Genomic DNA, 247,195 nt, shown 5'->3' on the forward strand with positions numbered 1-247,195 from the left:
CATCATGGTCTGAGAAGATGCTTGGTATGATTGCAATCTTCTTGAATTTGGGGAGACTTTGTTTGTGATCCAATATGTGGTCTATTTTTGAATCTGTCCCATGAGCACTTGAGTAGAATGTATATTCCGTGGCTGTGGGGTGAAGTGTTCTGAAGATGTCAATTAAGTCCATCTGATCTAGTGAGCCATTTAGGATTGCTGTTTCTTTGCTGATCATTTGTTTAGAGGATTTATCCAGTGATGTCAGTGGTGTATTAAAGTCCCCTACTATGATTGTATTGTTGTCGATCTCTCCTTTGATATCTTCCAGGAGTTTTTTTATGTATTTGGGTGCTCCCGCATTGGGTGCATATATGTTTACCAGGGTTATATCTTCTTGTTGTATTGATCCCTTTAGTATTATGAAGTGGCCTTCCTTATCTCTTGTTATGGCCTTCACTTTGAGGTCTATTTTGTCCGATATAAGTATTGCTACCCCAGCTTTCTTTTCCTTTCCATTTGCCTGAAAGATATTTTTTCATCCCTTCACTTTCAATCTGTGTGAGTCTCTTCTAATGAGGTGGGTCTCTTGTAGACAGCAAATGTATGGGTCATGATTTTTTATCCATTCAGCCACTTGATGTCTTTTGGTTGGAGCATTTAGTCCATTTACATTTAAAGTTATTATTGAAAGGTACTTGTTTGTAGCCATTTCTTTTTTTGTGTGGCTGTTTTCTTTCTGATTTTTTTTATTTCTTCTTTTTACACCAGTTCCTTTAGCATTTCTTGCATTGCTGGCTTGGTGGTGATAAACTCCCTTAGCCTTTTTTTGTCTGTGAAGCTTCTTATTTCCCCTTCAATTTTGAATGATAGCCTGGCTGGATAGAGTTTTCTTGGATTCAGTCCTTTGCTTTGCATCACTTTGTAAATTTCTGTCCATTCTTTTCTGGCCTGATGTGTTTCTGTTGAGAAATCATTTGATAATCTAATGGGAGATCCCTTGTATGTAACTTTCCATCTCTCTCTTGCAGCCTGTAAAATTCTCTCTTTGTCCTGAACATTTGCCATGGTAATTATGTGTGTCTTGGTGTGGGTCTTTTCAGGTTCACCTTGTTTGGGATTCTCTGGGCTTGTGTGACTTTTTTCTTCCCCACCTCAGGGAAGTTTTCTGATATTATTTCTTCCAATAGGTTTTCTAATCCTTGTTCCTCTTTCTGTTGTTCTGGCATCCCTATTATTCGTATGCTGTTTCGTTTCATGTTGTCCCAAAGCTCCCTTAGGCTCTCCTCCTGTCTTTTAATTTTTTTCTCCAATTGCAGTACAGTTTGGGTGTGTTTTGCTTCCTTGTCTTCTAATTCACTAATTCGGTCCTCTGCTTCTCCTAGTCTACTGTTGATACTTTCAATGGTGTTTTTTATTGCAGCTATATCGCTCTTCATTTCTTCTTGGGTCTTACTTAAGTTGTTGATTTTTTCATCTGTTTCTTCTTGCTTCTTGTATATGTTGTTGATTTTTTCCTCCATCCGGTTTATGCACTCTGGGACCCTTATTCTGAATTCTTTTTCTGTTATGTTGCATGCCTCTGTATCACTTAGCTGCTTTTCTGGCGAGTCCTTTTCTTTCCTTTGGTGGTTTCTTTGTCTACCCATGTTTGATCTCACTGACATATATAAATATTCAGTCATTCAGTGGCTGCTCCCTGGGTGGCAGTGGCTCCTCGGGCTGTGGTTGCTCCTTGGGCAGTTGTGGTAGCAGCTGCTCCTCCGTTGGTAGCAGGTCCTCTGATGGGTGCTGTTCACAGCTGTGGTGGTTCTTCTGGCTGGTGGAGGGAGGCTTCACACACAGCAACTGTTCCTCAGACAGAGCGTGTGGTGATCAGGAGGCCGCTGTTGCTTGGATCTTTCTGTGGGGAGAAGCAGGGCTCCTCTGAGTTCACGTAGTTGCGCTGCTTGAGAGCCATTGCTTCTAGGTTAGTAGCCGGTCTCTGGATGCTGGTAACAGCCACTCAAGATGGCGCGGTCTCCGTGGCTAAGCCGGCTCACCGGGAGAGGTTTCAGCCTCAGTCTCTTACCGTTCCCTTTTTCTAGGAGTTCTCTGTCTTTCCTGGCTGCAGACTGTCTCTCAGTTGAATCTCCTCTGCTTATTTGGGCTGTATGTTACCCGTTTCAGCTGCTCGCCCTTATCTGCTCTGGGACAAGGCACCGACACGTCTGTCTAAACCCCCACCTTTTTTTTTCTCCTCCCCTTCAATTTTTAAAAAAATATATTTTATTGATTTTTTACAGAGAGGAAGGGAGAGGGATACAGAGTTAGAAACATTGATGAGAGAGAAACATCGATCAGCTGCCTCCTGCACAATCCCCACTGGGGATGTGCCTGCAACTGAGGTACATGCCCTTGACCAGAATCGGACCCGGGACCCTTCAGTCTGCAGGCCGACACTCTATCCACTGAGCCAAACTGGTTAGGGCTCCCCTTCAATTTTGAATGACAGCCTTGCTGGGTATAGTATTCTTAGATTCAGTCCCTTGCTTTGCATCACTTTGTATATTTATTCCATTCCCTTCTGGCCTGATGTGTTTCTGTTGAGAAATCAGTTGATAGTCTAATGGGAGCTCCCTTATAGGTAACTTTCTGTCTCTCTCTGGCAGCCTTTAAGAGTCTTACTTTGTCATTGATGTTTGCCAATTTAATTATGTTGTGTCTTGGTGTCGTCTTTTTGAATTCATCTTGTTTGGGACTCTGTGTGCTTCTTGGACTTGTGTGGCTTTTTCTTCCCAACATCAGGGAAGTTTTCTGACATTTCTTCAAACAGGTTTTATGTTTTTGTTTCATTTTATCTCTTTCTGGCACCAACCCCTATTATGTGGATGGTGTTTCATTTTGTGTTGTCCCAAAGCTCCCTTAGGCTCTCCTCCTGCTTTTTAAGTTTTCTTTCCAGTTGCTGCTGTGGTTGGGTGGTTTTTTCCTACCTTGTCTTCTAACTCACTGATGAGGTCCTCAACTTTTCCTAGTCTACTGTTGAAATTTCCATTGTGTCCTTTATTGCAGCTATCACATTCTTCATTTTCTCTTACTTCTTCTTTATTTCCTATTGATTCTTACATATGTTGTTGAATTTGTTTTCCATCCTTTTCAGTGTACTTATAACCATTGCTCTGAATTCTTTCTCTTACAAATTGCTTGCCTCCATTTCATTTATTTCCTTTTCTTTTGAGTGGGAGTTGTTTCTTTTTCTCCCTATTTTTGCTGTTCTTTTGTGAATGACATGAAGAGGCTGCCTTTATTGGTCATGAAACATCACTGCTCCATACAAACCGATCAAAGGAAAAGAAGAATGCAGAGGCTCTGTGCAGAAGCAGCTCCCTGTGCTGAGAGAGAGAGAGAGAGAGAGAGAGGAGTCAGTTGTCTTGACAGAGTCAGCTCGCCCTGGCTGAGAACCCACGGAAGCCCAGTCATATCCTGTCCCAGCTGGCACTCCTTCCCTGCTCCCCTGGGGCTGGGGAGGACATGCACCTTCCGGGAGCCTGTTAAGTGAGTTCACTTCTAAGCACATTTGTATTAGAAAAACACCAAGGTGGCACAGTGAGGAAAGAAAAGGCATGGATCTGGTCTTTGATCTTTTGCAATAACTTGACAATTTGACAAGTTACCAGATTTTGAAAAATAATGATTAAATAGTATACAAAACCAGTGTACATTGCATATAACACAATAGATGGTTTTTACTTGAAAAATTACAATTGAAAGTAGTAGTGGCCTGACAGGAACTGAAACCCCATTGTCTGTCAGAAGATGTTATTTAAAGTAACCTCATATTGGGTCTTATTTTCTATGCCAACTAACAGCCACTGTTTTGTGGGTTAAAGACATTCTGACTCTCATGTTAAAACAACATAGCCCAGTGAAGCAGGAGGAAAGAAAGAACGGAACTCTTTTGGGTCTGAGTTGGCCTTGTCTGTCTCTCTTCACTTCCAATCAACACCCAGAAGACCTTTGTTTTGTCCTTTCTGCACCCAGAGCTCATGTCTGCTGGGAGAGCTGTGCACTTTCTGTACCTCTGTTTGGGATCATTCCCTCCTGGCTTCTGAGGCTTACTCCTTTTCATCATTCAGGCCTCAACTCCAGGGTACACCTCCTTGAAACGCTCTCCCATTACCACTCCAATCCTAACTACCACCATCCCAGTGCCTCTTCAGGTGAAACCCAGCCCAGCCCCGTCAGCTCACCTGGGAGCCTTGCTGAACCCAGAGCCCTGACAGTGCAGCCCAACAGTGAATGACTCAGCAAGCTGTGGGTGAGCTCATGAACATCAAAGCTTGAGGACCGCTGCCATGCCCCCTTCCTTGAAGTCTTTCTCCACAGTTCCCAGCACTCAGAAATTAGTCTTATTTATTTGTTCATTTCTTGTCTCTCTCCTTTGACAAAGAATCATAATGAGGATGGAAACTCTCTTGCCTCGATTGTTGCTGTAGACCCTGAACAGTGCCTGGCTCAATAAATATTGTTTGGATAAATGAGTGAATGATTAGATGGAGAGACAATACTAAGAGAGACTTTGGAGTTGGGCAGTCTGCGTGAATCCTAACTGCCACTTACAATCTATGTGATCAAATTATTCTTGCCCCTAAGACTCTTTCCTCCTCTGTGAAATAGGGATAGAAATAAGACCTATCTTAAGATTATTGGAAGATAAAAGAGCTAACCCATGTTAAATGCTTCCAGTACTGAATAAGTCTCTATTATTATTCTTATCGGCTAATTCCCTCATTTAGTAAGATAAATAGTGCAAAGAAGGCGCCCAGGGGCAGAGGGAGAAGGTGGACGGATGGGCAAAAGGAAATCATTTGTAGGCACTGGGGAAGCATGACCATGTTCTTGGGAGTTCCAAACAGCAAGTGATGCAAAGCAGGATATTAGCTAAATGAAGCCTAATGAACATGGAGAGAGAACCAGCTCTCAGAAACCTCTGGTAGGCTCAGGAGCAGAGCTGGAACCTGGGTCCTGAGGGAGAGGGAGCAGGAAGCTCTGACCTTGCACTGCCCAGAACCATGCCCGTGTCCCACATAAATTTCTCTTCTGGATAAGCACAAAGTTCAGGGATTTAGTTTATTTGCTGTTTAGAGCAGCAAAGAGACTTGCCCTGCTCCCCATCCCTTAGTGTTTCTTGCCAAGGCTGACCTGCAGATGCTGAACAACAGACGAATGATTGCTCTGACACAGGTTTGCCATGAAAGAGAGAGCTAAGGGACTGCCTGGCTAAAGGAACCAGACAGCCCCATTTGCCTGCCTCTTCAGACTTTTATTGTAACAGCAGTTTGAGATAAAGTTTACCTTTTAGATACAATCAGTAGGGTAAGTCATCTTGGGAGCACACAGGTGTCTGCAGCGTCCTTTAAGCTAGGACACCCAAAGATTAAGCATAAAGATTCGGTAAACACCCGAGGGTCCACAGGTGCAAAGATGTTTAAAAAGGTCAAGGAACAATTAGGGGCACTGCCTTTGACACTTCCCTAAGTCGGAATTCTGATAAACAGGGGCCACCTTCACCCCACTCCTTTTCACGGAATTTTCCTCCTTACAAACTTTCCAACCAAGTCTCCTATGCTCCCCCACAGTTTCTCACCCAAGAAGAGAGGTTTTAGCTCAGGGCTGGCTTTGTTTAAGGATGCCTTTAAAACTGCTATTCTCCATGGCAACCAGAAGAACAACTGAGTGGAGAGCTTTTCCCCATCCCCAGGTTGCTCCCTGCCTTCAAGTTTGTTTCAGGTACTGAAGAGAAGGTGCTGAGCACAAACCACACTCCCTGGTCCTTCTGAGCCCCAAGGCTGGAAGCATGTGCTTTTAGCAAATGCTGTGGGAATGTGTTCTAGTCAGCAACACTTCCAGAGCATGAACATGTGAACATCCAAAGGGAGAATTTAGAGAGTGACTGCTCATGCTATTAAGGATTTCTTTCTTTTTATCCTAAAAGGATTCAGAGCGCTATGCCTTTAAATAGTTCAGTTTCCCTGATCTAGGTATTTTACATGCATTTTACAAAAACTCAACTTATTCAGAATTACTGGAAATATGGTGCCTACAAAGGGAAGCTGCCCAGTGGGAGTCCCAGGGTTGGTGATAGGGGGCAGGTCAAAGGCATGTCTCCATGGCAACAGAAGGGGAGGCTCCCTTCTGCCCTCTCAGCTCCTCTCCAAGCCAAGCTCTCTTTGGGGTAGTGAAAGAAGGCAGAAATAGAATGTTGGGGAACCAGGTAGTATTGTAAGAGATACGAATCCTGCTCTGTGAACCGTGATTGTTTTATTCTGATTAAAGAAGGCACATTCCACCCCAGCTGGAGCTGACCTGGAGATGCAGCCCTTCCTCCCCATTTGGAGCTACCTGTCATCATGGAAAGATGAACAAAGATTTGTTACAGACACCAGAATCGCCAGCCCTTTGACATCCCAGCCCTTTTTGCACACCCGCAGGCCTTACAAATCTCCAGCCTGCTCACCTGTTGATTCTGGCGCAACCCTTTGGCTATTTCCCCATGTAACCCCAGCCTGTGCATATCACCAAGCCCTGTGAAGACGCCTAACCTTCAGCATATCTGTAAACTGCCCTTTTGCTATATAAGCAGCTGGCTTATGGTGGTGGGCAGAGAGCAGATTTTTGTGGATAACCTGCTGCTCTCCCACACTGCCGGCAGGATTGGACTAAACGTTCATATATGATTCAACTCTGCCTCTGCTTAATTGGCTAGAGTAGTGACAGGCAGCACGGACCCCTTGTTGGGGGTTTGATGATGAGCTTAGACAGGACCAGGACCTCTGAATCCCATGTGGTTTCTTTAGGGAGAGCTCTACTAACAGCATAAACTATTCCTTTATCATCTTTGAAGTTTTCCTGGATGCTAGCTGAACTCTGGATTAATAGCTGGTTTAACATTGGGGCACAGGCTGTTCCAGAGTGCAGGCAGCCGCCTGTCCCAGAGAAGAGCCACAGGGATAACCCTTGCAGTTGACCAGGCCAGAGATGGACCTTTCTGCACCAGCAGCTGAACCTGAGGCAGTGCCTTTACCTTTGCTCAGCCCCTCCTCTGGTCCCATCCCACAAGCACCCCTCCCTCAGCCCGCCCCTCCCTGCTGCGGGCTGGCCTGCAGCAGCCAGGACAGGGCTGTTATGTTAGCCAGGGCATTCTTGGCTTGCTGCTCACAGCCCGTGACCCCCCACAACAATGTTTCAGACCTGGAACATTGTGTTGACTCCTAAACATGAAAATAAAGCATTAAAGGGAAAATAAATATTTAAGAGTCTGAGAAATGTGACATGATATCAATGAGTCAGCTGCTACTCAGCTCAAACCCTTCCTGATCACATAAAAATGTAACTGTTTGAATCACAGGAAAACATTGATAAGAAACTCCAAATTGGGATTATAAAAATCATACAGCAAAAATTTGCATGCTCTTTGGGCTATGAGAATGCTGTCATGTGTTTACTATAAAACGGGACAGAACTGAACACCGAGTCCTAGACTTGGGCCTGACCCACCACTTACTACCTTTGCTGTCTTAGGCAGTCAGCACAACTCATGGAACAATGGGTGCAAGAGGAGTTTAGATAAGATCAGGGCATTTTAGGTGACTGGCAGATGCAAAGGTGCCAATGAAATGCTGTCTTATTTTTATTTGTGAAAAATCTAAGGCAAATGTGTAGAAGTGAATGGGAAGATTGACTCATGTGGCCACCCCCTCACTACCTTCTGTTTGCTTGTTAGTGATGGGAAGGCTGGTGTGGGCCAGAGGCCCCTCTCACACACCTCAGGGAAGGCATGATGGGTCTGGGGTCTTCTGTGGAATACTGGGGAGATTTGTGTTTTTTAGACATCTGTTGAAAATAGTATTTTTATATTCCTAGAAGAAGAGAAGAAGAGCAAAGTCTAAAGGGCCTGAAGGTAGAACCCAGATGGTGGAGCTCCAGTCTCCTAATCCATTTGCCGGGCTGCCAGAGATGTGCATCCCCAAGGCAAACCCAAATAGACCACACGCAAGTCCACCCACATTCTCCTCAAGAAATATCCTTTCTGTATGGCCCTCTTTGTGTTAACATAATCATGAACTTGTGAGGAAGAAGCATGATGGCATAGGTAAATGCCTGTACTCCCCACCTCCCACAACCACATCAAAATTACAATGAAAATAGAGAACAACCATTATTCAGAACCACCTGGAATCTGGCTGAATGGAAGTTCTACAACTAGAGAAATAAAGAAGAGAACACATTGAGACTGGTAGGAGGGGTGGAGGCACAGAACAGACCGGTCTGAAACCCATGTATGGTGTGTTTTTAATCAGGAGGGATAGCTCCACTGTGGAGGCCTCCCATGAGGAGCAAGGGGTCCCAGCCTCAAACAAACCCCCAGCTCAAGGTTCCAGAGCCAGGAAGAGAAGTCTCCATAACTTTAAGCTATCAAAACCAGCGAGGATTGTGGCTGAAGGACACAGAGGCTACTGGAGACCTAGGTGTTCCTCTTAAAGGGCCAACACACTATTTTACCTGGACTCCCAGCACTGGGTGGCTTTGGGGGACCCAGAAATATACAGGGAGGAACTAGATTGTCTGGCATCTGGGCAGGAACTCAGAAGTGCCTTTCTCCAAGACAGGGGAGCTTGCAGGGGTCATTGCTCCTGTGCTGGGACCTCCCTGTCGCAAGCCTGACTGGCAGCCATGCCTGTGTCTCTATCAGCATGGAGCACACTGTTTTCTCCACCCTGGTGATTCCCTGAGACCCTGCCCCATCCAATCTGCATCCCCATACAACCTGTTTGCAGTAGTTTTTCCATATGAATGGTCTGTCCTTGCTCAGGCCTCTGACTTTGCTAAAATCTCTCAAACAAGATGTAGCTGGTGTAAGAGTGCCCAAAACCTATCAATAAAAGGCCCAAGACCTGGCACTAGTACCAGCCTGCCTTGCCTTGGCACCTCCAAGCCCAATACAAATAGCTCCTGTCAGGTGGCCCAGGCAGTGGCTGATTTTGCACCTACCTGGAGGCCCTAGAGCCAATGCAGCCAGTGGACAGCTTCAGACAATAGCAGATTACAACTCTACACATACACAAGTAACACACTCAAGGGCAGAGTCAGTGAGCACCAAAGCCCCAACTGAAGCAAAACCTGCTCCATAGGGGTGTCTCCTGCACAGCAGCTCTTCCACTGTAGTTGCCGCTGGTCCTCACAGCCAATTGGCCTGGGGGTCAAGTCTTCTCAGAGATGACAATAGCAATCATGGCTCAACAACAAGACTGTGTGCACAGCCCACACAGGGGCACACCTAGAGTGCCCAGCTCAGGTGACTGGAGAGGCTGAGTCATTGGGCCCTACAGGACACCTACTACACAAGGCCACTCTACCAATTCCAGGAGACATAGCAGCTCTCCCTAATACATAGAAACAAACACAGGGGAGCAGCCAAAATGTGGAGACAAAGAAACATCTCACAAATGAAAGTAATGGAAGCAAGCTAACTACTGGGTACTAAGTTCAAAACAATGGCTATAAGATTACTCAAGGATCTTCATGAGAGCTTCAAGGGACTTAGTGAGACTTTCAAGGATCTTAGTGAGAATGTCAAAGACATAAAAAAGAACCAGCCAGAAATTGAGCATACACTGACTGAAATAAAGAATCATTTACAGGGATTCAACAGTAGAGTAGAGGATTCTGAGAATCAAATCAATGATTTGGAATATGAGGAAGCAAAACACACCCAACCAGAAGAGCAAAAAGAAAAAAGAATCCAAAAATATAAAAACAGTGTAAGGAGTGTCTGGGACAACTTTAAGCATACCAACATTTGCATATGTGGGTGCCAGAAGAGAGAGTGAGTGAGCAAGATATTGAAAACCTATTTGAAAAATAAGGACAGAAAACTTCCCTTACCTGGTGAAAAAATAAACTTACAAGTCCAGGAAGCACAGAGAGGCCCAAACAAGAGGAACCCAAAGAGGCCCACACCAAGACACAGAGAGAATCTTAAAAGCAGCAAGAGAAAAGCAGTTAGTTACCTACAAGAGAGCACCCATATGATTTCAGGTCAACTGATTTCTCAACAGAAATTTTGCAGGCCAGAAGGGTGTGGCAAGAAATATTCAAAGTGATGAATAGTAAGGACCTACAACCAAAATTAGTCTACCCAGCAAAGATCTTATTTAGAATTGGAGGTCAGATAAAGAGCTTCACAGACAAGAAAAAGCTAAAAGAGTTTCTCACCACCAAACCAGTATTATATGAAATGTTGAAGGGTATTCTTATTTATTTATTTATTTACTAGAGGCCCAGTGCAAAAAAATTTGTGCACTCGGTGGGGGGGGGGGGGTCCTTCAGCCCGGCTTGCTGGCTTAGGCTCGCTCCCCATGGGACTGGGCTAAAGCTGTCAGTCAGACATCCCTCTGGCAGTCCGGGAGCCCTCGGGGGATGTCCACTTGCCAGCGGGGAGCAGGCATAAGCTGCAGTTGGACATCCTTAGCGCTGCTAAGGAGGCGGGAGAGGCTCCCACCACCACTGCTGTACTGGCAGCCATCAGCCTGGCTTGTGGCTGAGCAGAGCTCCCCCTGTGGGAGGGCACTGACCACCAGGGGGCAGCTCCTTCATTCAGCGTCTGCCCCCTGGTGGTCAATGTGTGTCACAGTGACCAGTTATTCCCAGTCGTTCTGCTGTTAGGGTCAATTTGCATATTACCCTTTTATTATATAGGATAGAGGCCTGGTGCATGGGTGGGGGCCGACTGGTTTGCCCTGAATGGTGTCCCTGATCAGGGTGGGGGTCCTGCTGGGGTGCCTGGCCAGCCTGGGTGAGGGGCTGAGGGCTGTTTTCAGACTGGCCACAGCCCCTTCAGGGTGGGGATCCCTGCTGGGGTGCCTGGCCAGCCTGGGTGAGGGGCTTTTGGCTGTTTGCAGGCTGATCACAGCCCCCAGCCACCATATGGAGGCTGGCTGGAAGCAGGTATCTGGGATTTATTTATCTTCTATAATTGAAACCATGTTGCCTTGAGTGGAGTCCACAGCCAGCCGGGGCAGGTGGGAAGCTTGGCTTCCTCCATCACCAGGGCAACCAAGCCTCCTGCTTGCTCCAGCTCCATGGCTTTCAGCAGCCATCTTGGTTGGGTTAATTTGTGTATAGTCGCTCTGATTGGCTGGTGGGCATGGCTTTGTGAGTGTAGCGGAGGTAAGGTCAATTTGCATGCTTCTCTTTTATTAGATAAGACTAGAGTCCTGGTGCATGGATTTGTGCACTGGTGGGGTTTCTCAGCCTGGCCTGCGCCCTCTTTCAATCAGGGACCCCTCGAGGATGTCAGACTGCCATTTCAGTCACCCGCCACATCACCCTCAGCTATGCATGTCTTGTTCATCCCTCAACATGTAGCTAAAGCCCATCCCTTTCAGAAGCCTTCTCTGGAAAGGACCTCAGACTCAGGTCCTCTCTTTCTTGGACCTTTCATGACTCTTAAGATTGACACCACCAATTTTAGGGTTTACATTCTTTTTTGCATCCAGTTCAGCATTGCCTGTGACCTCATGTGTGATAGATTCTGGAGAAGACATAAAGACGAGCAGGTCAAAGTGCCTGCCCTTGAAGGCATGCAGGGATGTATTAGGAGTTATGAGATGCCCATGAAGGAGGATGGCTGACACTGACCCTGAGCTGGTGGCCCTGGAAGGCTGCATGGAGAAGGCAGACTTTAATCTGCATTCAGGGAGATAAATAGATCTCTCCCCATGGCTGCCTTCCTATCCAACAAAGGGCAAATCCAAAGCCACAGAGAGATGAAAGGGGTCAGACTTGTCGGGGAGCAGAGAACGATGCTGTGGCCCACGGTAGTTGTTAAGAGCACATCTACTGGCACCAGACTCCCAGGGTGGGAATCCTGGCCGCAGTCCTACAAGCTGTGTAAACACGATTGAGTTACTTAACCTCTCTGGGCCTGTTCCTTCCCTGGACAGTATGGATAAAGCAGTACCTATCTCCTAAGGTTGCTGTGAGGATGAATAGCGGTAAAATGCCTCAAGCGGTGCCTGGCATGTGGTCACAGGAGCAGTGACTACCTGCCCGGGGGACAAGCAGAGGCCCACGAGGTGATGCCACTGGCAAGGAGCCAATTTTGGGTGGAGCGTGTGCACAATGCTGGGGGCCAGCTTGGGCTTCTCCTGTGGGCAAATGCTCATGAGGCATGTTTTATCATAGTTAAAACTGAAGAGAACCATCGTCGACCTTCCTGTTTTCTCTATGGCGCCTAGAACAGTTCCTGATACTCGCTAGATGCATGTTGAGTGAATGAATGAATGAGCGGATGAATGCTAGGCTAAAGATTCTTGCTTCTGCGTGCACTGCATGCTGCTGAGGTGTCCACTGAAGCTTTTCTTCTGTGTCTAATACCTCACATCTTTCACACTCTCATGTCTACGAGCTCACTCTTCTCTCTCACTGTGATCTTTGCTCTCTCAGCCTTCTCTTCTCCTAGGGAATTTGACTACCTGAGTTTATGTCTGTCTGAATGTTTGCCTCAGAGTCTACCATTTCAAGTATGAATTCCTCTCGCCACCCCTCATCCATCCTGGGCCATTCCACACTTCTCTGCCTCCTCTCACTCTTAGGCTCCTCCTCACTGCAGCAGAAGTCTCTACATTTAGGGTGTACTCAGTGTAATGCTGTGTACCTTATACTGGGCTCTCAATGCTGCCTGGCAATCATTGATTCTTTTAACCCTTTAAAAATGAAATAATGCAGACATCTACAAAAAGTATACAGCTCAATGAAGTCTCACAGAGCTACCCTGCAAGCAGTCACCACCTGGCTCAAAACGAGAATGTTCTAGCACCCCTGTCATCCTCCTCATGCCCTCTACTCAGAACTATTGCTTTGTCTTTTGCTAAGGGGACCACTATCCAGAGGTTTGGTTAATTATGTCTTACCATGAACACACTTCAGTTTAGTTTTCCCCAATCTCTGAACTTCACGCAGATGGAACTATCCTATCTAATAAAAGAGAAACATGGTAATTAGCCATAACTTTGCTACCCTTCCCATTGGCTAATCAGGGCGATATGCAAATTAACTGCCAGCCAAGATGGCGGCCGGCAGCCAGGCAACTGACGTGAACAGGAGGCTTGCTTGCTCCAGGAGGAAGTCAACGTTCCCGGCCTGCTGCAGCCCAGCTCTGAGCTGCTCTCTAAGAAACATAGTTACAAATATAGAATGCGGAACACTTGCTGAGGAGATGAAGCAAGCATTCAGTCAGGCTGCTCCTGCTGCCTGCTCTCAGTGGCTGACCCCCTGGACTGGGGGACTCCGGCCGGGGTGAGAGGACTGTGCGCAGCCATCTTGTGGCTATGGGTGCTGCCACCTTTGTGACAGAGTGATGGTTAATTTGCATATTACTCTTTTATTAGATAGGATAGGTATGTTGACTTTGTATCCAGTAATCTTGCTAATTTACATACGTTAATTCTAAAATTCAATAGATAACTTTGGAGTTTTAATGTACAGTATCACTATAATCTGCTGAGGCTTAAGTAGAGAAAAAAGGTGGAGGAAGATTGAATTCACTCCCTGCTGACTCTGTGACCTTACTCCTCTCCCCCCTCAGCTCTCCTGGTTCTCAGGCCTTCAGACCTGGGCTAGAATCTGTACCATAGCTCCCCACATCACAGGTCTTGGAACTTCACTGCCAGCTTTCCTAGGTCCTCAGCTTTCCAGAGAACAGATCATGGGAATTCTCAGACTCTGTAATCATGTGAGCCAATACTTTGTAATAAATCTTATTCTATCTATCTATCTATCTATTTGATCTATTGTTCCTCTGGTGGTCCCTAACTAATACATCCATTCATCTGTTGAAGGATATTTGGGTTGTTTCCACTTTTCATATGCTGCTATGGACAGTCATGAACAAGTATCTATTCGAGTCCCTGTTTTAATTTTTGGGGATATATGTAGGAGTGGAATCACATGGTAAATTTCACTTTTTGGGGAATCACCAAACTGTTTTCCAGAGCTGCTACACCATTTTACATTCCCACCAGCAATATACAAGGGCTCCAACTCCTCATATCTTCATCAACTCATGTGATTTTCTGTTTTTGTTCATGTGTGTTTTATTAGAGTAGTAGATATAAAGTGGTAGCTCATTGTAATTTTGACTTGCACTTCCCTAATAATGACTAATGATGTTGAGCATCTTATGTGCATATTGGCCATTTGTATATATATATTTTAGAGAAATGTTTATTAAATCCATCCTTTGCTCATTTTAAAATTGGATTGTTTGTTTTCGTTTTGTTTTGAGTTGTAGGAGTTCTCTACATATTCTGGATACCAAGCCCTACATTTTTTTCTACATTTCTCAAAATTAAAGGGGTCAACTCTTGTTAAGATGGCTTCTTTTTTCTATCTCCTCTCTTCCTAATTCCCATCTCGCCTTGTTTCATCCACTAGAGACAGTTGGCCGTCAATCTCTCCTATCTAGCTGCTTAAAACCATTTCCAGGTATTTCTTACCTAAATAAAGCCTTACGCCAGATCTATCATCTTTAGCCCCATCTCCTCCTTTCCTTTCTGCCCATTGATATCCTTTCCTGAAGAGAAAACCACGGTGGTTTCAACTCCACCCCTCCCCATTCTATTGAAACTCAGTAAATGGTCACCATGAGGTCTAGATTGGCAATGACTTCCTGTCATCTTCTTCTATGTTGTTTTCTTTGGAGTGCATGAAACTGTGGCCTACTTTCCACTGTCTTCCTTGACCTAAATTGGAATTCTATTTTCTTTATTCTTTTACTTTTCTGTTCATTCTGTGTTTGCCATGGTAGCTGGCTGCTTTTCTCACAGTTTTTTGTAAGGCAAATAGAATTCAGAGTTTCTGCAGGGTCTTTGGGGTGGTGGATGGTTCTGTTTTTGGAAAGCCAGTGTCCCACAGGTGGGCCGTAGGCATTTCTGGAGCAAGAGAATGAAAAAAGGGGGAAACTTGTCCTGCTTTACAATGTAAAAGCTATTTCAGGGATAGACTGGGGAAATTTTTATAGGTTATATTTTGGAAAATGTTTATCTTCATGTGTATTTAGACTATGTTGTCTCTAAGAATTATGGTTTTGCTTGAAAAGGGTGTGTTTCCACATGTTATGTGCAGGACAATGTAGAGGGCTATGCTCACCTCCCAGGGTGAAGATGCCTGCAAAGGGACTGAGCTTGGAGTGGGAGAGCACTCTGTGGGATGCTCCCCTGAAGCCACCTGCATTGTCATCCAAATGCATTATCTCGAACTCTGGGAAATGCCCTGGTAGCTCCTAGTAGCTGACTGTGTCCTTTGACTTATGTACCAGTGTGGAGTGAGGATACGGTCCAGTGTTACAGTAGCATTGAGCATCTGCCCCCTGGTGGTCAGTGCACATCATAGCTACTGGCCGGTCTTCTGGTTGTCCAGTCGTCTGGTCGTAATGGTCACTTAGGCTTTTATATATATAGATGAACTACAACGTTCGCTAATGACTGATTACTATAATCTTGTTGCATTCCTTTCCCTTATGCGCCTTACGCACAAGTGCACCATTTCTCTCCACTAATACCTGTTGGAAGCCGATCCACCCTGGCTGCTTGAGGCAGTCCCTGCAGGGATGTTTCAAGGAACCTTGAAATAGAGATGAGAAACGCCCTAGCCTTTGGAATGGAATGGATGGGGTTAAGATCAAATAGAATAAATGCAGATGTAAGAGGACAATAGGGGGAGGAACCTGGCTAGGAGAGGAGAGGTTGTTTCTCCAGGTGAGGACCAAATAGTATAAATACAGATGTTAGATGACAATAAAAAAAAGAACCTGGCTATGATGATCACCTAAAAACTGACTCCGTGTCCTTCATTCTTCGCCGACTCCGTCCACACCTTGGGGAACCCCTGGACCCACTGGGGCTGGACCCCAGCAAATACCAGCAGCAAATATTTTAGCAGCTGATGGCCACGTCATTAGTCTTGTACTGACTTGTTTGTTGTGCACAACAGGAAATATTTCACTTTCGGAGAACAAGAAAAATAGGTTTATTTGTGTTACGCTTATTAATTTCTTAGTTATTCAATTTCTGGTAAGTTAATGTTCAAGAAAAAAATATTAATTTTTATGAAAATGTTCTATTATTTTATGTTAAGGATGACTCATTTATTTCAGCCCTTTGTATTCAGCATGTCTCTATAGAAATAAACCTACATTTCTATGAAAAATGAAGCTTTTGTGGCCCACATAAACTTCAACCTTGTTTATTTGGCCTGTGTTAGCCTTTGAGTTTGACATGCTTGCTCTAGCTGGTATGAAAAAATGCTCCACAGCCTGGCCCCTCCTACTTTTCTGTTTGATGTCTCCCTGTGCCCCTAAATGGGCCTCGCCTTCAACACAACTGGTCATGCTTTGTGATTCCTTCCCTGTCCCTTTCTGATTTTCCGATTATTTGCCTTCTTTCATCTCAGACACATCTTTCACAGCCTCTACTTCAGGTGCCACCCAAGAACCGAATGCCAAAGTTTCTATCTCAACCTTAAACCTCTGTTCCACTGATGGCATATGGTTGTGTGTTCTAGAAACATATGTATGTGTCTTACTTCCGCAACTAAATTGAAATTCTAGTAGGAGTAAAAATGGGTTTTATGTATTTCGTGTCCTCCACAAATCCTAACAGAGTTACAGGTACATACTAATCAGCAAATGTTGGAAGGAACAGTGGAAGGAAAGACTACAAGAAGAAAGTGCTAATAGGAGAACAATCATGCAAGTTGGGAGAAGGTATTCCCCTATTTTCAACAAGAATTCTGAATGAAAGGTAATTTTTCAGACTGATCTAGGTGATGAGTGTAAATTTACTTTGGGTTCTTATAGTCTTTTGAGTTTGAGCGAATGAGGCTTGAACAGGCAGGTTCAAGGGAAAGAGCCAAATGGCTTCACCCGGACAGAGGAAGAGCGAGTGTGAACACAGAGTGGACCCAGTTTTTCAGTCACAGACACGTCTTCAAATATTATTAAACTTGTTATTTCTAAACCACGTACAAGCCTCATTTAATCTACTGAGAACTACTGGGAAATGTGATTTTCATATGATTAGTTCCTTCCAGAATAGTGTGAATAGGGTTTTCTAAAAATAAAAGTAGAAGAAAATTTCATCAACAAAACAGGAGCAAGTTCTTAGCTCTTTGATTGTACAGAATTGACATCGTTACTCTGTTCTGCTCAAATGGCTCTGCTGTGTGTAGCCAACACACACGTAGAGAAGGAACAAAATGGCAAGTTTAATCTATTAAAATAATTGTTTTGTTTACTTTGGTTGAGAACAAGCAATTTTTAGTCCCAGAGAGTGATTTTTTACTTAGCTCTAACCCATGGGGTGTGTTGCTATCAAGTGTGTATTTGGCTAGTTGTATTGCAATTTTGCCAAATTGCTTGGAGTCTGAAGAAAAAACCCCTTTATGAAGCAGACTTTTTTATTTAATGACTTGATACTAAGTGGATTTGGCTGCATTCGTTTTGCTTTTCATTTTGATGTAAAGGGAGTAAGTACTGAAATCTTCAGGTTCAAAGATTGGCTGGAGCATAGGCCATGTCTCTCTCTCTCTCTCTCTCTCTCTCTCTCTTTCTCTCTCTGTCTACTATTGCATCCTATCTGTTATCCTATCTGTTTTGAAGAACAAATATTAGGCTATTGAAGGAAATGAGATGTTTGTCAGGTGATCTGAACTTTCTGAGACTTAAAGAAGTGTGGGTTCTGGAAGCTTCCTAATGGATTTCCTGATGGGGACAGGCCCAGATTGTAGACTTGGATGGCTAAAGTCTCTTACCTCCTGAGATCTGTAGCCTCTTCTGTCTTGCTCAGAATGGACACGGTAAGAAAAGAAAAGGGATGTGGCTTTCTAAGGTAAAATAATCAACTCAGTGAAGCAAAACATGAGCATCTGTGGTGGCCACACCTTGCAGACTGCCATTCACAGGGGGTGCAATTGACAAGGACCCCTGCTCCACTCCATCATGGATTTGCACACGCCTGGCCTCTTGTGGGCTGCTCTCAGGCAGTGACTGAGCCGGGCAGAGTATTAGGGCAGGCGCTCCTGGCAGTCATGGATGCCTCTGCCTTTCTGAACCTTCTTCCTCGCACTGCTTGGCAGTCCAGGAGAAGGTCCCCCACTCTCCTCCACTAGCACCATGCTAAGAGCGTCCTCCCAGCCCATCTCTACTTCTTTCCTATTTTCTCTCACAGGAACATTTCCCCCTAATGTATGTTTGCACATTGAACCCCATCTGTGTCTCCAGTGACTGGGGTTAACACCGCACCTACTGTTTGCAGTGTTCGTCTGACCCGTTTGGTAACCCTCTGTCACAAATGGAGAAGCATCCCCTCTACTGCCTGTCCCGTGCTCTCGGAGAGCTGGCTGTGGGGGGCATGGGTTGACTGAGCGGGTGCACTTTTTCTGACACTCAGCATGAACCCATGAATATGTTGGCATCATTCACTGATTCAATCAATTGTCCCTTCAGCCAGGAAATGGCATATACTTTTCAAAAATCTTGATGAGGTAAGAGCATTTTGAATCAATGGTTTATTTGCGTAGTGAATGCAATTTAATGTTTTCAAGAATACCAGTAATGGGGCTGGGCAAGCAGGGATTCAGAACAAGAGGCAAACATTTTGCCCTTTACTATAAAGAATAATTTAACTAGGAAGACAAGATTTATGATCACAAAATTATACTCAAAAATATAAGTATATAATTCTGTATATAATATATAATTTATGGGACTGAAAGAACGTATAGAAAGGATATGGAGACCAAAATGTTATACCCCAAATTCCTATCTGGAAAAATATATTCTATCCTGATTTGTTTGCAAAGACTCCTGCTCACTCAGATATTTCTATTTCTCTGGGCGAGTGGAGCCCTTTTCTGGAAGATCTCAAGATGAACTCTCTCAGCTGGCATGCTCTGTGGGAAGGGCGTCTACCTGTATGGAATTTCTAGGGAGCTGACTGACCGTAAAAGGTCGCCATAGTCTTTTTCCACCTGCCCCTGCAGCAGGTACGCAAAACCCTACCCACATCTCAGAGGCAGACTTCAGGAAGCTGCCGTTTAATCTAAATTACAGCTGGAAAGAGATCTGGCCAAATTCCCTCATTTTGTAGGTGAAGACATGGAAATATAATGAAGGTTGGTGACTTATCCATGAGGCTTAGTGAGGAATATTTGGTTGGAAGCAGCAACCAATATCAGTTACTTCAAACAGACAGGCAAGCAAACACTGTTTACTACAAGGAGTCAGGGGTATTCTGTGGAATCCAAGGGGAACGTAAAGCCGGGCTGCAAATAGGCCACAGGGAACTCAGGAGTCCTCTCCTCACACCATTGTTTCATCTGCTTGGTGGTCTTGACCCTAGGTCTCTGCTGCTCAGAGCATCCACACCCCCATTCCCATGCTCTTCCTACAAAGAAACTGGCTGGCTCTCTTCAACCCTCAAACCAAGTTTCTGCAGGAAAGAATGATTGGTCCACTATGGGTCAGCTATCCCACTTAGTTGAATCAGCTGTTGCTGTTGGGCAGGGATGAGCAGGAGCCTCATATAACAGAAACTTGGTTAAAGTGAGGATGAGAAATGGGAAGAATAGTACACAGAGAGGAGACACATTATTGTGAGCTGTGCTGGCACCCAAAGACATCCACCGTAAAGGTTGTGTTATAGGCAGTTAGACAGACACGAGGAGAGCAAGGACGATGGGCCAGGCACAGAAGGTGGCCAAGGTGGACAGCCCCAGGTGCCTAGCAATGGGCAAAACTGGGAAAACAAGGACCTCACCCCCAGGGTAACCTCTCCTCCCCTGGCACATCGCTGGCCATGCGGTTTGGATCCCTGACCTCTCATGTTACTGGTAAGGCGCTTTAGGCCTCCTGACCTTTCCTCCCTAGAGATAACATCTAGGACTCAGTTGTATTTCAGCTCCAGGCCCAGAGAAGCAGCAAAACCAGACAAATGGCTTCCTGGCTCCCTCAGGGCCAACTGCACTGACTCATGCCCCGCCCCCTTACCCGGGCACTGACCAAGCAGTGGAGACCATGGCCCTGAAGACCACACCTGACAGCTGATGAATATTCTATTGAGACCCTCTCCTGAGAGCTCCCCTAAGATTCCTGCCTGCAGGAGAGAGATAAATACCTTCAACACAAAGGACCCAGCTGGGGAGCACGCCCTCACCAATCCCTTCCCTTTCTTCCCTCTAAGGGACCCCATGAGACTTGCAGCCGGGGCAGCAGTGGGCAGCGGCAGCATGTCCTGGGCTCACCCCCTGACCCTGTCCCCAAGGCCCCTCTTCTCTGCCTGCCCCGTGAGCCCGAGCAGCCGGCCCAGGCTCTCCTGTGCTTCTTCTGTGCTAAGCCCTTGTTCGCTGTCCTGAGTGTGTTTTGCCGCGGCCAGTAAGTTCTCACCTGCTTTGCTGCACTTTGCCTCTTGATGGAAATCTCTCCTTCAAGAAGACAAGAACCGAGGTCTCGCCTTCTCCCCAGTAACAGCTGTCTACTGAGTGCAGGGCAGAGACAGGGCAGGACTGAGTTCTCTCACTCGTGAACTCCTAGGACTCACCAGCACCTGAGGTGTAGGGCAGCGCAAAATATACATGCAGACACATACATGCATGCGCACACTCACACACAAAAATGCACACATGTATGCATTTGGCATATGTGCATACATACATGCACACACACATGCACACACACATACGTATAAGGAGTTTGTCAGGTGGTGGTGAGGCCAGGAGAATCGATAGTATAATCCCTTCAACTTATAATTGATATTACAGACTGGGTTTTCTTTGATTTCTTTTTTTAAGCTTGAAAAATAATTTACAATTCTATCACTTTCAAGATAAAAATTAGAGTAATAAATTTATATTTCATGATTCATCTAGTGGATTTCTTGACATTTCAACAGGTCTACTATATTTCCAAAAATCTCAAGAAATTTTTCTCTAGGGTACTTTGTCCATCTTTCAGTTTCCCAGTTTTAGGACAGGTAAATAAGATGAAATCATCCAGGCATTTAACACACCCTCTTTCATGCTTCCTGTGGCACCCCGGTAATGTCAGCGAGGTAAGGAGGAAGCAAGAGCAGCGGCAATAGCAGAACTGACCGTTCTCTGAGGGCCCATACGCTTGGCACTTTGGATAGGCTGTCTCACAAAATCCCCAGGAGAGCCATGCTGGCGCCCATGCTGCTGACGGCGCAGAGAGTTTGTGTCCTGTTGAAGACCACACAACCAATGAGCAAACAGCTGAACTGGCTTTTGAACTCTAGACTGAACTCTAATGCCTTTGCAGTCTCCAGACACAACCAATTTCATGGGCAAACAAAGAGCATTTTTTTTTTATAATCAGAGATTCATTCAGCCTGAGCACATGTCAAGGATTTAAGTGAATTTTTGAGGTTATCTCCCCTCTTAAGCCGCTTCCCTGACCCTAATGGCTCAAGGAACCCTCGTGAGTGGTGGGAAGAGAAGGACGTGGGTTTTGTTTCAGTCATCAGCGGTTGTGTAAGTAACTACCACAAGACTTCATGGCTCAAAATCACAACTAATAATTTCTCACTATTCTGAGGCAGGAGTGAGCAGCTCTGCTTCCCTGGGTCTCTGGGGCGGGTGGAAGGTCCGCAGCGGCCTCATGTCATGTGGGGCCGGCTGCTGGCTGGAACCTCAGTTGGTTCCTCAGTTCTCACTGTGGGCTTCTCCACATTATTACTTGGGCTTCCTCACAGCATGGAAGCAAGATTCCAAGAAGGAAGTGCAGACTGCAAATATCTCATGGCTTCCCCTTGGGAACGACCCAGCCTAACTCCCACCACATTCCATTGGTCAAAGCGGGTCACAGGGCCACCCAGATTCAGGATAAGGGGAAAGAGACGCTACCTCTTGAGAAGGGACAGTGATGTTTTATTGCAAAAGGACATGTACTTCCTAAAAAACTAGAAAAGAATAACAACTTAAACCCTAAGCCAATGGAAGGAACAAAATAATAAAGATTATTTGCAGAGATTATTAAGTACAGAGATAAATGAAATAGAGAATAGAAAAAACAATAGAAATGATCCACAAAACCAAAAGTTAGCTCTTTAAAAAGATAAACAAAAATTGACAAATTTTTAGTTACACTAAGAAAAAATAAAGAGAAGATACAACTAAAATCAGAACTGAAAATGAGGACATTATACTGACCTCATAGAAATCAAAAGAGAATATGATGAATAATTATATGACAACAAATTATAATCTAGATGAAATGGACAAATGCCTAGAAACACACAAATTACCAAAACTGACTCAAAAAGAAATAGAAAACCTCAATAGACTTATAACAAGTAGGGAGATTAAGTCAGTCATCAAAAACCTCCCAGCAAAGAGAAGCCAGACTGCCATGCTCCCTTTGAAACCTGCAGGGAGAACCCTTCCTGGCTTCTTCCTGGCTTCTGAGTTTGCCAGCAATTTCCCGCATTCCTTGGCTTGCAGCTTCATCACCTCGTCTTGCTGATTACATCTGCAATCACCTGACTTCCAAATAAGGTCACATTCTGAGGTATTGGAGTTAGGACTTCAACATATTTTTTTCTTGGGAGAAACAATTCAGCCAATTAACCCAAGTGATTAGTGTCAGAGCTGGTATAAGAATCCAGACAGACTCCTGAGGAGGGTCTCTGTAGGCACCTGTATGCGTCTGTATCCTGTAGTGCACCTATCCCTGGTGCATCGTATGTATCTCTACATTGTAGCTGAACCTTTCCTGTTAGGCAGACTGGAATTTAGAGATTTACACCTTATTGTCTCGCTCATGGTTGATCCTTAGAAGTTTTATTTTTTATCAGCTTTTTTCAGGCATAATTGATATACAATAAATTGTACATATTTAAACCATACAGTTTGGTAGGTTTTTATATATGTATAAATCCATGAAACCATCATGATACAGCAAACATATCCATTCCTACAAAAATTTTCCTTATATTTACTTTTCCTTATAGTCTCTCCCTCCCATTCCTCCTATCCCCCATCCCAAAGCAACCACCCTTCTCCTTCCTGTCACTGTAGATTAGTTTGTATTTTTAGAGTTTTATGTAAATGGAATTATATAGTATGTACTCTATTTTTCTTTGGCCTGGCTCTCATTCAGGATAATTATTTTGAGCTTCAATCATATTATTGTGTGTATCAATAGTTTGTGCTTTTTTATTGCTGAGCAGTATCCTCTTATGTGCACATCATAGTTTGTTTATCCATTTATATGTTGATGGCTATTTGGCTTACTTCCAGATTTTGGCTATTACAAATAAAGCATCTATGAACATTTGTGTAAAAAAATAATAAAAGCCCAAAACTTGATAGTGTCACTGATGAACTCTATCAAACATTTAAAAAATTACACCAATCCTACTCAAGCTCTTCGAAAAACAGGATGAAAGGAGACCTCTTCCTACACCATCTATGAGGCCAGAATTAGTCTGATGCCAAAGACAGACAAAGGCACCACAAGAACGTATTTATCAATACTCGTTATGCTATAGACTCAAAAAAAGTCCAGAACAGATGCAGTCGTACAGAGAGAAAACAGGTGAGAAGTCACCAGGCACTGAGGGCAGGGGTAAGTGGGAGAGATCACTTAACCGCTATGGGGTGTTTTGGTGGAATAGTGAATAAGCTTTAAAACTAGCTAGAGCTGGTAGTTGCAAAACCTTGTAAATATCCTGAATACCACTAAGTTGTATATTTTAAAACGCTTCTTCCCAATCTATCCAAATGGCATAAATTGTTCCCATCCAAATCTGAGACTGGCCCGTTGGCCCCTGACACACGAAGCCTGCTGTGTCTGCATAGTTATTCTCAAGAGCTGGCTCTACAGGTTTAAAACACGCTACTTGGTTGAGACGGTTCCCCAGATACTGATGTTTGGTGTGGATCCCCATGGACCTTCCAGGACCTGGACAACCCTGGAGACCCAGAGTCCCATGTTGTGAACCAGCTCTCACCCCTTCCTGCCTGCCTGTGTGTGCCCTCCCTTCCTCACTCCCTTCTCTTATGACTTGTCCTCTTTGTCTTAAGCAACTTTACAAAAAAAGCAGGAGATGTTAAGCTGTTTACATTGCCCCAAATTTGTTTCAACCAGTAAACAGTTTTGCATCATTACAAACTATGTGTGTCAATATTGTCTTGTTTTACTTTTCTTATGTACTGTTTCTTCACAAATTCTTTTTCAGGAAATTCATTGAATTTAAGTAGTTAAGGAGATATGACAGGGCAGCTTTCTCCCAAAACTATGGATATTGAAAGAGATATTTGAGAAAATATACTGGTGATCAAATACAGTTGGGAGACACTATTAAACAGTTAAATGTGCTTCTTTATCACAGGATTTCTCAGAGTATTAAACATGTTGTAAGTTTTCAAAATGAGGATTTGAAGCATTCCCCAATTTATTTGATCAAAATACTCTTTTTGTGAGGTGTTTCTAATGGACTACCTTTGAAGAAAAATAGTTTATAAAGATTTTTGTCACATACTCCCTAAAAGAATTTTGAGACTGTTCACTTCATTGCATATTTTAAGTTGACATTTAAGAATTTACATAAGCCTAGATAAGTGTTCTGATGCAAATATTAAACATCAAAAATAAAACATTAATCTTTAAAAAGTTTACAATGAAATTTCAAAGTTATAAAAATTTGATACTCACCAACATCCATTAAAAAATGAACTAAGGTAGATTGTTCTTCTTAAACCTATATTTTCAATTCACTTTCTCCATAGCTTTATATCCTCATGCTATATTCTTCTTTTTTAAATTTTTTTAAAATTTTTTTTAGAGAGAGAGGAAGGAAGAGGGAGAGAGAGAAACATCGATGTGAGAGCTCAACATCAACCTGCTGCCTCCTGCACGCCTGCTACTGGGGATTGAGTCCGCAACCCAGGCATGAGCCTTGATCAGGAATCCAACCATGACCTCCTGGTACACGAATGATGCCCAACATCTGCGCCACACTGGACAGGGTCATATCCTTATTATTGAAAGAGTCTTATTGGTTATCCTACCAGACAAAAACAAATGTATAAAGACTGAAATATTAGATTTCAATGTGATTATATTAGCCTATACATTCATTTTTCTTGATTGTTTTTATCATAATTATTATTTTAAGACATAAATGACAAAAACAACATAAATATATCAATTTTATTATGTAATGAAACCTAAAAGGCAGAATGTTATTGGAAATGAATATCTACATCAGATAACCATGATCAAACGTTTCCTATGCATTTAACAAAAGGTAAACAATACCTATTAGGAGGTATAAAACAAAAGTTATCCTATATAATAAAAGGCTAATATGGAAATTGTCTCCTTGACCAGGAGTTCGACTGGGAGTTTGACCAGGGGGCAGGGCTGGCTGGCCAACAGCCCATGGCTCCTCCCCCGGGCTGGCCCTGTCCCCGATAGGCCCTCCCCCACCTCAATTGGGGTGGGGCCGGCTAACCTCCAGTATCCTCCCCCCCACACCCCCACCCCTCTTCCCCCCTGCCACCTGGACCCCACCTGTGCACGAATTGGTGCACCGCGCCTCTAGTAATTTTACAAAATAAAATAAAGTTGGAGCTCATGTAGTTTAAGTAGCTATTTTATAGTTGTTGATAGAAATAGTTTTTGCCAAATCTGAAAGAAACGATGTAACCATTTTACCTGCGGATTTGTGAGTCACAAGAACGTTGGCGTCCAGTGATGTCAGCTGCCTTTAAACCACTGCGGCCCTGGCCATGGCTCCTCTCATTGTTTGGTGCAACTTTCTTTCTAGGTCATGTCACTTCCTAGGAATGGAAACTGGTGATAGCTGAGAAGATAGCATGCAGGTTTGAAAATAAGCTCTTCTTGACAGTTAGCATTTCTTCAGACTGTTCTCTCTTCTTCACTTTCAAGGGATTCTCATGGGAGAAAATAGTGCTTTAATAGTCATGGGGGAGTGGAAAAAGCAAAGCTGTGACATGGAGATTGTCACTACTGTCGCCATTCCCACTGCCACGTGTCTTAACCCATACAGGGCCCTTCCCCTTCACAAGATGTGCCCAGCCTGGGAAAGGCAGGCGGCGGAGTCTGTAGGAAATCGATCTTGTTGCAGGTTTAGCACCCGACACCGTTCACCTGGGCAGTGCTTCCTGGTGAGATTTAAGGTGGTGAAGGAGCAGATGCGTTTCCAGGTGGGAGCAGGCTCTGGAGAACTCAGGCCGGACCCTGCGAAGCTGCTGTAGGAGAGGACACACACCGACACTGAGGCTCAGGGACAACTCCCTGAAACCCCCAGAGTCGCCCTAAGGTCTGCTCGCCCTCAGGAACCGCAGTCCCCAGTCTGAGGGGTGTGCTGTTGGCGCACTGGAGGGTACCCCAGTGCAAGGAAAGGAGATGGCTCTGTTGCTGACGGCCTCTGGCCTCCGTCAGCCCCACGGTCAGGGCTCAGGGCCACGTTCACAGAAACTCCCGCAGGCCTCAGACTCATGGCCTGGCGGAATCTCTTACTGATCAGCCTTTCTTTCCAAGGAGCCCAGATCCTGCCTTAAGGCCCTTTCAGGTCAGGACTGAGAGTGGTACACAGGGTGGGAACCATTCAACACTCTAGCCTCCCCTTCCCCGGTGTCTTCCTCTGTCCGACATGGGGTAGGTCGACATGCCTTTCGGTTAAGGTGTCATAATTTATTTAACCACTTCCCATTCTTGAGCATCTGGGATGACTCCTTATTTTTTACAACTGTAAACAAATGATTTTATGAGGTATAACTCCCAAATTAGAGTACTGGGTGAGCAGTCATAAATAATGTGTAGCTTTTATTCTGATACTGCCACACTGCTGCCCAGCCGATGTGGCTCGGTGGTTGCGCATCCACTCATGTACCGAGAGGTCACGTTCCATTCCCAGTCAGGGCACATGCCCGGGCTGAGGTTTGATCCCCAGTGGTGGCGGAGGTGGGGGCAGGAGGCAACCCACCAACACTGATGTTTTTCTTTTCATCGCTTGCTTCTTTCTCTCTCCCTCTTCCTTCCTCTGTTAAAAAAAAAAAAAAAATCAATATGAAAAGCAAAAACCATACTGCCACACTGTTGTCCTGAAAAATCAAAATGATTTAGAGTCTGACCAAGCTGGATATTTACATTCTTGTGTTATTTGTGAGCATGTACCTCATGCTATCATAAAATTGCACATTTACGTTTCTAAAAGTGCTTCTAGGCATTGATTTATTGTATTTGCGTGTGTAAACTGCTGTGCTTTGATCCTATCTCAGAGGCAATCTAGGTATTGATCTGTCATATTTGCATTCTCTCTGTCTGTGAGGCCCGCCCCTCTCCACACAGACTGTTGGCTTACCCTGGCTACACTGGGGTCCCCTCACCAAAGGGAAGCTGCCAGGACACAGCTGCTCCCTCCTTGAGCCTCTTTGAAGTCTAAGCACAAAGCATCTCAGGGCTTACTTCGCTCTCGGTTAGTGAGCTCAGTGCTCTCATAAGCAGAGCCAACTCCTGCCCTTTGGGTTTTATCAGACCTCCTTCCGGGGACCTATTTACGCCAAGTTCCACGTCCAGAGCTGCATGTTTAACGAGGGAAGTGTGGTCTTGCACAAATCCTCAGCACCTGCGAATTCCAGTCATCTACTGCCTTAAGGCCCTGTGTTTTCATATCTTCCCATCACCCAAACGGGCACTCACCCTTTGCCACACTCAGAAGTAAGAATGCCCATCCCATAACTTCTCTAAGGCCCGAGCTAGCCACCATCCCATCAATGCATGTGCCCTGCTCCTCGTGCCTGCAGCCCAACCTTGGACAATTCCAGCCATTTCCTTATGGGCTCCATCCTGAGTAACAGGAACTGGAGAAAGAAAAAAAAAAGAACACAGGTTATCTGTGCCTGGAAATGGAGTTACTACCTGTTTGTGGTCAGTGGATAAAGCTCCATGAGGGCAGCTCTCAAGCACAGGGCCTCCCCCAAATGGGGAGTGACCCCGAGAACCATGGAAAAGGCACGTGCAATACTAGGAGACTCATTCAAGGTCAATATCTCCTGCCTTTGGGGTAGATGCTAAGGTACCCGAAGGAGGGAGGGCTCCTCCTTACCTCTGGTAAACCAGCAATCTGCTCTCCCCAGGGCACCCTCCCCACCCCAGGCATGGCTCAGGGGGTGTTCAGCGGGAGAAACCCTTTCCCGTGAGGCATGATGAGCCAGACAGCATTGAGCCCAAGCTCCCTTTGATAGGGGCAGACATAGCATGTTGGGGAACCAGCTGGAATAGTAAGAAATATTACTCATGCTCTGTTAACCGTGACTGTTTTGTTCTGATTACAGAAGGCACAGCCTAAGCTGGCTTCGGACCTGGGAGCTCACCGGAAATGCAGCCCAACCTTCCCATTTGGAGCTGCCTATCATCAGGGAAAGATTGACAACCTGTTGCAGAAACCAGAGCCGCCAGCCCTTTGAAGACCCCAGCCCTCTGCTTACCTGTTCACTGCCCATTTGGCCTTCCCTTTGCCTACTTCCCCATGTAACCTTGTCCTTTTACCAATATGAGCAGCTGGCTTATGGGGGGTGCAGGGCAGATGTTTGTGGGGGACCTGCTGCTCGCTCACGCTGCCGGCAGGATTGGAATAAACGCTCATATGATTCAGCCCTGTCTCTGCGTAATTGGCTCAAGTAGTGACAGGCAGCCCGGACCCACTGATTGTCCAGTTATACCTTCAGAGAATTTCAAACTTGCTCACAAACTAATTTGATCCACGGAGGAAAGCTAAGTGCTAATAAAAAGTTGAAATAGAAAAGACATTTGTGTAGCCCCATATAGAGGTGTTATTGGGGGGGGGGGTACTCAAAAGTTCTCTTAATTAGTCAAAATTAAGATGTTGCAAATGTGAGTTGATCTATGTTTGACTTGATATCTGATAAATACGCTGGTATAATTCTTTGCTTCAAGTTTAGAGAAATTCTCCCCTCCCTCCCTTCCTTCCTTCTTTCCTCCCTTTCTTTTTACAGGTTTTTGGGTGAAAAGGAAAATAAATTGAGCATTTCATAATCTTCGGTCTGTCTTTTGCAGCGGTCACTGAAAGGCAAGGCCAGCCCAGGTTCCACCTCAGGGTCCTTTCTGCTTCCCCGGGGGCTCAATTATCTGTGCTCCATTAGCCCACTCTGCGTGTGGGGGCTGTGGAGAAGGCCCACAAAGATGGCCGTTCTCAAACCAGTGAGAACACTGGCCCTCAGCAGGACATTTGGGAAATAGAGCCTATTGATAGGAAAATGTCAGCCCCACTTCGCAAACAAAGAGACTCCCATGGTCCTCAGGAACCCCTCTAGGGAGGAGGTGGTGGTGACAGCAAAGCATGACTGGAGCCCCTGGGGGAGAGTCAGCAGGTGACAGTCAGCCAAGGTTGGGCTTGAGGGGAGGCGGTTTCTAGTCTCTGGAACGCTGAGGGTTAGGAAGGGAGGAGAGCCCTGCCTGGAGCTCATTGGTTAGAGCACCAGCCTGAGCACTGAAGGGTGGTGGGCTTGATTCCCAGTCAGAGGCACAGACCTGGTTGCAGGTGCAATCCTGGCCCTGTCAGGGTCTGTGCAGGAGGCAGCCAATCAACCTGTCCTTCTCACATTGATGTCTCTCTCTCTCTCCCACCCTCCCTTCCACTCGCTCTAAAAAATATCAGTGGAAAATCCTTAGATGAGGATTAACGAACAAACAAACAACAATAAAAAAAAAAGAAAGAAAAAGAAAAAAGAAAGGAGGAGAATCTTCAGCCTTCTGTTTATCAAGTCCCTGGCTTTCCTCCTTTGGTCTCATTTATTGCTGCATTAGTCAGGGTTTTCCAGAGATGGAACACGTAGGATGTGTGTCCACCTCCATATCCATATCCATATCCATATCCACATCCATATCCATATCCATATCCATATCCACATCCACATCCATATCCATATCCATATCCATATCCATACCCTTATCCATATCCATATCCATATCCATATCTACATCCATATCCATATCCACATCCTTATCCATATCCATATCCATATCCATACCCTTATCCATATCCACATCCACATCCACGTCCATATCCATATCCACATCCATACCCTTATCCATATCTACATCCATATCCATATCCATATCCACATCCATACCCTTATCCATATCCACATCCTTATCCATATCCACATCCATATCCATATCTACATCCATATCCATATCCACATCCTTATCCTTATCCATATCCATATCCATATCCACATCCATATCCATATCCATATCCATATCCATATCATTACCCATATCCACATCTACATCCATATCCACATCCATATCCACATCCATATCCATATCCATATCCACATCCATATCCATATCCATATCCATATCCATATCCATACCCTTATCCATATCCATATCCATATCTACATCCATATCCATATCCACATCCTTATCCATATCCATATCCATATCCATATCCACATCCATATCCATATCTACATCCATATCCATACCCTTATCCATATCCATATCCATATCCATATCCATATCCATATCCATATCCACATCCATATCCTATCTATATCCATCATATCCATAGCCTATCTATATCCATATCTATATCCATATCCTTATCCTTATCTATATCCATAACCATACCCGTATCCTTACCTATGTCCATATCTATACTAAAAAAAGGGTAATATGCTAATCAGGGCAGGTGCCTTCCTGGACATCCTTGGAGGACAAAGCCGCAGCTGCTGCCTGAGCCTCGGGCGAGCTGCAGATGGCAGCTGCCGCTGCAAGGGCCCGAGGCTCAGGCAGCCGCAGAGGCATGATGAGGGCGTCACCTTCCCCTGATTGGCCCGGTTGCCTCCCACAGAGGGAGGCCAGAGGCAACAGTAGCGAGGGGGTGATGGGGGCAGTGCCTTCCCCTGATTGACTGGTCACCTCCCTCAGAGAGAGGCCAGACTGTGGCTTAGGCCTGCTCCCTGCAGGTAGTAGGCCTAAGCCGTCAGTAGGACATCCCCTGAGGGCTCCTGAACTGTGAGAGGGGGCAGGCCAGGTTGAGGGACCCCTCCAGTGCATGAATTTTTGTGCACAAGGCTTCTAGTATATCTATATCTAGTTATACCTATATCCATATCCATATCCATATCCATATCCTTATCTATATCCATATCCATCCATACCCATACCCATATTGAGACAGAGAGAGAGACAGAGACAGGAATTTATCATAAAGAATCAACTCACTCAATTATGGATCCTGGTGAGTTCCCAGATCTGCAGGGTGAGGAGACAATTTGGAGACCCAGGGAAACGACGGTGCAGGTGTAGTCCAAGTCCTGCGGCCTGTGAACACAGCACTCCAGTCTACAAGCTAACAGGCTCGAGACCCAGGAAGAGCCGGTACTTCCGTTCAAGTCTTAAAGCAGGAAAAAGCCCGTCTCAGGAAAAAGGCAGTCAAGTAGGAGGAGTCTCTTATTTGGGGTAGGGTGAGCCTTTTCGCCCTATTCAGGTCCTTGGCTAATTGGATGAGGCCCACACACTTTGGGGAGGGCCATCTGCTTACCTGTTCCACTGATTTAAATGTTTGTCTCACCCATAAACACCCTCACAGGCACATGCAGAATAATGTCTGACCACATAGCGTGGCCCAGTCAAATGGACACGTACAGTGGCCACCACAGTAGCCAGTGGCTCAGAAGGTACGGGCACTCGAGGACTCCTGAGGGGCAGGCAAGGAAGGTTCTTTCCACACCGCTGCATGATGGGAAAGGCACCCATTTCTCTTCCACCACCAGGGGTGTGGTTTAGGGAGAATGCAAGTGTGGTGATTGCGCCCCTTCACTAGGCGACAAAGGTGATTTGAGGGGAAGGCAAGAGGGACACTGCACCTCTGACACCTCGAGGCCCCTCCACAGGGGGCTGGACGCTGACACGCTCCTTGGCTCCCCGGGCTAGGGCCGCTCTCCCCACTGCAAGCGAGGCCTTGCTCAGGGGAGATAGGCCGCGTGGCCACTGGGTCCCTCTCTGGGAATCACTGAAGGGAGGGGCCAGGTTTCCTTTCCAACAGCCGATATTCGCTCTGTGCTGGGAAGCTGGAGGACCTTGCCTCACACTGTTTTATTGACCCTCCCAAACCGCGGCCTGCAGCGCCTGTGGCAGTGGGGCCAGGGCCGCATCGCAGCCCTCCGAGCTGGGTGGCGGTCCTGCCCCTGAGAGCCAGGACAGCAGTGCTCCCCCCCTCCCCTGAGAGCCAGGACAGCAGTGCCCCCCCTTGTCCCTGAGAGCCAGGACAGCAGTGCTCCCGAAGTCCACCCCTGAGAGCCAGGACAGCAGTGCTCCCCCCTGTCCCTGAGAGCCAGGACAGCAGTGCTCCCCCCCTCCCCTGAGAGCCAGGACAGCAGTGCCCCCCCTTGTCCCTGAGAGCCAGGACAGCAGTGCTCCTGAAGTCCACCCCTGAGAGCCAGGACAGGCAGTGCTCCCCCCGTCCCTGAAAGCCAGGACAGCAGTGCTCCCCAACCCCGCCCCTGAGAGCCAGGACAGCAGTGCTCCCCAACCCCGCCCCTGAGAGCCAGGACAGCAGTGCTCCCTCCCCGTCCCTGAGAGCCAGGACAGTAGTGCTCCCCCCATCCCTGAGAGCCAGGACAGCAGTGATCCCCCCCATCCCTGAGTGCCGGGACAGCAGTGCTCCCCCCCTGTCCCTGAGAACCGGGACAGCAGTGCTCCCCCCCTGTCCCTGAGAGCTGGGACAGCAGTGCTCCCCCCCCGTCCCTCAGAGCTGGGACAGCAGTGCTCCCCCCCTGTCACTCAGAGCCAGGACAGCAGTGCTCACCCCCATCCCTGAGAGCCAGGACAGCAGTGCTCCCCGTCCCTGAGAGCCAGGACAGCAGTGCCCCCCCCCCCCGTCCCTCAGAGCTAGGACAGCAGTGCCCCCCCCGTCCCTGAGAGCCGGGACAGCAGTGCCCCCCCTGTCCCTGAGAGCCAGACAGCAGTGCTCCCCCCCGCCCCTGAGAGCCAGGACAGCAATGTCCCCCCCTGTCCCTGAGAGCCAGGACAGCAGTGCCCCCCCCTGTCCCTCAGAGCCGGGACAGCAGTGCTCCCCCCCTTCTCTTTGTGAGACTGAGGAGGAGATGGTGCTTCTCTACAAACCAGAGGCTCATGCAGGGAACCCTGCTTCTAGTGTTTCATTGGCGACACTACAATGAAAAAGGAATTTTCACCTTCACCAATGACCGGGTGTCCCGCCAAATGTATACACGCTTTAACTGCTGAGAGCTCAATTTTGAAAATAACATGTATTTTAACAAATGCTGCCTTTATAATTATTCAAAGTGTGTGTACACATTTTTGGGACACCCTATATTTTACAAAAAGGAGACTTTTCTTTATGCTTTGTTGCTGTTGAAGAGTTTAAAAGACCAATAAAGAGGCTCTTTCTTTCTGTTTTCCACGTCTTAGCGCCCTTTTGTTACCTCATTTGGCTTCTTTCCAGACCCTTCTCACAAAAGCGAGGCCAGACCTGAGTCCTGGCCCTGTGCAGGGGGGGATGGCCTGCCTCACCAAGTAGAAGACGCGTGCTCTGAGGCAGAGTGACTGAAGGAGACGCTCTCCGAGGGCGGGCGGTTTGGGGCAGAGGGGGACACTGAGGCGTGACTAAGAAATGCCGGGGTGCAAATGGAGGGAGGAATGCTGCCTGCCTTGCAAGGAGGGGATGGCCCTCCCTGCCAAAGGAACTCCAGCAGCCTGCCCAGAACAGCTCTTCCGGTGGAAGTGTGGACACAGACATCCCCCTATACCATGGCCACAGCCGGCAGTTGGCAGAGGACTTTGGAGGGAAGCAAAATATTGTTGAAATAAACCAGTAAGGATTCACTGCTTATCGATGACCCAGGTTGTGCATAAGCAGAAGCCAAGGGTTCACATAGCCCAGGGGCCACTAGGCAGCAGGCGATGGGAGTGACAAGAGCAGGAGCACGGCCCGAAGAGGGTCTGAGCCCACCAGGGCCTGTCCCTCGTCACTGGGGGACTCAAGGTTGGCACGAAGTGCCTGAGAGGCCTGGACAGTCTGTCTCAGATCATTAAGATTTACATCAGAAAGTTGGTCTTGTTATACAGTAAGGGTCAGTCGTCTTAACTTTCTAGTTCTCATCTTAAAGAACCCCTTAGTATCATTTGGCTGAGATACCTGGGTGGGTGGACAGGTGGTCCAGAGTCTAGCGTGTAAAGACAGCATTGCATTAAGGAACCCTGGCTTGTTAGGGCTTATTCTGTCTAGAAGGCCATGATGTTCAAAGGCCCCAGGACAATCTGATGGCTGTCCCAGGAGTCGTGGACTCTCATTTTGTCTCTTGCTTCACCCATTTTCCTGGCAGCCCTGGGCCTCAGATTGGGGCAAGTTTAATATTACAGGCAAAGGTCATTTTCAACTAAGCAACTCTCATGGTTCCTGGGTAACAGCAGAGACTACCAACCCCTCAGGCGCCGCAAAACCCCCTCCTAACGCAAGTGCATGGAGGGACGTGGAGCCAGCTGGCCTAGGCAACGTCACTGGCTGCCTGCAGGCTGAGTCCAGTGGTGAACCAAGACTCTCAAGCACTCAGCACTCCAATAGTCACGCCAATACCAGGTGGGGCTCAGGCTGACATCTCCTTGTCATTCCAGAGACAGGCCAGGCCCTGGCTATACTTCGAGTACATTAACCCATTTAGATTTTTCTCTAGCATGCACGAAGAACATGGAATAATTGAAAATGGAGTAGGATGCCTGTTCCCCTGAAGACGATGAGCACCCAGACCGGGAAACAGTGCACTGCAAGCTGCGCATGCACCAGGGGAGGATGGGGGTGTGGATTGCAGTGGGAGGCGGAGGTAAGAAACTTCTTAGGTGTTTGGAAGAAGTGAAGGGTAGGACTGGGGAGAGGGGAGAATGCGTTAGTAGACCGAAGGGCCAGCACCCCGGGGAGAATGAGTTCCCGCAGAGTCATGGCAACAAGCTGGGGCCGCCGGCAGAGCCCTGCAGGGAGTCCGCAGGCTCCTGGCCAGGAGCCAGCTAGCGCTGAGTCAGAGTGACTCGAACAGGTGCTGGCAGTGCAAGTGTCAGGCGTGTGGATTTGAAGCTTTAAGTTCATTAAGGAATGATCCTAGGGGAAAACATTGGCCAGAGCGATAGATTCTCTCCCGTCACTTCTATGCTTTGGCTGGTGTGGCAGCCAGCCTTTTAGAGGCGTAGAGGGGAGCAGAGATCCACGATTTATGTTGATAGGGAGCATCTTAAGCAAATGTGTGTACGTGTTTTTTGCTTATTTTTGAGGGGGTGGGTGGTAGGTAGGCAGTGAGGTTAGTCACCGGGTGAGCGGGCTTGTGCCGGAGGCTGCGTGTGGGAAGGAGAGGGAGAGGTGGGCGAGGACGGCTAGTGTGGAGGCCGGCAAAGCCGGGCCAGGAGCTTATGAAGCAGGAAATGTGCAGAGTGCAAGCCCACTGCATTCTCCTCCCGTGCACACACCTCTTCTCAGGCAGCTGCTGCAGCCCTTGGCAGGGCAAGGAGCTCGGGTCTGAGTGATGACGGCGGGACTACCCAGCCCTGCTTTCACTGGGGTTGCTGGGAACACACACAGTCTGTGCAGCAAGGAGATACTTTCATTCACTCGCTTACCCATGAATTCAGATACACATCCGTTTATCTATTTACTTGTTTCACAAATGTTATTAGAAGCTAAGTTCCACTAATTGGGTGGATTGATACAGCCCATTTTTTAAAAAAATTATCTTTATTGTTGAAAGTATTACAGAAGCCCTTTTTCCCCACTGACCCCTCCCCTCCCCCCGCCCCCCTCCCACCCCATCCCCCGCAGCCCATTTTTCTGAGGATGGAATTGCCGTGAACCACAAACGCAGACACACTTTCTTTCTGTTTAAGCACAACAGCCAACAGGAAGAGGGGGCGATGGGGTGGAGACAGGTGAGGAAGCAGAGAAGCAGGCGGGAACTCAGGAGGGCCAGGTTAGGCGGTTTCTCCTATTCCCCCAGCCCCACCCCACTGCCCTGGCGCTCCTGCCCCAGCCCTGATGCTCCCGGGGAGCGCCCTCTGTGGGAGCTGGGCCCCAGCACTGCAGGGCTCGCCCAGCTCTCAGGGGCCCGGCTAAGCTGACTGCTTCCAGGCAAGGCCACACGTACCCTCACACCCACTGTCAGTGACAGTCAGGACCTGCCTTCACTTCTTTAGACAGATAAGAAAGTCCGGCTTTAGAGAGTTTAAAAAGAAGCCCGGAAATTAGTCAGTGATGATGTTCCCTACAACATTTGCGGTTTCTTCTGTCCCAGGGGAGCGTGCACTCACAGGCAGACACCCAGATGGGAGCGGGTGTGTGTCGGTTCCCAGGCTGCTCTGCAGGCACACAGCGGTGGCTGTGAAGCACGGGCTGCTGTCCCTCAGTTCTGAAGGCAGAGTCGGAGGTGGGGGTGCAGCGGGGCGCCCCGAAGGCGGAGGGAGGGGTGGCTCTGGCAGCACTGGCTGGCAGCAGAACCCAGTGAGCGCTGGCCAGGGTGTCTGTGTCCAGAATTCCCCTCTCCATGGACACCCGCCACATGAGTGTGACCTCCTCTTAAGGAATGAGACCTGCGGGACCCCATTTCCAAGGAGCTCCCGTCCGGGTCCTGAGGGCGAGGGCCTCAGGGGATGGCGCTGGGAGGGCACGCCTCGCGCGCCCAGCACAGAGCTGTTGAGCAGGGTGATTCCCTACTGCTCTGTGACCCATCTCTCCCCTCCCAGCAGAACCACACGCCTTCCTAGGCCCGTCGGGGGGGCGGGGGGGGGCAGAGAGGGTGGAAGCAGCGAGGGGAGGGGTCGGTCCCGACTTCTGCCTCCTGCCTCTGGGCCCACCCAGCGTCAGACGGTGTCCGTTTCCCTGAAGGGGACGCCGGGCTCCCTCTGTCAGGCCCCCGTGTCCTCCGTGAACCCCGGCTTCTCCTTCCTTAGGTGCGAACACCGATGGGGAGCTTCATGCCGGGCGAGGCGCACACCGAGCGCGGTCAGGCCTCGCACAGACGCCGCTCCTGTGCGCCGGGGCCGGGCCGGACAGCGCGGGCCGGAACCGGGCTCTTCCCGGGGCCACAAGGGGCTCAGACCGGGAGGACGGTTCTTAACGCCAAAGGGGAGACGCTCCGACGCTTCTTTCCTGCGGCTCAGGAGGGCGGTGTCAGAGGTACAGCTGGGCCTGGGGGGGGGAGGGGGAAGGGGGGAGGGGGGAGGGGGGAGGGGGGAGGGGGGGAGGGGGAGTGATGCTGCGAAGGGTGCGGCGGCACCAAGCACCGTGCATAGGCTGGTCCGGGTACTGAACTGAGGGCTGTTTCCAGGGGAGACGGTGGGCCCTGGTCTGGAAAGGCGGCTGGAGATGCTGAAACAGGTAAGGGGTGTGGCCTGGGAGTCTCCTGGCAACGTTTCCTTCCTCTTTCCGGGTCCTCTTTCCCGGACTGCGATGGGGACTGTGATGGTTGAGGGGAGCAGAGACCCGCCCGGTGCTCCGCCGGCACCTGCGCGTGCCACCTGCCGCAGGAGAGACCCGCGGCTGCGGTTCGAGGTCCGCGCCTTCCACGGGAGACTGTCCCGGTTCACGGGCACACGAGGCCTTAAAGCCGCGGAGCACCCTGCCCAGAACGGGCGGTGGCAGCGCGGGCGAGTGGGTCCCCTGCCCTGGCCCGCAGGTCACGGTCACGGTCACCGTCGCGGTCAGGGTCACGGCGGCCGGCAGCCCGGGCGGCTGGCTCGGACTGCGCAGCGCCCCGTGTGAACCCAGGGAGGCCCCCAGCGCTCGTCCCCTGCGCGGCCGCCCTCCCTCCCGCTCTGCCCTCCCCTGGCAGGCGAGGTGGTGGCCGGGCACTGCGCCCGGGACGGTGCTGGGCTGCAATCAGCAACCGACAGGGTGCCGTCAGGACCCTCTTCCTCGCTGTCAAGTTAAAATGCCGCCTTTCTAGCTAACGGAAGCCACCTCTGCCCACTCTGCCCACTGCTTCCCGCGTCCTAAAAGGAAGAGATTAGAACCGTTCAAACAAAGAAGAATAGAGAGAGGGGAAGCCCCAACCTGTCCGCCGGCGTGTTAGACGCAGGTGGGCGGCCTGACTCGGGGCCGTGCCAGGCTGCCCAGGGGGCCCCCACGCAGATGCCCGCCTGCGGGTGTGAGCAGGTGGCAGCCGCTCCGGCCGACACTGACTCTTGATGCTTGGTGGCTCACCAGCTCGGAGGTCGTTGTCCTTTGTAAACACATTGCTGGTGAAGTGGGTGATGATGGTGATGGTGAAGGGCTCCCGCGGAGCAGGGAGTCTCCCGAAGAGGAGCTCTGGCTGCCAGCTGGCCCGGCTGTGTGCCCGGCAGCACACACGGACGGACCCGGCTTGTTCCCAGGGCCGGTGCACGCTGGGCCGGGGTGATGACCCCGACTTCTCGCTCTTTCCCAGCCGGTGCCTGGGCCTCACGTCCACGTTGCTTGCTCTTCTCCAAGCAGCGGCCTCAGTGGGCTGCTCTCCCAGGGAACGTCCGGGGCCGGGAGGAGAGCCCATACACCCCGAACGCACTTTCAGTATGGACCGAAAATGTACTGCTTGGGCATTTCAAAAAGTCACGTGCATTCCTCCCTCCTCACTCTGCCAGAGTAGTAAACATGGACAGATTAAAATTTACTCCTTACTTGGGAAGAAGTTATTGCAAACATTTGATTTACTCAGGATACAAACTAACATAATTGGAGCCACAGAACTTTACAGTCGCGAATCTGAACAAACTCTTCCAGAATAAAAGGCACACCTCAGCAGCACTGACAGAGCAGTCGTTCCGATAGAACACACTGGAACCTGCTCCGGCCTCCGGCCATCGCGCACTGGCTGGAAGCAGGAGCCCGAGGAACACGTTGTTACAGCAGTGATGGCGAACCTATGACACGCGTGTCAGAGGTGACACGCGAACTCATTTTTTGGTTGATTTTTCTTTGTTAAATGGCATTTAAATATATAAAATAAATATCAAAAATATAAGTCTTTGTTTTACTATGGTTGCAAATATCAAAAAATTTCTATATGTGACCCGGCACCAGAGTTAAGTTAGGGTTTTCCAAAATGCCGACGCGCCGAGCTCAAAAGGTTCGCCGTCACTGCGTTACATGCAGCGCGCAGTGCCAGCCTCAGATCAGACAGGGCCGCTCAGCACAAATGAGCTCTGCAGTGAAGTGTTCTACAGAGAGGGAGGGCGCACCAAGCAACGGAGTTTCAAATCAGTTTACTTGGAGCATCTGATTGCTCAGCAGACGTAAGTCCCATTGATCACTTGCAACATGTAATCTTCACATGGAGATAATTGAAAGTTTGAACATTTACTGGATATTTGATAATTTTAAGGAATTGTCATTAATTTTTTGCTGTTGTTAATCCTCACTCAAGGCTATTTTCCCCGCTGATTTTTAGAGAGAGAGAGAGAAACATTGATGTGAGAGAGACACGCCGCTTGGTTGCCTTTGGCATGTGCCTCAACTGGGGCCGGGAATAGGACCTGCAACACATTGGGAATCAAACCCGTGACCCTTTGGTGCACAGGCCAACACTCTAACCACTAAGCAACACTGGCCAGGGTTGGAGTTGTTAATTTTCAAAGTTGTGATAACAGTATGTGGTTACACATTTTTAAAACAATTTCTATCTTTTAGAAATACATGTGAAAGTAGTTACAGAGGAGAGAGCCTGCATTTGCTCTAAACGATGTGGTAGGTGGAAGAGAGAGGCACGGGGGAAGAACAACAGTCATGAATTGAGCATGCTGGGAGCAGGGATTGGTACAAGGGAAATCCCTAGATTGTTCTGTCTATGCACATGGTTGTAATATTCTATGATATAATGTGAAAAAAAAATAAGATTTCATTGCTTAAAGCATAACATAGAATGCAGTGATGTCCTAAAACGTGCCCACGTTAAAGGAAAGATCAGCGGTGACACAGGCATAAGTCTTGAAAGTCCCTGTTGCCAGTCTGTGCCACCTTGCGGGACACCTCCCATCTCACCTGACTCTCTGAGGGTGCAATGCCTGAGAACCTCAGTAAAAATCTGGAGTAATGTGTGTGAGTGTGCGAGGCCTGCACCACACTCAGAGAACCAGCTGCTGTCCCCCTGATCTCGCCTCCCTTTTTACTCCTCAGAGCCTCTCACTACCTGGGCACCAGTGGAAATTAAAACTAGATTTAAGAAAATATTTTTTTAAATTATAAAGGCAGTGTTTATTAAAATACACTTCATTTCCAAAATTGAACGATCAGCTGTTTTTTAAACCTTTATTGCTGAGATTTTTACAGATGTCCCCATTCTCCCCCCCCCCCCCATTAATCCCCCCACCACATGGTTTCCACCCCAGACCTTCACCAGCCTATTGTCTGTGTCCATAGGTAATGCATATTTGCATATAAGATCTTTGCTTAATCTCTTTCCTCCCCCTCCCTCTTTCCCTCTGAGATTCATCAGTCTGTTCCATGTTTCCATGCCTCTGGTTCTATTTTATTCACCAGTTTATTTTGTTCATTAGATTCCTTGTTCATCTATTTTGATTTTTAGATTCAATTGTTGATAGATATGTATTCATTGCCATTTTATTGTTCATATTTTTGATCCCTCTTCCTCCTCCTCTCCCTCCTCCTTCTCTTCTTCCTTTTATTTTTACTTTTCTTCTTCTTCTTCTTCCTCCTCCTCCTTCACCTCCTCCTCTTCCTCTTCTTAAAGAATACCCTTCAACATTTCATGTAATACTGGTTTGGTGGTGATGAACTCCTTTAGCTTTTTCTTGTCTGTGAAGTTCTTTATTTGACCTTCAATTCTAAACCAGAGCTTTGCTGGTAATCTTGATTGTAGGTTCTTGCTATTCATCATTTTAAATATTTCTTGCCACTCCCATCTGGCCTGCATAGTTTCTGTTGAGAAATCAGCTGACAATCATCTGGGTGCTCCTCTGTAGGTAACTAACTGCTTTTCTCTTGCTGCTTTTAAGATTCTCTCTTTGTGGGGAGAAACCAAGATGGCAGCATAGGTAAACACCGGAGTTTGCTACCTTGAACAACCACTTAAAAAATACAACTAAAGGACGGAACGGACATCATCCAGAACCACAGGAAGGCTGGCTGAGTGGAAATTCCATGACTAGAAGGAAAGAGAAAAGCATACCGAGACTCAGAGGAGGTGCAGTGCGGAAGTAAAATACTAAGGTGCGGAGGTGCATGCAGAGAGGGCTGGCGGCTGAGGGGGTGATTGTCATTTTCAATTGGGAGGGAGTCTCAGGCTCTGAGCTCCAGTTCCAGGCGAGTCTCTGGGGACCCAGACTCATACGGGAGAAGCAGGACTGTCTGGCATTGGTCGGAACTCAAGGGCAGCTTTCTCTTGGAGGGGCTTGCAACGATTACCAGGACATTGAGAGGCGGAGCCTCTGAGAGCAGCCATAACTGCTAGCCCCGCCCTGTTGATCCCCTGGGACCTGCCCTGCCCAAGCCCTGCAGGGAGGCTTTTGCTGGATAGCCTCAGGCAGAGGCTAGATTAGCACCTCCCTAGAGATCCAGGAGCCAGTATACCCAGAGGTCAGAGTGGGACCATCCAGTTTGCAGCTTCGTGGAACCATAAAGGACACACTCAGGGGGCAGACTCAGTGAGCACCAAAGCCCCATTGAAGCAAGTCTTGCTCTGGAGGGGTGTCTCCAGCACAGAAGTTCTCCCACTGCAGACACAGCTGATTCTCACAGCCAATTGGCCTGGACGCCAATTCCTCCCAGTGATACCTACAACAATCAAGGCTTAACTACAACAAGACTGTGCACAAAGCCCACAAAGGGGTGCACCAAGAGTGTCCACCTCCAGTAATTGGGGAGGCTGAGCCACTGGGCCCTAGAAGACACTCAGCACAGAAAGCCACTTTATCAACACAGGGAAGCATAAAAAATGCGGAGACAAAGAAAAAGGACAGAAATGGAGGAAAGCAAACTACTGGATATAGAGTTCAAAACCACACCTTTAAGGTTTTTCAAGAATTTTCTAGAAACTGCCAATAAACTTAATGAGATCTACAAGAAATCTAATGAGACCCTCGAGGTTGTGATAAAGGACCAACTAGAAATTAAGCATGCACTGACTGAAATAAAGAATATTATACAGACTCCCAACAGCAGACTAGAGGATCGCAAGAATCAAGTCAACGATTTGAAATGCAAAGAAGCAAAAAACACCCAACCGGAAAAGCAAAATGAAAAAAGAATCCAAAAATACGAAGGTAGTGTAAGGAGTCTCTGGGACAGCTTCAAGCGTACCAACATCAGAATTATAGGGGTGCCAGAAGAAGAGAGAGAGCAAGATATTGAAAACCTATTTGAAGAAATAATGATGGAAAACTTCCCCTACCTGGTGAAACAAATAGACTTACAAGTCCAGGAAGCGCAGAGAACCCCAAACAAAAGGAATCCAAAGAGGACCACACCAAGACACATCATCATTAAAATGCCAAGAGCAAAAGACAAAGAGAGAATTTTAAAAGCAGCAAGAGAAAGAAAGTCAGTTACCTACAAGGGAGTACCCATACGACTGTCAGCTGATATTTCAACAGAAACTTTGCAGGCCAGAAGGGAGTGGCAAGAAATATTCAAAGTGATGAATGCCAAGAACCTACAACCAAGATTACTTTATCCAGCAAAGCTATCATTCAGAATTGAAGGTCAGATAAAGAGCTTCACAGATAAGAAAAAGCTAAAGGAGTTCATCACCACCAAACCAGTATTATATGAAATGCTGAAAGGTATTCTTTAAGAAGAGGAAGAAGAAGAAAAAGGTAAAGATACAAATCATGAACAACAAGTACACATCTATCAACAAGTGACTCTGAAAATCAAGTGAATAATCTGATGAACAGAATGAGCTGGTGGGATGACCAGAAAGGGAGTGGACTGACTATTCTTGGGGGGGGAGGGGGAAAGGGTGAGGGGGACACGGGAAGAGACTGGACAAAAATCGTGCACCTATGGATGAGGACAGTGGGTGGGGAGTGAGGGAGAAGGGTGGGGTGGAAACTGGGTGGAGGGGAGTTATGGCAGAGAAAAAAGAGGAACAACTATAATAATCTGAACAATAAAGATTTAATTAATCAAAAAAAATAAAAGTGAATATCCATTGCTGAGTGAAAAAGTACTGAACATTTTGATTCAATTTTCAATGACATATTTGTGCAAAAAACCATTTTCATCTGTCACAGCAATTAAAACTCAGTACCAGTCTCGGCTTGAAATAATTATGGCTCTCCATCTTGTGGTAAGGTCATTGGAGCCAAAAATCCATAAACTTATTTCAAGCAAACGTCAACAAATATCACACTCTAAAAATGTGGGATACTTAAATAAGCTTCAATTATTTCGTATAAATTAAACTTACTTTAATAAATTTGTTACAATTAAACAACCTTTGAAGATTTTGTTATGATTAAATAAGCATTTATAATGTTATATTAAACAAGTGCATTTCATATTAATAAAATGGAAATTCTCTGATAAAAAAAAAAAGATTCTCTCTTTGTCTTTAACCCTTGACATTTTAATTATGATGTGTCTTGGTGTGGGCCTCTTTGGGTTCCTCTTATTTGAGACTCTCTGTACTTCCTGGACTTGTAAATTTCTTTCTTTCACTAGGTGAATGAAGTTTTCTGTCATTATTTCTTCAAATATGTTTTCAATATTTTGTTCTCTCTCTTCTCCTTCTGGCACCCCCATAAAGTGAATGTTGCTACGTTGGAAGCTGTCCCAGGTGCTCCTTACATTATCTTCATGTTTTCGGATTCTTCTTTCTTTTTTGTTTTCTGATTGGGTATTCTTTGCTTCCTCATTGACTTGATTCTCGGAATCCTCTCCCCTACTGTTGAATCCCTGTAAATTATTCTTTATTTCAGTTAGTGTATGCTTAATTTCTGACTGGTCCTTTTTCATGTCTGAAATTCTCACTAATATTTTTAAAAGTCTCACTAAGTCCCTTGAAGCACTCATGGACATCATTGAGCATCTTTATAACCATTGATTTAAACAATGTATCTAGTTTTTTTGCTTCCATTTCATTTAGTTTTTTTTCTTCTGGAGATTTCTTCTGTTCTTTCATTTGTGACATGTTTCTTTGTATCTGCATTTTGGCAGCTTCCCTGTGTCTGTTTCTATGTGTTAGGTAGAGCTGTTATGTCTCCTGGAATTGGTGGAGTGGCCTTGTGTATTTACTAGGTGTCTTGTAGGGCCCAGTGGCTCAACCTCTCCAGTCTTAGGTGAGCACTCTAGGTGCGCCCCTGTGTAGCCTGTGTGCAGAGTCTTGTTGTAGTTGAGCCTTGATTGCTGTTGGTGTCACTGGGAGGAATAGACCCCCAGGCAAATTGGCTGTGAGGACCAGCTGTGACTATGGTGGGAGAGCTGCTGTGCAGGACACACCCCTATGGAGCAGGACTTGCTTCAGTGGGGCTTTGGTGCTCACTGGGTCTGCTCCTTGAGTGTGTTGCTCATGGATGTGTAGAGTTGTAATCTAGTATGGTCTGAAGCTGTCCACCAGGTGCACTGACTCTGGAGTCTTCCAGGAGGTGCAAAATCAGCTACTGCCTTGGGATACCCAGCAGGAGCTACAGAGCAATCTGCAGATGGCTGCTACTTGTATTGGGCTAGGAAGTGCCTAGGTGAGGCCCAGCTGTGAAGCAAGGAAAGTTGGTGCTAGGGCCAGGTCTTGCTGATGCCATCTTCAGCTTGTTCGAAAGATTTTAGGAAAGTCTGAAACCTGAGCAAGTATGGGCCATTCATATGGAAAAGCTGCTACAAATAGCTTGGGTGGGGCTGCAAATTGGATGGGGCAGGGTCTCAGGGAATCACCAGTATGAGTGAGGCTGATGGAAACACAGATATGGCTGCCAATCAGCTCTGTGATGGGGAAGTCTCAGCAAAGGAACAATGCCCTCTGTGAGCACCCCTGTCTGGGAGAAAGCTGCTCCTGAGTTTGCTCTGATACCAGGCAATACAAGTCCTACCATATGTTCTTGGATCCTCCCAAGCTGCTGCCCCAATGCTGAGCTCAGATGGAGCAGGGCCATGTAAGTTTGTGTGTTGGGCTTTTAAGAGGAACTGCCTGGGTCTCTAGCAGCCTCTGCATCACTCAGCCACAATCCCTGCTGGTTTTGCAGTCTGAAGTTATGGGGACTTCTCTTCCCAGCTCTGGAACCCCGGGCTAGGGGTCTGGTGTGGGGGTCCTCATAGGAGGCGTCTACAGTGGAGATATCCCTCCTGATTAAAAAAAACACCACACGTGGGTGTCGGACCAGCCCGTTCCATGCCTCCGCCCCATCCTACCAGTCTCCATGCGCTTTCTTCTTTACTTCTCTAGTTGTGGGACTTTCTTTCAGCCAGATTTCAGGTGGGTCTGAATGATGGTTGTAATTCTGATGTGGTTGTGGGAGGTGGCAAGTACCAGCATGTACCTATGCTGCCATCTTGGTTCTCTCAATTTAAAAAAATGTTTGTATTCAGAAAATCTCTTTCCTCTTTCCAAGTCTACCTGACAACTCCCTGAGAACCCCTTTCCTAGTCTTACACAGTGCACACTCTTCCCCTGAGGAAATGGTCTGTTTTAAAAATCAGGATAGTGAATTGCAAAATTGGCCATAGTATTTTGCAACTCCTTCCATCAGAGGTGAAGTTGCACCCTGGCTAGTGTGTCTCAGTGGTAGAGCCTTGGCCCACAACCCTTCTGGGTTGTGGGTTTGATTCCTGGTAAAGACCGCATACCTGGGTTGCAGGTTCATTCCCGGACCCAATTGCGGCACAAGTGGGAGGCACCAATGGATGTGTCTCTCTCACATCAATGTTTTTTTCTCTCTCTCTCCTTCCTCCTCCTCCACCCTTCTAAAAAATTGTTGGTTGAGCATTGTCCCACACACCAAAAGGCGGCAGGTTGGATTCCCAATTGGGGGGTGCACACAGGAGGCAGCTGGTTGATGTCTCTCTCTCTCTCTCGCCCTTCCTCTCCCTTCCTGTCTTTCTAAAATCAATAAAAACATTTGAAGAAAAAAAGGTGAAGTATATTTCCTGTCCCCTTGTGACGTTTAAGCAGTGGAGTGGCTGACGGACCCTGTGAAGAGGCTCTGAGCTCAGCCGAATGGGAGAGCACACGGAGCAGAGATGAGGGGCTCAGATGAGGCCCCAAGGTCGCTCAGCGCCCAGCTGACCACAAACACACAAGGGCCCCAGGCAAAACGAGCCAGGCCAGTGCGTACCAGACCATCCAACCTACCCACCGAACTATAAGCCACCTAGATAGCTGTGGCTGTCAGGCACTTACTTGGAGATACATTTTTAATGCAGAAACATCTAACTGCTCTAGCCAGTTCCTCTTTCTTACCGCACAATGCAATCGGGGGTTCTAAGGAGGAATGGGCACTTGCCAAGTGGAGTGATGGGCCTGGAGAAGAGTATTAACAAAACTTAGAACTGGACAGGCTCTCCCAGAATAAGAGGCACCTAAACCAAGATGTAAAAGTGAGTAGGAATTGCCGGGGAAAGGATGGGAAAGGTTTCCCCAGAGGAGAAACTGTGCCCAGAACGTAAGTGGCGTTCTGGCCAAATAAATGAATGAACAGATGAATGGATGGATGCTGAATTATTACATGACATTTTGGATTAAAGACTCTTACAGTGAAGGATATGTTCAAAAATTCAATTGACATGTCAATTTGAATTGTCTTCACCAATTTTGTCTTTCAAATGCTGAAGCTTTTCTCAGGAAGGGAAATTGAGGCCCTAATTCTGGTCTTCTTGGTTTAGTAGATATTCAAACATGCGTCTTTTATCTTCTCTGTGAGAATAACTCCGTAGGGGACTGTGGACTATTTATTTTAGTGTTCCTAGACCCACTGCTGCCTTGCCCCAAGTGGGTGAGTAAATGAACAAACCAAGTGTCACTGAGAAAGCTTTAGAGATCATTAATATTTCAAATATCCTGGACAATGTTAACCATACTTTTTATTAATACCATAGGCCCAAATTTGCGCATGCCCTGCCAGCAGTTTTGACTAGACCAGAGTATACAGATAATGCTTTATTCAAACTGCCTTTGCTTCCATTTTGTCAGCTTTAAACACTTTCCTGTCATGTTCACTTTGATTATCTCTTGAACATTTAAAAATAGGCACTTCCCTACGCCCCTCCCTGGAGGGCATTTGATCCACATTCCCATGTGCTTTCTTGTTGTAGAGGCAGCCGGAGCCTGCCTGGCGCTGAGCCGGCATGGCACTGAGGAAGGGCAGGGCTTTGCAGAGGCTGGGCATGCGAACATGTGACACAGGCCTGGACAGAGACCTGGCATTCAGCAAAGAAGCAGCCAGTGGATGAATCTACCGGGTATGCAGGAGAGAAAGCAGCTACAGAGCCTCTTATTTTATTTTAATTAAAGAAAAAACCCTCTGAAATATAAAAACTAATTTAACCTATGGGCTCCATCTGTGTATGTTATATCTGACATTTGATAGAGTGACAAGTGAAGAGAGAAAACAAATAGAAATTTAAACACGGGACATGAATGATCACTTAGTCCCACACACCTATCCTTCACAACCTTCTATAGGAGAACTTAGACCAGGAGAAGCTAAGTTGCACTAAGACCCAAGAGCAACGTGCGTCTGGGCGTGGCCGTGCCTTTATTATCTTGGTTATGGTGATGGTTTCAAAGTGCATACATGTGTCAAACTTACCAAATCACACACTTTGTGTGCAGTTTATTGCATGTCAAGGATGCCCCAATAAAGCTTTCTTTTAAGAAAGAATAAAGGCAGTCTGAAAAACAATGGCGGCCGAATCGGCAGGCCTGCGTGCACCTCCTCCCGGGGCCAGGCTGGACCTGCAGCTGCAGCTGAAGTGGGGACCTTCGCCGGGAGCTACCGACCGGGGTCCAGCCGAGGAGGCGCGTCCGGAAGGACAGAAAGCCCTGCGGACGGACGGCAGGGAGGGCGAGTCCGGGAGGAGCGGACCCGGCTCCGGGGGCGCGGGCCGGGAGGGAGCGGGGAGAGGGAGCCCCCGCTGGTGGGGGGCTGCTCCCTCAGAAGGCGCGGCCAGAGCCCGGCTCAGCTCCCAGCCCCAGCGCCAGAGCTGGCCGTGGCCCCGAGCACCGGCCCGCAGGGGTGGACCGGCTCGGAGACAAAGCGTAACCCAGGGCGCAGTTTTCACCGGAGGCTTGGCGCAGGCGGGAGGCGCGGCCAGGAGGTGCCAAGGGCGCTGGGCTGGGCGCGCCGCGGGGATGCGGTCCTGGCCCCAAACCCAAACGCCGTTTCCGGCGAGGAGCTGGCCGCCCGGCAGCCCCGGGGCAGGGGCCCGCCCGGTGACCGCCGCCCCGGGAGCCGCCCCGCATCTGCACGGGGAGCGGGGAGCGTTCCCGAGGAAACAACGCGGAGGCGCGCGCCGGCCTGAGCGGCTGCAGGAGCCTCGGCGCGGACGGGGGAGGCGCGCCGCACTCCACCCGGGGCCAGACCGTGACCTCCCCCGGGGAGAGCCCACGGGCCCTCCGGGCTCCCAGCCCGCGGGCCTCCACGCGGGCCCTCCGCCCAGCCCAGGGCAGAGAGGTAGCCGGGCCCTGGGGGAGGAGCAGCTCGGGGCAGGGAACGCGCGCCCACAGTCCGCACCCCCGGGGCCGTCCGTCACACACAGGCCTTCCAGGTTAAGGCTGACCGCTGGTTAGCGGGCAGAGGGGTCACAGGCGGCCCAGGAACCGGAGGGGCTGTGCCCACAGCCCGCCTGCTGCTGACAGCCTGCTTCCGAGGCAGGTCGGCCCTCCCGCTTGGACGCAGACACGGAGGGCGTGTGTGTGTGTGTGTGTGTGTGTGTGTGTGTGTGTGTGTGTTGGGGGGGGGGGGTCCCTCGGAGCTTCGGGCAGGCGCGAAGCCAAGGGGCATGCCGTGCCGCACCCAAGCACCTCACAGGGACCCGGACCCGCGGGCAGAGCAGAAGAGTGGGTGGGAAGCGAGCTCCCTGGGGGCACCAACCTCACTGAAATGAAGCCAATTCACTTTTCCCCCTCTCCCTTTTTCCCCCTTTTCTCTTTCTTCCTCCCTTTTTCCTTCTATTTATTTTTTTCTCGTTCCTTTCTTTCCCTTTTAAAATTTATCTTCTTTATCTATCTGCTGTATTGATTTGTTATTATTCTAGTCCAGTGATGGCGAACCTGTGACACGTGTGTCAGAGGTGACACACGAACTCATTTTGGGTGACACGCATCGACAGAGACAAAAAGTTGCATAATTCAAATATTTGTCTCAACGGGCAGAGTTGGGCATCACTCGAGTAATATTATTACTCACGTTACTCATGATCAATAATGCAATTCTAAAACGGATGCAAACATGTACATTGGGGTTGCGTAGCAAAGATACATAGTGAAAACATCCAAGATACATTGTTCCAATATTGACTTTAATATAAAAAGGTTAAGAATTGCACTATAAAGAGATTAATGCCCAATTCTGGAAACAGCCTCGTTATTGTCAACATGTGCCTCGCGTAAGCTTCCCGTGGGTTCGGGTGCATTCGGCAAACAGACACACTTGATCGCCATGCTCGTTAGGAGACAGGAGTGGGAGGGTTAGAAGAAAAAGATATACAGTGCAACAATGTCGATGAGACATTCTGTGTTTCGGATAATTGATTACAGCACCATATATTTGTTGGTTATACATACTATCTTTGAATTGTTTTGCACCAGGAGTCAGTGCAACAACACTGCAAAAAGTTAATAGGTAAGAAACCTATCAACATTTTATAAAAAACGCCGTGATTTATATTTATTTATTTTTGCAGCCTTGTGATGGAGAATCAAAAAAAATAAAAAAGCAAGATTGAATGATAAAGGAAGTGGAAGTAGCAGTCGCCGACCCTTTCAAGACATATGGACGGAGATGTACGGGATTGTCGACAGAAACAACAGGTCATTGTGCATACTGTGTAATGAAACGGTAGTAAGCAGAACGTGGAATGTAAAGAGACATTTTGAAACTAATCATTGTCTGCTCTTGAAAAAAAGTATCGATGAAAGGAAGGAATACATTTCTAGGCAGCTACACCTCTATAAAAGTCAATCAAATTCCATCATTAAATTTGTAAGATACTCTGAAAATTTAACATCAGCAAGTTACTGTATTGCTCACTCCATAGCTCAGCATGGAAAAGCCCTCAGTGACAGAGAATTTATTAAGGAAACATTTCTAAGATGTGCACCAGCTCTATTTCACGATATGAAAAATAAAGATGATATCATTAAAAGAATTTCTGAGTTACCACTCAGTAGAAATACTATCGAAGACAGAATAACAGATCTTAACAAAAACGTACAACATCAATTAAAAAAAGACTTAATGCCAAAACCGGTTTGGCTCAGTGGATAGAGCGTCGGCCTGTGGACTGAAGGGTCCCAGGTTTGATTCCGGTCAAGGGCATGTACCTGGGTTGCGGGCACATCCCCAGTAGGAGATGTGCAGGAGGCAGCTGATCGATGCTTCTCTCTCATCGATGTTTCTAACTCTCTATCTCTCTCCCTTCCTCTCTGTAAAAAATCAATAAAATATATTTAAAAAAAAAAGACTTAAATGGTTGTAAATATTTTTTGATTTCTCTTGATGAAACTACTGATGTCACATCAAATGCTCAGTTGGCCATTATTGCTAGATATTCTGATGGTCTCACAATGAGAGAAGAGTTGATAAAGTTAGAATCAGTGCCAATAAGTACATCAGGAAATGAAATATATACGGTTGTTATAAAAACATTCAGTGACCTAAACATTGATATCTCTAAAATTGTGTCAGTCACGACAGATGGGGCACCAAATATGGTGGGGGAAAATATGGGATTCCTGAAATTGTTTATGGAAGCTATTAGACATCCACTTGTACCTTTTCATTGCATTATCCATCAGGAGGTGTTGTGTGCCAAATCGGGATTCTCAGAATTGAATGATTTAATGTCAGTTGTAACAAAAATTGTGAATTTTATAGCTTCTCGACCCCTTCACAAGCGAGAATTTTCTGCACTTTTACAGGAAGTTGATTCAACCTACAGTGGACTACTGATGTCCAATAATGTGAGATGGCTGAGTCGAGGTCAAGTACTTGAGCGATTTGTGGAATGCTTTGAAGAAATTACGGTATTTATTGAGAATAAGGATCTGGCAAACTTTCCTCCGATCAATGATCATAAGTGGGTCAGCAATTTGATGTTTTTTACAGATCTCTCTGTTCATATGCATGAACTGAACTTAAAATTGCAAGGTTTTGGCAAAAGTATTGAGGTATGTTTGGATACATCAAATCTTTTGAAAGTAAAGTTAAAATTTTCAAGCGAGATATTGAAACTAAAACTTATAAGTATTTTCCTCGGATAAAAAAGTATTTCGAGAAGGCCACTACAACGAGTGTAATGGAGTCCGTACTTAGGTGCCAGAATATAGTAAACTCGCTATTTGAACAGTTCAGAGAAAGATTCGACCAATTTAGAAGCCAAAACAGACCATTAAGATAATTAAGTCTCCAGGTGTAGTTGTTTACAGTACTTTGGAATTAAAGCATTTCCAATGGATGCAAATTGACGATTTAGAGATGCAACTTGCAGATTTTCAAGGTAGCATTTGGACTCATGTGTTTGTCGACTTAAGGTCGAAACTTGAAAATCTGGAACGAAATTGTTTGAATAATGAAGAAGAGTGCAACTATGAACAAGAAACTTTGAGTGCTTGGAACTTCTAGCGACATAAAAAATCTAGCGATGGTTTTGCTAACAATTTTTTCATTAACATATTTTTGTGAGACTTTGTTCTCAGCATTAAATAATATTAAAATGAACACAAGAAACCGGCTAACAGATGAAGTTAGTGGCGCTTGCTTGGCCTTGAAGTGCGCCAAGTATGAACCTGCAATCGAAGGATTAGCAGACAAACTTCAGCACCAAGAGAGTCACTAATTTCTAGTTTTCGTACCATTTGATTATCATTGTTTTTATTATTATTTTTTCCTAAATGTACATTGTTTTTCTGTTTTTATTCATTTTATACATATTTTTGGTTGATTTTTCTTTGTTAAATGGTATTTAAATATATAAAATAAATATCAAGAATATAAATCTTTTTTTTTATTATGGTTGCAAATATAAAAAACAATCATGAATATTTCTATATGTGACACGGCACCAGAGTTAACTTAGGGTTTTTCAAAATTTTGACACACCGAGCCCAAAAGGTTCGCCATCACTGTCCTAGTTTCCTGTTTCATTCATATATCTAAGTTTTCTCTTCTTTCCCACTCATTTTTTCTCATTTATTTTTTTCCCTACTCAATTTTCTCTCTCTCTCTTTTCTTTTTCTTCTGCTTTCTCATCTTTTCTTCTTCTTATTTTAGGTATACCTGGTTTCTTCTCTATGTTCCCTTTCAATTTTTTTTCTTGTATTTCTATTTCCTTTCTCCAACCTTTATTTTAAACCATTTTTCTCCCCCTATTCCTTTAATTCTTTATTCTTATTTTCTTTATTTCAGCTCTGCATCTATATATTCCCCCCTTTTCTTATTGTTTTTTGTTTGTTTTGTTTTCTCTTCCTATCTTTCTTTCTTTCTTTCCTTTTTAAAATTATTCTTACTCTCTTTCCAAATTCTCTCTTCTGTGGTGGCTGCTGTTCTTGGTGCTGTAGGAGTCGGTGTGCATCTGGTTTCGTTTCTTCTATCTTGTATTCTGTTGTGTTGTGTTTTGTTCCGTTCAGTCAGCATATCCACAGCAGCTCGCACTCTGTGGGTCGGGGATGAGCCACATAGTTGGACAGCCTGAGAGGAGCCTCCATCCATGAACATGACAATAACCTTCAAGACCCAACTACAACAGGAGAACCCAAATAACTCAATTAAGGGGCTTTTCGAGGACACCCAGCTCAGGAGATCTAAGAGACTACAGCACTGGGTCCCACAAAACACCCACTAATAAGACCATGCCACAGAATCTGGGAGGCATCAAAGTTTGATCTAATGCATGGAAACAAAAACAAAGGGACAGCAAAAATGGAAAGAAAAAGAACCAACCCCTAATGAAAGAAAATTAACTAAATGAAATGGAGATAAACAATTTGCCAGATAAAGAATTCAGAATAATGGTAATAAGGATGCTCAAATTCAGTGAGAACTACAAGCAACTTAATGAGAATTATACGAGTCTTAAGGAGAGTTACAACAACATGAAAAGAGAGCTTGAAACAATAAATTAGAATCTTTAGCTGAAATAAAGAACACCCTGGAAGGATTTAATAGTAGACTAGAAGAAGCTGAGGACCAAATCAGTGAATTAGAAGACAAGGAAGAAAAAAACACCCATTCAGAGCAGCAAACAGGAAAAAAAAATTAAAAAGCAGAAGAAACGTGTAAGGAAACTTTGTAACAAGAAATAATGGCAGAAAATTTCCCTAACATGGTGAAGGAAAAAGTCACTCAAGTTCAGGAAACACAGAGAGTCCCAATCACGATGAACTCCAAAAGGTCCACACTTGGCACATATTAATTAAAATGGAAAACATTAAAGACAAAAAAGAATCTTAAAGGCTGCAAGAAAGAGACAAAAAGTTACCTACAAGAGAGCTCCCATTAGATGGTTAGCTGACTTCTTAATAGAAACACTTCAGGCCAGAAGGGAATGGCATGAAGTATACAAAGTAATGAAAACCAAGGGACTGAACCCAAAACTACTCCATCCAGCAGAGCTTCCATTTAAAATCAAAGGAGAAATAAAGAGCTTCACAGACCAAAAAAAAAAAAAAAAAAAAAAAGTCTAAAAGAATTTATCACCACCAAATCAGCACTGCAAGAAATGCTAAAGGGACTAGTGTAAGAAGAAGAAATAGAAAGAGAAGAACACAGGCATAAAGAATAAGAATGGCAATAAATAAGTACCTATCTATACTAATAATAGAGAAATATGCAAATTGTCCAGGATGCCGTCACAGTAACAGTAACGACCAAATAGCAGGCTGCGTGGGGTGACCAGGCCGGCAGGGCGGGGGGCAGTTGGGGGCGACCAGGCCGGTGGGGGGGCAGTAAGGGGTGACCAGGCCAGTTGGGGGGGGCAGTTGGGAGCAACCAGGCTGGCAGAGGGGGGCAATAAGGGGTGACCAGGACAGTGGGCGGGGGGGGGGCAGTTAGGGGCAACCAGGCTGGCAAGGGAGGCAGTAAGGGTCAACCAGGCCAGTGGGGGGGGCAGTTGGGGGCAACCAGGCTAGCAGGGAGGGGCAGTTGAGGGTGACCAGGCTGCAGGGGGGGAGGGCAATTAGGGGCAATCAGGCAAGCAGAGGGGGGCAGTTAGGAGCCAGCGGTCCCGGATTGTGAGAGGGATGTCTGACTGCCAGTTTAGGCCTGATCCCGAGGAGTCCCGAATTGGAGGGGGTGCAGGCTAAACTGAGGGGACCCCCGCCCCCGTGCATGAATTTCGTGCACTGGGCTTCTAGTCAATAATAATGTTAAATATAAATGGCTTAAATGCTCCAATCAAAAGACATAGGATAGCTGAATGGATAAGAAACATGACCCATGTATATGCGTCTACAGGAGACACACCTCAGAATAAAGGATTCACACAGAATGAAAGTGAAGGGATGGAAAAAAGTTTTCCAGGCAAATGGAAATGAAAAGGAAAAAAAGCTGGGGTAGCAATACTCATATCTGACAAAATGGACTTCAAAATGAAGGTTATAAGAGATAATGAAGGCCACTTCATAATACTAAAGAGGCTGATACAACAAGAGGATATAACTCTGGTAAATGTATATGCACCAAATACTAGAAAGTACTAGAAGATCACTCACCCTTTGAGACAGCACGGATGGACCTAGAGAGTATTATGCTAAGGGAAGTAAGCCAATCAGAGAGAGACAAGTATCACATGATCTCACTCATATGTGGAATCTAATTAACAAAATAAACTGATGAGAAAAATTGATCTGGAGACACAGAACATGGAATAGACTGTCAAATCTCAGAGGGAAGAAGGGGTGGGGTGGGATGAGATCAATGAACTTTTATGCATAACCCATGGACACAGACATTAATGTGGTGAAGGCCTGGGGTGGGGGCGGGCTAGAAGAGTCAATGGGGAAAAAAAGGGTACATCTGTATAACTTTAAACAATAAAGGTAAATTTAAAAAAAATTTTGGTGTAAAAATGGTATTCTGGGTAATTTTAAAGTCTTTATATTTTTGATATACATAATATTTATGTATAGGTGAAATTGTATGATTTGGGGATTTATTTCTAAATAAACCTTCATGTGCTGGCCTTTAAAATGGAATAAATATGCTGGTATTTGAAAGTGAAAAGGACACTACCAAAATATAAAGCAAAAGTTATAAGAAGCTCTTGCTACTCGGTTCTAAATTTTCTGCTTAAGTTTAGGATGATGGTTTTCTCAAAGGAAACTGAAGTTTGAGTTATTCCAGTTTTGCATCACATCCTGCTTTCGGCTTCCCTAAAACAAAAGCAGAAACAAAAACCACTGCACACAGGCCCCTCTGGCTCTGCAAAATGAAGCCATTCTTTCCTTTTGGCTAGATTTTATGTTTGTGTCGCCTTTGTCAATATGTTTATCATCTTCCGCCTAAACATTTCCTGTCCAGAAACACTACATCAACGGTTATATTTAGCTTTTCACATAAAATCCCCAGGCTGCAGCCAGGAAGCAGAGCCCGGGAACGTGGAAGCTGGGGTCACAGGACCCAGGGTTTCCTGGATGACAACAGCCCCGCCAATGCTCCGGCCAGAGCTCCGACTCCCCCACGTGCCCTGCACACTGGTCCATGTCAGAGCATGTGCAGTGATGAGCAAAGAGGGGTTAATTTTGTGGGAGAGTTTTTGCCTCCCGTTGCTAGGGGAGCTGGATTTAAAAAACGTTTTTATTACATGTATTGGGGTGACATTGGTACATACAGTTATATGGGCTTCCGGTGTATAATTCAATAATACGTTACCCAGCCCACCAACCCCTCTGCCCTCCTGGAACATCAGTCTGTTCTCTGTATCCATGACTCTGTTTCTTTGTTAGCTTATCTTGTTCATTGGATTCCACAGGTAAGTGAGATCACAGGGCACTCGTCTTCCCCTGATCGGCTATTTCACTGAGCACATCCTCTAGATCCAGCTATGCTATCACAAATGGCGAGATTGCATTCTTTTTTATTTATTTTAATTTTTGTTCATCCTCCCCAATGCTATTTTTTCCATTGATGTTTAGAGAGAGTGGAAGGGAGAGAGAGAGACAGAGAGAGAAACATTGATGTGAGAGAGACACATCAGTTGATTACCTCCCACACTTACCCCTGACTGGCGCCAGGGATTGAGTCTGAAACCGAGGTATGAGCCCTTGACCAAAATAAAAGTCAAGACCCTTTAGTCTGCAGGCCAATGTTCTAACTGCTGAGCCAAACCAGTTAGGGCAAGATTTCATTCTTTTTTATGGCCAAGTAGTATTCCACTGTATGTATATGCCACTACTTTTTTATCCACTCATCTGTTGATGGCATTTGGTTTGCTTAGCATAATAATCTCCGGGTCCATCCATGCTGTCACAAAAGGTAGCAGTTCCTTCTTCTTTTTTTTTTTTTTTATAGCTGAGTAGTAATTCATTGTGTAAATGTCGCACAACTTTCTTCTTTTTTAATTGGCTACATTGGAGTAAGTTAATGAAATTATATAGGTGTCAGGTGTACAATTCTGTAATACATCATTTGTATATTGTATTGTGCATTCACCACCCCAAGCCAAGTCTCCTTCCATCATCATTTATTCCCCTGTCCCTTCTATTTTATTTTTTATATTACATTTATTTTTTGTTGTTGACTGTATTACAGATGTTTCCAATTTTTGCCCTTTTGCCCCCCTCCACCCAGCTCTTGCCCCACCTCAGGCCTTCACTGAACTATGGTCTGTACCCATAGGATATATATGTATGAATATAAGTTCTTTGGTTGATCTCTTACTGTACCCCTAACTTCCCTTCCCTCTGAGATATGTCAGAATGTTCCATGTATCCATGTCACTGGCCCTATTTTGTTCATTAGATTCCACATGTAAGTGAGATCCTGTGATATTTGTATTTCTCTGATTGGCTTATTTTGCTTTGTATAATAATCTCCAGGTCCATCTATGCCAGTGGTTCTCAACCTTGGCTGCACATTAGAATCACCTGGGAATCTTTTTAAAATCCTGATTTCTGGGCCTCATCCTCTGGAAATTCTGTTTCTTTGTTACTCATGTTGTGGCCCCACCTCATAACAAAGAAACAGAATTTCCGGAGGATGAGGCCCAGAAATCAGGATTTTAAAAAGATTCCCAGGTGACTCTAATGTGCAGCCAAGGTTGAGAACCACTGACCTATGCTGTTGCAAAGGGTAAGAGATCCTTTTTTTTACAGCTGCATAGTATTCCATGGTGTAGATGTGCCACAGCTTTTTATCCACTTATCTGCTGGGCTGTACCCAGATCTTACCTATTGTAAATAGTGCTGCTATGAACATAGGGGTGCATATATTCTTTCTGATTGGTGTTTTAGGGTTCTTAGAATATGTTTCCAGAAGTGGAATTGCTGGGTCAAATGGCAGTTCCATTTTTAATTTTTTGAGGTAACTCCATGCTGTTCTCCACAGTGGCTGCACCACCAACAGTGTACTACGGCTCCCTTTCTGCACACCCTCACCAGCACTTGTTTTTCTTGGTAGACATTCTGGCAGGTGTGAGGTGATACCTCATTATAGTTTTAATTTGCATCTTTCTGATGATTAGTGACATTGAACATTTTTTCATATTTTTTTTTTTTGCCATCTGTATGTCCTCTTTGGATTGTTTGTCTTTATTTTGTTGAGTTATATGAGTTCTTTATATATTTTGGAAATTAAGGACTTATCGGATGTATCATTGGCAAATATGTTATTCCATACAGTGGGTTCCCTTTTCATTTTGATGGTGGTTTATTTTACTGTGCAGAAGATGTTTCTTTTGATTTAGTCCCATTTGTTTATTTCTCCTTTGTTTCTCTTGCCTTAGGAGATAGATGTATTAGTGACTAGGGATGTATCTGTGATTTTACTGCCTATGTTTTCTTCTAGAATATTTACAATGTTCAGAGCAACATTATTTACAATAGCTAAGATCTGGGTACAGTCCAAGTGCCCATCAGTAGATGAGTGGATTAAAAAACTGTGGTACATTTACTCAATGGAATACTATGTAGCTGTAAAAAACAATCTCTTACCCTTTGCAGCAGCGCAGGTGGACCTGGAGATTATTATACTAATAATATTATCCATTTTGAGTTTATTCTTGTGTATGGTATAGTTAGTGGTCTAGTTTCATGTTTTTGGCCCATGCCTGTCCATTTTTCCCATTACCATTTACTGAAAAGACTGTCTTTACTGCATTGTGTACTCTCACCCCCTTTCTCAAATATTATTTTCCCATAATGGCGTGGGTTAATTTCCAGGGTCTCCATTCTGGTGTTTTGTTTTTTTGTGTTGTTTTATTTGTTTGTTTGCTTTTTAGTGCCATTACCAGGCTGTTTTTATTATAATTGCTTTATAGTACAGTTTGATATCTGGTATTGTGATTCCCTGATCAGAGAAAGCCCCTATGACAAGCATGTCAAACTCACGGCCCACAGTCCGCATGCGGCCCACAACAAATATTTTTGCAGCCCAGCCAATATAACAGATTTAAGAAATGTTTAATGAAAATTTTGTAACTTAATTTTTACAATATCCTGTTATACATAATTATTAGTAATGAACTATAACATTCACTAATGACTGATTACTATAATGGTGTTGCATTCATTTCCCTTACATGCCTTACGCGCAGGCGCACCATTTCTCTCCACTAATACTACCAGCGAATATTTTAGCAGCCGATGGCCACATCATTAGTCTTGTACAGACTGGTGTGCGCAACAGGAAATATTTCGCTTTTGGAGAACAAGAAAAATACGTTTGTTTGCATTATGCTTATTAATTCAGTGTCCGGTAAGTTAATGTTCAAGAACAAATATTAATTTTTATTAAAATGTTCTATTATTTTATGTTAACGATGACTCATTTATTTCAGCTCTTTGTATTCAGCATGTCTCTATGGAAATAATCCTAAGTTTCTATGAAAATTGAAGCTTTGGTTTTTTGTGGCCACATAAACTTCCACCGTGTTTATTTGGCCAGTGTGAGCCTTTGAGTGTGACATGCTTGCCCTGTGGGGAAAGCATGGTTTGCAAGCAAGTCCTCATAAAAGTGTGCCTCGCACTGGTCGGGGGAGAGATGAAAGAAGAGAAATTGTCCCTCAGCTCTTAGAGCTTATGAGTAGATTATGTCCTCCCATAGACCAATGTTGGTTGTCCATAAATTAAGTAACTGTGGAGAGGTGAGTAAGGGGTGGGGTAACAGGCCAGGAGTGAGACTAAAGAGGATACCACCCAATAGGTAATGGGAAGAGTAGGTATTCGTTTCCTTTCTAATAGTGAATGTGTATTAGGGGTGAGGAGTGGGTGGGACGTGAATAAAAAAAGAAAACTAGAGTCAAACTGCTTATCCTAGGGGTCACAAGCTTAATGAAGGGGCAAGACCAAGAAATAGCTGATGTCAGAGGTGTTAGTTGTTGTTTCAAATAAATGACTAAGTGATGGCCTTTTACTAGTAAGTTGTACTAGTAGCTTTGCTGAATCTATTCCTAAAAAGATCCTGAGTGGTGACATTGAAGCTTAGTGGAATTCATTTGTAACATGAGGCCAGATGAAAAAAAGGAAACCCAATTTCTAGTTCAGGCCCTCTGAGCAAAATTGGGTTAAGTGACCTGAGATGGCTTTTGCACTAAGCTGATACACACAGGAAATTACCTAGCTTTGAGCAGCTTTTAAAGTTCATGCAAATGTTCATGGTCTCATTCCAACAGAGGGTGCCAAGTCATGGAAAGAAGAACAGAAGTGCTGTGTGCTGTAACCCTCATGGTTATGTCTAGAATTATATAGGGCTACATGTGTAAATTTCAATGTTTATTGATTATTGTGGTCAGAAAATATCTGGAATAACTCTATGCAAGCAGTGACCATGTCTACTTTTGGTAACAATTATATTCCTGATACCTAGCAGAGTGTCTGGTACACAATAGACACTATATAAATATTTGTTTAAAAAAAAGGAAAAAAAGAAACAGGAAGGAAGGAAGAAAGAAAGAAAGAGAGAAAGAAAGAGAGAAAGAAAGAAAGGATGTCAAACTAGTAGTTGTAGAATACGTATTGTTGGTTGGGGAGCTAAAAACTGGACTTATCAAGGGATTTTCTTAGAAGGAAGAAGCTAAAGAATATTAGTTACCAGAGGTTAGCAAGATATAGAGCAAAAGCTAAGTAAGTTAGCCTAGGCTTGGAGAAACACGCAGATTACTGATGTTGGAAGTAGATAAAAAAACAGGTTTCTAGGCCTGGGAATGTAAGACCCTTTCCCCATCTCACCCTGCTCAGCAGGGGGCATTGAGGTTCAGCAGTTTATAGCCTAAACAACAAGCCTCATGGATGGAAAACATTCAGAAACACAAATGAACTTCAGCTTCTGGCCATGATGAAGTAGCAAGGCCTGGGTTTATCCTCGAACTTGAAACAATTAAACCACTGAAGAAAACGTATTTTTTCAAGACCTTGGAATAAGGCAGTGAAGGACCTTGATCCCTTAGAGGGGGAAACAAACAAAATTTGCTGAATTTATTTCCTGCAGAGTCCAGGCGCAGCACAGGGGAGGGAGCCAGGTGGGACCCCACAATCTCCCCATGTTGAAAGATGGAACTGATAGTCCAAGGAAGCCCAAGTTCCTCTCCAAGGCCAAGGCGGCTTCCATGGTGTCCTGAGTTTTACCCACTCACCTTGGGGAGGCTTCAGCACGTCCTGGAGGGAATGCGGCCACCGGCTGCTTTTGCATCGTTAAGAGACACTCATTCTTCTTTTCCTCCACCTCGGGGAGAAGTGGCTTCTGCCCTCCAGAGCCATGTCCTCGGGTGGAAACAGAAGCCCAGGGAGAGGTGGGTGTGGAGGCCCAGAGGCAGGTGGCCAGGTGGTGACTGCAGCCTCCACCTGGTGGGATAATGCTGACGCATTTGGGAGCTCATGGTTGTTCAGCAATAAGGAGTTAAGGTAGAAAAAACCCCCCAAACGGTGTGTTGGCTGGCCTCAGAGGTGTTTCTGACTGGATGAGATGCTGGGTCTGTTCTGTCCAAACACTGTTAAAGCAGGGGACAGACCTGGAGCCACTGAGGGCACTATGTGTAATACTTTCAACTGCTGCATAGTAACCTCTATTTTGTAAAAACTGCTGTTTGAATTTCCCACTAAGTATAAATAGTCCTTTGCTCTGTGAATTAACCCTGCTATTCTAGCTTCTGTAAACAAGCTTGCTTGATCTGGCCTTGAAAACCACCCTGCTGCCTTCCCTAGCTACTCCCATGCCAGGTATCTGTTATTTATCTGAAATGTATTGTGCTCAAATCTACTAAGTTGTGCTGTGCTCAGGGTTACAAGCTGCCTGCAAAATGTTTACATAGGGCTCTTTGTAAAGCCTGCAAAATGTCCGGAAAAACCCATATTTGGGGGACAAAAAGACCAATAGGGTATAAAGGAAAAGCTTCCTTCATATTACTTTGCTCAGTCTCAGGAGGTTACTCCTCTGAGACCACTAGTGTAATAGAAGACTCCAAATTAATTTGGCTTATTAAGGGGTCTTTTGTTAAGCTCACTGATTTACAATATAACATAACAATAAAGATATATTTAAAAAAATAAAAATAAAAGCAATTTCACAGAGTAAAAAATAAATAATGAAATGACAAGAAAGATGGACATTTTCATGTTGGATAAAGAGTAAAAATTTTTTAAAAACTCAAATGATATTCTGCACCCCGAGGCAGCCACTCTGTAGCCCTTAACCCACCACATCCCGATGGCTCCTGGGCACGTGCATCCTTTCCTTATTTTCCTCTCTATCTGTAGCAGCTCCTTTGCCAGTCAGTGAACCTCTGGTCCTGAGACTTTTTGTGCCACAATATTTTGCTTTAAATCTCTTCTTCTGCAGTGACTCCTCAGTACGGACCCACTAAACTCAGGCTTCATTTCAGGTAAGTGTGTTTTTGCCCAACCTGTGTCGTCCATTGACCTTTGACCAATGTGGCCAGCCCTCCTTTCTTCTGTGCCTTTGCTTTCAGCCATATAAGCCATGACAGTGAAGTCCAAATACAGCACTGTGATGTGGGACTGAGACCTGTTTCAGCCTGTCTGTCAATCTTCCTTCAGCTCCAGTTGCTGCTACTGCTCCAGGTAAGGCCATATCGGATGGCCCTGCGATACTGCCTAAAGGCTACTGCCTGTAGCAAGAGCTAAGGAAGATTACCACAGTACCAGCATTAAGTTTCCTCGTTACTCACCTTGCCATGACCTTGTGCTGCACTTATCATAACTTCCTGAAATGCAATTCACAATGAATGCCCCAGATTTAATAGATGCCCCTAAATAATTGGAGACTCTTGCCCATTGGATTTCCTGATGCTGGGTTTATAACCACACTCTCCCTAGCTGTCAAATAATATTTATTTGCTTGTGGTAGACAATCCCTAACATAAACAATACCACCCCCCGCCCCCCTGCTGGTGCCACCAGTAGTAGCAGCAGCAGCAAAGGACAGTGCGTGACTTGCCTAGGCTGCCCCACGTCTATCATCTGTCACTCTACCCTTTGAATGTCGTGTTCTGCCTGATGGTCTGAACCTCCTCCCAGTGCCTAACCCACTTTAATCATGTGACTCTAATCCCACCCAGTCTTTCTCATACTGCCGCTAAACCACAAAATGATGGTGCTTAGGCTGAGGTGGCCCAAACACTTTGGATTGTTTTGTCATGTGTCTGAGAATAATTGCCTTGGAGAAAACAGGAAACAACCATGCACCAACCTGTACTTCATACAGCATTTTTGTCCCCCAAAGCCATCAGAAGCCATGTCACCAACACTGGCAGGTGCTCTAGGAGAATGGCCTGGGCTGGGTCATGTTTGGCTCTTCTTGATGTCTATTCATATACTTCATTAATAAACAACAATCTGTCTTAATGTCAAGCTAAAGCCAAGACTACACACATGTAAAGGTTATGGACATATTCATTTTCCTCAGCTCAATGAGTGGTTACTGTTCATCCTTGTGTTGTTCAAGACAGAGATTTTGTGACCCCAGAAGCCTCCAGGCAGTGGCCTGCTTACTAAAAGTTCAATAAGTAGTGTTAACTTTTAGAAGTAAGACTTAGAAGAAAATGCTGTGTTTGGGCTAAAAGCTCTTCCATGGCTATATTCTGTGCTAGCTAGTGTTGGAGATATTCCGGGGTTCTTGTCCCAGCATCAAGAAGGGTTCAGGAATCTGGAGAAGGGGCTCTGCGTAGGTGACATAGGAATCCGGGGACTAATAAAGAGTCCAGAGATGAGATATAATTTTGAAAGGCATTTGGGGGTCAGAAGAGCTTAACTAAAGGAACTAAGATCTAAGGTCTTAAGTCTAAGGCATCGGTTCTCAACTTGTGGGTCGCGACCCCTTTGGCGGTCAAACGACCCTTTCACAGGGGTAGCCTAAGACCATCCTGCATATCAGATATTTACACTACCATTCATAACAGTAGCAACATTATAGTTATGAAGTAGCAACGAAAATAATTTTATGGTGGGTCACAACATGAGGAGCTGTATTTAAAGGGCCAGAAGGTTGAGAACCACTGGTAAGGCCTTAGGTTCTCTCCGTCCCCAGGACCCCATGCTTTTTATTAACACACCTTGTCCTGAGGCGAGGCAGAGATATACACTTCAAAGGGTCAGGGTTTGGCACAGAGTCCATTGTCAGAATGGGGGAATTAGCCTACGGCTGTTCAGGTGTTTGGCCAGTAGGAGGCAATAACTGTAGATTAAGATGCCCTTTAACTATCTGGCAGCCACAATCAGTTTCCTATTCAGGTTGGGGAAATGCCTTTAGCCATTCCCAACAGGTGACTAGTGTGTGACTCAGCCCTGTTGAGTCCCCAAGTCTCATCAACCTTTTGATGAAACTCTTGCAATTATGACATGCTGGAATTGGTCCCCGGCAGAGATAGATAAAGGGATGGGACAAGATGGCAAGAGAAGATTTGGGTACTCGGAAACTCTGGATGCTTCCTCCGGACACAGAAATGTTCCTGGTTATGACAAAGTAACCTTTGGGCTTGAAGTTACCATATCACTGGGGGAATGAGGAAGGGCAAAGGCAGAGGGTCAGGGAGAAATAGTTTTTTCCATGAACCTTTTACGTTTCCTTAAATTGTGCATCATGTGGAAGAGGGGCCCACACTCTGCCCGTGAGTGTTGTAAGGCATGAAGATCAACCAAGGTGGTTTGCACCGTTGAGAGATAGAGCAGAGTTCATTTAAATCCATGAGTCAGTCCATATAACGCAAAAGCCAGCTGCAAACTACAGCTACAGCCCACTACAATGGAATGAACCTAACTATCCCCTTGGTGCAGAAAATAGTGCACTTGTGAGCCCTTTCCAGTCACACAAATGCATAAGCTCATCATTATTAATTCTATGGTATTATACATAATTAATGCAGAACTCTTTCTAGAACCACATAGAAAATGTGGTTCTTTATTTTAAAAGGCTCTTCTCCACTCCATCCATCATCACATTAAGTTAAGAAACATATGAAGAAAGGAAAAGGAAAGAATGAATTGAGGTAGCAATGGCAACACCCACTAACCATAGATAACGGGACAACTTGGTGCAAATCTGTTTTTCAGGGAACTTTACCTAATAGATTCTTGTGGTCTGTTTCCTAGGGCCCCTGATATGGGAGTAAGTATGCCCATGATGTATTTATCTGCCCATTTTCAATTTGGAGAGTGAGGAGGACAAGGGCTGGGAAGGGAAAAATTCTCTCACTCCAATGCCACAGGGAGATGAAGCTCAGTTTTGGGAAACTTTTGTATGAGCCCACAATCCTATTTGTCTCTGTATTTTCAAGAGCTGGAGAAAGACAAAAGGGAAGAAAGAGAGAAACAATATACATGACTGTGTAGGCCGAGCATGTCAAACTCAAAGGCTAACACGGGCCAAATAAACAAGGCTTAAGTGTATGTGGGCCGCAAACAAACAAAAGCTTCAATTTTCATAGAAACGTAGGTTTATTTCGATAGAGACATGCCGGATACAAAGGGCTGAAGTAAATGAGTCATCATTAACATAAAATAATAGAACATTTTAATAAAAATTAATATTTTTTTCTTGAACATTATAGACACTGAATAACTGCACAAGTAAGCGTAACACAAATAAACCTATTCTTGTTCTCCGCAAGCAAAATATCTCCTGTTGGGCACATCAAACAAGTCAGTCCAAGACTAATGACGTGGCCATCAGCTGCTGAAATATTCACTGCTGGTATTAGTGGAGAGAAATGGTGCGCCTGCGCATAAAGTGCGTAAGGGAAATAAATGCAACACAATTATAGTAATCAGTCATTAGCAAACGTTGTAGTTCGCTATTAATAATTATGTATAACAGGATATTGTAAAAATTAAGTTATGAAATTTTTATTAAAATGTTTCTTACATACCGTTATATTGGCTGGGCCGTAAAAATATTCGTTGTGGGCTGCAGGGGCCCGCGGGCCGCGAGTCTGACATGCCTGGTGTAAGTGAAGCTGATGCTACCATTAGAAAGCCAGTGTTGAGATGTTTCCTCAGAAACAGAAGGGGCCGCGCGCTGCCTCTCACCCCGGTGTGCAGGGTGGTGGCGCCTTTGTGCTCTGGGTCAAGGTAACTGCCCAGTTTGGGCTCCACTCTGTGCTGTGGCTCTAACATCGCCCGGGAAATTCAAACCACTCAGCCAGCCAGAACAAGGTTCCCTGAAGGAAGCATGCCGGTCCCCCTAAAGCAGCGGTTCTCAACCTGTGGGTCGCGATCCCTTTGGAGGGTCGAATGACCCCTTCACAGGGGTCGCCTAAGACCATCGGAAAACACATATATAATGACATATTGTTTTTGTGATTAATCACTATGCTTTAATTATGTTCTATTTGTAACAATGAAAATACATCCTGCATATCAGATATTTACATTACGATTCATAACAGTAGCAACATTACAGTTATGAAGTGGCAACGAAATAATTTTGTGGTTGGGGGTCACCACAACATGAGGAGCTATATTAGAGGGTCACGGCATCAGGAGGGTGGAGAACCACTGCCCTAAAGGAATTCAGAGGCAGGTGAGCAGTAAGGACTCGGGTCCTAACAAGGAGGGCTGCAGGGAAGGGATCATGTTTGAAGTGGCCTTTGAAGGGCCACTTCTCTAAACCTCAATTTCCTCATCTTTAAAATGAGGAAACTGGGTGGCCCTCAATTTCCTTATTAGCTTGACTCACTGAGAAGGACTTTCCCAGTATGTGATGCCTCACCCGCCCACTAGCAGGAGTCCTGTCCTTAGGAGAGGGTGCCCTCCGCTAGCCCCGCCGTCCCACGCAGTGTGGGCCACCCGAGGGGCTGGACATGCTGAAAGTCTCTCCTGAGTGACCAGTAAGCACACTGAGGGAAGAACTAGTTATATCAAGCTAGTTATACTTTCCAGTCTGACCTGGGCATAAACACTGTCCCCTTTTTTCTGCCTTTAAAAGATAAATTATTTTTTATTGATTTCAGAGAGGGAGAGAGTGGGAGAGAGAGATAGAAACTTCAATGATAAAAGAGAATCATTGATTGGCTGCTTCCTGCATGCCCCCTACTGGCTATCGAGCCTGCAACCCGGGCATGTGCCCTGACCGGGAATCGAACTGTGACCTCCTGGTCCATAGGTCGATGCTCAATCACTGAGCCACACACAGGCTGGGCTTGTTTCTGTGTTTAGTGTTGAAATAGGTTACAACTCACCATCTTTCTATTGATTACTCACTTCCGGGCCTGTACATTTCAAGAGCTGTCACAAAGCCACCAAGTGTAGAAAATAAAGACGTGGGCTCCGGTGCTGGGCCACTGGCTTCAGAGCCCGGTTATCAGCGGGGACTCCTGTTGGCAATAATACCCGATTCACAGCTAATGTGAGTGAAACAATTAGCACGGTGCCAGGCACCTACGCATTCAAATGTTATTGTTAGTCATTTAATAACACCGTTCTGCCAATTGAAAAATGGTCATAAGAAATCCTACCTTCTATCTCCTACTTGGGGGATGCTGTAAAACTTGAATTCATGAGTGTTAAACACACAAGAATCTGTCTTCTATACATTGGCACACCAGCTGCAAGTCTCTTCTGAAGGTTGCTATTTAGGGAAAATGCCCCGGCAATGGTGTTTTACCTTTTCAATAACTGAACTCGCGTGTGTTAGGCTGGCAGATTGACGGGGACTGTGCAACTCTATTCTGTACGACATGAGCTAAGAACAGGCATCAGGATCTGACAGGCAGTGATCAATATCGACTTCTGGTTGTCCTGGAGGGAATAGGTTTTGATAACCCTGGCCTTGGCCACTGAAAAGGTCAACAGATCTTACCTTCCAAAAGCAACCATACAGCTAGGTGAATTGGACAAAAACAACTAGTTAAGTGTCCTGGAAAGTGACCAAAGTCATAGCGAAGTCTAAGAAACATTTATGCATGAGAACCTACTAAGAACAGTGGCATCCCTGCCTGGGTCTGCCTCCATTCCCCCCCCCCCCCCCCTGCTTCCCCAGGACAGGCCATGAGGACCAGCAGCTTTGCAGCCTGGAGCAGTGGCTGACGCCTACAGCCATTTGCATAGTCTGGCAGGGTCAGCGGTGGTGCTATCAGCCTGAGGTTGACTTGTGCCTGAGGCAAGAATTCCCCTAGCTGAGTCTATGTGCATGTGTAGCACAGGCTGGAGACAGCCCAAGCTAGCCACACACTCCTGGCAACCGTGAGGTTATACATAGACACAGGGCATGCACAAAGGCCAGGTATGAAGGAAAACATGGGGAAGACCTAAAAATGGCCTGGACTTTGAATGTGCACCCCATCCACTTGCAGACCCCTTAGTGGAAGACAAACCTTATTGGCTCCAGCTGCGCGAACAAAATCTCCATCAGGTCTAACGCTCTAATCAAAATGCAACAATTGTCATACTGGATTAAAAACCAACATCCACCTATATGCTGTCTACAGGAAATAAAAGACACAAAGATTCAAAGACACAAAGAGATTGAAAGTAAAGTAATGGGAAGAGATATTCAAACTAATATCCATAAGAGCTCAAGTGGCTTACAAATACTGAGCAAAATAGACGGGAATGCAAGAGGTTCTATTGGAGACCCAAAGGAGTTCTTCATAATGACAGGGTCAATGCACTAGGAAGTAAAATCATTACACATGTGCCCATACCCCAAACCAGAGCTTCAGCACACAGGGAGCAAAAATGGACAGAGTCGAAGATGAAATAAACATTCTACAGTAATAGTTGGATATTTCAAACTGCCCCCCCCAAGTAAATGGTAGAAAAACTAGATATAAAATCAACAAGGATGTAGACAAACTGGACAACACTATCAACTGGTTTGCTCCAACTCAACACGGAACAGACACTGACTGCAGACATGTTCTTTTCAAGGGCATACGGGTGGGGGGAAGGGGGGGTCTTAGAGGAAAGACCATATGTTAGGTCCTAAATTATGTTTGACCTAAATGCGTCAACATTATTGAATTGTACACTTACCATGAGTGAATTTAAAGGTGTCTAGATTATGCCTAAATAAAGCTGTTTAAACGTTTGAAACATAAAATACGGAGACATAAAGCCACCTGCAGTCCTGCTGGCTCCACTCTAGGATGGGTTCTGCTGTTGAGTTAAGTTCGAGCTTGGAATTGTGGGAATTTAATTGCTAGCTCTCCAAGCATACCTAATGCTATTTCAAGAAATAGACATTCAGTAAATTTTGTTGTCTATTCACTATTTGCTCTGCTTTCTCCAGTGCAAGCTGCTGCCCTTCTCAGGGGGTATTGCTAATCCATTTAAGTAGCAATTAATTCAGAGCTCAGCTCCTGCACTGCTGTGAGCAGAGGGCAAAGAAAGCCAAACAGACGTCTCCAGATGAGTTTGGTTCTAGCACAGTGGTTCCCAACCTCGGCTGCCATTAGAATCACCTGGGAATCCTTTTAAAATCCTGATTTCTGGGCCTCATCCTCCGGAAATTCTGTTTCTTTGATACTAATGTTGTGGCCCCACCCCATAACAAATAAACAGAATTTCTGGAGGATGAGGCCCAGAAATCAGGATTTTAAAAAGATTCCCAGGTGATTCTAATGTGCAGCCAAGGTTGAGAACCACTGTATCTAGCAAGTTTCCTAATTATCATTAATACGCACACCTGCCATGGGTTGGAAAAAACTCACTTTTAGTCAAGAATAGCGGTAAAATAATCAGCCAGAAAAGGGAGCAGGAGCTTTTCATTCTTATGTACTGGCAGTTGAAATGTGTAAACATAAAAAGCAGCTCATGTGTTGGGCCAGCTTGATCATGGCCAAGTGGAGAAGTTGTTTGGGTGGTAGGGACAATAAAGAAGAATATGGGTTTGGGGAGGGGTGGGAATGGATTTGCTCTGTCCCATATCAAGATTTATTTTGGAACACTGGTAAGTTGGCATTGTGATAGATGAATAGATGAATAAAACCAGAGAGCCAGAAACAGCCACATATGATTCTAAACTATTACAATGAAAAAACACAATATATTATACTACATTGAAATTAAACACACCAAAAACGAGGTTAGAAAACAACTGAAAGCAGGTTTGTTTGTTTTTACTTTTCAGGCCACATACATCTCTGTCCCTCCTCCTCTTTTTTCTTCTTCTACAAACTTAAAAATGTAAAAACCATTTTTAATTCCCTGATGTTTAATCTCATGGCAATTGTGTTCGCCTTTGTAGTACTTGTCACTGTAGCAGTAATTTATTGTGTAACTGCTGAGTGTTTCTCCACTAGACTCTGACTGATAAAGATGGAGACAATGTCTGTGTTGTCACAAGGTCCAGAGCACAGTGAGTGCCCACTAAGCATTTTTAATACATATGTGATCACAAGCTGTTCCTGAATTGGAGGAAATCTTCTAGAGCAGTTAATTTTTTTTAACTCTATAATCTTACAGGAGGAAGGAAAGAACACTTACACCCTATATCACCCTTCCTAACTTGCAAGCTTCACTTGTCGGTGCTCAAGTCTGCTTTGCATGTCGCAGCAATCAGCACTGACTAGCACGCTGCCATTTCGCTACAGCGGAGAGGGTGCCGGGAAGTATCCCTGTGGGGCCTGGGCATCCAATCAAATGCTGCCTTATCCCAAATGCTGCGTCCTCCCTTTGACCACCAGACTGTCCCTTAAGGCAGTTCATGCCTTAGGCCCAGAGTTACACACAAAATGGTGCAATGTGTCATGTGCAGTGGTTTGAATGAAAAGCTTTTTGATTGACGTTAGTGATGCAATCTGAGCAGGTGGTAGTTCAACTGCGCATGTGTGGGATAGTCCCAGATCCATTAAAGGACCACACCAAGTTAGTCCCACAGAAGCAGCAACTCTCAGGCTTTCCTCTGGCCTGGGCTATTTCTGTGCACTGCCATCTGCTGGTGGAATTGTCCCCTATCATGGACTAAATTTTGTGTCCCATCAAAATTCAATGTTGAAGCCCCAATGCAATGGCGTTTGGAGGTGGAACCTCTGGGAAGGGATTAGGTACAAATGAGGTCATGAGGGTGGGGCCCCCATGATAGAAGTAAGGGTACTTCTAAGGTATTAGTACCCTTAGAAGAAGAAAAGATCAGAGCCCCCCCTCTCTCTCTTTCCTATGAGGATATATCAAGAAGATGCCCATCTATAAGCCAGGAAAAAAGCCCATGGTGAGGAACTAAATGAGCTGGCACCTTGGTCTTCTGAGTTTCCAGAATGATGAGAAATAAATTTCTGTTGTTTAGTTACCAAGCCTATAGTATATTATTACTAGGGGCCTAGTGCACAAATTCGTGCACCTTGAAAAGAACTGCGGGCTGTGAGGCTGTGGTGAGCACAGGGGCAGATCTTGGCCCATCCTCCGTGCCCTCACCTGGCCCCTCCTGCTGCGGCCCCGGTTTCCTGTCTGCTGGCAGCCCCACTCCCGCTGCTGCCGCTCCTATGTGCTGACAGCACTGGCCCTGCTCACACCCGCTGACGTCACAGAGTGATAGGGGCCGGCACCAGTAGCAAGTGCAAGTGGGGCCTTCACTGGCAACAAGTGCAAGAAGTGGCTGCCATCCCCGATCGCCCCTCAGGAGCAGGGGGAGGTGGAGAAGCCCTGAGGGATGATTGGGGCCAGCAGCCACCACTTGCACCTGCTGACGATGCTGCGCGATTGGGGCTGGTGCCAGGCACTGGCAGCGGGTACGAGTGGCGGCTCCAGTGCTGGCAACAGGTGCGAGCGGGGTCAGCACTGGCAGCTGGTGCAAGTGCTGGGCGGGACCGTGGTGCAGGGGAGCAAAGAATTTTCAGTAACCACTAGAGGCTTGCCCCGATGACAGCAACTGCCCTGCCTTGGTCTGGCGCCCCTGCTCACCTGCTCCACCATCTGCCACAGCAGATGCCCACCATGTTCTGCGCTCTTCCACCTAATGCTGACGCCTGCCATGTTTCGCGTGCACCCCCTGGTGGTCAGTGCACATCATCGCGACCAGTTGTTCGGTTGTTCAGTTGTTCCACCGTTCAGTCTATTTGCATATTAGCCTTTTATTATATAGGATAGCAGCTCAAATGGACTCAGACCTCCTTGAACCCCCTCTTCTCATAGGTCTGTTGTACCATATTGTCTTCAATCTAAGGACTGTCCACTTCCTCCTGGGGTCTTGGTAGAGGCAGACACTTTCAATGTCTACATATACACAATGATATACCAATATATGATATACCACAGTCGACTCAGTCATTCCCCATTGTTAATCCTTCAAGTTGTTTCCAAATTTTCTTATCTGAACATTTTTATGATGGCTTTTTTCTAACTTTTAGATTCTTCCTTAGAGTAAAGTTTCCTGGTTAAGAGTAGGAGTTATTTTATGGCTCTTCTATAAAGCCATATTGTTTTACAAAAGCCACAACTTTTGCAGGACACTAGCAATGTGCAAATGAGCCTGCTCTATCACATACCCACTGATGACAGGGCTTACCATTTCTGTAGTTTAATAGATACCTAGTGGCCCTTAGATTTATTTTACTACTTTATTTCTTTCTACGCAGAGTTGTTTTTGCTGTGATTCACAAAATGCCAACACTCCGAAAATCAGTATTGTTCTTCCAACAATCAGAAATCTCTGCTTGAAGACCCATAGTTTTAGCTCTGACATAGGACTTTTTCCATTTTCAAATCCACAACTTATTCATGTTTAATGTTAGTTATACTTCAAGGGATTTATGAGTACAAATGGTGAAAGACAAAGAAAACAAATGAACAGATAAGCAAGGAAGTATTTCTTTTCCCAACATGGGCTTCCTCAAAGTCACTGTGTTCATTACAGGCCATCTAGTGGATCCCCATGGAAAAAAATGCACAGCTGTGTGGGAGGGAGGCAGTTTTCCCAGGAACAGAGATCAGGACTGGCTCAGAGTCACATTATCTCACAGGAGGAAGAGCTGTAGATTTCCTCAACTCCAATCAACTCCTGTGTACTCTCATTTCACATTTCTTGGGGGAGATGGTGGGCTGGGCTCTTCCTGATATGATTATATGGAAACCAGAACAGAATGAAAAAACATTTGTCACATCTACTAAACTGCATATATTTGGGGACTCAGTTAAAGGTATGAATTTCTAATGTGCACACACACACTCCTAAACTGGGGTGCTAACATTAGGAGGTTATCATTAACCAAATATTAATTGAGTTGCCAGTTTATAAGCAATATCATGCTCTCTCTGTAGATGGCTCCAGTTGGGACCTATAGTCTAAAGGAAGGAAAAGACTTAGCTATGGAAATGGTGGCAGAGTAAGTGGAGGCTACACAGACATGCTTCCAAGACCAAACTGGAATTACAACTAAAATACAAAGAAACCATCCTGAATAATCAACTGAAAACTAGCTGGAGAGAAGCCTGATAGCCAAGGATGGAAAGTGGAGACCTCATAGAGACTGGTAGGAAGGATGGAGGCATGAAAGAGCTGGCCAGGCTCCACAGACAGCAGCTGAAGTTCCAGAGAGATATCTCGGCTGTGGGGGGTTGCCACTGAGAACTCTGGCATCTAAAACCCAAGATGGGACCCCAACAGAGAGCACCATAACTGAGAAAGGTGCCCACATAACATCTGGCTGTGAAAAGTAACAGGGTTTCTGTCTGCCTGGGAGAGAAGGCTGAAAATGCAGGCACCCTCTTAAAGGACCAATGCACAAAATCTCCTGTGCAGCCACTCACTTTGGGCTCTGGCAGAGGGAGGGAAGAGTGGACTGGAGCTGTGGGAGCAGAAGCCATAGTTGGGGGCTTTGAGGTAAGAGCTCAGAGGGCAGACACTCCAGTTTCTTGTGCTGAGTTGTTCTCTCTTGCTCAGGCAGACCATTGCTATCTAGGTGGTTTTTGCCTGAGGGAAGAGAGTTACCTCACCCTATTGGAAAACCACTTGCCCCACCTGTGGAATTTCTGAGGCCATTAAGAGTTTGAGAAGAACAATTAGCCTCCAGGCAGAAGCAATTCCCAACCCTGTGAAAACCCTCTGGCCACAACTGTGGACAACTGTCTTAAGCTACTCAAGACTAAATCCAATCATTTTGTAGGCAGAGGTGGGTCTCTGGAGGTGTTGAGTCTTTGCCAGACTTAATAATAAAAATGCCAAAAATTAAAGACAAAGAGAAAATCTTAACGGTAGCAAGAAAAAAACAATTTGTTACCTACAAACGAACTCCCATACAGCTGTCAGCTGATTTCTCATCAGAAAATCTGCAGGCCAGAAGGGAATGGCATGAAGTACTCAAAGTAATGGACAACCATGATCTGAAACCAAGCTTACTCTATACATCAAGGCTATCATTCAAAATAGAAGGTGAAATAAAGAGTTTCCCAGACAAAAAAGACTAAAGGAATTTATCACCACCAAACCAGCACTATAAGAACTGCTAATGGGACTGCTGTAATGAAAAGAAGAAAGAGAGAGAGAAACCTAGGCATAGAGAATTAAAATGGCAATAAATGAGTACCTATCAATAACAATCTTGAACATAAATGGATTAAATGCTCCAATCAAACGACACAGGGTAGCTGAATGGATAAGGAAACATGTTGCAACTATATGCTGTTTATAAGAGACCCAGCTCAGAACAAAGGACTCACACAGGATGAGAGTGAAGGGATGGAAATTTTTTCCTATGCAAATGGAAACAAAAAAAGCTGCAGTAGCAATACTCATTACTGAAAAAATGAACTTTGAAATGAAAGCCATCACAAGAAACAACAAAGGTCACTATATAATACTAAAGGGATCGATTCAACAAGAGGATATAACCCTGGTAAACATATATGCACCCAATATAGGAGCAGCTAACTATATAGAAAAGAACACTTGAGGACTTTAAGGGAGAGATTGACAGCAATAGAATCATAGTAGGAAATTTTAACACCTGCTGACTTCACTGGATAGATCTTCCAGACAAAAACTCAACAAGGAAACTGTGACTCTAAAGGACACACTGGATCAGATGGATTTAATTGACATTTACAGAACATTTCACCCCAAAGCTGCAGAATATACATTCTTCTCCAGTGCACATGGGCCATTCACAAAGATAGATCACATGTTGAGATACAAAACAAGTCTCTACAAGTTCAAGAAGATTGAAATAATATCAAACATCTTCTCAGATCACAGTGGAATGAAATTAGAAATCAACTACAGTAAAAACACTCAAAAACATTCAACCTGCCAAAACCAGTTTGGCTCAGTGGATGGAGCGTCGGCCTGCGGACTGAAAGGTCCCAGGTTCGATTCCGGTCAAGGGCATGTACCTGGGTTGCGGGCACATCCCCAGTGGAGGATGTGCAGGAGGCAGCTGATCAATGTTTCTCTCTCATCGATGTTTCTAACTCTCTATCTCTCTCCCTTCCTCTCTGTAAAAAATCAATAAAATATATTAAAAAAAAAACAAAAAAAACCATTCAACCACATGGAGGCTAAATAGCATGTTATTAAACAATGAATGGGTTACCAGTGAGATCAAGAAAGAAATAAAAAATAAATAAATACTTCCTGGAAACAAATTAAAATGAAGACACAACAATCCAAAATTCTGGGACACAGCAAAAGCAGTCCTGAGAGGGAAGTTCATATCGTTACAGGCCTACCACAAAAAATAAGAAAACTCAATAATGAACTATTTAACCCTGTAACTTAAAGAATTAGAAAGAGAGCAACAAGAAAAGCCCAGAGTAAGTTGAAGGAAGGAAACAGTAAAGATTAGAGGAGAAATAATTGACATAGAGAGTTAAAAAAAAAATCAATGAAACCAAAAGCTGGTTCTTTGAAAAGATAAACAAGATTGGTGAACCATTCACAAGACTTATCAAGAAACAAAGAGAGAGGACCCAAATAAATAAAATCAGAAACAAAAGCAGTGAAGTAACAACTGGCATACAAAGAAATACAAAGGATTGTAAGACAACACTGAGAACAAATATATGCTAACAAGTTGGACAGTGTTTATAAAATGGACAAATTCCTAGAAAAATACAACCTTCCAAACTAAATCAGGAAGAATAAGAAAACCTGAATAGGCCAATAACAACTGAGGAAATAGAAGCAGTAATCAAAAAACTCCCAGCAAACAAAAGCCTTGGTCTGGATGGCTTCACAGGGGAGTTTTACCAAACGTTCAAAGAAGAACTAACACCTATACTCCTCAAACTATTCAAAAAAAAACAACAAGAAGAAGGAACACTTTCAACCTCTTTTTATGAGGCAAGCATTATCCTAATCCCCAAATCAGATAAAGACACTGCAAAGAAAGAGAATTACAGGCCAATAATGCTGATGAACATAGATGCTAAAATCCTCAACAAAATATTAGCAAATCGGATCCAGCAATATATTAAAAAGATTATACACTATGACCAAGTGGAATTTATTCCAGGGATGCAAGGCTGATACAATATTCACAAATCAATCAATGTGATACATCACATAAACAAATTGAAAGACAAAAATCATATGGTCATATTAGTAGATGCAGGAAAAGCATTCAACAAAATCCAACACCTATTTTTGATAAAAACTCTCAGCAAAGCAAAAATAGAGGAAACATATCTCAACATAATAAAGGCCATGTATGACAAACCTATAGCGAACATCATGCTCAATGGGCAAAAACTAAAACCATTTCCCCTAAGAAAAGGAACAAGAAAGGCTGTCAGCTTTCACTACTCTTATTCAACATAGCACTGGAAGTCCTAGCCACAGTGATCAGACAAGAAGAAATAAAAGGCATCCAAATTGGAAAGGAGAAAGTAAAACTCTCATTATTCACAGGTGACATGATATTGTACATAGAAAACCCTAAAGACTCCACCAAAAAACTACTAGATTTAATAAATGAATTTTGTAGCAGGATACAAAATTAACACCGCCCCCCCCCCCCCCCAAAAAAAAGATGGCTTTTTTTATACACCAATAATGAATCCTTAGGAAGAGAAACTAAACAAACAATCCTATTTGTCATTGTAACATAAAAATTAAGATACTTAGGAATAAACTTAACGAAGGAGATAAAAGACTTGTACTTGGAAAACTACAGGACTTTGAAAAAAGAGATAGAGAAAGATATAAACAAGTGGAAGAATATACCATGTTCATGGATTGGTAGAATCAACATCATTAAAATGTCCATACTACCCAAGTCAATCTACAGATTCAATGCAATCCCTAAAATACCGACAGCATATCCCACACATCTAGAATAATCCTCCAAAAATCCATATGGAACCAAAATAGACCCCAATATCTGCAGCAATCTTGAGAAAGAAAAACAAAATTGGAGAAATCACAGTACCAGGTATCAAGTTATACTACAAAGCCACCATAATCAAAACAGCCTGTTACTGGTACAAAAATAGGCATGTAGATCAATGGAACAGAACAGAGACCCCAGCAATTGACTCAACCCATTATGCTCAATTAATATTTGACAAAAGAGGCAAGAACATACAATGGAGTCCAGATAGGCTCTTCAATAAATGGTGTTGGGAAAATTGGATGGATACATGCAAAAAAAAAAAAAGAAAAGAAAAGAAAAGAAAAGAAACTAGACCACCAACTTACACCATACACAAAAATAAACTCAAAATGGATAAAAGACTTAAGTGTAAGTTGTGAAACCATAAAAACCCTAGAAGAAACCATAGGTAGCAAAATCTGAGATACCTCTTGTAGCAATGTGTTTACAGATACATCTCCCAGGGCAAAGGGAACTAAGGAGAAAATAAACAAATGGGACTACATCAAAATAAAAAGTGTGCACAGCAAAAGAAACCACCAACAAAATGAAAAGGGAGCCCCTGTGTGGGAGAACATATTTGGCAATGATACATCTGATAAAGGGTTAATACACAAAATATATAAGGAACTCATACAAGTTAACAAGAGGAAGACAAAAATCCAATTAAAAAATGGGGAAAGGACCTAAATAGACACTTCCCCAAAGCTGACATACAGATGGCCAAGAGACATATGACAAAATGCTCAAAGTCACTTATCTTCAGAGACATGCAAATAAAAACAACAATGAGGTATCACCTCACACCTGTCAGAATGGCTATCATCATCAAACAACAAATGACAAGTGCTTGAGAGGATGTGGAGAAAAGGGAACCCTAGTGCACTGCTGGTGGGAATGCAGACTGGGGCAGCCATTAGGAAAAACAGTATGGAGTTTCCTAAAATAATTAAATATGGAACTGCCATTTGACCCAGTGATCCCACTTCTAGGAATATATCCTAAGAAATCAGAAACACCAATCAGAAAGAATGTATGCATCCCTATGTTCATAGTAGCACAATTTTAAAAAGCTAAGATCTGGAAATAGCCCATGTGTCCTTTAGTAGATGAGTGGATAAAAAGGCTGTGGTACATTTACACATGGAGTACTATGTGGCCGTAAAAAAGAAGGACCTCTTTTGTGACAGCATGGAGGGACCTGGAGAGTGTTATGCTAAGAGAAATAAGTCAGCCAGAGAAAAACAAGTATCACCTGATCTCACTCATATGTGGAATCTAATGAACAAAATAAACTGATGAACAAAACAGATCTAGACACATAGAAGCATGGAACAGACTGTGGAATCTCAGAGAGAAGGCATGAGAGGGTGGGTGGGTGGAAAGTCGTCAAACAAAAAACGTGTATGCATATATATGCATAACCCCTGGACCCAGAAAATAGAGTAGTGAATGCATGAGGCAGCTGGTGGGAGGGGGCGGGCTAAAGATGAATGGGAGAAAAAAAGGGACATATGTGATACTTTCACCAATAAAGATAAAAAAAAGGACTTGGCTATGAGATGGGTGGTTAATTGTGGGAGGCAATAAGACTCAAGGACCAGGAGATCACTATGCAATAGAGATTCATAGAACCTTCCATGGGGGAAGTGGACATTTTTTCCTTAGAGGTTTATTTTTAGTTTAATTAAACAAAATAACACGTGCTTATAAGAATTTTAAGAAGCAAAAGGTGGCCCATCCTCTCACTCCCCATGCGCTTCCATTCTCAGCAGACCACCACTGTTTAGCATTTGCTTTTTATGATTCTAGGAGATTGATTTTAAACTGGGCCTTAAAGGATGAGAATATTTGGTCAGTGGCACAGGATGGAGAGGGAGGGTGTGGTGGCACTCTGTGGAACAGGAAGAGTTAACTGTAGTTGGGCATCCAGCCCCATTATTCTTCTAATTTTCTAAAATCTTAGGTCCCTTGTTGCTCATAATGAGAGAGAGAGAGAGAGAGAGAGAGAGAAGCTAGTTAATTCATTCCAGATACTTGGCTTTCTTCAAATTCCCCAGATTTTTTTTTTTTTGTTTATTTGACCACAAAGTGAACCCAAGAGTATGAATCATAAGCCTTCAGCTCATGTATGTTCTCTGCAAGACTTTCAAATTTCAGAACTTTTAATGCTGCGTTCAAATCCTTGGACAACTGCATAATTTTTTCCTGTTCTCGCTGGCCCTTGAAGGGAGGTTTGCACTCACCTGCTAGTGTGGGGGATGTTTGCTGTGCAGCGGCGGGGCCTTCACCCCCGTTCCGTGGCCAGCAGCCTCATTTCTGTAGACCCCCTGGACTCGTTGCTGTGCTTTTCCTCTGGACAACCTGCACTTAAGCCATGCTGTAAGTTGCTATTAATTTCTCTGCTAAAAGCAGACCATAGCCGAAACCGGTTTGGCTCAGTGGATAGAGTGTCGGCCTGCGGACTGAAAGGTCCCAGGTTCGATTCCGGTCAAGGGCATGTACTTGGGTTGCGGGCATATCCCCAGTAGAAGATGTGCAGGAGGCAGCTGATCGATGTTTCTCTCTCATTGATGTTTCTAACTCTATCTCTCTCCCTTCCTCTCTGTAAAAAATCAATAAAATATATTAAAAAAAAAAAAACAGACCATAATATCCATGAAGGCTGCCTACTCCCTGTGGTAAGCTCAATGCCTCGGGTCTCAAATACTTGCCGAATGAGTGTAAGAATAATGATCAATGGCCCATAAGAAATTCTTCATTGTAGGAGTGGCCACAGAGTAAGTGTACTAGCCGTGAGACATGTGTGATAAAATGATAACTCACCAACAGCAAAGCACTGCTTCCCACACAGGAAGTCTGGGTTATGCCTACTTGGTGAACAGCCCGATGCACTCATTCTTGGGGAGTTAGAACTTCCCGGCTCAAACTGCTCTGTGCATGACACACATCCTCCCTGACCCTCTTCCGGACACCGCTTCCCAGTGAGTGGTGACCAAGTGCCGGCATCTGTCCCAGAATAATCACTAGCATGTCTCTGGAACGCTGTCACTCCCGGCCTGCGATGACCTTCCCGCCCTGGACCCTGGACCCGCGAGGAAGCCAGCCGCCACACAGAGGGTAAAGCCACAGGCCTGGTCTCAGCTTCAGAGTCCGCCCAGGCCCCTTGCACTTGGCCTCCCGATCCAGTTTCCTGTTTCTCTTTTCCTTAACCTTTCAGCCTGTGATGTCCTCCTCAGCCTCAGATCCTCTGCGTCAGTCAGAAAACGCTGGGTGCTGCTACAGTAACAATCACTCCAAAACTCTAAAAAACGACTTAATGAAACTGCACACCAGGGCCCGAGGCGCCTGCCCCGCTGGAGTCAACCCCTCGGCGGCAGGGCTGCGTCCTCGCTGAGCCTTTCTTCCAGTCCTGCCGGCAGCATGGGAGCAGCAGGTCACCCTGGAAATTCTGCTCGGACCCCTGGCCAGCTGCTGGTTATACACACACGAGGGGGACAGCTACCTGCAGCTGCCAGGGTAACAGGGAAAGGGGGGGAGGGTCCGCAGTCGGCCTTCGGGAGCTCAGAGTCCGATAACAAGGTGGCTAATGTCCGATGTTACAAACGCTCAGCGGTGCCTGGGCCCAGGATGGTCAGCGCCCTGAGGTAAACCCCCAGAGGGGCCAGGGTCCCGGGCAGCCACCGAATGAAAGCTGCTCTGCCCTTGGTCTGTTCTCAGATACATTTCTTTTCTGAGTCAGGGACCCATCAGGCATCTTATCTTTTTACAGCCTCGTCATCCTCCAGTGCCTCAGGGTCTGTGAGAAAGCTTCTCCTCTCTAGCTAGTGAGGTGAGTCATTGCCAGACAGGCGGCTCTCTTCCTGTTAGCGCCCCTCCCCAGGGTCATTAATACAGTAAGAGTTTAGTTCCTGCTCAGGCTACAGATGCACTGTGGGTTGATGGAGGACTTCTGCTCATTACAATCATTTAGGGACCCAAGTTGATTGAGTTTCCTCTTCACACACAATTGCATGATCCCCGAGGGATGAAGAAGACAACATGGTGAATTGCACACAAGCTCCTAATGCTCTGCTCACATTTCATCGGCCAAAGCGAGTCACACGGCCATGCCTAATTCCACTGGGCGCAGAGGAGTACAGTTCTATCCGCCCCAGAAGGAAACGGAACAGGAATATCTGTGCATGGCGTTAGTGACTGTACTTTTACTGACAATGCGATTGCACTTGTCTGTCAGCCACTCCGCTTTGCTTGCTCCTTCTGCTTTAATCGGCCCAGAATTGCGGAGGGAAACTCTCTCTGGCAGAGGACACCAGACCACTCTTCCTGCCAGAGGAAGAAACTGACCATCATTCATGCGAGATCAGAGTCGTCCCAGTAAACAAAATTCCCCGAGAGTTTCCAAACACCTCCTTCTCCAGGACTTTGCAGTCAGCCAGCCAAGTACGTGCCGCAAACCTTCCTAAGCCCGCGCTCTGTGCCAAGGACTCGTGTGCTGGGGAGAAGGCCTGGAGGGCGCTGGCCCTGCTGGGGTCCACACCCGGGTCAGTCTGCTCAGGACCAAGCAGGGCTGGTGAGAGGCCAGCCCCTTTGCTCTTTCCAGCTGAGAAGCCGTGTCAGGAGACTGCGGCACTGACCACCCTGGGGCAGGACACATAGGAAAATAACAACAAAACTCGCTTTTAGCAACCAAGGCTTTTCTGTGAGCTGACAGTTAGTGACTTGGCTAATGGTCTGGGCATTTGTTTGAGTCTCAGCTGCTCCGCTACTTACAAGGGGTTGACTCTGGGCTATTCCATCATCGGTGACGTGAAGTGTGTGTGGGATTAAAGGAGGTGAGGCATAGAGAGCACTGCGCACAGTGCACAGCCCCGCATGTAGGGACAGGCAGCTCCTGCTGGCCTCGACCAACGGGATGGGAGGCACGTGGAGCACCTGCAGCGGGACCCGTGTGCCTGACGGCCGCGTGATCAGCGTCAACCCCGCCCTCATTCACAGCAGAATGTGTTTCAGCCGTCATCACATGGACTAGCCAACAGCAGCGGTCAGAAGGCAGGCAGTGAGATTTTCCTTTTACTGATCTTTCTATGTATAATCATGACAATAAAGCATAAAACATAAAACATAAAATAAATGCCCAATTAACAAAGGAAATAAAGTTCTAGTACAGCAACAACAAAATGTGGTGGATTCGTGCTTGTTGGTTACGTGAGTGTATTTTTTTAATAAAGGAGAAAGATGGGCACCTAACCTGGGTCTGGCATGGGAATGAACAATAGTGTAGTTTAACAGCAATTGAATAAAAAGCGAAATAAGTAGAAAAAACAAATTTGAGTTTTAAATGCTCACATTTTCAAATATTACTTAAATCATATATTTCATGTAGGGAAACTTTGCACCTTGCAGTTTGCGTTGTTTCATCAACCCCAGTGACTACAGAATGTCAGAACAGAAGCCACTCTACTTGTTTCTCCGTCTTTGCAGGCATCCTATCACTGCTAATTTTATATCTGCTAATTGAGTGAAGGAATCTGTCATTTCACAGAGGATTAGTCATGAACTTTCTGTGAACTTACTCAGAAGAAATACAAGGCCAGTTTGCTCTCAAAAGGAATGGGTGAGGCTGAGCCCAGCCAACTGCATGACGGGAACGCGCCGGCGAACTCTCCCCAGGGTGCAGAGCTCACGAAGGACCTGGTGGGCAGATCTCAAATGGCCGCCAAGATTCCCACCCCTGCAGTACAGCACCCTCTCCTGTTATTCAGCCAAACACGGATCTAGGCCCTACTGTGAGGGGCCTTGCAGGTGTAACTAAGGTTTCACATGAGTTGGCCTTTCAGGGAGGTTTTCCAAGTGGGCTTGCCCTAATCACATGAGCCCTTTAAATATGGGTTCAGAGGTAAGAGATATAGGAAACCAGAGATTCGAAGCACAAGAAAGATTTGATGCACTGTTACCCCAGCAGGAATGTGGGTGGCCTTGGGTGGCAAAAGCGGCCCTGGTCGACAGCTAGCAAAAAAGGGGGCATCTCAGTCCTAGCACAACAAGGAACGGAATTCTGCCAACAGCAAGGATGAGCCCAGAAATAAGTTTTCCCCAGAGGCTCCAGGTGAGGACTCGGACTGGCCAACTTGACTTTAACCCTGTGACCTGGAGCGGAGAACGCGCTGAGACACACGGTATGAAACCTGTGACCTACCCACCTATGAGCTATTGAGTAAATGCTAAGTTTTTTGTTTGTTGTTTTAGTTTTCTTGAGGGATAATTATAAGTAAAAATTGTACAGTTGACCCTAAGCAACATGGATGTTAGGGGCACCATACCCTGCACATTAGAAAATCTGAGTATAACTTTTAACTCCCCCCAAACTTAACCTATTAGCTATTAGCTTACTGTTGACCAAAAGTCTTACTACTAACATAAACAGCTGATTAACACATTTTGTATATTATATGTATTAATACTGTATTCTTAAAAATAAAGTCAGCTAGCGAAAAGAAAATGTTATTTAAAAATCATAGAAAACACATTTACAATATTCTATGTTATTGACAAAAAATAGATGTATAAGTGGGCTTGTGCCAATCAAGAATTCACTGTGTATATTTCAGGTGAACTACTTGATGTTTTGACATACCTGCATGCAGTGTGATATGGTCACCACAAGCAAGTTAATTACTGTTTGGCATTTCACATAGTTACTTTTTTGTGGTGAAAACACAAGACTTACTATCTTAGCAAATTCCAAGTATACAATACACACTGTTAACTATTGTCACCATGCTGTCCATTAGCTCTTCAGCACTTACTCATTCTGCACAACTGAAACTTTGTGCCCTTTGACCAGCACTTCCCTCCTCCCCCACCCTCCAAACCCTGGCAACCACCATGCTACCCTACGCTTCTGCTTGACTTTTTTAGATTCCACATATGAGTGAGCTCATGTATATTTGTCATTTTGTGTCTGGCTTCTCTCACTTAGCATATTATCCTCCTAGTTCATCATGTTGTCACAAATGTCAGGATTTCCTTCTTTTTATGGCTGAAAAATATAACATTTTCTCTACCCATTCATCTGTCAAAGGATCTCAGGTTGTTCCCATAGCTTAGCTATAGTGATAGTGCTGCGGTGAACAGGGAAGTACAGATTCATCTGCAAGATTCTGATTTCATTTCCTTTGGCTAAACACCCAGAAGTGAGTGTTGTTTTAAGCCACTAAGTGTGTGGTAGTCTATTATGTAGCAATAAAAAAAAAAAACAAAACTACACAAATGTATTGAGTAAGAAATGCAAATATGCTAAAGTTCACATAAATGTTATTAAAAATCTATAGCAATTGCATCAATTATTTAGAACTTGAATAAAAATCATTTTTGGGGGGAGGAGTATTCTATCACTGACTTTGCGTAGAACCGCTAAAGTGCAATGATAAAGGCTGACAGACTTTTAGGAAGTTTTATTCTCATTTTAAAGTTCTTTGCAGATGGGCATCCTCTCCACTGCCTGCAGCTGCAGCGGGTGCTCCCTGGGCTCTGCTCTGGGAAGACCCTGAATGCCCGGAGCCCAACAGGAGGAAGATCTCCTAGACCAGGTGGCTCTTGCAGTGAGCAGAAACTTGATCCCAGCCCCGTGACTCCCACTCCTTTCCTTTATGAGGGGCCCTTTATTAAATTAAAGCTGAAATCGTGCTGGGCAGGCTTGTGCCAGGCCTTCTGTAAGTTTTCTGGTAAAATTCTAAGTAAGGTAATTACCAACAAAAGAAAGCAAAGTTTTGTCGAAAATGAACACCTAATTAATTTAATACTACTAATACCAAATAGTTAAAGTATAAGTAGGGCAGCTCAAGTTGCCATCTGCCTTAGTTTGTTCAGGCTGCTGTAACAAAATACCATAGACTGATGGGCGCAAACAACAGACATTGATTTCTCTCAGCTCTGGGGGCTGGAAGTCCAAGATCACAATACTGTCAATTCTGTTCCTGGGGAGAGCTCTCTTCCTGGCTTGCAGACAGCCACCTTCTTGCTGTGTCTTCTTGTGGCAGACAGTAGGAAACTCTAGTCTCTCTTCCTCTTCTTATGAGGGCTCTAATCCCATCACAGAGGCTCCATCCTCATGACCACATCTAAACCTACAAATACCACCACAGTTAGGGTTAGGACTTCAACAAGAGGAAGACAGCTAGTTACCTATAAGGGAGCTCCCATACTACTGTCAGCTGATTTCTCAACAGAAACTTTTCAGGTTAGAAGGGAGTGGCAAGAAATATTCAAAGTGATGAAAAGCAAGGACCTATAACCAAGATTACTCTATCCAGCAAAACTATTATTAGAATCCAATGACAAATAAAGAGCTTCCCAGACAAGAAAAAGCTAAAGGAGTTCAGCACCATTTCTTGTAATACCCAAATGAGTATTACAAGAAATGTTAAAGGGTGTTCTTTAAGAAGAAGAAGAAAAAGATAAAAATATGAATAAAATGGTAATAAAAATGCAAATGGATTAAATGATCCAATCAAAAGACATATGGAGGCTAAATGAATAACAAAACAAGACCCTTGCATACGCTATCTACAAAAGACTCACTTCTGATAGGAAGAAACACACAGACTGAAAGTAAAGGGATGGAAAAGATATTTCATGAAAATAGAAACAAAGGAACCAAAAGTTGGAGTAGCAGTACTTATACCAGGCAAAATAGACTTTAAAACAAAGGCTATGTAACAAGAGACAAAGAAGGACCCGGCGATTTTACTTCTGGATCGTTATCCAAAGAAACTCAAACACTACATCCATGTTTTCACTGCAGCGTTATTTACAATAGCCACAATATGGACGCAACCTAAGTGCTCATCAACAGCTACATAGGTAAAGAAGTGGTGCATGTATACAATGGAGCGTGACTCAGCCACAAAAAAGATTGAAATATTGACATCTGCAGCAGCATGGCTGGACCTAGAGTGAAAGAAGGAAGACAGATGCCACCTGTTTCACTGATAGGCGGAATCTAAAAAACAAAACAAACAAGCAAGGAGAAGAGAGCCTGACTTCAGATACAGAGCAGGGCTGGCTGCATTCCAGGGGTCTTGTCAGCTGATCCTCGGCTCCCGCAGGTGACGCCAGCTCTCACATGGGCCAGGGCCAGGGCTACCAGCACCAGTGGTTCTCAGACTTGAGTGTGTATCACAGGCACCTGTAGGGTTTGGTAAAGCTCACTTGGCTGAGCCCGACCTCCAAATTTAAACTCAGGGTGTGGAGTGGGCCTGGGAATGTTCACGGATAACAGATTCCTTCTGGAGATACGGATGCGCTGGTCTGGGGACTGCACCCTGGACACCGTGTGCCCCCCACTGGTCCCCACAGTGCTGTGGTGCCTGTTTTTGCCACCAGATTTTGCTTGGTCCCCATCTCATCACCTGATGTGAAGCTCTAGTGCTTATTACCAGTTTCTGAAAGAAGGGCTGCTTATTTTTATTCAAAATCAAAATTTGGCAGTTGGCTGGCACAATGGCCCATCACAGTTTTATATGGTTTATGTTTAATGCTGGCAATTTAAGCCATCTATGACTTAAATTTTTTATTGTAAAAAGATAAATATACCATTTTAAATAATTTTAAAGTGTATAATTCATTGGCGTTTAACACATTCATAATATTATACAATATCCACCTCTATCTGGTTAAAAAACCTTTTTAATAATCTAAAGTAGAATTCCTTACCCATCATCAGTCACTCCCCATCCCCCGGACCCAGACCCTGGCAACCACTGATCTACTCTCTGCTCTCTCTATAGATTTATGTTTTCGGGATCTACCAAACAACAGGAAATCATATGGTATTTGCCTCTCTGTGTCTGACTTCTTTCACTCAGCATAATACCCTCTAGGTCAGCCGTGGGCAAACTACGGCCCACGGGCTGGATCCGGCCTGTTTGAAATGAATAAAACTAAAAAAGAAAAAGACCGTACCCTTTTATGTAATGATGTTTACTTTGAATTTATATTAGTTCACACAAACACTCCATCCATGCTTTTGTTCCGGCCCTCCGGTCCAGTTTAAGAACCCATTGTGGCCCTCGAGTCAAAAAGTTTGCCCACCCCTACTCTAGGTCCATCTATGTTGTTGCAAATGGTAAGATTTCATTTTTCCTTATGGCTGAGTAGTATTCCACCGGATATATTTACCACTTCTTCATTCACTTATCTATTGATGGGCATTTGGGTTGCCTCCATATCCTGGCTATCTAATCTAATAAAAGAGAAACGTGCAAATTGACCACACCTCCGCTATGCCCCAAGCCATGCCAATCAGCCAATCAGAGTGACTATATGCAAATTAACCCAACCAAGATGGCGGCCGGCAGCCACAGAACTGGAGCAAGCAGGAGGCTTGGTTGCCCTGGCAACGGAGGAAGCCAAGCTTTCCACCTGCCCTGGCCGACTGTGGCCTCCACTCAAGGCAACAAAGTTTCAATTATGGAAGATAAATAAATCTCAGATACCTGCTTCCAGCCAGCCTCCACTGGGAGCTTGGGTGGCTGGGGGCCGCGGCCAGCCTACACCATCAGCCCATCACCCAGACTGGCCAGGCACCTCAGCAGTACCCCCCACCCTGAAGAGGGTGTGGCCAGCCTGAAAACGGCCCTCAATCCCTCACCCAGGCTGTCCAGGCACTCCAGCATGGACCCCCACCCTGAAGGGGGTGTGGCCAGTCTGAAAATGACCCTCAGACCCTCACCCAGCCTGGCCAGGCACCCCAGCAGGACCCCCACCCTGATCCGGGGCACCATTCAGGACAAACCAGCCGGCCCCCAACCATGCACCAGGCCTCTATCCTATATAATAAAAGGGTAATATGCAAATTGACCCTAACAGCAGAATGACTGGGAATGACTGGTCACTATGACACACACTGACCACCAGGGTGCAGACCAGGGGTGGGCAAACTTTTTGACTCAAGGGCCACAATGGGTTCTTAAACTGGACCGGAGGGCTGGAACAAAAGCATGGATGGAGTGTTTGTGTGAACTAATATAAATTCAAAGTAAACATCATTACATAAAAGGGTACGGTCTTTTTTTTTTTTAGTTTTATTCATTTCAAACTGGCCGGATCCGGCCCGCGGGCAATAGTTTTCCCACGGCTGGTGCAGACGCTCAATGCAGGAGCTGCCCCCTGGTGACCAGTGCGCTCCCACAGGGGGAGCTCTGCTCAGCCACAAGCCAGGCTGATGGCTGCCAGTACAGCAGTGGTGGTGGGAGCCTCTCCTGCCTCCTCAGCAGCGCTAAGGATGTCCGACTGCAGCTTAGGCCTGCTCCCCGCTGGCAAGTGGACATCCCCCGAGGGCTCCCGGGCTGCCAGAGGGATGTCTGACTGCCAGCTTAGGCCCAATCCCCCGGGGAGCGGGCCTAAGCCAGCAGGTGGTCATCCCCTGAGGGGTCCCAGACTGCGAGAGGGCACAGGCCCAGCAGAGGGACCCCTCCGAGTGCACAGATTTTTGTGCACCGGGCCTCTAGTTGTAAATAATGCTATATTGAACATAGGGATGCATATATCTTTTATAATTAATTTTTGGATTTCTTCAGTTAAATACCCAGAAGTGGAATTGCTGGGAAGTATGGTAACTTTATTTTTAATTTTTTGAGGAACCTCTATACTGTTTTCCATAGTAAATGCACTAATATACAATCCTAACAATAGTGTATAAGGGTTTCCTTTTCTGCACATCCTCACCAACACTTGTGATCTATTGTAACTGGACAAACAAGGGGTCCATGCTGCCTGCCACTACTCGAGCCAATTAAGCAGAGACAGGGCTGAATCATATATGAACGTTTATTCCAATACTGCCGGCAGTGTGGGAGAGCAGCAGGTTATCCACAAAAATCTGCTCTCTGCCCCCCACCATAAGCCAGCTGCTTATATAGCAAAAGGGCAGTTTACAGATATGCTGAAGGTTAGGGGTCTTCATAGGGCTTGGTGATATGCACGGGCTGGGGTTACATGGGGAGATAGCCAAAGGGAGCGCCAGAGTCAACAGGTGAGCAGGCTGGAGGTTTGTAAGGCCTGCGGGTGTGCAAAAAGGGCTGGGATGTCAAAGGGCTGGCGATTCTGGTGTCTTTACAAATCTTTGTTCACCTTTCCATGATGATAGGCAGCTCCAAATGGGGAGGAAGGGCTGCATCTCCAGGTCAGCTCCAGCCAGGGTGGAATGTGCCTTCTTTAATCAGAATAAAACAATCACAGTTAAGAGAGCATTCGTATTTCTTACAATTCCAGCTGGTTCCCCAAATTTTATTTCTGCCCCCTTTCACTATTGACTTTTTGATAATAACTATCTGAAAGGCATGAGGTTATATCTCATTGTGATTTTAATTTGCTTTGATGGAAATCTATTCTTGTTCTTGCTCTTTCTCCCAAATACTTAGTCTGAGCCTGAAGCCAGAAAACCCCTTTGCTGCCTACTGAGAATCTTGCTCATCTCCAAGACAATGAGCACAGAAGGAGGCTGTTTGAAGGGGAGCTTGTGTATATCTCAAAAACAGTAAACTCCTCCAGGGCCTTATGGGAGCATTCTGGGACCAATGGTGCTAGGATCAAGTCCCTGCCTCTGGACTTCTGGGGCTACTTGAGCTGGGTCATGCATCTCGCATGACCAGCCGTCTCTCCAGTGCTGCCCATCACTGTGACTGTCCGCCCGACCAGGCCGGCTGGTTCTGACAGCTGAATTAAACACGCTTTCCTCAGAGGGGGTTAGCCTCCTGGCTCCACCAGCTTGTTTTCAAACTTAAGTAACATTATTTCATTATATGTAGCACAAAAGTATTTAAAATGCACCTTGTAAAATAATATGAAAGCTACCTCTGCAAATAGACTAAAAAGAATAATTATTTTTTAAAAAAAGCATATATGTTCTTATTTTGCCGCTCATGAGATGCATGAGAATGTCTTACAGAAATATTTTTCCAAAGGTCACAAATGCCTGGCATCGTACGTGGCTCTTTGGTTTGTAAATAAAAGGTGAGCACAGTGACCTCTTAGTTCACAGAGACTAATGCAAGTCTGAGCTGCAGTCTGGAATGGTTCCGGCAGTTACTAACAGCTGCAAAAATCCTGTGAGTCCTGGGCCAGAGAAGTATCAGAACAAGGATAGACATGGAAAGGATTAAGGAGCAGCAATGCTAACACAGCAGCGAGACTCCTTTGGGCCATAGCAAATGCATCATATGGGTGACTGACTCTCCGCATTTAATTTCAACTCAAGAAAGCATGGTGAGCACCTGTCATGTTGCAGGATGTCCGTGAGCCAGGGGACACAGCAGCTGTGGCAAGGCCCTTTCTGTGGAAGCACAGCGAGAGCTTTTCCACCAGGGGTTGGGGACCCTACTGGGAAGAAGGAATGCCATCTCTCCACCATTTGGATAGAAGGCAGTGAACGAAAAAGGGAGAAACCCAAGGCAACCCGAGGCTTTCTGGAGTGGCACCAGGTCAGGGCAGGCAGGCTAACCAATCCTGCGGGGGAGGTTTGGTCGGGAGGGGAGGGCCTGCGTCTGAAGAGCACCTGGAGGGATGTACACAGGCTCTGGGAAATCTGGCAACAGCAGCGTATGCATTTTATCTCCCAGGAAGGTTGGTTTTTTAAAAAGGCTACAAACACTCCATTTCACGCTCTTTTACAGGCAGGTTGCTAATCTTTTCTAGCTGAGCTTCTTAAATTATTCTTGGCTATGGCCTTGGGTGTGTATGACCTCAGAGCTCTCGCTTGCTTTCTCCTCCCACGACGGGGAACCCAGATAATTTCTGGTCACAGCTGCAGATCTGTGGTCGTAACTGATCTCCTGGAAAAGAGCCGTGAAGTTGCCGAAAGTCTCCTTTTACACTTTTTATTTCATTTCATGACATCAGATACTTCAGCTTTATTCTTGTGGCTAGATCTCAGTTCCTGGCATTTTCCAACCAGGCTGCATTATCAACAAGCTTCAGCTTCACGCATTTTAAAACAGAATTATCTTATTTTCTAGACCTGTTCATTTCTTTTTTTCCAGGGACTTCAACTTTTTGAAAATCAACTACACTTGTGAAAAAATCCAGGATGTAATTAACTGTGACTTCCATTGCCCATTGCATCGCATGCAGACCTTTCGTCTCCTTTAAAGACACTGTTGGAAGCTATTCAGTCTTTTGTTTCTCTGGTAAGGTCATTTTTTTCTCATTGTGCCGCTAGTTATTACTATGTAGTTAACTTTTTCTTACATACCTATTTGTTACTGCTTAATAATTACCCAATTTCCACAATAGCCAGAATATGAATATTAGTCCTACTGCCTAAGAAATTATTTTTTAAAATATAAGCTGCAAAAGTGTATATATTATTTTATCTTGATACGAGGATCACAAATTACATTTTCAAAGAGGCACCTTAAAATATAGGACTTGCACATGGCAAAAATTCACCAGATTAATTAATTAAAGGAAAGGCAGAGGGAAATACTTGCAAAATATTCAATTGAAATGGTTAACAACCCCTTGATCTCTGACTTCTCATCCCCAGAATGAGGAGGAAATAAGCTCGGTTGCTTAAGTCCCCGTCTGTGGCCTCTTCTTGTCAGTCTTTGTGAACCAACACACGTAGCAAAGTCGTCTCCTCATGCCTTTCCTGACTAAGCTGCTGAATTCTTCTTTAAAACAGCCTTATGTCCTGCTGAGTCTCTCCCTAATGTGCTAAATAAACCTTCTGTATTTGTATGAAAGTCATGTTTCTAAAATTTTAAACATTATACTTTGACATAAATTTTGTAAAAACCCATAAAATTATCTCCTCGTTTTCCTGTTTGACATTCACTCCATCTGAGAACTCATTTCCAAATGTTCCATCGTTAACTCTTTTGACATCTGATAACATATTGATATCAACCAGTATGTGGTGAGCCAATATTCTCATCAGCTTTGATTCAATTGTTCTTGCCCTTAGCATCCCACTGGGACGTCAGTGCCCTGTAGCCAACCTCCTTCCTTCCAGCTCATTCTGATAATTCTCCTTCCCTCTTTGTGTTACTTTAGGTTAAAGGGAACTGACAGATCTTTGCCACTGAAGGGCCCAAGCCCTGAAAGGCTTTTTATTTTTATTGCTTACACTATTACAGATGTCCCCCCCCCCACTTCCCCCCCCCCCCACACACACACTTTGCCTACCTCCTCCCCAACCTACCCCCTTCCCTCTGGCCATCACCACACTGTTGTCTGTGTCTTTGGGCTGTGTGTAAAGAGAGCAGGCCTGCAAGGGAAACAGGCTTTTCAAGGTTTAAGAAAGCCTTTGTGTAGAAGTGAGTCAGTCTGGCCCATCCCTGGGGCTGCTCTGCAGGGAGCATGGCATTGGATGTCTGTGTCAGCATCATGCAGTGATGTTCGCAGACATGAGATCTAATGGAACCCCTTTTCAATTCATCTAGGGCAGCGGTTCTCAACCTGTGGGTCGCGACCCCTTTGGCGGTCGAACGACCCTTTCACAGGGGTCGCCTAAGACCATCCTGCATATCAGATATTTACATGACGATTCATAACAGTAGCAACATTACAGTTATGAAGTAGCAACGAAAATAATGTTATGGTTGGGTCACAACAGGAGGAACTGTATTTAAAGGGCCAGGAGGTAGAGAACTGCTGCTCTCGGATCTGATCTTGGGTCTCGCTTGTCAGAATCTGACATCCCTGTTTATGTTACTGAAACAGCTCTTCCCATCACCCCTGGGAAGCGGAATGGCTTCGGTTTACTAAAGACAGAGAACAGGCTAATCTTTCTAAGAGGAGGGAGGTAGCCATTTTATTCAGGAAAACATTAAGTAATTTTTAGTTAGAGAAACATATATTAGCATATTCCAAGCACTAGGAGCCAACAAGACGCATTTAGCCCATTGCAAGGCATGATGTCATCATGTTTAGAATAATTAATTTACTAGTTATTTCATTAAATGATTAGTTAAGCTACACAGATAAAAATCACCAGTGGCACTAACTGGAGGCAGAGTGCCTCTGGCTGGAGCGGGAGCATGGGGGAAAGTCAGTGTGAAGGCCAGGGCCCTGGCCCCAGTGAAGAGGCCCTGGGATCACCCCTTCTCTCATTTACAAGGTGAAACAATCATAACTATTCCCAATGCCTGTGTCTGGAAGGTGTTGTGCTGCCTGTCCTGAGGAGTGGCCACAGCCCGCCCCAGTCCTTGCTGAGCTCACGGGAGGGGGTGACAGGAATGAACACTGCTCAATGAACGCCTGCTCTGTCAGCACGTGACTGACATCTTAGACACTTCATCTCCCGATGCGGCTGCAAAGAGAAGCTATTCTCAGCCCCATTTCAGGCCGGGGAATGAAGGTCGCAATGTTGAGACGTTTGCTCATAACCACACAGTGGCCACTGACTCACTTCTACCCAACGGCTTTCTTAGTGGCCAACCTGTGCACTAAATTCTGGACCCATTCCGAAGTTCATGCTCTGTTAAGCCACATGGTCACCAATGAGTCATCAAATCGATTCTGTGTAGCCTGGCATCAATGAGCACTTTTCTTAACTATTGCATTTTTCTTGACTATTTTATTTATCTCATAAGCACTATTGTAACAATGATATATAGCATTTTTAAAAGAAAAAAATCATAATCAACAAAACCATGTTTATTGAAAGCTGAAGGATAATGAATGTTACTTACCTATTATGTTATAGCCTATGCTTTCTTCCTGTCTGTTTTGCTCATAATTTATTTTTATTTTTTTTCATTTGCTTGGCTTAGATATTTCTTGCATAAGTATTTTGCTATCTGACCTTGGCCATGTCCCTAAAAATGATTTTTGTTGTATTGTACAAATTTGATTTGGACATTTCACAAGTGTTTTTCTGATATCTTTCTTCAGATCAGGATGGATTAACTCACTCTGAGAATTCATTCATTCAACAAATAGTAAGCTCCTAAAAACAAGTCAGGCACTAACAATAAGTCCTAGGTTCTGAGGAGACAAAAATAAGTACAGCACAGTCCCTGACCTTCATAAGCTCTGAGTCTGGTCAGGAAAGAGAAGTGAGCAGTGAGACAACTGAGAACAACTAAATAATTCGGACCAACTACCTGAGTAGACAATGTAAGCAAATGAGTAATATTTTTTTTAAAGAAAGTTAAGAGCGTCCAGGAGCTAATATGACATGTTACCAGGCCAGGATCCGGGAAAGGACAGGCATCCAGAGGAGTGAATGATGCATTTAGAGTCACTGCTGTGGGGGCATTTCTTGAGCTGGGATAAGTCACTCAGGCTGAGCTGCACTTTTGAGAGCCCCATGACTTAGGGACACAAAAGTCAGAGTCCAGTGCCTGCTGAGGGTGGGCACCCTGCTAAATTAGTTTCCTACCTCAGTAGGGACCACCAAGTCTGATCTTGAGAAGCAAGAGTAAACCAAAGTACACCAGCCCTAGCATGACTACAGCCAGACTTTGAGTCCTTTGGTGAGTCAGAAAATCTCCAGCTCTGAAGACAGATTAAGGTCATAGTCTGCTGATAGAGCCCCCTTTCCCCTTCCCCTCAAATAAAGCCTTTTATAAGAGCAGATAACATTATCCTAAACTTCAAATTTTTCTACATATCATTTCTCAAGCATAATGTCAAGTATATAGTACAAAACATTCAGGTACTATTATATACCCATTAAGATGACTAGTATCAAAATACAAAAAATTAACAGTGTTGATAAGATGTGGAGAAATTGGAACAATTGCATCCTGCTGGTGGAAACAGCATGATGTACCTACTGTGGATGACAGTATGGCGCTTCCTCAGAAAGCTAAACATGAATTACCACATGAGCTAGATATTCCACTTCTGGGTATATTTCCAAGAATTAAAGAGATATTTCTACATCCATGTTCATAGCACATTATTCACAATAGCTAAAATGTGGAAATAATCTAAGTATCCATCAGTGAATGACTGGATAAACAAAATATGGTAATAAACACAATGAAGTATTATTCTACCTCAAAAAAGAAGGAAAGTTTAACACATGCTACAACATGAATGAACCTTGAGGCCATTATGCCAAGTAAAATAAGCCAGTCATAAAAATTAAATACTGTATGATTCCACTTATATGAGGTCCCTACAGTAGCGAAATTCATAGAGACAAAAAGTAGAATGGTAGTTTCTAGGGCCTGGGAGAGTTATGTTTAATAAGTACATTTGTTTGTGAAATGAAAAGCATTTTGGAAATGAATGGTGGTAACGATTATGCAACATTATGAATGTATGTAATATAACAGTGCATCTAAAAGCGGTTAAGATGATACATTTTATGTTAATGTATTTGACTATAAGAATATTAAAACTAAACAAAAAATTACAGGCATACAAGAGACATGATATTCATGAGAAATTGCAGAAACAGCAAACCTTAGATGCAGGGACTTCAGATATGGAAATTGCCAGACACAGATTATAAAATAATCTATGCACAAAGAAATATAAGCTTGAAAAATTTGACAGGGAATTGGAAACTGTAAAAAGAGAATCAAGTGGTTTCCAGGGACTCAGGAGGAGGGAGTGAAGGAAGGAGCGTTAGGGCCATGAAATATTCTGTCTGATGCTGTAATGGGGGCTCATGACATTATACATTTGTCAAAACGTATAGAACTGTACAGCACAAAGAGCAAATCTTATTTTAAGCTATGGGAATTTAGCTAATAATAATGTATGTGTTATTATGACACACTTAATAGCATAATATATAAGAATAAAGTACAGAGAAAAATAAACAAGTTCACAAGTGCAGCGTGAGATTTATAAAGAAGGAAATAGAAAGCATGAATAACCTGCAGAAATTATGTCCTTTGAGGACCACATGATTTACTTCTCTACCAAGTTGGGTTTATTCTAAGAATAACAATCATAATTTGCTACATTAACCAGTTTAAAAGAGAAACATCATATTATTATATCAATAAATGTAGAAAAAGTATTTGATAAATTACATTAGTTCATGATAAAATTTTTTTTTAACAAGTTATGTAAAGGAAGAAACTTCTGTAATCTGATGTATTATCTATCTTAAAACAAAAGCTTCTTCTCTGAGATGGGAACAAAATAAGGGTTCTTGCCAGCACCTCTTTTATTCAATACTAGAGGCCGGGTGCATGAAATTCATGCACTCATGGGATCCTTCAGCCCAGCCTGCGCCCTCTCATAGTCCAGAAGCCCTTGGGGGATATCTGACTGACCTGGAGATGGGAGAGGCTCCCATCACTGCCACTGTGTTCACCAGCCGTGAGCCCGGCTTCTGGCTGAGCAGTACTCCCCCTGTGGGAGTACACTGACAACCAGGGGGCAGCTCCTGCAATGAGCATCTGCCCCCTGGTGGTCAGTGGCATCATAGCGACCAGTCGTTCCACTGTTTGGTCGATTTGCATATTAGCCTTTTATTATATAGGAACTAGAGGCTCGGTGCACAAAATTCGTGCACTCAGGGGAGGGGGTTCCTCAGCCTGGCCTGAACCCTTTTCCAGTCTGGGAGCCCTCAGGGGATGTCCAACTGACGGCTTAGGCCTGCTCCCGAGCGGGCCTAAGCCATCAGACATCCTTAGTGCTGCCATGGAGGCGGGAGATGCTCCCGCCACTGCCACTGCACTTGCCAGCCGTGAGCCTGGCTTCTGGCTGAATGGCACTCCCCCTGTGGGAGTGCACTGACTACCAGGGGGCAGCTCCTGCGTTGAGCGTCTGCCCCCTGTTAGTCAGTGTGCATCATAGTGACCTGTCGTTCTGCCTTTTGGTCTATTATTTGCACATTAGCCTTTTATTATATAGGATGGACTGAGGTAACAGTGATGCCAGGCAAGAAATAAATATGTAAAGGCAGTAAATGAAGAAACAAAAGCTGTCATTATCCTTAATTGATATAATTTTATGATAGAAAATACAAAATCATCTGCAGAGGAAGTCTTAGAATTAAAAACCAAGTTTAGCAGCATTACTGGGTAAGACTAAAGAAAAGCAAAGATGGGATTATCCTAGAAGTCAGCATAGTGATTGTGATTGAAAAAGGACAAAAACATTGCTATATCCATTTCTTAACTCAGAATTTTTATTAATTAGTATAAGTTACTATAGAGTCAGCAAACTATGGCCTGTGGGCTAAATCCTGTTTGCCACTGTTTTAGTAAATAAAGTTTTATTGGCATACAGCCAAGCTCATTTATTTACATATTGTCTAGGGCTCACTATAATGGCAGAGTTGAGTGGTTGTGACAGAGACCATGTGACCACTGTTACATCCGTGCCAACAGGAGCCAGGCCCAGAGACATGGTGAGAGTTTAAGGAATTTTATTGCATTTTCTCACAGTGGGCTCAGACCAGTGTGTCGGTGTCAGCCCCGAGGGAGTGGTTATGTTCTCTTATATAGGGGCTGGGTCAGGGCTGCACCAGCCAGCTGGCGGGGCTGCCTGAACCACAGGGCATCCTTGGAAGATGGCAGGATATCTGGTGGGCGCAAGCTCGGTCAGGCAGAGGGAAGTGCCTGAGCGGGTTGGGGAGCGTATCGTAAATTCTGCAGGTGCAGGCTGTGTGCTTCAAGCTATGAAAAAAACAGAACAATATATCTCAGAAAACATACTCAAACAGGAGAGGCCAAGGTTAGTACATCCTAACAACCACAAAGCCTAAGATACACTGTTTACCCCTTACAAAACCATTTGCCAACGCCTGTTTTTGTTAAAGCTATATTTTATATTTAATGTACTTATGTAGCACATTAAATTTCACAGTAAAAAAGGTTAAAAATTAATGTGGTGTGGTAAGTACAATGATGACAGCATACCCATGTGGACAGGTTTGGGGTTACAAGAGAAGGGCTGGGAGGATAAGGAAATATCTGGGGAATTGAAGCCTGAATATGTCTTAATGGGTAAGAATCAGTCTTACAAAAATAATAGACTTCTACTTTTAAGAATATGCGGTCGAGGTTACTCAGACTAATACTCCTACTAAAATCAATGAAAAATAATATGTGGTAATATGTGAAATATTTTTAAAATCCCTTTTTAACCCACTCGTTTTATCCAGACCATGCTAGGGTCTGATGAGTGCTAGCATTGAGCACTGTAGCTGGCATCTGGTCCATCCCCAGCTCCAGTCCCCGGGGCTTGGATCCCACACCTGCCCTATGCCAGGAAGGACTTCCTACCCAGTTAAAGTCTGAGAATAGGTTGGGATTGTTTTTGCCCTAAGACCTTTAATCACTTTTCTCAAGTTCATTTTCACTATATTAATAACATCAAAGATCTTACACGATAACAAGGAATTAGTTACCAAGCCAAACATCTAAATGGAAACCTAAACAGTCAAGTGAAGTTCCAATATTCCTTCTGCCCTGGGTGCATCTGTCAATCTGGTCAAAATTGAGCTTGGTTTTTTCTGGTCTCCTGAGACAATGGGAGAAAAACCAATACCTGGGGCATGACCAAGGGGGAGCTGGTCTTACAGAAGACCCTCCCTCCATAAAGCTGGGAACAAAAAAGGCTGTTCCTGCCCCAGCTGGTTTGGCTCAGTGGATAGAGTGTCGGCATGCGGACTGAAGGGCCCTGGGTTCGATTCCAGGGTTTGAATGCATGGGTTGTGGGTTTGAATGCCTGGGTTGTGGATTCTCTCACATCATTGATGTTTCTATCTCTCTCACTCTCCCTTCCTCTCTGAAATCAATAAAAAATATATTTTTAAAAAGGCTATTCCTTAAGTAACTATCCACAAAGAACCTAGGGAACATTGAATCAATATTGAGCAGAATATTGGAAATAAAAATCTCCCTACTGTCATAACCAAAGCCAGCCCTTGTGTGGATTTGCAGTCCATACCATATCCACCTGGTGGGTCAATAACACTCAAGTCTTGAGGTTAGTTTAAACTTCTCATGGACTAGCAGTGTTCCAAGACCACTGGCAAAAATATGCACAAATTCTCTCTGGAAGAAAGCACCTTCACCTGCTAATAAATCTCCAAAGATTCTTTTTTAAGGACAGTGGCCAGCACATAGCCAAGCAAACAAACATGCAAAGTAATTCGCCCCCTGAGTGAGAACAGGTAAAGTAGTAAATTTGAAAAACTGAATTGCAAAGACTTATGATAATTATCTGACAGAATGTAAAACAAATACTTGTGTATTTTTTTTAAAAGAAAAGCTCTTAAAAACTACAAAACATAGATCTGAGGGAAATAAGAAACTATAATATGTGATATAACAGATCTGAGTAATAACCAAGTAGAACTTCTAGAAATGAAATATAAGATGACTGATATTAAGAATCTCCTTCATTGAATTAAAACATAAGAAAAAACACATGGAGAAAGATTTAAAGACTTGGAAAAGAGAGAGAGAAAGTATAATATCCATTTACTCAGATTTCCAAAAGAGAGAAGCGGGAGAATGGGATAGAAGTAATGTTTAAAGAGATAATGGCTAAAAAAATTTTCTCAACCAATGGGAAACACTAATCCATAGATTTGGGAAATCAAACAAATCCCAAGCAAAATAAAGTATAAGAAATCCACACCTAAATCCATCCTAGCAAACCTGATGAACACTAAAATCAAAGGGAAATTAAAAGAGGGTAGAGAAAAAAGACATACTGCCTTCAGAGAAAGAATGGATTTGCAACTAGCTATTCAACATCAATGACAGAAGCCAGAAGACCATGGAATAATACCTTCAACATACTGAAGTCAGTAAATGTCAATCAAAAATTTTAAAGCCAGTGTAAACACCTTTCAGGAAGGAAAGTGAAATAAAGATATTTTTAGAAAGAAAACCTGAGTTTTCCAAGAGCAAATCTTCAATAATGATAATTCTAAAGGATAAACTTTAGGTAGAAGGAAAGTAATGCCAAATAGGAATACTGTGGTAAAAGAAGGAACAACACAAAATGCAAAAGAAAATGAAGAACATACGGGTAAACCAGACAAATATCGCTTGTATTACACAAAATAATAATGCTGGAGAGTGGTAAAGAGATAGAAATAAATTAAATTACAACATTTATATATAAGTAGGTAGAAAGGTAAATGGAGTTAAGTATTTTTAAGATTCTTCTATTGTCCAGGGGTAAGTTAACTGTATTAATTAATTTAGACTTTGAGATGTTAAATATTTATGTTATAATTTCTAAAGTAATTTAAAAAATAGACATAGGATGTTGCTCCCCAAATACTAGAGGATAAAAATAGAATGCTAAAAATACTAAATTAATCCAAAAGAAAGAAAAATAAGAGATAAAAAAGATTTTAAAATTTATCATTGCCCTAACCGGTTTGGTTCAGTGGATAGAGTGTCGGCCTGTGGACTCAAGGGTCCCAGGTTCAATTCTGGTCAAAGGCATGTACCTTGGTTGTGGGCACATCCCCAGTTAGGGGGTGTGCAGGAGGCAGCTGATCGATGTTTCTCTCTCATCGATGTTTCTGCCTATCCCTCTCCCTTCCTCTCTGTAAAAAATCAATAAAAAAAAAATTTATCATGAAATCAGAGGGTGTCCAACAAATAATAAAACTAGCAACAGATCATGGCAGGAGGTCTCTATTAAATCATGCAAAAGCACTCATCAGAGGAAGGTCCAAGATGAGAACAGAGACACAATTGCTCTTTCACCGTCTATCAACCATTCAGGACCCAGTGGGCCCCCAGCTCCCTCCCAAACACTTAATGATTTCCTCGAGGGATTTTACTCCATTGTATGCTCTTGCCTCTATTGTCAAATATTAATTGAGCATAAAGGCATGAATTTACTTCAAAAATAAACTATCAGAAAGAGAAATTAAGAAAACAATCCCACTTACTATTGCAACAAGAAAAAACAAGGTGCCTAAAAATAAATTTAACCAAGGAGGTAAAAGACCTGTACTTGGAACACTATATGACATTTAAGAAGGAAGTTAAGGGCCAAAACCGGTTTGGCTCAGTGGATAGAGCGTCGGCCTATGGACTGAAAGGTCCCAGGTTCGATTCCGGTCAAGGGCATGTACCTGGGTTGCGGGCACATCCCCAGTAGGAGATGTGCAGGAGGCAGCTGATCGATGTTTCTAACTCTCTATCTCTCTCCCTTCCTCTCTGTAAAAAATCAATAAAATATATTCAAAAAAAACTTAAAAAAAAAGAAGGAAGTTAAGGAAGATACAAACAAGTGGAAGCATACACCATGGTCATGAATTGGAAGAATCAACATCATTAAAATGTTCATACCACCCAAGTAATCTATAGATTCAATGCAATTCCTATTGAAATACCAATGGCATATTTCAGAGATCTAGAATAAATATTCCAAAAATTCATATGAAACTACAAAAGACCCCATAGCCTCAGCAATCTTGAGAAAGAACAAGTTGGAGGTATACTTGATATAAAACTATCCTACAAAGCTATCGAAATAAAAAGAGCTGGGTACTGACATAAGAACAGCCATATAGATTAATGGAAGGGAACAGAGAAGCCAGAAATAAACCCATGTCTTTGTATCCCTTAAGATCAAGAACAAGACAGGGATGCCCACTTTCACCTCTTATTCAATATAGTGCTGGAAGTCTTAGCCGCAGCAATCAGATGAGATGGAATAAAAGGCACCCAAATGAGGAAGGGGGAAGTAAAACTGCCATTATTCACAGATGACGTGATATTATACATAGAAAACCCTAAAGACTCCACCAAAAATCTACTAGATCTAATAAATGAATTTAGCAAAGTAGCAGGATTTAAAATTAATATTCCTGGTGTGTTTTTAAATATGCGTATTGTCAAAAGATGCTGTAATCTGCTATTGTCCATCTCATCCTCAAAACTAAATAGGTCCCTCCTCCCCTGACTAGCTTGCAGGTTGGCAAAAGTCACTCGCCCATCATCCTGCGTTGTGATTGTTCCTCTCATTCCTGGCAAAGCTGCCTCTCCAGGAAGAAGAGTTGCCTTTGTTGGATTTGAGGAACTAAGAGCTGAGTTTGGGAGCCATTGTTTAAGCTTTCCTGTGCTGGGTTTTCTGATAAATTGAGACTTTTGTTTTGTTTTGTTTTTCTTCCTTACAGAGGAAATCGAGTGCAGCAGGTTCTCTATGGTGAGCTGTATCTGATGTGGCAAAGGCAACAAAGTCAGGAAGTTCAAATGATGGGCCCTCGGATGGGTCCAAACAAAAACACCACCCAGACCTTATGAAATAGAAATGATTATGCAAGACATGGTCTTTTTAAGAAACACAAATTCCAGTTTCTATAATCTTTCCTTGGAGAAAATTTCTCATTAGTAGAGTGATTCAACAAACATCTTTTCATCACCTACCAGCATCTGTCTAGCACCATGCTGGTCAGTCCCTGCTTTAAGGAAGGGACTCATTTAATAAAGGACAGCCAAGCACACAGACTGTGAGCAATGCTAGGATGGAGTTGAGCCCAAGGAGTTAGGGAAGAGACTGGGAAACCCCAAAGTAAACCGATTGAAGAAGGGAGTCTGGAAAGGCTTCCGGGACAAGGGGACGTTACTCTGAAGTGGGCTGGACAGGAGTTAGCCAGCAGAAGGTGAAAAGAAGCCTAGAGATTCCAGGCAGTCAGAGGAACTTGGGCAAAGGCACTGCGGCATGCGAGCACACAGCTCCTCAGGGAACCACAAGTCCTGTGCTCCAGGATGTGAGTGTGACGAGGCTAGAGAAGCAGTTGTTCAAATCTGAATGATTTCTATATGGATATTTGAAACCATAGGTCTACACCTGTGAAGAAGGAAAGAAGTCCTCTGGTGTGTGGTCATGTCACTGCAGCCATTTTTGGTTAAACTGAGGATCCAGAGGATAACGGAAATGTGAATGACAGTAAAATTTAGGCAGGTCACAGATTTAGCTGCAACAAAATAAAAACTGTAGGATCTTAAACAAGCTGCTTAGTTTCTCTAAGGACTCAGTTTCTTTACCCGAAAAACAGTAAAAATATCTGCTCCATAGATGGAGAGGCACAAAAGTGTTTTGTGAGTTTTAGGAGCAAATGTGATATAATGGTAAAACCAACTATGTTAAGGAACACTGTATTTAGCATTAGTATTATTAGTGTCAGAACCTTCCTCATCATTATCACAAGGTTAATAACTTGTCCCAGCCTCCTGCAAAAGGGATGGGAAGAAGAGAAGAATAGAGAAGATAAAGGGGGGGGAAGAGGAGGACTTCCGGATCCGGACACCCTGGGGGCTGCTGACAGGAAATCCTGCCTGAAGGAGGAGGAAGGTGCAAACAGGCCTTTGGCTGGGCTGCAGAAGGTGAGGAAGGGGAAGTGCTAATTGTGTGGTAGACAGGTAAATAAAAAGGGGAGTCTGGTCCTAGCTGCTTTGCTCTGTGGTTAGAGCGTCAGCCTGAGGACTGAAGGGTCTTGGGTTTGATTCCAGTCAAGAGCACATATATTGGTTATAGGCTCCATCCCCAGCCCTGGTCGGCCTGTGCGGGAGGCAACCAACCAATGTCTTTCTCACATCGATGTTTCTCTCTCTCCATCTCTCCCCATCCCTTCCACTCTCTCTAAAAAATCAATGGGAAAAAATATCCTCAGGTGAGGATAAACAAAAACAAGAGAAAAAGAAGGATGAGGAGGATGAAGAGTAAGAGGAGGAGGAGGAGGAGGAGGAGGAGGAGGAGGAGGAGGAGGAGGAGGAGGAGGAAGAGGAGGAGGAAGAGGAGAAGGAGAAGGAGAAGGAGAAGGAGAAGGAGAAGAAGAAAGAAAGAAAGAAAGAAAGAAAGAAAGAAAGAAAGAAAGAAAGAAAGAAAGAAAGAAAATAAGAGTCTGTGGCCATGGATGGGTGGCTCAGTTGGTTGGAGCCTCATCCTGTACACCAAACATTGATGTTTCTCTCTCTCTCTCTAAAATAAAAAATATATAACCTTGGGTGAGGATAAAAGAAAAATTAAGTCTGTGAATTAACGTTCTATGACCCTTAGCGTATTTCCTTAGTAGTTATGATCACACTCATTTTGTTCTTTAAGAAAACTGCCAGAGCAAAGAAATCCTAAATTGATCAGTCTAGTCGATTTTTATAGTGCTTTTCAATACACAGCAAAACCATGGCGTCCTATCAGAACGCTACATGTATCAACACGACCGCATGCATCTTTTCTGTTTTTTATTTTATTTTTAAATATGTTATTATTGATTTCAGAAAGGAAGGGGAGTGAGATAGAAACATCAATAATGAGAGAGAAATATTGATCGGCTGCCTCCTGTATGGCCCTCCAGGGGATCAAGTGCAACCCGGGCATGTGCCCTGACCAGGAATTGAACCACGACCTCCTGGCTCCCAGATCCACACCCAACCACTGAGCCATGCTAGCTGGGCTGCGTGCGTTTTTAACTTCACATGCTACCTCTCCTCACAGAGAGCCAAGCACTGACAGAAATCCCGCCCCACCTGAGAAGCCCTAGCTGTGTGCAGCTGTGCGGAGGGGCGAGCGGGAGCTTCACCCCATCTCCAGGGAACAGAAATGCCTCCGGAGCCTCCTGTCCATGCGCAGTCAGGAATGCTCTTCCCTGGAGAGATGAGTGAGATGTGCTCATGAGGCCACCCCTTTCTCTTCTCCAGGATGTGGCCATTGGTGGTTGGGGCCATAAGGAAGGAGGGAAGAGAGAAGTGGACAAAGGAAGCACCAGACAAGGACACTAAGCTTCCTTTCAGTCAAATCCCTAGAAACCATTTTGTTTAACAGCAGCCGAGGTCCCAGGACAGCCCACGAGATCTGCTTATTCTAGGATGTATATCCCATACCAGTGTTTCCCAAACTGAGTTCCATGGAACCCAGTATCCTTCAAGCTGTTTATCAGTGATGAGCAATGTTATGCAAAAATAGACAAAAAGGCAAACAAATGGGAGGGGTGAGATTCTGTAGACAATTAAACTTTGCAACACCAACTTACATTGAGTTCAACAGGTTTATTTACTGCAGGCCCTCTCAGATCCTTTACTATGATGATATACCTGTGAATCACCAAGACAAAGATCTAGTATTTGAAAGTTTCCAAAAAAAGAAACCTTTATTTTTCAGAACACATAGTTGCAACAATGTTCTGCAGAACATGAAAGCAGAAACCTAATAATGTCATATTGATAAAACACTAGTCCTAATGACACTGTTAGTATCATACTTTGGGTATTCTACATGTTGAAGAAGGTTTTTACGCAGGTCTGAAACTAGTGTATGTCTATGTTTGTGTATGTATCTTTTATGCATCACCCCCAGAATAAAGTTTCAAAAATACCATATATATATATATATATATATATATATATATATATACACACTTTTTATTATGGACAATTTCAAACATATACAAAGGTGGGGAGCAGAGTATAACAATTCCCTGAGACAGACACTCAGCTTGGCAACCCTCAGTGCCTGCCAACTTTATTTCGTCTATCCTACTCTCTCGTTCCTCTCCCCCTCCCTACCAACTTTGAAGGAAACCTCAGCCATCTTCCCATTTCATCTGTAAATATTTGAGTGTGTGCGTCTCTAAACTGGATAAGGATTCTCTAAAAACATAGCCATAATATTATCATTACTCAAAAGTTTTGAAATAACCAAAATCATTTTCACTATTTCTTTTCAAGGATAGTTATAAAACAGAGAACAGTCAAAAGTGTATTTATTGAGCACTTACTAGGTGCCAGTCACTGGGCCAAGAGCTTATCGACTTCCTTTTTGTCTCACAGTCTAACTTGGCAGTAGCTGCTTTAGGGCCTCATTTCACAAGCAAGGAAGCTGCCGCTTAGATGCCCGCCCCGGCAGAGTGGTTAAACCTGGGCCATCTGTGCTCTGCGACTTAACCGGCTGTCTGACTTGGGGACAAGGTCACTTCACGTCTCGTTAGTCCCCTTTTCCTCCATGTTAATGAGGCAAACAACTCTATTAAACACAAATTCATGTACAAGATCCTGAGGGGCACCGCTCTCCTCGGCATGGGCTGGGTACCAGGGGAAACATCTGAATTTCAGTCTGATCTACTGGAGTTAGTCCAATGCAATGGTTCAATCAGTCATCTGAGATCATGCCCAGTCTCTGTAGGTACAGGCGTTTATCTCTTTCATTTTCCTCCTGTCTTCCCCCAAAGACAGCCCCAGGCCACGTGGGGAAGAGGGGTGGCTTACCGTGCGGAAGGCCCACAGAAGTCAGGGGTTAAGCCAGGGCACTCTGAAGAATGGAAAAGAGAGCCAGAAACACATGCACAAGGGCAACAGGCATAAACTGTCACTGTTTCAAGCCAACCCCACCTGAATGGATATCTTCTCAGGCCTTGCCCTCTTCCCTGGCCTTGGTACTCAAAGGCTATGCCCTTGTCCTCACGGTGCCGTTCCCTCTGGTGGCTTAGTCACCCTCCTCGGTGGCTCTGTGCGCCCTTGAGGTCTGGCTGTGTCTCCCCCACCCCATGTTCCCTGCCAAGAGGCCCACTCGTGGCCCAGAGCTATGTGACTGTTCTGACAAGGTCCCTAGCTAAACCTTCAATCACTATCTAATGTGTTCTGTTTTATAGAATCTTTTGGGGTAGGCCTATTTTCATTCCCATGTCTTTGCTGTGGGTGATGGGTGGGGGTGGGGAGCATGGCAACATGTCCTTACTGATGTTTGCCCAACTTCTTGCATGCATACGGTTCATATAAGTGCTTCCTAAGTATCTGTTGAGTGAATGGCTCAAATCCAGCCCTCTCTCTGTTAAGCCATGGATCACCAAGTATACTTCTAAACAGTTACTTCCAGGTTGGTGTGGGAGCAACCTGCTTCTCCCAGAATCCTCACTGAGAAGATAAATGACAAGTATTAGAAACACACTTATTTTTTATAAGTAAAGGAAATCTGCTCAAACTAGCTCAAGTGGAAAGGTAGTTTGTTGGAGAACATGGAGGAATCCCACAGAACCCAACTTCTGGAGGTGTGCTGTGCTCAGCATGGCCAGGGGTGAACCTGAGGGGGGTGGTGAAGGATTAAAGAAAACAGACAAGAGAACAAAGTTTGGGCTGGGTGGGACACTGCTTTCGGATGGAGAGACAGTGCCACAGCCTGCAAGCCTATTCTTTATTTTATAGCCAGATTCCACGAGGCAAAATAAGGGCGTGGTCAAGATGTTTACAATGTTCTCACGGGTTTTGAATCTACTCAATTACATGCACCTGAACTCTGTCAAGCTTTGTTTTGGCAGCACTTCCCACAACCTATCACTCAGCCGCCTGGGACCACAGGTTTGGACCATAGGGTCAAACTTACAACCATAGCCTTTGGCGATAATTGTGCTTGGAGGGCTTTGCCCTCCAAGCTGGGACTTGCATGTGGCTTTGCCTGAGAGGACCGTGACCTCTCATTAGTCCGAGGCTTGAACCTGTCCAAATGCTGTAGCCACTCTCCACATGGAGGGACCGTCCGCCAAGCCTCTTGGCAGCTTGAGGTGATCAGGCATCTACCCTCTCCAGCTCTCCCCACCTGGGCTCTGTGGCCTCTTACTCATTTTCTCTTGGCTCTCCTGCTTCTTCTACAAGGTTCTAAAAAGTGTTGCCACGTTGAGTGGTCTGGCCAGGGAACTATCTGAGACAAGTGGAAGAAGTACGAGCTGGATTGCTTAGCTGCACATAGGTGTGGGTGTGAGGCACGGGGAAGCACCTAGGCTATGCACAGTGATGAAATATGAGAATTATATTTGAAAAAGACAACCTGGACAGCTGTTGGCCTTAGACTGGCTCTTTGGGGCTTTAATATTAGTGGTTCTAACCTAGATGAAGACATGATTCTTTTCATAAAACATGCTTTACTTTATCTTTAGGCATCTATTGGGATGTATCTACTTGTGTTCTGGCACAAAGCATACAGACAAATGTTCATTATGAAGCATACAGACAAATGTTCATTATGAAGCATACAGACAGACGTTCGTTATGAAGCATACAGACAGACATTCGTTATGAAGCATACAGACAAACGTTCGTTATGAAGCATACAGACAGACGTTCATTGCCTCTCTCTGCCCGGGAATTCCAACTACTAATCAGCAGAAAAGGGCCCACAATTGTCCTTTAGCTGCTTTCAGAAACTGTGTCAAACACATATTTGGTTTGGGGATGCTTTAGTGAAATTCATTTCATGGTAGGAATGACATCATGAGATAATACCCTCAGACAGTGGGGAACAAGCATCAGTTTGGGTATGTTTTTACCAAAGAAGAATATGAACTGCGCCAAAAGCTACTATTTAAAAACTGCTTTTGCCTGGCCGGTGTAGCTCAGTGGTTGAGCGTTGATCCAGGAAGCAAGAGGTCACTGGTTAGCTTCCTGGTCAGGGCACATGCCCAGGTTGCAGGCTCAATCCCCTGTGGGGGGCATGCAGGAGGCAGCCAATCAATGATGTTTCTCTCTCATTCATGTTTCTATCTCTCTATCCCTCTCCTTTCCTCTTTCTCCAAAAAATCAATAAAAACATTAAAAAACAAACACCCTGCTTTTAAAAGATGCCTCCATACTTATAAAAACCTTTAAAATGGTATTTACATAAATCCAAAGTTAACTGCTTTAGTGTGCCTTTGCCCATGCTCTTGAAACATTATTAACTGAATTAGGGTCTGATTTATGAATTTGCACACTGTCATTATTTGGACAAGTGCCTTTAGAGGTTATGTGACAGCTCTAATAAGATGACAATTAATTCCTACTCTTTCTTTGGAGAAATCACATTTCATTTTGTTTACTTTTTATTCACTTCCAGAAAAGTCTCACTTTTTTAAAATATATTTTTTATTGATTAAGATATTACATATGTGTCCTTATCCCCACGTTGCCCCCTACCCCCCCTCCCCGCTCATGCCCTCACCCCCCTGTTGTCCGTGTCCATTGGTTAGGCCTATATGCTTGCATATAAGTCCTTTGGTTGATCTTTCCCCCTTACCCCCACCCTCCCCTACCTTCCCTCCAAGGCCCGACAGTCCAATCAATGCCTCTCCGTCTCTGGATCAGTCCTTGTTCATCAGTTTATGTTGTTCATTATATTCCACAAATGAGTGAGATCATGTGGTATTTATCCGCTCTCCAGTTCCATCCATGCTGTGGCAAATGGTAAGAGTTCCTTTTTCTTCTTCCTCTTCTTAAAGAATACCTTTCAGCATTTCATATAATGCTGGTTTGGTGGTGATGAACTCCTTTAGCTTTTTCTTACCTGTGAAGCTCTTTATCTGACCTTCTATTCTGAATGATAGCTTTGCTAGATAAAGTAATCTTGGTTGTAGATTCTTGCTATTCATCACTTTGAATATTTCTTGCCACTCTCTTCTGGCCTGCATGGTTTCTGTTGAGAAATCAGCTGACAATCGTATGGGTACTCCCTTGTAGGTAACTGACTGTCTTTCTCTTGCTGCTTTTAAGATTCTCTCTTTATCTTTTGCTCTTGGCATTTTAATGATGATGTGTCTTGGTGTGGTCCTCTTTGGGTTCCTTTTGTTTGGGGTTCTCTGCGCTTCCTGGACTTGTAAGTCTATTTCTTTGACCAGGTAGGGGGAGTTTTCTGTCATTATTTCTTCAAATAGGTTTTCAATATCTTGCCCTCTCTCTTCTTCTGGTACCCCTATAATTCGGATGTTGGTACACTTGAAGCTGTCCCAGAGGCTCCTTACACCATCTTCATATTTTGGGGATCTTTTTTCTTTTTTGGTTGGGTATTTTTTGTTTCTTCATATTTCAAATCTTTGACTTGATTCTTGTGCTCCTCTTGTCTGCTGTAGGATCTCTGTACATTATTCTTTATTTCAGTCAGTGTATGCTTAATTTCTGGTTGGTCTTTTTTCATATCCTCCAGGGTCTCACTAAATTTATCAGTGGTTTCCATAAAATTCCTGAAAAACCTTATAAACATGGTTTTGAACTCTATATCCAGTCATTTGCTTTCCTCCATTTCTATCATTTGTGACCTGTTTCTTTGTCTCCGCATTTTTTTATGCTTCCCTGTGTTGGTAGTGTGGTTTTGTGTGCTAGGTGTCCTGTAGGGCCCAGTGGCTCAGCCTCCCCAGTTACCTGAGGTGGATACCCTTGGTGCACCCCCTTGTGGGCTTTGTGCACAGTCTTGTTGTAGTTATGCCTTGATTGTTGTAGGATCACTGGGAGGAATTGACCTCCAGGCCAATTGTCAGTGAGAATCGGCTGTGTCTGCAGTGGGAGAACTTCTGTGCTGAAGACACCCTTCTGGGGCAAGACTTGCTTCAGTGGGGCTTTGGTGCTCACTGAGTCTGCACCCTGAGTGTGTCCCTTATGGATCTGAGGAGTTGTAATCTGGATGGTCCCCCTCTGACCACTGGGTACACTGGCTCTTTTATCTAAGGAGGTGCTAATTTAGCCTCTGCCTGAGGTTACCCAGCAGGAGCTACGAAGAGAACTGCAGATTCCCCTTCCTTTTTTGGAGTTTGGAGGTGCCCAGATGAGGCCCAGCTGTGAAGCAATGCAAGCTGCTGTGGGGCCTTGGGCCTTCTCTTGGAAATTCTGGATCTGTCTGGCCCAGCTGCAATTTGTTAGGTAATTTTCAGGTTGCAAAGGGCCAGGACATTCATATGCAAAAGCCTCTGCCACAGCCTGGGTGGGGCGGGGTCTCAGGGAATCAAAGGGCGGAGCAAGCAGCTATGGCTGATCCTCAGCCCTGTCCTAAGGGGCCACGCGTCTCAGTGTCCCAATAATTGCTGCAAGCACCTCTGAGGAAAAGCCGCCCTCAAGTTCAGAGTTCTGCCTGCTGCCAGACAGTCCAGTTTCTCCCTGTATGAGTCCTGGGTCCCCAGAGACTTCCCGGAACCGGAGTTCAGAGCAGTTGGGAGCTTGTGACTCCCTCCTGATTCAAAAAGACAGCTGCGTCCTCAGGTACCAGCCCCTTTCCGCGTGCACGCTCGAGCCTCCGTACCTTTGCACTTTACTTCCGCAGCTCCTCTGAGTCTCAGTGTACTTTTCTCTTTTCTTCTAGTTGTAGAATTTACACTCAGCCAGCCTTCCTGTAGTTCTGGATGATGTCCGTTTTGTCTTTTTGTTGTATTTTTGAAGTTGTTGTGGGAGGCAGCAATTTCCCGATGTTTACCTATGCCGCCATCTTAGTTTCCCAGAAGTCTCACTTTTAATGGAACAAAAGAGTTCAAACGTGCGACTCTACAAGTGACAATTTCCAGGCATCCTGGGATGAGTGGAGGCTGCTCCCTTCTGTTCCCCACATTTTCAGAGCTCCTCTGCAGATCAGACTGTGCGTTCTTTCATTTGGATTTATATATTTTTGTGATTTTTTTCTGAGTATAGCTTCCATTAAAATCAAGTATAAAAGCTGAATTTAAGATCAGGTATTTTAAACATATTCAGTAACAATGCTCACATTAGTAATTTTTAATGAAGTAAAAAATGATTTTGTACTGTTTTAGTAAATGCTGCTTTAAAATACTTTTGGAAATACCGTTTGTTACACCACATGTGGAAGCCTTTCGTGTGACCTGTGCAAAAAGAGAAAAGGAAGCCTGTGGGCGTGGGAAGCAACCTCCGCAGGAAGGGCATGTCTCCCAAGGCTCCAAATCCTGGGTTTCAGACCCAAGAAATGGCAAAGATGTGCTCTGCGTGGAGCCGGGTTTTCCAGTCCACACACACCTGCAGATGTGGTGTTCCCACCCATTTCACCTAGAGCAGGAGCCAGATGCTCGGAGATGAACCTAGACCCAGGAAAACCTGAACATGTGACAGCCATTTGGAATCTCTCCAATGAGATTGTTTTGCTCTAGCACAGTTTGAAAGCCTCCATAGCTATTGGTTAAGAGCCCAATGATCTTAGGGGTTCCTCCAGGTGAAAATGGAACATACAGTTCCATTGCAATGCTATAAATTGTAAATCTGTCCTTTGCAATGCTCTGTCCAGGAGAATGTTTACTATATTCTACATTCTCAGCTGAATGCATTGCACTCATTAGCTTTATTGTAAAATATGTCTATTGTCTGAAGGCATCTGGTACACCCACGGAAAGTGGATAATGGTAAGAATTGAGTAAAATTAAGCACCCCCAACCAGAAATGGTTTGTACAAGGATACAGCACATCGGTGCCCTTTCAGAAGGTGAAATTAGGTTAATTGGATACTTTCCGGGCCAATTAGCTTGAAGTGGGCCAAGTAACTCACTGATCAGTTAAAAGAGATATGTTCTCTGGCAGAGGGAGAAACATCTTTGAGTGCATCAAATGTGACACAAAGCATTGAAACTCTACTTGATAAATTAAGATTTCTTTCCCCTTATAAGGGTGTAGTGCATCAAAGGGAAGATGCTGGACCTGAGCTAGGGAGACTGGACTTTTCAGATACAAGAGAGCAAATACACAAAATGATGTTTTAAAATGTCAGTTATAAACATTCTTTAAAAAGAAAATGGTTTTTATACCTAATTCCACTCAGCAGTATGTGGCTATATGCTCATCCCAAATGAAAGCCTTAATTATCTATATACATAAAAGCCTAAGTGACCATTCGACCATTCAACTGTTCGACCAGTAGCTATGACACACACTAACCACCAGGGGGCAGATACTCAATGCACAGGCATGGAAACATGGAACAGACCGATGAATCTCAGAGGGAAGGGGGAAGGAGGAGGGTGGGAACAGATTAACCAAAGATCTTATATGCATACTAGAGGCCTGGTGCATGGATTCATGCACCGGTGGGGTCCCTTGGCCTTTTCTAAGAAACTGAAGACTGTTTTTCAAAATCTGTTTTAGATTTTCTTAGATGTTGTCTCAGTCCCACTGCAGAGTATTCCAAATAAAGAGTTAAAAAGAGACTCTAGCAGCGGTCGGCAAACTTCAGCTCCCGAGCCACATGCAGCTCTTTGGCCCCTTGAGTGTGGCTTTTCCTAAGCCTTAGGAGTACCCTAATTAAGTTAATAACAATGTACCTACCTATATAGTTTAAGTTTTAAAAATTTGGCTCTCAAAAGAAATTTCAATCGTTGTACTGTTGATATTTGGCTCTGTTGACTAATGAGTTTGCCGATCATTGCTCTAGTGTGTGTATGACAAAGGGCACTTCATTAACATTTTCATCTTAATACTCCCTTAGAGTCCATTCCCAAGACACCAACTTGCAGCTCTCATTGGGAATTTGCCTGAAGAATGGGCCAGGCCAGAGGAGCTGGATTGAGAAGGGGCCCTGTGCTGCCTAATCTGTGACTAAACAGAGAAGGGAAAGGATATGGTCCCAAAGCATGTTTACAAAAGAAACAACAAAATACCCAATTCTCACTTCCTCCCCGTCCCCTGGGAATGGGGTCAATTCCAGATGCCACAGCAGTTCCTGTGCAGATGTTGAAATGTTGCTTCTCCCTTTGGCTGTCCTAGGCATATGAAGGGGATCCTCATTCCTGGTACAAGTGATAATCTTACATGGATGAGGGGATTTCCATAACACTGACTTCCTTTTTAAAAATAACATTTACTCATGTTTTTCAGATTATAAAAGTAATAATATATTCTCTTTTGAGAAAATGTGGGAATTAAAGAAAAGTGTATAAAAAGAAGAAAATAAATACCGACTATGGCCTCACATCCAGAGATACAGCCCTGTGTGTGGTTCATGTGCATGCTCATGCACACATGTGCACATGCGCACACGTGACCAGCAGGAGCCAGGGAGAAATCACGGTGACTTTGTGTCCGTGTCCCTATGGACCTGCTCAGGGAGTGGTCCTTCCTTTGCCCTGCATAAGCATCTGAGCAAGCAGCATGGCCTCTCCAGAAGTCCTTGGTGACACAAAGGCCTGTTGTCACTAATTTACCAGTGTCAGTCTGTTGCTTAGACTGTCGTTTCACATTCTGAACTGGGTTTAAGGTGGAATCTTTTTCCATCTCCTCCGGTATGGTTTCTTGCCAGCAGAGAACGAGTTGTGAGCTTCTTTTTCCCTCCCTCACCCTGCTCCCCCCACCTCACTGGGGGTTGGTTAGACCCAGGAGGGGGAGGTAAAAGTAGCTGGAAAGTTCCTACTGCACAGCTTCCTGCTCTGGGTGCCAGGCAGACTCTTGTCTCTTGTTCCTTTGGCGGCTTCTTCCGAGTAGCCCATGGTAATGTTCTCCTATGCGTCCCTTGCCTTGGTGACTGACTCTTTCTGCAGCCCAGCTGCCCATCCTGGGGCCCTGGTTAGGCAGAGTCTGGGTTCTCCCACACGTCAGCTCTTTCTCTCTCGTGGCCAACTTCCGGTCAGGGAAACTCCTCAGCCATTCTTAAATTTAACAGACTATGGGTGTGCCGGCTAAAACCAGGGCAGTAGCCACTCTCCTCTGCTTGTCCACCAAGGCCACCAGCCAGCCCGTCTCTCATCCACGTGGGCTCCTGTGCCACAGCCAGACACCACTTGTAAGGCCTCACAACAGGCCTCTAGTGGATCTGTGCATCACCTGCTCTAGGCCAGCCCACACCCTCTTCGAAGGAAAGAGGTTGGTCTTGCCATAAGAAAACCCTCACACTTCCTCTTCTCTCTTCCTACTTGTGGATGATTTGAGTTGAGGCCTTTTCAGAGTTTTAAAACCAAATATTAGCTAAATGCTTGAGGGTGGGACCCTCTCCCCCCCGCCATGTGTGTCTCAGTCAACTTTGCTGTCTGTTGTCTTCATGCCTCATCCTGCTGTAGAGATACTATGTAGATGGGTGGATTGAAAGATTGATATATGGATGGATGTACAGGCAAATGGGTGTTCAGAGATAGGTGGGTTGACAGATAGACAGACAGAATGCAATATGGCACACTTTTTGACACCACTAAGCCTAGAATCAGACTAATCCTGGGCAAGTTATTTAATTTTTTGTGCCTCAACTTTGTCATCTGTATAATGAGAATATTCATAATATTCATAATGTTAGCAGTACCTACGTCATGAGATGCTTTTAAGAAATTAATAAGAAAGCACATATAAAACGAATTGAATAATCTTGGTGCATAGGAAGCATCCAAGAAATGTTAACTCTTATAGTTACACTAGTGGCCTGATTCAAGAAATTCATGCAAGGGGCTCGCCCCCCACAGCCATGGCGGCTGCCTCTGCCTCAGCCCCCGCCACCAAGGCTTCATCCAGTCTAATTAGCATATTATGCTTTTATTATTATGCCCATTTACACCTAGAATATCATAAACACTTTCACATTAAAATACTTTTCAATGCACATTGTATAATGGCTAAAAATATTATTTGGATATTCATCTAGCCATTGCCTTTATTGGAAATTTAGGTTGTTAGTAATTTTTCTCTATTATAAGTAACATTAATTTCATCTGCATCTGGTCATTGCCCTAGGTGAGACTCTAGACAATTGAAACCAATTCACACCCCTCATGATAGTTCTTGATATTCTTACCCAAATCCATAATATTATTAACCTAGAACACTTTCTGGATAAGAACTGCATTTAGCTGTCTCAACTTGCCTTTCCTGGGTGATTAGGGAAGGTAAGCACTTTCAAGTGTGTTTTGGTCACATGTGTATTGCGTGTATACAAAATATCACCAGACCACTTTCTATTGGTGGTTTTCCTATCCATTTATGTGAGTTCTCTCTCTCTAGATATATACATTTTTTACCTATTACATTTTTGGAAAGTAATCATCTCAGTTGGTTTTAAATTTTTAACTGTGATGTACCTGATCATAAAATGAAATCATAGGCTACCCTGGGGTTGGAATTACTCAATAAAAGAAACTGGCAGGTTGTCACACTGCCAGACAGCTAGACAATTCACTTCTGCTTCTCCCTCCAAAAACACCAGATTACTTCCCAGGGCCTTGACTCTAAGCCTGCTGCATACTTTGTAATAATTCCATTAGATACCTACTATTTTAAACCTAGGAATATAGGGAAGGTTTTAAGTGATTTTCTTAAGAGGAGATGAAATTTTCAGAACCTGTTGTTGAAAGGAAGAATTTCTGGCTTTTAATTCTGCATTTAGACTTCACTGACTTTTTCTTTTCTCTCTTATCATTTATTTTTCTTCTGTACATTTTGGTTCTCCTTCCCTGAAGGAACCTGTCAATTTGGCTCATGACCTTGATGTTTAATTGTGCGGGACTTGCCTTCGCTGTTTCTGCATTTGCCGCCCCACATCAGGTGTGACTGGCTCCCTGTGGGAGCCGTGAGGCCTGGAGCAGACAGGAGGGGTGTTTCATGGCACTGTCAAATCCTGCTGCTCAGAAGCTAAGGAAAACAGGAAGAGGGATGCAGCAGAAACCAAGCGGAAGTGGAGGCTGAGTGATTATGGAGCGGACTGTGGGAAAATAGCAGAAATCATTACTTGACTGTTGGGACACTCTGCCTCCAAGCTCTGTGTTTGCAGTGTCACACCCACCAGGGTTTTCCCTTTCAACGGGCATGCACTTGGACAGCATGCGTGCTGTGGCCTCTCATCAGTAGGAAAATGGAACAGACTTCTATTTTTTTTAATGTTTATTGACCCTGAACATGATATCAGTACTATTAACAATGTGCATTAAAATGATAACAGGGGATGAGAAGTTGAGTCAGAAGCAGCTATGCTTTTCAGCATTATAATAGCTTTTGGTAACAAAACCTGTGCAAGGAGCAAATTAGAGAAACAAATGAATAATAAAATGTGAAATGACGATCACATTGGAAAAAGAGGAAAACAGTAAAATGAGGGACACTCACATGATGGACTAGAATGCAGCTGTCAAAATTCCTGGCTTCAGAGAAATCGTAATGATGAAGGGAAGTGTTTATGGTTCAACGTGCAGGGAAGACAGTGGGAAGCAAGCCCGCAGACATGCTACTGTGTGATGTCAGTGACTTCATGTTACACCCATAGAATACATACATGGACTGAGACTTTGATAAAAGACTGGAAGGGACTGCATCGAGGTTTAAATGGTGCTTTCCTCTAAGTGTTATGTTTTCTTCTTTATACTACTCATCTTTTTTTAAATTTTATTTACATATATTTTCTTTATCATTGGAAAAGAGGAAATATAATTCAAACAGTGTAAGAGGAGAAATCGGAAGTTTTATTCCCAAATTTTGGAATTAAGACTTTAATCTGGCTCATTTTTTCAGCTCTTGAGCGTGGTTGTTCCTGGTCTTGGCCCCCAGAGGCTGGGCACGAGAGGAAATGCCAGGTAGGGTATTCAATTTTGTTTTATTTTAAATGCTTAAAACAAACATTGGGGGCGGGAATCACAAAATAAGTGACCAGAATAGTGTAAAACTAAACAAACTATAAATATCAACTCTTATCAGAGAGTTCCCATAATTCAAATGGAAACCCTAGTGCCTAACAAGGGTCCTCAAATTTTTTAAACAGGGGGTCAGTTCACTGTCCCTCAGACTGTTGGAGGCCCGGACTATAGTTTAAAAAAACACTATGAACAAATTCCTATGCACACTGCACATATCTTATTTTGAAGTAAAGAAACAAAATGGGAACAAATACAATATTTGTATTTGCATGTGGCCCGTGGGCCGTAGTTTGAGGACCCCTGGCCTAAAATAACAGGTAATGCTAGAACCAAATATCAATGTCAATTTTTGAGGAATTTTGTTCAGACACAAAAATCACAATATATCTTTGTGTCTTAACCTTAAATGATTGGATATGTAAATGTCCAATTGTTGAAATACTTAAATAATTACACACATAGAATAACAGAGCTGTTTTCATTACTGTTTGAGCTAAATTTCCAAGTATTCATCTAATTAGCATACTTGAATTATATTTAGGAAACTAGGTATGCACGCTATATTTTTAACACCACAAGAAATTACGGTGTTACAGTGTTATATGGCACATGTTGTTATAACTGTCACTCAATTATTATTATTTTACAGGTTGTTGTTTTTTAATTAAGAAAAATCAGTAGCGATCAGGAAATCAGTGGGAAGAAATGCAAGCCAAGTTAGGGAAGGGGCCTGCCAGCCATGAAGGAGTGGGAGACGGTGGAAGAGTTGGCCAAACACTGAGCGATAGTTCATTTGGGAAGATTGTGCTCCGCTGCTCTGAGCCTGGACGCGTGGCTGCGGGCTCGGCTTGGCAGAGCAGCCTGGGCTGCAGAGAGAGGCAGCGTCCTCGCGGGCTGCGGAGAACCGGCCCAGCCGCGGAGGGGCGCCGTGGTGGGCTTCACTTCACTTCAAAGGGGTGAAGGGCCCGCGGCAGGCGGAGGCTCTCCCTGGTGTGTCCCTCAGACCAGAGGCCCTAAGTCGGAACCGCAGGGTAGAGCGTCCCCGGGCCGCTTCAAAGCTGATGCGTTCGAAATGGTGTGAAACTGTCTGCCTGCCAGAGTGGACAGGCTGTCATTAGCTGTCCCCGATAACGGAGCCGATGACAACGCCAGGGGAAGAACCCCGAGTCCGTGTTGTGTGTTCTACAACGCATGTCGGTGGTTTGACATAATCTTTAAAGACAACCTTTATTCTTTAGGTATAATTATGATGGAATCTGTATCAAGAAAAGTTCTTTCTTTTATGGCCAGTATTGCTACTTTCTGGGTGAAAAAAGGTATTACAGGTTAGTTTCTATCCTTTAAGTATGTTGTTCATCAGTCACAGCCTCATTAATATTAGAACCGTCCCTATTGTTCCTGAATCTAACTGGCTGCTGGCTTTTCTGCCATCCATCCCCTTTCAGGAGGGAAAGACATGCATCACATCAACAGGCCTTTGACAGGGGCAGAAATTCAGTGTCTAGTAACAGAACGTGCCAGGGAAATTCATTTCCTTAGATATTTCCCATCTTAATCCGTATCTCAATCACCAAATCCTGGTCTCTTGTCCCTCTCTTCTAGGTCTCCTTGTCCCTCTCTTCCCCATTAAGTGCAGGGGTTTCCCCCAGATCCAATCCCTGATAATCAATGGCTTTTCCTCCTGATTGGCCACAAGACATCTCGTCATTTGTTATCGCTCACCTATTGCTCGCTCCCATGGATGGCTCCTCCTCTAAATGATTCTTCCTGGGCCTGACCCTCCCGCCCCCTGGGCATTCCTCTCTCACTATCTATTGGACACGTCCATTCAGATGGCACACCGGTGCCTCGCACTTAGTGTGTAAAAATCTAAATGTATCATCTTCGTCCAAATCAGCTCTGCCTCTTGCTTGCTTATCTCAGTCTACGGTATCAAGAGGTAGATTGTATAAGTGTTACCCAAAACTAGGCCAGCTCCCCTGGGTCACAAAGTGCTGTCAATTCTACCTTTTCAGCTCTGACTTACTCATTTTGGTTACCGATATTTCCTTTAAATTCCTGTCATCTTACATTGATGTTATTTCCATGGATCCCCTGTAGCCTCCCTCTCCTCGGCCTCACCTCTCTCTACACATAGCCATAAGAATAATCTCCCTAAAATGCTACATTTTCTTTGTCTCTTTTCTGCTCAGAAACGCACAGGCACGTGCCGCTCTGACCTCCTGCTGTAAAGACCACACCCCTCTATACACACAGCTGGTGGCAGCGCTGTTTCTTCCCACTCCACGCCCCAGCATGCTGCCTACTTCTTATCAATAGAAGCCATCAGTTTCAGCCATAAAATCTTTCTCTGATAGATCCAATGTGATGCTGTCTTTGCCTCCATCATCCTATCCTTCCATGATGTCATTCCTTCTTCCCTCTGTCTAATTGGACCTTCCTGAATCCTGCTCCTTCCCCCCAGACATACCTCAGGGGCCTCCTGCTCAGCGAACCACCCCAGCAATACCGGCTCTAGGAAAGGCACCCTCCTTCACCCTTTCACACTGTCCACTGGCTGACTACACTGTAAGCATGGCCAAGTAATTCAGAAACCATCCCTGAACCTTCATTTGGCAGAAATAGACCACATGTAGCCCAGCGGCCAGGGACATGCTTAGCTTTACTTGCAGCCCAGCACAATTAATTAGGGGCGCCACCTTCACTCTCAAAAGGGTTCTAGTTTGGACAATAAATTGTAACAAACTACATGGTCACCTTCTGAAGGTGCCTATGTGTGAGCAGCTGCTGAGGTGGAGCCACCAACATAGATCAGACATGGGCCCTTCTCTCTGGTGGCGTAATAGCAGAGATCGACACACCTTGAACTTGATACCAACTGCAATGTGATGGGTATAGAAGTGTACAAAAGGTCCTGAGAACTCACAGAGCAGACGTCCTGGGCAGGGGCCAGGAAGGGCCTGTGCGAGTCATGCTTCGAGCTAAGCTGTAAAGGGCAGTTTAGAATGTTGGCAGGTGGAGGGTGGAGGGGAGAGAGGGCAGGGATGCAGAAGATGTCCACGCTCAGGGAGGAGTGTGAGCAGGACGAGGGACTGAGAAGGCAGCGGTGTCCTGAGGTGTGGGAGTGTGTGGAGGGAGCTGCAGCACAGGCTAAGCCTGGGAGGTGAGTTCAGAGGGCCTTGAATGCCAGGCGAGGGGCCGGGGTCTGGAAGCCTTTGAGACTCCCTTTGAGAAATGGGGTGGTGTCACTATGGGAACCTCCACCAGGGCAGGAACCACAGAGCTTTACTTGTTCCTATCCCTGATGCTGCTGGAAGTACAGCCTGGGCACTGAAATAGTTGTTGGAGAGCTGAGAAGTCCGAGTTCAGGTGTAAGAAGACCAGGCTGAGAAGGAGAAAGTGAGGGCTGGAGGCTGCCCAGTTATTCAGATTAGCGCCCGAACCAAAAGGAGGCAGGTCGGAAAGAGCGCTTGATGCAGGGTCTTCAATGGCTGAGTCCGTGTCAGTAGAAGGAAACAGATGGCTCAGCCCAGCCTGTCCCACAAAAACCTCAACCTCAGCCTCAAAGAGTCACTATGTTCTGCTTCCACCAGCTCTTCCTCTTCCATCTCTTATTCATCCCTCAGTCACAAAGATGGGAAAATTACACAAACCAAATAGAGAAGCTGGGGAAGTGAGAGATTTATTTCAGTGACAACTTGTGCAATGTATTCTCTTCCTGGCTGACCCACACACTCCTGGAAGGCTGGGCCTGGAAGCAGCTCTTCATGTTTGTCTCCTAGCACCCATCGGCCGGTGGGCCAACAGACGGTGTGGGTAGCCCTGCACACACAGCCACCAGAGTAAAGCAGTTGACAAGGCTGCCACTCAGCAAGGGGGAGGCCATTAGCATCCCGAGGCCTCTGGGTTGATGTCACAGAAACAGGGCTGGAACTGGCCTTTGTGGGAAAATAGGCTTTATCCTTCGAGAGAAAGAGGAGGGCCGACAAAGATGAGGACACAGGTGTCATTGGCTTATTCATGAGATAAGCCCAGCAGCAAACACTTTACAAATACTCTGTGCTCAGCATGTATTTGATAAGTGATAAAGTCTAAAGTCTTGGCCAATTAAGAAAAATTTTTAAAGTATCAAAATTTACGGGTAACTTCCTTACCAATTCCACATTTTAAGAAATACTAAATATCTATTTAGAAGGCAGAAACATAATAAGTGGTATTCTGTTGTTAATCTATAAACTATACTAATGAAATGTCCTCTATTTTATTATACACTAGAGGCCCAGTGCACAGTTCCTGCATCGGTGGGATCCCTCAACCTGGCTTGCGGGGATCTGGCTGAAACCAGCTCTCCGACATCCCCCAAGGGGTCCTGGATTGCAAGGGGGTGCAGGCCAGGCCGAGGGACCCCACCGGTGCACGATCGGGGCCAGGGAGGGTCTGCAGGAGGGCTCCAGGGCATTGAACTCCTACAATAAGTCAGGCCCTGTTCTGGCTACTGGTGATGAAGCAGTAAACCAGATCGACAAGGCCACCCCTTCTGTCAGTTTTAGTGAAGGAAAAGACAATAAAAAAGAAGCGATACGGAGATTGGTCTGAACAAATTAAATGGAGTCCTGGGAAGGCTTCCCTGAGAAGATGCCTTCTGAGCAGAAAAAGTGAAACAAGGAGCTAGCCAGGTGACGATCTGGGGGAGCCCATTCTAGGCAAAGGAGAGAGCAAGTGCAAAGAGCCCGAGGCCGGGTAAGTTCAAAGAGCAGCAAGGCCTGCTGAGGTGGGGTAGGGAGTGAGCAGGAGGATAGGAGGAAAGGAATGTGAAAACACAGGCAGGGAGCTTGCAAGTCTGAGGAAGGAGAAGGGATGCCATTTGGAGTGTGATGGGAGCCTGGGAGATGCATGCTGGGAGTGATGCCATCTGACTAGGGTCTGAGATGGAGGTCTCCAGGCCAGTCTGCTGGGACAGGGCTGGGAGAGAAGGTGGGTGACCAGCCAGGAGGCTGTGCAACAGCCCTGCAAAGAGAGCCCATTGAGATTTCTTACTGATAAATATAATCCTCTCAAAAAGGCAGACAAAATATGCGATACTACACATGAATAAGAGCAGAGACTCAAACAAACTGCCTGCCTCTACTATCAGGAAGCTGTCTGATTTCTTTCTTTTTTTTTATATATTTTTTATTGATTAAGATATTACATATGTGTACCCTCTACCCCCCTCCACCCCCCCACTCATCCCCTCACCCCCCCGTTGTCCGTGTCCATTGGTTAGGCCTATATGCTTGCATATAAGTCCTTTGGTTGATCTTTCCCCCTTGCCCCCACCCTCCCCTAACCTTCCCTCCACGGCCTGACCGTCCAATCAAAGCCTCTCCATCTCTGGGTCAGTCCTTGTTCATCAGTTTATGTTGTTCATTATATTCCACAAATAAGTGAGATCTTGTGGTATTTATCCGCTCTCCAGTTCCATCCATGCTGTGGCAAATGGTAAGAGTTCCTTTTTCTTCTTCCTCTTCTTAAAGAATACCTTTCAGCATTTCATATAATGCTGGTTTGGTGGTGATGAACTCCTTTAGCTTTTTCTTATCCGTGAAGCTCTTTATCTGACCTTCCATTCTGAATGATAGCTTTACTGGATAAAGTAATCTTGGTTGCAGGTTCTTGCTATTCATCACTTTGAATATTTCTTGCCACTCTCTTCTGGCCTGCATGGTTTCTGTTGAGAAATCAGCTGACAATCGTATGGGTACTCCCTTGTAGGTAACTGACTGTCTTTCTCTTGCTGCTTTTAAGATTCTCTCTTTATCTTTTGCTCTTGGCATTTTAATGATGATGTGTCTTGGTGTGGTCCTCTTTGGATTCCTTTTGTTTTGGGTTCTCTGCGCTTCCTGGACTTGTAAGTCCATTTCTTTCACCAGGTGGGGGAAGTTTTCTGTCATTATTTCTTCAAAAAGGTTTTCAATATCTTGCCCTCTCTCTCCTTCTGGTACCCCTATAATTCTGATGTTGGTACGCTTGAAGTTGTCCCAGAGGTTCCTTACACTATCTTCATATTTTTTGAATCTCTTTTCTTTTTTCTTTTTCGGTTGGGTATTTTTTGTTTCTTTGTATTTCAAATCTTTGACTTGATTCTTGGGATCCTCTTGTCTGCTGTTGGATCTCTGTAAATTATTCTTTATTTCAGTCAGTGTATGCTTAATTTCTAGTTGGTCCTTTTTCATGTCCTCCATGGTCTCACTATACTCCTTGAGGGATTCATTAAATTTACCGGCGGTTTCCATAAAATTCTTGACAAACCTTATAAACGTGGCCTTGAACTCTAGATCCAGTCGTCTGCCCTCCTCCGTTTCTGCCAATTGTGACCTGTTTCTTTGTCTCCGCAATTTGGCTGCTTCCCTGTGTTGATAGAGTGGCCCTGCGCGCCAAGTGTCCTGTAGGGCCCAGTGGCTCAGCCTCCCCGGTTACCTGGGGTGGACACTCTTGGTGCACTCTTGGTGCCTTGGTTGTTGTAGGATCACTGGGAGGAATTGACCTCCAGGCCAATTGGCTGTGGGAAGCAGCTGTGTCTGAAGTGGGAGAATGGTCCCCCTCTGACCACTGGGTACAGTGGCTCCTGGATCTAAGGAGGTGCTAATTCAGCCCCTGCCTGAGGCCACACAGCAGGAGCCAAGAAGAGGCTCAGCTGTGAAGCAATGCAAGCCTCTGCGGGGCCCTGGGCCTTCTCTTGGAAGTTCCGGGTCTGCCTGGCTGGGCTGTAGTTAGGTACATTGACATGCAAAAGCCTCTGCCGCAGCCTGGGTGGGGCGGGTCTCAGGGAGTCAAAAGGGCGGAGAAAGAAGCTATGGCTGATTCTCCGCGCCCGGAGTCGCGCGTCTCAGTGTCCCGGTAACGGCTGCAAGCACCTCTGAGGGAAATCCGCCCTCAAGTTCACCCGCTGCCGCCTGACAGACCAGCCTCTCCCCGTATGAGACCTGGGTCCCCAGAGACTTCCCGGAACTGGAGTTCAGAGCAGTCAGGAGCTTGTGATTCAAAAAGACAGCCGCGTCCTCAGGTGCCACCCCCTTTCCGCACGCACGAGCCGCCGCCGTACCTCTGCACTCAGCCTCCGCAGCTCCTCTGGCTCTCAGCGTGCTTTTCTTTTCTTCTAGTTGTAGAAATTACACTCAGCCAGCCTTCCTGTTGTTCTGGACTATGTTTGCTCCGTCCTTTGGGATATTTGTCAATTGTTGTGTGAGGCGACTATTTCCCGGTGTTTATCTATGCCGCCATCTTAGTTTCTCCCTAATCAATCTTATCCTGATTTCTTTCACTTAGCATGATGCCCTCAAGGTCCATCCATGTTGTTGCAAATGACAATATCTCATTCTTTTTAATGGCTAACTAATATTTCATGGTATATACATTGTAAGTCAAGGCCCCACTGTATGTGTAACCGGACAGTCAATGGGTCCATGCTGCCTGTCACTACTTGAGCCAATTCAGCAGAGACAGGGTCGAATCCTATATGAGCGTTTATTCCAATCCTGCCGGCTGCATGGGAGAGCAGCAGCTCATCCACAAACATCTGCTCTGCCTCCCATAAGCCAGCTGCTTATATGGGGTAGAAGGAAAAGGATTACGTGGGGAAATAGGCAAAGGGGCAAATGTGCAGTCTACAGATGTGCAAAAGGGCTGGGGTCTTCAGGGGCTTAGTGATATGCAAGGGCTGGAGTCTTCAAAAGTCTGGCAGCTCTGGCTTCTGGCTCAACAGGTTGCTAATCTTTCCCTGATAATAGGCAGCTCGAAATGGGGAGGATGGGCTGCATTTCCAGGTGAGCTCCCAGGTCCTGTGTGTAACTGCCAGCCAGCTTAGAGTGCGCCTTCTTTAATCAGAACAAATCCATCACGGTTCACATAGCATGATTAATATTTCTTACAATTTCAGCTGGTTCCCCAACATTCTGTATCTGCCCCTATCATATGTGCCACAATTTCTTTATCCATTCATCTGCTGCAGTACACTTAGTTACTAGAATGGCTACTGTAAATATTGCTGCAATGAACACAGAGTGCATATATTTTTTAAGTTTTTTTCATTCCTTTTGTGTAAATACGCAGCAGTGGAATTGTTGGATCCTATGATAGTTCTATTTTTAATTTTTGAGGAAGTTCCAGACTGTTTTCCATGGTGGCTGCACCAGTTCATATTCCCACCAGCAGTGCGGGAGGGTTCCATTTTCTCCACATCTTTGCCAGTATTTGTTCTCTCTTGTTGTGTTTTAATAGCCACTCTAGCAGGTATGAAATGATCTTTCACTGTGGTTTAGATTCGCATTTTCCAGATGATGAGTGATGTCGAACATCCTTTCATGTGCTTGTCCATATGTCTTCTTTGGAAAAATTCTATTGAGATGTTCTGTTATTTATTTATTTATTTATTTATTTATTTATTTATTTGGCTATTGAGCTGTAGAAGTTCTTTATATATTTTGGATATTAATCCCTTACATATGAATTGCAACTGTTTTCTCCCATTCAGTAGTTTTGCCTTTTTATTATATTGATGGTTTCCTTTGCTATGCAGAAGCTTTTTAGTTTGATGATGTTCCACTTATTTATTTTTTATTTTGTTGCCTATGCTTTTGATGTTAAATCCAAAAAATCATTGTCAAGACCAGTATCAAGGAGCTTACTGCCTATATTTTCTTCTAGGACTTTTATGTGTTCAGGTCTTATATTTAAGTCTTAAAACATGTTGAATTAATTTATGTGGCTGGTGTAAGATAGTGACCCAGTTTCCTCCTTTTGTGTGAGGCTATCCAGTTTTCCCAGCACCATTAATGAGCCTCTGGCTGCAGTCCTCAGCAAGGCATCAGATCCACAGGGTGGGCCAAGAGGTATACCAATAAGTGGAGCTATTGTTTTCCCACCAGGCTAATGCTACATGAATGGGAAAGCTCTGCCTGGGAAAGATGGCTTCTGCAATATGGGGGAATGACTCAGCACAGGGATCCAGGCAGGGAGGGGTCCTCTCAGCTCTCTCCCCAGAGCCATCAACACCGGGCTTTCCTCACACAGCTCTAGTACACTCTGCACTCCCTCTGCCAAGTCACTGACTGCAAACAAAATTTTGTGTGTTGGCCCTTTAACACGTTAAGCGCCCAGCCTGTTTGGTCTTCCGGATGGAAAGTATAGTATGCTTACATTTCCAGCTATCTCCCCCTGGTGATAAGAAACCCGGCTGCTTTTCACAGCCAGATGTTATGTGGGCACCTTTCCCAGTTCTGCTGCTCTGGGCTAGCGAGCCTGGCTTGGGGTTTAGACCCAAGACTTATTAGGGGGAACCTCCAAGAGCTGAGATAGCCCACTGAAATTCAGCTCTTGCCTGGGGGAACCCCGCCAGCCTCTGGTACTTCCACCCTTCCTACAGTCTCAGTGTAGCCTCCTCTGTAAGGCCTCGGTTATAAGGCTTCTCTCCAACTGGTCTTCAGCTGGTTATTCAGGATGAATTTTCCATGTTATACCTATAATTTCAGTTTGGTCCTGGCAGAAGGTCAGTGTAGCTTTCACTTAATCCAACACCATCTTGGATTCTTGTTATTTTCTGTTGTATGCTGGGCATTTAGGTTATGATGTTAGGATACTTTCAATCCTATTTAAATCAATTTTAGCAGGCAGCCACCTTATTTAGACTTAGTATATAGGCTCTGATGTACTCTTGTGGGCTGCTGTGCCAATGGCAGTTTTGTTTTCCAGGCCCTTGACTGCTATTTTGGTCTGCTCCCTTGTTTTGGCACTGCTGAGACTTCTGATCCGTTCCTTACTGGTGCTACTTGCAGGGACTGAACCCATTCCTTGGGCCACCTTCAGGGAGTGGGGGGAGCCAGAGCAGCTGGATCTGGGCCCCTTATGCCACTGGTGTAGGGCAGGGAGATACCAGGTTCTGCTGGCATTGCCCCTGTGAGTAGAATGCCTGACTTTCTATGTTCCAAGTGTATCCTGGGCGTTGAATTGGCCAGTGGCTTCCATGTGGGTAGACCAGCCCAACTGTTAGTGCCCCAGGTGTGCATTGGGGGAAAGGTGGGTCAGCCCATCAGGATTTTGAAGCTGCCACTGTGGGCAGATCGGGTTGCCAGCCCCATGGCCTGGTTGTGTAGCAAGGGTTGTAGCCCCTCTAGGTCTCCATTGGGCTTCCCTTTCCTAGTCCTTTGGCCACAGAGTGCAGACTTTCCTTGGGATTTATGTCTATGCCTGTCGACAGTTCTGGAATAAAGGTTTCTGCAGTGCCCAGTGCAGACATATATGGGAGAGAAGAAGAAAACCCAGGAACTCACCATACTGTCACTCTAGTTCTGTGTTCCCTCATCAGTCCACCTTCTTGTTTCCAGCATTCAGAGCCCTTTTATCATGGCCTCCGAGGCGTTTATTTGTATTAGAGGGCAGGAGCAAGGAAAAGTGAGTCTACACCATTTTGTTCCCTGAACTTAATTCAAACTGCCTCAGAAACTTCTGAAATCAGACCGTACATATATTGTAAATCAGTGTTACCAGTGAGTGGAATGCTTACTTATATGATGGTGCCTAATAAATTTAAATATGATGAATTAAACTAAAATGGTGGTGACTTTTGTTTGTGACATGATGAATATAGACCCACTTCTTTCTGCTCCTCCCTGCTATGTACAACCCTAAACCCTGGAAACAATACAAAAGACAACCAAAGGAAAACTCTGAAAGGCTGTACAAGAAACGGGGCTGTTTGGCACAGGATGGCACAACCAGCACAGTGGCATCCTGGAGCCACCCTGCCCACCCAGGCCCAGTGTCTCCCATCCCTGGCCCAGCAGGAGAAGGCATCTCCGGTAGATTCATTCTTCCTTCAGCACGCTCAGTGAGGGCATTCAGTGGGGACTCGGTCAGAATAAGCGGCCAGGAGAAGCACTCCTCTTCCTTGCTGGGTCTGAGGTGTCCCTGCTCCCCAGAGATCCCAGTGTCAGCTAATCTGTCCAGGGAGGCCCAGCTACACTAAGTAACCTGGTCCCAGGACCTTCGTGTGTCCCCGCCCCAGCCAAAGGCAGCAGACGGGCACCAGCAGAGGGGCCCGCCCTGACAGAGTGGACAGTCCTCCAGTCCCTCAGGCAGCATCAGCAAGGAGCCCCAGAGGCACCAGAGAAGCCAGGCGGACCAAAGTAATAGCTGCAGACCCACGACTGACATGTCCTAACGAGATGTGTAAGGGCACACGGTTGGATCATAAGGGGAGAAAACACAGAGCCTGGAAGAATCCGCGTGCAGGCTGCCCATGCCCCCCCGCTTCCTCGAGGGCCACACAGCACCACCAGCCCCGGCAGCAAAAGTGCAGCAACAGGAGTGTGAGGTTTCTGCCCAGGGAAGCCCATTAGATCCACTTCCAACGTTTTTATTGGGAGCCGGTCACATTAGTCCTAGCATGCGCCAAAACCATAGATTCCCCCGAAGAAAGCAGGCTATTCAGCATAAATGACTACATTGTTTGCACAAACACTCTAGGAGCAGTGAACCTCTCTTACCGGGGAACATTGTGGGAACTGAGTTCCCGGAGGCCAGCCAAGGCCGGCCTGCAAGCAGGCCTATCTGCTCACAGCCATCTCAGCACTGCTCCGTCACCTCTTCTCTGCACAGCTGCACAACCCCGGGAATACACTAAGAAAACATTGATTGCACTCTTTAAATGGGTGAATTTCATGATATGTGAATTGTCTTTCAATTATGTTTAAGAAAAAATCTCAACAAGGTGTTTTTTGTTGTTTGTTAGATATAGATAAGCTTATTATAAAAGGTATGTGGAAAGGCAAGGCCCTAAATAGCTCAATCCATCTTGACAAAGAGGAGCTAAGTGGGAAGAAACCCTGCCTGACGTGAAGTCTCCCTGTGTAGCTATGGTAATCAAGCTGTGGCTTTGGTGGAGGCACAGAGACATGCACTAATGGCGCAGAGTAGAGAATCCCGGAATATACCCACTCAAATATGTTTCACATATACCCACTCAACTGATGTTTCACAAAGATTTTTCACAAAGTAATTCAATGGGACGAGACTAGCTTCTCAGCAAAATGGTGCTGGAACGACTAGTGGTCCACAAGTAAAAAAAATTCAACCTCACAAATGAACTTAACTTTAGAAAACAAACATATGGGGAAATCTTTGATACACAGGGAAAGGCACAAAGTTCTGAGACTTGACACCAACATTACAATTCATAAAAGGAAAAACTAATAAGCTAGGCCTGTTAATGTAAAAAACATTCAAACCTGTAAATAATTTTTGTGAGTTTATTTGAGCCAACAATTGCCAGGAAGCAAAATCTCCATGTATTGGGGTAATGCTCTAAGAATGCAATTGTTCACCTTGTTTTATACATTACAATCAAAGAAGAAGACATGAGGGGGTTACATGAAATCCATTGGTGATAGATTAAGGAGGCGGGAGAAAGCCAAGGGGGGGCCTCTGGGAATCTATACAGAGTAAAATGATAGACACGTGCTTCTTTTACTCAGGTGGGTGCAGGATAGCTAACAGTCACTAATTAACAGGATGACAATGGCAATGAAGGAATTTGTGGTTTGCTCCATGGCTCCATTTGTTGTGCCCTGAGGAGTCCAGAAAAAAAGGGAAGTTACAAGTTACCCTGACCTCCCACAGGTGTGCTCTCTATGTGTGCGCCACTTGGGGGGCTAACTGGATCTTGCTCGGATGTCTGAAGCTCACCGCTGGGAGTGCCTGTTTCGGGGCCTCCCAGAGATGCTGGTGCAAGTCAAGGTCAAATGCTGCCTATGACCGGCCCTGGGAGACCTGTTTGGAGCTACAGAGAGAACCACAGCTTGTGTCTGCCCCTGCTGGGCCTGGGTGTGCGTGGTTAGCACCTCACTGCAGCAAAACTGGCTTCCACCAGCACAGCCCAGGGGCAGGTCAGCACAAGGCCAAGGCACCCTGATCAGCCTTCGCCTGCTGGCTGCCTGTTTGTCTAAGTCACTGCAAGAGCCTCTGGCAGTACTGGAGTGGTAAGAGGCAGGTTCCAGTGAGTCACCAGGTAGGGGTGGATGGTGTTTACCTGACTAATACAGGTTCAACCGCGGTGACAGTGCTGGCTCTGAGGCCACTCAGCAAAAGTTCCAGGATACACCAAGCCTAGCTGCCACCCACCGGGTATCCGCAGACCGTTGTGATGATGGTGGCGGCGGGTGAGGGAGGGTGTCAGAGAATTGCCAGGGTGAGGCCATCAGAGGTTACCAGGCCCAAACAGACTGAGCTGGGCCCTGTGAAAGGAGGGCTCTGCACCAGTCGGCAGGTGAGGAAACGGCTCCTCTCTTAGGGCCCCACCATTCAGTCTGACCTGGATTCTGCTGGGCCTCCTAGAGAGCCTGAGCTCGGCAGGGCAAGGCCACTGAGAATCTGGAGGCTGGGGCTAGTGGCTCTCCCCTGAGGTGGAGGTGCCAGTCAGGTTCAGCCACACAACTTACTCTGTCCCCGATTCTGCCTGGAACTCCTGGAGAACCTGAGCTTGGCTTGGGGGGTGGGGAGGGGGTGTGCTAAGAATCAGGAGGGTGGGGCTGCTGGGAGCTGGAGGGTAGGGCTAGTTAACCTCCCATGAAGGGGAGGCACCAGTCAGGCTCATGGGAAGGTGGAGGGAATGGCCTCCACCCCCAAGTCATACAACTTGGTCACTGGCACCCCTTATTCTTCCCAGATCTCTACACGCCAGGCCCAGGCAGCTGACTCCTTCACAAGGCATGCGTGCCAAAGTGTGGTGGAGCAGGGAGTCCATTGGGCGGGGCTTTTGCAGTTCCCCAGGCTGTGCTCCATACAAGAAAGATGGCACCTGCAGGGTGGGAGAGGGACTCAGCATAGGGATCCTAGGGACTGTCCCTTCAGCTCTCTCTCTGGAGCACAAAACCCAGGCTCTTTTCACTCGACTTCAGTCAGCTCCATTCTCCCTCCGCCAGAGCCCAGGGTGAGTGGCTACAAATGAGTTCTTGTGTGCTTGCCCTTTAAAAGGGTGGCTGGGTCTCTAGCAGACTCCCGTCTCTCCCTGGAAGACAGAAACCCCACTGATTTCATAGCCAGATGTTATGTGGGCACCTTTTCCCAGCTCTCGTGCTCTGGGCTGGGGAGCCCGGTGTGGGGCTCAGACCCCAGAGACCTGGGCAGTTAAGATCTCCCCTGGATTGTCAGCCGCAGCACACAGGGGTGGGGCGGCCCATTTGGCTTCTCTCCCCTGCCCACCAGTCTCGATGTGGCTTCTGTAAATCCTGGGTTATAAGACTTCTGTTCAGCTGGTCTTCAGTTGGTTGTTCAGGTTGGTTGTTCTATATTTTAGTTGTAATTCCAGTTTGGTCCTGGGAGGAGGTGAGTGTAACTTCCACCTACTCTGCTGCCGTCTTGTTTGTCTTTTTTTTTTTCTAGACTTTGTGTTAAGAAATGGAAACACCACTAAGAGCACAGAGAGACCTGGTCTGGAACCAGGGTTGGTAGCAAAGAGGTGAATTTGAGGGACATTTGGAGACTTTGCTTCCTTACACCCACCAGCATGTATTCTAACTAAAATAAATTTAGTCTCAAGCTAAGCCCCTACCGCTCCCTACCTCCCCATATTGCCCCTCCTATGCCCCATTAGTATAGAGTTTCTGTGCCGAGGTCTCTAACACCATCTACACCACCACCCTACCTCATGCCAGCAGGAGCAGGGAAGACATGGCCCTGAGCCAGGGACCAAGGTACTAATGATCTCCTTAAACTGGACACCTGCATAGGTGGCCATGGAGAAGATTGGGAGTCCTGCTGTCAACAGCTCATTTTCGCTGGGATGGGGTGGGTGTTATGGCGAATCTCTCTAAAAAGTGCTGAGGCAGTACCTGACCTAAACCAAGGAGAAACCAAGGCTTGATTTTAAAACAAATGTAAAGCTTGAGGAATAAAAAAAGGAAAATAACTCTGTGCAAGGTGCACCATATGACAAAGGCCCCTCACGAAATCCAGAATGCACTGCCTCCCTGCTCCCCTCCTCCCCTCTGCAGGTAACATCGTTTCACGGGCACAACTCCCGCCCCCCCCCCCCAGCCCCCGGATTCCAGCCTTGTGTAGCTGGCAGCCAGATTGAGATTTGGACCCTGGAATAACTGCTGACCTAGAAACTCACTGAGGAACTGAGGCCAAAGTAGAAAGTGCTTTATTATTGTCTGGGGAGAAGGGGGAATGGAGAGAGAGAGAGAGAGAGAGAGAGAGAGAGAGAGAGAGAGAGAGAGAGAAAGAGAGAGAGAGAGAGACAGACATCTGGAGTAGTTCTGCTGAACTCACTTTTATTCTCTACCTCTAGGCAAAATCCCTGCTTAATATGTTTCAAAGAAAACCTGTTTGTCATTTTCCATAGAGATGAATCCCCAGTCTGTCTAATGTAAATTCTGATATCAGTTGTACAGTCTTGTGTTTCTCTCAGGATACAAGGAAAGTAACCCTTGCCCTCCTTCCTACCCGCCTCAACACACACACACACACACACACACACACACACACACAGCTTTATCAACTTAGCATATTCCAGGCCTTTAAAAAGCTTCTAAAATTGTGCCTTCAACATTCCTACTTTGTTCTTCTGTTCTTTGTTCTTTTGCCAGCTCATGAGCTCAGGGGGCTTCCTGGGCCTCTGGGGTGTGGGGATCCGGGGCTGCGAGTCCAGCTGGCTGGCTGTGCCAACAGAAAGGCACAGGGTTCATCTGCCGGCCGCCCCCAGGGAGGAGAGGGCGACCACAGGGAGTGTCAGCCTGGCCATGGTGGTCACTCCAGGCCTCCTGATGTCAGAGAGAGCACCAGTGTTCCTTTGGAGGTGCTTATCCACCCCAGGGTGAGTGGCTACAAACGCGTTCTCAGCGTGGGAAGTTAGGAAAGAGCTGCTTTTTCTTCTGTTTGTGCAGCCATGGTACCTGCTCCTTCTTGGGCCTGGGACCCCTGCAAAGGCTCGGATGAACCCCAAGGGGGCCTAACTCTCAGGTATTAGTCAGATGTTCAAGTTGCAACCCACGTTTTGGCCCTGTCCACCCTATGTTTTTCAAGGCTTGTTAGAACTTGTTTAGGTTAAAATATATGCATTACTTGGTTGTTTTCTAGCAGCTCAAAAAGCATACATGTGGAGAATTACACCCTGGACTGCACCCTTGCTTGGGAAAGGTTTAAAAGCTGGTAACGCTCCTACGCTCCCTAAAACAGGTGACCATTGCATTTGTTTAAAGCATCCCTCCCTTGCCCGTCACCCGCCCAGAGATGTCCACTGCGATGCACAGGCTGTTTGTGGTCTGCTGGTGAGCCCTGACTCCCAGCTGCTGAGTTTTGCCTCAAGAAGGTGAATGTGAATGAGTTTGATTTTCAACACTGGCAAAGGGTCCCCGTAGTTGTCATTTTGCAGTTAAGTTGTTCATAAAATTGAAAGGGTTAGGATAGAATTAAACAGTATAAAAGCACCCACCACAGTGCAGAAAATGACTAATCCTCAATTCCTAGCAAACCAGATTTAAAAATAAGATTGCTCTATTCTATTTTGAGATTGAAAACTGTCTTCCTTTGCCCTTCTTTATACATTACCTTTTACCACACGTGTGTATTTCACAGGACAAATTAGAGCGGATACTAGAGATCCAGCCATGGAGTCAGGACTGGGTTTCCAGATCCACAGATTCTGTTGTTCTTTTCTTATAGTGAAACTAGTGGCCTGGTGTATGGATTCATGCACATTGAAAGGATATTAATTAAGAGAACCAAGATGTTGGCATAGGTAAACACCAGAAATTGCTGCCTCCCACAACAACTTCAAAAATACAATTAAAGACAAAATGGACATCATCCAGAACTACAGGAAGGCTGGCTGAGTGGAAATTCTACAACTAGAAGGAAAGAGAAAAGCACACTGAGACTCAGAGGAGGTGCGGTGCGGAAGTAAAGTGCAGAGGTACGGAGGCGCACACGGCAAGGGCTGGCAACTGAGGACACGGTTGTCTTTTTGAATCGAGAGGGAGTCAGAAGCTCCTGTCTGCTCTGAACTCCAGTTCTGGGAAGTCTCTGGGGACCCAGGCTCATATGGGGAGACACTGGACTGTCTGGCAGTGGGCAGAACTTGGAACTCGAGGGCGGCTTTCTCTTGCAGTGATTACCGGACACTGAGATATGAGGCCTCTTAGGGCAGGGCTGAGGATCAGCCATAGCTGCTTGCTCTGCCCTGTTGATTCCCTGAGACCCCGCCCCACCCAAGCTGCGGCAGAGGCTTTTACATATGAATTCCCTGGCCCTTTGCAATCTGAAAATTACCTAACAAACTGAAGCTGGGCCAGACAGACCCAGGACTTCCAAGAGAAGGCCCAAGGCCCCACAGCAGCTTGCATTGCTTCATAGCTAGGCCTCATCTGGGCACCTCCAAATCTCAAACAAGGAAGGGGAACCGGCAGATCTCTTCATAGCTCCTCCTGGGTAGCCTCAGGCAGAGGCTAAATTAGCACCTCCTTAGATCCAAGAGCCAGTGTACCCAGTGGTCAGAGTGGGACCATCCAGATTACAACTCCTCAGATCCATAAGGGACACATTCAGGGGGCAGACTCAGTGAGCACCAAAGCCCCACTGAAGCAAGTCTTGCCCCATAAGGGTGTCTTCAGCATAGAAGTTCTCCCACTGTAGACACAGCTGATTCTCACAGCCAATTGGCCTGGAGGTCAATTCCTCCCAATGATACCTACAACAATCAAGGCTTAACTACAACAAGACTGTGCACAAAGCCCACAAAGGGGTGCACAAAGAGTGTCCACCTCAGGTAATTGGAGAGGCTGAGCCACTGGGCCCTATTTAGCACACAAAGCCACTCTACCAACACAGGGAAGCATAAAAAGTGAAGAGACAAAGAAACAGGTCACAAATGACAGAAATGGAGGAAAGCAAATGACTGGATATAGAGTTCAAAACCACAGTTATAAGGTTTTTCAAGAATTTTCTAGGAACTGCCAATAAATTTAGTGAGACCCTGGAGGATATGAAAAAAGACCAACTAGAAATTAAGCATACACTGACTGAAATAAAGAATAATATACAGAAATCCTACAGCAGACAAGAGGATCTCAAGAATCAAGTCAAAGATTTGAAATATGAAGAAGCAAAAAATACCCAACCAGAAAAGCAAAAAGAAAAAAGAATCCAAAAATATGAAGATAGTGTAAAGAGCCTCTGGGACAATTTCAAGCGCACCAACATCCGAATTATAGGGGTGCCAGAAGAAGAGAGCAAGATATTGAAAACCTATTTGAAGAAATAATGACAGAAAACTTCCCCTACCTGGTGAAAGAAATAGACTTACAAGTCCAGGATGCACAGAGGACCCCAAACAAAAGGAATCCAACAAGGACCACACCAAGATACATTATAATTAAAATGCCAAGGGCAAAAGACAAAGAGAGAATCTTAAAAGCAGCAAGAGAAAGACAGTCAGTCACCTACAAGAGAATACCCATACGACTCTCAGCTGATTTCTCAACAGAAACTATGCAGGCCAGAAGGGAGTGGCAAGAAATATTCAAAGTGATGAATAGCAAGAACCTACAACCAAGATTACTTTATCCAGCAAAGCTATCATTCAGAATTGAAGGTCAGATAAAGTGCTTCACAGGTAAGAAAAAGCTAAAGGAGTTCATCACCACCACACCAGTATTATATGAAATGCTGAAAGGTATTCTTTAAGAAGAGGAAGAAGAAAAAGGTAACAATAAAAATTATGAACAGCAAATACATATTAACAAGTGAAACTAAAAATCAAGTGAATAAAAAATCTGATGAACAGAGTAAACTGGTGAATATAATAGAACCAGGGGCATAGAAAGGGAGTGGACTGACAATTCTTGGGCGGAAAGGGGTGTGGGGTGCAGGAAGAGACTGGACAAAAATCGTACACCTATGGATGAGGACAGTGGGAGGGGTAAGGGCAGAGGGTGGGGTGGGAACTGGGTGGAGGAGAGCTATGGGGGGGAAAAAAAGGAACAACTGTAATAATCTGAACAATAAAGATTTAATTAAAAAAAAAGAAAGGGTATTAATTAGAAGGAATATTTTAATATTGCTACTCCCCCTTTCTCTATTATAGAATTGTCAGAGATGAAAGAAAATTAGTAAAATGTATATGAAAATAATATATAAATTGATTAATAAATAAACAATAACAACATGATAGAATAACAACAAAGACATGATATAAAAACAACAAAAACATGATATAAAAACAACATTGATAATAACAATGATTGATAAATTGATTAAACTTATTCTAATATCTCCCTGTATACCACAATGATGGGTCAAAACACATGTGTGCGATTGGCGCCAGTGAGAGCTTTATATGTATCGCGCATGGGAGAGTCAGCATTTATTTTTAAATCGCCAGTGCGTGTCGGATGTACAGCCAGTCACTTAGTCTTTTATATATATAGATAGATCAGGGTCCCAGAATGCAAGAGGGCACTCTGCAAAGTTGCTGTCACACAGGCTGTGGAACGCAAATGCGAGTGTGCAGTAAACCAGATTCAGGGCCCACAGTGCCCCAGCAACAACATAACCCACGGCCGAAGGTGAAATTGCTTGGCCCTGCGAGGAATCGGGCCCCCTCCTCTCTGGTTCTGGGGTGTGTCACCTGAGAAACACCACTGCCAAGTCACCGTAGCTCGGCAGCTCCTGTGTTGAGCGTCTGCCCCCTGGTGGTGAGTGCATGTCATATGTACCAGATGGTTGGACAGTTGGATGGTCACTTAGTCTTTTATATATATACTAGAGGCCCGGTGCATGAAATTCATGCAAGGGGTTCAGCCCTCCCAACCACAGCAGCTTGCCTTAGCCCTTGCAGCCACGGCTTCATCTGGAAAGTCGTCCAGAAGGATGTCCAGAAGGTCATTTGGCTGTTGGTCTAATTAGCATATTACGCTTTTATTATTATAGACTAGAGGCCTGGTGCACAAAAATTCATGCACTCAGGAGGGGGTCTCTCAGCCCACCCTGCACTCTCTCACAATCCAGGACCCCTCAAGTAGGGTCCAGTCCCATCGCAGCATGACTCTGGTTCCCAAGTCCTGCGGGCTGGGGGGTAGGGACCAAGAGGCCAGTCTGATGGCAGCATGGCTCTGGTTCCCTGGAGCCTGCGGGCAGGGGGAGGGACCTAGAGACCAGTCTGATGGTAGCATGGCTCTGCTCCCACAGCTCCCTCCCACTGCGACGCCGCAGGCGGCCGGGGCCCACAGCTCCCTCCTGCCACTGTGCCACGGGACACTGGGACCCAGGACCGACTCCTGCTGTGGGCAGCTGGGACCCAAGACCAACTCCTGCCACGCCGGCTGGGACCCAGGACTGACTTCTGCCGTGCCGCCGGGACCCTGGCCTGGTGTTCGGCCATCCATCTGGATGTTTTGGTTGTGATGGACCCTGGCTCTTTATATTTGAGGACTAGAGGCCCGATGCATGAAATTCATGCAAGAGTAGGCCTTCCTTCTCCCAGCTTCCCTCTGGCACCTGGGACCTGGGCTTCGCTCCGGCCACTGGCAGGTACCCGGGACCCGGGCTTCCCTCAGGCCCCGGCTTCATCCAGAAGGACGTCCGGTCTAATTAGCATATTACCCTTTATTATTATAGATAGATGGGGATAATAACAAATTACTACCTACCTACTTAATGGGTTATTGTGAGAACTAAGATAATCCAAGTAAAACTTTAGCAATGAGTTAGTGCTCAATATATTTTAGTGATTAGTACTAGTATAATCAAGATGATATTAAATACAGTGTTTTGCAATCACAACAACACAGGCCCTTATACGTATACATATATTTACTATTTTAACTTCAGTTATAAAAGTATTCATTAAATTAAGAATATCTTCTCCTATTCAAAACCAAAATAATTAGTGTGGCTTGAGTTAATATTGAAATGAGATTCTTTAATGATTAAAAGACGAAGCACCTTTGTCCTGCAGTCTGACATTTTAAACAAGCCTGGTCCATGAACTAGGTTTTATTACATTTTTATCCTCTTACCTTTATAATTGCTTCAAGTTGTCTCACTGTTGTTAGAGTGAGTTGAGAGGGCAAAATGCATTGCCAAAATGATGTAAATGAAAGTCTGGATTAATGACAAATGATGTCAAAACCTGAGAATGTGAATGCAAATTGTAGTTAGACTAAAACAAAGTTAAATGCCAAGTAGCATATCAAGCTAACACTACATTTAAAAGATTTTATGGGGCTCAGCTGGCGTGGCTCATTGATTGAGCGTCAACCTATGAACCAGAAGGTCAGGGTTGGATTCCTGGTCAGGGCACATGCCCGGGTTGCAGGCTCGATCCCCAGCGTGGGGTGTGCAGGAGGCAGCCGATCAATTATTTTCTCTCATCATTGATGTTTCTAGCTCTCTCTCCCTTTCCATTCCTCTCTAAAATCAGTTTAAAAAAATAAAAAAAGATTTTATTGGGTGAAAAAGATGAGTTGTGTGCCATAAAATCATTTTTCAGTTCTCTTTACACTGGACCTTTTTAGCCAAATTGATCATAACACTAATTAAAGTGAGACGTGGCTGTCAGGCTGCCAGCACTGCGCCCAGTGAAGGTCCATTTGCAAGGCTCCGGAAGGAAGGTCTCTGCACCCTCCCTGTGCAAAGCCCAGAAAGCATCTTCCAACCATCACTTAAGCCCTGCAGGGCACTGGAGGCCACCTGTTCACAGTGGACAGGCTCTGCAAGTTAGAAAGTGTCTCAGGAGTCCTTACACCCCACTCCCTCCCTTTAGAGGGATGGAAAACGGGGCCCTCAAAGCCCGGGCAATGTGTGTAAGGCTATATAGCAAAGGAGTGGGGGAGCTGAACAAGGAAGCCTGTTCTGTTCTGGGCCTTCCTTCCCTTCGCGCCTGGGGCTACTCTGCCTCTGCCTTCCTCCCTCCCCCACTCCCCTGGCCCTTTCTGGAACCTCTGAGCCCGTTCCCTTCCTCCCAGTCGTTGAAGCTTAACATCCGGTGCCTGCCTGGCTTGGGCTCTGTGCCGATGCTGGGGGGACAACTCACCTGGAGCCAAGGGACCTTCCGTGCTGACCTGCCTCAGGTGGCACTGCCCGCTGCCCTGGGCCTTTTCTCTGCCATCTTGATTCACACCTTAAAGCACCTCAGGCCCTCAGAGGACCCTGGAGGAAGACTTCTCTTTGGCCTGGAAGTCCTCTGTTCACAGCAAGGCCGATTCTGGATGTTTGCTGTGCTTTTATTAAAGCCGTATTTTAGTAATGACTGCTTTTGATCCTAACTGAATAAATGTTCCATAGGACTGAATCAGAACCACATACGGAAACGACACAGAGGCAGTGACCCCAGAACACGAGGCCATCCTGGCTGGTACCCTGAGAGCTGAAACTGTCACCTCCAGTACTGCTTTGGCCTCCTCATCCTCACTGACCCTCCTCTTGGGGGGTAGTCCCCGGTGTGCAGAAGGGGGCACACTGCCTGCGTAGTTCACTTTCTCGCCCAGCCACCCCGTGCCTGCAAGATTAAAGCACAGCCATTGCCTAAAGTGTTCATTCGACCTAGTTGGTCAGAACCTCTAAGAGCTGATGCCTTTAACTTGGCCCTTCACAGTCACCCTTTTGCCTGAGGCTGGTCTCCAGCACTGATTCACTGATTCACTGATTCTCTGCTCATCTGCTTTGTAGCCATTGTCTAATATTGCCTCTCACTCACCTTTTAATCATGCGTATCTTCATGGATCTTTGCTTGCATATGTTCTGTAAGACTAGATAATTTTTAAAATAAATAAATAGGCTATCCCCAAACCTATATGTTGACCCATGTGATAATCAATTCATTTTAATTAGGGCATTCCAGATGTCATGGCCTGGGCAGGGAGTGATGAGGACCATTTTACAGGCCTCATCTCTCCATGGGGTTGATAAATATTTCTTTTTCCATTATAGTTGTTTCAGTGCATAAAATCCCTATGTAGCACTGAAACAACAATTACTGAAACTACAAAAATGACATAGCTCCCCAGTGACTACATTAGGATGGTGCCCCCGTGTCTGCCACACAGAGGCTAATTTCCCTCTCCGTTTTCCTTATGACAGCGAAAGGTTGACACCACTCTCCTTTCAATGGCGATTGAATCAAACTCATTCTGCACTGAACACATGGCAGAAACATGGGAGTTTCATTTAAAAACCCAAAATACGTGATAGCACCACTCAGGCGACTGGCCTCCAAAGCTACCAGGGTCAGGGTTGGGAGGGAGAGGGAAGTGATGGGTGAGGTCTTCCCATGTCATTTATTTAATCAAAAACTAGAACTTCCAGCTTTCGGACTCCTGTTTCTGGGTACAAAGGCATGTCTCCTGAAGATTATTGTCAGGGAAAGAGTTTAAGAAGTGCTGTCCAGAGATGGTGTTGTGTAATGTCCAACCAAAGCACACTAGTTAATCACAAGTGAGGCTCTCTTGAGCTTATCCAGCTGCTAGTTTACAGGGATGTAAACTGTCGAACTAACAAGAGAATAGGATGGTCCCTGAACATATGTTGCCCAAAGACCTATATTTCATCTGTCAAAACCTTCCCTCGATCTCTTTGAAATTATTTGTGTAACATCTTTCCTCCTCTTAGGCTATAACTTCTGTGAGAAGAGACCTTATCTGCCACAGCTATTCCCACTAGGTCTCTAGACAGTGGTTCTCAACCTTCTGGCCCTTTAAATACAGTTCCTCATGTTGTGACCCAACCATAAAATTATTTTCGTTGCTACTGCATAACTGTAATGTTGCTACTGTTATGAATCATAATGTAAATATCTGATATGCAGGATGGTCTTAGGAGACCCCTGTGAAAGGGTCATTCGACCACCAAAGGGTTCGCGACCCACAGGTTGAGAACCGCTGGTCTAGAACAAAGCCTAACATAGAGTAGGCATTTGATGAATGAATAAGAAATGGACAGTTGGATGGATGGTTGGATAGATGGATGGGTGGATGGACGCAATTGAATATATTCATTTTCTAAAGAAAACATATTAGGAATAGCATGTTAACATGTGGAATGATAGATAAATTGCCCTACCTCCAATTTAGTTGAAGAAAATCTCAAGTGATTTTTAAGACGTCTCTTAAAGGTTGATGACTGCCCTTTATTCAGTTAACTTTCATTTCTGACATTTTCTTCTGTCTTCTTTCATTCAAGATTTTATTAATTGTTTTATTGTTTGTTGTTCTTATTGATATAATGTCCTAGTATCTGTGTGGCAATGGGGTGTTTATAAATTTTACCAGGAGAAACTCCACCATTGTCAATATTTACCCAAGAAGATACCATTGAGACACAAAAAGTAGAATTCTAAAACATTTTAAATTCTTAACCTTGGCTCTCCTTGCATCATCCTATGTGTAGATATATAGTTGATTCAAGCTATATGGGATTCATTTATATGTAGATTTTTCAATTGACCTGCTCAGTTCAATTGACCCACTAAATTAAATTGAAACAGTTCAATTGACCTGAGCAATTCAAGCCCAGTTGTTCAAGGGTCAACTGGTGGTTGGAAAGTCATGTATTCAAAGGGCCAGCTTAAGTTATATACAGATTTTCAACTTCACAGATGTTGGGCAACCAACCTCCACCCCAAATTTTTATATATATTCCTTCCAGTTTGAACAATGTCCTGAAACTTTCTTGCCATTGAGCAGTCCAAAGATCAATTCCTGTTGTGATAACAACTTTTATTAAATGATAAAACGGGAGTGACTTTTTAGTGGATTTGCTTCCAGACCCTGGATCTATCTGCCGTATTTTAAATAGAGTGTTACACGGAAACATTGACCAGATGGGTGTCAAGTATTCAGCCCAGTTTTCCATGAGTTGAGTTGGACAATGAACTAACACAAACCTTCAGGAGAGAGCTCCTGGGGCTTTGGAGAGACTGGCAGGGGATGTAGGACCTTTATATGTGAGATAAAAGCTGCTTCCTTTCACCTCCTCTCTGACTCCCACCCACCTCCCAAGCCATCTCTGCCTTGAAGACATTGCTTCCAAAAGTAGTGTTAGTCTGGTGGCTTCCTCTTCTCTTTGTGTGTTTAGGTAGAGTCAGAACAATCAGGTGGGAGGAAATGTGTTGGAGTGGACAGAGCTGCCACAGCTCTGAAGATAGTGAGGAAACTATCTTCTGGCATCTGAAGAATGCACATTCCCTGTGAAAAGTTGAGGTTCCTTTGCTCCCAGTTTCTCAAATGCCCACTATTAAAGGGAAAATGTACCACACCACATGGGTAAAACGGAGTTTGTTCTCCATGACATATACATGTTTCCAGTATAATATATGAATCCAAGAGGCCTGGTGAAATGGAACTTAGATTCTCATTTTCCTTGTTCTGTGAAGGTGCTCTGCAATATCCATCAATTCAGAGGGTATCATTGTTTCTGAATTGATCATTTTAAAGCCCATGTCAGAAAGTATAAGACTTCATATCCATAATAATTTTTCTTTTCTCACAGGAGTGAGCTCTACCCATAATGACATAATATCCTCCTTCTGTAGTGAATAAACCATTAATATTAATATGTAGTTGTCCCAGTTATAGAAATGGATTTTTTTAATAACTGCAATCAGGAGATAATCACCAGTTTTGGATATAAACTTCAAGAATGGTTTTGAAATAAAAGTTATTCCCCATACAAATTACCTCACTGCAAAAGAAACTTTATTCCTATGCTCAGAAATAAGTGTCTTACTAAAATTATTACTCTGTTATCTGTTCTGTCACAGTGGAGACGTCATTGCCTTTGAAAAATCTACTAATTATGGCAGACGAGACGGAACTGTGAGTGCTGAATAAAATAGATTTTACTATAACAGACCCAGAAATATTCAGTAATTCCTTAATTAGATACATATATTTTCCTGTGTATAATGTTCTTATGTGTAGTCTTAACCACTCATCAATTCAACCAGATTGTTGAGTGTCCACAAAATGTGTCCACACATTATGTGGGGACAGATGAAGTCCTGTCTTCAAGGACCATACTGTGTGGCTGCCCATCTGCTGTTTAATGTTTCTTTCACTGTAATTAAAAAGGTTGTATATTTTGTGAATGATAAATCTGTGTTGGAGTGTTTCTATATTACAATGATAGCTCTTTAAATTGGGACACCAGAGTTATTAATAGCTATGACACCACGAGTTGAATTTTACTTTAGTTGTCCAAAACAACATGATAGCTCTTTGATGCTATCTTGTTGACAATTGTCATTGAATGGACAACCTTTTGAAAACATATTCTGTGACTAGCACTCTTGAAGGCTGATTGAGATATTAAAGAAAACAAAAAATACAAATAAAAAAGCTATACCCTCTATATTTGAATAGAATACAGTTTTGGATACTTCTGGTCAAGATGGCAGCATAGGTAAATGTGGTACTCAAATTCTCCCACAACCACATCAAAATTACAACTAATTTATAAAACAAACACCATTCAGAACCACCTGAAATCTAGCTGAATGGAAGTTCTACAACTTGGGATTTAAAGAAGAAGCCACACTGAGACTGCATTGACTTCTACATGGAAACTCCTCTGCTGTAGTCTCAGCCAGTCCTCACAGCTGATTGGCCTGAGAGTCAATCTCTTTCAGTGATGCCAACAACAATCAACTACAACAAGACAGTGCACACAGTCCACACAGGGGCACACCTGGAGTGCCCAGCTCCCATGACTGGGGAAGCTGTACCACTGGGCCCTACAGGACACCCGTTACACAAGGAGACTCTACCAAGTCAGGGAGATGTAGCAGTTTTACCTAATACATAGAAATAAACACAGGGAAGCAGCCAAAGTGCAGAGACAAAGAAACTAGTTCCAAAGGAATGAACAGGAGAAATCTTCAGAAAAAGAACTAAATGAAATGGAGGCAAGCAAACTATAAGATAGAGTTCACAAGAATAGTTATAAGGATGTTCAAAGAACTTAGTGAGAACTTCAACAGCATGAAAAAGAACATAGAAACCATAAAAAGAACCAGTCAGAAATGAAAGATACACTAATGGAAATGAAGAATAATTTACAGGGAGTCAAGAGTAGAGTAGATGATGCTGAAAATCAAATCAGTGATTTGGAATATAATAAACAACAACAGAGAAGAACCAAGATGGCAGCATAGGTAAACACCTGTACTCACTGCCTCCCACAAGTAAATCAAAATTACAACTATAATACAGAGAAGCCATCATTAAGAACTGCCTGAAACCTGGCTGAATGGAATTCCTACCACTAGAGAAGTAAAGAAGAAAGCACATTGAGACTGGTAGAAGGGGAGGAGGCACTGAACAGGCTGGTCTAGCACCCATGTGCATTGTTTTTTTTTTTTGGGGGGGGGGTTAAGTCAAGAAGGATGTCTTCAAGGCCTCCCATGAGAAGCTTGGAGTCCCAGCCTCACACCAGACCCCCAGCCCAGGGTTCCAGAGCTGGGAAGAGAAGTCCCCACAACTTTGGGCTGTAAAAACTAGCAAGGATTGTGGCTGAGTAATGCAGAGACTGCTGGAGTTCCAGGTGTTCCTCTTAAAGGGCTCACACATGAACTTACACAGTCTTGCTTCCTCTGAGCTCCAGTGCTGGGCGGTGGCTTTGAGGTAATCCATGGACATTTGAAGAGGAGCTGTACTTCCTGGAATTGGGGCGGAAATTCAGGGGCAGCTTTGTCCCACACAGGGGTGCTCTGGGGGCCATTGTTCCTGTACTAGCACCTCCTCCACTGTAGAGATAACTGGCATCCATATCTGAGTTTCCATCAGAGTGACCCACACTGTTCACTCCACCCTGGTGATTTCCTGAGATCTTGCACCATCCAATTTGCAGCCCCACCCAAGCTGTTGGCAGCTGCTTTTAAATATGAATGGCATGTCCTGGATCAGGCTTCAAAGTTTTCTAAAATCTCTCAAACAAGCTGCAGCTGGTGACAGCATGCCCCAAACCTATCAATAAAAGGCCCAAGATCCAGCACTAGCACCAGCCTGCCTTACTTCACAGCTGGGCCTCACCTTGGCACTTCCTAGCCCAATAGAAGTATCAACTATTAGAGATCTCTCTGTAGCTCCTGCCAGGTGGCCCCAGTTAGTGGCTGACTTTGTACCTCCTGGGAGGCCCTAGAGCCAGTGCACCAGTGAACAACTTCAGACCATATCAAAATACAACTCTATGCATCCACAAATGACACTCAAGGGGAAGACTCTGTGAGTACTAAAGCCCCACTGAAGCAAGTCCTCCACCATAAGGGTGTCTCCTGCACAGCAGCTCTCCCACTGTAGTCGCAGCTGGTCCTCACAGCCAGTTGGCTTGGAGGTCAATTCCTCTTAGAGATGCCATTAGCAATCAAGGCTCAACAAAAGACTGCACACAGCCCACACAGATTTATAGTTGGAGAGCTGAGATAGACATGAAACAAATGTGTTCAATAGGCAATGCAAGCCATCAGTGAGGTGGGAACTCCAAGATGGGAGGGAAGAAAAAAGGTTGTGGTGGGCTTTCCCAGAAAAGGTAGCCTGTGTTCATTTCCTATTGTTGCTGTAATAAATTAGCACAAATTTGGTGGCTTAAAACAATACAAATTTATTATCTTGTAGTTCTATAGGTCACAAGACCAACACAGTTTCTCCTCTTGTTTAAACTAAGATCAAAGGTTTCACAGGGCTGTGTTCATTCTGGGGGGCTTAGGAGAGAACCAATTCTTTGACTTTTCCAGCTTCTAGAGGCTGTCCCAGCCATGGGCAAACTACAGCCCGCGGGCCGGATCCGGCCCGTTTGAAATGAATAAAACTAAAAAAAAAAAAAAAAGACTGTACCCTTTTATGTAATGATGTTTACTTTGAATTTATATTAGTTCACACAAACACTCCATCCATGCTTTTGTTCCGGCCCTCCGGTCCAGTTTAAGAACCCATTGTGGCCCTTGAGTCAAAAAGTTTGCTCACCCCTGGGCTATCCTGTTCCTTGGCTTGTGGCTCTTCCTAAGTCTTGAAAGCCAGCAAAGTCAGGCTGAGTCCTTCTCCATGCTGCCGTCTCTACGATTTTCTGCATCTGGGAAAGGTTCTTTGCTTTTAAGGACTCTTTTGGTTACATTAGGGGTCATCTGGATGATCCAGGATAATCTCCTCATCTCAAGGTCCTTAGCCTTAATCACACCTGCAATGTCCCTTTTGCCAGGTAGGGTTCCAGGGATTAGGATATAGACGTCTTTGGGGGCTTTTATTCTGCTTGCCACACTGCCCTTGAGCTGGTTCTGGAAGGGTCACAAGGGTCCTTCTTTAGGCGACATTTTTCTTGAGGGTATAACTTGCACTTGTGCTGAGATGTATGTGGGCAGTGAGGAGCCAGAAGTGAGAATGTTGGGGAGCAGGAGACGCTGCGTGAGGTCCAGACAGTGGGCAGCTTGTCAATGCCAGGCTGAGGAATTTGGATTTTGCCCAAAAGACTGTCAGAAACCAGTGAGGCATCTTCAGAAGGAGAGTGACAGGATGCATTTACTTTGGGAGTGCTAATTCTGGCAGTTGTATCTTCAAGGATGCCAGAAGAATAAAGACATTGAGGAGAACTGATGGAGTAGCTCAGGGGAGGCAGATGGTGCCTAGAGGGATGGGCCATGACAGGAAGGAAGGCTCCCCCATTGTATCTCTAGGGGTTGCCACATGGTATGTGTGCACTGAGGGTTGGTGGAATAAGTGAATGACTAATTCTAATAATATTTCTTGGATCTGTTGAAAATCCCAAATTGCATTTAATATGCCTATGAAATCTAAATAGAATTTCTCACTTTTTTCTTTGTTTTTATGCTGAATGACCTCCCGAATGAGAATCCCTCTGGTTCTCTCCTGAATGCCTTCTTCTGCAGAATTCAAATTTGAGTTCTGGACTATACCTTTTTAGATTTATGATTGTTTATATTGTGAAGACTGGCTTTCAGTTCATGATTTAAACGTGTTTTGTTTTTCTTTTTACTGCAATATCAGTTCTTTTCACAGGAAAAGGCCTGAGGGAATTGACTTCAGAAACACACAAATTTACTTTTATTATTTTATTTTGTAATAGCTTACTCTCATATTCTCCTTGTTAATAATTTCTTATATTACTACAATACTGTATTTTCAGATAACTTCTTCTGACCAGGTGAAAATATGATGCATTTGCCATGTTCCAACACAGGGATTTATGCAGAGTTGGAAAAAGAATAGTCTGCCTAGAGCTGATACTTCCAACTTGAGTGTACATGTGGCTCACTGGGAATCTAGTTATAATGACAGATTTCTGTCCTCACCCCAGGGATTGTAATATAGATGGTTTCAGGACCACACTCAAGAAATATTGGCTTTGATCATTAACGGTTACCTTTTTTTTCTCCTTGATAGAAAGTTTACCTTTCTGTAAATTGCTCTTCTAAAGAAAAGTCCACACCCTTCCTTTTCCTTGTTATTTAGGGCCCAAGATTTCTGATACAACTACCTATTTTTATAATACATATATGGTGACTCAAGGAGGGACAATTAGGTGGACAAGGGCTGTAAAAATGTATTTGTGGCATTAATTAATGTATAAATAATATTTTTATTGTACATTACTATATAGCACTTGTAATATATGTCCACATGAGCGATACATTTGGGTAATATATTAAGTCCTAACTCTTTCTTGATGACCATAATTCATAGAATTATAAAGGAAGGTTAGTATCTTTTGAAATGAAATGAGGAGTAAAGTTGCTGGGGTCAGTAATGTGTGCAGAGGTATGGATAAAAGATTATATAGAAGTGATGTGATTATTATATGGCTTATATGTAAGAAAATGCATTTTCTTTTAAAGAAATAATACAGTCTGTAAATGGTATCCTAATGTGAAAATCATTCACTAATAATAGACCAGATTGGGTCACCTTTGTCTGAATTCAGGAGATGTCCATTCTGGGAGCAAGAACTGGCAAGGAAGTACTACAAAATGGTAGGCTTGCACGCCGCGGGGAGACTAACTTTTTACACCTTTGATACCTCAGACAGTGCATGTCTTCTTTTTTTGCCTGTTAACTTTGTTGTACCAGATGGAGTAATATTTGCTTTCTCCAAGGCCCATGAGGACCAACACTTCCTCCTGCACTTGGTGGTGGCCAGGAGAGTTAGGTCTTCCTCTCTTGTCCTACAAAAAGGCTGCACCTGGGACCACTCTGTCATCTTCTAGAGTGAGGGCCTTCCATGACTAAGAAGGGAAACAGATATGTGGATTTCTAGAAGCTGGGACTAGGGAAAATGGAGGGGGAAAATTGAGGTTTAGAGAGAAAGGTGTCAATGGTTGGTGACTTTTATAAAGGTTGGTACAGACATCAAAATTGAAGCTACATCAATTGTAGGCTAATAAAGTATGCATTACTCCACAGAAGGAAGCACGCAGCTTCTGTCAGATCAGAAGTGCAACTGCTCCAAGGACCTCAGAAAGGCCTCTGAGGAGAAGTTAATTCTTAAAGTAGCCAGCAGAATGAAATAATTTCCCATCTCCTTCCTAGATGGCCTTTCTTGCTGATGAATACTGCAACTATTGTCAAGACATTCTACAAAGTGTGAGGAACCAAGAACTTGAGCGGGTAGGATTTTATCTATAAAACACAAGAATTTATGACTCACTGTTCAACATTTTACTTGAAAAGACCCCTCAAGGGACGTCTAATACACTAAAGGGTTTAGAATTCAGCTATTTTATAATGAGTGAGTTATTGAGGGTGATATTTTTATTGTTTAATCATTTGAGACTTTCCAAGGTGCTAATATAACTATCTTTATGCTTTATATATAATTCATAGCCTGGCCAGGTAGTTCAGCTGGTTAAAGTGCCATTCTGATACACCCAGGTTGTGGTTTCAGTCCTTGGTCAGGGGCACATACAAGAAGCAACCAATCAATGCATGGATAAGTAGAACAGCAAATGAATGTTTCTCTTACTCTCTCCCGCCCTCCCTTCCTCTCACTCTAAAATCAATTTAAAAAAATAAAAATAAATAAATAAATATACTTCAGCTATGTTCAGACTCTAATTTCAGCTGATTTTGAATAGGGTGTTGATAATATTATTCACCTTGAATTTTTAATAATGTTAAAGAATCATTTTATTGATACACTAGAGGCCTGGTGCATGAAATTCGTGTGTGGGGAGGGTCCCCTCAGCCCAGCCTGCACCCTCTCCAATCTGGGACCCCTTGGAGGATGTCCAACTGCCGCTTTAGGCCTGATCCCCGGGATTGGGCCTAAACCAGCAGTCAGACATCCCTCTCACAACCCAGGACCACTGGCTCCTAACTGCTCACCTGCCTGCCTGTCTGATCACCCCAAACTGCCTCGGCCTGCCTGATCTCCCCTAACTGGCCCCCCTGCTGGCCTGGTCACCCCCAATTGTCCCCCTGCCAGCCTGGTCACTCCCAACTGCCCCCCCCCCCACCAGCCTGGTTGCCCGCAACTGCCCCCCTGCCGACCTGGCCACCCCATGCAGCCTGCTGTTCAGTCATTTGGTCGTCCCTCACTAACCCCCCTGCCGGTCTGGTCGCCCCACGCAGCCTGCTGTTTGGTCGTTACTGTTACTGTGACGGCATCCCAGAATATTTGCATATTCCTCTATTATTAGTATAGATGCCAACTGAAAAAGAAGCAAGACTTTGAAGCAGGGTGATTTGACATGGATATTGTAATGATTGGATTGTGGAAAACATGAATAAATCTTTTAACCATTCTGAGTTTTATCTTTTGCAATGGAAATCTAGGGAAACTAGTACACAGTTAAATAAAAAGCTTTTCTGATGCTTTAGTGTTCTAAGTACTTCAACTTTGGGTGATAATATTCATTCAGCATAAGTACATTTAGTACTTAGTGTAAAGCATGATAGTAAGATAGAGACCAAGATGTCTTCAGAATGGCACCTGTTTTATTAATGTAATGTTTATTAATAGATATCCACATTAGATATCTATTTCTCCTTTTCTTTATTCACTCATTAATATTAACTTAATTCTTACCTTGTAACCAGTACCATTTCTGGAACTAGGAAGGTATTCTCCATAAGGTTTGATAGGCTGATAGTCTGGTACTAAAAGGAGCAATATAAGCCAATAAATATGATACAATGTGGCAAGTCCTAGAATAACAGTATGATTAGACTGTTCTGGGTGCCCAGGGGAAGAGTTAACAGAGATAAGTAGATAGTGTTCCCAAGAGGAGGCCATGTAGCTGGACTCTAGTGGAAAAGCTGAGGTTCAACAGACAAAATGGAGTAGGAAAGGTATTCCAGGTAGAACAGTGGGTGCAGACACAGGCAGCAGGAAGTTCACAGGCATGTGACGAAAGGTCGTTCTGACTAGATTTCATTGTAATTAAAGGAGAGAGGCAGCAGGGAGGGGTGTGAGAGAGGGCTGGAGTGAGAGAGGGCCTTGCCTGCCGTGTGATGAGTTCTGCCTCATGGAGAAGGCTGTGGGAGCAGTGACACAGACTGCCATAGCGGAGCAGCATGGGTGGTCAGGAGGTTTTGTCATAGGCAGGTAGGAAATGAGGAGGGTCATCAAACCTGGAGCAGTGACAATGACATCAGAGAGAAACGTTTCTGAAGCTGGTGCAGCAGTGTTTGATGACTCTGGACGTGGGTGATAACAGAATTAGCAGAGATGAGCCCGTGGCTGCTGTCTCATTCAAACCCACTAACTCTGAAAGGTCATGCTTCAAACTTACCCACCTGAGAAGAAAAGGATTAATATATCCCGCTCATCCCATTACTGTATTTTTTGTTGACTGTCTGAGAGTCTCTATGGAGATGTCTTCTCTAGAATTCATGCACCTGACAGCAGGGGTTCATCATCAGGCAGCTCAGAAGTTGGCCCTAACTTCCTTGACTGAGGTCGCTGGTAGGTCTGTGTCAGGGCTGGGATGCCCCAGAACACTTGGGCCTGCAGAAATCACAAGTAGTCAAGAGTATTGACTGGCAACTCAGATTGGCCAATCATGGGATCTGAAAAGTCAACATGGGGGAAACTAACGAAAAGGAAGGGAGCTGCCGTTGTCTTCCTTAAGAAGGCCCCTGTGTAGAAAGACTCCAGGCCCCTTTTGCTTGGACAATCCTTAGGTGACTTGTGCCTCAGTGTCAAGGAGGAAGCCTCTCTGGTTATATAGTATCACCCTCTTTCAGAGCTGAGCCACACTGAGGGGCAGTCATCAATGAACATTCGTTCTAAACTCTGGCTTGTGCCCTCTGGCCATTTCCTCATCCTGTATCATAGGACTTATGATAACCAACAGGGGCCCCCTGGTGGTTAAAACAGCTTTCCTTCCAGAAAACTGCCATGAAAATATGTTCCATGTTATTCCATCCAACTAGAAAAGCTGCGAGGTTAAGCTTTTCATTAATTGGAATGAAATTCATCCCATTCTCACTTGGGGCTGGTTAAGTATATATGGGGGTTAGTCTCACCAGGCACAAACTGAGATTGTGGAGATCTGTTCCATGCCTTACTTCAGGTGGAGGACTTGCTCACTTCCTTCTGGAAAGCTCTGCCACAGGACACAGTCATGCTCATGGCATTGCCTGAAGTGTGCCAGCTCTTTAAATGCTACGACGTACAGATGTACAAGGTAGGACGACGCTTGGCTGGTGGCTGTGCCGAGCCTCGGGTAGAGCCTCCCCTCTGCAGGTCCCTGGCTGCAGGCCTCTGAGGAGCGAACAGTGGGGCGGATGGACCACAAGCTGTAATCTTTCCCTAAAGCTCAGCCTTTCTTTTGAAACCCGTGAGAGTCTGAGTTACCTCGTGTAAAGAAAAAGCCAATGTACGTGGCAAGCTGTGGTTTCAGTGACCAGGGAACTCCAAACTGAGTCCAAGTTTTTTATCTAGACTGACTGTTATAATTTCAGGGTAGTTACATTTTCACTACAGTTTCTATGGTGAAAATATGTTGTTGTTTTTAAGCTGGTCATGAACCTTTTTCTTTTTTAATCTTCACCTGAGGATATGTTTTTACTAATTTTTAGAGAGAGAGAGAGAGACAAACATCAATGTGAGAGAGAATTATTGACCGGTTGCCTCCCATATAAGCCCAGCTGGGGATCGAACCCACAAACTTTGGGTGTATGGGACCATGCTCCAACCAACTGAACCACCTGGCTAGGGCTACTTTTTATTTTTTTATTTTCTGGGAGACAATTTTGTGCTTCTAAGTTTTTCACACAAAGGATGAAAGCCAGCACCTGGGTTCAGCCATGAAAATATTTTGGTCTGACCCGCCTAGTATGGCCTGTGTGGTGCTTCTTACAACCGTGGATCAGCTATCAGCATTTTAAGCTCCGAAAAAATTCAAATTCTGCTCCTGCTCAGTGAGCTGCGGCAAGGGCTCAGGCGGGTCTTCTCTCTGAGTCTGTGGCGTAGTTCACCTTAGGCCGCTTGTAACCAGCGGACACCTGCAGTGGCCAGCACGCTGTCTCTACTCTTCTGTCGCAGGGAATTGAGGATGTCCTCCTTGACGATTTTCTGGAAGATGTTTCTATTCAGTACCTGAAGTCTGTCCGGTTATTTAGTAAGAAATTGAAGCTGTGGCTCCTTAATGCTTTGGAAGGTTTCCCAGCCCGCTTACAGATCTCCAAAATCAAAGGTAGGTTTCCGCGGGAAAATAAATTCTGTGAGAGTACATTCAGAATCTGACTTTCAGATGGGGCAGGACTCTCAGCTGTGTAATGTTCCCCCCCCGCCCCCGCCCCCCCCCCCCCCCCCCCCGCCCCGCTCCCCTACCCGCGGTCACACAGGCATACAACCCTGTCCGTTCAGACCTCCCGGCTTGCATTTTAGTGCCAGTGGTGTATCCCTGTGCTGATCCACCACACCCTTTACCAGTTCCCCTAATGAATAATAATGGAGTTTGGGCAGGTCAAGGGGCTAGAGGCGTAGAAAAGCTGTCTGACTGTCAAAAGGTGGGGAGAACCTGCTGCTGCCTCCAAGCAGCGCTGCTCACCTTTCTTGAGCCAGCACCTTGGGGCAGCCTGTGGTCCTCACTGCTTGTGCCTTGAGCAGGGCTGGCCAGGGCTCAGGCACCAACATCCTTCCACCTCTTTGTGCGCTCTGGCCTCTCAGAGGGGCTCCAAAGAGCACAGGTTCTCCTTAGAACACCCCCATCTGCCTAAGTTTCTCACCCTGTGGGCCACCAAGGCGTTCACAGCTTTGTAGTCTCCTCTCCCTGCTGGCTTTCTAGAATACTTTTTCTTTCCGTCTGGCTGCCAGGTTCTGGTCTCTGACACACCTTTCACCAGGCCACCTGTCTGTGCAAGGCCAGCCACGGCTTCCTTTAAACACTAGCACACGCCTGTGTGGGTGCCATGTTTCTGGTCCTGGAAACAGCCATGTCCCCCTCCTGCCGTGTGGCGCGTTTCCATCGTTGCCTCGCGCTGTCTCCAGCGGCCCGTCCTCACCCAGTCCTGTTTCTCTTGGGCCCTCTCAGGCCGCTCGCATCACCCAGCCCTCCCGTCATCTCACTCTCTTTTCTAACTTTGCACATTGTTTGCTGGCTCGTCAGAGGGCCCACAGAATAGGACGGTGTCTAACTTTTACCCACCACCCCTGCAGCTGGCTGTGTTCATATTCATATCGGCAATCTTATCCCAGTCTGACCCACTTGGAAGCTTTCACCTGGCCAAGCTGGTGCCAGCCAAAAAGGCAGCAGGGCGGACACTGCAGAGAGCAAGTGCAGTCTGGCTGTGAAAGGTGAAAAGGAGCGTTTCCCGGGGGCACCTTACCACCTGCCTGACCCCCTCGCGGCCTCTGCCCCTCTCCAGCCTACTCAGAGCTTCCGAGTGACTTCGCCATCCTGCCTCCAGCCTCAGTCACCGCCCCTCTAGACCCAATGATTATTTTAAAACAGTGATTTGATCAATTAAATGCCTTCCATAGGCCCCGCCCCCTCAGGGTCCACTCTTCTTCACTCACTGTGCAAGTCATTCGCTGCGTGGCCTCTGGTCCCCATTCCCCAAGGAACCCCGACCGGTGCTCCCCAGCCACACAAGACTGGGTATCCCCGGAAGGCCTTTCCTGCCACTCTTCCTGCCGAGACTGCCTCTCCACCCCCATCCCCGGGTCACTCCGACCTTACAGGTTCAAGCCCTGCTTGAATGTCACCTTCTAGGGGAATTAGTCTCTGAGACCATCTTCAGACAAGGCCCATCCCTCCCCTGAGCCCCTCACTGGCTTCCTCTCTGGCCGCAGAGTGCCAGGAGCAAGTCATTGCATACCTGGTGACCCATTCTCAGAGGCGGAGCCTCTTAAAGGTGGAAGCTGCCCTCCTTTCACCCAACAATTCAGCTAAGAGCCGGCGAACATCCCCGGGGCAAAAACTGAATACATTCAAGAGGGAGCATGCCCCGCTCTGTGTGCTTTCTCTTTTATCCTTTCCTTTCCTTGGTCATTTCTGAGGCGGGCACTGTAGAAGTGAGAACGTTTGTGGACTCGGGGTTTCCAGGCAAAAATCCCGAACTCCTTTAAGCAGGCACGACAGATGCTGGGATGACATGATTTTTCTGGGCTGGATGGGGAGTGTTGCGGTCAAGTCGCCCCTGCCAAGACCTCCCAGCCATTTGGGAAAGAGCCCGCGCACAGGGGAAAGACCGGGCTGTGTGGAGGCCTCCTGGGTGGGAGGCAGCGTACCCACAGGCTGGCGTTCCGCGCTATCCTCTGGAAGGGCATGGCGCTATGGGATCAGTGATGGTCGCGTGTATTGTTCTTAACAGAAGTTACTGTGTTTGTCAAAAGACTAAGAAGAAAGACATACCTCTCCAACATGGCAAAGGTAGGTTCTGCCAACCAGACAGGAGGGAACAAAGCAGTTTTCTGAAGTGAAAGCTGCAAGTCTGTCCTCAGAGCAAGGGGGGTGCTCCCTCCACCCAGAGGGCAGACAGGAGGACCTTTCTTCCCACGAACTGGCAGGCCTGCTGGGCCACAGAAGCCCACCCTTGCCTCCCTCCTCAGCAGAAGGGCCCCAGTCGCCAGCTCTCTCCTTGGGCAGAAGCAGGGTGTGCAGGCCACCATTCTAAAGTTTCCAAGGGAGACCTCGGGAGGGTCAGCCAGGCAGCAGGATGGGGGTGATGGGCCCTGCAGCAGAGGAGGGTCAGCCAGGCAGCAGGATGGGGGTGATGGGCCCTGCAGCAGAGGAGGGTCAGCCAGGCAGCAGGATGGGGGTGATGGGCCCTGCAGCAGAGGAGGGCCAGCCGGGCAGCAGGATGGGGGTGATGGGCCCTGCAGCAGAGGAGGGCCAGCCGGGCAGCAGGATGGGAGTGATGGGCCCTGCAGCAGAGGAGGGCCAGCCGGGCAGCGGATGGGGGTGATGGGCCCTGCAGCAGTGGAGGGTCAGCCAGGCAGCAGATGGGGGTGATGGGCTCTGCAGCAGAGGAGGGCCAGCCAGGCAGCAGGATGGGGGTGATGGGCCCTGCAGCAGAGGAGGGCCAGCCAGGCAGCAGGATGGGGGTGATGGGCCCTGCAGCAGAGGAGGGCCAGCCGGGCAGCAGGATGGGGGTGATGGGCCCCGCAGCAGAGGAGGGCCAGCCAGGCAGCAGGATGGGGGTGATGGGCCCTGCAGCAGAGGAGGGCCAGCCAGGCAGCAGGATGGGGGTGATGGGCCCCGCAGCAGAGGAGGGCCAGCCAGGCAGCGGATGGGGGTGATGGGCCCTGCAGCAGAGGAGGGCCAGCCTGGCAGTGGATGGGGGTGATGGGCCCTGCAACAGGCCCCAGGACAGGTGACCGAGCCCTTCCTCCTGCACGTGGCCCTGTGGGCTGGTGTGTCCTGGCTGCCAGGCGCCTGGACTCCAACCTTCTCTCCTTGATTGATTATGCCACTTGGTGGTAGAGGAAATATAGAGGAAGGCTATCGATGCTGGAAGTGGCCACTCAGAATCCGCTTGGAGATCCTGTGGGTGCCGTCAGGACAGGGTCAAGGACTGCCCCTTGGTCCCAGTCAGCCTCAGCTCAGGGGTGCTCCGCTGGGCCTCTGGGCTACTGTCTCCATTCCTGGCTAGCTCAGCTGCTGACGGCTCTGCAGCAGCACCTCCATCTCAGCCCAGCTCGGTGGCCAGCTCGGGTCCATCTTTATACTGCCTGTCACTTGGGGAAATTTACTGCATGCCCGCTAGTGCCCTTGCTTTTCTCCTCTGCAAAATGAGGGGACATTAGGGGTGTGAGGACAACCTACAGACCCTAAGAAAGTAGGGACCTGGATTGTTCCCACTGGATAGCTGAGGAAACCAGCTCCCAGGGTCTAAATTCATTGCCCACGCCTCCCAAGGAGAGAGGGCAGAATCAGCTTCCCAAGCCCCACAGCAACCCTTCGGAATCCTAGCACTTTACTCCAGACCCTCGCTCCACCACTGTTTCCCCTGGAAAGTAGTTCAAGTGCCAGAGTGGAGTGCAGGGGCGGAGAGCAGTGAGTAGAGTGAAGGGAGAGGAGAGCAGGGAGGGGGAGCAGGGAGGGGGAGCAGGGAGGGGGAGCAGGGAGGGGAGAGCAGGGAGAGAGCAGGGGTGGAGAGCAGTGAGTTGAGTGAAGGCAGAGGAGAGCAGGGAGTGGAGTGGAGAGCAGGGGTGGAGAGCAGGGAGGGGAGAGCAGGGAGAGGAGGGCAGGGAGGGGGAGAGCAGGGAGAGGAGGGCAGGGAGGGGGAGAGCAGGGAGGGGAGGGCAGGGAGGGGAGGGCAGGGAGAGGAGGGCAGGGAGGGGGAGCAGGGGTGGAGAGCAGGGAGAGAGCAGGGAGGGGAGAGCAGGGAGGGGAGAGCAGGGAGAGAGCAGGGAGGGGAGAGCAGGGAGGGGAGAGCAGGGAGGGGAGAGCAGGGAGGGGAGAGGAGAGCAGGGGAGAGCAGGGAGAGGAGAGCAGGGAGGGGAGAGGAGAGCAGGGGAGAGCAGGGGTGGAGAGCAGGGAGGGGAGAGCAGGGAGGGGAGGGCAGGGAGGGGAGGGCAGGGGCGGGAAGAGCTTCCAGGTCCTCAGAGCCTTAATCAGTCTGCTCTGAGGAGGGCACTCTAAGTGCTGTTTTTCAGAAAAGCAGCTCTAGGCTGTGAATGGGAACATTTCACTGTGGCTGAGGATTCTATTTTAGTGGGTAAGACCCAAATCCACTTTTTTCTCTGCTCAATAACAATACCTTTTGCTAAATTGGATGGGGGATTAGGCCAAAACGACCACATTCAATGAGGCATGCTTCCCATTGTGCTTAGACGATGAGAATGGTATTGGGAAATCGCCGGAGAGTCAGCCTCCTGAAGTCAGACCTGCAGGGCATCATGGGGGTTTCGCAGGGAGCCCTGACAAGGACGAGGAGCGGCTCGGACGACCTGGAGAGCATGGAGGTGAAATGTAAGCTTCCTTCTTCCTGTCATTGCAACGCGTGGCATGTATTTGGGGCCGGCATAGCCTGCACTGCTCTAGGAGTTTCTTAGCAGAGGTGAACACAGGTTACTCATTGCTATTGTAATTTACCTCCCCTGCAGGGGCAAGGAATGCCCCAGAGAATGCTCTTCCTGGGGGTCCCTCTGTCCATCCAGCAGTCAGTGCTGGCACGTGTTTGTTGAGTGAATAAATGAGCAGATGAGTGGTGCTGCTTGACAACGATTGTTTCTGGAAATCCACCTGGAGCGTCACTTTGGGGGGGAAAGGCGGATCAGTCTGGTGCACGCACAGGCCTCTCTCTCCTGTCGGAATGGGAGTGCGTCAGCCTCTGCCCCGCCGGACCTGCTGGCACAGCTGTTAGGATTGCTTTTAACAATGCGAACCATGGTGCTTTGACTGTGTCTCACTGCTTTGCAGGCCAGTGATAGGAAGCATGTGGATATTCTTGCCCTTTACTATCTGATAATTGTCATCATTTTCAACAACAACAAAAAGTATTTCTTCCACAAAGAGCTCTGTGAGCTGCTAACAGTGTTCCCCTGGAAGGAGCCTGGACCGAGAGAAGGTGCTCTCCCCACTCCCACGCGGAGCTGGGGCAGACACGGAGAGCTGCTTCAGGAGGGAACTGCAGAACACTGGCGTCCCTCCCCAGCCTCCGGGCCAATCTAGGCCTTTGTCTGAGGGTTGCTGCCAGGGGGCTGTGGGACTACGCTCCCTTTTCTGCCCTTTGCAGATGTGCCTGCCAGATGCCCCAGGAAGGTCTAGGGGCTTCTTCCCTGTGGGCGGAATCTCAACCCGTCACACCCAGCTCTGCCCAAACTGCCTCCCGGTGCCTGTAAGCTCCTTCAGGGGCCAGTGGTCCCTTATGCATCGTGTCCACCCGACACCTGGGAGCACTTCAGTATTTCATGAGCTGACGGACAGGGATTCACAAGGCATGCAAAGCGCCACAGTTATCCTGTCCTCTTTCTTTGACCCTGAAATAGGGCTGACTTTGGTAGGCTTGTACCAGTTAGTGAAATACTGGACTAGGTCCATTCTTGTTGGTAAGCGGCCTCTGCTCATGCACCCCAGCCTCCCCTCCCTTGATGATCTCCCCTGCTCTGTCACTGTCCCAAATCCTAGCTCCTCCCCTAGGTATTCCCCTATGGACCAAACCAGTAACTAAAAGGTGGACACCTGCCCTAGCCTGTTTTACTCCGTGGTTAGAGCACCAGCCTGTGGACTGAGGGGTCACGGGTTCCATTCTGGTCAAGGGCTCATGCCTCAGTTGTAGGTTTGATCCCTAGCCCTTGTTGGGGTGTGTGTGGGAGGTAACCAATAGAGGTGCCTCTCTCACATTGATGTCTCTCTCTGTCTCTCCCTTTCCCATCCACTCTCTCTCTAAAAAACAACAACAAAAAACCACACCTAAGCCAGCAAGTTTTAAAGCTATGGAGGGTAAACTGCTGATTAGTAGGAACTCAAAGGGTCCCCTCCTGGGCTACTGGCTCCCCCAGAAATCTCAGGGGGTTGCTCAAACCCTGTTCTTGCCCCTAGGAAGCCCCAGGAAGACACAAGGCCTCTCTCCTAGATGCCTGCCGAGATGCCTGCAGCCTGCCCCGGGCTCCTGTGTGCCTGTTGGCATCCGTGGGTGTCCTTCCACGAGGACACAGAGCCAGCAGGGAGCCTGGCATGCTGGTAGCCACTGGCAGGCAAATGCTCGAGGTCTGCCTGGAAGATCTGTCAGGTGAACCCTGACCAAGCCTCAGCCGGGGCCAGGGCAACCCAGTGGGTTTTCTAAACTCTGCTGGGTACCCAACAGCACCCAGAAGGTGGGAGAGCCAAAGGCTGGCTCACTGGGCCCAGTGCTGCCCATGCAGGTGACGGACTCAAGTCCCCACGTGACACATGCTCAGGCCCCACCCCTCATGTCTGCACTGAGCCTGTAGCCAGCAAGGCACTGAGCATCCCTCAGTGGAAGGACACGAGTAGACTACTCCTTTAATGAAAATGACACGAATAGGCGAGGTCGTGACTGCATCATGCAATGAGCTCATCTGGAGCCAGGCCTGTGGAATTAATTACAAGGTGTAATTATTATTTCGAAATATTTCTTTCCAATTCAACAAGTGGCAGCGGCGGTTCCTAAGAGGCAAGACCATGTAACTCTGAACTGTATGACCACAGATGTGACAAATCTGGACTGAGAATGTACCCTTTGTGTTCAAACTGGGTGCGAAGCCGCAGGGGTGCTTTTGAACTATTGCTCAGATGGTGTCCCTGGGTTACCCAGCCTACAAATACCTACAGCAAAATTCTGTTGCGCTGCTAGAAACCTTTTTATTTTTTTAAAATTTTACAACAGTATGAACGACCTTTATTGGTGGCAATGGGAAGTGGAAAAGGAGGGGATACAACAGCTCTGGCTCCTGGGTGGCTTCACAGACTCTGTGGCTGCCCTTCGGAAGGCTAGCAATCTTTCTGTTTGTTTTCTGTCTTTACAGGTTTAAGCAGTTTAATTTCTTTGCTGGGAACATCGACAGACCTCCATGTATTCCTGAATTGTCTATCTTCAAATCTCCAAACATTTGTCTTCCAGGTACAAAACCATAGTTTTTTAAAGGGAAGGGGTGGGTGTTGATCATTCTAGCTACATAATAGCACCAAGTGCCCATGACCTAGTGGAATGAAAAAGATGTTTCTCTGGCCACAGCGTGTCCAGGCCGGTGTGGGTGCTGAGGACAGAAAAGCAGTGTCTCACTCCTGCGGCGGCCGGGAGTAGAAGCTGGTATGTCAGGCAGGTGTGTGTGCAGGTGCGCACACACACTAGCTCAGGTGTGTGCTGTATGTGTGCAATGGGCCTGTGTATGCAGGTGAGGTGAATGAGCGTGTGTACAGTGGCCATGGGTGAGTGTGAGTGCACCAGGCGAGGGCGTATAGGAGGAGTGGTTTTCTCTGTTTAGGGAGAACAGTACTTGTCTGTGTATTTTGCAGAAATATCCCAGTAAAGCATCAGGCTTGATTTTAAAGATCAAAGAAGCATTGATGTTGAGTGTGGGTGAATTTGGTCTTTCCGGATGACCAAACTGGGAGTTACTTCAACAGGGTCCTTGTTGGGCTCCATCATCGGCACCGTCTGCATCAGCAATCAGCAATCACACTTCCCGAGCTGAGAGTGTGATCAGAGAAAGCCCAGCACCCTTGGCCCAGTGGGAGCATAAGGGTGGGTGGGTGGGGACCTGGGGCTGTGCATTAGTTTGGAGACCAAAATAAGGTCGCCAGGGGCCTCCTGCCTGAGGCATTGCCCTCTGCAGGCTGAGCAGTTATGAAAGGTCTTGATGAAGGAGGTGGGTTTAAATTGGGACAAGAAGGGTAATGGGATGAAAATAACATAAAAAGACACCATTTCCGAGAGAAGGACGTGGGCCTGGGCACAGTGAGCATTGGGCGTGGAGGGCCTGATAGGGAAGAAGAGGACACCCCGGGGCAGGCACAGGAGGCGTGGCCCTGGGACTGGGCTGTGGGAGGGCTCTCCTCTAAGCCTCGGTTACATTTCTTTCTCTCCCTTTCCCTCCCCACCTGGCCTTGCCATATCCCTTCCTCCCAGTGGATGAGAACAGGCAGAGGTGATAACGGGGATCATTCATAAAGACTGCAGGGGGCACTGGGGTTGAAAACCTCATTGAGAGGAACCTGAATGATCTACAGGAAAGCTGGGCAGGTGCCTGTGCCCATGCCTTGCTTCTTGAAAACCGTCAAGCAGATTCTGAATGGTACTCATGGTCCTTGGTGATCTCCGGCAGGGCTTCTTTGTCACAGTGGTGACATGTCTGGAGTTGCATTGCTGCCGAGACGTTCACTCATTGGTTAGGTTGTCACTGATCAAACCTTCCATTCCTCTTGCTCAGCCTCTTTCACCGAGCTGAGCCCCTGAGCCCCGGAAGAGCACCCCTACCTCCAAGCAGCCCACGGATTGGGCTCCATCTAAACCGTGTAACAACACGTGTCTCCCAGCCTTCATCATGTGTTCAGCCTCACACTGAGGCGTGTTAGCAAGGCGGCGTGCTGTACCTGCATGCCTGTGAAGAGCTTGTTCCTGTAAAACAGCTTGGCTGATAAAACAAAGCAAAACACTGCTGCCAGGAAAATACTCAAACGGCTAAAATGTAAATCTTTGGGCTTGTCAGGGGTGACTAATGGCTCCAGCCGTTCCCCTCTGGCAGCCTGCTAGAGGGGAGCTCCATGTGTCACGTGCTCCCTCCTCCTGGGTCTCCCATGGTTGGGCCCAAGAGAGTTTCTAAATGTAGGACCCGGAGATGCCACGCGGGTGCGGGCAGAAGAACGCTCAAGGCAGAGTGCCCACCACCAGAGCTGCTTCTCACAGTGCTTTGTAAAGTGTCCTTGTGTTTGTTGAACCCATGGCTCCTTCCAGGAGCCCTGTGTCAGGTGATCAGAAACACCAGCCCAGGTGTCAGAGTCACGTGGGGAGGATGCTGCTACTGAAGGAAGCCCACGTGCACCCAAAGCCCAGGACAACCCTTCATCCAACACATGGCGGGGGGTACAGTGGGGGCTGATGGGAAGATGAGAAAGGGGGTGCCCTCATGTCTACCCAGTCTCTCCATCTCTTCTTCAGAGACTTGGGTTGAGCCAGTGGGTGGCTCACATTCTTATGATGAGCCTTAGGGGGGCTTCAGGGCCATTCATCCCAACATGTGCCTGTGAAATTAATGTGACTCCATTGCTTGTAATGCATTGAAAGTGTGGCCCAAGGCTACTCGCCATCTACATCAGCGGTTCTCAACCTGTGGGTCGCGACCCCTTTGGCGGTCGAACAACCCTTTCACAGGGGTCGCCTAAGACCATCCTGCATATCAGGTATTTACATTACGATTCATAACAGTAGCAACATTACAGTTATGAAGTAGCAACGAAAATAATTTTATGGTTGGGTCACAACATGAGGAACTGTATTTAAAGGGCCGGAAGGCTGAGAACCGCTGCTCTACATGAAGAGTTTCTTTGTCTGCATGCAGAAGCATGTCACTGGTGCCCAGTTTAGTGCCACTTGAGCTGTCAGATGGCCTCGGGTCCACTAGACGCACAGGTGAGAACTTCCAGTCCTCAGATAATTTACACAGTGCAGTGGTTAGTTCTGTGCTTTCCAAAGTCAGCACCACTACTGTTCATTTTTATGGGACTCTGCCACTTTTCCACAATATCAGACTTGGCAAGGACAAAATGTCCACCGATCCTCTGGATAGCAACTGCCAAGTGGATTGTGGTGAGGCTGTCCCTGAAGTATTTCTTTGAGACAATTCACAAGTGAACTCATTTTAAAACTTGTGTATAATGTTTTAAGAAAGAAAAAGAGACCAGTTTTCCACCTTCTTCCTTCTCTCCACAACATCAGGGGTTCTGCCCTGGAACCATTTCTGAGGAGTTGGATCAAAATAAGAAAAAGGCTGGTGGGTCACTGCTCCCTTCTCACCTTATTTCTTCCTCTTCTCATCAGACCACTTGAAATGTCAGTACCTGACAAATGTGTGCATTTGAAAACGTGTTCTCCTTCATTTTGTCATAAAACCTGGAATGTTTTTCTTCCAAAAATGTAACAGCCAAGCAGAAGCAAAGAGGAGTTCATCAGATTGGCTGCCAGCTTCCAGCTGCGCTGGAATTTCGTTCTCACCACAGTGAGCAAAGCCATGACTCTTCGCCACAGGAACAGTTTTGGTGAGTCAGAGAATGCAAAACACTGTTCTACCTTTAAGAATGTTCTATTGCCGTGTAGAATACAGCCATTTTGTTCTTATGTAAAATACAACATAGACACAGAAAACTACAAAACTATAACAGCTTTTAAAAATAGCAGCAGGAAAATAGTTCCCACCAAACAGTCTGGCCACACTTTGCTTCCCATTCCTCGTTGTTGGATGGGCAGGAAGCACCCCCTTGCTTTTGAATAGTGTGCTTTGGGACATTTTGAGAAAAGCACCAAGGCAGGTAGGTGAGATGGAGAAAAAATTAGTGATCGGGAGCATCCATATTTAACTTTAAGGAATAAAAATTGGTAAGGCCACTGATGCTTGCAGATGGTGGAAAGGGTGAAGTAGTATCCATTTTGCAAACTTTCTGGTCAAATAGATGATCGTTCTCTGTCAGAGCTCACATCTGTCACCTCCATGGCTCAGATGCAGAACAGCAGAGTTGTAGGAAGGGAACCTCACCACAGAGCCCTCCAGCCCCATGAAAAGGGTTAACGTAAAAACATTCAAAGCTGTAAAGAATTTTTGTGAGTTTACTTGAGCTAAACTGTCAACAATTGTTGGGAAGTAGAAACTCAACGGATTGGATTGGGATAATGCTCAGGAAAATGGTGGTTGCTCACCTTGTTTTATACTTTACATCAAGGGAGGAGACGTAAGTGGGTGACATGAAATCCACTGGTGATAGATTAGGGGGGCGGGAGAAAGCAAAGCGGTGGGTGGGGTCGGGGGAGGGGCCTCTGGGATTGGATAAAAAGTAAAATGATAGACACATTACTTAAGTGGATACAGGATAGATAACAGTCAACAATTAACATGATGACAATGAAGGAATTTATGGTCTCCCTCCTGGTGCCCAGGCTCATTTGGTTGGGGTTGGGGTGTGGGGGGGTGAGGGGGGAGAGAGAAGGAGGGAAGTTACAAGTTACTCTGACATTTCATAGGTATGTTATCTTAGTTGCAAAAAGACAATAGGCTCAGTTAAGATAAAAATTAACCTTGTCAGGGAAAATACCGGCCTAGGACATGACTACCCACCTTCAATGTTTACTTTCAGACCATCCTTTGTGGTGACTGTAGGTCTCTCAGTGTGTAAGGCTGCCATGCAGGCCTCCCCTGAGCTTGTCAGGCAGCATGTGGCTTTGGTCCACAGAAGGATCATTCATCTCAATAGATACTGTGTCCCCCAAGAAGTCCCAGGCACCTGGCTGGGCACTGGGCATAGAGCAGTGAAAGACAGGTGGTCTTTGCCCTGTGAGCTCTCACACTCATCAGGCTGCCGATGCCCTCACAGTGGGCAGGTAAGTGAGAAGCCGGGAAGACAAGGCCAGTGCTACTCTGGGTCAGTCTTGCAAACACCCTGGAGCTCTGTCCAGGGTAGTGGCTGTGAGCTGCCCTGTAGGTGACCACCCTTTGCGTGAGGCCCTCCCTTTCAATGGTGCCCAACATGACTCTGCTTTATGCCAATGCTCCTCCGCACTGAAGTGACAGCGACTCCTATGCAGTCATGGGAAGAAACCCAGTCTGTGTTTGTTGCTTTGCCCCACCTACCTTCTCTGGACCTCTCCACGAAGTAAAGGGTTAGCCCCAGCGGCTTTTCCTCATCACATGGGCCGTGATTTCCAAGTAAACAGGTTAGTTGGGCTCATTCCAGACCAGGTCATGCCATCCCACCAAGCCAGTATCGTTCACCACAGGGCCATCCGGGAGTAATAAGCAGTAAAGCAGCGGTCGCCAACCTCTCAGACCTCACGGACCATCAGTGGTCCGAGGACCACCGGTTGGCGACTGCTGCAGTAAAGGGCTTTGAAATGGGCAAAAAGGCTTAGCACCCCTTCTGAGTGTCTCCACCTTTCATCGTCTTAGCTATTTTCCAACTTTGTACCCTTACCAACTGATAACGTTAGAAATGCTCGCCAGCGATGTCTCCGGAATGAGACAAACCTTTGAAACTGGATGGGCAAGGCAAAATCTACTTCTGGAGAAGGGTGCAGCTGCCACTGAAAATCATGGGCCAAGCGCAGCAAACGGGAAGTCCATTTGGGTTTTATTCCCTGACCTGGTCTGCCCTGCCCCTCACTCTGACTCTGACTCTGATTTGATTGGTCAGAGCTCAGAGCTCTGATTCACATTATTGTGCAATTGGCTAATTCAGAGGAAGGGGAAGGGGAAGGCGGGGCCTAAGATGGGGGCCCCCTGAAAGTCTGAAGGTCATAATCAAAATGGCAAAAGCTAAGATGGCAGTGAGCTCCTTTCTTTGACAGAAAAGATTGCTGGTTCCCTCCCACAATTATAATGCAAATAGTAGTCTGCCCCAGAACTGCAAGCTGGTGCCAGTGGCTGCCACTGATGGCCACCCCAGGGACGGATCCCTTTGCGTGTCTCTGTAACTCTCTGCTGCCCACCTCTGCTTGGTACTTCAACTTCTCTTTTGAACCAGTTGCAACAACTTACCAGTTCCTTCATCCACTCATGAGTTACATAGAACCTTTGACACAAGTCCATTTGATATCTGTGTAAGATTTGTGCTTTTACCTGAATTAAAAATTAACTTAAGAAATTTCAATCAGCCAGATCTCCCCTCTGCTTCTCAGCTGGACATTACTTATTCTTGTCTCCTGGCTGACCGAATGCCTTTGGGTTGAGAGCAGTCGGTGGAGTCAGCGCACCTGTCTCCTCGGCCAGTCCCTACAGGCCCTGGAGGGAGAATGTCTCTCCATGCGGAGCACCCGCTGCCGTCCCTCACCCACGGCCAGGCAGGAGATGCAGCCACGCAGACTGCAACGGGCACGGGCTGCATGTTGGTCCCCACAGGTGGCAGCAGGGCCCCTCTGCACGCTGCCCGCACCTCCTCTTCCACCCTCTCCCTCGCTTCCCTGTGTGCCAACTGTGGGAGGCTGAGGGGCACATCCTCCTGCTCAGAGAGTGGCACCCCTTTTTCTGTAGGAATTGCTTTCCCCCTCTCCTAGCAGATGGAGCTTACCTCCCTTTCATGGCTCAGGCTAGTGAACTCTCTGTGCTTCCTGTCAGAGGTCACCGTGCTGGGGCTCTCTGGACCTGGAGCGCCACGTGGTGGTGGGCCCGCCCAGGACCCTCAGGGTCAGTGGTAGGGGAAGCTCCAGCCACAGGAGTGAAAACCCCAGAAAAGTTGTTAGTTTCACAGCGAATGTCATTTGTCCATTGAGTTATTCACTTTGGTTGTTATTTAAATGTAGGGTCCTGGCACCTGTTTCATTTGCTGCTTTTGGAATATGTGACTCATATCCTGCAGTCATGCTTAGAAGAGGAAGTGGAGAATGATGGAGGAAATCTCAAGGAGATGCCAGCAGATGACCAGTCTCCTGTCCAGCCTGACCAGGCACCTTGCCAGCCTCCAGATTCTTCACTATCTCAGGAGGATGAGAGCCCGTGTATGGCTCCGCCCTGGGTGGTGCTGGAGCACGTGAGCCAGAGCCAGTGTCCCGTGGGAGTGAGCAGCGTGGCTCTCAGGGTCCTGGGCTTCCTGGTGGACACTGCCACGGGCAATAAGGTACCGAGGCCGGGCGCCAACTCCTGGTCAGTTTTTTCAAGGGAAGTAAGAACCACCAGGTGGTTAGGAAACCCATAAAGACCCCATTGTCCAAACAAACAATGACATAGACTCTAGAGTGATCTTTGCTTTGGGTGACTTTGCCAGGAGTGATTACAATAGCTTATCTGTTGATCACTGTTTGGCTCAGTTTGGGGTGCATTAATATGAGCCTGGCACGATTATGGTGCGGAATATGTGGATGGCCTGGGTCTTGCCTTCCCAGAGTGTCCCTGACCTGGTCAGGCTAACTGAAAAATAGATCACCACTGGCCACTGCGCTGAGTGGTATGCACTGAAAATGCCTCTGGCATCAAGGAAGGAAACATCGGGTGGTCTAAACAGAAAGGATTTGAAAAGATGGAATTGAAAGACATAAAATTAAGGATTCTATTTATCCAACGCCTACTATACACCCTTTACATACATTACCTTCAAGCCGCACAATACTACAGAGTGTCTGTTCTGATCACTTTCATGTCATGAATGAGAAATCCGAGGTTCAGGGAAGCGAGGTGACTCGCACAAAGTCACACAGTAAGCAAATTGCGACACAGAGATTGGAGCCCTGGCCTGCCTGATCTCAAGTCCATTCTTCACTCACAATACTAGGAGCGTGATTCATGCCCTGAGAAGAGTAGAACACAGGTTACTGAGGCCAGAGATCTGGCCTGGAATGCCAAAATGAGGAGCCATACTGATGCAGGAAGCAACTGAAGCACTTCCGCTGATTCAGGGGAGTGGCTAGTTTACAAAATCTTGACAACAATTGTCTTGGTACTAATTTCTAAAACTTCTATGCCTATGTTTGGAAACTTAGCCAGTTTACATCGTATCTCTTCTGCACCCATGAGTTCCTCTTTTGCGTGGATGAGAGGTGCTTAGTAGGAGACCATTAAAGGCAGGGCATTGCCCTTGACCTGGGTTAATGGTGGCCCTGGCTAAGGGATGAGTCACAGCCTGAAAGTGTTCATGTCCTACAGTCCTCAAAATAACTGGAAGCTTCCAGGGCCCTCTCCTTCCAGAACAAAGCCTCTTCCCAAGTTCTCCAGAGTGCAAATAACCTGTAAAGCTGCTATGGAGCACTGCTCAAAAAGGACTCTGTGCTAGACAAAAACACTATGACCAGAGCGAAGGAAATGCATCTCTCAGTTTTATTAATTCTCTGTCTGTATTTGGTCTTATTTCCCAATGGCTAATTCATGTATCCAGCTGTCTTCAATGACCTTGGTGCAGTAGATTCAGACATGTGTCTGTAAATAAGAAACTCACCTCTTTTGTGAGTGTGTGTGTAAAGCAGACATACTAATGAGGCTTGAAATAGTAAAATACTGACCCCAAATCATGGAGCCAGTGGCGAAGGGATGGGGATGAGAAGAACTGGGCCTCCTTAGAAGAGGAATAGCTAGAGCAGGCAGGTAAGGCACCGCTCACCAGTTGGTGTTTCAAGGCTCTTGGCAGAGAAAAGGTCCAGTTAAATCTTAAGAAGGGACTAGTTGGCTGTGCTGTGCCCAGGAGAATGTCTCTCCCTGCTCCCTGACCCTATGGAGAATGTATCCCATCCTGGAAACAGGGCCCTGCAAGGGCTGGCCATTGGGAAGCTCAACTAAATACAGTGGGGCCTTGACTTACGAGTGTCCCGACTAACGAGTTTTTTGAGATACCAGCTGTCTCTCAGCCAATTTTTTGCATTGAGTTGATAGAGTAATTTAAGTTAATGAGCTCCTTAACGAGCTCGGTCTCAGAACGAATTAAACTCGTAAGTCAAGGCCCCACTGTACACTGAAACATCCTGTACAGCCTTAACAAGACAAGCACGTGTGCTTGGCATTCAGCTCCAACAGTGCCGATCTCTCTTATCACTGGCTGGAGCAAGAGCTAAGATGGTAGACAATTTAGTCACCAAGGTAACTGGGAATAAACTTTTACCTCTGGGGCGTAGTTGGAAGTGGCTGGAGAGCAGACACTGAAGGGCTCCCTGTATTGGGCATTTCAATGCATCATTTCAGCAACCCAACAAGATGGTGTTATCATTGCTCCCATTTCTCACATAGCAAAACTGAAGCTCCTGGGGATGAGTAATGCTCCCAAGGTTACTTCGCCAATAATAGGCAGAACAGGGATTCAAATCTCCATAAATCTTCTTCTGAGACTATCCTTTTCTAGCACCTTCTCTATCTCAAAGGGTATGCCCATGTGTTTTCATTCCAAGATCAGTGAGTTGGGAGTAAATGAAAAATATCTTCAAGTCTGATGATTTGGGGAAATAAGTAGCATTTCTGGTACATAAATTCCTGTGTTTAAACTCTTCATCCTCCACTGAGAACCTTGGAAAAGTTGCCCAATCTATCTGGGCCTCAGTCTCCTCATCTACAAAACAGTAATAATAATTTCTAAGTCCATGAGGCCAGTATGAGGTTTAAATAAGCTAATCATCATTCTTAGAACATGAAACTCGTAGAGCATAGTAAGTAATCATTGTTCTTATTTCTCCAACAAAACCTCCTAACACTCTCTACCCAACACTCTCTACCCAACCCACTAGCAACTCTGAAATTCATTGTATTGGGGTTTGACCTACATCATGTGCCACATAACATTTTGGTCAACAATGGACCATATGTACAACAGGGGTTCTATAAGATTAGAATGGAGTGGAAAAACTACTCTCACCTAGTAACATCATAGCACAACACATGCATTACTCACGTGTTTGTGGTGATGCTGATGTAAACAAACCTACTGCACCTCCAGTTGTAGAAAAGCATAGCATATGCATTATGTATAGTATATAATACTTATAATGATAATAAACAATTGTTATTGGCTTATACATTTACCACACTATATCTTTTATCATTACTTTAGAGTGTGCTCTTTCTACTTATAAGAAAACATTTGCTAGAAAGCGGCATGCCATGTCATGCTGGCTACAGTCTCACACAGAGTCTCCATTGCTTCATTTTCTCTTGCACTTGATTTAACCTCATGTTGTTTTGTACATTAACACGCTGTGCAGCTCTGTCGCCTGGGAGCAATAGGCTAACTGTACAACCTAGTTGTGTAGGAGGCTACCACCTAGTTGCACTTCATGAGGTTCACATAATGATGAACTTGCCCAATGACAAAGTTCTCAGAATGTATCCCTGTAGTTAAGAGGCGCATGACTGTATGGCAGAAACCTTAGAGAAGGTATCAAAGCATTAAAAGCAGATGAGTGTCACATAATCCAAGGTAATATGCATTAGAGATTAATTAAACCTGCTTCTCTTGGTGAATGCTCACTGAATTAGCGATAGTGACTTAATTTAATGCCAAAAAGTTATCCTCATTCAATTTTCATTGCATTCATTATTTAGCATTGCACCCATCATCAACAAAAAAGTACACTCTCTGTGCCTCATCTGCACTCATCTGCCATGACTAACGCCCATTCAGTTGCACATCTGTGTCAGCTGCATTTACTGAACAATTAGCATTGCCCTGCACCTGCGTGAGAACCCAGGCCAGCACTCAGATTTCCATCGCCATCTGTCACTCTTCTACTTCTAGCAACGTTCAAAATAGTAAGACACCAAGGCGTTTTAAGAATATTGTAAAGAATTACACTGATATGAGGTGGTATTAGAATATTTTTTTGAAAATTCTTAGTTTTTGCTTTAGGTCATGTGACTCAAGGGTTAAAGCATAGCAAAAGTATTAAAAATAATAAGTGACTCTTCAGCTGTAGGGTAAAGGTGAAGACAATGTTTTTTAGAAAAGGAAAACATCTTTGCATTGAGTGGTGATGGTTATTATCAAATTTATAGAGCAAGGGTGAGAAATATTCTTTCATGAACCTTGCATTTGAAGTTATCTTGTACACATCTTTGTCAAAATATAGTAGCTTATTGGGGGCTTATTAATGGAATCAGGCCAAGAAAGTATATCACTGCTGGTTTGTAAAGTAATCACGTGCAAGGATTTGCCAGTCCTCCCTCTGAGCTAAGGGAAGGATGGCATTTTATCCTTGTCCTTCTGATGGGAAGACCCGCTCAGGCAAGTCAGATGGCTTATGTGAGAGCTGGCACTTCAGTTCATATCAGAGTCTATGAACCTCTCAAATCTATCACTACGACATTGAGTGCCATTACCTACTGGTATATTTGACAGATGGTGGAGGGAGGGTCTATGTGAGAACTTGACCCAATTATGTTAGCCCAGAACTGGCAAGAATGCAAGATTGGTATCCATCTGGAAGGCAGGCAAAGTGATGTGTGCTACAGCCACGGGGAAGCCCATGGGTATTTCACAGCTTCCTCGTGAGTCTCTTCAGTGGGAGAGTGTGGTTTTTTAAACAGTGTCTCACAAACAATGGCAGGCAGCCCCATTCCTTTTCCTAAAGAGAGCCCACCTGCTCCCACTCCCTGGCCTCTCTCGCACTATCTCTGGTGGAGATTCCTTCCATGAAGTCCTCACCGACCCTGAGCATTCCCCTGAGAAATTAGGATCTCCTGTAGCAGAATAAATCCACAAACTTCCCAATGTGGGGGCGAGGGTGTGGTAGAATTCAAATGGTGGGCCCTGCATTATTTTACCTTTCGCTTTTAAACATTTCCCTCTTTCAGCTCGTCCAGGTATTGTTGGAAGACACGGCCACCAAAAGCACCGTCAAACTCAGCCTCCCTGTGGGACAAGAGGCCCTCATCACCCTCAACGATGGACAAAAGTTTGTGATTCACATACCAGATGTACCCCAAAGCTCTGAAAATATTCATTTCAGGGAAAGCAGTGCTAATAAGTAAGACTATTTATTTGAATAGGACAGGAAGAAAACATAGATATTCATTCTTAAAAATATATGAAATGCTAAAACTTTTGTATTGATAAGAAAAAAGATTGTATGTACATAATAGAGTGTAGTATTGTCTATTTTATGTTTATGTGTATGTGTATTTCAAGAAGTTGGTTTTGATGAAACATATAAACTGATTTGGAGAATAATATTGGTAGCTGTTTGCTTCTCCTTTGGGCTTTCCAAGCGTTTCTATTTGGGGACTTCGCAGAAGAGAAATCTTGTTGGGAGAACAGAAATTGATATATTGTGGGCCATTGGAAGGGCACCAGGTGTTAGGTTGGTGGGGTCAGACTGGACCTGGGTTTAGCAACCTTGGTACTTAGGTTCTGGCTAGGAAAGAATTCAGAGCCAAGATTCAAACTATAAGAGAAGATTTATTTAGAAAATCATAGAGGTGGAAGAAACAATTCTTAGAATAAATGAGCCAAGGAAACAAGTCATAGAGGCAAAGGAAGGACCCTAGAAGCTTGGGAGTGAAAAAGAGAATGGTAACTTGCCTATGGAGAGACGGGAGGGGAAGGTGCCAGTGCGCTCCTGGGAGGGAGAGGCGCTGGGTCCTCCGTCCTATGGGCTTTAGGGGGAGGATTTTAGGGGAGGTCCCAGGGAAGATCTCAATAGAACAGTGAGCAGCTTTTTCCAGGCATGTCCTTTCAGGGTCATGGTCTCCTCGATGGTCAGCACCAGGGCAGGGGGTCATTACCCAATGCAGCTGGGCCCAAAGTCAGCCGTGGGGTCACTTGTCTGGTTTTGTGGCTTCTCTGGGCCTGAAGCTGAAGTACAACTGAGGCCTACATGTTACCTCTAGGGAGGAAAGGTCAGGGGTCCAAACAGTAAGACCAGCGATATGCTGGGGAGGAAAGCCCACCCTGGGGATGAGGTCCCACCCTACAGCTGTCTGCTAGGCACCTGGGGCTGTCCACCCTGATGACCTTCTGTACCTGGCCCAACATCCTTGCCCTGCTCATGTCTGTCTAACTGCCCACCACAGATACATTTCCAGAGAAAGATAAAGTTTGAAGAATGCAAACTGTTACAAGCAGTAAATGGCCAATGGTAATATTATTTTCCTTCACCTTGGTAGTGCTCCAATTGAAATAGAATTTGTAGAAAGATCTTCTCAGGCAGTGAAGAATAAAAAAATTTGATAGCACTGTTAGACTTACTCACTGGTCCATTAACCCATCCCAACTTTCTTTGGTTCACCATCACCGCTTCCTTAAAGTGAGATACAATTTTGAATCTAATAACATCTGCAACAAAAGAGGATGCCCTACTTTGATCACTTTTTATTCCTTTCTTTGTCACAAAATCCTAAAAAATGTTGAAACTAAGAACAGACCATTATTTTTTTTTAATTTGTAATGTTATTCTTTTTTTTTTAATTGCTTAAAGTATTACAAAGAGTATTACATATGTCTCCTTTTTTTTTTCCCCCGCCCTTGACAACCCCCTGGCCTCCCCTACCCCGCCCCCCCAGAGTCTTATTTCCATTGGTTATGCTTATATGCCTGCATACAAGTCCTTCGGTTGATCTCTTACCCCCCCCCACACACACACACACACTCCTGCCCCCCCCCCCCCGCCTTCCTGCTATAGTTTGACAGTCTAAGAACAGACCATTATTAAACCAGATCCATTTTTACCTAACTGGTTATAACATTTAAAAGAAACTTAACAATTCATGCTTAACATGATTTCTGGTATAAATAAAAATAAGGAGAGGACACTGATCTCATATTCTATAACAAATTAAATTTCCCTAAATGCTTGGAAATTTTAAAGAAACATAAGAACCATATGTCACTAGATTCATTAAGAATGATTTGTCTTGCCCTAGCCAGTTTGGCTCAGTGGATACAGCGTCGCCCTGCAGACTGAAGGGTCCCGGGTTCAATTCCGGCCAGACCCGGGTTGCGGGGTCGATCCCCAGTAGGGGGCGTGCAGGAGGCAGCCAATAGATGATTCTCTCTTATCATTGATGTTTCTATCTCTCTCTCCCTCTTCCTTCCTCTCTGAAATCAATAAAGAAATATATTTTTTTAAAAAAGAATGATTTGTCTTTATGGCTTAAAAAGTAATATTTTAGGCCTTTTACCACTACATTTAATATGGTATCTCATTTATTAAGCTATCTGGGAGTAGTTATTTGTCAAAGAATAACTCAGAGATATTCCTTTGCTCACTGTTCTGTGTCTTTGCATATCACTGGTTGCTCACAGGTAAGAAGACAGGTGGTGGACTGAGGCAAGGAACAAAGACAACAATGAGACTTACCAATTTGGGAACAGTGAAATATTTTTTGGCGTATTTTGGGGTAAACTGATTACCTGAGAGCTAGCAGAGGGCACTCTACCCTTGAAAGGCCAACCAGGTTTATCAAAGAAAATTTAATTGTTTACCTGTGGGGTTAGGAGTTAGGAGAGGAGATGAGGCTGCGGAGTAACAGGAGAAGGTGGGCTTCTGGGGCCCTCACGGGTTCCAGCTCTTTATCTGGGGGTGGTCATACAGTGTGTTCATCTTGTGAAAATGTGTCACAAAGCTTACAACATGACTTGATTGCCCTTCTGCAATGTTATGTATTTAAGGTGTATTTTTTAAAGTAGAAAGAGTTGCACACATCATGGGGACTGTAGTGGAGGCTGATGGTGGAAGAAGGGCTGAAAAGCACACAGGTTCCAAGAGAAAGTGAGCTGGGTTGATGGGCCGCTAGGGCCAACGCGCATTGGTGTGAGGCTGGCACTGCCACCTGTGTTTTGTTTGCCTCCCATCTCATGAGTGGAGGCGGGAGGCCTGGCAAACACAGGCTCAAGCCCTAGCACTCTTTCCACCCAGGAGAAGAGAGAAGAATTTATCTTTAATAAAGTTTGACATTTTTATTTTTACACTGGGCTGGGGATTCTAATTACTAACACAGAAGCTTTTATGATTGAAAGTAGCTGGTAGTCTTCTATTATTTAAAAATGAACATTAATGTGAATAGGAACTTCCTCTAGCCCCTCCCCCAAACTTGGATTTTTAGCCAAGAGCCATAAATAACACACAAAGCAGGTGCAAGGATTGCTTTCTGCTTGTACCATCTATCAGTTCACAGTAACGGCATTACAAATTCATCTTTAATGACTTAAAACAGCCACAATTTACTTTATTATTTCTTATCAGCCCAAGGGTTGCTTAGACAGTTCTGGTGACCTGGTTAGCCTCGTCTGGGTTTGCTCCACCATCTGCTGCCCCTGCCAAGCTTGTTGGGGCTGGATGGTCTAGGATGGCCTCCACTAGAATGACCCCCACACCCCTCCAGCAGGCTAGCCTGTGCCTGTTCCTATGGCAGAGGTGGGACCCGAGAGAGAGAGAGTGGAAACACACAAGCACGTTTTCATGCTTCCGCTTGTGACAGTGTGTTCCTGTCGCATTGGCCAAAGCAAAGTAGAGAGGGTGTGAACATAGTAAATGGCGTGGACACAGGAGGTGTCAAACAACCGCAGTCACTGATTTCAATCCAACTAATCAAGTTCAACTCAATATAATGTTGCAAAATTATTTGTCATGTATTTATTAGTTTATTGAATAGTCTTAAAGCACTGAGGATCACCAATGAACAAATGGGCAAATCCATGCCCTTTGGCAGTTTATAGTCCAAGTGGAAGGCTGACACTGAGCCCATGGACAAATAAAAGCCTAATATCTTAGGCGGTAATTACTAAGTGTAATAGCAAAAAACAAAAAACAAACAAACAAACAAAAACACAATGAGGGAGCTAGAAAGTGAAGGTGATGCTGGCTTTAAAGCAAGGTCTCTCTCACAAGGCGCAATTTGAAAAGAGACCTGAAAAAAATGAGAAGGTGGGAGAACAAATTAGAGAAGTGGAGCAGCACTACCCGGCAGCCCCATAACCACTTGATGTTAATGGCCATGACTTTGAAATGATTAAGGGATTTAAAATCCCTGGTTTGCAGGAATGTGGCAAGCTCATTTATTTGAACCAATTCATCAGGTGAAAACAATTATACATCTTGGAGAAAATATATAAAATATCTTATTAAAAGCATCAAAAAGCTGAAAAGATAGAAAAATCTCCAGCTCAAAATCTAATATAGCCAGCTAAACTAAGCACCAAGGCTACCTTTTCTGATCCACACAATTTTGGGCTTCGAGTGTGATGACTTCTCTTAATGTTAGGGCAATAGTCAAATACCACACCCATCAAGGCTGGGGGTTCTCATGGACACCCAAAGGGCTGAACATTTCAGGTGAGGGTGATCAGAAGTAAGGTGCTCCTGCCCTCCCCACCCCCCGGGAATAACGAAGTTGCTGAGCACATCAGAGTAGGAGAACTGTCACTGACTCAGTTCCTGGCATCCACTTCTGTTACTGACAAATGACAGCCTATTGTATGGGTATACCACTTTTTATTTACTTATTCATCATTTGATGGACCATTAGGTTGTTTTCACATAATGGGAAAAATGACTATTGTCATTTCCGCTTGAGTGGTGTCTATATAAACATTTGTGACAAGGTTTTGTGTGGATGTATGTTTTCTGTTCTCTATGGTATATACCCCTAGGAGTGAAGTTGATGGTTCATATGGTAACCCTATGTTTAACCTTTTCAAAAATTGCCAAACTGTTTTCCAAAGTGGCTGCACCATTTTATATTTCCATCAGGAAAAAAACTCTTGATGAACTTTAAGGGAGAGATTGACACAATATAGTCATAGTAGTAGACTTTAACACCTCACTGACATCACTGGGTAGGTCTTCCAGACAAAAGATTAACAAGGAAACAGAGGCCTTAAATACACTACATCAGATGGCTCTAACCAATATTTACAGAACATTTCACCCCAAAGCGTCAAAATATACATTCCTTTCAACTGCACATAGAACATTCTCAAAGATAGACTACATGTTAGGGCAAAAATCAAGTCTATTGATATAATACCAAGCATTTTCTCAGATCAGAATGACATGAAGTTAGAAATCAACTACAATAAAAAACTCAAAAACATTCAAATACATGAAGGCTACATAGTATGTTATTAAACAATGAATGGGTTACCAATGAGATCAAGCAAGAAATTAAAAACTTCCTGGAAACAAATGAAAATGAACACACAACCACACAAAACCTATGGGATACCATGAAAGCAGTCCTGAGAGGGAAGTTCATAGCACTACAGGTCTACCTCAAGAAACAAGAAAAAGGGCTAATCAACCATCTAACCCTAACACTAAATGAACTAGAAAGAGAACAGCAAAAGCCCAGAGGAAGTAGAAGGAAGGAAATAATAAAGATCAGAGTTGAAATAAATGACACAAAGACTAAAAAACAGTACAAATATCAATAAATCTAAGAGCTGGTTCTTTGAAAAGATAAATAAGATAGATGAACCCCTGGCCAGACTCATCAAGAAACAAAGAGAGGGGACCCAAATAAATAAAATCAGAAATGAAAGAGGCAATATAGCAATGGACACCACAGAAATACAAATGATTGTACGCAAATACTATGAACAACTGTATGCCAACAAACTAGACAACCTGGATGAAATGGACAAATTCCTAGAAACATACAATCTTCCAAAACTCAATCAGGAAAAGCCAGAAAACCTGAGTAGGTCAATAACAACTGATGAAATTGAAGCCGTAATTTAAAAACTTCCAGCAAAGAAAAGTCCTGGACCAGATAGATTTACAGGTAAATTTTACCAAACATTCAAAAAGGAACTAGCACCTATCCTCCACAAACTATTCCAAAAAATTCAAAAGGATGGAACACTCCAAGCTCTTTTTATGAACCCAGCATTATCCTAATTCCAAAACCAGATACAGATACTACAAAGAAAGAAAATTATAGGCCAATAACCCTGATGAACACAGATGCTAAAATACTCAACAAAATATTAGGAAATCAGATCCAGCAATATATTAAAAAGATCATAAACCATGATCAAGTGGGATTTATACCAGGGATACAAGGCTGGTACAAGATTTGCAAATCAATAAATGTGACATATCATATAAGTAATTTAAAAGATAAAAACCACATGATCATATCAATATATACAGAAATAGCATTTGATAAATCCAGCACCCTTTTTTGATAAAAACTCTCAGTAAAGTGGGAATAGAGCAATCATATCTCAATATAATAAAGGCAATATATGACAACAATACAGCCAATGTAATAGTCAATGGACAAAAACTAAAAGCATTTCTTTTAAGAACAGGAACAAGAACAGGAACTTCACCACTCTTAATCAACAAAGTACTGGAAGTCCTATCCACATCAATCAGACAAGAAGAAGAGATAAAAGGCATCAAAATTGGAAAAGAAGAAGTAAAACTGTCATTGTTTGCAGATGACATGATATCATACATAGAAAACCATAAAGACTCCACCAGGAAACCACTAGACTTAATAAATGAATTCAGCAAGGTAGCATGTTACAAAATCAACATCCACAAATTGAGGGCGTTTTTATACACCAATAATTAACTCTCAGAAAGAGGAACTAAAAAAGCAATCCCATTTACCATTGCAACAAAAGAAGTAAGATACCTAGGAATAAAGTTAACCAAGGAGGTAAAAGACCTGTACTTGGAAAACTACATGACATAAAAAAAAAAAAAAATGAAAAGAAATAGAGGAAGACACAAATAAATGGAAGTGCATACCATGTTCATGGATTGGAAGAATTAACCTCATTAAAATGTCTTTTCTACCCAAAGCAATCTACAGATTCAATTCAATCCCTATTAAAATACCAGTGGCATACTTCATAGAGCTAGAACAAATACTCCAAAATTTATATGGTACTACAAAAGACCCTGAATAGCCACATCAATCTTGAGAAAGAAGAATTAAGTAGGAGGGATCACAATACTGAATATCAATCTATACTACAAAGCCATTGTAACCAAAAGAGTCTGGTACTGGCACAAGAACAGGCATATAGACCAATGGATCAGAACAGAGAATCAGAAATTAACCCACACCATTACGGTCAATTATATTTGACATAGGAGGCAAGAACATGCAATGGAGTAAAGACAGTCTCTTCAACAAATGGTGCTGGGAAAACTGGCAGGCACATGCAAAAAGATGAAATGAGACCACCAACTTACACCAAACACAAGGATAAACTCAAGGTGGCTAAAAGACTTAAATATAAGGCATGAAATCATAAAAATCTTAGAGGAAAACATTGGGAGTAAAATCTCAGACATTTCACACAGCAATATGTTTACAGATACATCTCCTAGGGCAGTGGTCAGCAAACCGCGGCTCGTGAGCCACATGTGGCTCTTTGGCCCCTTGAGTGTGGCTCTTCCACAAAATATCATGTGTGGGTGTGCACGTACAGTGCGATTGAAACTTCGTGGCCCATGCGCAGAAGTCAGTTTTCAGAAAGGAGATAGAAAAAACAAGTATACAAGATGAGTGTGGATGGGAGACTTGGAAGGGGTTGACCTCAGCGAACGTACCTCAATCAGATTGAGGACGTTTTTAGCAAAGGCCAGCTTAGGAGTATCCTAGTTAAGTTAATAACAATGTACCTACCTATATAGTTTAAGTTTAAAAAATTTGGCTCTCAAAAGAAATTTCAATCGTTGTACTGTTGATATTTGGCTCTGTTGACTAATGAGTTTGCTAACACTGTCCTAGGGCAAAGAAACTAAGGAGAAAATAAACAAATGGACCTACATCAAAATAAAAAGCTTCTGCACAGCAGAAGAAACCACCATCAAAATGAAAAGGGAACCCATTGAATGGGAGACATACCTGCCACTGATACATCTGATAAGGGGTTAATATCCAAAATATATAAAGTGCTCATACAACTCAACAAAAAGAAGACAATCCAATTAAAAAATGAGCAGAAGACCTGAATAGACATTTCTCCAAAGAGGACATACAGATGGCCAAGAGACATATGAAAAAATGCTCAAAGTCATTAGTCATCAGAGACATGCAAATGAAAACCACAATAAGGTATGACCTCACACTTGTCAGAATGGCTACCATCAAAAAATCAACAAACAACAAGTGTTGGTGAGAATGTGGATAAAAGGGAACACTAGTTCACTGCTGGTGGGAATGCAGACTGTGCAGCCACTGTGGAAAACAGCATGGAGTTTCCTCAAAAAATTAAAAATGCAACTCCTGTTTGACCCAGCTGTTAAGGGCCGGTAGAATACACTTGGTTTAATTTACGTCAGCTGGACTTAGGGGGCCGGTAGAGCCACTCCCTGAGGGCGGGACCAGTCAAAAGATTGGACGCCACCTAGTTTGACTCTGCCACCCAGAGTTAAGGGGATGGATCTCATGACGTCAAAGGCCCAACCAGATGTGATGTAACTTCCTGTAACTCAAGTATATTATAAAGCAGCTTTCGGAGCTCTCTCTCTGCGTGCCCTGTCCCTCCAGAGGGCAGGCTCTCTCTGCCTGTTCCTCTGGAGGGCAGGCACCACACCCAGCCCAAGCTTTTAATCTATTTTATGTCTGTCTTTCATTATTTCTTCAATCCGGAAAGCGCCTCCTAGATTGCACGAACCGGTTCAAGTCTCTTCTCCATGCGGGAAGAAGACAGCCCCAGGAAACCGCTCGGTATACCCAGCGATCCCAATTCTGGGAATATATCCTAAGAAACCTGAAACACCAATCAGAAAGAATATAGCCACCCCTATGTTCATAGCAACGCTATTTACAAAGCTAAGATTCAGAAACAGCCAAAGTGCCCATCAGTAGATGAGTGGATAAAAAAGCTGTGGGACATTTACACCATGAAATACTATTTAGCTGTAAAAACAAGAGGGATTTCTTACCCTTTGGGACAGTATGGAGGGACCTGGAGAATATTATGCTAAGTGAAATAAGCCAGACAGAGAAAGACAAACATCACATGATCTTGCTTATTTGTGTTATCTAATGAACAAAATGAATTGACCAACAAAATAAGAACTGAAGCAGGGAGGCATGGAATAGACTGGCCTACCTCAATGTGGGGTTGGGGGGACAAGAAGAGAGCAATCAAAGAATTTATATACTTATATGCACAGCCCATGGACACGGGCAACAGGGCAGTGAAGATCTGGGGGTGGAGGATAGAGGCTGGGAGGAGGTGGGGAAAGGGTGGAAAATGGGAGATATCTGTGATACTATCAACAATAAAAAAATAATTTGGACAATTTTGACAAACTAGGACTCCTGTTCGGTTCTGCCATCGAACTTAATTCCTGAGCCACAAACAGAACAGAACAACCACGTCCCTCCTCCACGAGCAGGCAGCCAGAAGATAAATAAACCCCAGATACCTGCTTCCAGCCGGCGTGGCCTCGGCTCAAGGAGGAGCTGGGCAACCCAGGCTTTGAGCTGGACCAAGGCAACAAAGTTTCAATTATAGAAGTTAAATAAATCCCAGATACCTGCTTCCATCCCACAGGCATGGCCAGCCTGAAAATGGCCCTCAGCCCCTCACCCAGGCTGGCCAGGCACCCCAGTGGGGACCCCCACCCTGAAGGGGGTGTGGCCAGCCTGCAAACAGCCATCAGTCCCTCACCCAGGCTGGCAAGGGACCCCAGCGGGACCCCCACCCTGATCTGGGACACCCTTCAGGGTAAACCAGCTGGCCCCCACCCATGCACCAGGCCTCTATCCTATATAATAAAAGGGTAATATGCAAATTGACCCTAACAGCAGAAAGACTGGGAATGACTGGTCACTATGACACACACTGACCACCAGGGGGCAGACTCTCAATGCAGGAGCTGCCCCCTGGTGGTCAGTGCACTCCCACAGGGGGAGCTGTGCTCAGCCACAAGCCAGGCTGACGGCTGCCAGCACAGCAGTGGTGGTGGGAGCCTCTCCTGCCTCCTCAGCAGCACTAAGGATATCCAACTGCAGTTTAGGCCTGCTCTCCGCTGGCAACTTGATATCCTCTGTGGGCTCCCGGGCTGCCAGAGGGATGTCTGACTGCCAGGTTAGGCCCGATTCCCCGAGGAGTGGGCCTAAGCCAGCAGGTGGACATCCCCAGAGGGGTCCCAGACTGCGAGAGGGCAAAGGCCGGGCTGAGGGACCTCCCCTCCCGCCCCCCCCCCACCCCCAGTGCACAAATTTTTGTGCACCGGGCCTCTAGTTGTTTAATAAGCAGACAGGTAGATGAATAGAGATGATAGATAGATAGATGATAGATAGATAGATAGATAGATAGATAGATAGATAGATAGATAGATGATAGATAATAGTAAATAGATATATAAATAGATTTGTGTATGTGTTTTCACATATTTAACTATTATTTATCTGAGAACACACACTACAGTTGCCCCAACTGATCTTCATAATCTATTCTTTATCACCTTGAATTTATCCTCAATCCAGTAGCTGAAGTAATCTTTCAAAACCCAAATCAGAACCTGAGATTCACTGACTTGAACTCTTTCATTAGGAGGGCCTGCACCACAGGGTGCCTGTATCCCTCTCAACATAGATAATAGTGTCTGATCCTTTGCTGATTGACTTAATATTTGATTTGTAGCCTGGTTTTATTAAGTTGAGAGCTTTAACTGGAAAACTTGTTGCAGTCAAAGCTGATATATGTGCTTTGCATGTAGCTAAAAAATGCTTTTTTGACTGTGACCTAATTATTGACATAAAACTGTATGTAAATTTAAGATGTTGATTTGATTCATTTATATAATGCAATATGGTTACCACTGTAGCATCAGCTAATACCTCCACCATGTCACATGATTATAATTTCTTTCTTTGTGGTGAGAACATTTCAGATTGAACCCCTTAGTGCAAGGGTGATTTCTTTCCCGGGTTCTTGTCCAGACGGATTCAAAGAATGAAGCCATGGACAAAAGGTGGCAGGTGAGAAGTAAAGAAACTATTGCAAGCAGATACTGCCTCTCAAACTTTGAATTCTAAGTTTCGAATCCTAAGGCCATTTCTCTCCTGGCCCGGAGAGACGGAGGGGTCCCCTAAGGAGGGTGGCCACTGCTCACTTTGCCTGAGGTATTGTATGTCCTGGAGACCACCCTCTGCCTTATTGTGTCTTTCCCACTGTGGGACCTTAGCCTTGTAATCAGTTCCCATCTCCCTGACATTCGCACTTCTCCTCCTTTTGATCATCTTATCTGTTCAGATTGGCATTGCTTTTGATCTCTTTTATGGCTCTCTCCTAGTTGTCCGGCGGAAGATGTTTTATTATTCCTTATGGCTCTCTCCCAGCTGCGCATGTCAGGGCTGCTTTTGATCTAACTGCTGGTCACTTTAATTGCTCAGGCCAGAGATACCTCTGTCCTTGGTTTATGGCTGTTTTAATTGCTCAGGCCAGAGATGCCTCTATCCTCTCTGGACCTGCCCCCCCCCCCCCCCGTTCCTGTCTGCCTAATTAAACTAGCTAGCTAGTCCTTATGAGTCCCCCCTCTGATTAGGAAACCCCAACTGCCATTGGGGACAGGGGGCATCAATCATTCTGGCTACTTCCTGCTGGACAGAGACAATAATTGGGGCAGCAGTCAGGGTTCCCTTGAGGTGGGCGATCTAGGGGTCCACAGAAGAGGAATCAGTGGCCTCCATCTGCAGTTCCATTTGCAGGACCATTTGTAGCTTCAGGGTTTCTAAGTGGGAGGATATGAAACACACCAAAATGTTAAACAGGCAAGGGCCGAAGATGAGTAATAAGAATAGTATACGCAGAGGGCCAAGAAAAGGGGCCAACCAGCTTCTTAGGGATGGCATTATTCCCCTAATCTGCTCCCAAACCTCTGGGAGAGAGAGTGTGAGGCCCTTCCTTTTAGCCAGGCTACTTGTTGGAGGATTCGGGCCGTTTGCTCCTCTACCTCCTTAGAGGTGTTTATATAGATGCAGCAAGAACTGTTGACCATGGCACAGACTCCTCCTTTTTTGGCTAACAGAAAATCTAGGGCCTCTCTGAGAGTAAGGACCATATGAGCAAGGGAATCTATATACTTTTGAATGTCCCTAAAGTTTGGTCAGAGTCCTCAGAGATGTGAGAGACAGCTCTGGTCAGGTTGGTGGTAGTGAAAGCTTTATAGGTGACTCCTACAGTTAACCCTGCAATAGCCATAACAAGGCAATAAGAGTAATCGGCTCCCGATTGTATCAAGTGAGGGCCTTTGGGCTGAGGGGAGAGAAATTCACTAAAAGATTTCCACCCCATTCCTCCACTGTGCAGGGGATAAAGAAAAGGGCTCCAAGCAGGAGTATTTTATGGTGTTTCTGGGTCCCAGCAAGGGAAGAAAAGGTCTCCTCCAGGTACCAGCCTAGAGTTTTGGTGATACTCATAAAAAAAAGACAGAATAAGTACTATCAGGAAGATGAAGGCAATGACTATCCAGAAATACCAGAGCAGGTTACTCAAAAAGTTCACACGAGTAGGAGTCGGGTGAGTCAGATGGTGGCAACCAGCTTCATTCTCCTCCTGTGCTGGCACCCAGGGCTTTAGTTAAGGCAGATGGATCCAGGAGTCGACTCCACTGACCTTGGTCACAGCGGGGTGGATAAAATCATGGGATAGGGACCCTCCCATCGTGGCTCATAGTGGCAGAGAGGGCAGGCAGGGCCTTAATGAGTACTAGATCCCCAGATGTTAGGGATGCAACCTGGGGATCCCTGGACCTGGCTGCAGAGAGTTGTAAAGTTTGCTGAAATTTGGCCAGTGCTGTAATATCTTGTACTAATGCCGTGGTTTCCTGGTCTACAGGGGAGTCATTGGTAAGGAAAAGACGGCCATATAACATTTCACAGGGGCTAAGTCTAAATTTCAGGGAGTATTTCTAATTCTTAGCAGGGCTACAGGCAAAACTAGTTGCCGGGAGAGGTGAGTCTCCTGAACAAGCTTGTGAAGGTGTCTCTTTAGGCTGCCATTTGCTTTTCCCACTTTCCCAGAGGGGGTGGTATTTTATTCCTAGGGCCCTTGAGACCCCTTGAGTGTCCTGGGCCCGGAATGGGGGGCCATTATCTCTCTGGAGAGTGTGTGGCAATCCAAAGCGGGGAATAACTTCTGAAATTAGAGCTCTGACTATGTCTTGTGCCTTCTCAGTCTTACAGGGGAAGGCCTCCACCCAGTTAGTGAAGGTTTCTACCCACCCGAGGAGGCATAGACATCCTTTAGCGTTAGGCATGTGGGTAACGCCTGCCTGCCGGTCTTCCCCTGGATACCCTCCGGTTCTTTGAAGACTGGCTAATGCTGATTCCTGGTGGCTAGGATTGTTCCTTTGGCAGACCTCACAAGATCTGACTACTCGCTGGGTGTTTTCATGAGAGCCTTTCCTGTAAATAATTGCTGGGTTATTCGATAGGTCTTTTCTCCCCCAGATGAAATGCCTGGTGCAACGCCCTAATGACCTTCCACTGATTGGCTCTAGGAAGGAGGAGCGTATCCCCCACTGCCCGTATCCATCGGGTGGGAAGGGGAGTATACCCTCAGAGCCAGCCCATTCCTTCTCCTTCTGGGTGTAGTAGGGCTTACTATCCCGCAGGGAGTCTTCTCAGACCAGAGGGGCTTCCAGAGTTTTCCAGGCTCTTGGGGGCGGCAGCCTTGGTTGCCACATCTGCCAGATGATTTCCCGCTATTTCTTCTGTTCCTTTTTTGATGCCCCTTGCAATGTATGACTGCGACCGCTGCTGTCTGAAAAATGGCCGATAGGAGGGGGTTAATTTCCTTACCCATTAGCAATTCCTCCTTCCAGGTGGTTGCATGGGCATGGAGCACTAGGAAGGCATATTTGGAATCAGTAGAGATGTTAACTCTAAGGCTCTGGTGAGAGCAACTAATTCTGCCAATTGTGCCTAGTCCCCGGGGGAAGCGGCTGGCTCTCAACAGTGTCATTTAAAGAAAGGACTGCATATCCGCCTTTTCTGACCCCTTGCTCAGCATAAGAGCTGCCATCAGTGCACAGAACCAGGTCAGGATCATTTAGAGCAGCGGTTCTCAACCTGTGGGTCGCGACACCTTTGGCTGTCGAATGACCCTTTCACAGGGGTCACCTAAGACCATCCTGCATATCAGGTATTTACATTACGATTCATAACAGTAGCAACATTACAGTTATGAAGTAACAACGAAAATAATTTTATGGTTGGGTCACAACATGAGGAACTGTATTTAAAGGGCCAGGAGGTTGAGAACCACTGATTTAGAGGCTCCTCCTTCAAGTCTTCTCTGGGTGCAAAGTTTGTAAAATAATCTGTTCACAATCATGCAGAGGCTCCCAGTCTCCACAGCGAGAAGCGAGGCAGGGTTCAAGGCAGGGCAAGTCCTGGTCTGAACAGCCAGGCCCTCAAGCAGGAGGGCCTGGTGTCTTCACAGTCGGCTATCTGAAAGCCACATGCTTCCCCTGGTGTTCAAAAGAGGGACAACCACATGGGGCGTGTATACTGCTAAGTCCCGTCCCAAAGTTAGCTTAACTGCCTCAGGGATCAGGAGGGCGATGGCTGCCACTGCCCACAGCAGGAGGGCCCGCCCTTGGCCACAACATCAGTTTCCTTACTCGGATATCCTACTGGCTGTTGGGTCTGTCCTCTGGGTTGGGTCAGGACTCCCAAGGCTACCCCCTTCCCGTTAGGTTGAATTCCTGGCCTGTTGGGAGACTTAAAACCAGTGCATGTAACGGCCTTTCTGAGTTCTTTCAAGGCCTGCTCAGCCTCAGGCTCCCCGACTGAAATGGAGAGGCTGTCCTTCTGTGCCTCTTTAACTAGCTGGCCAAGTGGGCGTGCGATTCTCCGTAGCCTGGACCCATAGCCTGCAGGATCCAGTGATGCCCAAGGAGCCTCTCAATTGCTCTGGAGTCCAGGGCCGAGGGAAGCTGAGAATAGGGCCTATCCAGTCCTCTCTAAAGCTAGTGTCCCTTTGCTAGATTAAGGCCTAGGTATTTAACCAAATGGGAACACAACTGGGCCTTAACTTTGGAGACCTTATATCCTTTTTCCGCCAGGAAATTTAGTAAAACCTGAGTCCCTTCCTTGGAGATTTCCTCCGATGGGGCACACAGTAAAAGGTCGTCTACATACTGGAGGCCCTTAGTCCTGGGGAAAGTAAACTGCCCGAGGCCTTTCGATAAGGCCTGCCCGAATGAAGCAGGGCTATCCCGCAAACCCCGGGGCAGCACTGGCCACGCGAGCTGACTGCCCTGGTTATTAGGATCTTCAAAGGCACGCAGAAACTGTGAAGCAGGATGCAGGGGTCTACAGAAAGGGGCATCCTTGAGGTCTAGTGCAGTAAACCACTCTTTGTCCTCCAGAATCTGAGTAAGGAAAGTATAAGGGTGAGGGGCAACTGGGTGAATGGGCATCACCATTCATTTGCTAGTTGTAAATCCTGAACTAGCCTCCAATTCACCATTAGGGCTTCGTACTCCTAAGATGGGGGTATTGCAAGGGCTGCTACATGCTTTTAACAGGCCTTGCTTCCTTAGATTGTCTGTTATAACCGTGAGTCCTTCCTGAGCCTCAGGCTTGAGGGGATATTGCCTCTGATGTGGGTATGAGGCTGAGTCCTCGAGACGCACCTGAACTGGAGAGGCTGTGATGGATGGACCAATCCTGCCCTGCATGGCCCAAATGTCAGGGTTAATTCCAGCCTCCACTAGGGGGAGGCATAGGACCTGCTCTGGATACATGTAGACAGTAGATCCCAGATGAGCTAGGACAAGCATGTCAAACTCAAAGGCTAACATGGGCCAAATAAACAAGGTTGAAGTTTATGTGGACCGCAAAAAGACAAAAGCTTCAATTTTCATAGAGACATGCTGAATACAAAGGGCTAAAATAAATGAGTCATCGTTAACATAGAATAATAGAACATTGTAGTAAAAATTAATATTTTTCTTGAACATTAACTTACCAGACACTGAGTAACTGCACAAATTAATAAGCATAATGCAAATAAACCTATTTTTCTTGTTCTCTGAAAGCGAAATATTTCCTGTTGCTCAGGCCAAAAAAATCAGTCCGAGACTAATGACATGGCAATTGGCTGCTGCTACTAAAATATTCGCTGCTAGTATTAGTGGAGAGAAATGGTGCGCCTGCACATAAGGGAAACGAAGGCAACACGATTACAGTAATCAGTCATTAGCAAACGTTGTAGTTCATTATTAATAATTATGTATAACAGGATATTATAAAAATTAAGTTACAAAATTTTTATTAAAATGTTTCTTACATACTGTTATATTGGCTGGGCTGCAAAAATATTCACTGTGGGCCGCATGTGGCCCATGGGCCGCGAGTTTGACATGCTTGGTGTACAGGATAGAGGTGGCCTATGTAAGCCATTGACGTCCAACAAGATACCTATGTTTCTTCCTTTTACATTAAAGGGTGTTTGGGGAATTTCACTATGGAAATCCCCGGCTCAGCAAAGGAGCAAGTGCCTGGAGACTCCAGACTGGAGAAAGCCGACCGCCAGGCAGGAATCTGAGCAGATGGCGTGGGAAGGAGCAGATCATGTCGCGGTGAGAAGTGACAGGTGACTCAGAGTCCCCGTGAGGCCATTGGCAATGAAGGAGCAGTCACAGCCTCGGACAAGCTGGCACCAGCATCGGGCAGGCGAACATTTCGATGATTGCGAATGCCCAGCCAGCAGGGAGCAACGCCTCCTTTGTTTTGAGCTGGTGATGGTGTCAGGAGAGATGGCTGTGGAGAGGGGTGGGGACAGCAGGTGGTCTGTGGTGGGTTGGGACCCTAGGGGACAAGACAGCCCAGCCTCCCCTCAGGGTCTTCGAGGCCAGGGGCCCCATCCGCTGTCCTCTTTGTGGACACCCCGGTCAGTATGAGGAGGTGCCTCCAGATGCAGAGAATACCCTGTGGCATCAGCTCTCATGGAAGGTGGGCAGGACCTGCGAATGATGGACGGTGTGACTGTCTGACTCACTGACTAGAACTGAGGCCCAGGATTTGTGTCTGTTTCATTCACTGAGTCAGGCTAAGTGTCTCCAAAATGCCTGCTTGTGGTCTACTGTGAAGTCAAACAACATATTTTTCCTCTAATAATTCTACAAATATGTGAGGAGTGTCTTTCTGCTGTCCCAGGTAGCTGGAGGGAGGAGTGGAAGTCCGGATTCCCTCGTGCACTGCACTGTGGACACTCCAGTGGGAAAGCCCTGGGAGGCCCAGACTTGAGCCTGTTCTTGGCCTCCCTGCTCATCTTGGGGTCCGGGGTGTGGAGACCGCCCTGGGCCAGCTCTCAGTTCAGACAGGCACTGGGCGGTGTTGTCGGCCTGGTGCACCTGCACCCTGACCCAGTAGGTGGTGTAGTGAGGCCCATGGGCCGGCACTTCGATGATGTTCCCGTTGGATCTCTGCAAAGACAGAGCAGGTACTGAGCCGGGAGGCGTCAGGAACCTTCCGCCCGCCTGTGGCTCTATGCTACGGCAAACTAGTGCACAGCCAACGAGGACACAGTGAGGGTGCTCCTGGCAGCCCTGCTGAATTAGCAGCAGAACTGAATCATGTCCCGGTCCAACCACAGTGAAAGGCTGAGCCACCTCGGAAAACTACCTCCTTTATGGGGTATCAGGGCGGCAAACGGGGCCACAGCTCCTGACCTGGTCGGCCTACAGTGGTGTGCTGGGCTCTGTGAGATGACAAGCTGCAGAGAAATGTATCCAAGACCTTAATCCCTTCCCTTTTTCTTTTAAGCCACCCTATCAAGTATGATGGTGTGTAAGGCTTGGAGAGGGTCTGCAAGGAAGTGGAGCTGACTGCCAACAGGATACCTGGGGCAGCTAGCGAGCCATCCAAGCAAGCAAAATGCAAGGACAGCGAGAATTTTCCTCTACTATCCCCACAAGTACGAGAAGTCTGCTCTCTACCCTCCAGGAGCCTGGTCAGGAGGCTGGGAGGGATAGATTCTTTGGGGGTGGGCCTGCCAAGACATTGAGACCCCAGATTTGGCCCACCTGAGTCACCTCGGGTCATGGGTGTGGGCCAGCTCTCACCTCAGACCAGCGCTGGATGGTTTTCCTGGCCTGGCGCACGTGTCCTTTGTACCTGTTGAGGGCGTAAGTGAAGCCATCAGCCAGCTCCTCTATGGTGTCCTCGTTGGAGGTTTGCAAAGACAGAGCCGGGTACCAGGCCAGGAGGCATCAGAGCCCTGCCTGGGCAATGCCAGTGGGGGAGATGTCCACCACAAATTCTGCTCCCCAGATCAGGCAGAGAGAGGCATCTGCAAAGACCTCCAGGCAGGGAGGGAATGAGGACGTCTGATTAACAGGTGGTTAGTAGAGTCCATCCCCAGCACTCAGCTTCCCTTCCTGCCAGCCATGACCTGGGCGTTGACATGACAGACCCTTCAGGCTCTGACACCTCCCACCTGCTCCCGCCCAGGATGTGTGCCCTTCATCCTACCTCCCACCTCCCACCTGCTCCTGCCAGGACGCTTTCCCTCACCACCCCAGACACACACAAGCCCAGGATGAGTGCTAAGAGGGTGGGGCTGCCCAAGTGGGACCCCGCTGGGGCCTGGCCTGGATGGGCCTGCCCTGGGTTGCCCTCAGTTGCTGGTGGGTGCCTCCTGCCAGAGGGCGAGGGGTGTGGGGGTGGCACTTGTGCCGATCTCTGCAGCCACAGAAACAGCTCTCACTCCAGGCTTCTTCTGCCCAGAGCCTCGGAAGCACGGGAAGCAACACAGACCCAGCCGAGTCTCCTGGCCGGCCCGGCCAAGTGAGCTGGGAAGGCGGTGCCTCCAGAATGTGGGCACCTGGTTCCCACAGTCTAATTTCTGTTGGAATCTGTCACCAAGGAAGCGAGGTCACCCGTCAAGGTTGCATGACCTGGGCCCTTCTCCAATCAGAGTCGCCCTAAGCCCCCTACGGGCTGTTGACCGCTCACCCTCCTGGCCCCTGATCTGCACACCTGCCTGCACACCAACAGCTAACGCAGCCCTCCCCCAGCTCCCTGGGGAGGTACCAGGCCCGGCTTGGAGGAGAAAGCTGCGTTCACACCTCCTTTTCCTTACCAGTCCCGGGCCCTGGGGCAGTCTCCGTGCCTCCCCCGTCTTCCCCATGAGGATGATGCTGGACACATTTCCTAAGGAGTGATCAGTGCGGATGAGGTAACGCCCCTAACACCTGGGCTGGCCTCCCCGAGTCCGATGCACAGACGCAGAGGTGGAAGAGTGACAAGACTGAGTGGGACACAGCATGGAACACACTCACACAGGCCTGGGTGCAGCTGGATCTTGGGGAAGCCGCTGCTCATCTTGGCCCATTTTCAAGTCTGCTCCTTTAAGAGGTTGAAATTATAAGAAATTCACATACTGGCATTCACTGGTCTAAAACCTTGCAGTGGTGTCTTTCTCTCTCTCTCTCTCTCTCTCTCTCTCTCTCTCTCTCTCTCTCCTCACCTGAGGATATTTTCCCATTAATTTTTAGAGTGAAAAGGGGAGGGGCGGGGGAGAGAGAGGTGAGACACATTGATCAGTTGCCTCCTGTAAGGACCCTGACCAGGGCCTCAAGGCACCGGGGACAAACCTTCAATCCAGGTACGTGCCCTTGACTGGGAATCAAACCTGCAACCCTTTGTTGCACAGGCCAACACTCTAACCCGGAGAACACCAGCCAGGGCTATATCTTTATATTTTTAGGTCATTTAATTTAAAAAATATATGCAGAGAGAAATTAAAATAGAGTCACTCCAAGAGAGGAATATTTAACCATGTATTTTGTACAAGAGACCTCTAATCGTGGTCCTCTTCTCATAAGAGAAGTTCTATTGCAATTAAAATAAAATAATGGTAAAGCATCCATTCTCACAGACTTCAGTGTACCGGTAGTCAGTGCAGGACACAAGGATAACGCTCTAAACACCACAAGCAGGAAATACAAAGAGCAAATGAGACCGGGGTGGGTGAACCTCAGCCCGAGGGCCCATACGGCCCGCCTGGTGATGACAGCCTGCGAGTGGAGAACGGCTTTTACAATATTTTTAAATGGTTAAACAAAGTCTACAAAGATAATATGTTGTGACACATACAGTTGTATTCTAGTTCCAGCCCACAAACAGCGTTTCACTAGAGCACAGCCAGGCCCACGCACGGAGGTGCTGCCTCTGGCCTTTGTCAGCAGCAGAGCCGAGCGTGGCTGCAAGCAGAGCAGGTGACTAGCGGTGCCTTTACAGAGAAAAGGGGGTGACCCCGACCAAACCCTAGGCCGTGCCTGCGGCAGCTCATAGGCAGCCTTCAAATAAAAAACTTTAGGTGATCCCCCCCATAACTGGTATATTTCCCGGTAATCTTAGCTGGGATAGTGACCCGGGGAAAGCAAATTCTGTGTATTCCAGCCCATATCCTTCTCAGGAAATACCTGGTGCGGAGGGGATGGCCAGAAATGCATGCCCATTTGTAAACGTTGGTTTATTTGTTTCATTCTGTGAATAATTAAGTTTAAGAAGCTTTTTTGGCTTTGTTTTGAATAATTATCTTGCTGAAAAGTGTGATGCTCGTCATTCATAAAAGTGTAGACATCCATGCACAAAACCGTTTGTGCCGCAGAGCGTGTGTCATAGAATTCAGTGTCTGCTGTGTCCCCCAAAGCGCGAGCTGAGATCACCTGTGAGGCCTTCTCTCAACCCCTCCCTGCCTGTGGGGCACCTGGGCAGCTTCAAACTGCTGCCCAAGTTCAAACCAGGGTCATTCCGACCAACGTGGACGGCTAAGCCTTCCTAAGGAAGGAGAGCAGCACTTTAAGAGCATAAACGCACGGTTTCTTAAGTAAATGTTTTGTCCTGCTCCTTGCTGTTACCTGATCCGCTGCCTCACTTCCCCGCGCCTCCTCCAGCCCTTCCTCCTGGCCCCTGGGTCTCCCACCTGCGTTTATGCTGCTGCGGCCCCGCCCCTCCCTGCTGCGGCCCCGCCCCTCCCTGCCGCGGCCCCGCCCTCCCTGCCGCCGGCCCCGCCCTCCCTGCTGCGGTCCCGCCCTCCCTGCCGCCGGCCCCGCCCCTCCCTGCCGCCGGTCCCGCCCCTGCCTGTCGCCGGCCCCGTCCCTCCCTGCCGCCGGTCCCGCCCCTCCCTGCCGCCGGCCCCGCCCCTCCCTGCCGCCGGTCCCGCCCCTGCCTGTCGCCGGCCCCGTCCCTCCCTGCCGCCGGTCCCGCCCCTCCCTGCCGCCGGCCCCGCCCCTCCCTGCCGCCGGTCCCGCCCCTGCCTGTCGCCGGCCCCGCCCCTCCCTGCTGCGACCCCGCCCCTCCCTGCCGCCGGCCCCGCCTCCTGCTGGTGCACCTGCAGCTGGGTCCTCGCCAGGATCAGCGACGCACCTGAGCGTGGCAGGTGTCGGCCTGTGTGGGGCCACAGCGCAGCCTCTGCTCCTTCCTTCTCTCCCCTGGGCTCCCACCTCCGTCCTGGGAACCAGGTCTCCTTCCCACCAGGGATAGACGCACCCGACACGGAGCACGGGGTCCTGAGGCTGGGTGGCAGGGAAAGGAAAAGAAGGCAAGAGGGAAGTAGGACCTACCTTGGCCTTGGCTGCCAGAGGGAAGGGGTATAAATAGCACCTCCCTGAGCCGCTCTCAGGAAGCAGGTGGCTCGTTGTGCTGATGAAACCCGAGGTGCGCAGAGGCCTCGGTTGCAAGTAGGAAGCAGCTGCTGCGTGGAGTGATGACGCCGGCAAGATGTTGCAGTCCTCGGCGGGCGAGGGAGCTGCTGTTCCTCTCTTGCCCGGGCCTCCTGGCTGCCAGGCCACGTGCTCCTGGTGTCACACCAGCACCGGGAGGAGGGACGCCCTGCCGGCTAAGTCATGAGCCTCTGCTGTTGTCTCAGGCCAGCGGGCGTTTATCGTCATCTGCTGGGCACATGAAGTAAATCATGATGAGGCGTGACCCTCGCCTACCGGGTGTATGACCCAGTGGAAAAGAGGAAGCCGTTACCCCACACCTGCAACGCGTCGCTCTAAGGGCCGTCGGTGGGAGGAGGCGGCGAGATGGGTTTTCACTAGGACACACTCTGGTCGGCTCCCCCGTGGGTGACCTGGAAAGACTCGCCTGGCAGGCCCGGCGCCCTGGGCTCTGGGGTCGCCTCTGGCATTTTGTGTGATTGGGGGTGAATTTGAGTTTCTCAACCCAAGTGAGAGCTGGCATGGCCTGTCCTCGAACAGGCCTGTGTGCCCACAGATCCCGTCAGCCGGCTTTCCTGGGGTTCTGCCTGTCAATCTCAGTCAGGGGAGCAGGGCACCTGCTTCCCTTGCGTTTCCGTGGCTGGTTCTGGGGGGAAGTGGTGGGTCAGGGTCCCTTCTCGCTTCAGCTCAGAGGCCCTCGGCCATGTGTTGAAGGCATGTTGCCAGCGGACAGGAAGTGCTTGGCATTGTTGAAGTGTATTAAACTAACACTATGTAAAGACCGCAGATTTCTCAGAAACCAAGCAATAGTGTTCTCTTGTCACGTTAGAGGCACAAAACATGTGTGACGTTGTAGCACATACGTGTATGCACCCACACATACACACTCACACATGCACACACATGCACACTCACACATATGCACCCACGTATACACACTCCCACAACACAGGTTGCTGCCTCTTGAGAAGACTCCTTTGGGTCCCATGTCACACCACGCGTGTGCATGTGTGGGCAGGAGGGGAAGGGGCTGGGTGTGAGGACCTCAGTGGTTTTGGTTGAAGCTATTGAATATGATTTAAATAAGCAAATGAGTAGGAAGTGCCACGGCCTCAGCCACCGCTTGGGTGGGTGCCCAAGAGGCAAGTCCTCTGAGAGGCCGGTGGGGGGGGGGTGGGGGGGGAAAGGGGGAGGGAGGCTGGAAGAGCTGACCATGACCATGCGCTCCCTCCCCGCAGGTCCTGTACAATCTGTTCAAGTCCTTCTGCCAGATGAAGACCATTGAGACTGTTGACGTGTTTGCCGGGATTGCCAACTTCTTTGTTGTGGGCATCGGCGGCATGTTGATCGGCATCTTCCTGGGATTCATAGCGGCATTTACCACGCGGTTCACACACAACATACGGGTGATCGAGCCATTCTTTGTCTTCCTGTACAGTTACTTGTCCTATATCACAGCCGAAATGTTTCACCTCTCAGGCATCATGGCGTAAGTATTTAATCCCTTGTTAAAAGCTCTTAAGGATGGCACTTTATCGGATTCATGTATTCTCAGCTAAACGTGTTAAAGTTAAGTTATGTGAAAAGTAGGTTTTCTTACATTCTTCTAAGAACAATTAAAAATGGGTTTCTTACTCTTTGTTTTAAAGAAATGAACATATGCAGCCGCCAGATTCATACAGAAGCGATCTGGTGCCAAATGGAGACTGTGGGGTCTCATGTGAAACGTGGTCATCAGCTGCGGGGGTGACTGCCAGGGGCCACGAATTTCTGCATGTGGTGCCCATTCCGGGGTGTCCATGCGGGCTGTGCACTACCCCAAGGTGCCATCACCCCAACGCGCTTGTTCTGGGATGGCTCATGTGGACGCAGATTACTCTCTTAGTAGCAGAAAACCTTCCTTCTGGTGGGAGATTTTACTTTAACTAATAGCTTAATGCCATTCACAGTAAGGCAGTGGATAATCATGTAGTTTATATTTTAAATAAAGAAACTTGACCATAGAGCAGGAAATGCATACAGCAGGGATTGTTTCTTTACTGAAGGGCTCTCACACGCGGGCTGAAGGGTGGCAGGGCTCGGACCCGGACCTTTGGAGGGAGCCGCCTCACGGGGCGGGGTGAGCCTCTGGGAGGTGGCACACCGCACGCGGTCCGGGGGCGCTGGCAGCGATGGGCGCCTGCGTGTTGGCTGGGCAGGAGCTTGCACAGGCTGCTGTGTGCTGGTCTCCAGGCCGGGCCTGCTGTGCAGATTCCAGTTCTGCGTCACGTAGGCTACTTCTCCTGCGCGTGTCCTCTCGCCACCTGACTTAGTGCTGCTGCGATGAAGGACTGTTGTTCGCCTCCTCCCGCACCTTCAGTCAGAGGCAGGTGCAGCCTGTGGTGCAGGGCGGCGGTGCCTCTGCACAGGCGATGGGCCACTGTGATGAGAGCCACGAGGTGCAAGGGCGGGCGGTTGTCTGCCTCACGGAGAACCTGAGTGAAGCAGCGTGACCCAGCCGGGCCCAGCAGCGGAGTGTGCTGCTCCCCCCGGTGCCGTTCATGCCGCCCGCGTGCCTCCCGGCCGCTCAGAGTTCGCTGACAGCGTCACGGGCCGGGCGTGGCCGCTGGCTCCCGGGTCCCGGGCGGAGTCACGGGTGGGCTCTGTGTCTAGTCTCCAGAGCAACCTGGGGCACGTGGGGTAAGAGCCTTGGCTGTATGTTCCCGTGGGCACACGTAAGTGTTCTGGAACCCCACACCGTTATCGGGGCGTGTCCATCTGCCCGGGGTTCCAGGGCAGGGATTGGGGTGGGACGGCCAGCATGTGGGGCAGGGCGTGCTGGTGGGGCTGGGGTCCTGGTGCGTCCCTGCTGGGCAGTGCCCGAGGCCAGGTCCACGGAGCAGAGACGTGCTGCAAGCCCTGACCTGCTGTGGAGACGGGCTCAGGGGCTCCGTGGCTCTGGGGGCTGGGACCAGGGACCAGGAGGGCCACACTGGTGGGCGGGTGGAAAGCATCACTTCCGTTTCCCACTTGAAAGTAAACATTTAGTTCACAGCCTCGTGTGCAGAAAAGGCCTTTGTACAGGCAAGCGACGATGGCCCTTGCACACGGTGCACTAAGCAACAAGCTAACCCACAGGGTGCCGTCACAGGGCGTCTCAGCCTCTGGGTCTGGAATTCCCTGCACACCAGTCGCAGTTTGCTCCGAGAAGCCACCCCTGTTTTCCGATGTGGGGCAATCAGCATCCTGGTCCCCGCTCGGCCGCGTGGGGTGCTTCTGTATGTCCACGGCACAGACGCGCCTGCCCCTCGGAAAGTGCACGGTGTGTACGTCCTCCTGCGATGACCTTGGGACGTTGGACAGGGAGCCCAGTGCAGTGATGCGGTTAAAACTGCACGGCCGCGTGCACCTCTTCCATAGAACTAGTCATTTTTTCCGCATTTGGATTGCACTGGGTTTAGAAAGTCCTGTCATACTTCATGCTAGTTGCACGCTCTTTTGCAACTTGCAAGCACATGTGAAGGTTATGGGGTGAAGGCATGTGGCGAGCTGTGCTGAGCAGCTCAGCAATCCCCCTTTTATGCTGAAGAGAAACGGGCAGCCGCGTGGAAGCCAAGTGGCCCAGGCGAGCAGCTCGCGCGCTGAGAGGGAGGTCAGCAGCCTCTCCGAACCTGAACCTGTAGCTCGTGGACGGAGAACGTGTTCTCCCGGGTTCTGCCTGCCCTCCTCCTCCTCCTTCCCACCCGGCCCTCTCCCCTCCCTCCTCTTCCCATTGCCTTTCAGTCCCGGCCCCTCGTGCTTCAGCTCCGCCCCAGTGGACAGGGGCAGCCTGTGCTGGAATGTGGTCATTTGCCCCGTGGGTAGTTAGGACGGAGTCTGATGAGCAGGACATCCTTCTGGGCACCAGAAGGCGTGGGTCTGGTGCAAAAGGCAACCAGTCTCTTCGGTAAGAGCGCTGGGCGGGGCTCGGCCGTTTCTCTAGGCCAGTGGTCGGCAAACTCATTAGTCAACGGAGGAGCCAAATATCAATAGTACAACGATTGAAATTTCTTTTGAGAGCCAAAATTTTTAAACTTAAACTATATCGGTAGGTACATTGTTATTAACTTAATTAGGGTACTCCTAAGCTGGCCTTTGCTAAAAACGTTCTCAATCTGATTGAGGTATGTTCACTGAGATCGACCCCTTCCAACTCTCCCATCCACACTGGTCTTGTATACTTGTTTCGTCTATCTCCTTTCGTTCATCCTCTCTATATGTCCAAACCATCTCAACATACCTTTCTCAATCCTTGACCCTACATCTTCTTTCACTCCACAACGTTCCCTAAAATTAACTTAATAAACTTTACTTAAGTTTTTAAGTCTTAGTGAAACTATAGGTACATTGAATAAAACTTGATATCATACTTAATAATGATATTATTTATTGATAAAATTAAATTCCTTATAATTTACCTTACAATATCCATAAAATTAAATCATGACAATGACTGACAAACACTAATGTGAACAATGGCCTTGCATCTTCTTGGAAAGTTTGGGTAAGTCAGGTTTGTATGTTGTTGTTTTTAATTTTAGGCACGATTCCAGGTTCTCATCAATAAGACGATTTCTCAATTTACTCTTGATAAGGTTCATGCTTGAAAATGACTGTTCACATAAATATGTAGACCCGAATAAGGAAAGAACAGCAAACGTTAGTTTTTCAGTTGATTATATGAGTCAGGAATACTATTCCAGGTGTTAAAAATCTAAACATCTTCCTTCTCCAGGTCTTTCAAAGCAGACCACTTGTGCTGTGAACTGAGTCCACATTTGTTTTTCTCCAATATTTCTATATCAGCACAAAGACGTTCAAATTCCGAGCTCCACAGTTCTTTGTTTTTTAAATCCAGCAATTGCATTTCAAAGTTGCCAATGTCAATATTAAAGGGAGAAAAATTTAATTCTGTTACAGTAGCATTGAGAGGTTTTTTTAACAAAGGCTAATGTCACTTTGCTGTTTCTGAATTCCTGAAACCTGTTGAGAAAAGCTTCCCTCATATTTAAAAATGTTGTTTTGAAATAGCAAATGTCAGTATCAGAATTATTTTCTTGGCAATGTTTCAACAGCCTTGGAAAGTGAATCAAAGTTTCTCTTTCAAAATCTTGAGCAAAAAGAGATTATTTGTTTTCAAATGAAATAACTTCTAACATCGAAAAAACTGTGTTTCCTTTCCCCTGTAGTTTATGATTAAGCTGATTTAGATGAGACGTAACGTCTACCATGAAATAAAATTTTTGGATCCACTGATCATTCGTTAGTTCTGGATAGTGAACACCCTTCTCAAGGAGAAATGCTTTAATTTCTATTAATAAGGAAGCGAAACATTTCAAAACGTTTCCTCTTGATAACCAACATACCTTGTTATGCAGCAGCAGATCTGCATACTCACTCTCCATTTCAAGTAAAAATTGTTTAAATTGGCGATGATTAAGAGCTTTAGCTATAATGGAGTTGATAATCTTAATTCCATAACTTTACAAATTTCTTCTGGAAATGTCTGTGCACAAAGCGCTTCTTGATGAATGATGCAATGGTAAGTAAGTATCTCGTGATTAATTTTTTCTTTCAAAATAGCAACAAACCCATTTCTTATGCCGGTCATACTTTTCGACCCATCTGTTGAAATTGAGACAATTTTTTCTAGTGGAATATGATGTTTTTCAATGCACTCAATTATAGCATTTGCTATATCCTCTCCACATGTTTGACCTTTGAGTGGCAATAATCCTAAAAGTTCTTCTTTAGGACCTGTAGACAAAATAAAACGTACAGAAAGTGAAACTTGCGCTGTATCATTTATGGCACAAGACTCGTCAACTGCTATTGATAAAGCTGAAATCAATTTAAGATCTTTGACTTGCTGTTTGGTTATATTCGAAGACATTTTGACTGTTCTATCTTTCACTGTTTTAGCAGACAATGGTAACTCTTTATTTATTGATTTATTTTTTAGAATATCTGCTTTGTTCTTAAAATCCCAAAATAGCTCTTTGGATGCATTTATTAAACAACTTTTTATGTATTTGCCATCTGTATATGGTTTTCCTCTCTTAGCAATCTCTTGACTAGCCACAAAACTTGCAATATTAGCATTGTTGGAAGATTGCATCCAGTAATTAAATACAGAATTTGGTTTTTCTTGACTCTTCTGAAGTTCCTCAACTGCTTTCTCCCTTGCATCATGGACAGGATATTTAGTACTAAATGACACGTGTTTAGCTGGAAAGTGTCTCTCCAAATTTGATTTCTTGTTATGCGCCAATTTTTCCTGACAAATAAGACAGGTAAGAAGGCCATTTAAGTTTTGAATAAATGCAAAAGTCTCGGTCCATTCAACTTTAAATTCACGGTTTTCGTCTTCCGTTTTCCTTTGCTTCTTCTTTGTAGCCATGTCAAACAGGACACCTAAAAATATGTTTCATTTTATAATAATAAAGCCACCAACACAAAATGATTACAATTCTTAAACTGATGACAAAAATACCTGTAGGATTTGCAGCTGGTTGGAAAAATACACGTAACTTTATGCTTCAGGTAGGTACTTTTGTCACCCGTGCGCGATTTGCAGATGCGACTAGCACTAACCACTGCACAATGAGACTGCTGACTGACTGGCTCACTCAACTCGTGCATGAATGGCGCGCGCCTCCCCCGCTGCGTATCCCGCAGCCCGCCTGCACCGGGTCTCCCGTTGCCCGCCCGACCGACACCCCCCACTTCCGAACCACTTCCTCAAAATAGACTCGCCCAGCCCGAAAACCGACTTCTGTGCATGGGCCAAGAAGTTTCAATCGCACTGTAAGTGCACGCCCCAAGTGGTATTTTGTGGAAGAGCCACACTCAAGAGGACAAAGAGCCGCATGTGGCTCGTGAGCTATGGTTTGCCGACCACTGCTCTAGGCCAAACATGTCAAACTCGCGGCCAGCAGCCTGCATATGGCCCACAATGAATATTTTTGTGGCCCAGCTAATATAACAGTACATAAGTAATGTTTTAACAAAAACTTTATAACTTAATGTTTACAATATCCTGTTACACATAATTATTAATAGTGAACTACAATGTCCGCTAATGACTGATTAGTATAATCGTGTTGCGTTCATTTCCCTCACAGGCACACCATTTCTCTCCATTAAGACCAGCAGCAAATATTTCAGTAGTGATTGCCATATCATTAGTCTTGTACTGACTTGTTTGGTGTGCGCAACAGGGAATATTTCAGACAACAAGAAAAATAGGTTTATTTGCATTATGCTTATTAATTTGTGCAGGTATTCAGTATCTGGTAAGTTAATGTTCAAGAAAACAATATTTTTATTAAAAGGTTCTATTATTTTATGTTAATGAAGACTCATTTATTTCAGCCCTTTGTATTCAGCATGTCTCTATGAAACGTATTCAGCAACGTTTCTATGAAAGTTGAAGCTTTTGTTTTTTGCGGCCCACATAAACTTCAACCTTGTTTATTTGGCCCGTGTTAGCCTTTGAGTTTGACATGCTTCCACTTCAGCCTTCTAATACCTGTCCTTACCCCAAAATACAAAGGTTCCAGAAAAGCTAGAAAAGAAAAAGAATATTTCTAGTGCACGCACTTAGTTACTAATGTATATAGCATATGAAGATGTTTCTATTCTGCTTTGTTATGAACAATGAGTTCAATAGTTTGCAAATCTAAAGTAACAATACGGTGGCCTTTACTAGCATTGCAGCTTTTTTGAATGGAGTTCTGTGCACATTCCAGAATTCAATCAGTTATTTTTCATAATGACTCTATTTAATATAGCAAAAGCAAATATTATTAGCATGTGGTTAGTGAACAGGTAAACAGGAAAGCTGTAAATATGCAAAGGTGTGTTTAATTTTTACAGTAATTGTAATATATTTTTATAAAGAAACCATATATTTTACTTCTGTAATTACTTAAACTTTGACATAAAGTCTGATATGTCTTTATTTTATGACTAGAGGCCTGGTGCACAAAATTTGTGTCCTGGGGGTTGGGGGAATCCCTCAGCCCGGCCTGTGCCCTCTTGCAGTCCAGGAGTTCTTGGGGGATGTCTGACTGATGGCTTAGCACTGCCTTGGAGGCAGGAAAGGTTCCTGCCACCACCACTGCACTCGCCAGCCTTGAGCCCGGCTTCTGGTTGAGTGGTGCTCCCCCTGTGGGAGTGCACTGACCACCAGGGGCCAACTCCTGCATTGAGCGCCTGCCTTCTGGTAGTCAGTGTGCATCATAGCAACCAGGTTTTCTGCTGTTAGGTTGATTTGCATATTAGCCTTTTATTATATAGGACTAGGGGCCCAGTGCACCAAATTCGTGCACTGGGGGGGGGTGTCCCTCAGCCCAGCCTGCCCCCTCAACATATTGGAAGCCCTCAGGGGATGTCCTAGTGATGGCTTAGGCTCCCTTGGGGAGCGGGCCTAAGCTGCAGTCTGGCCTCCCTTTGTGGGAGGCGACTGGGTTGATCAGGGGAAGGCACCAGCCCCATCACCCTGCTGCTGCAGCCACTGCCAGTCACCTCAGCCAGCAAAGTTTTTTCATCAACATGGACTCCAGTCCCTTCACCATGAAAAAATGACAACTTTCTTTAGGTATTTTCAAGATGTGTCTTTCATGTAACAATAATTTCTTTATTATTATTTTTTTATCCTCACCTGAGGATATGTTTCCATTGATTTTTAGAGAATGTGGAAGAGAAAGGGAAAGACAGAGAGAAACATCAAAGTGAGAGGAACACTTTGATTGGTTGCCTCCTGCATGAGCCCTGACCTGGGCCCCGGCCAGGGAGGAGCCTGCAACCTAGGTACATGCCCTGGGTCAGAATTGAACCCAGACCCTGCCATCGGCAGGCCAAGGCATTATCCACTGAGCCAAACCAGCTAGGGCAGGATATGACATTTCTTAGCCCTCTAGCAGCAGACCTTCATTTTTTTCTCCAGGAGTGTGGTGAAAAACCCTAGATCACCTTTTTGGATTCTTATTACCCAAGTTACTAAGAATATTACCAGTGGCATACATGGAGCTTAGCCAATGAGCAGTCAGAAAAGTTGTTTCCTCTGTAGTTCACACCAATCGCTGGCTTGGACCCCCGGCCCAGGCCTGATGCCTCTGGCCCAGGATTCAGGCCTGGGCACAGGACCCCCATCTACCCCCAATCACCTGCTCTGCCCCCCACCCAGACCTGATGCCTCGGCCAGAGGCGTCAATCCCCATCACCCTCCAATCACTGGATCGGCCCCTTGCCTTCACCAGAGGTGTCAGGCCTGGGCGGGTGACCCCCATCTCCCTCTGATCGCCAGCTCGGCGAGGTGTCAGGCCTGGGCAGGGGACTCCCAGACCCCTCCAATTGCGGGCTCCACCCCTGCCTGGGCCTGACACCTCGGCCAGAGGCGTTGACCTCCATCACCCTCTGATCGCCAGATTGGCCCTTTGCCCAGGCCTGACACCTCCGCCAGAGGTGTCAGGCCTGGGCAGGGGATCCCCATGTCCCCCCGATCACCAGCTTCTGGGTGGCTTCTGGGTGGCTTCTGGGGTTGCACACGGGGGCCTGGATGGCAGCCCTCACGCTGGTGGCTGCGCTGTCCCACCCTGCCTGCATTATGCAAATTAGCCATCATCTTTGCTGGCGGTTAATTTGCATATTGCGTTGATTAGCCAATGGGAGGCGTAGTGAAGATACGGTCAATTACCATGTTTGTCTATTATTAGATAGGATATCTTTATGTAAATTCCAAGCCAATTTCTGTGAAACCCCAGAATAAAAATGTTAGGATATCATTTTCTTAAAATGTAGATGTAACAACAATATCCCACCTTTTTTTCCTTGTTTATTTATTTAACCAAGAAGAGGAAAGTCTAAAGATGGCCTGTGTATGGAGACTGAGGTGGGAAATGAGAGGGAAGGTGTGGGAGGGAAACTGGGCGTGCAGGACAGTGGCCACGTGACCACCGACATCCAGCAGAAATGCTGTTATCAAGACTCTCAGCATCCCAGTACCTACTCCCCACAGGAGTCCAAGACCCCAATAGTCCAGAACCCGGGTAGTGGAGGACCCCAGTAGTCCAGCAACCAAGGCTGCCTCCCAGGCTGGTCCAAAGGGCTTCGCTAGGGGAGTGAGTGGCCCTAGCGGGAAAGGCCTGGGCAGCCAGCACCACTGTCACTGCTCCAAACACAGGAACCCAGGTCGACCCTCCAGGCCTCATCCTCTCCTGGAGAGTGGAGTCACACTCTTGATTAATGAGCCGATTGCCTAGCCCGAGAAGAAGAAAAATCAATGAGAAAAAGTCCGGTGAAATGTCTTTTATGAGTTGCGAGCAGTTGTAGTCTTTGCAGAGCTGAGTAAAAAAATGTGTGCCTTCATTGAACTTGAATGACTGAACTTGACATTTTTAGCACACCCTTGCCGGTGAAAATTTTAATATATGCATATGCCTCAAATTTTATGAAAAAGTATGTTTTTCTGTGGTCAGTTTTTAAGTGAATGGCCCTAAAAATACTCTGAAGATCTTCCCGAGGCGTAGTGGCGGCTCTTGTGGCCAGGGCTCCTGGTGGCCATGGCTCCTGGTGGCCATGGCTCCTGATGGCCAGCACTCCTGGTGGCCGGGGCTCCTGGTGGCCGGGGCTCCTGTGGCCAGGGCTCCTGGTGGCCATGGCTCCTGGTGGCCATGGCTCCTGATGGCCAGCACTCCTGGTGGCCGTGGCTCCTGATGGCCGGGGCTCCTGGTGGCTGTGGCTCCTGGTGGCCAGCACTCCTGGTGGCCGTGGCTCCTGATGACCATCGTGCAGAGCCCAGCCTCCCTGGCTCCATCCTGAGCTCAGGAGCAGCTGAGGGCCTGGCTCTGAGCCCCACCCAGGAAGATTGAAAATCAGCTGGTTTTTATTTGTTCCTCATTCTACGTGTGTTGGGGTGACATATGGATTCCATCGCCTCTTCGTGTGTAAATGGTGCAGAGAGAAAGGCTGTGTGGGTGACACCAGTCTGTGGGTGTGACAGACGCGTGGCAGCTTCGATGAAGCGACACTGTGGGGCCTCTGGCGAGTGGGAGCCAGCGCAGCGCCTGCTGAAACGCGTGGGCCGGTTGGAGTGTGAGGGACTGGAGGAGGCGGCGGGAGCGTGCCCTTCATGCCCGTCTGTGACCGTCTGCTTGGGAATGTTTCTGTAGCGCAGTCGGGAACGTTGAACCCAGAGGCTTTAGCAGACAAGATGGAAAGTTTATATAACAGTATCCAGTGTTTAACAAGTTGGTTAGACTTCAGGTTTGACTTTTACTCAGGCAGGAAGCACTTTGGAGAGTGTGGGAGATCTGTTATTTTGCACTAGTTTGTAAGTTTAGACACCCCCCCCCCCAAATAAAGTGGTAACTCAATTCTTCATATAAAAATCGACTCTACTCACCTGAGTGCTTTTAAAAGCACAGCAGGAAGAGCAAGCAGTGGGACATAAGCATTAAAGATGACTTGAGTTTCCGTCTCTTATATGCAGATTTTCTTGGACCGACAGTTTTTCTGGAAAAAACAATAACCCTCTTTCAAATGTGACTGGAACAAGATTCTAAATGTCTGGGTTTGGACATGAATTAAGCCACTCGTGTAGCTCCACGGATTCACACTGGAGGTACAGCAAAGGGTACGCGTGGCCACAGTATTACTGATAGAAAACATGCATAAATTTAACGACACAGTGCTTAGGAACCCTTGGCTGTGGCTCTCTGCCCCCATCTTCTTCCCCACCGACGTGCAGAAGTAACTATTCTAGCCTTTCTTCTCATGCTGAAGGCTCAGGACACTGATGGGCTGTGGGGGGAGGCAGAGGGGAGCGCTCACACATACAAGACCCAGGCATTGAGAGCACCGTTTCCTTCCAAACTCCCCCTAGTTGGTCAGTGGAAAGCAGTGGAGACACCATTTCTAAACTACAGGCTTGGGGTTCTGTGCCAAAAACCTTAATTTTAAATGAAAATGTGTATATAAAATATGTATTACATCTGCTGGGAAAATAAACTAAAGTGGATTTATTTTTTTATTTAAAATTTTTATTTGTATATGTCACTGTAGTGCTCTGACAATAAAATGACACCATGTACCAGAGCATACAGACATCAACAGTAAGATGTAACTTACCATTACACCACTGCTAGAATATTTACATTTTTTAAAGGACACGTAAGCATGTAAGATGGCCACATTAAATAATTTTCTGGTTTTTCTCCCTTAGATAATCTGAAATTTTTTAAAATCAGTAATACTTTATCAAATTCAGTGTTAATAGAACTGTAAACCTCTGGGTGGTAGGGTATGGGGGCAGGGGAAAGGAGTCATTCAGTGCGGGAGATTGAATTGTGTTACACTGTAACAGTCGCTAGAGTGATCTCACACACACCAACAAGGAACTGTCATCAAAATTAAGGGCTAGTTACTGTTGTTAGTTGCACAGTGATAAAGTTCTTTTCAGAACATTGGTTAGCCCACTTATGGTATGAAAAATGCCCTCTCCACTTATGCAGACGAAAAAAATGTTCAGAAACTTATTTTTGGTCTTGCTGTGTCAAAAAAAAAAAAGTGAACTGTACAAGGATCTATGTGTCAAACCTAAAATTATAATTCTGAAAGCTTATTAAAAACAAAAATGTCATGCATTTTTATTAATTACACAGAGGCTTTAAAACTGTTGCAAGACCACATAGGTATATATTAGCTTTTATACTGTTAATGCACAACTAACAGCAAACTTGATTAGATTAACAGAAATCTGTCTTAATTTCGCCTTTCTATATCACACTGTACCTACAGAAACATTCAGTTCCGAGCACTTAAATGGCAGCATAACTTTTTGTGTTGTAAAACTGATTCACTTTGGAATTTTACTATAGGAATATGATTCAAGAGATGTGAGGTGTATTTCTGAGACTGCCACGAGTAACTTTTAAGATGTTAATTTATGAGATTTGAGAAGGAAGGTTGAAATGGAAAATGACCTTAGAAAGAAATTTCCTTATTTTTCCTGGTGTTCTATATTAATAATTATAAGGAGTTAACTCTCTGGAACTGAAGGAGAATAAAATGAAATTTCTTAATAACACTACTTCTTCTTAAGTTGGTAGACCAAATCCAGCTTTCCTGTCATATAAAGTAAATTTCATGACATTGTGTAAATTTTGAAAAAGGGATACATCATTTCATCTTTATTCTCAGTATATTTGTTTGTTGATTAAGTCAATGAAAAATAAATCTGACTTCATTCAGCTTTTTCTATATATTTTCTTCTTTTTAATAAAATTATTGAATTCTAAATACTAATGGAGTGTGGAGTTGAAACCCTGTAACTTAATATGATAACAACCTCCATTTTTGTAATAAAGATCCTCAGTCTTTGATGATGACTCCCTTTGTCAGAACACTTGGTCCAACCAAAGTTCAAATGTGACTATAGAATGGTCATGGGCCTGTGGTGTTTGTAACAAATTTGATTTTTACTGCCTATGAGTGAAAATTCAGGGCTTATTTCTTCATATATAACTCTAAGGGCCAACTATTGGAAATAGTTAAGCCAGTTAGCAAACAACCAGAAATTGGCCTGCGGAATCTGATACTTGGCTGAAATTCCTTTTGGTTTTTGCTAAGCTTTGTAGTAGAGGCACGCCATTCTACGTGTGTGTGTGTGTGTGTGTGTGTGTGTGTGTGTGTGTAAAAAGCCTAAAGAAGCAAAGCTGATTATTGTGTCTCAGCGTGGTCTGCATTTGTTGCACTGCCCAGATCATGCTATGTGAAAACTAGCATTTCATAGTTAATCGTGAGGTCTGTAGTATTGTTACTTCATATGCTTGAGTGATTAAAGAGATTTTGTGTGCAGTTGAAGGAGCTGTTGGCATGATCTGCTGAGGCCTGAACACTGATTTTTTAAAAATGTTTTTATTGATTTCAGAGAGAGGGAGATAGAAACATCAATGATGAGAATCATTGATTGGCTGCCTTCTGCCTGCCCACCCTGGAGATCCAGCCCACAACCCGGGCATGTGCCCTGACTGGGGTTCATGGGCTGATGCTCAACCACTGACTTACACCAGCTGGACAGTGAGCACTGATGCTGATTCCGTCCTCAACCTGAAAAAGGAAGGCTCAGGCCTCAGAAGTCTGGTGACCTGGGGTTTACAGTTTTTTTTTGTTTGTTTGGTTGGTTTTTTACTTTTAGAACAAAACATGTAGCTTGCTGGTACTTTATATCCCGCATTTTAATCAGGCCCTTTCCTCAACTCACTTGTAAGGCAAGCGAGGCTCATCTGGGTCACTGCCGCCTGGCAGTGAGCACCTCTTTGTCCGAGAGAAATGACGCTTCCCTGCACATGCTTCTCCAATGCCATCCCCTGCCCGTGCGCTGTGGCTGCTGCCACACAGGGCCGACCAAACACCCACATGGCCCGTTTCCGAAGTCTTCTTAAATGTTGCATGGGCACAGTTTTCTGATCCCTTTTGTTTTGTTTTCTAATTTTTTTTCTTTTATTCAAATAAAATTATATTTTACTGCCTTTACTAGGTGTAAAAGTTAATAATGGGGATTTTTTTCAATAGATGGAATGACACATATGTTGGTATATATGCAATTTGATATGTATGCTATTTTGTTGTATTGACAGCAAGCTTCAAAACTTCATATGTCAAATTTGCTGAGGGTGTTAACATCATAGATATTTTCACACTTAAAAATGCCAAATTTTGTGCCCCAAAAAAAAGCATTTGCGGGAAGTTTTTGTTTTGTTTTGTTTTGTTTTTTCATTGCCACTGTTGGTTTTTATTGTGTTTAACTTTTACTAGATCTACAATAGTTTTATTTTTTCCTCTGTATCTGGACTAGCAGACTAAGTGGTTGGAGAACCACACTGACACTTATTTTACTTATTTTTATTTTTTTCCTCCTTAGTTTTATTTTTTTAATTTAATTTTACTGTTTAAGGTATTACAAATAGTAGTACATATGTCTCTTTTTTTTCCCCACTGACCTCCATCCGGCCTCCTGGAACTTGTCCTCATCGCCTCGCCCCCAGTGTCTTGCACTGTTGGTTGTGCTTATATGCATACACACAAATCCTTCAGTTGATCTCTTACCCCCGCAACCCTCCCCTACCTTCCCACTGTAGTTTGACAGTCTGTTCAATGCCTCTTTGCCTCTATTTTTGTTCAACAGTTTGTAATGTTCTTTATTATCCATAAATGAGTGAGATCATGTGATATTTATCTTTCACTGACTGGCTTATTTCACTTAGCATAATGCTCTCCAGTTCCATCCATGCTGTTGCAAATGATAAGAATTCCTTTTTTTATAGCAGCATAGTATTCCATTGTATAGATGTACCACAGTTTTCAAATCCATTCATCTGCTGATGGGCATTTAGGCTGTTTCCGAATCTTAGCTATTGTAAATTGCACTGCTATGAACATAGGGGTGTACATATCCTTTCTGATTGGTGTTTCTGTTTTCTTGGGATATATTCCTAGAAGTGGTATTACTGGGTCGAATGGCAGTTCCATTTTTAATTTTTTGAGGAAACGCCATACTGTTTTCCACAGTGGCTGCACCAGTCTGCATTCCCACCAGCAGTGAAGGAGGGTTCCTTTTTCTCCACATCCTCTCCAGCACATGTCATTTGTTGATTTGTTGTTGATAGCTGTCCTGACAGTTGTGAAATGGTACCTCATTGTCGTTTTGATTTGCATCTCTCAAATGATTAGTGATAATCTCGAATGATTAGTGACTTTGAGCATGTTTTTATATGTCTCTTGGCTCTCTGAATGTCCTCTTTTAGGTCTTTGCCCATTTTTTGATTGGATTGTTTATCTTCCTTTTGTTAAGTTGTACGTGATCTCTGTAAATGTTGGAGATTAAACCCTTATCAGAGATAACACTGGCAAATATGTTTTCCCATGTAGTGGGCTTTCTTATTTTGTTGATGGTTTCTTTTGATGTGCAGAAGCTTTTTATTTTGATGTAGTCCCATTTGTTTATTTTCTCTTTAGTTTCCATTGCTCTAGGCTGTATCGGTAAAGATATTGCTACGACAAATGTCTGCTATTTTGTTACCTATGGCTTCTTCTAAAATTTTTATGGTTTCCCTCTTATGTTTAAGTCCTTCATCCATTTTGAGTTTGTTTTTGTGTATGGTGTAAGTTGGTGGCCTAGTTTCATTTTTTTGCAAGTGTCTGTCCAGTTTTCCCAACACCATTTATTGAAGAGACTGTCTTGTCTCCATTGTGTGCTCTTGCCTCCTCTGTCAAATATTAACTGAACATAATAGCTTGTGTCAATCTCTGGGTTCTCTGTTCTGTCTATATGTCTGTTCTTATGCCAGTACCAGGAAGTTTTGAGAACAGTGGCTTTGTAGTATAGCTTGATATCTGGTATTGTGATCCCTCCAACATTGTTCTTCTTTCTCAAGATTGCTGCAGCTATTTGGGGTCATTTTTTATTCCAGATGAATTTTTGGAGAATTTGCTCTAGGTCGTCGAAGTATGCCGTTGGTATCTTAATGGGGATTGCATTGAATTTATAGATTGCTTTGGATAGTATGGACATTTTAATGATGTTGATTCTACCAATCCATGAACATGGTATATTCCTCCATTTGTTCATGTCTTCCTCTATCTCTTTTTTTTAGCATCCTGAAATTTTCTTTGTCTCCTTGGTTAAGTTTATTCCTAAGTATCTTAAATTTTTTTGTTGCAATGGTAAATTGCTTTTTTATTTCTCTTTCTGTGAATTCATTATTGGTGTACAGAGAAGCCATAGACTTCTGGGTTAATTTTGTATCCTGCTACATTGCAGAATTCATTCATTAAGTCTAGTAATTTTTTAATGGAGTCTTTGGGGTTTTCTATGTACAATATCATGTATCTGCGAATAAGGACAGTTTTACTTCTTTTCCAATTTGGATGCCCTTTATTTCCCTTCTTGTCTGATCGCAATGGCTAGTACTCCCAGTACTATGTCAAAGAGGAGTGGGTAGAGTGGGCATCCCTGTCTTGTTCCTGTTCTTAGGGGAAATGGTTTTAGTTTTTGCCCATTGAGTATTATGTTGGCTGTGGGTTTGTCATATATGGCTTTTATTATGCTGAGGTATGATCCTTCTATTCTCACTTGCTGAGAGTTTTTATCAAGAAAGGGTGTTGGATTTTGTCAAATGCTTTTTCTGCATCAATGGATATGATTATATGGTTTTTATCTCTCAGTTTATGTGGTGTATCACATTTATTGATTTGTGGATGTACCATCCTTACATCCCCAGGATAAATCCCACTTGTCATAATGTATGATTTTTCTAATGTATTGCTGGATTTGATTTGCTAGAATTTTTGTTGAGGATTTTGGCGTCTATGTTCATCAGGGATATTGGCCTGCAATTCTCTTTCTTTGTATTGTTTTTATTTGGTTTTGGGATTAGGGTAATGCTGGCTTCGGAGAAAGAGCTTGGAAGTGCTCCTTCCTCTTGAATTTTTTTGAATAGTCTGAGGAAGATAGGCTTTATTTATTTTTTGAATATTTGATAAAACTCCCCTGTGAAGCCGTCTGGTCCCAGGCTTCTGTTTGTTGGAAGTTTGTTGATTACTGTTTCAATTTCCTCCATAGTTATTGGCCTATTCAGATTTTATTCCTCCTGGTTGTTTTGGAAGATCGTATTTTTTTAGGAATATTTCCATTTCTTCTAGGTTGACCAGTTTGTTGGAGTAGTTTCTCATAGTATTTTTTTTACGATTCTTCATATTTCTGTGGGGTCTGTTGTTATTTCACCTCTTCATTTCTGATTTTGTTTATTTGGGTCCTCTCTCTTTGCTTCTTGGTGAGCCTGGCTAGAGGTTCATCAATCTTGTTTATCCTTTCAAAGAACCAGCTCTTGGTTTCATTGATCTTTGTATTGTTTTTTTTTCCTCTTTGTCATTTATTTCTGCTCTGATCTTTATCATTTTCTTCCTTCTGATCACTCTGGGATTTTCTTGTTGCTCTCTTTCTAATTCTTCAAGTTGCAGAGTTAGATGGTTTATTACCAGTTTTTCTTGTTTTCTGAGGTAGGCCTGTAATGCTATGAACTTCCCTCTCAGGACTTTCACTGTGTCCCAAAAATTTGGGATTGTTGTGTTTTCATTGTCATTTGTTTCCAGGATGTGTTTTATTTCTTCTTTGATCTCTTTGGTAACCCAATCATTGTTTAATAGTGTGTTATTCAGCCTCCAAGTGTTTGATTTTTTGTGATTGTTTTTACTGTAGTTGATTTCTAATTTTATGCCATTGTGACCTGAGAAGATGCTTGGTATGATTTCAATCCTCTTGAATTTGGAGAGGCTTTGCCTGTGACCCAGTATATGGTCTATATTTGAAAATGTTTCATGTGTGCTTGAGAAGAATGCATATTCTGTAGTTTTGCGGGGGAATGTTCTAAAGATGTCAATTAAGTCCATCTAGTGATTCATTTAAGATTGATGTTTCTTTGCTAATTTTTTGTCTAGAGGATTTATCCATTGATGCTAATGGGGTATTAAAGTCTCCTACTATGATTGTGTTGCTGTCAATCTCTCCCCTGATATCTTCATAAGTATTTTTATATATTTGGGTGCTCCTGCATTGAGAGCATAAATGTTTACCAGAGTTACATCCTCTTGTTGTATCGATCCCTTTAGAATTATGAAGTGGCCTTTCTTGTCTCTTGTTATGGTCTTCACTTTGAGGTCTATTTTGTCAGATATAAGTATTGCTATCCCAGCTTTTTTATTTTATTTTTTCATTTCCATTTGCCTGATAGATATTTTTCCATCCCTTCACTTTCAGCCTGTGTAAGTCCCTTGTTCTGAGGTGGGTCTCCTATGTTTTCTTATCCATTCACTCACTTGATGTCTTTTGATTGGAGCATTTAATCCATTTATGCTTAATGTTATTATTGATAGGTACTTGTTTGTATCCATTTCTGTAATTTATGCCTGTGTTCCTTCCTCCCTTTCTATTTCTTCTATTTACAGCAGTCCCTTTAGCATTTCTTGCATTGCTGCCTTGGTAGTGATAACCTCCCTTAGCCTTTTTTGGTGTGCAAAGCTTCTGATTTCCCCTTCAATTTTGTTTGATAGTCTTGCTGGATAGAGTATTCTTGGATTCAGTCCTTTGCTTTGCATCACTTTATTTACCTCCTTCCATTCCCTTCTAGCTTGATGTGTTTCTGTTGAGAAATAATTTGATAATTTGATGGGGGATCCTTTGTAGGTAACTCTCTGTCTCTCTTTTGCAGCTTTTAAGATTCTCTTTGTCGTTAACATTTGCCATCATAATTATGACATGTCTTGGTGTGGGTTTCTATGGTGCTGCCTCAAGCCTGCAGGGAGGGGGATGGGCTCTGTGACTCACAGAAATCCGTGGCCAGGATGTCTGGATTCTTGGTGTCTCTGGGTCTGCAGCTGTGGTCACAGGACTCGGTCTCCAGTGGCTGTAGGGTTCTGCTTTGTGTCTGAGACCAGACTGAGTGGTGCTGAGGCCAGGATCCTGGTCTCAAGCAGCTGTTTTTCAAGATGGCATGGTCTCTGTGCCCGCACTGCCCTCCCCCTCCCCCCCCCACATTTGCGGGAAGTTTTAATTCAGTATTTTGAAAAAAAAGTTATTGTATACTTCAGGAAGCTTATGGCGAACATGTTCCATCTTAAGATATTTGTGAGCGCTGGTTTAAACGCTTTAAAAGTGATGATTTCGATGTGAAAGACAAAAGAACATCCAGGTCAATAGAAAAAGTTTGAAGACCAACAATTATAAGCATTATTGGATGAAGATGCGTGTCAAACTCAAAAACAACTTGCAGAAAGATTAAACGTTGCTCAGCAATTTCCGATCATTTACAAGCAATGGGAAAGATTTTAAAGGAAGGAAAATGGGTGCCACATCAACTGAATGGAAAACCAAATGTCATCAGTAAAATGTTGCTTCAATGGCATGAAAGTCTTTTTTGCATTGAATTGTGACTGGCAATGAAAAGTAAATTTATTTTGAGAATCCTAAATGCACAAAATCTTGTGTTGATCCAGGTCAACCATCAACATCGACTGCAAGGCCAAATCACTTTGGAAAGAAGACATTGCTCTGCCCTTGGTGGGATCAGGAAGGTGTGGTGTATTATAAGCTTCTGAAACCAGGTGATCGCTACTGACAAAAAATAATCAATTTGAACCATGCTTTGATAGTGAAATGACCAGAATGTGCCAGAAGACACGGCAAAGTAATTTTGCTTCATAACTCACCAGCATATACTTCAAAACCAGTTAAAGACACATTAAAAGATCTTGCCTGGGAAGTATGAACCCACCCGCCGTATTCACCAGACCTTGCTCCTTCAAATTACCACTTATTCCGATCGATGGCACATGCACTTTCTAAGCAGCACTTCAAAACGTAAGAAGAAGTGGAAAATTGGGTCTCTGAATGGTTTGCCTCAAAACAAGGAAAGTTCTATGGGGACAGTATCCACAAATTACCTGAAAATGGGGGAAATGTGTAGCTAGCGATGGACATGACTTTGAATAAGGCACGTTTGATGTTTCTCTTGAAATTCTCATGTTTTCTTTGATGACAAAATCTGCCATTATTGACCAGTACACCTCGTAAGTGTAGTCAGTAAGTTGTGGGTTAGTTCTCCTACCTGCATGGTCAGAGACTGAGTTTTCTGTGCAGAGTTAACATATGGACTGTGAACAGGTCACCAGCTTTTCCATAGAGAGAGCCTGTTACTGGAATGGCTGAGCCCAGCCAGGGCCTTCAGTATGTCCCGCACAGGGGCTATGGCCATTACCCTCCTGGGCGACGTCTCCAGAAGCCCACACTGGACGGAAGCCGAGCTCACCTGTGGTGATTTTTCTGACTTTCACTCCTCTAACAAAATAACTAGAAATATCCCAACGTTTCCTCTTTTTTATTGAGTTGGGTCCTGTTGCATCATGATTGCAAGTGGTCACTACATTCGTAATATGCATGAGGCTCTCTGACCCCACTCACAGCGGCTCAGCTTGCCAAGCAGATTTTATGCATTTACACTGACAAGGGTTTTTCCTGGTTCTTGTGAAATGTCGTACAAAAGTTTAAATCTTAATCACATGGGGATATGCAATTAATGACTTCTGGAGAAAATAATACAAAACATGAAACCAGGACAGTCCCAGAAATTCCAATTTTTTAGTTTATCAAAACCACTCTCATTTGTACTAAAATGGGGTCATGATGGCTGGAAGTCATGAAAGGTAAATCTTGAAGAGTATTAAACATTTACAATTCTTTTCATCTCAAATACACACATCTAACATGAGGTTAACATTATTACTGTGTTAGAAAACCTGATCAGAGGAATAAAGATGATAATTGGTCCTAACTTTTCTATATGTAAGGAGACACTTGGGTGAAAGATAATGTGTGCTCTTAAGTGCAAATGTTGCCTTCTCAAGCCAACCAACAGAAAGTCAGGATAATGCCCACATTGCCCTACCAAATGATTTTTAAGGATTATTGCAGAGCTGTGTGTCAACCCACCAAACTTTGGGCTCACCTGATCAAAACCACTTGTATCTGCTTCCGTAATCACCTCTTGCTCTCAGACATCTAATTAAGTCCTGTAGCTAGAAATGAGACAGAGAACATGCTTTGAAGGGGACCAGGAAAAAATGCTCACCCTGGCCATGACATCACCATCTGGCACTGTCAGAAGTCGGCCTTCAGGTTGTCCTGGCCTGGGCCTCCACCCCAGCACAGAGCAAGCCCGCCATGACGCAGACCCACAGGGCCAGGCCTGGTCCACAGCAGAACGCATTTATTGCATTAGGTTCATTTTGGGTATTTCACGTGTGGGAACCCTAATCAGAGTACACCAGACGTTCAAGGCCAAGTTGTCCTACGCAGGTGCAAAAGCAAGGACACAGCACTCTTACTGTACGCACTGCGCAGGTGTGCTCTATAACCCAGACATCGGTGTCACTACTTGGCAAGAAGTTGGTATAAAGATGTGTTGTTGACCAGCTGGTGCAAAGCTGCTCCGATAGCTCCTGTTTGGCGTGGCTGCTTTGTGAGGCTCCTGTTTACAGCTGCTTTGTGAGGCTACTTGGAAGAACTGTTTGTCTGATGGCTCCTTGTTAGCAATGGCTACTTGGTCTGCAATAAAGCCTCTACATATGCCTAGGACTGCTCATGTCTTCTCCATCTGAGGCCCAGCCTCCGAGGACCTGTGCTCCCACAGTTGCGCAGTCAAGCAGGATCGAGGAGGAACTTGCTCCCACGATGTGGTTTCAGTTACACTGAGCAAACTCGGGGTGGGTTTGGTGGTGAGCTGTCACAGGAAAGGTAATTCTGCCTGCATAGGAACCTGAGTCCCAGCTACTCAAAACACAATAGACTCTTTGCTAAGCCAGAAGAAAGATCATCTCTCATCCCATATGGTAAATTTAAATGATTAATAGGTATTTTAATTCCTTTTTTTGTCCTCTGTAGTGTACGATTTGGAAAATGAGTTTTTATTTATTAATATGCGGTGTGTTTTAAATCCAGGGTGATCGAAATACAGTGCTTTGCTGAAACAAGATCCTTATAGTCCGCTTCCATGCCACTGAGTGAGCAGTAGGAACACGCCTCCGTTCGTGTTTCTCTGCTCTCCTCCCCCAGGAACAAGCTGAGAGCAGCCGTTTTCAAAATAAGAATTGGCGCTATTTCCTACAATGTAGTGAAGCAGCAAACAGAAATTTTGTGACTGTTTTCACAGACACTTTCTATAAAAGGGTGAGTTTAGACCATGTTTGGGAAAACAAGACATCTAGAGTAAATTACTGTTTTAAAGTCAGTATTTGTGTGACTGATTAATTAAAAGTCATTCCTAGTGTGAACTGACGTGTTGCCTTGAGCCCATCCGCTGGCCAGCGGTGCAGACCGCACTGCAGGCTGTGTATACACCTGGTGCCAGCATGCGGCCGTGAACGACTAGGCTTGTGGCTTACCTCTGAGCTGTGCGCTGGGCTTGGAATTTTCAAGCACTTCAGGATTCTGATTTAAAACACACAGAATACAAAAGAATGGTTTCTCAAATGTAACAATTAGAATAAATAACATTTCATTACAATTTTTTAAAGGGATTTTAATAAAGAAAATGATTACCATGTAATTGGCAAATTCTCCAGGGAAAAGAAATTTAGGACTGAAGAGGGTTTACTTATTTATTTTTAGATCTAAGCCTGATTCTCAGCTTGGTGCCTTATACACACTAGGCCCTTCCGAGCCGGCTCCCAGCTCTGGGCGCTGCTTGCACACACGCCTCCCTATGGGTGCAGCTCCCAGTTCAAGAGTCCAAGAGGCCGTGTGAGCCCCAGGGGGTCCATCCAGCGAGCCGCTCCCCTCTCTCAGCCGCCAGCCTGAAATGCCCCAGCCCTCAGACCTCTCAGTGTCTCAGGACGTGTCCTCAGGAGGAAACGTCTTCTTAGTGTCTGAGCTCCAGAGAGCCCAGGCCCGCCGCACCCTCTGCCAGGGCCCATGGGCAGCAGGACACGCTGCACACTCACCAGGCCTTTCTAACCTCCCTGAGCTGTGCCCAGACCAGGCGCCAGGGTGCCACTCACGTCACTTCCAGAATCCCCCCGGAGGCCACACCCTTAGAGTCACTGGCCTTCTGGATCCTGTCCCCCCGCTCCCTCTCCCAGGGCCAGGACCCCCCCCCCACTCCTACCCCCACCCTGCGCCCATCTCTGGCTGCTGCTCCACACCGGGCTGCTCCCTCCCGGCCTCCACACCTCCTGCCGCAGCCAGGGCATCTCTAAACATCACCGCCATGGAGCAGCCGGCAGGACCCTCGGTGGCCCTCCCTCACCTGTCAGAGAAGCTCCAGCTGAGTAGGGGAGGCCTTAGACCCACCCACCATTCTCCACCTGTGTGCCTTACAGACACGGCCCTCAGAGCCCGGTCCCCGGGGCAGGACAGGCCTGGGCGCCCGTGCCTAACACGCAGTGCAGCGAGGCAGAGACCGCTGCCTCCAGCCCCTCCATGTGCCCCTGGCCTAACCTGCCAGGCCTGGTCCAGGAGGCCTGAGCCGAGATGGGAACACGCTCGGTACTCTGGGGCCAGGCTTCGTGCTCCCTCTGGATTTTGCTCAGGCCTCTGGGCAGAGGGACGACCCGCCCCCTGCTCACAGCACCTACCACCGTGGCGCAGGCTGAAGCTGTGCCACTTCCTTTATAAGCTCTGCAGGAGGTCCCACGCCTCTAAGTACAACTCCACGTGAGCGGGTTACAGACGTTGCTCCAAAGGATTGAAACAAGTCCACACGGACTGTGAGCGAGCAGATTGCATTTCCCTGAGTCATACTCCATCACATGCAAACCCTGTCGGTCCCAGCAGTGGTTCTCACAGGGCACACGGGGCACACGGAGCACACAGAGCCGTGGGCGGCCTGCGGAAGGCCCCGCAGGTCGGACGGAAGCGGGCCCGTTCCAGGCGCCCTGGCACTGCTGGTCCCCAGAACACACCGCACAGCAGCAGCACGTTCGGCCACGTAAGAGGAGCTGTAAGACCATGTTTACCCAAAAATCATCACGTGAACGAGACACGGATGCCCAGCGCAGCCGTCTCTCTCCAGGCCGTCTCTGGTTTTCAGTGTTTCCATGGATCCGAGTAACTGTAAAGCCGCATTAGTTTAGAGGCTTGTATTTAACCTCAAAAATAAAGTGCTTTGGTTTTAAAAATAAAAGCAAGGCTATCTTTCAGCTTCTAAGAAACCTGCTCCTCTGAGAGTGGAGAAAAGACCATCTCTGGGGAGATCCTCCTTCAGTCCAGACGCTTGGCTGGTCCCCGCCTTCCCGTCCGGCCTGCATGGCGAGCTGGCCGCCAGGGGGAGGCCACTGTCCGTCGCAGCGCGCTCTCCTCTGGCACCGGGCACTGCAGAGCAGGTCGGCGAGAGGACACTGAGCGAACAGCCCACCTCCCCGCGCAGTCAGGGAGGAGAAGGACAAGCCTCACCTGCCAACTGGTTCTTTAGCATAAACATTTGCGTTTCCCCACATCCCAGTTCTGAACCTACAGAAATATTTTTCTGCTTTGCCTTTAATAAGTGATAAAGTCATAAAGTGTGTTAAAACCTTATTCACAGCTCTGTGCGTGGGGGAGGAAGCAGGACTTACTGCACACCCTAGTGGACTGAACGAGAAGACTGACTTGGGTTGTTTGTGTGGGGAAGAGAGGGAGCACCTACATGACTTTCATTAGTGACTGCTGTCATCCAAACAGGAAGTGCCCACCAGCGCCTTCCTCCAAGCCCTGCGAGCCCCCCGGGGCCCTCACCCCTTGGGCACTGATCTTGGAATGGCAGCCCAGTCTAGGCCCCAGAAAAGGCTCACCAAACCCTGTCCCTGGAGAAAAACAGCTCTTTCATTCACAGGTGTGACAGCAAAACAAAGGAAATGACCTTCAACACAAGACGCTGCAGAATTAAGTCCTCCGAGAAGGTGTGACGCCTGACACCCATGTTAGGGGCTACAGTGCCGAGAGCTGGGAAAGTGCAGTCCAATAAGGGGAGAGTTAGCGCCCAATAAAGACAGCCACGTCTCTCTGGGTATTACTCTAATCAAAACCAGCCTGTCTCAGAGCTCCTTTCTCTGCCTCCACGAGGAGCTGCACGTGGCACTTACCGAATGCAGCAGGTGTCTGGCCTCACCAGGCCCGTGATCAGTCTCTAGGGGTGAGGCTGGCCTCTGGCTCCTAACCAGGTCCCAGGTGGAACCAGCATCCGTAACTGTTCTGACTTGAATGACAGACCGGCTTTCAGCAGCTCCTTCAGTCTCCAGGGTCAGACAGAAGCAAAGCCCCTCTTCGCTCCCACAATGAACAGGCACCTGTGTCCCGGCTGACCGCAGTCTGCTTTTATTGAGGAGGGAAACCCGTGGGCCTCTGCCCTCACACAGGTTCTCCTCCCATCGCTGCTTTCCTTCCCCTTGATGGGCTCTGATCGTGCCCCGGGACTAGGCGCAGAGCTGGAGGCTGGCCTGGAGGAGCCGCATGGAAGTGTCCCACTTCGACACTCACCCTTCCCAACGCACCCTTGCACCTGGCCTCTCCCCACTCACACCCTCAGATCCCGCTTGTGTTGTCCAAATCCATTCTATTCACGTTTTAATCTGCCGCTCCGGTCACCACCATAGCGAGGTTTGTTCAGCAACATTATGCAAACAGCCACCAACGCTAATGCCGCCCCCAGACTGGGGGGGCCACAAGGGCTGAACTCCTGGGCAACTCCGGAGAGGAGGGGGGCCATGACCCGGCCCACGGCCGTCACTGACTGCCCCACGCCTATGAGGGTGCCCCCGGCCTGGGCCCCGCCTGCAGCTAGCTGGACGTCTGTGATGCACGTCCTGCCCAGGGCCGTGGAGAAGGACAGCAGCACGGAGGGGACGACGGCGGCGCCCAGCGTGGGGGCCGTGGAGTAGAGCAGCAGCAGCAGGAAGGTGAGTGCGCTGGAGTGCAGCAGCAGCCGGGGGGAGTTGTGCCTGTACAGCCGCAGGACGGGCCCCAGGACCAGGCCGGCCAGGACGCCCACAGCGCTGCTGTAGCTGATGAGGTAGCCCGTCACCTTGGGTCGCACCCCGAAGCGCTCCTCGAGGGCCAAGACGAAATTGCTGTAGTACAGCATGACCGCCACGGCCATGAGCAGGCGCACCAGAAACACGTCCCACATCTCCGAGAACACCAGGCTCCTCAGGCCCCGCAGCGCGGCCACGCCCTCCGCCCAGGGCCCGCGGGCCTGCTGGCCCTCCGCGCTCCCAGGCCCCAGGCTCGCCTCCTGCACGGCACAGTCTGTCTTGTCCAAAGGCGCATGGTGCTCACCCAGTCGCAGGCTGCTCTCTGTACTGTGGACACTCACTTCACTCCATGGAAACAGCCAAACGAGACCTGTTGAAATGCGCGTCTGTTAAAGTGGGTGACTTCACGGTCACACACGCCTCCCACGGGGACAAGCAATGACTGCATTAGGTTATATTGCATTTTTTTATTAGCAGATTTACTCATCTGTATTCTTGAATCAGTTTTTAACCATTCCCACAGCTACTTCTACTCCATTTTAATACCAGAATTCTGCAATTCGCCTTAAGGAAAAATCTATACCTAAGTAATACTCACTGTTTTCCCCAGCTCAAGAGCCTATGAGGGCTTCCTATATCCCACCATTTCATATCTAAATTCTTAGGCTTTACACTTAAGTTCTTCCCTCACTACTTTGCTAATTCTCTGACCATCCACCATCTGACCACGCACCCAACACTGAAGAGTCAGGCTTCTAAATGCTGAATCCTGTGCTAGCCACTGCATTCACACACAAGGCAAGGCCTGTTCAATCCCTGTCCCCAAGGAACTTAAACCTGAGGGGGTGCGGACATGCAGACGGCAATTCCATTCCAGGGTAAGCGCTACGCTGGGGAGGCAGAGGGTGCTAGGCCAGCCAGCCCTGGCAGGGCGTGGCCGGGGTTCCCGCACCAAGGGCCCGCCAGGAAGCACCTGCAGGGTCTGCGCTTTTGCAAGTCTCATGTCGCAACCTCTGGGGGCACCATTCCCATCGCCCATGACACCCCTTACCCAGCAGCTCTGTCCCTGCTCAGATAATGCCCTCTGCCCCCGGGTGACGGGCACAGTACTGCCTCCGCTGTTATGATCCATGCCATCCAAGTACAATTCCGTGCCAATCCCTGCCCTGAGTTTTCTTAAAACTGAACTCAGGCTCGCCACCTAGGACCCGTTTCCTAACTCATCCCTGTGGTTTTCAGCCCTTCGGCACAAGTCCCACCGGCCCATGGCTGCCGGCCAGGGCTGCTCCCTGCTGTTCCCAAGCTCTGCCTGCGCGTGTGCGTCCTCCAAACGCAGTGTAAGGGGCTTATTAGCCAGGCACTAGCTTCGGACAGAAAGCTGGTCGCGTGAGAAAGCAGGCCTGGACTTTCCCTCGCTCTCATTTATGACAGTTCCCTTGGACAGCTCACAGAACTTGATAAGACGTGAAAGGACTGTCGCTAAGGGACTAAACGAGAAGTATAATTACATAACAATAAAAATGAGGGTGACAGCAACTGGCAGGTACTGGGTGGTTACCATGTGCACCGGAGGCGGGAAAACTGCTGCTGTGCAAACCTCCACTCGTTCTCACATCACGTCCACCAGGGCTGTTTCTCTGGCTCCGATGACGAGGAGACGGAGAGAACCCAGCTGAGGCCCACACTGAACGGGGCCGGCGGGGACGGCACCCGATCTCAGACCAGGAGAAAACAAGTCATGGTCAGGGAAGTGGCAGATCAGAGCAAGGACATAAGAAGGGGTCGGGTAGAGGAAAATGGCCGTCATTGAGGACAAAAGTATGACAAGACGGATTGAGACGACAGCTATACACTGCTCACCGCCCTGGAAGGCCCAGGGCACTGTGCGACACTGTCTGTGTCCCCTCTCCCTCCCCCCTGCATGTCTCTGTGGGCACTGTCTGTGTCCCCTCTCCCTCCTTCCTGCATGTCTCTGTGGGTACTGTCTGTGTCCCCTCTCCCACCCCCCTGCATGTCTCTGTGGGCACTGTCTGTGTCCCCTCTCCCTCCCCCCTGCATGTCTCTGTGGACACTGTCTGTGTCCCCTCTCCCTCCTCCCTGCATGTCTCTGTGGGCACTGTCTGTGTCCCCTCTCCCACCCCCCTGCATGTCTCTGTGGGCACTGTCTGTGTCCCCTCTCCCTCCCCCCTGCATGTCTCTGTGGACACTGTCTGTGTCCCCTCTCCCTCCCCCCTGCATGTCTCTGTGGGCACTGTCTGTGTCCCCTCTCACTCCCCCCTGCATGTCTCTGTGGGCACTGTCTGTGTCCCCTCTCACTCCCCCCTGCATGTCTCTGTGGGTACTGTCTGTGTCCCCTCTCCCTCCTCCCTGCATGTCTCTGTGGGCACTGTCTGTGTCCCCTCTCCCTCCCCCCTGCCTGTCTCTGTGGGCACTGTCTGTGTCCCCTCTCACTCCCCCCTGCATGTCTCTGTGGGCACTGCCTGTGTCCCCTCTCCCTCCTCCCTGCATGTCTCTGTGGGCACTGTCTGTGTCCCCTCTCCCTCCCCCCTGCATGTCTCTGTGGACATGTCTGTGTCCCCTCTCCCTCCCCCCTGCATGTCTCTGTGGACACTATCTGTGTCCCCTCTCCCTCCCCCCTGCATGTCTCTGTGGGCACTGTCTGTGTCCCCTCTCCCTCCTCCCCTGCATGTCTCTGTGGACATGTCTGTGTCCCCTCTCCCTCCCCCCTGCATGTCTCTGTGGGCACTGTCTGTGTCCCCTCTCCCTCCCCCCTGCATGTCTCTGTGGGCACTGTCTGTGTCCCCTCTCCCTCCTCCCCTGCATGTCTCTGTAGACACATCTGTGCCCACCCCTCACTCTCCCTCCTCCCCTGCATGTCTCTGTGGACATGTCTGTGCCCAACCCCTCACTCTCCCTCCTCCCCTGCATGTCTCTGTGGACATGTCTGTGCCCACCCCCTCACTCTCCCTCCTCCCCTGCATGTCTCTGTGGGCACTGTCTGTGTCCCCTCTCCCTCCTCCCTGCATGTCTCTGTGGACACTGTCTGTGTCCCCTCTCCCTCCCCCCTGCATGTCTCTGTGGGCACTGTCTGTGTCCCCTCTCCCTCCTCCCTGCATGTCTCTGTGGACACTGTCTGTGTCCCCTCTCCCTCCTCCCTGCATGTCTCTGTGGGCACTGTCTGTGTCCCCTCTCCCTCCTCCCTGCATGTCTCTGTGGGCACTGTCTGTGTCCCCTCTCCCTCCTCCCCTGCATGTCTCTGTAGACACATCTGTGCCCACCCCTCACTCTCCCTCCTCCCCTGCATGTTTCTGCATCGGCTGCAGCCTGTGACCCCTCAGGTCTTTACTGGGAAAAATAAATCCCTGTTACTTTAAGCGACTGGCGTTGGGAAACTGGCAGCTGAATGCATGCTCACTGACTCAGGGCCACTCACAGGCTTAGGTTAGGGCAGTGGTCGGCAAACTCATTAGTCAGCAGAGCCAAATATCAACAGTACAACGACTGAAATTTCTTTTGGGAGCCAAATTCTTTAAACTTAAACTATATAGGTAGGTACACTGTTATTAACTTAATTAGGGTACTCCTAAGGCTTAGGAAGAGCCACACTCAAGGGGCCAAAGAGCCGCATGTGGCTCGCGAGCCGCAGTTCGCCGACCACGGGGTTAGGGGAAACGTTAAACAGCACTATCACTGAAAACTCCACACAGGACGCCACACTCGCGCTCCTGGCTCACACACCCCTGGCTTCGCCTGACCGCACTGGGCGCCTCCTTCACATACCAGCCAGGCACGTGCCTAGAGCCATTTCATCCAGGCTCACACTGACCCATCGGACCCCTCCTCCCGGCTGAGGTACAGGTTACACTCCTGGCAGAGAACCGTGCAGTATTCCCATGAGCCCTGAGATCAGTAAGCTCGTGAACATCCCAACCCAGCATGGAACTAACCACTCAGCCTGAAGTCTTCAAAATGAATATCAAGTAAAGTAGAATATAATTAGATTTAGGACAACTGAACAGCATGACTCCTCTTGTTAATAAAGCTGTTCATCTAAGGGTTGGCCATGCACCAGTCTCTGGGCAAAGAGGTTCCTCCTCTCGGCTTTAAGCAGCCGGCCGGGCACCCTCGGGCCTTCTTCTATTCATCCGGTATCACTGAACCCCGGCCGCACGTGCCTTCATCTCTGGGCACTGAGCAAATACAAGCTCTGTGGAGCTGACTTTCTAACTGTGTGTGTTGGGGGGAGGGGAGAAAACACGTTAGTAATACGGCTTCAGAAGAGCTATAAACAAATACAGTTACCTTAGACAAAGTGATCAAAGCAAGCTTCTCTGAGGAAGCAGACATTTTAAACTTGAGTGATAACAAGAAAGAGCCAGGGAAGAAACGTGCAAAGAACTCTGCAGGTGGAAGAGAGAGCTCACGGCAGCGCCGTCCTGTGGGAATAAGCCTGGTTCGTGTGAGGTCGACCAGGAAGCCAGTGTGGGAAGCACCGGGAGGGAAAGCGGGGAGGGCAACACCGTGAGGCTGGGAGAGAGCAGGGCCTTAGCAGGACGGAGCCCACGGGAGTCTGCACAGGGCGTGGCACATCTTTCATTTCTGAGTAATGAACCTACACACTCTGAGAAAAACAAATTGTTCTAAGGAGATAAAAGCGGGTAGATCAGTCAGCATGAACGAATAAACCAGCTTTTCATGATTCAATGGCGACTTACCAGCATTGAGAATGAAGACAGAAAAACAGGTGAAGCATGTCAGGCAAAATCCACCGTCTAGTTCACTAAGACAGCCACCGACCATGGGGCCCAAGATGAAGCCCACACTGGACGCTGTATTTAATTGTCCAATGACTAATGGCCGCTCCTTCTCTGGAACCAGATCAGAAAGCATAGCCCTTGAAATGGAGAGCGTATGTTTAAAAATACCTGCAAGGAGACAAGTAACATATTCTGTAACGTTTTCCACATTAAAAGCAGGGACTTCACCTCTATCCCTGATGGAGTTCCTATCCGTTTCCTTTGAACCTCTCAGGCCACATGTTCTCTGCTGCCGTGATGGACTCCTGGTTCAGCCCACCATCCTGGCTGGCCACCCTGTCCCTGGCAACCAAGCTCCTGGATCCTCAGCTTCCCCCCCGCCTCCCATCAGGACATCCCAGTGTCTCCAGTCCTCTCCGCTATCCAAGCACAATTCACGGTGGCTTCTATATAGAAAGTTATCCTTCATTATTCATAAACTCGGAATAAACATTTTCTGCATGCCTACTATATGTCCAGCACGAACCTTGACCCTGAGGGTAATGCAAGGAACAGAAAGAACAGAAAGGCAGGAAAAAGACAAATATCCTGTCCTCACAGAGCTTCCATATCTCTCTAAGTTAAGTGCTATGGAGAGAAACAGAGCAGAATGACAGGGAGTGAGTAAAAACATAACGATATGATGATACCACTGATTTTCTACCAGGAAGAAGCTTGTGAAACTGTTGACTACACAAATTGAAAGCTGCGATATGACTTTACTTCTATTGATGTATTTGACCTGTAGGCACCCACACATTGAACACACACACTGATAAACAGACGGGTGAATTCTGGTGACCTAGGTTGCCCACTATTTTAAGGCATCGTAGGTCCTACTAATAAATGCTGCTGGCAGGCCTGGCTGACTGCTCCTAACCGGGATGGGGCACTGGCTTCCAGTGAGCTCCCTGAAGGAAGCAGTTGCATGTCACCACTCAAACCAGGTTGGTTGACATTAACATTATCATCCTCCACATAAATCTCTACTCATTTTGTAACAAATATAAAGGTGGTATTGTAAGAGTGGTAGTATTGTAATCCACCCCACCATTCTTGTGACTGTCTCTGTGAACGCTGACTCTAATATGTAGCTTATAGATGAATAGCATGTTTGCGTAAGAATCCTAGGAACTAACTTCAGAAGATGCAGACCCAGTCTCGAGTCACCCAGTTCTGGGCCATTTGCTGACCTTCAACCACAGAACCAGATGACATAGACCCAGGATGACGAAGACCAGGATGATGCACACAGACCATCATGGGACCAGTTTCAAGATCCTTATCAGCATGGCCTGTGCTGGCCTCACACAGAGAACTTTTCAACCCCCTCCCCTTGATTTCTTTGTTCTGCTTTCCCTCTCCCTCCTTATAAAAACCTCGGCCGCACTGAGACGTTGCAATGGGCTTTGTGACAAGAGTTCCCCGTCTTCTCAGGTGTCTAGCAGTTGAAACAACCACTTTCCTTTTTCAACAGCACATGTCTCACAAATTTGGCTTTCTTGGCAGCAGGTGATCGAATCTTGGTTCCAGTTACACTATTTATCTCTCATCTGTTTCTTTTGAATTCTGAACAGCCTTACCAGTGAATGGTGGAGTGTATTATACTGTACAAGGACACACTGCCACCAAACTAAGAACAAAAAATAATGTGGACACCAGGTGCACATGAAACAGCTGTCAGTGGATTTTATGTGTGATGGTGGAGCTTAATGGAATGATTGATCACATTTAGAACAAAAGCATTCATAAACCATTGTTTTAAGTAAACCACAACTCAGCATGGATTTTGGAGGGTGAACACAGAAGACTTGTCCATCAGGGTAGCAGAATCGGTCAGTGCTCTCATGAGAAAGGTGAGAAAGAAACATAAAGTCCAGGGCTCTAGTCGCCAAGAAAGGCAAAGAGGGAATTAAGAGTAACAATCTACCCATCTCAACACCTAGCACTCGCAGGGAGTATTTCAAAGAGTGGAAAAACATTTTAATGGCTGGACAAAATAAAAGCTATTTCAAAAATGGAAGAAACATTCAGGAGCAGTCTGGAGACAAAACTAACCCCTGAGCATTCCCCCCCAAAGCAACGGCCAGCTTTACAGAAGGCGGCAGGAAAGCTATAGTGGTCAGTACCCATTTGAAATCAGGAAGCCCAACTTGAAAACGATAAGCTCGCTGAGGGACAGAACAGCAGTCAGTGCTGGCTGGAGACATTTAACAGATTATCCTGCTTGAGAGAGATGAACAGGAAGGAGCGAGGCACCGCCGCAGCAGCCGAGCTGTCGCCGTGACAGACACTGGGCGCTGGCTCCGGCTCCATCACACACGAGGTCTGAAGCTCTGGACAAGTCAGCAGAGCCTGGCTGATGGTGGTGTGACAGCGCTAATTTGTATCGCCATTATGCCCTCTACACATAAGCTCTGGTCAGAGGCACTGACCAGCAGGGACAGTTTTCTGTACGCATATATAGGGTGTCCCAAAATGCACGCAAGATTTGAATTTTGCGTGAGCATTAACAACAACAACAAAAAATAAAAGCCTAATTTTACTTGGTTTATTGAATCAGATTCTAATATCTGTTGCCCTTTGATTTCAATCCCTTCAATTTGATAAGCATTGCCAAGTACCAATTATGGCCCAGGAGCAGGGACAATGAAGACCAATGAAGACCACGGCTTTGCGTATGTGCCAGCAAAGCCGTGGAGGCCATTTACCCTATGTGCTATTCCATACATAACTCTATACTGTATACTTTATGAATCAATATAAAATTTACAATTTTTAATTATAAACCTGTGTTTTCTATCAAAATTACTTCTTGCGTGAATTTTGGGACACCCTATACATACAAGTGACTTATTTTGAAGGAAAACACAGGCAGGAGCAAGAACTCACCCACAGAGACTCTAGCGAGGACGAACAGGAACATGTTGGTAGAGGCTCCAAGAATAAGATAACCCAGGGCACTGCAGAGAATGCACACCAGCAAGGAAAGCCGCCTTCCAATCACATCACTCCAGCAGCCCTGAGGAAGCAAGAAGCACAGACAGTCCTTGATTCACCATAAAATCACCGCCTTGGAAATGCCCCCCAAATGCAAGCCAGTGGGAACCAGCAGGGAATTTGGGCTAAGATCCTTAAATGCTCAATTCTATTATCCCACTTGTCAGAGTATTTTCTTTGGTCTTCCACAAGCTGAGTGGAAAATACAACATAGCTTTCTCTCTCTCTTTTGTTTTTTTTCTAAATCCTCACCCAAGGATGTTTCATTGATTTTTAGGGAGGGAGGGGGGAAGGGAGAGAGAGAGAAACATCAATCATCTGCCTCCCATACGAGCCCTAAATGGGGACCAAACCTGCAACCTGCTGATTGGTTGCATCCTGCACACCCCAGGGCTGGGGTTTGAACCTGCAACCCAGGTCATGCCCTTCATCAGGATTTGAACCCATGACCCTTCAGTGGGGGTGCTCTAACCACCTAGACACACCAGCCGAGGCTCATTTTTATCCTTGTTATCGCTTTACACACATCTCAACTCCTCAGTAACAATATTTAGTTTAGAAATTTAGGAAACACTAAAAAACAAAAATATAAAAATGCTTCACAATCCCCAAATCTACAAATGATATTTCTAACGAAATATAGCATACTGTATTTTGTAACTTGCTTTTCCACTTACCAATAAATCTTGAACATTATGCTATTAAAAATTTGCCGCCCCCCCCCTTTTTTTTTTTGCTTAAAAGTGTCTATTTTCTACCATCATGACAAACATGGATTTTATCATTAATTTTTTTGGTCTGTTAATCTTCACCTGAGGGTATTTTTCCCACTGCTTTTCAGAGAATGGAAGGGAGGGATTGCAAAGGGGGGTGGGAGAAACAGAGAGAGAAACATCGATGTAAGAGACACATCGACTGGTTGCTTCCCACACATGCCCTGACCAAGGGGGGGAGTGAACCTGGAACCCAGGCATGTATCCTTGACTAGGAATCGAACCTGCACTCTTCAGTATGCGGGCGATGCTGTAACCACTTAGCAACACAGGCCAGGGCTTATTAATTTTGTCAACCCATATGGCTCAGATATACTGCAAAATGATTCCAATAAATTTAATTAACACCCATTATCTTATATAGGTATAAATATGAAAAAATGTTTTTCCCATGTGATGAGAACTTTTAGAATTTCCTCATAACAACTTTCAAATACATCATTCAGCAATGTGAACTAGTCACCAGGTTGCACAGTACCTCCCAGTACCTCCTTATAGCTGAAGTTTGTGCCTTCTGAACGCCTTCACTCAGTTTGCTCACGCCTGCCTTTGCTTATCAGAAATCTGATCTTTGGTAAAAATCTCATTCAAAAATGACTTTGCTTTTAGAGTCAACATGTAAGTGAGGTCATACCGCAGTTGTCTTCCTCGGTCGCCTTCACTTAGCAGAAAGCCCTGCGGCCCATCATGCGGTCCCAGATGGCAGGATGCCCTTCTTTTCATGACCAATAGCACCCACTGTGCACACAGACCACATTTCTTCACCCAGTCACCTCCTGAGGGACAGAAGTTGGTTCCGTCTTGGCTGCTGTAAATATAGCTGCAGTGAACATGGGGGTGAAGGGATCTCTTCCACAGCGACTGCCTTTCCTTCGGATATACAGGAGAATTGCTGGATCATATACGTGTTCTATTTTTGATTTCTGGAGCAACCTCCGTATCGTTTCCCATGGTGGCTGCATCCATCTGCATGCCCACCAGCAGCGCCGCGCGTTTCCTTCCCTCCACATCCTCACCATCATCTGCCTTGTGTTTTAGGGGACAGCCATCCTAACAGGTGTGCAGTGATGTCTCATTGCAGTTCTGATCTGCATTTCCCTAATGATTAGTGATGTTGAACACCTTTACCATTTATTCAGACCCTTTGCTAACTTCTTCATTGGATTATTTCTTTTCCTGCTATTCAGCGGTATAAGGTCTGTATATATTCTGAATATTAATCCTTATCAGATAGATGGTTGGCAAATATTTGTTTCCATCCGAGTGGCCTTTTCCATCATGGTTGTTTCTTTTGCTGTGCAGAGGCTTTTTAGTTCGATGTGGAGTCTGGGGGGTGGCGCGGGGAGGGTCACAGATGCCTCAGGAGCAAAGGGCCGCCTTCCCAGCTCATCCTTCACTTCCCTGTGTTCAGTCTCACAGCAACAGCTACACCAAAATACACCTCCCTGTAGCTAGAGGCCTGGCCTTCAGAGATGCAACCAGAAGCCACTGGTGAGGCTTCTGAGAAAGTTCTTTAGAGGTGGGGGAGGGTACTGGCAGTCTCCTCTCCCTCCTTTCCTCTCCTGCTGAGGACTGCCCACCACCACGCAGGAGGCTGAGCTGCTGCTAGTGAGGAGAGCTGGGCAAGATGATGCACGCTGGTCTCCTGCAGCCCCCCAGATGCTTGGCAGCCTGGCGATCAGCTGCACGCTTTCCTCTTTACACGTTGGAAGTTCCGTGCAGAGAGATACACGCCTGACGGAGGAGCCCAGCCCGGCTTCAGCGCTGCCAGTGAGCCGGTTCATGTACCGAGGTTCTGGGTGAGGCTTTGTTTGAAAGAAGTGTCAGAATGAAAATCACTGAACACTCTCAGAGCAACAGAGCTCTGCCGGAGAAACGTCAAGGGCAGGGCTCCGGCCACGTGGCCTGGCGCTGGCTGGAAGGTGGTCTATAGGCTCCTGCTTCCTTACCCCCCAGGCTGCTCAGTGACTCCCCGACCCTCTCCAAGTAGCCCGACACCCACACCGGAGCCTGCCTCTCTGTCTTGCCAGCAGCCACCACCTCTGTTCCCGCCCTTCCTCCACTTTTCTATTTATATTTATGTGTTTATATTTTTCTAAAAAAACACACAAAAGATCATTTTACAAAAAGAGGCCATACGTGGTTATAAAATTCCTTTATAAAAAATTCAAGGGTGAATGTTCTAAATACTGTCAACTTTTTCCCTAGTTCTCATGTCAGTGGATTTAGAAATTGTCCACACTTTCCTCCTGCGCTCGCAGGGCAGGAACACAGGGCCCTGTGCGAGGCTGTCTGGATGCAACCCTGAGCTCTTACCACATGCCAGACACATTCCACATGGCAGCACATGGCAAGCCCGGCTCTATCTGTAAATCAGGAAAAGTGTCTGCCCTGGAGGTCTTTCCCCTCCACCCTGGCTCGGTGCCTTCTGTAAAATCCCTCGTTAAAGACGCAGGGCCTCCGGCGCCGTGGCTGAGAGCAGTCAGGATGAGGGCTGAACGCAGTCAAGTGCTCAGCACAGCGTCGGACACGTAGGAAGTACTTAATAGACGCTAGTCATTTTTATTAAAATTATCAGTCAAATCTGACACATAATTTCCTTAAGGACTTCTTTTTCAAATTAAAATGTTTCTAAAAAACTTATTAAAGATTTATAAAAGCACTGGTTGACAAGAAAATGTTTATTTGGCATTTCACGTGAATGATTTCTAAGGAGTTTCTCCACAGACATTACGGCTAGCAGGTTTATGAAATGTGCTTTGTAAGCGCAAAAAGGATACAGCAAAGGCTTACTTGAGAAAGAGGGTTGGGTCATGGCTACAAGCCCGCCTCCACTCAGACCCTCAGCGCCAGCAGGAGGCACTGGCTGCTTACCGCTCACCTCCTCTGCCCCTGCCCCTGCCCCTGCCCACCCCCCCCCCCCCAACCCAGCTCTAACATACACACTAGCAAGTGTCTGGGCAGTGAGTTTCCAGGTAAAAGAAAAGCTGCTCACGAAGCACATGCAAAGTCCCTCACAGGGACCAATGTGCCCTACAAGCAAGCCCACCGTCCCCTGTGCAACCTGAGGCTGGTTATCTATTTACTTTTTTGGATCTTTAAGGCTCAGACTTTTAGGGAGAAAAGAACCCAGGCTTAAAGTCTGGGGTCAAGATGAGGTCACTTTCTCAAATTATTTCACGTTAGTGAGTCTGCATTTCCTCCTGTATGATAAAGGGAGATGAACACTTTGCTGGGTCATTGTAAAGGTTAAATGAGAATAAAACTGTTATTGCTATACAAATGTAATCTATGAAAGACTTGAAAACAAGATAAATCAGGGAGTGGCTATTTACTTACCAAAGAATTCATTACAAAATCGGACCAAATTTCTTTTCTTTTTTAAAACACATTTTACGTGTAAGCCACTCTTGGGAAGCGTGGTTCCATACTGTGTTCACTAACCAAGGTCACGGCTGGCCAGTCCGTGGACTAGCCTGGTGGTTTTGCCTGGCCTTCCTGGACCACTGGACACCGAGGCTAAGGCCAGGGAGGTTCAGAAAGGAGAAGGGGAAGCTCAGCTAAGAATTCCGAAATTCAAACAGGAGTGGGCACAGTGGGCGTGACGTGCGCAGCTCTGGCTCTTTCCACCCCACGCTACAGACAGACTTCAACCCTCCAAATGGCTCCTGTCTGTACACTTCAGTTTTAGAATTAATAAACCGCATAGTTCAAGACGCACCACTTCAAACAGAATCCTAGAAGCATGACTGGATTTGATGACTGTCAATTAATTGAAACAAATGCTAAAATTGGTAATAACCATTCTCTTTCCCAGTCAAACGTCAGCAGGGAATCATGGGAAGGACATGGTACAGTGTAAAAGTGGGCTCTCGTTCTGACTCAGTGTGTTCCTTCAAGAAGCCATCGACTCTGGTACGCCTAGGTCTTCGCGCATGTCCCATGAGGAAGAGAGGTGCCTGAGGGGCCTTCCGATCTAACGCAGGGATCTCCCAATCATCTGCACGTCCACTCTGGAAGCCTCCAGCCCTGACTTCACAGCAGCCGCCCTGGGTACGCTCAGAGGGCAGAGCCCGCTTGCAAGGCACACTGCCAGATGGAAGGTAACTTACCACCAGGGTGCTAGAAAAGAGCTGCAAGACGCCGTAGGACGAGCCTGCAAAAAAAATCAACACCGAGAGCTAAATCAGCTGGACCCTCACAGAACTGGGCAACGGGGTAACGACTGCACAGAAATTAACCGAAAAACATCAGGAAAACAAAGATCATTTTTAAAAAGAAATTACCCCACAATTTTTTTTTTCAATTGGAAGAGTGTAAGTAATCTAATTATTAATAAAAGGTCTTCAAAATAAAATGAAAAGTAAGCAGAAGAGAGACTAAAGGCAAGTTCCCTTAGGACCTTGAGACAGCCCTTCCTCCGTATGAGGTCCCTCGGGGACGATGCAGAGCCCAGGGGAGCCGAGCCGAATCTGGTCGTCTGCCACGTCTTCAGTGTTAACATCGGCACATGCACACACATCGTTTTCTCAGGATGCTTTCATGTTATGAAGAACTTACAAAGTTTATAGAGTGCTTTGACCTCCATTCTATCACATAACATGTCTCGTAAATAAAACCCTTGTGCTGCCAGCTGGCCCAGTATAATTCCAGATGCCCTTTCTGAGGGACATACAATGCTGGCATGGGCAGCGCTTACTGAATATTATGTTCAAAACTGCCCCAAACACCTGCTGATTGAGCTTGCAAAGGACCAAGGACTAGAGTCTTAATTCTTCATTAGCACAGTCAGAAGCCCTGCCAGCTCCTGCCTCTCTAGGGCATCAGTGACTCCTGGCTGGAGACCGGCGCACAGGTGGCACCGCCTCACAGCACTCACACGAGCTGGCGCGGGAAGGCTCACCCCACGCCCCCTTTCTGCACGTCGCAAAGCTTCTCGGAACACAGGTGGGCTAGGACAAGATGAGTGAAATATCTGAAATTCATTTCATAGCACTTTCACTTTAATTTTGGGCAGCATTTAGCTATGAGACTGACCTGCTTTCAGGTGCTCAGTCCAGGGATGTAAAACGCTGCGCTCTGAACATGTGCAGTGCATCCACTCACCTGCTATTCCAGCGACGGTGGGACTTGCTCCAAGAGACTTGACGTGAAGGCTCAACAAAGGCACCACCATGCTGACACCAAACAAATCCTGAACAACAAAGCGCTGATTAACTCTAATCAGAAACAGTCTAGGTGTTTTTAAAGCGATGATCCGAACTATACACTGCTTTTCCAAACAAAGCCGCTATCTAAAACTGAGCAAATAAGAAACCGTAAGTGCATTCCATCTATGCCATACTCATCAGGTTCAAGTTATCAAGGATCCATATACAATATGCTGCAGCAGAGGCTCCCCGTAAATGTGCGGGCCACCCTGACCTAGAATCCATGTTAACTTTAGCGTCTCTGTGACTGATCTTTAATATTCAAGAAGGATGTGCTACCAGAAGTCTCTCCAATAAGAAAACAAAACAATTTTTGTGAGCAGTCAAGTGAGAAAGGAGGTAGGGGTGATGTGTATTTCTTGACAGAGCAGCACATACTCAATAATACGCATTTCCTCCTGCAGTTAGGGCAGGTAACTGATCTGTGGTTTACAGCCTGAAAAGAAAGTCGCCGTGAAGCAAGAGGCTGGTGGATTAACGGAAGGCCATACTCTGCAGCTACGTCACAGAGAGTGTGCGCTCTGGGATCAGAAAGACCGTTCTCAGTTCCAGGTCCACCACTCTCTAAGAAGCCTGTGCCCTGGGGAAGTCATTTAACGCTACCAGGCACCACTGCGGTCACCTGTGCAAAATGAGGGTTTCTACCTGCCTGGCAGAAGCGTGATGCGCATTGAGAGACAGCGGCGGAAGAGCTGACACACAATACAAGTTCAAACATATTTTCTCTTCAGTCTGAGAGTGAGCACTGACCCTTCTTTTTTTTAACAGATTGTTAATTTTTCCTTTAAATGTCGTTCTCACTCCTACTGCACTTGGTTACTCGCTACAGCTGGTTTAGGAGAGGGAAAAAACCAATAGCACACACAGCGTCTTTCACGGTCAACCTGAATTTCTTCTCTTGTCATCCTAAACAGAAATACTTGAAATGATATATTTTTTTCAGCCAATAATTCATCTCTCACTCCCTGCCTCTCTTGGTAGCACTATATTCATCTAATTACAGAAACATAAACTTCCCAGTACACTTTTCAGTGTTCTTCGCACGGTTACAGCTTTAGAAGGCCATATAAATATAATATCCAGTGGCCTTAAGTAGCTCATAAACCCACACTACCAGAACTATGGCGCACTATTTTGATTTTAAGATTACGGTAGTCCTCTCTTATCCATGGGGGTACATCCCAAGAGGGCCTGAAACCAGAGTGCCCACACTTACTAGTAGATATGGTTTCCTACCCATGCATTCCTATGATCAAGTTTAATTTCTAAATTAGGCCCAGTAAGAGATGAACAACAATAACTAATAAAGCAGAACAACGATAACAATACATTGTAATGAAGGTTATGTGATGTTGTCCCTCTATAAACATCTGATTGCTCTGTACCCACCTTCTTCCTGTGCTGCTGTGAGATCGTGCGATGCCTGTGTGAGGAGATGAAGTGAGGAGAGAGGTGGGCATTGTGACCTGGCACTGGGCCACTATGACAGAGACCTGAGCATAAGCACTGTGTCATTCTGATAACCGAGAAGGCTGCCAAGTGACTAGCGGAAAGGTGCCGTGTCCAGCGGGGATACACAGGACAATGGGATGATTCACGGCTAGGCCTGGATGAAGAGGGGTGGCGGGAGGTTTTTAACTGCGTGCAACTTACTTCTGGATTTTTCCACTTAAATTTTGTGGACCAACATTGACCACAGATAACTGAAATCATGGAAAGCAAAGCTACCAGTAAGGGGAAACTAATGCATTTAAAATTTCTTTTGAGTCTGAGCCAAATTGGGGGGCGCGGGGGGGGGGGGGGGAGGTACTGTTAGCTTTGTCCCATCAGCCTACTGATGTTTTATATCATTTAAGACTCAAAATACATTTTCTGGATCTTTAGTACAAGGAAACTCAACTATCCAACAAGATATGTTTTCCAAAAATATCCCCAGTACTGTTTGTATTTAATACTGGAATGGTTATTCTAAATAAGTCCTGGGAGAGAAGTGTTTCAGTGGGTAGGCCGACAGCTATGGAAGACAGATATAAAGACACAGGCTCATAAGCAATAATGGTGACCATATAATTTTAGTACTTTGTGAGCCTGAGAAATACCCTCTTTTCCCAAGGAGGCTGGCTGTCGCTCCTGCCTCTGTCTTCCAGTTTAACAGAAAAGGCAGCTGCAAAGCTGGGGCCTGGAAACCAGGAGAGGAGGGGCCACTTCACCCTTCCCAGAGCACCCACCCCTCAGTGCAAACTGACGACTACATCACAGAGTTTGGGGATCTTTTAAAAATGAATCCTCACCTGACTAAAGGTGATGAAGTGAAATACAAATCTCCCAGCACCTGGAGGGAAGAAGAGACTGAAATCGCAGGTCCCGGCAGCACCTTAGGGTGCTGACCACGAAGGACCTCATCTAAGACTCGCTTTCTACACCAGCTAAAACCTAGCAGACAGAGAGCTGAAAACAGAACATTTACGCAAATGAATTCTTTAACTTGTTCATTTCCTCTCCCAATTGGAAATCATTTTCCCCAAAGTCTTGGGGTCGTCACATCTCTGTATTAAAAATCATAACTAGGATATGTATAATATTCCTTAGCTGTGACCTAACACAGCCATTAGGTGCTTCAAGTTGTATATATTATGTTAACAACACTTTCCATTTAAAATATCCCGACTTTTAACTTGGGGGAAATCTTACATTCCCCCCTGAAGATATTAGAGACCTGATGATGCTCTTGAGTTAATTATTAAAATTAAGCTTTTACATCAGGTCTGCCAGATCAGGCTCACCCTGTGGACAGCATATGAGGAGCTCTGATTGCAAATCTGAATCCCAAGGCCAAATGTCAGGAACAATCTCAAACTATGCTGAATTCTAGGTCATGTTGGTTTCCAAAATTCTCTGAATTCCGGTGTGGACTTTCTAGATGAGGGTCCAAACCCTGCCCACCTGGCAGGACCAGATCGGAATGCCATCTGAGATAGGGGAGCAGTAGCCTGGGCCCCCATCTTCTACCAGAAGGTGGATGGAGGCCAACCCCCTAGATTTGAAGAACCACTCACACTCCCTGGTTCTGGATTTTGGGTGACTGGACTGGTAGGGGAAGAGGAGCCTGCATCCTCAGTCTCAGCTAAGAGAGACACTGGGTCAGAAGAAGTGCCAGGCTCTGAGCTCAAAGGCATTAAGCCTGGGGGTGGCTGCAGTAGTAGTGGGAGGCTGGGATCCCTCGGAAAAGCTGCACCCTGATGGCTCTCAGCTCTGTGCTCACAGCAATGTGGGAAATATGCTTCCATTGTCTTAACAATTGTGAATTCAACATCAGCCTTCGGGGCTGTGGAGCACCTCGCACTGATGAGGGGAGGCAGACTGAGCAGCCTCTGGGTCCTCAACCAGCTCAGTGGGACTCAGGTCCAGACTCCAGCGTCCAGCGAGGCACCTTTTGTTGTTGAGACCGTTTGGGGCCCAAACAAGAAAATCCTACTGGGTCTCTGTCCCAAGCCGGGTTAGCTCACAACCAGGGCAACTGAGCCGTCTAAACTTGGAAACAGGCGTGAAAAGGTGGATCTGGGCTTCCTACAGATAGTGGTCCCAAACTCCCAACACAAGCTTCCCAGGAAGGGTGAAAATTCTCCCAGGCACAGGTTGTACACATAGCAATGGGAGCTCCACACACCTAACAGACAGCAGGTATCCAGGAATCCCATGACAATAAATGATTGGGTGGATGAATGAATTCACCTTACCTATACTCGGCTTTCCAAGCTGTCCATTAGACATGGACATTGTTAACTGTCCTATTAAACCAGAACACACACGAATTGTGACAAAGCCCTGCACCCCACAACAAAAGGGAGAAGTGTGTAATTCACGGTGACTTGCATTTGTAAATAGCCAGTGTAGCAGGAACCCTCATGGAAACGTGCCAAGCGGGCTCATCAACAGCAACTCCGCAGCCCTGGATGGTAAGACCTGTGTGTTCCCCGGCAGCCCTGCTCAGTGGGCTCTCCCGGGCTTGCCCAGGAAGGCCTGCTCTCCGCCTCGCACGCCTGGCACCTGCCACGTCAATGAACACCTGGGCTCAGCCTCTGAGGAGGCGAGGTTCAGAGCCACCGGGGCGGCCCGGGCCAGGGAAGGCTCCAGGGCCATCCGGGCTGGGGCCAAGGTCAGAACGCAGGGTGATGGGGAAGCGGGAGGCAGCACCGGCACCGGCGGATCTAGGTGCGCAGCCCCGGCTGAGCCTTGCCGGCGGAGCAGGGACAGTCAGGAGCCTGGGGGAAGGTCGCCAGGGGCGCCGCGAAGGGCAAGGCTCGCGGGTGGGACCTGCCCCCGGCGGCCTTGTCCGCTCCTAGCAGGTCACTGGCCCGGCGGTTAGGGCTCCTGACCTATCACATCGCCGGTCATAGGTTCAGACCGCTTCCGACCTTTCCTCCCGGGCCTGTGGCTGCTCATTAAAATAAATCTGTGTGTGTGTGCTTCTATCTGAAATGTTTCTCCGCCAAAACTCCCAGACGGGTCTAACCTGGCGCCCTCTGAGGCTAACCAACCCCGGAGCTTCCAGAGAAAGCACCTGATCAGGTCAGCAGTCTGCACGGGCGGCCGCACTCACCAGGAAGCCCACCAGGTAGAGACAGCGCAGGAAGAGGGGGGCTCGCGACGCACCGGGGCCGGGGCCCCCCGCCTCGGCCCCCGTCCTGGGCGCCTGCCGCTCGGCCGCGGGGTTCCCTGGGCGATCCCGCGGGCGAGCCCAGGACCCGGAGGCCCCCAGCTCCATGCGGACAGGAACGGGAGAGGACGCCGCCAAAGCCGCCGCGAGCTCGGAGCTCGCAGCTCGGCACCGCCCCGCCCCGCTAGCCCCGCCCCCTAGCCCCGCCCCCTAGCCCCGCCCCCTAGCCCCGCCCCCTAGCCCCGCCCCCAGCGGACACGGACACGAACGTGCGCCTGCGCAGAGGGGCGCAGCGGGCTGGGCTCAGCCCCAGGGCGTGGTTGGCCCCAGGCCAGGCTGGAAGTGGGCACGCCCCCTCCCCTCCCCTTCCCCCCTCCCCCTCTCCCTCCCCCCTTCCCCTCCCCCCTTCCCCTCCCCCTCTCCCTTCCCCTTCTCCCCTCCCCCTTCCCCTCCCCCTCTCCCTCCCCCTCCTCCCCTCCCCCCTTCCCCTCCCCCTCCTCCCCTCCGTGGAGCTAAGGCCCCTGAAGGCCGCCAGTTTTTGTGATGGTGCTGGTGATGCTGTTTTCTCCGGGTCAAGACCCTATTGTGCCAGCGTTTGGAGGGTGGGAGGGAGTTGTGATAAGCTCCAGCTTAGAGTACGGGGTTGTCAAGGAGAGAGTGACCAAACTTGTAGAAAAGTTTTTATAAGAGTTTGAGTCCAATTTTGTGGGCATACCTAGAAGCAAAATCTCAATGGATTTGAGAAAAAGCCCTGCAAGATGGCAATTCTGCAGTTTATTTTATACAGTAGAATCAAAGGAGACGTAAGGAGGGTGCATGAAATCCGCTGGTGGTAGATTAAGGCAGCCGGAGGAGGGCGTGGGGTGGGGTGGGGTGGGCCGCTCTAGGATTGGGTAAAAAGTGGAAGGGAGAGATAGACTCAGTTAGGAATTTAAGATCTGATCATCCAGGGTGGTTACTTTGTCAGGCCTGCCATGCTGGGATGTCCACATCTGGGGTGGATGCCTTGAGCGGGTGCTGGTGTTCTCCAAGACCTGTCAAACCCCTACTGCGGCTACTGGAGAAGTAGCCGGTGAACTCTCCGTGCGCTCCAGGGAGCAGGCAGTCGCTCAGAGACTTGAAAGCCTCTGCTAATATACAGTCAGTACAGACCTCAGAGGTCTTTCGGCCTCTTGGGAAGCTCCTTACAGCCACTTGACTGCAGAAGGAAATCCTTGGGTCTGGTGTACAAATAGATCTGCATGATACTCTGGTGTCACCTAATGTCACTAGTTTGACATAGGGGTTACTCTGAAGGACAGGGGTGAAGGAAAGTCTTACCATTGGTTGGAACCCTAAGTGGTATTTTGGTTGTTCACTTTGTCTGGAGCGAGAGGTGGCCAAAGATAAATTACATTACTCATGGCCAGTACCTAACAGGCTATAGCTAACAGACTTAGAAGATTAATAACAAAGAAGTCTGGAGAAGAGATATGTGGATGGATGTCTCAAAGGGGCACAGGATGGCCTGACTGGTGTGGCCCAGTGGTTGAGCATGTACCCATGAACCAGGAAGTGATGGTTTGATTCCCTGTCAGGCCATATGCCTGGGTTACAGGCTTGATCCTCAGTAGGGGGCATATAGAAAGCAGCCAATCAAATGATTCTCTCTCATCATTGTTGTTTTTCTTTCTTCTTCTCCCTTCCTCTCTCTAAAATCAATAAAAACATATATGCATATTTTTAAAAAAGGACACAGGATGTAGAAGCTACTTTTGTTTCCTTGGGGATGTTTGCCAATAGGTATCTACTGCAGAGGAGGCTCTTAATAGCCAGGTGGACAAAATGATGTGCTCTTTGGATATCCCAGGGTTTCTTCAATGGGTCCATGAACAAAATAGCTGTGGCGGCAGAGATGACGGCTATACACGGACTCAACAGCGTGGCCTTACTGTTATCAATGATACAGCTTAATTTTTAATCTACCAACAGCAGAGACCAACATTTAGTTCCTGCTTCACCAGTCTCTGGGGAAGAAACTTAATGGGAGGTTATTATGGAAGGGGCAGAGATTCATCCTTACTAGAATAAATAAGTATTCTGCATATATATTTGCCTTCTCTATTCCTAATATTTCTGACAAAAACATTCATAGACTCACAAAATCACTGATCTACCTCTATGGCATTTTTACATAGCATTGCTTCTGATCAATATACTCATTTCACTGCAAAGGAAATAAAGCAATGAGATCACCCTTATTGAATTAACTGATCTTATCACATCACACATCACCCAGAAGAGGCTGGCTTAGTAAAATGGAGAAATGACTTACTGCAAGCTCCGTTACAGTGCTAAATGGGAGATAACACCCTAAAAGAATAGAGTTCTGTCTTAAAGCATATGGCATATTCTCTGAATTAGAGACCATTATATGGTGCTGTCTCCCCCTTGTCCAGGAGATATAATTTGGGAATCAAACGATAAAAGTAGTAGTGGATTCTCTCACTATTGTACCTAACTAGAGGCTTGTTACAGGAAGATTCCTGCAATAATAGGGCTTCCTGCAGCCGGAGCAAAGCAGAGAAGGGAGCGAAGCCTGCCCTTCGCTGCTGCCTCGCTCCCTCCCGTGTCCGCTGCCTTGGCTCTGCTCCCGTGTCCGCTGCCTCCGGACACTCCATCGGCAGTGGAGCAGCGAGGCTGGATCGGCCGCTGGAGTGGGCGGATTGTGCCTCGCTGCTCACCTCTGCAGCCCCAGGCTGGATGACAGGCCCAGACACTCCAGCAGCCTTGCCACTCAGTCCCTCCCCCTGCCTCCCCCGCCACCTGCCTGGCCAACAGGCCTAGACACTTCAGCGGCAGGGCTGAGGGGACTGGGTGCCACCATCTTTGTGATGGAGTGATGGTTAATTTGCATATTACTCTTTTAATAGATAGGACTAGAGGCCTGGTGCATGAAATTTGTGCACGGGTAGGGTCCCTAGGCCTGGCTGGCAATCAGGGCCTCCCCCGGCTGCCAGCTGCTGGCTGGGGCCTTCCATCATTCCGCACTGCCCCCTGGTGGTCAGCGCACGTCAGAGCGAGTGATTGAACTCCCAGTCGAACTCCCAAGAGGACACTTTGCATACTAGCCTTTTATATATAGGACTAGAGGCCCGGTGCACAAAATTCGTGCACTGGGGGGTGGGGTTCCCTCAGCCCAGCCTGCCCCTCTCACAGACCAGGAGCCCTCAGTGGATGTCCTACTGATGGCCACAGTCTGGCAGCAGAGGCTCGGAGCAGGCGTCCTTTGTGTGTGTGTGTGTGTGTGTGTGTGTGTGTGTGTGTGTCTGCTGGGGGCCTGCCCCCAGCCACACCATGGAGGCTTGGAGCATGAGCCCCTCTGTGTTGATCTCTCAGGCTCCTGGCTTCCACTGCACGTTGTACTCTCCCTTGAGCTATGGCCAAGATGGGGGTGTTGCTTGCAAGCCGGGCTTTCCTGCTCCCAGGTCCCCATGGCGACTGGGAGCAGGCCCAGCTGGGGGCTGCCCACAGGCCAGGCTTGCTTTCCCGCTCCCAGGTCTCCACGGCGACCGGGGAGCAGGCCCAGCTGGGGGCTGTACACAGGCCAGGCTTGCTTTCCTGCTCCTGGATTCCCATGGCGACTGGGGAGCAGGCCCAGCTGGGGGCTGCCCGCAGGCCAGGCTTGCTTTCCGGCTCCTGGATCCCCATGGTGTCTGGGGAGCAGGCCCAGCTGGGGGCTGCCCGCAGGCTGGGCTTTCCTGCTCCTGTTTAAGGCCCAGCTTGGGGCTGCCGGCAGGCCAGGCTTGCTTTCCTGCTCCTGGATCACCATGGTGACTGGGGAGAAGGCACAGCTGGGGGCAGCCCGCAGGCCAGGCTTGCTTTCCTGCTCCTGGATCAGGCCCAGCTGGGGGCTGCCCTCAGGCCAGGTTTGCTTTCCTGTTCCCGGATCAGGCACAGCTGGGGGCTGCCTACAGGCCGCACTTTTCTACTTACCGATGGCTGGATCACCACAGTGACCCAGGGCCCAGAGGCACTTTCCTGCTCTCCAATAGTCATAGGGTCCAGGCTAGGGGTGGGGCTTAGCAGTGCGGGGCTTAGGCTGCATGGGGGTCCCGGCTGGGGGCTCAGGTGGCACACTGGGGTCCTGGCTGGGGGCGGGGCTTATGCCTCGCTGCCCAGGGCTACACATGGGGCCCGGATGGCAGCTCGTGCTGTCCCACCCTGCCTGTAGTATAGGATAGAGGCCTGGTGCACGGGTGGGGGCCGGCTGGTTTGCCCTGAAGGGTGTCCCAGATCAGGGTGGGGGTCCCACTTGGGTGCCTGGCCAGCCTGGATGACCGGCTGATGGCTGTTTGCAGCTGGTCACACCCCCTTCAGGGTGGGGGCCCCTACTGGGGTGCCTGGCCAGTCTGGGTGAGGACCTGAGAGCCGTTTTCAGGCTGGAGGGCAACTTAAGCTCCCAGCCTCTCCTTTTTTTCTTCTTTTTTTTTTTTTTATTCTGGGATTTATTTACCTTCTATAGCTGTCACTGGAGCTGAGAGCCGGCTCCAGCTCTGAGGGCTGAAAGCAGGTTCTGGGTCTGTTTGGCTTCTATAATTGAAACTCTGTTGCCATCACAGCAGCTCTAAGCTCTGAGGCCAAAGCTGGCTGAAAGCAGGTCTCTGGAGCTTGTTTAGCTTCTATAATTGCAACATAGTTGCTTAGAGTGCAGCTCAGAGCCCAGCAGCAGCAGGCCGGGAGAGTTGGCTTCCTCTGTCACTGGAGCAAGCAAGCCTCCTGTTCGCTTCAGCTGCATGGCTGCCGGCCGCCATCTTGGTTGGCAGTTAATTTGCATATCATGCTGATTAGCCAATGGGAAGGGTGTCAGGGCTATGGTCAATTTGCATGTTTCTCTTTTATTAGATAGGACTAGTAGCCTGGTGCACAAAATTCATGCACATTGAAAGGGAATTAATTAGAGGAATGTAATTTGGACTCACTATCTAATATCAATAATATGTGAGCGTGAGGCAGTCCGCGTTTCTGAAATTCGGTGACATGAATTTTAGCTATTACTTTGCCAAATAAATGGAATTTACAGATATCATTTTAAAGAGCATTCAGCTTAATATTAAAAAATCTGGCTACCCAGTCAGGTCTGTTTTCAACTTTTGCCAGCGTTGTAAATTGTTTGCAATATCTGCCCATTTGGGGTTGCATTCATGGTTATGAATAAATCGGGCTTGCCCTAACCAGTTTGGCTCAGTGGATAGAACATCGGCCTGCGGACTCAAGGGTCCCCAGTTTGATTCCGGTCAAGGGCATGTACCTTGGTTGTGGGCACATCCCTAGTGGGGAGTTTGCAGGAGACAGCTGATCGATGTTTCTCTCTCATCAATGTTTCTAACTCTCTATCCCTCTCCCTTCCTCTCTGTAAAAAATCAATAAAATATATTTTTTAAAAAATCGGGCTTGCCATACCTTGTTACAGTTGCCATAGCATCCTGATATCGCTGCTGCATATTTCTGGGACTACCCTCAAAAGATGATGGAAGTATTATCATCTTACCAATCGGCACACTGTTCTTTTCAGATCTAGATGTGAGATAATCCATCAAACCACTATACTTTTCAACTCTCAATTTAGATTGGTTTGCTTTGATGAAATTTATCTGATTGGCCTCCATTTTTGAATACGAATCCATGACAAACTGTTAATTTTCCTGCATTTAAAATAGGATTGAATGTGTCCCGCACAGAGAAATGAAATCCAAAATACTGCATTTGTGTGACTCGTGTCCTTACATTTTGTCTAGTATCATTGTTGATTACACTGTTATCTCTGAGTCTTAATGCAATATCTGTTCCCCAGCCTTTTTCACCATGTGGGAAAAGAATAGGATATGTCATTGCATCTAATTTAGGAAACAGGATATTGATTTGTTTCATGTTAGTGGCATTTGGATTATTGGGATCTGGTTTACAATGAATGAGCAAGTCCCTTTCAAAAGGAGGTTCTCCATCTTTGTTTCTGAATATGACAGCAACCTTGGTTACACGGGGAGAATTATATCTACCCGGATCACTGTTACGATTGTATTAAATCGCCATTGTTACTTCTGTGGGAGCAATACCTTTTGCTCCTGCTTCAGATTGAGCTTCCTTTTCTACCTCATGTAGCATCTTGTACGATTTTGTTAATTCATTGATTTCATGCATGACGTTGTTGATGTTGATCATGAGTCTTTCTGAGCAGCCCTGGTTTTCTGGCATTGCTAATCTTTTACTTGTAGCTTCGGCTGTATCCAAAATATAGAGGTGAGCAAACTAAGGATATAAAGTTCCAGTACGGTGATAAACTTGTCCATGTATTCTAAAACAGTATGGCCCATATCCTGATGGTGATGCAATATTTGCACCCATGGAAGCAAAAGCAAAAGAAGTATTTATGGAACAAATATTTTCCATGAAATTTTTACTGTCAGAATCTACGTTTGTCATTAATCTTTTAAATACGCCGGGTAATCTGGAAAATGTATGTCATTTGGACAGACTTTCCCTTTGCTACAACATTGAGTAAATTTCCCATCGGATGGTTTTTCATCCGAGAAATTTAGTGATAGGCAAAATTCACATCGAACAGTCATTCTACCACAACTATGTTCAAGGATTGCATCCTCATGTACTCCATTTTCGCTGAGAAGGCAGTTCCTACCAGTATTGGTAGTACTTGTTGATGACTGTTCTCTCGACATATTCTGTCATCGCCACAGCCTTCTTTCAACTTCAAAGGCGCGTTGGTCTTTAGACATTTTCTGTCGATAACGCCGGTGTTTTTTGGCATCAGAGCAATGTTTTTCCAGTAGCTGGTGTTCAGATACATCCTGTCGCAGGTGCCACCTTCTTTCAAGATCAGACGCACGCTGCTCTGCAGACACTTTCTGTTGATAACACTGGCATCTTTCAGCTGCAGAGCTACATTGTATCAACAGTTGTTCTTTAGACATAGTCCCACCTCTCTACTGTCATGGTCTGAGATGCAGGTGAATGAGAGTCCTGGCTATCAGGCCGCTGAGAGCTGTCTGACCAATGGCTGATTCTGGCTGATTCTGTGGGGGTGGGACTTCTTCCTCCCTGCTGTCAGTTTCCACAGCTGTGATGAGGAAGCTGGGGTGACAGAGGGAGCTGTGCCCTCCAAGCCGCCCTCTCTCTTGCTCTGCTCTATGTCCAGTGGTCTCCTGCTCTGCCAAGTCCTCCAAACCTCCTGCTCTCTGCTGGAAAGGTCCTGGGAGTCTGCGGGCATGGCTAGGTGCAGGCGGCCACACCTCCCCGACTGGCGAAAGTCCTGGGAGCCTGCAGGTGTGGCTACAGCCTCACCTCCCGGGGCTGGCAAAAGTCCTGGGAGCCCGCAACCATGGCCGCTGTCGCCTCCTGGGGTGCATGACACCTGTGTATGCAAATTAACCGCCATCTTTGTCAGATAATTTGCATAGTCACTTGAATTGCCCAGTGGGCGTGGCTGGTGGGCGTGGCTTGAGTGTAGCAGAGGGACGGCTAATTTGCATGTTTCTCTTTTATTATATAGGATAACTCTTTTATAGAACACTAGAGGCCAGATGCACAAAATTCGTGCAAGGGGCTTAGCCCTTGCAGCCGCATTGGCCCTCACAGCCCGGGTTTGTCCAGAAGGTTGGGAAAGTTTTCAACCATTATTTCTTCAATTAAACTGTCTACCCCTGCCCATTTTGTTCTCTTTTTTTTCTGGAATGCCTATAATGTGAATGTTAGTTTTTTGGTGTTTTCCCAGCAGTCCCTTGAGGTGCCCTCATTTTCATTATTATTCTTTTACCTTTTTGCTGTTCTGTTTAAGTGATTTCCACTACTTTATCTTCCAGGTTGCTAATCTGTTCTTCTGTATAATCTAATCTGCTATTGATTGCTTCTAGTTTATTTTTCATTTCAGTTATTATATTTTTTATCTCTAATTGATTCTTTTTTGTGTTTTCATTCTTTTTAATTCATAAAAAAATCAAAGAAAAACACATTTGTTTAAATAAGGAAACAAGATACAATATTCAGATGATGTATTATAGAACTGTACACCTGAAACACATATATTTTATTAACCAATGTCACCCCAATCCTATATAATAAAAGGCTAATATGCAAATTGACTGAACAGCAGAATGGCCAGTCACTATGACACGCACTGACCACCAGGGGGCAGACGCTCAACACAGTTGCTGCCCCCTGTTGGTCAGTGTGCTCCCACAGGGGAAGCACTGCTTGGCCAGAAGCTGGGCTCACGGCTGGCGAGCGCAGTGGCAGTGGCGGCAGCACTGGGGATGTCCGACTGATGCGGGGAGCGGGCCTAAGCCAGCAGTCGGACATCCCCCAAGGGCACCAGGCCTCTAGTAAATTCAATAAAAAAGAAAATAAAAATAAAAAAACTATTGCAGGAAAGGAGATCTGGGCCGGACCTACCTCTTTTAGAATGGGTAGGGATTTATTAATGTTTTAAACAAAACAAAAAGGAACAAAAAAAAAGAAATAATTGTTTTGTTCAGTAGTGTTTGGCATAACTACTTTTTTTTTTCATGCTTTAAACACTCAGAACAGCCACTTCAGGAAGCATTGAGATGAGACCAGCAAGAATGGCTGTTGGTGCCTTGCCTCTCTAATATTT

General features: G+C 46.2%; 2 protein-coding genes across 2 annotated transcripts; one reads left to right on the forward strand and one right to left on the reverse strand.

Moving 5' to 3' along the window:
- Positions 1–47,919: 47,919 nt before the first annotated feature.
- On the forward strand, positions 47,920–171,952 carry RFX8 (regulatory factor X8; the record flags this gene model as incomplete). Its single annotated transcript, XM_081101506.1, has 11 exons — positions 47,920–48,082; positions 148,293–148,372; positions 148,929–148,982; positions 151,916–152,029; positions 152,890–153,040; positions 155,163–155,221; positions 157,627–157,765; positions 160,285–160,379; positions 163,399–163,513; positions 166,761–167,074; positions 171,721–171,952. The coding sequence occupies 11 exons, from the start codon at positions 47,920–47,922 to the stop codon at positions 171,895–171,897; spliced, it is 1,461 nt and encodes a 486-aa protein (XP_080957632.1). The 3' UTR covers positions 171,898–171,952.
- A 44,091-nt stretch (positions 171,953–216,043) lies between these two features.
- On the reverse strand, positions 216,044–238,509 carry MFSD9 (major facilitator superfamily domain containing 9). Its single transcript, XM_081100638.1, has 6 exons — positions 238,492–238,509; positions 233,788–233,875; positions 232,794–232,837; positions 227,801–227,930; positions 224,828–225,037; positions 216,044–220,482 (listed from the first exon to the last, which is right to left on the reverse strand). Exons 2-6 carry the CDS (start codon positions 233,855–233,857, stop codon positions 219,695–219,697), a joined length of 1,242 nt encoding a protein of 413 aa, XP_080956764.1. The 5' UTR covers positions 233,858–233,875; positions 238,492–238,509; the 3' UTR covers positions 216,044–219,694.
- Between the last annotated feature and the right edge of the window lie 8,686 nt (positions 238,510–247,195).

Source organism: Myotis nattereri (genome assembly GCF_964212035.1).
Source record: "Myotis nattereri genome assembly, chromosome: 10".
NCBI classification, from domain to species: Eukaryota; Metazoa; Chordata; class Mammalia; order Chiroptera; family Vespertilionidae; genus Myotis; species Myotis nattereri.

What these genes read in the sequence shown, in the direction of transcription:
- MFSD9 (XM_081100638.1), bottom strand. Translation starts at nt 233,857, where the DNA reads ATGGTGGTGCCTTTGTTGAGCCTTCACGTCAAGTCTCTTGGAGCAAGT. An exon ending in TCTTTTCTAGCACCCTGGTG is followed by an intron (nt 227,931 to 232,793) that starts GTAAGTTACCTT and finishes TTGCTTCCTCAG; the next exon opens with GGCTGCTGGAGTGATGTGAT. An exon ending in CCTCGCTAGAGTCTCTGTGG is followed by an intron (nt 225,038 to 227,800) that starts GTGAGTTCTTGC and finishes GTCTCCTTGCAG; the next exon opens with GTATTTTTAAACATACGCTC.